Source organism: Pararge aegeria, chromosome 14 (genome assembly GCF_905163445.1).
Source record: "Pararge aegeria chromosome 14, ilParAegt1.1, whole genome shotgun sequence".
Classification (NCBI taxonomy): Eukaryota; Metazoa; Arthropoda; class Insecta; order Lepidoptera; family Nymphalidae; genus Pararge; species Pararge aegeria.
The window spans coordinates 18,111,519-18,399,876 of NC_053193.1; the positions used below are offsets into that span (position 1 = coordinate 18,111,519).

A 288,358-nucleotide genomic window follows, 5' to 3' on the forward strand; every position below is an offset into this window, starting at 1 on the left:
GCTCACTGTAGTTTTGTATTATAAAACCGTGGTCGAATAAAAAAACAAAACAATATGTCAAATAGGTAGTTATATTTTTTCTAGGGTTAACTAGTCAAAAAAATCAAATTTAAGGAATTCAAGTTTACAAGTGTTGATACTCCGACTTCTAAATACCTATAGATACAACTCTATATCTATACACCTCTACAAAGTAACATTCTTTCGGCATTTATATTTTTTTTCCAAAATAGCAACCACAAAAGATACACCTTGAAATAATCCTGGCCTGGCATAAATAACGAATAAGTATCTAGTTAATATACCTACTTAAAAATAAATTTAAACGTACAAATTGGCTCTGTACTTTGTCTCAATTTTTGTCTTTGCATAATGTCATTCTTGTTTGTATTGATTCCAGCTATTAATTTATACATGTTGTTGCCGCTATTCAAGAAATGAAAGACAAATGGCAAGTACCTACTAATGTCTACCTACTGTATCTGAAATTGCTTTTTCTTTCTGAGAAAAGAGAACCCTAACAAAGCCTAAGAAAGAAGATAAAAACTAAGAAAAAAATTATAGATCTTTTATATTTTGACTTGGTGAGCCAAAGTAGCAACGATCATTTGTTTTTTTTTTATTGATTTTTTTTGACAGTGCAGCTTCAGCAAATTAAACTGTCATCTTGGTTAAGATGAGCATAGAAATATTGATAAAGGTAATATTGATAAGTCTCGCCGCGGAGCGGTGAAAGCGTCCGAGTGGCAAGCACGGACCTCTCCGGTGTTTACTATTGTAGCTACTTCCTACAGCTACTTCCTGCGCGTGCGCTTGCTTCTTCCATACTACCCTACCGCATCGCTCCATAAGGAACTGGGTTCAAAATAAAGTTGTTGAATGATATTGGAAAAGAGCAATTGCTGAATTACTTCTCGGCTTCTTCTAGGTAGAATCTGCCTTTCGATCCGGTCGTAGAGTCACTACAAACAGATAGACTTGACGTTTAAAACGTGCTAAAGTAGGCCTACTTGAAATAATTGAATTTTGATTTTGACTTACTACATTCACATTGATCTCAATTTAATGAGGAATTCAGAAATAAGTGTATCTAGACCTTCTATTATTATTTTTAAGGGTTCGGTGGCGACTTAGCTTAAATTGAGGTTTTTGTTTCAGCGACATCAACTTACAAAATAAAGTTACAACTAAATAAAAATCTATTTTATTTTTTTGTTTGTGCACACTCTAATTACACTTGTTCGGACTTTTTGTGAGACAGTTAAACTAGCAGTTTGGATACTAAACTACTTTATACCGCGAGAACCGCGAAAAATGGAACTTTAAACAAATATTTTAAAAATAGAGAATTTAAACTATATTAAGTAAAGCTATAAAATAGATATAACGTTTACTAAACGTCATACAAGAGCGTAATACTACACACATCATTATTTACCTACTGTCCAGTCCAAAACCCACCCCACTTCGTCCCACTCTCCTTAATTAAAATAATTTTAAGTATTCAAATTCTTTATTTTTAATCCTTTGTCAATATTGAATGAGCATTTTTAAATTAGAATCACCATTTTGCCGCATCTGTATACCATTTCCGGTACTAACGGCCTCCGGAAGTGGTAACTTTAGAACCCCTGTTATAACCACCACCTGCCCAAATTTGGAGAGATAAAAAAAACGAACATAGATGTGGTTTCATTCAGAACACATAACAATTATGGAGTGATACATACTGCTAGAATGTAGAACGCCCTCCCGGCAACTGTTTCCTGCCACGTATAACTTGACTACCTTCAAGGCTAGAGTGAATAGACTTATTCGCGTGCTCCAACCTAAATCTCATCATTGCTTTCTAACCGGCATGATTCTCGTGAAGCGCTGGCCTATCGTTAATTTAAAAAAAGTTGCCACAGTGATGGACAGTGGACTTCCTACTCCAAGCAGCCAAGTTCATTTTAGAAGCCTAGGCTCATAACGCCCCGATTATTCTAGGCACAGAAAAGATAGTCAGGTTCTTCTTAGAACCAGGGGCTCGTTTGGTACTCTCTGACATAACCCTAGTTTTATGTTTACGATTGCAGTCAACACCATCATCTCACTGCAAATTTAAAACTTAAATTTAAGCATCATCACTTACCATCAGGGGTGATTGCAGTCAAGCGCTCGTCTATAAACATAAAAAAACAAATGTGCCTATTATTTTGAATACTAGCGTCAGCACGTATTTCGGAGCTCTGCTCTGGTTTTGATTTATATGAGTATAGGCCTTCCCGGGAATCGCATAAAAGGAAGGACAAAGGTTTTATAAAATTACATCGTAAAGATTTTCTGGTTATCAATTAAGCTTTATGTTCAATGTCATCGTCCCACCGCTGGCTTGTGCCTCCTCTCTTTATAGAAGATACAGTTTTAGATTATGGCAATAGCAAAGCCACTTGGCGGGCTTTTGCTATTAATATTATGACATGCTAGTGATTTTATCCTCTATCATTATGTCAATAAACCAAAAAAACTTCATCTGTATTGATAGTATATTTAGATAAATATAGTATCAATACAGATGAAGTTTTTTTTGGTTTGTTGACTTGAAAGTACTAATTTCTAGAACTACTTAAAGTAAGATTTGAAAAATATTTCATATATATATATATCTATATACAATTCTAGGCTATTTGCAATAATACCTTACGACCCTAAGGAGCCATAAAAATCTCCATAGAAGGCAAGTATTTGAAAAGCATAGACAAGCACTTTTAATTATTTGTTAATAGATATGTCATAATATGCAATTTTACAACCTGTGGGTACGGAAATGTCACAGCCATTAGGTAAGAAGAGGCTCCGCTTTCACCGGCGCACGTGTGGCCGGGGCACGGGCTACGCGCGTGATGTCACTGGTGTCAGTTTCACCCCCGGAAAGGAGACGCATCGCTTTTGTAACCACATGTAACGCACACGTAACTTTTGTAACGCACTATCATTAGCACTGTCAACACTGCATTTTTTATTCTCTGAGCTGTGGAATGCATTCAGGTATGCCTTTTTTGGTAAGGTATGTGGGACTCAATTCAATTTCAAAATTATTTTATTTCATATGGGGCTAATTTATAAGGACTTTTCAAACTTCAAGTCAGTCTGTTTGTAGTGACTCTACCACGAGATCGGTCGGAAAGTCAGAATATTGGTCTTTTTCAACATCATTTTACAGTTTAACCATCTTTAGAATTTTTCTATTTTCCGAGAGATGAAAGCGTAGCGACCTGCGTTCAAGCAGCCTTGTCCAGATTCTTAAATTTAAGAGACCGGGGCGGCAAGCTAGAAGGAACCTGCATCATTCACACATTGATAAACTGGAAGGCTTTTTCAGCTCCGCAGTCCTCGGCTTCTTATCAAGTTTTTTATTAATATTTAAAGTAAAAAAAATCTTCAGTTATTTTTTTATTTAATAAATATTACATCTGTCTGCTTATTCAGCAAATAGCTTTGGCAATTAAAATACTAAGACAAAAATGTACGTTATTTTTTGCGATCTTTACAACTTCTTTCAATGAGTAAAATAACAAGTAAATTTTCTAATAGACTGGTAACTTTGCAAAACGATAAATTCAATTCAAGCTATTTTTAATAAAATCCGCTGCTTTTTCGGCAATCATGACGACAGGAGAATTCGTATTGCCTCGAACTACTTTGGGCATTACACTGGCATCGACCACCCTCAACCCGTCAACTCCCTTCACCCTCAACTTGGAATCCACCACAGTCCCCATAGCAGCCGTGCCAACCGCGTGCCAAGCCGACATAGCTGTCGCTCGAGCTACACACATCTTTTTATTCCTATTCCACAACCCTTTACACTCTTCCAATTCAAAATCTAACACGAAGGCGCCTTTAGAACGAAAATAAGAAGTACTAGCTAAAGAATGAGCCACTCTCATAGCTGCCGGGTAACTCACCAAGTCGCTATTATCGCTAAATGTTCCAGAATATATCAAAGGCGCATCTAAAGGGTCCGCTGATTTTAAGATCACCTTTCCTCTAGATTTTGGTTTCAAATTCACAACAGCCAACGATAGAATTTCATAGTTCTTATTCACTAAATCTATTTTCTCACAAATTTCACGTTTGAAACCCAATATCTCTGTGCATGGTACATAAAAGTTTGAATTTATCGGCATACAAGTAGGGTAAATTGCGAAATCTGGTACGTTCCTCGTTAAGCTATTGAACGAAATATATGCCCCTAAATCTGAAGATTTAGTTAAAGATCCACTTCTATCGTAAAGGTATTTGATGGTATTTAAATGTCGTGTTTTTTCGTCCACGTGGCAAGTTCCATTCTCCGCAGCTAAATATGTCAGCACCATAATATGGTCATGTAGATTCTTACCCACAGGTAAATCCTTCACTAACCTAATCCCTACATCTTTTAAATGATCTTTTGGTCCTATGCCAGATAGAAGTAATAATTTGGGTGTATTAAAGGTCCCAGCGCTTACAATTACTTCTTTCCCTGCGTAGAAATGAAACTCATCATCACCCAGCAACACTTTGACGCCATGCGCTACATTATCGTCAATCAATATTTTCGTAACAAGTGCCTCTTTTAAAACAAATAGATTGTCCCTTTGGGACGCTTTATTCAAAAGAGCTGTCAAAGAACTATCTCTTTTACCTTCTCTCAGCGTATGTGAGAATCTCCCAGCGCCTATTACGTTAGGATTCGTCATATCCGCGACTATTTCAAAATCTAGTTCTTTAAAACCCTCGAGAAACCGGTCAGTTGTAAATGTTGATTCTATTTTGCCTGTCACCTCTATTTCTCCACCGAAGCCATGGTATTCTACTAATTCCGGGAATTCGGTTATACGTTCGTCAGTTAAGTGTTCAGATTTCTTGAAATATTTAAGTACATTTGCCCAGTTCCAGTCTTGTCCCATTTTCGATGCCCATTCGTCGTAGTCTGCGGGAAAGCCCCTAGAATAAATCATGTCGTTGATGGATCCACTTCCACCTAGCATTTTGCCGCGGGGCTGTTTCTGGCTGCCACCTTGGAAGGCTTGGCTGGAATAGTGATCATTGATGGTTGTGAAATTCCAGTCGTAGTAACTTCCTTTCATTGCATCTTTGAATCCCGGTATCTGATAATGAGAATGGATTTATAAAAAACACAGAATACAGAACACACATTCTGACTTAAAACTAGTTTTATAACGAACCCATTCTAAACTACATAAATCTAAGGACTATTATTAGGTAATAGTTAAGCCACACTACAATCGCAACCTCTGCTCGAACCATAATCCAAATACCAAATAACCCATATCTTAAAAGACTAAAGAGAAGTGCGTCGATACAAACGTATTGAACTAAAGTTATTGATCGTATTTTCATTACTTATTTTTAAGTAATGACAAGTTAGCGCTTGACTGCGATCCCACCTTATGGAATGAATGCACTCTTATCGAGGAAAATAACAGTTTAACACAAAATCAGGTGATATCGTGCTCAAATCAAGCGCTAACTTACTTGGGCGGCACTGCCTTGTTTGTTGCAAGCCCACAAAGACTGCTGGCGCTCACAATGCTCTCTGGTGGCGGGTCACCGCCGGCTTCCAGCAGCAGCACGGTGCGTTCCGGCGATTCGGACAGCCGCGCCGCAAGCGCCGCGCCCGCCGTGCCCGCTCCCACCACGATGAAGTCGAATTTGGATCCATCTGAAATTGACATTGGACAACCTTTAAGACTGTACTCTACGCTTATGTAATTTGGTCTTACCAGTGACTCAAATTAATTTCCTTTCATTCTAAGCCTATCGTTCTTACCAGAGATCTGATCTAACCAATGGCAGAGCTCTTTTTTCGAATGTACTGGTTTGTACACGACTCCCCATTGGCCCCAGCCGATAGTGAGTTGGCAACGAACTACCGACGCAAGCGCAGTTAATCCGTGTTAATTGAAAGCACCAGAGTGTGTCTTCTACTATAACCAACAACAAACATCCAAGTTAATCCGTCACGGTGCAGTTTTGTGTACACGAGTGTGACCTATAATCCTACCTATCCAGGCGGAATTGCCAAGTGCTGGTCTTTCTCTCAAATCAGCTAAAAAGAATCCAATAGAACCCGGTCGAGATCGCTCCGGTACAACTGCTAGAAGCCGCCCGTTGCATCGGTGGATCTGCAACTTGTAGATCGTGTTTCACATCGAGAGTGACCTTAACACCGATGGGTCTGAGCTCTTTATTTCTATCTCCTATGATGGAAGAGTGCATTAAGCATATAATGAATGTACCTACTTTTTGGGAACCGCTAAATCATTACAACTATACTATGTATATAATGAAGGAGATCAGAGAGATTTTTTGTAATTTCATCTCTATGCGCAGAATCGGGGCATGTAAGATGTCCTGCATAAGCCAAATATGAAATTTCATGATTTCATATTTGCATTAAGTGTAGATCATATTTTTGAGGAGTCAGATCATGATATAGCATATTATAAGTATAACAAACGTATAAACAAGTTTACCATAAAAAAAAATCAAGAGCAAACCTGGAAGTCGAATCGAGTAAGTTATGTTTGTACTTATTAAAGTGTATAAAGTTTTTAAAAAACTAACTTTTGAGGTCGGCCTGTGGCGGCCAGGGCTCAAGTAGGAGGCACTGCGATGCCGCGAAAAACTGCAAAGCAGCAGCGACCGTCGAGCCCGCCACCCCAGCTCCCCCGCATGTCGGCTCCAGCATGGCTGGCAAACAAATTCAAAGATATACAATTAAAATAACGCTTATGAATTAATGCGCTGTTTTTGGTATTTTGATTTGACCGGTAAATGACGGTTTTCCCTAACGCCTTATCAGTAGATCTTTCGTTGATCATCATCATATCAACCCTTTACCGCCCCACTACAGGACACGAGAATATTATCGAGAACTCCCAGGCATGCAGGTTTCCTTACGTTGTTCTCATTCACTGTGATATTTTAATAAATTATTAAACGCTCATGGAAAAGTTGAGATTTGAACTCGGCCCCCCGAAAGTAATGTCGACCTCCTACCCACTGGGCTATCACCACTTTTAACACTGATACATCGACGAAGAACGCGTCAACGCAACGTCTTGCGATTCAGGTTTATAATCAAGTTAATCAATCGCTCATTCTCAAGATGTCTCAAAATGTAGGCTGCGGAGTCATATAATCCATGATAAAATATGAAACACCATTTGGGAATAGGTTGCACGCTTGAATCTACATAAGTCTAGAAAGTGAGACTCATTATACTATTTTTATTTTGCATTGGTGTAACAAGTGGTTTCCGCTATTATTTTGCGGGCCTCTTACAAGAGGTAGATCTATCATAGTCATAGTCATTACTGAAAATGTTTATTTAAGCAATTTAAACAACGCAATTCAATACTCACGTTATTCTTTATGCGTACGTGTAGGCATGTACCAATTTATGTGCTGTTTAACGATGAGTGTAGAGTTTAATTAGGATCAGTTCACAGTGCAAGATCGCTTTTTGTACGATGACGTGGATGTTTATTTAGAAAACTACTTGAATTAATATAATAGCTTTTACTAAGTTGATTTTATTTTGTCAAGTAATTTTGAGTGTACATAACACACAATATTCGACAGATCTATTTTATAACCTAACAGACAACAGTACAATATATATTATTATAAAAAAAAAATTTATTATGTAACAATGAAACTTTTAACTGTTAATATAAGATTTTATGATTTTCTTTTCAATATTTATATATCAATGTGAACGACAAAATTATAACATCTATTTATATTTTTTTTTTCAAAAAGAAAACACACACACACACACACGAACATACACACACACCTCGGCTGTATGAGATCCGTGGTGCTCAGGCCGCGATTGTGAGAGAGTCGCAGGTTCAAATCTTTATTTAAAATGTTATACGCATTTTAAAATTTATAAAACTGTTATGTTCTATATTACACTCGTTACTCGGTCATGTGGATGAGCTTTGACTAGCAGAGTTTATAATAGTTAAAAGCCTTTACTGGCGTGATACTGAAGATGACGAGTTCAAAGTACAAGGTAACTATATATTATGAAGGTACTTAATAACCAGTCTTATGTTTTCCGCTGTGAAACTTTCAATAATGATTATAATAACACAACTGTTCTTAAGAAATGAACTTAGGAAAAATATCCTTCTCGAAATAAAGATTGAGAATATAGGTGGATAAGTATATTTAGGGGTTTGCCCATTCGATCTTTTCCAAGTTTATACACCATTTTAACACTGCACAGCGAGATTTTTTTTTAAATGTAATTCAATTAGTCGTAGTATATAAGCATTGTTAAAAACGTTCAGTCTGTCTGTTTGTTGCGACTTTATCATCGGTTCAAGCAGATCATCCACCCATCCTTTTACAACCTGGGTTAACAGTGCTTATGTACCCAACACAATGTTTGATGCTACTAAAGGTCATATTATTGTGCTTATAAACTAGGCGTACTTCAAATAATAAGTTCCCAATGATGGATAAAGTAATCGGATCGGACGAATAATCTGGACCCGGCTTAACGCTAAAGTCTAAAACATTTTCGTTCTGTCAAAATAAATAATACGAATCATTAACAAAACGACTTCGGTAATTAATATGCGTATTTAAACATACACTTATTACTTATACATTAACTTAATGAACTAGTTGTGCTGTTGTTGACAATATATGCTCTAAGTACATTTTTATTAATGCATTTTATTGTGTTGAAGAGCTTACAATAGTATCATATTATATGGATGGTTCCGGAGGTTTGAAATCGCTCTTTGAAAACAAGTGTCACCGTTTTTTATTGTTTAGTAGGTGCTCATTCTTTTTTATTATGGATAGGTATAAGTTGTGCAAAACCAGCGATGAATTAAGTGTCGGGTGGAACGTGCACCGATGGAATAGTACGAGGTTATTCGGACTTGTGCTAATTTATTTAAACTGTATTTAAGTCATTTTTTGCTAACTCACCTCACTTACTATATAAGTAAACAAACTTTCCATTACTTTCTAGTGTAAATTATGTATAAAAAAAGAATGTTATCTAATGAAAACATTCGTTAATACAATCTCTTTATAATTCAGTTACTGTTTTTCGGGATTCAAACTTAGGATTATTATATTTTAGGACAAGAACGCACGCTGCTGTGTTAGAGAGGTCTTCAAACATTCTTTAAAAATAAAAACATTGAAGTATATTCAATTTACCTGATAAGTTTCTAATGTACCAAAAACTGCAACAGAACTTCTGAAGAAACCAACACCAACTAAATAGTTAGAAATGCATTAATATTGGGTACTTCATAATAAAAAAATCTATGAAACTAACCGAAATACACACCTGCTCGCTCCAACTTCTTGTAAAGATCGGAGATGAAATCTCCGAATACAATGCACTTTAAATACCTTATCACTGAAATACGATTTTATCTCAGATTTTTTGATATTCGCGCTGGCTAATCTGTAGTCACCAGTGTTTAAAGTTAAAATACTTCATACAAGGAAAACCTACGGTCTGTTTGTCCCTCCATCATAGGTAATTACTATTTTCCACATCCAGCAGGTCTTTGAACCCGTGATAGTAGCTAATGATACTTATCTTATGCAGAGTGTGACGCCGGTACTTATAAATAAGTACATACATGGAATTACACAATTATCCATTGCGTTATTATTTTGATTTACTAATCTCTACTCTATATATATGAATAAAGTTTATCTACATATGAATAAAGTTTAAGAGGTGGTATGTGATTTAGAATTTCTTAATGACAAGGTTGCTTGGAAGCATCCGGCTCCGCTTTCATCTCTCACAAGATAGAAAAATGAATTTTGAAATGTAAAATGTAAATTGTTAATGTTGGAAAAGAGCAACTGCTGAGTTTCTTGCCGGCTTCTTCTAAGTAGAATCTGCCTTCTGAACCGGTGGTAGAGTCACTACACACAGACAGACTTGACGTTTCAAAAGTGCTTATATTAGGCCTACTTGAAATAAATGAATTTTGAATTTTGAATTTTGAAATGCCTTAAAATTGAAGACTATTTGAGTTCTTATGTTACCAAGTCTAACAATTACAACTACTCTGAACGATATAACCTTAAAATCTTCGTCTGCCTTGATGTTTAATCGGCAAATACACTGATAAACAGGGATAGAATCAGTGCAATCTAAATAAACAAATACACCCTACACGGAGTTAATTAACTACACTTTTTAGACGGAATCGCGGTTTCATCCTACTACTAGGTAAGATAATAATAATCATAAATATAACTCGGTTTTGAATCTTGATAAAGCTGATAAAGTTATAAAGATTCTATAAATTTTTAAAAATCGACTTCATTAGATTTTAATTGAATATTTTTTCAATTAAAAAACGATCTAACGAAATGCGCGCTCACACGATTTGAACATGATGAAGGTAGTTACGAAACCGAGTTACCCTTTCGGTAAGACATCGTCCGCCAGCTCACTTTTTTTTAAGTTTTGCGCGTTAGGGAAAATTATGAGAGTAAATATTTACGATGCGCGCGCACACAGTCACCAAAAACCGACACCATGAATTAGTTAGCTACAGTCGAAATTTTAGTTTTTCAAGAAAAGGTTTGACAGTGTACCCTTTCTATTTTTAAAGTCTGCGGGCTCATTCCGGTGATTGAATTGATTCAATTCAGTTATTGAATGGTACAAAAACTTTTCTTTTCTTACGTCGACTCCAATAAAACGCAAGTATATTTATGTGCCTGGTTATTTTTACTTTATTTACGAGTATGTGCAAAAGTATTCAAAACATAAAACGATATATTTTTATTTCTTACGTCTTGTGAGTGTTCACATTTAGTTTCACATTGTTGGCATTGCTCTGTTCTTCGTAGCAGGTGTTGTAAGGAAAACCAAGTGTCGGAAGAAAACATATTTTTCTCTTTGAAAACATATTTCATTATGTAATCAAATCAGTGTGCCTGTCTCACAGTAAATGTCTGTGACAGACCGACTGACAAGCAGACAAAATTGATAGGATTCCGGTATTTTTATTTATTTTTAGGAATGATAGTTTTAAGCGGTGATAGCCCAATGGGTAGGGCTTCGAATTCACTTTCGAGGGGCGGAGTTCGAATCCCAGTACGCACCTTCAACTTTTCTAGGTTATGTGCGTTTTAAGCAATTAAAATATCACTTGCTTCAACGGTGAATGAAGCTATCGTGAGGAAACCTGCATGCCCGAGAGTTCGTAATAATGTTCTTTACGGTATGTGGAGTCCACCAAGCGCACTGCGCCAGTGTGGTGGACCTACGGCCTTAACCCCCTCATTGTGGGTGGAGTTTCGTGCCGTGTAGTAGGAATCAGTCGATATAATGATTATAGTTATTTGTATTAGTTTCAATTTTTAAAATTGAAGCTTTTTTAAAAAAAAGAAAAGAATTATTATTTTAAAGATTGCAGGAGCTTTATGTACTGAAATGAATAAATAGTCACACATTTCTTAAAAAATCGACTACAAAAGCCTACGAAATTCAAAACATTCTGGATTCTTACACGTGTAGGCAATTTACGTAAATTAAATTTAATAAGGTCCTGCGAGCATGAGAATCTTCAGTTTCAACAATCGTTCGAGTTTAATTTGGTAGTCAATAAAGCGAAACTTACCCGATAACTGCCGTCTGCAGAAACGCGCAGGCGTCAACTTAAATAATTCAAGAGATTATCATTGAAAGCAGTATTTATACTTTTTAAGAGCATTTAACCCTGCGGAAAATTGATAGATAATCCTCTTAGGGTCATCTTTCTATTTTCCAAGCCTACAGTTGTAACTCGACGGCCTAGGTTCGAATCCTGGTTTGGCCATAAATTGTTAGGTTCGTTATAGCCCACCAACACGCATTAGAGCAGCGTGGTGGGTTTTCTCTTAAACCGTCGCTCCTTTTAGAGACGACGCCTGTGCCCAGCAGTGATAGGTTAATACTATAATGGCCGGCAGATGCTGATGATGACATTTTCAACCAAATCGGCGTTACAGTAGGTACTTATATCTATATGAATAGAAATAAAGAACACAGGCGCTTAGTTGTAGCTTGAGGGCAAAGGCATAGAACCAAATCCTCAGTTCGTGGGTAGGACAGAAAGCAAGTCGCTTTCTATCTAAACCGTTGTATTCAAATAGAAAATTCTCCATTCACGGGTCTCCTTCCACAATGAGAACGGGTTAAGGCCCTAGTCCACCACACTGGCCCAGTGCGGATTGGTCGACTTAACATACCTTTGAGAACATTATCTAGAACTCTCAGGCATGCAGGTTTTATCTGGATGTTTCCCTTCACCATCGAAGCCAGTGATATTTTTAATTACTTGAAACGCACGTAACTTAGAAAAGTTAGAGGTGCGTGCCGGGATTCGAACTCGGCCCCCCGAAAGTGAAGTCGAGTTCCTACCCTCTGCGCTATCACCGCTTCAGGCCCTACGGATAGCTCGTGGCATTTTTTGGCAAAAACTGTAATTATATAGAAGTGACTTAATACGTATAATAACCATCTTATTTTAGACTAACCATTGCCAAAAAAGGGCATTAATTTACAATAAGAGAAATATTTAAAGCATTTAGTCAGTCTAAGTGATATTTTGTTTTTTTTTTATAATAGCTATTCGATTCCGAACTAGAATTATTAAAAGTGAAATAGGGACACATCAACGGCATATTTCAAAGAGAAGAAGGATTTAACGAGAAACAGAAAAAAAAGCTATATAGGTAGGTACATTATCGTAATCGTGCGACAGAAGCCCAGTTTTCAGACGTCAGGTGGAAAGCTTAAATATGACGCCACAACGTCCTACAGTATATATCATATATCTTTAGCATAATAAGCAATAGATAAAGTGTGAAGTGTGATGCAGCAATGATTTCAATTAATGTGACAGTCACAAGTAACGCCTCTAATACCTGTCGTTTGATAGACCTGAAATTCCTCAAAGAGTAGATATAATCAGTTTAATTGATATAATGTTCATAACCCATAGTCTAATGAACAATGCAATGGACCAAAAATGAACAGTTTTAGAGTTATTCGAAGTCAAACAAACATACAAACTGACCTTAAAACAATTAGAAGATAGATTATGTGAACGATGAAATAATAAAAAAGGGTAAACCTATTTAATGATTTATTAGCGATATATATTTTATTTTATATACCTATTTACTTTAATGTTTAACTAAATTAATAGATGATCAAAAGGTAAAAAACAATGTCTACGTCACATAAATGACCTAAGAAATCATTGTGTGTTGATCTAGGCTGTAATCTTAATTAATTAAAACCATGTTACGGTTATATGAGACCCTCCTAAACCGCGTATTTAGGGCCTTAATGCCGGTTTTTACCAAACATCGCCTCAATTGAATGCCTACTGATTAAGGCGTTGTTTGTAGAAAAAAACATTTCACCAACTCTTCGGCGATAACTATTTGTGAACGGTCGATGTATGCCTATTATGCCCGTTTTCACTAACGACGGACAAAGCGATGCCTACTTAAATAATGCCTAATCGAAGCTAATCCTAGGTAAACCTAAAGCTAACCTTTCACGAATGGACTTTCACTAGGCAACTCATAAAACCTAACTTGTATATGGTTCTTATTTTAATCATATTTTTCATATTTCATATGGATTTAATATTGTTTAAAAAAAACCGAAAAAAAAAATTTCCCATCTGTCAATTGTCTGTTAACGAGTCCCCTAAACTTTACGAACCGCCGAATCGGTAATAACTTTAGATGGCGCTTAACTTCGTTAGATATAACATAACAGTTCGTGAATGTTTTTTTTGTAGGAATCCCCGAAATCACTGGGCATCCGATTAAGACGATATCAGAAGGCATTCTGTAAAAAGTTGTTATTTTGGCAGTACTGGTTTCAACCTCAAAGTCAAAGTCAAATATTTCTTTATTACTAACGTAAAACTAAAGCTACAATACTACTAAGAAGATTTTACGCTAAAAAACATGCAAAGCAATGGTGCAAAGTACACTGTTATGTTATGTACATAAGGTGGCTGACCGATTAAGATAACATATCAAAAGTCGAAGGTTTAGGTTTCGTTATCTATTGCCTATCTGATAAACAGGCACTTAACTTCAGTCATATTATATGCAATGCGTGAGTCAACTCTGCCGAAAGAGAAGGTAACAAACAGATGCTGAGCAATGCGGAAGAGTGTGGAGTCCCCTCTTAAGTCCGCAACGCCTGCCTGCCAGGCTTTGCTTGCACGCCCGTACTCTCAATGAGTATACACAGTTGATTCACTATATACTCAATACACATATACAGCAGCGTAGAAATATAGATCCTTCACATTAACATTCAATTTGCCTACCAATAAAACCTAACAATTAAATTTGCTTTTACTGAGCAGGCAAACTGGAAACCAAAAAGTTTATTGTTTATCCCAATCTAATGTTTTATCTTATCTTTTTAATAACCTTGTCATTCATATATCACTTAACCTCGTTCCTATTTGACAGGCAGATAAAGAAGAGAAGAAGACTACGTAATACAACCATCAATTACGTATGTACTATGGTTTAATTATACTATCTTCTTACAGAGCTGAAATTAGCAAAATCTAAAGCATGAATATATATCATTTATTCTTCTGGTCGATATAAAACACATCCTATGCAAAGCATCCTCCTAGAGTTCCATTAAAACTTGTGTTCAAAAATTTTGATACTCTTTTTGAAATAAAACTTGGCACCCCCATTTAAAAAATTTTTGTCTGCCAAACTAATTTGGATTATCCTTGGATCGGGATATTCCTATCTGTCCCCCTGCACAGGGGGAATAATCAGATTTCCAACGCTACGATCTTGTCGTTGCACTTTCCTTAGATTTTCCTCTGGTCTACTCTGGTGGAAGGCTGAAGCCGTGGCTTGTTACTTTGTGGACTATGAAACGCCATCGTATTCGTTGCAGTACGATACCACACAGAAATCATAGGGCTATGGGCTTAATAAAACTGCTATACCCCTAACTGGTAAGCCCGCTACCGTCATAGACTACGCCATCCACCAGCGAGACAGCAGTCTAGGACTAAGTTGTAGAAGAATAAAAATCGTCGAGAATAGACATGCTTTACCAGAGAAGTGCGTGTGTGTCCCAGGAATATATTGGTGGGTATATCAAGTATTGTTATATTATTAACTCTTTTGGGTTTGAGTTACAACAACATAAACTAGCTTATGCCAGCGATATCCTCCGCGTGGATACATTTCCCCGGCAAACCAGAAAAAAAATACCACGTTCAACTCCATGATTTCATAACATGTAAAACGATCTATGTAAAACAAAGTAGTGTGTGTGCGGGAAGTTAACCAGAACTTCGGTTGTCCCAAAACAAGAATCCAGCCAACAAATCCACTTTCGTATTTCAGTTTGATTACAAATTCATTGTATTTATTTAAACTAATCAAGAATCTATAATCATATTCGATGCCATTTAAATATTGAGTTTGCATATACCTCCGTCTCCTAGGTAATCCTTTTGGATAAACCTATTTTCTTTTTGTTAAAGAATTGGCAAGGTAAATCCGTAAAGGACAGAAAGACTTAAATCCATTAATGTTATAATTTATTAGTATCTAAATAAATGTATTTTTTTACATAATATACAATAATATTCAGTTGCAGCTAATTGACAAATTATTTCATCTGAAGATTAGCAGACTCACTCGAACCTAGAAAATAAGACAAAATATATGAGTAGAGAGATTAAATTACCCCGAAATTTAATCGGTTTGTAAAGTGGAAGAATTTTATTTTGTCACAAAATTTCATTTGCCTGCTCGATTGACTTAGATTGACCATCTAAGTTTTAACATGTTGTTCTCGACATATCATAATATTTCAAACAACCATCTATTTCTTCTTTGGTATTCTTCCACTCATTTGTCCTCCCCCATAACTTTCTTGTATCTCGATATTGTTTCTTATATAACAGTATCGCATGCACGTATCTAAAGCGGTGATAGCTTAGTCGGCAAGGCTTCTGCTAGCCCAGTTACATCCCCAGCAAGCACCTATAACTTCTCGGAGGATGTGAGTTTTTAATTTAAGCAACAAAACAGCATTTGCTTTTACGGTAAAGGAAAACACTGTGAGGAAACGTGAAGGCATTAGAGTTCTCAATAATATTCTCAAGGTTAAGGCTAGGCTTATGATGCATATATAATGCCACCTTAAATCTCCTCATCAGTTCTGCCAACAACGTTACTCTAAAAAGTTCCGTTTTTAAGATTAATAACAGCCTGAAATAAATTATTTCATCTACCTTATAAAATATGATTTGAATCAGAGCGTCTCCGTGCACATATACCGAAATATCCCAAAAGGATTGACCCCTGAGGCAACCCAGTCCGGACACTGACTGACGTCACTCGAGCCCCAGGCATATCCATTTGATAATATCTGAAATACAATACAATTAATATTCAACTTAATTATTTTCAGGGACTTGAGGATCTCACACGTATTCAGAAGCTGCAGCATTCCAGAAGATCCCTATCACAGACAATTCAATTTAAAGGTATATCCGTAAGTTGTATGGCTTTTTCGATTTCTTAACTCTCTTGCTGTAGTCTCGTAGTTATATTGCAGATGTACTGGCGATGTGATTGGTGAAACATACACTGTGTCTGACAACCTGTATGGCTAGCATAGTAAGAAGACAACCATTATACCCCCTGATTATATATATTCCCTGACAAGGGATACAATTAACATATCCGCCTGCCAAAGAACGGAAACAGGGAATAGAAGAAGTTTATTACTACACGTATATTATTTGGATATTAGTTCCAACCGTGCACCAATGATCGAAGAGTTGATAAAGCTTTGCGAAAAGATAAAATTGTATCCTCTCTCCAGAGAGACACATGTCTCCTGTCTAATTTGTCACCAGAATCATACCTCAAATACAAAAATGCTAACTAAGTACTAAGTACTAACCTGACTTTCCACCCGTATGCGTTAGCGACTGACACATAGAAGTCGGGTTCGTTCAGCACCATGTACCTCTGCAATTCTCTGAAGTCCGGGTCGCGCGGGTCGCTGGTGGGGTACAAATTCATGATTTCCGCCGCCGTGGCCTCCTGCCTTTCCCGCGGTATGTCTCGACCTATGAGCACTACTTTTCGGTAGCCTTCTCCACTGTCTTGTATCTGAAGTTTGACGTTTAAGAACTGATTCTCATGTCCCACCATTCTCTTGGTGACCACACAAGCTATTAAACTTTCCTCGCAGTGAAAATCACAGTGGAAAAGCCTTGATAGCCGATGTTCGGTGCACACTTCATCGGAAGGGTTGATTTTCAGACACGAGCCACCGAGGAAACTGTCCTCAAAGAAAGGTTCCAAACATTCCATTTCCCTAGACACATAGGCCAATGCGTAACGCGTTCTTCCCGTTTTCTCCCCCAAACGAAGGTGAACCGACATTTGTACCATGGAATGCTTGGATTTTTCCTGAGATTCCATCACATTGGTTCCCTCGTCTTTATTGTTTGTTTCATGTTTCTCTTCTTCGTCTAAAGATATCTTCCTTTTCCGACTTTCAATCTGTTTTGTTTTTGTAGCCTTTATTCTGAATAGGTTGCGAAGGGCATCCATAAATTTCGTCTTTTTTGTGGACGTTTTACTTTCGCTGCTCGTGATTTCAACCGTTTCTTCATGTGTGGCGATTGTTAGGCTGCCTGTGTTAACTGTGATTGATACTTCACTGGTGTTCCCCTCGATGAAGTCTACATTGCTCTCTCTAACAGAGCGTCGACATCGTAGGATTCCAGCTTTATTTTTGAACAAGCCGAGTCGTGATAGACCCATGATGTTTTCCTGCGTGGACAGGAGGTATCCGTGCGGTCCGAGCGCGGAGTTTGGCTGGTATTGCATGTGCCGCAAATTGTACCACGGCACTGGTCCTATGACCTGCAACATTATTTAAACTTACGAATGAAGTAAACATTTTACTAATAGATTTTATTTAAGCGGCTATCTTTGTTGTGGGCTTCCTCTTAGACCAGGGTGCGTAGGGAACCCTCGTAGCTTTAGTTCTTTGTTTACAACTCTAGTTATCACCATCATCTCACTACCATTAACCACGTAGGTACAAATTATTGTATGTACTGTACACAACAAAATAAAGATCTAAAGGCCTATTTGAGTAAAGCAATATTTGACTTTGCCTCGATGTTTTACCTCGCCAAACAAGCGTCTTTTCTTGCCCTGTCCCCTGCAGAAGGCGGTTTGGAAAGGCAGCCTTGCGGGCAGCTTGGTGAACAGATAGGGCCACACGCTGCACCAGAATGCCCTGTCTCTGAGTAGGAACTTCTCGTTGCTGTCCAGGTCCTGCGAGTTGACGACGGAGTTGATATCGTCAACGTCCTCCGACAAGGCTTCGTGGGTCCAGGCCGGCGCGAACACGGCCAATGAGCAGCCGTATTTGTAGGCCACCCTTATTGCCTGTGAATAAGTACTAGTTTAAAGTGACTAATGCCCGTTTTAAACCTAGAAAACGCTTCATTCGGAAGCCTAATGATTTGAGTGATACAACGGAGAAGAGAGAAAAAACGTTTTCACCAACACTTGGATAATGACTAACAACCCTAGGCGCCCTCTAAAGTTACGACAACGATTCGACAATCGTAAAGCTTACTTTGGTAGGCCACTGTTAGATATTTTTATTGGGGGAATTTGAAATATAAAATATATTTCAAAGATTGTAAGCTGTTTTTGTATTTTTACTATGCGATTATGAGCTGTGAACTTAACATATCCTGGTTGAATAATTAATGTTGAAACATATCTGTAACAAAGACTTTAATTCCCCACCGAAAACTAGATGGCAGTACTGGTGAATTAGCACGCGAAAACGAGATTCGTTTGCGATTCTTGAAAAGCGGCATACTGATTATTACTAATAAGGTTTTCTGTTCCTTTCTATTTGAGCAAATTCGAGTAGCACATTGCTTTCTGGCTGAGACAGCACCGACAGCGTTCGCAACCATAATAAATCATTACGCGGCAATAAATCGCCTTCCGCGGCGTTGGAGCCGGGACTCTAAAAGCGACTGAATCTCATTCATACCGTTTACTATTGTAATTGCTAAAAACTTGCTAATGAAAATAATAAGCACGAATGCCATATATTCTTTCGCACTTTACTACAACCCTCCTTGAGGACTCTACTTAAAATAATAGAGCTGAGAATGCGCGCGAGAATATTTGTTTCTGAACGTTACGTTATTGTGGACACCGACGATCAATTTCAAAACGCCTCGTCCAATTTAAAAATATAATGCCATTTGACTCTTCTGTCCCTGTGCTGCCGATGTGTCGTGGCCGTCCACGGTAGTTATAATTACTATTATAACTCTTTAATTGTCATCAAGAATATACATAAGAATAAGAAAGAAACATGAAAAAGGAAGAAGAATACAAAAGGCGACCTTATCGCTTAATCATAAAAATAGCGATCTCTGCCAGGCAACCTTAGAATTAGGAAAGAAAGAGGAAATCGGTCGGTCATGCCAAATACTTGTTGCGTGTTGAACTGTCCGCCGCCATGGAAGTTCCGCCCCCACACGTCGATGCCGACGTACAGGTCCGAGAGCCGCTCGCCCGCAAGCGCCGCGCTGCCCGCCACGTCGGCCTCCGACCACGAGTAGTTGCTGAACAAGCCGTCCACCTCGTCGAAGAAGGCTCTGAACAGGAAACGCCATTTCAAACACTTTATTACAGCGCAATTGCCACGAATGAGGCCCATGACTTTTCATTATTTACAAACTTTTATATACATAAATGAATAAACGATTGTACATCACAGTAAAAAATTATAAAAAAGTAAATTACACAACTTAGATGGAGTGTTCAGTTTGTGGCCTCGTCCACGTAGCATTGTTATTCAGTGATTGACCTCGTGACAACACTGCTAACACTCTAAAACAACTCCTATATTTTTTTTAAGAACTTTATTGGCAAATCACTCAGGCCGCAATTGACGGAAGGATGAGTGTTTAAATCCTGCCGAATCTGAATTTTTTATATGCATTTTAATTATATCGATGGCCAATTGGCGCAGTGGGCAGTACCTTGCTTTCTGAGTCAAAGGCCGTGGGTTCGATTACCACAACCGAAAAATGTTTATATGATGAATATGACTGTTTTTCAGCACCTATTTGTGTATTTATCTGTATAATATATGTATTTATTTATAAATTATTATAATATAATATAATATTATAATATACAAGCTACGCTTACTTTCGGGCTAGATGGCGATGTGTGTATTGTCGTAATATAAAAAGAAATCTACGAGTTCCTGAAACAGACCAAACCAGTCAACCAGTAGAATCCGAATGCTTTAATTATTGTGAAACTCACCTATTTCAAAGAGGTACTAATAGTACTTAAATTGGCCCGTAAAGCTAACATTAAGAGCTAGTATATAAAACGACCGAGAATATACTGATGACTTACCTAAACAATTATTTATCATGTGTCGCCTGACCCTGGGCCTTAAAGTACTAGAGTAGATTGCCTCATGTGGTAACAGAAGCTCTGACAATAAAACGATTCCGTCATGTTTTGTTCGCGTGAAGAGGCTTAAGACGCGAATCCGCTCCGGCGTAGACGGCTGGGAAGGAGACGGCGGCAATTTTCCGCTCGCCAGCTTCACTTGGTAGGCGGCTGTCACTACACAAGCCTCTGTGCGTTCTGAGGGGGGGTTCAAGCTGTCCTGATCCCCTCCTCGTTAGCGCGGGAGCCCCAGCAATCGGTTGGGGTGGTTGGTAGACGCCCGGGAGGTATACAACGGGTTCCCGGGCGTCTAACAATGCCAACAACAGGGACACGGCGTGGTGGCCAAAGGCCTGCCCAAGGGTTTGAGGTAGCAAATGGTAGCAACCAACTTGTTCTTCTCGTTGAGCCCGTTCTGCCAGTTGAGGTGGCCGTCGACGGTGACGCTGTCGTACCAGATGAGCTCGGGCTCGTCCAGCTCCCGGTGCAGCGCCGCGTGCAGCTGCCGCACGAGCTGCAAGAGCTGCTGGGGCTCGGCTACCTGGCGGGGCGGCGGGAAAGCGGCGTTACGTGTGGGGCTCACTTATACTAATCTTCTTCTTCTTTTGCTTTATGGCTTTTCGTAGTGCCAAATCAGCACAATGTACTTTGCCAGTGACATTTAGCTATTTATACGTATGTAATGCCTAGTTGTAGCTAAGGCTTGTATAAGAGTAGTCCTCTTGTCAAATAATTCGGGGAAATTAAAACTAAGGAGTAACATTGGCGGATAATTGGAAGTAATATCCACATAAAATAGTGTAGTAATAAACGGGGGTAAACATCTCCTATTCCTTTTTGTCGTGCTTTGTTAGGTGGACAGGTTAATTTTATCCCTTGACAGGGGATATCGAGGGATATAAGGTTTATCTCCTGCTATGCCAGCCGTGCTGCTGAGTATAGGCATTGTTTACTATCACATGTTAATGATAATAACCGGAGCCGATGTTCTCTGAGGCGAAGGACTGGACATCACAATACATAATAATAGAATCTCAGATACAAATCCCTTAACTGTAAAAAGAACAGGTTTAAAAAGCTACATAACTATTAGTTTCGTGATTTCCCGCCAATTGCTTACTTTCTCCTGAACACAGACATTGTACGTTCATAATAAATAGAACACGCGTCAAGTGAGGATGAACGCACTGTACCTACGTTATATTTTCTTGTCGTTGCTGTCATATGTGGATATTTAAAACAACAACTAAATGAATATTTACAAGACATGTAAAAATCAATTTTTAAACTACTTAGAAAAAAAAGAAAATTATAATACTTATGTAACAAACTACGTAGCGTTTATTTACTCTTTGCATCAAAAACAAATTATCCTCACCTAAAAGGTAGGCCTTATGATCAACAACGCTATAATCCAGAGCCAGAAAGTCAATTATAACTGTATAATTTTACGTACGTTGTATGTAGGTTCTTAGTTAAACTTTAAAATAAGTTTATACATAGATAGCATTGTACCTGTACCCTGTAATTCGTAAACTACATTTCGCTCAGCAATAACCTATAAAAATGGGCGATATTCCACTGCGGAGACTCAACAAGTAAATAAATACTTAGAATGCCTTTTATTGGTTTGGGATCCTTCTTTGACCGCTCTAGTACCCTTCTGCCGTGGAGTTGAAGATTACAATTATTTTATCACTAACACCTCACAGTAATCACTATTTTAAATCCTGCTGCAGCTATTAACAAGTCTCAAAAATATAAAGTTCACAAAAACCTATAAATATCAGAAGTGGGATAAATTGAAACAAAAAAGCTGACGGCTTATCCCCCTACTGATAGCAGTCCGAAAGGCCGTGCAACTCAGTCTCTTTCGTAATAACTTTACTGAAACACTAGATGTTGCTTCGTCCGCAGTCTTTGCAAATCCCATGAAAACCGTTTGTTTTCCTGGGATTTCAATCCTATGTTACTCTCCGTTCTTGCAACTAGCTCTATGCCAAAAATCAAGTTGATTGATGACTTAGTCGGTCAGAAAAACAAACGAAGACACTTTTGCATTTATAATATTATTTAAAAGTACCTTATTTTCGATGTTCAGTAGCCAGCCGTCGAACTTCAGCGTCTTGGCAATGGCCACGAGTGCGCTGACGAAGTTCTGGCTTTCCAGCTCCGAAGCCAAGATGCGGTCCCACAGCGCCGCGCCCGTGGCCCACTCCGTTATCACAGTGCCTGGCGACCACTTCGACTATAGTGGAAAAATAGCTATGCCCGCATGCATCATACAAATTTAACGCGACCTTAATATCAAATAATTGTAAAAAGAAAAAATAGCCTATATCAATCCACTGGTGGATTAAACGCGCTGATGTCCGCATTATATTTCCTTCCACATCCGCGGGAATCCTTCAGGATCCGCCGTCACACAAACGGCCTTGCCGACACCTCCCGGAAGTTCTATAACCCATGATGCAACCAAAAATAAACCAACCTTGTGTCGTTGCTCGATAATAAGTACTGCCCGGTACGAAACAAAGATAATACACTCCTAGTATCGTAATGTACAATCGTCACCTGTCATTAAAACCTATATTTATGACATACGAAAGCGCATTATACGTTGCTTATACCGCCATTTATTTATTATTATTAATTGGAACGGCCAGAAGCTAATTTCACTAATTAAATTGGATAAAAATAAACAACAGAACAAGACGAGGATAAAAAATCTCAGGAATTAACCAATATTAAAAAGAAAAACAGCACAAGCATTACTGTGTGCCGGTCTGAAGGGCGTTGTGGCCAGTGTAGTTATAGGCACATGAGGTTTAACAGCTACACTTCAGGTTAACGAACACAGAGCGGGACGTTGCAGTAAGTGATACCCTGCAGGGTGTTGCTCCGTTTACAGGCGATTATTATTTAATTACCATTAGATATGAAAAAGCTGCAAATCCATAAAATATTTTAAATTAATGCGAGAAAAGGGGACTGTAATTTAACAACAGTCATTTTAGGTATTAGGAAGATATAAAATACAAAAACATCGATACCAAGAACTTTTACGCCATGCGCATGCCCAACATTAATCCAGCCCAGCGGTGGGATGGTGATGAAGTGGTGGCTGAAGTAGCAGAAGATGTCGATGCCCGCCCAGTTGTAGAACGTGTATGCTGAGTAGTTGCCTGTGCCGTCAACATAACTGGAAAAAAAGTCTTACATAAAACTTCTATACAGCGTGTAACCGAATTACGAAATAATGTTGAAGAATGCATAAGTATACTCGTATTTCATAAGGAGTCTTCCTGTAAAAATATTAAATTAAAAGAGCATACTTATAATTCCTTACAAACTAATTCAAAACATTCGAAGTGTTTTGCTGTTAACAACCCTGTTGAAGATAAAAGACCGTCACGCGCATAGTACCTACGCTACGCGCGCTTATCAAATAAAGTTACAGGAGTCACATGATTTATGACGTAAGGGCTGTATCTGATTTCTTTCAGTATAAACTATGCAAGTGATTTACTCAAAAACTATTAGGTTTTCGGTTTCACAAATAAGACTCAGAGACAGTACATAATGTACCTCTAAATCCTGTAAATTGTTATTTCTGTTTTCGTTTCCACGGTGTACCTGTTTTGATGTATTTTGATGCCTTTCTATCATATAGTAGGTATTTACACTATGCCTCTCCAGTTACTTACTCACTCACCATACACTCTACCTACATTCATTTCATTCATCCATATCATTGTCATCATCATCATCATGTCAACCAAGGGACGTCCACTCCTGGACGTAGGTCTTTTTTAGGTATTTTCAAATACCACGGGTTGTGCCGCTTGGTTCCAGCGGATCCCTTGACGGCATCCGTCCACCTCGTCAGGGTCTATCAAAGCTGCGTTTACAGGTGCGAGGTCGCCATTCCAGTACCTTCCAATCGGTTCTCCGAATTTTGTGCCCATTGACACTTTAGCTTCGCGACTAGTTGAGCTATAACGGTAACTTCGGTACTGCTACGGATCTCCTCATTTGATCACGAAGAGTTACTCAAAGCATAGTTCTCTCTATCAACTTAGAGCAGCTGATTATGAGACTCATAGTAAGAGACAACGTTTCACTGGCTGGATGGTTGGATGTTTGTTACTCTTTTACGCAAAAACTACAAAAATTTGGAATGGAGATAGATTATACCCTGGATTAACACATAGGCTGCTTTTTATCCCGGGAAAATGTACAATGTTAATGTAGTCCACCAATCCGCACTCGGCCAGAGTGGTGGACTACGGACTTTACCCCTTCTCATTGTGGGAGGAGACCCGTGCACTGTAGTGGGCCAATAATGGGTTGATGTGATGATGATGATGTTGAACACTCTGTCCACAATTCACTCCACACAATTTTGGACACCAAGGCCCAAGGTGGAACCCAAATGCTGCTGCTAAATTACCAAGCTGCTACAAATCGGGCTGGCGGCTTAAAATTACATTCTGCAACCATTAAGCGTATAATAATGGCAATAATTTAACGTTCACCAATTATTATTCTTCAGCGATTTCATTGCGAAGAATAGCCCGAAGCTACAAACAGACATAAAGAAGATTCACGTTTTGGAGTAACAATTCGAAGTCTCTGACAAATTACGATTACATACAAACATACAAAACTCATATAATTCGTAGCATTATAGAAACCAAAATGCTGGAACCCAGAGTAGATAAAAAGAAACCAGCGCAGAAAAATAAAATTGAAAATCAAAAACAATAACTCACCTATCGTCATGATATCCGTTCGCCATGTCATGACAAACCAGTGTTTTTGGCAACTTTTTCCGATCATGGCGCTCGATGTCTTCCGCTTCCGGCTCATAGTGACAAAATGTTTGCGGGGTTTCGAGTAAATTTTCACCAAAAAACTTGTTGACATCACAATTCCTGATTGCATTTTGGCTGTGAGGTGTTATTTTTTTACATAATGACCTCCAAACGGGTGGATCTTGTAAAAAAGATGCCACCTCCTCCAAAGTATCTAGCGGCTTGCAGGTTAATTCTGCTTGTATCCAAATTTTCTTTTCGGACATATTTCCAACTTATTAAAAAAATATTAATTAATTATTAATAAAAACGCGCGTTTCTTACATGCTATTCAAAAAAGTACCTAAATTCAGCTTAATGTTTATTTTTCTATTCACGACAATAAATGGCACGTGACATTGTCAAGTGTCAGCATTCGCGGGCTATTCAAATTTCAAATCATAGAGAACTAGGTATTGAAATACACGATAACTTGATTCTATTAATTTTATTGTTGGCAAATAAATTGTGCCTGTACAATCTTAAACAAAAATTATTAATACTGCTATGATAAAACATAATATCGAAGCTTTTATAGTCCATTGTTTACAAAGTTTATCTTTATTTCAATATAAAACTAGCTCTCCCGCTCTGGTTTAACAATAATTATAATTAACTGATAAGACCTCGTTCTAATAAAGTTTTGCAATCAATATGCTTACCTACGGTATCTTTGTGCTGATATTGAACCATGAACATTAAAAAATTCATAAATGTGTATATTTTTATAGGATTTTTAAACATTATTTTACTTATTTAAAATAACTTATTAAACAGACTCATGGTTCAGTTTTGGTGTCATAAAGTAAATATTGTTTTTGTATCGGATGATCATGGTCCTAAGGCTGCGCACGTACAGTCAATAATATTATTGGCGGTGTGTAAGCATTAAATAGGTACTGACAATATTTTTTACCAATACCTACTTCAACACTTCAATACATCCCGCATACAGGCAATATTATTAATAATACGCAGAATATTTTCAATAATATCGACGTGTGTGTGGGAGCCTAAGGTCTTAATCGCAAGCTCAGCAATTAGGTAACATATATAATCCTTGCATGATCACTAATCTTACTTGTAGTAGATTGCGGCTTCAGCTACAGCGACGCAACCTCGAAATCTCGAACGAAGAACTTAAAAATCATTCATTCACAGATTCACGTGAATGTGGAGTGGAGTGATCACGATTGTGGGCTTAATTTAAAAATCACTAGATCAATAAAATTACAAAATTATAAAAAAGTACTTTCACTGAACTTTTTTTCTTAACTTGTATTAAAAGTCTCACAAATCACTTTTTTATAATTATATCATGAGGCAATGTAACAAATTTTATCCAATATTACAATCAATTATCACCATTGTAAATGGAATTATACACTTTAGAACAACTTTGTTTGTTCTAGTTTTGATAATAGTGTCAGGATGTGGCCTACATAACATTCTTTTAAATGTCTGATAAGGATTTCTATTATATACATTTTATTCCCACAATCTATTTCTGTCGGAGTACCTATGCCATCTTACAAAACCTTGAAAAATTACCATCATCATCAGCATAATAACATTCCACTGCTGGGCACAGTCCGCCACTCCACCTCCTCATTATGGAAGAGAGGATTATATGTAGAGCTTAGACCATAGCTTAGACGCATCACCCATCACGCTGCTCCTTTGCGGGTTAGTAGCATTATTTTATCTAATCTTTAGTCATATATACTGGATTTTGATCCTGTGTTTTTATTTCAGTTATCTAGGGTCTATATTACCGACTGTGTAATTGTTTTGTTATTTATTTACTAGGCTTAAAAAAGTTAGACACCGGAGCTGAAAGCAAAGTTACTTAAAAGTTAAAATTACTGTTCTGTCAAGAGTCTTCACTCATCTGTGATCTGTGGTTTTGACAAGGTTTTGATTGGATCTAGATTTGATCCATTTTTGACGTCTCTGATTAATTCAAATATTTTTGATTTCACAAGTATATTTCTCAGACTTTGAATTCATCGAAAGACGAATGTTATTTGAATTGAATTCTTTTAATTTAAATCTCATCTAATTATGCTGTACTATCAGTATCTCATGGCTTCATATCATTAATTTAAATTTTTTGTTTGTGTCGCATGTATTATTTAAGCTACCTCCAATTATTAGCAACCGATTAGTATAGATATTGTCGGTCGCTGCATGTAGGTAAGCACAAAAAAGATAAGCTATGCAATTATGTTTTACAAGTTTATAGCAAACGACACATACCATACATATTTATTATTTCCGGTTATTTACCTATCGTTCTTTATCAATATCTTAGGCACATAAAATAATTATTAATGCTAAAGAGTTTGTTTATAAATTTTATTTACTTACTCACGAACCGTTCTTTCTTAAATTTACCATGTGTATCTTGCACCCTGTGTAATATACACTTAAATAGCTCACTTCTTTTAAGAAAATGAGCAAGTCGTTGTGCAGCTAGAACCCCTGCAATATTAAGATTAGAAGGTTTAAATACAATATAAGTTCCACTTCTGTTAAAAACATCTGATTATCAAACGTGAAATATATTAAAATATCATGTTAAAGTAGCCTAGATTTCTCCTAGTTAAGTCATCTAAATTCCGGTACCAAAATTCTTTCAAAATTATTTGGAAAATTAACTGAGACAAACAGTCTATAATATTAAACATGTGTGTTTGTGCTGTGCTAACTTTCAAATAATTATATGAATTTAAAAAGAATCTGTCTAATCTGTTTCTAAAAAAATATTTAAGCACAAGTGTCTACACTTGTGCTTAAATAATTGACATACTTATACCTAATTTAAATACTTTCTATATTTTTCAGTTAATTCAAACTTTACAAAAATATAATGTGAAATTGATAACATTTATGCAATTAACACATCCAAATGCCTAAATGGTTCCCAGTACAAAGGTTTTTGCAACTGAAGCTTACTGTCTGGATACCACTATGCCTTATTACAATCATACAATTCTTTGCTGCATATGGACATTACAAATATGAGCATTTACCTGAAGAGAGTTTGAACAAATATTTGTACAAACATGTGAACCCTAAATTGGTAATGAAAAAATCTAAACCAGATTGTAAATATGAGGACACACTGCATAGTACAAAATCAGTACATACATGGGATGTGACCAATCAAAAGTTAAACTTTATACCTAAAGGGATAGCCAATGGTAGCTATACTCCTGAAGATTGTAACCCTGCGTTCAGTGTTGCTATACTAGTGACATACAGAAACAGACAGAGCCAGTTGGATGTATTTATTCCATACATGCACAATTTTTTAAGGAAACAAAATATACATTATAAGTAAGTTCTAATTTCATTTCAATTTCATTGTTAAAAAAACCTCTACATTATGACTGAAAGGCCAGTAAGAAACTTAATACCTAAATACTTTTTTAAAATATAATCATTTGGAAGAAAGAAATAAATCTGTGCAGGTGATATGATGAAAAAGTCTGTTGTGTTAAATCAAAACATTAAAAAAGTCTGTATTTCTTCCTAATAATAATGTTGCCAACACCTTGTATGTTACCCTCCGTTGGCCGTGGCTCCGTTGTTACCCTACAAATAAGTAATTTTTTGATCCACTTTTGTATAATTTTTCAAATACCTTTCATTACATTACTACAACTTAATATGTGTGTGCCTTTTTAGAATATATGTAATTGAACAGCAAGATGATAAGCCGTGGAACAAAGGGTTGCTGTACAATATTGGTGCGAAGCAAGCGATTGCAGAAAACTTCCCTTGTCTTATTTTACATGACGTAGACTTGCTACCCTTGGATGAAAACAACCTTTACGCATGTCTGCACCAGCCTAGACATATGAGTGCAAGTATAGACAAGTTTAGATTTGTCTTGATATACGAAACATTAGTGGGAGGTGTCTTGGCTATTACATCAGATCAGTATAAACAGTTGAATGGTTTTTCCAATCGCTTTAAAGGCTGGGGAGGTGAAGATGATGATTTTGCTGGGAGGATGAGTGCAAATCAATTTGTCATTTTGAGGTAAGTTTAATTACATTGTATTTGCTTGTTGTAATAAATAATGAGTAGTGCACCCAATCCTTATGAGTAACTAGGGACTACATAGACACATGAAGTGAAGTGTAATGAAGCCCTGGGCTCCAGTTACATGTATGCCCAAACGGGTGGGTAGAAACACCATTGCATATCATCTGTTACTATGCTAATGTGCGTAAAGCTCATCAAAGGAAACTCTGTCAAGAATTATATTAGCTTATTAAATGGCCTCTATTATTTTAAAACTCAAGACACTCATTAATGTATCACTTTTTAACAAATTGTTCCATTGTAATAAATGATGTATTGTTATATTCATCTTACTGTAGAAGTGTTTGAAGTGTAGAGATGGGAAATATATGCAATTTTTTTGACCGCAATCTCACCTGTGGTAAGTGATGATGCAGGCAAGAATGGTAACGGGCTAACCTTTTAGGGTTGTAAACTACAGCCAAAGCCTTCCAACTGACCAGAGAAAATTCAAAAACCATGAATTCCCAAATTGCCCCTTCTGTGAATCGTACCTAGCTCTTCACTCACCACTACACTAGTGAGATCGTCGATTGAGTATTCCTACAAAGTAAATCAGTTAATAGCTGATCTTGACGGCCGAGTGGCGCAGTGGGCAGCGACCCTGCTTTCTGAGTCCAAGGCCGTGGGTTCGATTCCCACAACTGGAGAGTGTTTGTGTGATGAACATGAATGTTTTTCAGTGTCTGGGTGTTTATCTGTATATTATAAGTATTTATGTGTATTATATTCATAAAAAAAATATTCATCAGCTATCTCAGTACCCATAACACAAGCTACGCTTACTTTGGGGCTAGATGGTGATGTGTGTATTGTCGTAACTCGTAGTATATTTATTATTTATTATTATTATTATTATTGTTGTCATTAAATTTGAATGAAAAGAATATTTATTAAGTAGAACTGGGTATATTTTTTAAGGTTCCCACAACACATGTCGCGGTACACCATGCTGCTCCACAAGCAAGAAGCCAAGAACACTGCCCGCTACGATATTATGACCCAAAACGAGAAGCACGGCGCAAAGGATGGCCTCAACTCCGTGCATTTCGATTCCATCAGCGTTAAGCCGCAGAGGCTATACACTTTGATAGCGGTGAGGGTGTGATACTGGCAGGTAGCTTAGAGTGGCAAGTCGATTTTACACAATTTGCTCAATTTGTTATAATCTGCATAAACTGAGGTATTACTCTTATATATTTACCAATGATTTGGTCTTCAAGGCTTCAGCATCTTCAAAAACAAAAACCAAAGTTATCAGTATGAGATGACATGAGGCCTACATTATTTCACGGCTACATCTCTCTGTGACATGCAAGATGTTTAAACTTAACTGTAACTCGACATGCTATACTACATAGTGACGTGCACAGGGTACATGGAAAAATTTGGGCAGGCAGTGCTTTTATGAAGTGCGATTAGTTATCATTCACAGAAGTTGATAAGGTAGCAGGTTTATCAGTTTTATATAAAATTAACTCAGCTCATTTCAAATCCATGTGATTTGAATTGAGCTAAGTTAATTTTATTGTACTGAATGTCAATGCTTAGTCAGCTAACACCTAATAGCACAACAAACTAATAATGTAATATACTGATCTTGGGAGGTAAATAATAACCAACAAAGTCAAAGTCAAAAATATCTTTATCATCTTTGTTATCACCATCTCACATTATCATTTAAAATTATTAGAAGAGCAACCTGGTTAAAGCACCCAAGCTTTTTTATCGATTACGTAGCCCTTTACACCATACTTTTCTGTAAGCTTACGTTTAATACAAACTGATCTTTTTAAGAGATATCTCTATTAGCTAAACGTGAGTTGGACATGCACACGAAAGGGTTTTATATTAAAGCCTAATGTGAAACAATGCAATGCTAAAAACACCACGAAAACAAGTTTCTGATTTATTTTCTAATTTATATTTATTTCTCTGTTTAATTGTTCATGAGACAAATGGACAGCGAAGCTAAAAATCCATGCATTATTGAAGTTTGTACGAAACAATAAAGTAAGGGATTCAAGTACTTGATTCTCAATTATGGGGGGACTAGTTTCTTTTTTTGACTAAAAGAAAGAAGTAGGTTTTACTTAACTTTCAATGTTTTCCCAATCTGGGCCCCATTTGTCATCATTCATCATCATTCTCATCATTTATTTCTATTTTCTATACTTACAGAATAGAAAGTCGAAATTTTAATTTTATTTATTTATGAGATAATGATCTAAAGTATCTGGCTGCATATCGGTTTAACCTTAGCTAAATATAAGTGTGCCCAGTCAGTAAACTAAATATTGTATAATACCTAGGCAATAAGCGATGAGAGGCAGTAATAAGTACCGTAATTTAGTTCTTAATAAAAAATCCGCAGTTGAGTCCCGGTAAAGGTTACTTTGGGTTTGGTTATAATGAATTCATTGGCATTTGGTGAGACTTTAGTAGCTAGTTACCACATAACTTAGCGATTGAGTGGGACGACGGGCCTCGTAGCGACTGATTAGGGATTTGGGATTATTTTAAACTGCATTGTCATTACAAAAAAAGCGACTTTCAAAAAAAGTCGTGAATGTAGATTGTGTACGTCCGAATAAGTGATACTTCCTATATGCACGTTTTAGTAGAATGCGCGACACGAAAGTTGGAAAGCGTAATTGTTCAGATATCTTACAATCAAGTATAGCGCTTTGCCAACTTTAGTGACGCGGTTGTAGGCATGTTATTTCTACTGTCAACAATTGCGTTTTGTTATTTAGTATTTTTATTTTACTTTGTTCCTAAATATATTTAATCAAGTGAGAATTTCATAGTTTTTAAAAATGAAATCAATACCAATTTGGCCTTATTTATTGTAACTGGGATACCTACTTATAGGGAAATCAAAAAGATCAATGATAAAGAAAATATTTAAAGTTTTACAGACATTTTTGATTCATGTGTAATACTTTTGTTTTACTTTTAGGTGTATCTAAATTGAAATGAAATAAAAATCTGTGTTTATGTGATTTATTTTTATTTCCTTAAAGCAATCATGCGATACATAACGACCTTTCAGTTACTAAAAACATATTAATGAGTAATCTCTATTTTTAGAGAAAATTTACAATCTCTGTAGGAGAGATGTCAAAGTTTACGTGTCTAAGATGTCAGTGCCATGGAGAAACGCTCAGGTTAGGATAAAGTAAGTTCTAACGAACACAACACGACACTGACTTCTATTATACTAATAGAGGACAGTGTCTCTAAAACTAAATTGACAGCTCTAAAAATAGTTTTATCTTACCACCCACTAAAAATGAAATGAAACTACTAGTGGTAGTGTAGTGTACAATAAGAGTGTATTTTTATATTTGTATTATTTATTTTTTGTACAAATGAATGGTAAATGTTACAATTTAATAAAATAGTGCAGTAATACTTAGTATATAGATGTGACTATATTATTGTGGGAGGGTGGGCAGAAATGGCTCCATTTCTCCCCAGTTAGGGCCACTGTACATCTCCACAGGGAAAGCTTGAGACATGCCGAGTAATTTCCCGCAGTTTTCCATGGCTTCTTTGATGATAACTGAAAAGTTTTACTGATTACAAGAAAGAATCGCCTTCGAAAGAATGCGTAATTACCTTATTTTAATTTTTTTTTTAAATTGTTTGACATTAAATTTACTGTTACAATTTATTTCTCAAATCGTATGCAGGTAACATTATCATCAACCTAAATAATGGCACAAGTCTAATTTAGACCTATCGTGGACTGGCGGATTAATTTAAAAATAAAGTAAACTAAATTGACAAGTTTTACAGTCCATGCTTCATGCTTCTTGGCTTATACGCCAGCTAGTGACAAATATCATTAGGATTATTTATTTCCAATATTTTGAAACGGATCAATTGTGAATATAGCAAAGTGAATAAAAATTTAAATTGCAAAGTTTTTTGAAAATCTCTAAGTATACTTGTTCATTTATTACTTTTGTAATAAATAAATTATCAATAAATTTTCTGACGATTTCTACATTCTATAATATTCAATGAGAAGGTTATATTGACACGTGCTGCTTGAATTTTCTCCTCTCAATTGTTCTACTTAACAAATGAAAATATTTATAAAATGTGAAAGTGATATTAATGAATTTTAAATAGAATATGAAATGAAATAGTGAATAGTCCTAGGAACATCTTTCGCCAAAAAATTTCGTTGTACTTCAATCGCGCGTTAAGGTTGCACGCACACACTTTTTTGAATGTACTTTTTGTGGTGTGCAACATTCATTCATGCATTCATTCATCCATTCTGCAACGGAGTGTGTGTTCACCCGCGGCGGCGTGGAGTTGCTGGCGCGGCAGCTCCCACAGCAGCTCGTCGTGTATCTGCAGCAGCAGCGGTGCCCGCAGGCGCTCGGCCGCGCGCGCCATGGCCAGCTTGCACAGGTCCGCCGCCGTGCCTGGCGCCGCGCCCGGTGCGACAAGCTCTAGCATTAAGGCGCTCGCAACTACTGCGTTAAGGCTTGATATACTTCTGGTATGGGTGTCAACTCTAGCTAAACTTAACTGAACTTTTCTTTTTTTGTTCCAATAGGTACGAGGTAGCTTTGACTGCAATCACGTCTAAGATGGCAACGGGCTAACCTGTAGCTTTATGTATAGTTTGGAAGAACTTGAGCATTAAAACAATAAAATAAATTTGAATTCTCGAACTTCGGAGGAAAATGAATCTTATTGACTTTATGTTAAAGCTAAAGTTTGCCTTAGCACGGGCTTTAACAGAAATTATAGTAGTAAGTAGAGCTTTTGTCACAGAGCTCGTCCGGGGAAATAGGTAGGTACTTTCGCGATGCTTATTTCGGCGTGGTTTCATTTCAGGCACTCTAGGCTTAACACCTACGCTTCACATTGATGTACACAGAGCGGTAAGTTGCAGGACGTGCTTCTTTGCATGCCCGAAGTGTTGCTCTGTTTATAGGCAATGGATTTCCACTTACTTAGTGGCTGGTGGGCCACCTGCTTCGTCAGTCAATTATTACTATAAAAATAAAACGTTTGTAAAACAAATCACACGTAGGTACGGCATTTGCGACTACAAAACGAGTGACATAAAGTCTATTTTACTTTGACTAAACAGAGTTTAATAGTCGAAAATGGCTCCTCGATTGCAAGCAAGCAAATCTAGTAGGTACTTTCCAGCCAACAGAACCTAGAAGCTATCTAAGGGAAATAACAAAGGTCGCTTCGGTAACCTTGTATAATGAAGTTCACCGCCTGGCGCTCGGCGCGGGCCCTGGCGCGGAAGTCCCCGCTGCGGATCTGGGGGAAGTCCCTGGCGCGGCCGCTGGCGCAGGCCAGGCGCCCGCCCCCCCGCGCGCCCCGCGCCGCCACCGCCCGCCCGAAGCGCCGCAGCGCCGGGAACGCGCCTGCCGACCCACTCGCCTGAGTGTTGCCGCTGGACAGGGAGCTGTCCCTTTGCGTTTATCTCCAAGGGATTGGCGCTGTACGTGGGACAACCCCTCCTCTCCTTTACGAGGCGACTTAGAGAATAAACTGAGAGCGAGTGGCAGCGTCCTCTGTGCTAGTATTATCATTTACTGCGATCACCAACTCGTGGGCCAGATAGGTGATTATAGGCAAACCATCCTTTGAAGGCCTTTAATTCAGCTGAGTTGTTATAGGATGACGAGGGACACTAACATACGAGTGTCCAAAGATGTAAAGTTTGAAGTTTGGCGTTAGTCTAGTTGTTAAGACTGAGCACGCACCACACACACACAGAAAAACATTTTGAGGAACGAGCATGCCTAAGAGATCACTATAATGTTCTCAGAGGCGTGTGGATTCCACCAATCCGCACTGGACCAGCGTGGTGGACGACGGCCTAAAACCATCTCACGTGTGGAAGATCCGTGTCCTGCAATAGGCCTGTAATGGGTTGGTACGAAGATGATATTATTTCCCTTTGTGCGCCAATGCTCTGAGATGATCTATTATTTGGTAGTGTTTTAGTAGTATTCGATACCTATGCATATATTTACTAAGTAGTTCATCGTAATAAAAATGAGACTAAAAATAAAGTGCACCGCCAAGCAAACGTCGGGTTGGCTGGTGACATCTAAACGGCGTAATACTTTTGGAATATATACATCCGATTTTAGTGGTTGATTTAATACCTGAAATAAATAACATTCAATAGTATCCGCCCGTTTCATCAAAGACGGAAAAATGTTTAATTCGTGCCATCGGAAACGCCTACGGATATTATCATATATATCAGCAATGTTACTAATAAGTAGAGATCGGATACTCCGTATCAGGTCACTCGCGGTTCTGATATACACGGACGAATGTCTCCTGCCACAAGCCGTATGGCGCGAGTGCGGTGGGTTTGTGCGGCGCCACTCAACTGTTGAAGCTGGCCAGCGCGGCGAGCACCTCGTCGTAGCCGAGGCCGAGCTGCAGTGCGAGCGAGCGCGCGCCCGCGCCGTACAGCCCGCCGTACACGAGGCGCTTGGTGCGCTCGCGCTGCGCCGCCGACACCGCGCCCGCCGGCCGGCGCAGCCTGCGGGGGCCGGCGACTGGTTGCAAGAGGAACTGCGCAGGGTGAGCCACTAATACGTCCTACGAATTGCCGGCCCGCGAGCCTGTAGTCACACCGGCAACCACGCCCTTCAGATGGAACACAGCGGTAGTCATTCCCCGAGAGTTCTGTCACAAAAACCTCTAATACCTACTACAAAAACTTTAATCTGTGCGCTCTAACGCTCCTCTGCACTTTGGCTAACCTATAGATATGCAGTGCCGGATTTATATTTTTTATGAGTGTAGGCCACTTTATTTGCGCCGCCGCATGTAGTCACGGAATGAATAGGTTCGACACCTTAGTGTCGGTTTTTAACAACAATAAAATGACAACTATAAAATATCAAGCAAAAGTTAAGGAAAACTACGAATGAGTATAATGACATTTATTTTTAATACCACATACCATGAGCTTCAATCACACATTGTATTATATGTGCGCCCACACGCGGCACTGCACGTGGTGGAGCCCGCCCCCCCTCCCCACTCACCAGTCGGCCGCCAGCTCGCGGAACAGGTCGGGGCTGGCCAGCGCGGCCAGCAGGCGCCGGTCGTCCGCCAGGTGCGCCCACACGCGGCACTGCACGTGGTGGAGCCCGCCCCCCCTCCCCACTCACCAGTCGGCCGCCAGCTCGCGGAACAGGTCGGGGCTGGCCAGCGCGGCCAGCAGGCGCCGGTCGTCCGCCAGGTGCGCCCACACGCGGCACTCCACGTGGTGGAGCCCGCCCCCCCTCCCCACTCACCAGTCGGCCGCCAGCTCGCGGAACAGGTCGGGGCTGGCCAGCGCGGCCAGCAGGCGCCGGTCGTCCGCCAGGTGCGCCCACACGCGGCACTGCACGTGGTGGAGCCCGCCCCCCCTCCCCACTCACCAGTCGGCCGCCAGCTCGCGGAACAGGTCGGGGCTGGCCAGCGCGGCCAGCAGGCGCCGGTCGTCCGCCAGGTGCGCCCACACGCGGCACTGCACGTGGTGGAGCCCGCCCCCCCTCCCCACTCACCAGTCGGCCGCCAGCTCGCGGAACAGGTCGGGGCTGGCCAGCGCGGCCAGCAGGCGCCGGTCGTCCGCCAGGTGCGCCCACACGCGGCACTGCACGTGGTGGAGCCCGCCCCCCCTCCCCACTCACCAGTCGGCCGCCAGCTCGCGGAACAGGTCGGGGCTGGCCAGCGCGGCCAGCAGGCGCCGGTCGTCCGCCAGGTGCGCCCACACGCGGCACTGCACGTGGTGGAGCCCGCCCCCCCTCCCCACTCACCAGTCGGCCGCCAGCTCGCGGAACAGGTCGGGGCTGGCCAGCGCGGCCAGCAGGCGCCGGTCGTCCGCCAGGTGCGCCCACACGCGGCACTGCACGTGGTGGAGCCCGCCCCCCCTCCCCACTCACCAGTCGGCCGCCAGCTCGCGGAACAGGTCGGGGCTGGCCAGCGCGGCCAGCAGGCGCCGGTCGTCCGCCAGGTGCGCCCACACGCGGCACTGCACGTGGTGGAGCCCGCCCCCCCTCCCCACTCACCAGTCGGCCGCCAGCTCGCGGAACAGGTCGGGGCTGGCCAGCGCGGCCAGCAGGCGCCGGTCGTCCGCCAGGTGCGCCCACACGCGGCACTGCACGTGGTGGAGCCCGCCCCCCCTCCCCACTCACCAGTCGGCCGCCAGCTCGCGGAACAGGTCGGGGCTGGCCAGCGCGGCCAGCAGGCGCCGGTCGTCCGCCAGGTGCGCCCACACGCGGCACTCCACGTGCTTGAAGTCGGCGGCCAGCAGCGAGTGGCCGGCGCGCGCCACGTACACGCTGCGAAAGCTGAGCGTGGGGCTCGGGGAACCTGCGGACAGTCGCCTACAATGCATATTTATGACATAGCAGCAATCATGGTTGATTTGCTGCCATTTTTAAGAGTTCAGTTCTTGGTCTCTGAAAATCTTCATCAGATCTATATGCGAACCATGTTACGATCAGTGGTTATTGTAAACAGTAATGCACACCGGGGTTTCCTACGTAACGTCAAACTGCAAGCGCAAGTAAAATTTATTTCCATAACAAGTACATTTATTTAATATTTTACTTTGTAAGCTAACTGCATGAGTACCTTTAGGCTTTAAACATTATTGCTTACCTTTATTGTCATCGTTGGGGAATAAGATCAGATTGAAGGGCATTTTGGGAATAGCTTGCAGGTTCGGGTTGTTGGAGGCGATGCGACCCGTGGCCGCCGCCGTCTGGTCCCTAACCATAAGCAATATGAAGATTTTAACATTACCAAGGTTTTACCAGAAGGCTCTGGTAACTTGCTATAACAACATGATAGAAAGAAAGACCGCCTTAGGTTGATAGACAAATTTCGGGACATTGACGTGTTCTTTGCATGCCCTGCGAAGTATTGCTCTGTTTAAAGGCTATGGTTCCGTTGCCATAAGGTGGGCCATCTGCTGGGTCAATTATTAGGTACTAAATAAAAAACTACTTCCTCTTTTTCATTCGCTCTGAAAAGATCAGAAACCCTGTCGGCTTCCATCTTCCCTGATATCTTGTATAAGCGTTAGTACGTATGTCAATTTTGGCGTGCCACAAGGGAGCATTTTTGTTATGTACATAAATGACATACATGCTAATGTCGGTGTCAGCGAAATAATTTGCCACGCGGATAAAACAGCAATTATCGACGAAGGTTAAAATTGGCTACAGGTATTTGAAAAAGCTGAAACGGGAATGAGACTTTTATCTGTCTTACAATCTGCTTACGCTGAACAAATCAAAAACCACTAGAAACACTACTCTCTGTTTACTTTGCCTTTAGAACGAGCGCAAAGGTCAGGATTCAAAACAATTTTAAAGAAGCCTAATGGCGCATCCACACATGCCGCCGGCTTATGCCGCCGGGTTTGCCGCCGACTTTCAGACCGCCTTGCCGCTGACTTTGCCGCCGGCTTTACCGGCGGCCTGCAGTCGCGGTTGCAATTTACGCAGTAGTGTTGTGACTTTCGTTGAAATTAGTCGTGTACGTAGAATCGAAAGATGTTGGACTATGATATAGTTGCGTGTATCGCAAGTGTAGTGTTGTATGTCATTATTCATAAAAAGAACCGCAAAATCAAACGAAGATATTGGGTCAGACCAAGTCTTCGAAATAGGCCTAATGTGTCCCCGATACTTGAAGATTTTAGAAGGGACGACATAAACCGAAGAAATATTCGTTCGAAATTTAACACTTTTCTAAGGATCTCTAGTGAAGAATTTGAAATATTACTGAATTTAACTGGACCCATGATATCAAAAACTGACACCCGCTGGAGAAATGCTGTGTCAGCTTCCGATCGACTAGCAATTACTTTGAGATACCTGGCTACAGGAGACTCTTATTTTTCACTCGGTACACTGTTTAAAGTGTCTCCACAAGTTATTTCTTTAATAATTCTAGATGTTTGTCAAACTTTGGTGTCTACATTATCCAATTATTTAAGGGTAAGTACAAAATATCCGTAACACATTAGGTAGTTAGAAACTGAACACCTACATTAGAAAACAAAACAGACCACATACATTCACACAGTTACGGCATGTACAAGACACAATTATAATATTTGATTTTATACTGTAGGGGAGAGTGCAATGGGTAACAGTGAATCAACTTTTTTGTAGAGCTAAATATTGCCACAATTTAACACTTTTAGAATGTGTTTTTATAATAAAGCCTGAGCAAAATCAATAAGGTACACACTGCCATAGCAATCTTAGGGCTACCTTTCTCAGGTTTATAGATATGACTATTTTTTTAAAGAAAGGATTTCCCTTTCTTTAAAAAAAATAGTCATATCTGATGACGCCATGTGACTTTTGATTCATATTAAATACTTTTTACAAACTGCAGCATTACATTTTTAAAACTTCAAAATATTTTGCTTTCATACTTACTTTTCCGTCGCACCCCGGTAGCGAGTCAAGGGCAATACAAAATAGAACGTAAAATGCTATATCGTGTAAATGTGCGCATTATATAGGCCGCGTTCGATCCACTGTACCCCTTGATCCACCGTTACCCACTCTCCCCTACCTGGAACTTCACACACATTTTACATACATATAACTAGAACTAAACACACAAATATCACAAACAATTTTTTTTACAGATGCCGAATACACATGGAGAATGGCTATCAGTGGCTCGAAGTTTCATGCAGAAATGGAATGTACCTAATTGCGTAGGTGCCCTCGATGGGAAACATATACGTATACTATGTCCAACTAATAGCGGTTCTGAGTTTTTTAATTATAAGTCATATTTCAGTATTGTTTTGCTAGCTTTAATCGATGCCAATTATAACTTTTTATACGTAGACATTGGATGTCAGGGCAGAATATCTGATGGTGGAGTTCTACGAAATTCAACTTTATTTGATATGATACGAGATGGAACTTTAAGTCTGCCACAAGCGATTCCATTACAAGGGAGAAATACACCTGTACCTTTTTATTTCATCGGTGACGATGCTTTCCCCATCTCACAGAATATAATAAAACCGTTTTCTGGATATCATGCAAAAGGATCACCTGAGAGGGTTTTTAATTATAGACTTAGTCGCGGGCGCATGGTTGTAGAAGACGCGTTTGGCATTTTATCTAATAAATTCAGAATTTTGCATTCACGCATTGGTTTACAAAATGAGAAAGCAAAAATTGTCGTGATGGCTTGTGTGCATCTGCATAATTTTATGAAGAGAAATGAAAGAACTACTGATGGAGTTTTGAACGAAATGCAACAAAATATACCGCAGATCGCTCTAAATGTAGAACCAAGTGTAATTAGAAATGAGCTAAAATGTTATTTTCTATCGGAACAAGGTCAGCTTCCTTGGCAATATCAAATATAATGTTTGAAAGAAATAAAATATGATTATTCAAATAATTGTTTTATTTAGGAATCAGAAACATGTATCAATAATTTTAAGCTTTTATTAAAATAAAATAATTTAACCGAAAATATAAACATTTATTTTAGTTTTAAGTAAAGGCATTGCGTTTTTCGTCATTTTAATATGTAACCTTATTTTAATCTATTACACTATTTTCGGTTAAATTATTTGGTTAAATTATTTTCCAAGACTTGTAACAGACTGTCACTTGTATTGACATCTGGGCTATTTTGCATTTCATAGTCTGATTGAACAGAGTAAGAGCGCGAAGTTGAGGGCGACGGTGACATTGCTAACGTTGTAGGTTGGCCGGTGAAGTATCCTGGACGAACATTTTGATAACGAAGAGGCTGAGTAGTATTACTAGTATCAAAATTCATCGAACCCATTCTCATTTCTGCTTCATAGATAATATTCTGGATTTGATGTTGTACTGTACACATCGTGTAATGATCCATCTTCCTCAACTTGCTACTTATATAGTCTGCAAATATAGCAGCATCATCGCGTTGCCTTGCATTAGACGTGATCTCCCTCAGTAATTGCAAAGCTTCATCAACTTCAGGTTCTCTCTCTATATTTCGCTTTCGTGAAGTCCTTGTCGAAGGTAGCGTAGTCTGGGGAGTGATATTATCTTGAGAAGACTGAAAATAAAAAGGAAATCTTATAAATAATTGCAAACAAGCTTCAATACTATATTTTGAATATATCCTATCAGTATGTAAATATTAAATAAAAACCATACTAATATATACTAATATTATAAATGCGAAAGTGTGTTTGTTGGTTTGTCCTTGAATCACGCCGCAACAGAGCTACGGATCGACATGATTTTTTGCATGGGGATAGTTAAGGTCCTGGAGAGTGACATAGGCTACTTTTTATCCCGGAAAATCAAAGAGTTCCCAAGGGATTTTAAAAACTTAATCCACGCGAACGAAGTCGCGGGCATCAGCTAGTTGGCCATATATCACGTCCTCAAGTATTGCAAATGTCTCACCAGTAACCCTGTACACTCTTCACGAGCGCTTATTCCCGAATACTTCGCTTTCGGTAAGTGTTATGCCGACTACATAAGGTCAAAAACGAGAGTATGCTCGCCCGCGCTCCGTGGTATTATGTATTGTTACCGGGTTGTAGGTAGTAGGTATCTAAAATATTAATACGCGAAGCAAAAACTTTGTACCTACCCCTATTAACGAAAATATTGCATAATGAAATATGTATTTTAAATTTATTATGGTCGACCAACTAGTCTACTTAGGTAATTATAAGAATTTGATGGGTACTTACACTAGGTGTGTGGCTGTTCAGAGTCGGTACCGGTGCATTCTTGTCATTAAGAAATGATAACGCCTTATAAGCAAACCATTTCGGCAATTGAACATCATCCCGTCCAGATCCACTCCTTTTAGATTCTTCAAATTTGCGTTTTTCTCGAAAATAATGGCTAGATAAATTCTTCAGTTTTCTCTCAATTTCTGTTGATGCTATGTTGAACACAGAAGCAATATCCCTAACAGCATCGTTTCTTTTGTTGCGATTCTTGAAATCCATATGCCTTGGGTTCCACAATAGTTCATTTTCTTGATACTTTTCTATTAATAAAAGTACAGCACTATCATCCCAGTTAAATTCTGTCATTTTGTTATTTAAATGAATACGACAACACTACCACTCCGTATCGAAGCCGCAAGCAAACTGCCGCCGGCACCAAAAGCCGCGCGTGCCGCAGGTAAAAGATGCATGAGCCGGCGGCATGGCCGGCGGCCCGGCCGCCGGCCATGCCGCCGGCCGTGCCGCCGGGCATGTGTGGATGCGCCATTATAGATAGCCAACCGTCAAGCTATATCAGGAAAGCAGAGTCCTTAGTGTGCGTCAGCTCCAACACTGCTCCGTAAAAGTGGCATAAGCAAAAAATTGTTTCCTGGTTTGCTACCTTTAAGCTATGATTCAACAGAAAAACTTTTCTTGTGTCTAGCATAATATCTACATCAGTAAAAAGTTACTAGAAAATGTTACTTTATCAATAATTAGCTTGTATTGTACGCATTTTTTAATCGACTGTTATTCGAGTGACGACATAAACTTAAGCTGTTAAATTGTAAATAGGCACCGGTGCACCACGGTGGCAAAGCGCGGATAGGGAATCTTCACACCCCCTTGAGAACATTATGGAGAACTCTCAGCCATACAGGTTTCCTCACGATGTGAGCGTTTAAACAAGCCTTTAATTGCTAGAAATACACATTATATTACAAAGCAGTAATAGCCCAGTGGGTAAAATTATGACTTAACTTTCGGGGGGCCGAGTTGGAATCCCAGCACACATCTAACTATTAAAAGTTATGCGCGTTTAAGCAATTAAAATATCACTTGCTTCAACGGTGAAGGAAATTATCGTGAGGAAACCTGCATGCCTGAGAGTTCTCCTTACTGTTCTCAAAGGTATGTGGAAGACTACGGCCTTTGAGGAGACCCGAGCCGTGGGCCGGTAATGTGTTGATATGATGATGACACTTTATATTGAAGTCATATTAAGGTTGTCATGGTAAGGTTAGGAGTTTCTGAAATAGCATACCAAGTAGGTCTAACGACCCCGTCTCGCACGTGCTGGGCAATCCCCGCCAGGAAGGTGGCGTGCGCCTTGTGCAGGTGTCGGTATTCCACAACCAGCCGCGGCAGCGCGTGCGCCGCGCCCAGCGAGCGCAGCTGTGCAGATCGCGTGAACGTTAACTACGGTTTGTGTGCTATCGAAAGAGCGAAGCTAGCACCCACGGCCAGGGTGTATCACTTATTGGAAATTGGTTTTCCAACAAATGCATGTAGGTAGAACATAGGTCCAGAAGGTACCGACTGATATGCACATGTTTCAGCTGTCACTTGATGGAATTTCATGTGGATTCCACTCGCAAACTGAGAACACTTCGCAAGACGCGTGAACCCTTTGCGAAGTGTTCAGTGTTCGAAGTGCTCAGGTTTTAAGTTATTATCATTATGATGTGTTAGTTGTAATAACCGGAACTTTCCGCTCTTAGATCTCGAAAGGTATTGATTTCATATGTTACTATCGTAAGCTCACTGATAAAAGGCCTAAATTATAAAATAAGTCAGTAATATTTTTTTGCACTGTCAAAAATATACATATACAAAGTTTAGGTATAAAAATATTTGATCGTCAATAGAACATGCTCTTTCTCTTACAGCTTACTGTTTAATTTGATTGTATAATAGTATTCTGGACGGCCGACAGGCGCAGTGGGCATCGACCCTGGTTTCTGAGTCCAAGGCCGTGGGTTCGATTCCCACAACTGGAAAATCTTCGTGTGATGAACATAAGTGTTTTTCAGTGTCTGGGTGTTTATCTATAGTATGTATAGACAAACACCCAGGCACTGTATATATAAATAGGTACATTATAAGTATATTATATAGTATATTATAAGTATTTATGTATTTAATTCATAAAAATATTCATCATCTTAGTACCCATAACAAAAGCTACGCTTACTTTAGGGCTAGATGGCGATGTGTGTAGTATATTTATTTTTATTTATTCTAGTATATTGTTAGGCATATTGTATATAATTTACTTGTTTCTTGCTAGATTTATATAAACTATAGAAAGTCACAATCAGCATTGATTAAGTTTATATATTAATAGTACGAAGAATTAAAATTGCTATTTCCGAACGTAAATTCTGTAATGGATCTTACCATTGCCTCTGAAGTTGATTTAGCTCCTTTACAAATGGTCTCTCGTATCTTAATATTCGAGGTGGTGTCGAGCTTCAACTCGTCGTAGATCAAGGCTCGCACCTGGACCGCTGAGTTGATTTGGAATACCCTTCCGGCTGCTTTGTGACACTGGCCCTCAATTTCTTTCATACGGGCCAGTAAAAGATCTTCCATTGACTTTAATTTGGTCATGTCCACGGATATACCTCGATATTCCATACCTACCGTAGTCATAAAGAGCATATACAAATAGCATCAAGTAAGCTGAAAACCGTGCAAAGGTACCGTGTAGGTCAGACAGGCTGCAATTCCTTGATATCAAACTGGTGGAATCTCAGCAATAGATGCAGATGCAAATCCTTTTAGCTTTTACACGATTTATGTTACAAAAAAGGACGCGTATAGTCATTTACCGTATGAAGTGCTTCACACTTAAGGAATCAATAATAAGACATATTTATTTATTTATTTCTTTCTTTCTTTGCTAATTTGGGTTATTAGACAGGTCTTTAACCAAATTCCGCCTAACTGCAAGCAAGTCATGTTGGTATAATAGTTAAAATCATGTCAAATTAATGTCACACCTTATCTATGAGATTAATTAAGAAATATCTTAAATTCTCGCTTAAATTGACAAAATTCGCGCATCTCAATTATGTGTTTAGGTAATTATATATAAGTGGAGTGGGGCAGAAAAACCTCTTTGAAAAAACAGCTGTTTTGCTTTACGGGATGCGTCGTTTATGCATACCTACCTCTTTTACTGCTACAGTTTTCAAATAAATCCAAGTTTACTTTAACAAACATTATAGTCTCATAAATGTTCATACATGGCAATGTCATAATGTTATATTTCTTAAAATACGGCTTACAACTATCAGTATTATTAAGTTTAAATATTGCTCTTATGCATTTCTTTTAGGAATATATCATAGGGATTCCGCGTCGACGCTGTTACGAATCAAACTTTGTTTATTTAACCTAATGCAGATAAAGGCGGAGTGTGCTTGCCCTAATATGCCTATTTACTCTGGAGTTTAAGGTTGACAAACATATTATAGGCAGGAGTACACTTTTTCTAGAGCTAGTTTAATACAGGAAAAATTCAAACACGCGATACGAAAGATTACCTGCGATTACAGGTACAATCCTCATCTCAATGTCAGCAAAAACCTTCCAAAGCCCTTGTTCTAGGAGTAAACATTTCAGCTTGCTTGAGCATTCCTTCAGAAGCGTCATGTACCAGGCTACCTTCTGAAGAGCGCAATCAGTGGCGATGGTAAATTGGGCACTGAAGCCCAGTAACTCTTGCATTTGAGAAAAATTCTCTGGTGGCTCATCAGGTCGTATAAGGCTGGAGCCGATCTGCATCATTTTAATTGTTGAAATGATGGAAGACAAAAAAATTACCAGTAATAGTAAACGTTCATTCTTAATATTTCTCAATAATGATGAACTGATTTGATTCAAACAATAAATAGATGATTTCTCGTCGCAAGTTACTTTATAGTTATTATTTCATAAGTTAGGTCTAAGGCTTGTTAGCTAGTTCAAGATCAAAAATATAACTTAGTTTTTACCTTCGTATCGATAATATTAAGACTTTCTGGAAACAAGCCATATTGACTCATGAAGTGCACCAAAACACTCTTAGCATCAAAACTAATTAAAGTATTGGCTGATAAAATTCGACCCAAAGCATCCCTGAAACAAATCCATCACACTGATTCTTACTAACAAAAACATAAGGACTTAAATAAAATAACAAAACTTACTTACATGATTCCATCTACATGACCTTCTATATAATAGTATGTATCTTGAAAACCAAACATGATACCTTCTGGTGGACAAGTTTCGTCAGTTTGTTGTCTGTTGAGCTGGCAAAAACCATTGCTGCGTATAAAATAAAAACTTATCAAAACACTAGATATTAGAGAATAATTGTCTCAGAAGAAATCTTATTCACTTCACTTCTTCAGCGAAAGAGACGAAGAAGAAGTAGAGTTTTTACTTTAAAGGTCTAAACTATGTAACAGTTAAGTACAAACTACAATCATATGTAAAAACTATCTCATTCCCTTCATTCCAAGCCTGAACCACTTCAAGATGAACTTTTTCCATTTTAGTTTGCGTTGAAATTGTTCAAGGAGATCGCAAACGAAAGGATTTGGTGATATGATGTTCCAAAAAACTTTCAAATGAAGAATAGGCCATAAAAGTTAGAAAACAATGGATTATACATTAATTCCAAGGTCCAATTACATCGCACCGCTGTTCGCTGCGATGAAATCGGACCTTAGAATTTATCAGCCCTAGCCTTTCATTCATATAACAACATAAATAATTTTATTTAAAAATCAGAAAAACAGTTATAATTTCGCTTTACGTATTTATTCGTATGGCTGCGTGTATCTTCAAATACGAGTGTATAAAATGTAGCTCACCTATAAACCAAAATCATTGCACCTTCATCTGCATCAATCTTCTCTAATTCACTTTGAATTGCGCTAATATCAATCAGACTATTTATAATGACTACGTTGTAATTTATATCTTTCACGGGTATGTTTGATTTTACCGGGGCCACGAATTTTTTAGCTTTAGGTTTTTTCTCTTTTACTAACTTAACATCTGATTCGTTTATTGTTTCAGAAGGAATATTAGGTTCTTTTAGTGAACCAAATAATTTCTTAGGGTTTGCTTTTTTCTCATTAAAAACTCCACTTTTAAGTTCTAGCTTACACTTGTTGACTGTATTGTCATTTATAGGTTCGGATCTATTATTGTTTCTATCCGGAGAAATTTTATGATCATTTTCGTTATTTACTACCAAGTCGTTAAACTTAGGTTTCTTATATTTCATAACTCCATCTTTATTAGCAAGTTGTGCTTGTATACACCTTTTTTTCTTCCTTTCTTTATTAAACATAATTCTACTTTGAGATTTACAACCATTTTCTTGGTTTTGGTGACTATCAATGGATTCTTTGTCCACACTAGTAATAGTATTTATATCATTTAACCAGTTGTTAACAGTTGTTGTGTATTTTGCTTTACGAAAGTTTAGTTTCTCGTTGTTTTTATTAGGTAAGATTGTTTTTTTTATTTGTGGCTTAGCAAGGTTTTTTTTGAGGTTTTCATTGCTATTGAATATTTCTATGCGAGATTCCTTATAAGGTGAAATGTCTTTTTGGGTATTATTTTTAGCACAATATTGTATTGTATCGGGGTCGAACATATTATTCCAGGATATATTTTCAGATGGTTCATTTATTACAGTAGGAGGTATATTTTCTTTATCATTTGAATATTGTTGCATTAACTGTGAATTATCATAGTTGGGAACATTTCCATTGCAAACATTTTCAGTTGTTACGACTGCGTTATTAAAAGGTATTTTTAATAAATCTTTGGATGAAGAAATTAGTGATAGTTCATTCGTATAAGTATTTCGGTTTGTAGGAATCAACTCAGAGGTTGTGATGTCGACACTGGTCTCGAAAATGTCATTGAATACTGGCAAAGTTCCCGAATTTCCACAACTATTGAAACTAAAAAAAAATTAAATTACTAGAAATTAAGAAAAAAAATTATTATCACTGTACAAACATACCTCAAAACTAGTTTGTTCCGACATCGAGAATGCGTAGGTTGATTTAAAATTGGCTTTAAACTATTGACAGTTTTTCTTTCTAAAATAAATTATATTGGTTACAATATCATTCTTATTAAAGGTCAGTATAGACTTTTAGGGATAAAAAACTTCAAAACTTGGACAACGGTACTAATATTATAATGTGTGTTTGTTTGTTTATTATGATCCGCTGCACCGATTTAAACGATTTTATAGCACACATAGAGATAGCTATCGTGGAGAAGGACATAGAATACGTTTTCATAGTCATAATTTTTAACAACTGGCCCGCTACACGGCAAGGGTCTCCTGTCAGAATGAGAAGGGCTAAGGCCGTAGTCCACTTTTATGGCCAAGTGTAGATTGGTGAACTTCACACGCATTAGAGAACTCCATGGATAACTCTCACGCATGCAGGATTCCACACGCTTAAAGAAAGTGATCTTTTAATTGTTTAAATTAAAAACCTGGGACCAGGGTTCGAACTCATTTCCCACGAAAGGGTACCCCAGTAGGCTATCACCGCTTCCAGGATACGCCTTATTATCACCAAAAAATTTGAAGTTGTAGGCTAGTTTATAATACTAATAACTAAGTAAGTGGTTACCTACGCACCTTTATTAACATTCATTAAAGCAGACATCACTTTTCTACCATAAGGAGATAGATAGCGTTCATACTGAAGTTTAATTTGTTGATCACCAGTACACTTAGTTCCTTTGTCCATTTTCGTTTCATTTAATCATATAAGACAATTGAATAACGGCGGTTCTATTTCGCTTGAAACTTTCGAATGAAGTGTTTGAAATTCCCACGTTCAGCTTTACGGAGGCGGATATATCTATGGTTTACACCTATGAGGATAAAAAGCTGTTTATGTGGCTTGTACAGAACGGAGTGTTTATATCCTCTTTGAATATGAGCTGACTTTTTAATGCAGTTGATTCAGAGAATTTTAACAATTAGCAATAGGAATTTAATTTTAGTGACTGCCTTACCGAGCAGCCTTAGGCGACTGCACCCCATTTTTCAAAAAAAATGTATCATGAATTCTGTGCTCACTGACCTTAAGCCCTGACCCTCCCTGACCACTGTGAAATTGTCAATTTTGCTGTCATGTGAACTGTCAATGTCATAGTTCTTGTCAAAAAAAATACCAAACATTTTGTATGTGCGATTCTGATAAAAAATTCCTTTTGTATTAAATACAAACAGTGCAATAACAAAACCAGGAAAATTTACAGTTTAACTATCAAGAGTGCTCATTAAATTAGTGATTCACATGGTTAAAAATAAAAATGGCGATGGCCGTGAACGAAACGAACAGCGACAGTCTATCGCCGAACGAAGAACCTAAATTGAAATACGATCGAATGGGTAACGACGTCCAAAATATACTTTTAAAAGATGCTGTGAGCTGTATCTGCGTGCATACTAAGTTTATCTGCCTCGGAACCCAATGGGGAGTGATTCATTTACTTGATCACGAAGGAAACACGGTCCCTATATCGCAAGACAACAATCAGAAGGATTTGCAGGCACATGCGATCGCAGTGAACAAAATCTCAGTAGATCTTAATGGGGACTACATTGCTAGCTGCTCTGATGATGGGAAGGTGTTGGTGTATGGCCTGTACACAGATGACAACGCCCATAACTTGACCCTGGGACGGGTTGTGAAATCTGTGGCATTAGATCCTTTTTACTTCAAGTCTGGCTCGGGCAGAAGATTCCTTACAGGTCAAAATTTCTTCATTTTTGGTCATCCTAACTGTTAAACTTTTTTTTTAATTGCTGGTTACACTAACCTCTCTCTCTCACTGGTTGAAAATAATAACTTATAAAAACACAGGGGAAATACTTATGGCAAATATGTTATAAATAAGTATTTATAATAATATACTAACCCTTTATAACCTTTCGTCATTGCAATATTTTTTCTCCTTGTCCTTTGTTAATTAAGTAAGAAGTCATACATAGTTACCACAATACAGCCTCCTTAGTGTAGATACCGCTAGCTGGATTGTAGTAACCTTTTTGAAAATAAAGTATTTTTTTTAAATTTTAATTATCCAAAATCAAAATAGAAAATATATATTTCTTGTTCAGAAAGATAATACCATGAATAAATTTTTAAATGAAGACAGTTGTAATAATTAATTAATGGTCTTGATTTCAGGTGACAACAAATTGATGCTTTATGAGAAGACATTTCTGAACCGCCTGCGGAGTACAGTTCTTTGTGAATGTGAAGGTTATGTTCAGGCAATATCATGGCATGAGCGATTTGTAGCCTGGGCAAGTGAGGTAGGTGTGCGTGTATATGACCTTGTGGCAAGATGTTCTCTAGGACTTATCCAATGGGAAAAAAGTCCCAACCGCTCTATAGAAGACTTTCGCTGCAACCTCCTCTGGTCAGCTCATAAGACTCTCATGATTGGCTGGGTTGACACAATCCGCATATGTGTTATACGCAAGAGGAGCCATATTGAATTGCAAACACGAGATGTAACAGAATTTCTTGTAGACCCAATCTACACATTCCAGACTGATTACTTCATCAGTGGCCTAGGCCCGCTGGATGATCAATTAGTGCTACTTGGAGTGCCGAAAGAATGCAATGCTGAAACTGGTAAAGCTCAAAGACCTGTCCTTTTAGTAGCTGATTACAAAGACTGTGAATTTTGTGAGGTTTCAACTGACACTCTTAATATTAGAGGATATGAGGAGTATTCATGCAATGACTATTATTTAGACATGCTTATTGAAGAAAATAGATTTTTCATAGTTTCCCCAAAGGACATAGTTGTAGCAAGCCCTTATGACATTGATGATAGGGTAAACTGGCTGGCTGAAGAAGGAAAATTTGAAAAAGCCATGTCAGTGCTAGAAGAGGTTGGAGGAAAAACATCTAAACATTCAATGGTAACTGTAGGAGTTCAATATTTAGATCATTTAATTTCAGAACATCTTTATGAAGAAGCAGCCATTCTGTGTGCAAGGATTTGCAAAAATGATAAAGTGTTATGGGAAAATCAAATTTTAAAGTTCGTTGATGTTCAACAACTTCGCTCTATCAGTGCCTATGTACCTAAAAATCTTGAACAACGCCTGAGTCCACAGATTTACGAACTAATTTTTTGTGAATACCTAAAAGTGGACCCAGTTGGATTTCTAAAACTTGTCCAAGAGTGGAATCCAGCTTTATACAGAACAGCTGTCATTGTGGATAAAGTCTTAGGACATTTAATGACTACTAAAGTAGAGAATATTTATTTGGAAGCCCTAGCTTTACTCTATTGCTATCAAAAAAGGTTTGATAAAGCACTGACAACTTATTTGAAACTACAGCACAATGATGTGTTCAAGTTGATAACTGATCATGACATGTACTATGTGATATATGACAGAATTCTTGATTTGATTACTCTAGACTGTGATAAAGCTATTTCTATACTTGTCCAAGGCAGGGCCAAGGTACCTGTAGAAGTAGTAGAAAAGCAACTCGAAAATAATGATGAATATTTATTTAAATATTTAGATGCATACAGTAAAGTTGAGCCCAATGGACGATATCATGGGAAACTTGTCCGCCTCTATGCAAAATATGCCAGAAAGAAACTACTGCTATTTCTCAAATGTAGTGACAACTATCCTATACAAGAAGCATTGGATGTCTGCCAAAGCAATGAGTTTTATCCTGAAATGGTGTTTCTTCTTGGCCGTATTGGTAATACAAGAGAGGCATTACAAATCATAATAGAGAAGTTGCAGGATATTAACCAAGCTATATATTTCTGTCAAGAACATAACGACAGGGAACTGTGGACGGATCTCATTAAACATACCATAGACAAACCAGAATGTGTTACGTTACTCCTTAAAAGGATAGGAAATTACGTGGATCCAAGGATGCTAATACAGAACATACAATCGGGTTGTGAAATAAAAGACTTGAAAGAGTCTCTTGCCAAAATGATGTGTGATTATCATTTACAGATGTCTGTACAAGAGGCATGCAAGGTGATAACATTAAGAAACTACTTTGATTTGCATGAAAAGCTAATTGTTAATCAGCAAAGAGGAATATCAGTTACAGATGAGTTTCTATGTAGTGTGTGTCAAGGTCGCATTATAATAAGAGATTTGTCAGATGCCTCCGATTTAGTTGTGTATAATTGTCGTCATTCCTTCCATATAGAATGTTTGCCTGACGGAGTGAAGCATAATAATTGTAGTGTTTGCAGTGCTGTTAAAATGTGACCGCCGAAACGCTCAAAATTATTTGTAGATAGGACTGTGTATATTAAATTCAATGATAATTATAATTTTAGTTTTATATAAAGTGTACCTGATAAGGTTGAATTTAATGAACTAATTTAGTTTATATGTTATGTTATCACATGTTGTTATGGTGCTTATGTATTGGTGTAAATAATTATTTTTCATGATTAGTATCCAGAACACATACTTCAATTTTGCTCCAAAATTTTATTTTCTGGATAAATAACTTTTGATTTTAGCTATTATACATAAATATCCACTGATATTACGTTGTTTTCTTTTTACTTGGTAACAAAACTTTGGTGAAATACCATGATCAATGCCCATACTTACTTACTACCACTTAGTGCTTGCAAATCCCATTATGTACTGAGTATAATTTCTTATTCGATTTTCCAACTGTATAAAGTAGAAACAAAAGAACACTCTTCATGCTTAACTTAAATAGCGGCTATCACAGATATCTAAGATATTAAAATAGTAATTTATTAAACAACTAGCATATACATAACATAGCTATTTTTCATAAGTCTATAAAATTCTACAAAAGCTTCGTACTAATCTATATCTAACTTCTGTCTATTATACAAGTAATAAAGCTAAAGACTTTTATTTAAATTATATTGTTCGAACGCGATTATTGCGGATTAAAAAAAACTGATGTTGATGACATTAATTTAAAATGATTGCCCAAATTCTAATGCGAAGGCGTGTGACGTGACGCGGTGGGTCGTTAGTGGTTGTACATTGGGAGCAATTTCTTCTTCATTCCCGTATAACTAGATAAGTCAAGAAAAATAAAACGATTCGATATAACGAGACAAACCATCGTTTCATTCTTATCAAAAAATTGTGATAATGATTACTGAAATGTTATCGTTATTTGCAAATTTGTCTTTAGTTTACATCCTCTTTGTATGCCCTCATAAAATATATACTAAACAATTATTCGGTGGTGAAAACTTTATTAAACCCTAAAATTTTTACTTTAAACATTATCAATCATTAAGTAGTCTGTATGTAGAAAAGAGAATACAAAAACTGCGTTACAATCATATTATGAATATTAACATTTTGTAGTGCCAAAATGCCAAATGTCATTCACATATCGTGAAACGAAACGTAAAAAATTGTTTATTTCCCATGTGGTGAAAAATGGACGCGCATTTAAACTTGCGAGGTTTATAAAATGTTTTCCTTTAGTTATCAAATGTGTTAGACGTTCAAAACAAATAGGATTGTGTTGTGTACTGTGTGAAAATGACAGATATGGCTCCTTATCTCGCGGTTAACGATGAGGAGGACAGCGGCGAGCCCGACAGTGATTCCTCCGACTTCGAAGACGATTTGCCTCTAATTTTCAATAAACCCAGACACTTAGAGCCTATCAAAGGAGCAGAGCGTGAGGAACACTCATGGAGGGTCAAAGAGAAGGTAAGTGGAGTGTATTTATTTAATAAACATTGCAACTACAACTGCGTATCACAGCGACAGACCATTGGCATGCACTTTAAAAACAAACGCACATGTGAATACTGCCGTGCTCTTGCGTATTTGTATTTCATTAAATATTGCATTCTTAATATTTCATGTAAGATCGCTGCATGTTTAAAAGCTTTGGATCCATTTAGCCTTTTATTTACTTCCATTTGAAAGTAATATAATTATTGTTTGCTGCTGTTGTTTAGGATTTTCCTTTAATTAAACGTTTTGAAAAACATGTATTACATTTGAAAAGGGATGTATGGATGAACTTTTATTTTTCTTATTATGTAAACTATCCTTTCTTTAGTATTTCAAATATATATAAAATACAAGTGTGTTGTTATATATAAAAAACAAATTAAAGTCAGGGTATCATTATTGATACATATTTAATTATTTTGTAGCATTTTTATAATATATTTTGCACTAGGCAATGGAAAGAATGTTTACATAAGAAGACGGGAAGGAATTCAGTGAATTCTCTTTATCAATGAAATATATTTTTATTATTATATAAGTTTAGTACTTATCAGTTGTTTTTTTTTTGAAGGAACTTTGTCACTATCTCACTCAAAGTGTTTTTTATGAACAGTAATAGCATTTTAGATTAATTATTTGAATCTTCATGTTTATGTATGTCCATAAAAATATAACAAAATTTAAAAAGAAAATGGACTGTAAGAATATTAATATTAGAAGCAAAAATAAACTTGTTGTGTAGTTTCCTTTTCTACACAAAATTGCAATAAGTTCAAAGTTTATATAAAACGTAAGCTTACAGAAAAATCTTATTATAATATGAAGGATTAAGGATATTATTGTAATATTAAGGATTACTTAAACCATAAAAAAGCTTGGTTGTGAATTGCTCTAGCTTCATAGCTTAATATGAGTTTACTGGTGATAACAAAAAAAAAATACCCGGCTACATTTGTAGTATTGAATTGTACAAACGTAGCCAGGGCAACAGGGCATGTTTGGAACCCTCGTAGCTTCAGGTTTAAGTACGAACAAAGTAAACACCATCCCCCTTACAATTATGTAAACATATATGTATGAATGCTTCATAAGTGCCTGTGATAGGCCTACATGAATAAAAAAATTTTTGAATTTTGTAATCATTTTTATCTTTCTGTATTATTATAAACTATTAAAAAAAAACCTTTCCATACCACTAAACTGAATTGGAATATCTGGATTATCCCTTTAAATACCTCCCCACCCCTGCAATATTAAAATTATCTTTAGTTTATGATTTTCATTGTTGAGTCATTGTTGTATTTTCAAAAATGCTTGACAGCAGTATATTTTACTGTTAAACTTTTATAGAACTTCACAAAATTTTTGATTAATTTTTTGCCATAAACATTGGTTTTTTATTTTATTAATACAATTCTTTGGAAAAAAATATTTTCTACTTTTTAAAATACCTTTCTTATTTTTACTAATTGCATGAATGCAAAAGTGTGTTTGTTGGCTTTTCCTTCACACCCTGCTAAGCAATTTGAATTATGGCATAGAGTTAATTAAATAGCAGAAGCTTCCAAAGGCTATTTTTATCTCAGGGAAAAAGAAATTGTTCCCACTGCATTTGTCAAATACCAAAATTAATGTAAAAGAAGTATGGGGGCAACAGCTTATGAATTGTTATACTTTTTTATGATTTTTAAAAAATAAAATAGCTTAGTTTCCATATTATATTGATAAGTTTTAGAGATATAATAATTTTTGCTGATTAGTTTTGTTTGAAATTCTGCAACAATAAAGTTTTGGAAACAGCTTAACCTGTCATGAGATTTGGACAATTTGCATAATCTGTCACTAAGTGACAATTACAGAAGTAAGATTTTCATGTGGGATGTGTTTCTAAAAATGTACTAAATACAAACTTATTTGCTTTAAGTACAAGACACACTGCGTGGCATTGGTGCTGTGCCTCAATGTAGGTGTCGACCCGCCTGATGTTATCAAAACACAACCCTGTGCCCGTCTGGAGTGCTGGATTGGTAAGTATCATAAAGTATGTATGTATGCAGTCTAAAATATAATAAAGCCATTTCCTTATTTGTGCATTCTGATAAGTTTAAACAAAAAAAGAGCACCCAGTGCCAGGAATAGTGCTGTGAGGTGAGGGCAGATCAGAGAGTTCCTAATTTGATTCTGCTCATTGAACCTAAATTGGACCCGAACTCAAAAGCCAATTGTAAAATGTATATAATAATTATGTTGTGGTCTAATAAATGTGATGCTAATAACTGTCTGATGCCAATAGATCCCAACTCACTGTCGCCCAGCAAAGCACTGGAAAGCATCGGCAATGCACTACAGACGCAGTACGAGCGCTGGCAGCCGCGTGCTCGCTACAAGCAGTCCTTGGACCCCACTATGGACGATGTGAGTACACCCCAAAGTTTGTGCCGTCTTGTGCATTTAACCAAATTCAAATCAATATTAAATATCAAAATTGATTGCCTAACAGAGTCACTTATGAACTGTTTATACATATATGTTACCATTATTGTGAGCTATTGCACAGAATCTGTAGGAAGTGTTCTTGCACTCATTCATATGACGTGACAGTGCCCAGGCAAGGAGTTGCCATTTCATTATTCAATGCAAAATATAAAGTAATCGAACAATTGGTAGTTACATGTTCTGTAACTATACTACTTTGCTGGGAATTATACTGTAGTTTTGGAAGGAAAACTTGTGTATTGAGCAATGAGGCATTACTGGCTCTGTTACATCTATTTTATGAGGAGGACCGTTCCCTGCGGGAAATGCAACTCCAGCCATCGAAGTTCCAGAAACCTAACTGGCTAAATAATCAGGCTCTATTCATGTCACTCTTTTATCTGTCTGTTTTAAAATGAATTTATCTTGTTTATCTCAAACATTGAATGTCTTGCTTTCTTTTACACAACTATTTAATCATTTAATTGTTTTGTATTTCAGATTAAAAAGCTTTGCTGCTCGCTTCGCAGAAATGCGAAAGAAGAACGCGTCTTATTCCACTACAATGGACACGGTGTTCCCAAGCCTACCTCTCAGGGAGAGATATGGGTTTTCAATAGGGTAATTATGTTTAAAACAGCTTGGATAAAGTACCAATGGCGGTTGGGGTACCAAAATGCTACAAATGGCTGTCCCACATCGAAAAATGCGAAGTTATTAAGCAGAACAACATAACCAAGAGTCACAGGGGTCTAGTACAAAGCATCCAGATGGTAGGGATCAAATGTGTGTGGATTGTGTGACATACAGTTGAATATCTGGAATGCTAGTATAAAAGCATGTAATAAGCATACTCTTTCGACACTGCCCCTTATATGGTTGATAGATAAAAGATGTGAAATTCTTTTGGATGCCCTCAGGACTGTTATATGCAAATTAGAAAGATCACGGAGAGAAGAGACTGCAAAATAGACACATATGTACATGGTCTTTAATAACATAACCAGCAATTGTCCGGCTTCGTACGCGGTTTTTTGGTTTTTCGGGATTGCGGGAAACGTACATTTTCCCGTGATAAAAAGAAGCCTATGCGTTTATCCAGGGCATAATCTATCTTCTTCAGTCAAATTGGTTCGGTAGTTTTTGCGTAAAAGAGTAAGAAACACTTATCCATCCATCAATAGTTACAAATTTATAATATTAGTTGGATATATTAGTCAGGACTAACATAATATAAACAGTGCGGTGACGGCAGATCCGAACACAGTTGCCACCACCTCCCTCTTCCCGCGGGTGTCGCCGCTACTAAGGGAATGTAACAGAGAGCGGGCAACATGGTCCTCTGTACTACTACCACCACCTGCATTGATTACCAAGTTCTTTTTTTATTGTAATAATTGACGGATAAACGATTGATTAGCGGAGGTATTATTTGAAGCCCAGTGGGCAGGAGCTGGACTTCACTTTCGGGGCCGAATTCTAATCCCAACACGCACCTATAACTTTTCCAAGTTGTGTACGTTTTAAGTAAAGGAAAACATCGTGAGGAAACCTGCATGCCTGAGAGTTCTACAGAATGTTCTCAAAGTTGTGTGGAGTCCACCAATCCGCACTGGGCCAGCGTGGTGGACTACGGCCTCAACCCCTTCTCATTCTGGGACGGGAGACCCGTGCCTTTTAGTGGGCCGGTAATTGGTTGATATGATGATAATGAATTGACGGACCAACCAGATGGCCCACTTGATGTTAAGTGGTAAACACCTCACGCAAGGACGCCTGTAACATGCCGCCCTGTGTCCATTAATTTGAGGCGTAGGTGTTAAACCTCATGTGGCTGTAAATTCACCGACAACAAAGAAATAAGCATAGTACTTCCCCAGATGAGCTGTCACAAAATGCTATGCTATGGCATTGTAAAGAAGTCGTTGCAACGGTGTGTTCCAGTCGTACACGCAGTACATCCCGCTGTCGATGTACGACCTGCAGACGTGGATGGGCGCGCCGTCGCTGTACGTGTACGACTGCTCCAACGCGGGCGCCATCGTGGACAACTTCAAACAGTTCGCCGTGCAGCACGAGAGAGATTTCGAGGTGAGAGGGGCCGAGCTTCCACCGACGAGAACATTTCCTGTATATTATGACATTATTGCAGTCTCATCTAGACATTTTACATAAGACATGTTTGAATTCTCTAAATCCTCAGTAAATTCTCAAATTCTATTTAAAAATGTAATCTTGATAAGGGCGATATACTAGACTCCATAAAACTAATAAAGTAATTTGTGTTTTTAAAGGAAGATGTATACAAAATTAAAATAGACTGCCAATATATCTTGGAGATGTCTACTAGAATTTTTTCAAATTTTTCATGAAAGGCAAGGTTATTGAAAAGTCCTATTATAGTACAGAGGATTATGTTAACGATATAAAAGCTTGGGTGTGCATTATTGGTGCCAGGCTGCTTTTAAATAGTTATAAATAATAATGTGAGATGGTGATAACAAAAATAACACCTGGCTAAGTTTGTGGGGCTTCTTCTTAGACCAGGGTGCGTTTGGAACGTCTCGCAGCTTTAGATTTAAGGCTACCAATGTATTCACCGTTATCATCGCACTACAATGTACATCTTTTTTATTTTTGTATATAATGTACTTCAAAAGTGCCATCTTTTTGGATCTTTAAAGTATATGTGACTGTGGCGAAGTACAACGTGCTGATTTAGCACACCTAAAAGCCAAAAAAAGCACAATTAGTAAAAAAAAGGAAATTGCCATCTATGTGCCTTTTTGGTTTTTGTCTAGTCTCTATTAAAAGTTACCATATTTCCAGTGTTCTTAATATGAGCGGCTGTATAAAGTAATAGCAATAGAAACAAGAGTGAATGTTCTCCGTCGACAGATGCAGGCGAGCTCCAAGGCCTGCGACGCCGGCGCGCCCGCCGTGTCGTACAAGAACTGCATCCAGCTGGCGGCGTGCGCGGCCGGCCAGAGCTTGCCGATGTCCCCGGAGCTGCCGGCGGACCTGTTCACGGCGTGCCTCACCACGCCCGTCAAGATGGCCATCAAGTGGTTCGTGCTGCGGACGCGGCTGCGCGTGGCCCGCGCCGACCTGGTGGACCTCATTGACAAGTACGTAGGCCTGTCACGGGCACTTGTGAAGTCTTCATACGTATATGTTATACAATAGCTAAAGCTACGAAGGGTTCAAACGCGACCTGGTCTACAAAGAGCACGCAACAAACTTAGCTGGGTACATTTTTTTGTTATCACAATCTTACGGTTAATTAATTACAAGCTATGAAATTAGAGAATTTAAGTTTAGTAATTTATCGTTTAAGTAATCCTGAACATATAATTGGATCTGTAAAGTAACGTTTTACATAAACTTTGTTGTGTGTTTAGGCATACATTGGGGCAAATAAAAGACTAACTTATGACATTAGTTGCTTTAATAGTGTTGACTGATGCAATGACATTTGTAAACTGTCTGCTCCAAGTGAACCTTACAAACGGTAAGTCGACGTCTGACGGAAATATACTGCAATGTTCACTAAAATAAGAATTGGTATTTCCAATGTCTTGAGCCGCAGCATCTTAATGCCCTAGGCCGGAGCATCCCGATGCCTTGGGCCGAAACATTTGTACTTATTGAGAGACATCTCAAATATTTCATTTGGTAATTTGTTATAAAATAATATACAATTGCCCTTGAATGAATTAGAAATTCTATATAGTTAACTGCACAACGAATTTAATTTTGCTTCTAATATATTGTTTCAGTCCATACAGGACATAAATTAATTTTTGAAATACCTACCGACTATGATAGCATACCTGCCCTTTCAACTAGATGCTGTTCTTCTGTAGACCTAGACCTAACTGTCACTAGGTTGATGCTCCCAAGCACTATGAGTACGCGCACGCTCTGCGAGTCATACCTTTCTGTTTTCACAACGGCACACTAGTCGTTTTAGGTTTTATATTTCTTTAATATTTTATTTATTTGAAAAACAAACAGCTAATCATTTTTAATGGTAACAGCTTTACAATAAGCTATAAACGTTTTCACTAATTTGTAGGTACATATTTAGTAATTTCCAGATTTTGAATGCAGAGCTTTCGTAATTGTAAAAAAAAATATCAATATATTGGTATTTATTGTTATATCTATCGTTGGTACTTATTAAGAAATCTAGATGTAAGAGTCACAAACTGTTTCAAATGTTTCGTTAAAATTCTAGTGATCTGAGTCTCGTTCGCGGCGACAAGGGTACGCCTACACGATACTTCTAGTGTCTTATTACATTTTTTATGTCTATATTCTATGAGACTTGCCAATTGTGCAATGTACGATTTGAATTTTGCAGTGCAATATAGCAATGTTGAATCAGCACTGAAAACTTAATCTTTAATTTTGACCATGTGCGCCACGAGATTATCTCTACTCGTCACTCGTACTTTTTCTATAAAGATAAATATAAAATAAATAAATATATATAGTACGATATAATACACACATCGCCATCTAGCCCCAAAGTAAATGTAGCTTGTGTTTTGGGTACTAAGATGGAGGAATATTTTTATGAATATAATACACATAAATTCTTATAAAATGCAGATAACGTCACTCGTGGCGTGCATGCTAGCCTATTTAAATTGGTTACCTTTTCCTGTAGAATTCCAGGGCAAGTGACTGACCGCCGCACGATGCTGGGCGAGCTGAACTGGATCTTCACGGCCATCACGGACACCATCGCCTGGAGCTCGTTGCCGCCCGAGCTGTTCCAGCAGCTGTTCCGCGCGGACCTGCTGACGGCCAGCCTGTGCCGCAACTTCCTGCTGGCCGACCGCATCATGAGGTGAGCACTGACTGGATCTACATGGCTATTAACGAGGTGAAACATAAAACTTTCATCATAAATTTATATTTTGGATCTTATTACGTGGTATGTAACTTCAGTTTTCTGAAAGAATTTATCTTACTACCTACTTTGACTTTATTTAATTTATTTATGTACCCTAATTTTAAATAAATTCATATTTTTTGTGTAGTTCATAAGTATAATGAGAATAATAATGTCATTGTTAAGTTAAGTTAAGTGGATTTGTTCGTACTAATTAATTGAAAAAAAAAAGAAAGAGTAAATGTTTTCAATGTTGTAGAATATCAGGGTTCCGGCATTTTCTCTTCTACAAAAGCTATCATCATCATATCAAAACATTACCGGGCCACTATAGTGCACAGGTTTCCCCCACCATGAGCAAGTTTCAGGCTACCCCCACGCTAGCCCAGTGCGAATTAGTGGACTCCACACGCCTTTGAGAACATTATGGAGAACTCTCGGGCATCACGATGTTTTCCTTAGCGCTGGGATTCGAACTCTGCCTCCCCAAAAATAAAGCCAATTTCCTAACCATCTGATGATCCCTTGCAGATCCTACAACTGCACGCCGGTGTCCTCGCCCGCGCTGCCGTCCCTGGCGCGGCACCCTCTGTGGGCGGCCTGGGAACACACGCTGGACCTGGCCCTGGCTCAGCTGCCCGCGCTGCTGGACCGGCCGCACCACCACAACTACCACCATTCACCCTTTTTCCGCGACCAGTTGACCGCCTTCCAACTTTGGCTTGATCTTGGCAACTGTAAGTTAACCTTTTGAAATTCAGCAATGAAGATTGAAAATTCATTTTTTTATCCACATTTTTGAAAATTTTTTAATACGTTTGATACCGCTAAGATGTAGAACGCCCTCCTGACTCCTGTTTTCCTGCCACGTATAATTTAGTACCTTTACGGCAAGAGTGGATAAAGTGACTCTAGGCAAGCGTGCTACAGCCTAGACCTCATCATTGCTTTCATGGCATGATTGTCGTCAAGCGCTGGCTCATCATTAATAAATAAAATAAAAAAATATTGGCCCGTGCCTTGTAGTAGTAGTAGTTGCCGCGAAAAGTTTCGACCAACATCTTAAGAATCTTGGATGGCAGTAGTCCTTAGAAACGGCGTGTATTGTGAGGTTCCTCATCCGGTTCTCAAAACTCCGTAAACAGAGGAGTGGATAATTTTTCATAAATTTTAATTGAGTTTTTTTGTATAAAATTTAACATTGTTAAGAGTTTAAAAAAAAAAATGTTATTTAAAAAATTTTAATAACATTTTTTTTTGATAATAATAATAATCTATAACAATAAAAAATAATAAATAATTTTGATAGAAAAAATAATAAATAACAATAAACAATTAATGTAATTGGGGTCATTGTGTCAACGGGTCACCTCCGCAGGTCTGTGTTACAGCTCCATGGAAGTAGGTACCTGCAAAGGATACTGAAACACTTATTTCAGTAGGGACCCATGGTGACTATGGACTCTACGGACTTCTATTTGTGTCCCCCAGGGTCGGTGCAGCGGCCTCCGCCGGAGCAGCTGCCCATGGTGTTGCAAGTGCTGCTGTCCACCCTGCACCGCGTGCGAGCGCTGCAGATCCTGTGCCGCTTCCTGTCGCTGGGCGCGTGGGCCGTGCGCGCGGTGCTGGCCGTGGGCATCTTCCCCTACATGCTCAAGCTGCTGCAGGCCTCGGCGCACGACCTGCGCGCGTCGATGGTCTATATTTGGGCCAAGATCGTAGCAGTTGACCCGGTGAGCTACCATTGACCGAGACCATTCTCCTAGACTCTGGCTCTAGTTGGAGATAAAGAACCCACAACACAAGCACTAGAAGTAGTTATTGACTTTAGTTAAGCAATCATTCAGGAGGTAAGTCCATTGTTGAACCACGTCCCTTGCTGGGCAGTTCAAAGCGCAATTCGGTAACAGTTCGTACCAGAAACATTTCTTGCTTGTAAAACTAAAGTACCACAGAGACCTCTTGATCGATTTCCTTTAAGCATGATTCTAGTCAATATTGCTTCACCCAAATTTTTCTAATCCCACTTCTGATGTCGAATAAACTACATACCGATATGTGAACAATTCAGTGTGCTTCTTTTACTACCATTTTGAAATATTTGCTAAGATGTCAGGGATGCTGAGAGAAAAGCTTAAAGCAAGTACTAACTAACTATTTATTTACAGAGTTGTCAAGTTGATCTTGTAAATGCAAAAGGCCACAAATATTTCCTGTCCATACTTCAAGACTCAACAGTTGATGTACGTATATCTTAAAATAAGCTATTATTTTCTTTTGTTTGTCTTACCAAGTAGAAAATGTATTTAGTTATATTTTTCCATCAGACCGAGCATCGCACACTGGCAGCATTCGTTCTGGCTGGAATTGTGGACAACTACCCCGCGGGACAGGAGGCAGCTCTACAGGTATTTTAAGATTTTGTTTTACAATGTTTCTTATAAACCGTGTGGGCTGGTTCCGTGGGATAAAAAGTTCTTTCAACCAACTCTATGCCAAAGATCAAGTTGGCTGGTTGCTTATTCAGGTCGTAAAGGAAGGACAAATAATCCACACCCACCTTCGCATTTATAGTAAGAATATAAAAGGTGCTGGATCTTAACCTCTCAGCATTGGTAGACCGTGGTGGATAGGTGACAAGTCGCAGAGAAGCGCCGGACCCAATCGGCACGAGACCGTGGTGTTTGGAACTCCTTTATTATCCTCCTTTGGAGTCTTATCTACTATATTATAAATTAAAATTGGCCAAACTTATAAATAATAAAAAAAACTTGTGAGCCGTCGCGGGACGCCTGGCAGATGTGAAACATCAAAATTGTTACTGCAGATATTGCATAATGCATTACAAATTTGTTCGACAAATAATAATAAAATACTACCAAATGGATAATCAATCACTCCTTTTTGTAAGTCGGTTAATAATGACTGTTTTATTACAAAACACATACGAAATACAGAAATTCGGCGTTGCTACGCCAAAAATTAGGTTTACCTTCCGCCTATAGATGTTTCACATCAATAATTAGAAGCTAGCACTTGGTGTGTGAGTGTGTACCAACCCAGTGCTCCATAAAGGGATTTTCCCATTTGTTGGTGATATTTTCAATCATAATATTTTCAAATTATGAATACGATGAATACGATGAAGGCTATCAAAGCCTTAAACTCATGCGCGTGCGTCGTGTGCAGGGCTCCATGATATCGGCGTGCCTGGAGAAGCTGCGCGAGTGGGCGGAGGCGGGGGGCGTGTGCGAGGACGGCGGCGAGGCGGCGCTGCTGAAGTGGGCGTGCATCGCGCTGGGCCGCCTGTGGCGCGGCTGGGACGCGGCGCGCTGGGTGGGCGTGCGGGACCGCGCGCACGACAAGCTGGCCGCGCTGCTACTCCACCGCCGCCCCGAGGTACGCGGCGTATGCTTCACCGAGGCACTGCATGCTGTTCGCTTATGAACTCAACATTTTCAAAGCGAATTTTAATAAAAAATAAAAACAACAATAGCCGATATCTATATATATATAATGAAAATGGTCTTCGTTTGAGGCTCAATCACGCCTAAACCACTGATCGTATCGACATGAAACTACCACCATTCGATGCGAAATTTTTTCTAGATGGTTTATGGTTATCTATTTTTTGAATTCCAACATTCCTTCATTTTTTTATTGCTGTTTTACTTTTATGAACATTTATCCCGCTAATAAAAACAAAAGATAAGCATTTTCTCTTGATTCTTTTGTTTTCATGGATTTCAACAGAGTGTATTAAACGGATTATGGTTTTTTACATTCAGCTAAGAATCTACTCACGGTAGTGGAGAACGGCTGGACCAATTGGGCTTTTTTTATCTTCAGAATTGTCAGGAGAAAGTTTTGTATGTAAGAAAATTTAAAAAAAGCCAGATAAAAAGTTAAAAATTTCGATGATAATCGAAGAATTCCCATCTATATAGTCACTCACCACGAAATCTCGGGAACCATAAGACTTAGAAACGTGAAACTTGGTAGGAATATTACTTTTGCTATGTAGAGGTCAGCTATGAATAGATTTTAAGAAATTCATTCCCCAAAGGGGATTGCGGGGGCGTTAACAATAAACAATTCCCATTTTTAAACTATAGCTTCTATAGACTTCAAATTTGGTAGGAATCTTCTGTAAGAGGTGTAGAAATAGGCTATGAACGAATTTTACGATAGCTCACCCCACAGGGGGTTGCGGGGGTGGGTATTAACAATTAATATTTTTAATTTTCCAGCTAAAGCTCCTACAAGCTCCAAATTTTGTAGGAATTTTCTATAAGTGATGTAAAAATGATTTATGAACAAATTTTACGATATCCCACCCCAAAGAAGATTGCGGGGGCGTTAACAATGAAAATTTTCAATTTCCAAGCGATAGCTCCTATAGACTCCAAATTTAGTGAGAGTGTTCTATATGTAATATAAAAATGATCTTCGAGCGGATTTTACAATGAATCACCTCCAATAAGGTTCGCGGGGGTGGGTGTTAACAATAAAATATTTCAATTTCGAAATATAGCTTCTAAAAATTATCATCATCATTAAATATGGTAGGAATCTTTTATTATTCACATAAAGAACATCTCAAAATGGATTTCAATAAAGTCTACTTCCGACAGGAATTGAGGGGGTGGGTGTTAAAATCTAAAATTTTTATTTCTAACCTGTAACTTCTACAGACTCCAAATTTGGTGGGGATCTTCGTGTATGTAGGGATATTCGTGTATTTCCTTACAACAATCGTCTTTTTGGCAGCGGAGAAAAAGTCATTGAGAGGTTTCAAAAACTTAACTTTACATGTAGCTATCCAATCAACGGACTAAGAATTTTACATTTTACTTTTGCAGACTACATAACCGACAAATTCTTTTATTGCGTGATCGCGGAAATGTAACAGATTAAAATGAATGCATTTTCCAAGCACATGAGATGTGGAAAAGAAATTTTAGTTACTTATTCCAATAGAATTCATAAAAAACATGCACAATTAATTTTCTATAAAAAATTTATGTCACGGAGAAAATTTTAGTTAACAGAAAATTCGGCGCACTTGAACCTAGACAGATTTCAACTTCACATATGAGACTTGCAATGACCATAACTTAAACTTTCAATGCTCATTTCAAATTTTTTTCTTCATGTCAATTATTATTAATTTTTGGAAGAAAGGCACGGAAATGTTATAATGATTGCACATTGAAAGTTACAATGAATATTAGTGAGAAAAATCACCTGGATGAAAGATACAGGCTAAATCGATGGAATTTGGAATTTGAGTAAGTCTAAACAATATCGATGCTTACAGTTCTATCCGCGGGGCCTATTTATGTTCATACAAAAATAAAAAGAAGGAGAATAATAAAAATATGAAAAAATAAAATAAAAATGAAACATAAAATGTAATTTATTTCCTTTTTCAATTCGCCCAGCGAAGCGGGCGGGAAACGGCTAGTTATTATTATAAAAGTAAATTATGATTAAAATTAAAATTACTACTAATTAGTGTATCTATCTATATATATAAAAGAGAAAGTGTGTGGGTATGTTCCGTATAGGCTCCGAAACGGCTGGACCAATTTCAATGACACTTTCAGGGAATCTCTGGATTGACCTGGCAAGTAATCCTGTAAAGTTTGGTGACGATCAGAGCTTTCCTATTTTTTGAACTGTCAAACTGTCGAATACAGCTTTTATTTACTATGATGATATTCTATTGTTGGGTGTACATGGGTGTAGATAATGATCTTCACCCGCTCAAGAAGGGAATAGAAAATAATTAATACGGAGAGAAATAAATGATTTAATGTATTATGAGACTTAAATTAAAAATTTAATGATGTAAGTTTATTGTTTAAATAAAATAAAGCAAAATCTAGCCCGGCGAAGCGGGCTGGGTACGCTAGTAAATTATATTCAATTTATTATTTTTGAAAAAAGGATAATAGTACAAACTTTATGTGAATGGATGTTTAACAAACAAGTTATAGAGGCGGGAGCTGTAATGTAGTAGCGTCCGCAGGTGCGCGCGGCGTGCACGTTCGCGCTGGGCACGTTCGTGGCGGCGGGCGCGCACGCGGCGGCGCGCACCGACCACGCCAACGCGCTGGACCAGCTCGTGGCCAAGCGCCTGGCCGAGCGCCTGGCCGTGGACGCGTCGCCGCTGGTGCGCGCAGAGGTGCTGGCGGGTGAGTGCGCCTCCGCACGGCCTCGCGTCTCCTAGGAGAGACGGTTTAAGAGCGTAGACTAACCACGCTAGAAGAAATCGCTTTGATGCGATTAGGCCGCCAAATTGTATACGTTGTTTTGTTCACGCTGCTCCAATGCCACCTTTAACGACAATTGTCACAAGCTAGTGATAATAACCTGGACCGAGCTTAAGACGCTCTTCGTCGCACGGGGTTTACGCCAATTTCCTAACTCCGATACCGAAAATTGTTTAAACAGAAAAATACAATACAAAACTATTGGATAGAAACAGTTACTTTGCGGAATTCCATACTACGCAGGAGAATTCCGAAAAGCGGGAGAATCTGTATGGTTTCATTTATAATTCCGGAAACAGATCTTCAATTTACTATCAGATGGGCCATACGCTTGGCTTAACACCTACGTCTAAAATTGATGGACACAGGGCGGCATGTTGTAGGACGTGCTCCTTGTAAGCGCTGTGAAGTGTTGCTTTGTTTTTGGGCGATGGTTTTCCACTAACATCCGGTGGACCATGCTTTGTCCGTTAATTAGTACTGTACAAAAAGGAAAAAACTGCTATTTTTAATTTTATTTTTAGACATGTTTCGTTATATTAGGATACCTTAGGATTGCAAAGTATTTTAGGTTTTTATTGTCCCCTGTTTTAATAATGTGTGTTAATTTGATAGAACCCTGCAAATACAGAAGCTGAAATTAAGTGATTTTATGCCTTTTCCAGCGCTCCAGTGGATGGTGCTGATATTCGAACAACACTTTATCGCTGTTTACATACAAGAGAGAATGAAAAGGAGCGATAGGTGAGGAAACATTATATTATGTTTGTTACAGTCTAGCCTATTTACTTGACTAACGAGTAACTTATTTTTAACTTAATCCTCTAATTATAAATAGTTACAACTAAGATGTATTTTTTCTTTTATTTATTTATTCGGGACAGAAAACAATTACGTATTATAGCTTTTAAAACGAAACAAAACAAAATAAGATTAAGCTCATTTTGTATGTAATGTATGTAATCCACAACACTGTCGACATAGTTATATAACTTAACTCAGTCTCTAGCTAAATAACTTAGTAGAAACCCTAGTTTTATTTACTGCACTGATGAGTTAACTCTGGTTTGGGGCCTTATTAGTAAAGGTGGCATAGCGTCGGAGTAGATATGCAGTGCTATCGAACAGTGCCCCTGGAGCTGCCAGGGGCACTGTTCGTACTGAGCACGCTGGCCGCGCGCAGGGACAGCGGGCACCCGGAGCGCGGCGGCCGCATCGACCCCGCGCTGGACGCGCTGGCGGGCGCGCGCCACCCGCACCCGCACCCGCACCCGCACCCGCGCGCCGCCGCGCACGCGCACTCGCCCGCCATCTCGCGCCCCGCCATCGGTGAGAGATTCTGAGATTTACAGCACAGCTATTTCTTTTTGTTAAAATTATTGTCAAATTGCCTGGCTTGTTTGAGAAAAAAAAATATTTCCATAACTTTACGCACGTCGCAAGTTCTGATTTGTGCGATAAAAGTACAGTAATAAATTTCGCTTCGCACAATAATTGACGTAAAATATGTAGCAATTAATAAAATAGTAGTAGTAGTAAAATAGAGACTAAAAAAGAGCTGATTTTGGAAGATTTGTCTAGTGTGGCGTATTAAGATTAAGGAAATAATAACTTGGTATAAGATTAGCTTACTCGCAATAGAAGAGTCGTTTTCGAGTATCGAAATATTAGTACATCATAGTAACAGGATCTTCTTAATTAAGGGTTAAAGCTCTATTTTGCTTAAAATTCTTTAACTGGACGTTTCCAAAATAAAAAGCAAAAGTACACGATTTGCGACTTTAAGACGAGACGAGTGGCACTAGGCCCATTTTACTTTAACGGTATAGTATATAGAGCAAATTTTGTACTAAGGCCTGTCCGATAGTCGCAAGTTAGGCTCGAAGTCCATTGCGTGCCAGCATGCTAGCCGAATGCTCGGCCGTCCCCGTAACCCGTCGTGTTGCTCTTCTAGGCTTCGGCTCGGTGTTCCTGGAGCTGTGGAACCCGCTGTGCGCCATGGCGCGCGAGCCGCACCCGCAGCTGGCGCAGATGGCGGCCGACATCGTGGCCTACGTGTCCAACCAGGTCTCAGCTCGCCTCTACCGGCTGGCCTGTTACTTACTCACGACTGTCGGCCACGGAATCACTGCATTTTAAGGGTTCCGTACCCATAGGATAAAACGGGACCCTTGTACTAAGGACCCGTTCGCCGTCCATCCGTCTGTCTGTTTGGCCGATTGTCGCCAGGCTGTATCTCATTAACCGTGACAGTTAAACAGTGGAGTATTTCTGTTGCCGATATGACAACAAATAAAAAATATTTTTTTTGGTATAATTTTGGTATAATTTTTGGTATGGATGACAAGATGAAGAGTCCGGCTCGCACTTCGCCGGTTTTTCTTTCTAACATTTTTAATAATGTTAACTATCTTATAATTATTTTTTCATTTAAAAATTTAAAAAAACAATTGCGATAAAACAAATCAAACAAACACAATGGAATGTGATTTTCTCCATGTACACCATCCATGTGTATCTCACACTAAAAGCACCAAAAGAGATAGTTGACGTGAGAGCGAGTGGTAACACCGCAGGTGGACAGCGTGGGGCGCGAGGTGGAGCGGCCCGGCGCCGCGCACAGCAACTCGCTGCCGCCGTCGCCCAACTCGCGGCCCGCCCTGCTCGCGCACGACTCGCGCACGCTGCCGCACATGGGTGAGTACTTTTAATATTCTTCAAATATCAGAAGTGGGATGGAATACGAAACCACCGACTTTCGATCAGAAGATTTGCCACATCTCTCTCCCAAGAAATTTTAAAGATTTTCCCGTAATTATAAAAAGTTGGCTGATTTTTTTTCTTCTTATGAGTTAATAGTAGTATCATTATTTAAACTTGCAAGAAAGTATATTAATAGCAAGTCGTTCGTCAGGCCATCGTCGAGGCAAGTCCGGCTTGCCGCACACCATATCGGAGGATTCCGTGGCGCACAGAGACCGGGAACGCGACTCCACTTCTTCCAATTCTAGTGAGTTCTCCTCTTTTTGTTATACTAGTGGCAATTATATGCTAAGATATGTAAGTTAGACACTCAATCTACTAGGATTTTTTTGTGTTTTTGTGTTTGGATTGACATTTTTGAATTTTTTTTTCTCTACAAGACAGCTTTATCTACCTACGTACTGTGCCACAAGCCTTTGTGCTCGAGATGTTTGCGGTTGCTAAAAAGTGTAGGATTAAGCCAAGTGCTAAGAAATAAGAATTCTCAGTCTGTAGTTGTAATAAAAAATATTAAGAATAAACCCAATTGAGATTTAGCGGACGGATGTCGGTTTAGATTATCGGTGCATTCGGTCGGTCCGCAGGTCAGTCCGCTAAGAAGGTGATCGTGAGCACGCAGTTCGTGGAGTGGGCCGCGGCGCAGTTCGCGCGCGGCGACGCGGCGGGCGCGGCCGGCCCCTTCAGCGCGGCGGGCGCGGCGCCGCGCGCCGACCGCGACAGTCGCGCGCACCACGAGCGCGAGTGGCGGCGCGAGCGCAACCGCAGCATCCGCCGAGAGGCCCGCGGTGAGCCCACTGCCCTCGAGTGCCGCTACCTTTCATTACTAATTCTGCCGGATTTTTCACCTTTCGCTGGAAACGATTGCTTCATTTTCTAATTACATAATTAGGGCAAACACTGCGGTGGAATGAACGGGAGAGTACGAAAAAACTGAAGCAATCGTTTCCAGCAAAAGGTCCAATATTTTTCGACTCACTGAGGATTTCGACTTAACGAGGTTCGAGTTATAGAGATTCCACTGTAGTAGTATAGCGATGCGACGGCGTGTCCGCAGCGCTGCGCGGCTGCAAGGCGCCGCGGCTGGAGACGGTGGCGTTCCACTCGCGCTGCCCGCTGCCGCCCGCCGTGGTGCTGTTCCACCCGTACGAGCAGCACGCCGCGCTGGCGTCGCGCGAGAACTTCGGGTGACTATGCCGGCCGGCCGCTAGGGAGACGGTCTATCACATGATTACGTATTTTTGCTCCCTGTCACTACGCAATTAATGGCGTGACTAGTAGTCCAAGGCTACAGCGACACCGGACTCTTGACCGATGCCCATTTTTATTTATTAAATTTGCAAAACTAACTTTCCCGCTCGCAATCAAGGAGTCGTTTTCGAGTATTCAAACTCGTAACTCGACTCCTTGGACTCCTCTGTATCGTCAAAGTAAAATGGACCTAATGTTACTCGTTTTAGAGTCAGAAATCATGTTCTACGTTCTGTTTCGTTTTTTATAAGGTCGAGCTAAAGAATTGTAGGCAAATTTGATCTTTAATGAAGTTACAATAACATTAATTTTACTGCAATGTATTTTCATACTCGAAAACGTCTCCTCGAGCAAATCTTAAATCTTATACTTTAATCTTAAATCTGAATTGGTTTTGCATACAGTTGTACATTTAAGTTGCAAACGTACAGGCCGTAAGCTAGGTCAGTGCGCCAGTGTTGAGTGGTCCGTGTCGGCAGCATCTGGGACTGGGGCACGGCGGCCAAGCTGTGCGTGGGCGCGTGGCGGCGCGCGTGGGGCCGCATCACGGCGCTGGCCTACCTCAACGCGCACCAGAGCGCGCTGCTGGCCGTGGCGTCGCACCAGGGCCACCTCGCCATCTACCGGTGAGCAGTGGCGTTCCTAGGGGTTTGAATTTGAGCAAGCCCAGTTACCTATAGGACAAATTTAACTTGTCATGATCTCTAAGTCACCATTCTTGTTGTGCTAAATGACAAATAATACCAACAAATCTTTGAAAAACACTACGATTAATTTCAGCACGCGAATTATGATTGGAGATTGCGATTGATAATTGGTTCGATAAAGAAGTTTCTATGCGCTGTTTGCCAAAATTAAAAAAGTAATTCATAGAACTCCAAGTGTTTCTGTGTGTTCACCTCTCCAGCCGCGTTCGAACCATTCTTTTCATTAGAAAAAAAATGCAATACCAACAAACAATTTATTAGAATGGGAGCATCAAACATAGTTCTACAGATCCATTAGGATGTCTTTTATGGGCTTAGTATGAGAAAGTCTTGTGTAGGTTTCGGTGAAGTAAAAAGCTGTATTATTTTATAAGAAATTAAAAAAATGTACCTGTTGATCGCCAATTATATTTTGATCTCGCCACAGAAATAATTTGCACACAATTCGAACTCATATTTAACAATACTTACTTTAATTTATAAGAAAACAAACCAGTAAAATGCACTATTCAATTAAAAAAAAAACAATAATAAACTCCTAACTAGTTACTAATCAATAATTATAATCTGTCAAGTGTCAACTAGTTGTAACACAAACAATAATACGCGTGAAGTTGTTTCAATTAGCTCGCTGGTCATCTTCACTAACTTCAACTCGCAATCTGGCATTTGATCTCCATACTAAATTATTAAATAATCTAGATTGTCTCTGCTAAATACATTGAAATTTCTATTAGAGAGAGCAGTAAAATAAAGGCCCCATATAAGCAAATGAGTGTGAGCGAGACAAAGCGTGACCTCCGATCGCGTACGAAGACACGCGAAGAGCGCGATAGTGACGGTTCGGCTGGTTGCTACCACAGAGTCTACCTGCCAGAGTAGCGTAGTGCTTGCAGTAACGTAGACAAAGAGTATTTACATTATTGAGCAAAAGTTAAAACTTTGTATTTATATCCTCATTGCTATCAAGTTTAAACTATTTCCTTATTTTCATTTCGGAATAGTGGAGAAAAATTTAAAAGAGATATTTATTGTAACGCAAGCCCGGCTTTTCGGCTTGTATGGTAGTATCGCCACTGCGGCGGTGAGCACTGACACCTTAGCCTAGCGGGGGTCCGGCGCCGTAAGCTGACACTTGACGCATGGAAAAATATACAATGTCTTGTATAGCACACAATACTGTATACATTGTAGGGTAGATAGGCATATGAACATGAAGTCCTGTCAGGGCATTGCCATACGGTTGAATTTATTGTATGTATTAATGTGGAATTGAAGTTCCACAGATCTTAGAAGTTATTATGAAGAAATGAAAACATTCATGTAAAACAGTCATGTTATTTTAGAAAAAGGTGTCGAAGTGGTGTGTGAACAGAGAAATATAACACAAATTTTTATTTAAAAAATAATTCATAACGTAAATATACTTTCGTTACTTACCAACTGCTGGTTACAGAGTAGGCATAGGGCGTCGCGGCCCGCTAGCGGCCCGTGCGGCTGCTAGCGGGCTGATATGCGTGTCCGCTAGCGGCCCGTGCGGCTGCTAGCGGGCTGATATGCGTGTCCGCTAGCGGCCCGTGCGGCTGCTAGCGGGCTGATATGCGTGTCCGCTAGCGGCCCGTGCGGCTGCTAGCGGGCTGATATGCGTGTCCGCTAGCGGCCCGTGCGGCTGCTAGCGGGCTGATATGCGTGTCCGCTAGCGGCCCGTGCGGCTGCTAGCGGGCTGATATGCGTGTCCGCTAGCGGCCCGTGCGGCTGCTAGCGGGCTGATATGCGTGTCCGCAGGCCGTCGGGCGGCAGCGCCGAGCCCGCGCTGGTGGCGGCGTGGCGCGCGCTGGACGTGCGCCCCGCGCCCGACTACCGCCCGCCCTCCGCGCAGCCCATCTACAGTGAGTAGCCCGCAATAACACACGCGGATTCTGACTGACGTTGGGAACATTATCGGTAAAATAATATTGTCTGTATGAACGCTTCATAAGGGCCCGTGATAGGCCTACACGAATAAGGAATATTTGAATTCGAGTGCTCGAAAGCGGTCAAACGCCAATCGCTTATTTGAAATCAAACTAGTCTTCTCCAACGTAGAAACCGATGAGCTACGGGTTGAATCTACAGATGTCTCATCATTACAAACCGTATTATCATTTAGTAGCATGCGAAATCGGCGTATGAATCGTCGGGCTATCTCGTAGCGGCAGTAACCGTGGCTTCCCGGCAGGCCTGGCGCAGCTGGTGTCGGAGCAGTTCGCGGCGCCCGACGAGCGCGGCCCGCGCGCGCCGCACGACGCGCCCAGCCGTGAGTGCCGCCCCGTTGCCGCACTGGACACTCGAATGGCGATTCGCGCCACTGCATCTCAATGTTTCACATTGTTTCAATAAATACACAGTTTCCCTAACCGTTTTTGCCGCGGAGATATTATAGTATAAAACCGTGTGTGTGAATACGGGTGCATGCTCCATTCTCATATATCTGATGGATTACGTGCCGGAACGACAGCTTAACGTAACAAAATAGCACTTCAATTCTGCGCAGCAATTTTAACAAAACACTAGCCAGTGACGACACTTATGTAGCCAGGAAATGTGAATTGTTTTCTGGCAAATGGGCACGCTCAAGTTTTAAAACTATTGTATCTCCATTGGCTTCGTATGACGAGGGCGAGATGTCAAAAATGTTACAAAATACAGGACCGGTATGCTTAGTTGACGATTCACAATCGTAAATTTAACGTCAAACAAAAACGGACCGTACCGCTTCTCGCTTTAAAGTCGCGTATTCAATAACCCATTTTTTTAATTACGCTTAAGCACTCCCTATAGAGTTAAAGCAAAGTTTTAGCACATAGGTTGGCCATAGCCTCGGGGTGTGTAATGTGGTTGTGTGGTGCAGCGGGCGCCAGCGGCGCTCCGCCCACGGGCACGCTGGTGCGCTGGAGCGCGCGGCGCCGCTCGCTGGCGCTGGCCGGCCAGGCCGCGGCCGTGCGCCTGTGGGACGCGCACGCGGAGCTGCTGCAGGCAGAGATCCCCACCGGTGAGCATGTCCTTAGGCTTAGTATGAGGCGATGAGTGTGAACGGTAACTGACATCTGATTTTAATTCCACTTCTTATGTTCTTAAAATCGTACTTTAGCCTCAGCTTACTTACAAGTAATATAACGTGTTTAATTACGAAAAAATTTTAAGAGTGTATGAGAACGTTTCATTAGGAATCGATCACCTTGTAAAAAAGACATTAAATCAAAAAAGTCTATTTATTGAATTGAAAACATTCTAAGTGTTTTCTTATGACAACCCTATTGAAGTACGTAGTAAAGTGACAGAAACACGATTTGTACTCGAGTTGTTCTTCAAATGTAACGAGGTGACCGATGTAAGTGAAGCACGGTGCTCGCAGGCTGCGAGGCGGCGGCCACGGCGCTGTGGCGCGGCGGGCGCTCGGCGCGGCTGGTGTGCGGCTTCGGCGACGGCTCGGTGCGCGCGTGGGACGAGCGCGCGGCGCGGCCCGTGGCGGCGCTGCACCACCACGCCGCGCCCGTGCTGTGCTGCGCGCCGCGCGACGACCTGTACACGCTGGTCACGGGCTGGTGAGTGCCGCGCGCCGCGCGCCGCCCGGCCCGCGCTCACGCTCTGTCTGTGCGCAGCTCGGAGGGCGAGATCCGCATCTACGACACGCGCACGCTGAGCCCCGTGGAGGTGCTGCGCGCGCCCGGCCCGCTGGCGGCGCTCGACGTGCACCCGCGCGCCGCGCTGCTCGCCTGGTACGTTTCATGCTTTTCCAATCTTTATATTCTTCATCGACTACCTTAGTACCATACCACGAGCTACGCTTACTTTGTTTACTTATATTTACTTATATTATCCGGCATCGACGATAACTATTACAAAAACCAAGCCAGGCACTAAATTGAAAAATAACATTATTATTCGCAAGAATGCTACTGTCCCGTGTTTGGTAAACTACCGCAAGGAATATTTGGACACGATTGCAATACATACATTTCTTAAGTATTGGCCATCGCGTACACCGACGTCAAAATAATTCATATATAAACGATTTTTTCTTAGCGGGTCGGTGAACCAATGCATTAGCATCTACGACCTGAAGGGCGCGCATCTCAACACTATCAAGTTCCACGAAGGGTTCATGGGCGCGCGCATCGGACCCGTCTCGTGCCTCGCCTTCCACCCACTGAGGTATGTTATTGTCTCTTGGCGCCGAGGTATGCTTGCGATACGAAACTTTACGGTATCATCATCATATCAACCCATTACCGGCCATGTGTTACCTACATACACCCCTTTGAGCTAGTTTTTAGCGGCTGATTAGCGCAGTGGGCAGCGACCCTATTCTGAGTCCAAAACTGTGGTTTTGATTCCCACAACTGGATAATGTCTGTATGATGAACATTAATGTTTTTCAGTGCCTGGATGTTTATCTGTTCATTCAATGAAATCAGTCATCTTAGTACGCATAACACAAGATTGCCGTAGTATATTAAAAAAATCACCCAAAATTTACACAGTTGACTTATCATTAAACCCATTAAAATAACTAAAACACAAGATTTCATAAATACAACACAAACGATATTATACAATATACACGATGTGAACATAGAACATCTGAAAATCAACAATTTTATCCCTTACCGACATATAGGTCAAAAACCTAAACCACTTCCAGGTGATCCAGAAAGTTGAAATTTGGCGTCCAATTTGATATTAATTATTGTGAGTAAACTACGAAAAAAATGAAATGAAATATTGTCCAGGCTATCGATTTTTGTTAACACCTAGCCGAGCTCGCCACAATTCTTCGCCATGTTGAATTGTGGCGCAAGTGTCGAACGCCCGCTTGTCGCAGGTGCGCGCTGGGCGTTGGCTCCAAGGACTCCACCGTGTCGGTGTACGTGTCGGAGGCGCGCCGGTGACACTCGCTCTACGGGCTCGCCCTCTCGCTGCCCTTCAACCAGTGACACTCAGGTATGACCCGTCGAGGTCTACCCCCTGCATACCACTTAAGAATGTAACAAACAGATTAGTAGAGCATTTTGTGTCAGCCCGCCTTATTTCTGCCGCTGAGCAGCATTGTTGCACCGCTGTGTTCCGCTCTGATTGACATGGGTGCCGATATATTAACAGGCACGGGAGGCTTAACACCCGTGTCTTAGGTTGATGTACAGAGAGTGTCCCAATGCTTAATGTGTTCCTTGCATGCGAAGTGCTGAAGTTTATTGGTCCCTTAGGCTAGTGCGAGCGAAGAGCTGCGGCGTTACCTATAATTGTATTTGCAGGTTGTACAAGTAGCCAAACGGAACAACGGCAACTCCCGTAGCGCGCGTCTCCCCACGTACCGATAAGTTGCCCGCAACTCACACATGCCCACTGAACGCACACACGTCCATCATTTACCGCGTTTTAAACGTAGCGAAAGTTTTTAATGCGACGATCTCACCGGGTAAGTGACGATGCAAAAGCCCGGGGTATAGCAGTGAACGCCATGCATCTGTGATATATTATGGTGATACGACTGCTTCGGTGTGATGGTGACCAAGGCAAGCGTCCCATCTGTGACCAGCCAGACGAGAATCTGCTTTCCGATCCGGTGGTAAAGTCGCTACGTACACTTGGAAAATAGTCGTACGTGAAATATGTTTTGCGTTTGTTAATACAAACATAGTATATTTAAAGGTTTATATAAAACATCAACAGTTCATAAACATATATAAAACCTCGGAATATTTTTTTGAACATGTGATTATAACAGTTTTTTTGGACGTAGGTGCGTTACCAAGGGATTTCCAAATTTCTAGATATAAGTTTAAGCTTGTTTAAGACCGCGATATGCTTATCAATGCAAAAAAAAAACTCGTGAAAGTGACGCTTTTAAGTTTTTTCAAACATAAGAAAATTTGTTCAAACTTAAGTTTAGTTTAAATTAGTATACTGATGACGATAACAAATCTTAAGTTTATAAAAAGTAAGATTCAAATCGTAGATATGCCCTTGTCTCAAACACGCTCGAAATGTGTCCATCGTGAAATGAGTGAGCGCACCCCCTCGATGTAGTGCTTGCTTGTCAACAGTGACCGATGTTTAGCGCGGCTGCACTAAGAACGCGGCCTCGTGGCTTACTACCATCGCTAAAAGCAGTGTTATTTCAATACTATTGCCCACGTTCTTCTTCGTACATGTTTTTTTCCGGTTTTTCCCCGTGGGAACCATTTGTTTTCCCGGGATAAAGAGTAACCTATGTTACTCTCCGTCCTTGCGTCCAACTCTATGCCAATCAAGTGGAGCAGTTAACTTACTTAGGGCGTGAAGGAAAGACAAACAAACAAAACAACACACGTATTTATAAAAATAAACATAGTAAGCATGACATTTTATATGATTATAACTCCAAAAAATATTACAAAAAATAACCGATTTTGCAAAACAAATGTAATGCTTTTTATATTACTATATAAAAGGCAAAGCAGGGAAAGTATCTAGTAATTCTTTACATTTTACTTGGCACGGACTTAAAAATGTTGTACATAATATATATTTCTTGCTTTTGAGTTGTTAAACAAAGTCGGTTATTTTTTGTAAAAAAATATATCACGCTTTTTACTGGCTAGGTTTGTAGTTATATCTAAGTTATAAAAGCCAATTGTCCTTCATTATAAACATCTACAAAATATTGTCCCATTTCTTAATGTAAAAGAAAAAAAAAGAATCGTCAAAATCGGTGTATAATAAAAATAAAAACAAGCAGTCGAATTGAGAACCTCCCCCTTTTCTTTAAGTCTGTTGACAATAATACTGCTTTAAACGATGGCAGTAGGTCCTCTCAGGTTGGGCTTTAATACCGATTCACATTAAATATGGAAACAGTGTTAACCCTTCAGTGTCACATAATTATGTACGAATGAAATCTTTGGAAAAGTAGAATTTTTATTACAGCACTTCAAGCGCTTTATATACGGACTTTCTCACATATTAATACGATATTCATAGCTATATAATATACTAACATTTAATCAAGCGATACATAAGACAGCATTGTTTCAATTTAAGATGGAGAGATACTTACAACATACGACGCCTGGTTTTGTAAAATCAAATTCACAGGGCTAGCTTTAAATTTGTAAAAACTGCATGGGCGTGGTGCGTTACATCGACAAACAATCTTTTATTGAGTTACCAAAAACTTTCGTAAGAATAAAAACGGTTTTTAAGGGACTAAATATTGATCTTTTTGACGCAAAGGTCAGCGCTATGAAATTAAGAAATTCCCGGGTGCAAGGGCAATTTGGGAATTTATAATTTCTGAATTTTCTCTGGTCTGGTCTGGTGGGAGGCTTTGGCCTTGGCTATTTACCAACCTACCGACGAAGACGTGCCGCTAAGGGATTTAGTGTTCCGGTGCGATGACACGTATACGTAGGTTAGCCCGCTACCATCTTAGACTAAATCAGACATCGTAGAATAAAAAAAATATATATATTTTCTTTTTTGCTTGATGAAAAATAAGTTAAGGACCGTTTAATTATACAATGGCCATCTCAAAATCTCGTATATGTAAACTGTACACCTAATTTATAATATTAACTAACTCCCAGTATAATATTAACACAAGAATGCGCTCCATCTGCAAGTTTCTTTAAAGAAACTTATCAATACCGCGTCGCGTGTTATAAGTATGTTTTCATCCTTATAGCGCTTAGTTGTGGGTCTTTAGTTACGTCTGCCCACCGAAATGCATACTGCATAGTGCCATATTGTGCGATTCCTAAATATTTCCAGCGATCATACCATCTCAAATCATACCATTTTACTTTCAATCTTGATTATATTTTAAAAACGCATTTATTTTTTTTAAAAGACACTAATGCAATACATTAAAAATGTTATAAATTATATTACGCTGAACAAATTCATAATGAGTTGCTAAATACGACCGTGTACCGTGTACATGTACCGACCATATACCTTGTTACTTTGGGAGATGTATTCAGTGGTACCGCAGTTTTACAAATATACCGTTGGCTACGGCACATAGCTCGTTGGACCGATGGACGTTTGCCCGGAGACGTCTTCCTTTATCCAACTATATGATACCTGAGCTGTGGTATCATTTACGGCAATATCAAACGATACGGGATAACAATGAGGTAATTTAGCCAAATATATCGCTGTATATTAACCACCACCCTGTAGCCACCGCGCAAGGCGTTCCACTTATTTGGGACAGTGGGATTCAGGAAAACTGTCTTTGGTGATCTTTGCGAATAATGTTTGATTAATATTATACGTAGTTTTGAAGGGTGTATCCCTTTGGTTATAGACAATTTTCTCGAAAGACGACTACGCACCAGATATTTATAAGCGGCGGTATTAACTTATCCTTGGCTGAACGGTGTGACCGTTTTGACAAAAAAAAATAACTTTAACTTCAAACGATGAATTTTTCAAACACATCCTAGTCTTGGAAAAATGTTTATAAGAGCAAAATTGCCGAGATGCTACGAAATTCGGTTTTCCTGCAGTCCTTTGCTTCAAGATTTCCCCATAGTCTAGATATATAAAAGCCCCTAAATGTATGTTGTATATAATACACAAGTAACATTAGTACATAGTGTCGCTATGTTATAACTTAAATCACGATGCAATATTAAAAGTTATTTAGTGTTAATTATATTAGTTGGTAAGAGCTCGTGTGAGAGGCTGGCGTGGCGCCTCGCCGCACAGCCCTCGCGCTTCGGTCTCGGAAATAACGATGTTACACAGGTCCCGGCTGTGTGTACGCAAATCTCATTGACGATACCACTTTATTTCTTTACTTGTAGGTTTACTTTACCACGGACACTATTACAGCCTTGTGCTTACCTTCATAGTCTTTCTTTTTCGACTGAAACCAATATTTATGGACAAAGGAAATCAAATTAAGCCAAAGAGAGAAGATAAAATTGTTGTCAATTACTGTGGATATTAAATTAACTTACACTTCCCTAAATTAGCAGATCTAAAAGTAATGCTATCCTTTTCACAATTTTATAAGCAGTTAACACTAATAGTAATTACATAACACTCTTTATTAGATCTGTCAGTTTAGTAATTTATGTTCAGTGATTATAGATTTGCGTACCACCAAATTGGCACAGATTTCGCATTATCTGTAATTACAATGAACTATATCCTTTTGGATCCCGGAATGTTTGCCTTTTTCAATGGTATACCGGGATATAGGTGTGGGCCTTCGAGCGCATCCTAAGCCATTTGGTCCTGGTACCTGGTTACCTAGGGATCTAAGTTTGTTACTTAATCCAGTGTGCTTTGGAGCAGCGTGTGTCTCTTCGCTCTAAATATCAGTCCTCTATCAGAGAAAAGCCCTGTGTCCAGCAGAGAAGGCAGGTATTTATTAGTCTGATAAGGATATTGAGGAAGAATAAGTAATTAGAAGCGCCACCTTCATGTGAGACTGCAGTCGAAGCCTTTCTAACCAATCCAACATCATAATCGACCTATTCATTTCCCGCTGCTGGGCACAGTACTTCAACAAATTAGATGTGTGGCTGACCGCCTTAAAAACTGTTCAAATTAAAGCTATTGTAAAATGGTCATCTGTGCGACTGTTAAAATCATCATGGCAACGATAACGTAGCAAACGAAAGTAGAGTTCTAACATCCTTACAAGTGCCCATGTACAGGTAAATGGTATTTTGATTTATGTATCGAATCTAGCGTTATTTCAATAGTGGTCATGTTTTCGTATAACTATATTATTTAGTCTATAATCAAACGGGTTGATGGATTGTAAGACGCCATCAGGTAGTTTTCGTATTGGGCGCAAAACCTAGTAAAATTAACTTTGCCTTTCCTGGATTGTACCACATTCCCTTAGTCCAATGTTTCGCGCTTCGTCGAGAAAAAATAAAAATCTTATCCAGCGACTGATACATAGATTAAAGAATCATCTCATGTATTTTACTGCTTAACCGACAGGCCGAAATATAATGCGTTTTCTTTCTGTTCTGTTGGACAGGAGGGACCATTTTTTCGACCTGCCAGTTTAGCTAGTAGGTCGTGCAATCTTCGTGTTTCAAAGTTGTATTAATTCTGTAAAAAAAATAGTCTTGATATTGTGCCCGATTGATGGTTTTAACACGGCAGGCTGGATCTTCGGGGAGTGGTTAGTATTGTAAGCTGTACTTAGCGAAATGTTAGCATATTACGGTAAGCAGTGATAAGAGGTGCTCCGCGGCGATATATTAACATACTGTAGGTTATACTCGGACGGCAGCTTTGTGTTCTTCCCTCTACCCTACCCTTTACTCACTCATTCGTGGAAGACAGAGTTTAGCGATCGAACAGTCCCGAAACTATAACTTAAACTATACCTCGTTGCAATAAGAAACTGACCAACGGCGCCCACTCGAATCTGAACAAAAAATTAAACTTTTCCCGGTCTCCAGGTCTTTAACATGCTGCGCGCTTTAAGTAATAAAAGAAATAGGTACTAACTGACTCTCTCTCGCACATAAATTGCCAATACTGAGACAAATTAGTAAATTAAGCTTTTCCTCACAACTTTTAACGAGAACGACCCAATGTATGAAGGCGCGACTGGTATCAGGTGGTGCGACGTACAAGTCAGTGATATGCTAGTTTCTAAACTAAACCGCCCGCATCTTTCGCAACTCGGTACATCTGTTTCTGACCTGTATAATTGCTAAACTGTGTTTACTATATAAATTGATTGAGTTGATTTATTAAAAAAATAATTTTACGTTCCCAAAATGAAATGTTCGTGATTAGCAATCAGAAAGTTCCTAAAACTCAATAGTTACTAGATGCCATTATTTTTATTATTTAAGGTTTAAAATACGTAACATAACAGCTGAATATAATTTTGTGTTCTTATTTTATATAGATTTAAAATATACGAGTGTAGTAAGCTTTCTTTCGAAGTCACAGTCACTGACCCAAGCCGCACTGAACATAGCGAGATATCTTCGAGAAACAAGCTTGTACTGTTCAACAACAGCATAACAACAATCACAATAATTATTGTAGTTATCCGTTGAATTCATTGTTTTCTTGCAAAATAATAGTATTTTAGCCAATAATAAATAATTAAAGAATGCCAGCAATGTAGGATTTGCTTCTATTACGTTCACTTTCGCACCGTCGCACGTGCGTCGCAGTTCACAGATCCACGTTCACGTGCCTTTTGTCTGCGTGGGGAATGCTCTGCCAATTCTGTACGTGGCGATGGCCTGAAATCTAGTTGTGGCCTGAGTCAGCGGCGGACTTTATTTGAGTTTACACCGAACGAGTGAAATCAATTGAGAATGCGTAAGTCTATAGAGTTAGGTTAAACGATATGGAGCATTTACCACAATGAACAAATTTATCGGCCATACGGCGGCGATGGGGCCGACCAACCATTGTAGTGACACTTTTCTGACAGTTGCTATCCTCTACATACCAACTTGGCCATAAATCGTGTATTTTGCAAGCAAGGTCAGCACTGGTCAGAAACTGTCGGAAAAGCTACACAATTCTGGGGAATTGTTATTTATAGTGTGCAACTGGCTCTCTCATTTGTTTCTATACCGTTCTTATGTTGAATAGTGTTGACACACTTCTGACAGCCTCCTGAAAACTATACCCATATTATGCTATGTTATGTTTATTAGGCCAATAGCCAAATGAAAACAAATGGATTATAGAATAAAGCCATGTTTTGGTCCTTGCTATCCTAACTTCTTGAGCTGTCAACTTTGTTTTCAACAGAGTTTAGCACCATTGTACAGATACTTAGTTACACATTTTGCGATTTTTTACTTGTTTAACTTTTTCAGACCATTGTTCTACCAAGTTTTTAAGATTTCAATGTGGTGCTGTATGTTCATAACTGTTCATAAGTGCAGTCTAAATGGTCACAACTCAACTCGGAATAGGTTGCAAGGGTGACTTTTGAACAACTTGTGATCAAAATGAGAGGGCTGGTAGCATCAATGAGGGAATTAATGTGGTTAGAGGATAGTTATTGTAAAAATTGTGTTTTGTCTATATGATTTACATCATCGCTTTTACATATTATGTATCTTATGTACATTTTACATACTAATATTGTTGTTGTTAAAATAAAACATGATTCAGAGTTGTTTCTTTTATTTAATATTTAACTCTGTAAAGTCCTCAGTAGTGTACAGAACAACTGGGTGCCAGTCATATATAACAGCATTTCTAAAAAAACAACTTACAATAGAATTTTAATCACATGTTCCTCACCGGCAAGTCTACCATGGGCCGGAGACATCAATTATATACCCTGACAAGTGACAAGGGATAAAATGAATGTGTCCACCTGCTACAGTATATTGACCTGGAATAGGAGAACTTTACCCCTGTTTATTATCACATATTATTTCCACTGGTGTGTCAGTGTTCCGAAATAAAGGTGTGGGACAAGATACACTTTTATCCTTTTCTTGGGGATAAAAATGTCTTCTGCTCATGTTAGCCATGCAGGGTCTTTGAAAATTTTTTATTTAAAATCATTTTTGAAACCATTGACAATGGAAACTTGTTACTGGCCAAGTGCATAGTTAATATGAACATGGTAAATCTCGATGCATACCATAAATCAACGATAATTTACTTTGCCAATTTTGATAAATTTATCACACTATTCACTTATTCCACTGTGAAACAAGAATAGAGTTTGAAACCTAGTGGTTTATAAAATTTTTAGTAACCATTTTACTAACAATAATATCCAATAAATCCACTTCACTATTCAAATTATTCAGTTTATACACAGTTTTTACATCCGTCATGTTGGTGAAGCTGCTCAAGTCGGTCTGTGGGCACTGCACACCATCTATTTCCTTAACAATATCTTGACTTGCATCATAACTATTGTTTATCAGAAAGCAAATTAATATGCTATTGTCTTTTTCTATTCCAAATTTGCTAAGACTCTGCGATATATTTTTCGATAGCGACAAGTTGTACAAAAGTTCCGCATACACAGTCTTGGTCACCATAGTCCGTGATTTCTCGGATATGACCGCGCGATTGGCCGCCACGGCCACTTGAAACATATCCACGATTAAACTGGGTTTAATTACACAGCACTTCCATCTACCTTTTATAATGTTCTGCCGTATAGCTTCCACATTTTTCACGTCTTTGAAAAGGTAAACCTGCAGGCTCGTATTCGTTTCAGGTTCCAGGGCGCATTGGTATGGCTCCAGCGACATTTTTGCGCTGTATCAAGACAAGAAATCTTTAACTCCTTAGTTTTTGATCAATTGTTAACAGTTAATTATGTTGATATTTCCTAATTTATTTTATAATTATTTGCCTCGTGTTTTAGATAAAGACACTGTCAAAACATGTCAAGTGTTACAAAGATTATAAACTATCAACAGTGAACAGTCATATTTTAGTTTCACTATAATCTGTCGCTTGCGACTTCCTCCGCGTTTAGTTATAAAGTTACACGTTTTGTATAACGTTTTGTTAAGAATGATAGAATCCCACAGTATGGAGGGTAGAGGTAAGGAGAGTCATCTGTATATATGAAAAAGTGTCGTCAAAATGTATTAAATTAGGATGGCGCCACATTTGCATCAGGGTAACTCTTAAAAGAAGCGCCAAATATAAATATTGTTAGAGTAGGCTTGAAAAATAAACAAGGAAGTAAGGTTATATTTACCACAATATTTTGTACAACGTAAGTTGTTGAAATTCTCAATAATTAACTACTTTAGTCGATAATGACATTAAATTTTTTAACTCGGCATACTTCAATTCATCTACGATTGCTACATTCATACCATACCCTGTGCATCCACCAGCGCCATTGTGGAGGATTTTTGAACTGTTATTTAGCGCATACACTGGACACTTTTTCAACTTTTCTCCCATATAAGATGACTCTCCTTACCTCTACCCTCCATATCCCACAGGAACAATTTTAGGACTTAGGACAGGAATTTTCACCTATAGATTAGTAGTACTCGCCGTAGACAAAGAAAATCTATTACGTAAAGGATGAGAAAGAAAGAGATATTAATTATAGTTTTTATCCTTATCTCCGTAGCCTGTTTCTTGTGCCCCAGTACTATTTATTTTAAAGTATAAAACTCTTTATTCTTCACTAGCGGATGCCCTCGACTTCGATGGTTTCTGATTTCTTGTGAAAAAGAAGTTATTTTTTATCATCGTCGTAGGGCATAGATTGCCTGCCACCCTTCGAGCCGCCGTACCTGACACGTTTTAGCGAAAAATTATCGTCGAATACTTTCAAACTATATGCCGTAAAAGGTAATCGATCAGTAATATCCAAAAATCTAAAATGTATTTATATCACTGACCTCTATTATACTATAGTACGCTGTACAGGCTTTATCATAAAAAATTACAAATAAATATTGTGACGATATGAAACTCTGATCAGTTCTACGATAAGGTTGTGCCGAGTACTTTGTCGATATACTCATCGACGCTATTTCTGTTAAGATTTATCAAATAACCCGTTTCCATCTGATTCTACGTTTTACTTTTTTCTATAGCTTAAATGTTTTATTTCAGTAGTTCTTACAGTAGCTTCGCAATACATTTATAATAATATAGTCTTTGTGAGGCAAAATATTACTCTTTATAAATTAAAAGCTGAAATTAACAATCGACTTACCCGAAACGGTCATAAATTAGTGATATCTGCATATCGTCTGCGAAAGGTGCAGAACTCCTTTGTGGGGTTGAGTATACGCTTTTACAACATGATTCCTAAGGAAATTCTTGACCTACCAATGCATACATTTAAAAAATGTGTCAAAACGCATCTAGTACAGCGAGGTTACTATACATTTGATGAATTCCTCAATGACAAGGTAGAATGGAAGCAGCCAGCCTCGCTCTCATCTCCCGCAAGATAGCAAAATGATTGTAAATGTTGATGTTGGAAAAGAGCAACTACTGAGTTTCTTGCCGGCTCTTCTCGGTAGAATCTGCTTTCCGAACCGGTGGTAGAGTCACACAAACATGCATACTTGACGTTTCAAAAGTGCTTATAAAGTAGGCCTACTTGAAATAAATGAATTTGAATTTGAATTTGAATTTATTAATCCTTCACGTTTCGTCTTGTCGAATTCACAAACGTTGACTTTATAAATTTTATTTACACACAGATGACGTCACGCAGCACGGCCGTTTCGCGGCATTTTTAAAAATATTACTTTGAAGCCTGTCTGAACGCTGAAAAATAATTAAAATATTTTATGCTACTGGTCTTCTCCACAATGAGAAGGGGTTAAGGCCGTAGTCTACTACTCTGGACCATTGCGGATTGGTTGTGCGGGTTGGTTTCTATTCAGAGCTTTTATTTTTTGTAGTAAGCAGTTTAAGAATAGGACTTTACTGTTTAGGAAAATGTTATTTGAGTATGTAAAACTGGAGAAATTTTGACGTGACAACGTCTTATAAATTGGTTTGCCGGGTGACACTTCAAGAAACTGCGTTACGCTCCGCTCACGTTATGCGCTCACAATGAGAGCGAGTGAGAGGCACGCGTCCCTTCCACTCGGGCATGGTTAGCCCGCCTAAGAGCGAGAGAGACAGACATAAAAAGTGAAAGGCACGCGTCCCTTTGTAGTAAACGCTGTTTCATTGTACGCAAATGTATTGCAAGTTATTGTATGTATATTTGTATATAAATACGTATGTATGTGTAAAGGTAAAAATAAAATTTTGTTAATATGAAATTCAGTGCGAGATTCTTTGTATAAATTAATGTTTTAAATATAATTCTTTGTATAAATAAATGTTTTAAATTGTTACTTTTATTTCATCCTTCTTCCTACTATACGAATGAATATTCACATTAAAATTATTTTACCACTCAAAGTCGTTGTCACGTAAAACTTTCGCCCGTATACCGACTTTACAGACAACCAATTTTTATTTGGTCAAAATTAACAAAAAATAAAATAAATAAGTTGGAACATGAAGATAGAAGATTGACGAAAAAGAGGCGCTTAATAGGTTTCGCACCTAACGAACACAGGCGCTGTCCTGCACATAAGTATGCTATATAATCAAGAATTTAGAATACCTAACGTACCTAACTCAATTCATCGACAGTAACATATTAAATCAATGCACTTCATTTGTTACCTTTATCAATAATGTAGAGATGTACCTATCTTCTTTGTACGTCATATGACAGGAAACGGTACGCCAAACATCAAAATACCAATAACCAAGTTTCAAAATTCAAATCAAACATCTAGGTATGAATTTTAATTAATTTTCTAGAATGTTAATTTAATGTGCCTACCTTAACGAAAACATAGGATTCGTTAAATTTGTAACAATACCGTGTTTAATAATTATTACTATTATCACTGAGGACTATTTTCGCCGCTAACTAAAACGAGCGCACTCGTTTAAATTAATCTCAAAGCGTAGTGTAGCATTATTGTTATCAGAGGTACATACTAAATAATATTTAACAGTGTCAGTGTCTTCATATTTAAATTTTAGGTTAGTGCTTTAGTTGTCTAATTAAAAATGATTATAACAAGAATAAGCTCATTTAAACAAATTAGAGAATTAAGTTTACGATGTGTGTCAACAATAAACCAAAAAGCGGAGAATGTGGGGCCGGTAGTGTTCCAAAAGCTGAGTGGCGACGACCGCGGCATTGCGGTGTATGGCTTGAACAGCCCTAACAACAAAAATGCATTGGGGTTTGATCTCCTACAAAGCATGAAGGAAGTGAATAAATTAATAAGAGAGGATACAAAAATTTCAGTGGTCATACTCCACAGTTTAGTCAAAGGCATATTCTGTGCTGGTGAGTTTGTATTTACTTTTTTGATTTTATGCAAAAAGAGAAATGGAAGAATAAAAATATGTAAAAAACAATTTCAAAGAAGTTAGAGCTATGGAAAGACAGAGCCTTTTTAATCATCGTGGCATAGTACTGATGCCAAATAGCACAAAAAATTGCAAAAAATAATAAATTACTTAATTTAGAAGAAACACTTTATTGCACGTATAACATACAGGAAAAGAAACAGTAAGGAGTATACAGTACACAATGTAGACATGCAAAGTAAGCCGCCAAGCAATCGCTTACATGCAACCTTTGTAGATAGGACTTACAGCAAGAGAACAGGATAGTGCCAAGAGTGTTGATACATAAATACAAAAATGTAAAGATACAAATACATATATAATTTAAATGAATATACACAATATATAAATATAAAATATACATAATATATATAAATATAACAAACATAATATTTATAAGTAGATTTTAACACACAGTCTTTTAGATGACTTAAATATCCGAAGAAAACTACTTCCACGTATTTCAGCAGGCCTTAATGTAATTTTTCAAAGAATTATTCTGAATTCTGAAGATGGTATGTGTAAAGCACCGAGCAGAACTTGTGTAAGATGTAACCTCTGAAATTGTGGGAGGGGGCTTATTGATAGTATTATAGATTTTGGACAACCTGTTCAAATTCAAATTCAAAATTCATTTATTTCAAGTAGGCCTAATATAAGCACTTTTGAAACGTCAAGTCTGTTCAGTTTCCTATATAATTTTTTTTTATTTAACATAATTTGCAAGTGTGTATGGGAATATCCTTTTTTTATTTAAACAATATTTCCCCAGGAGCCAACCTCAAAGAGAGATTTAAAATGAATGACGATGAGGTTGCAACATTTGTGCGAACACTGAGGAACACATTCATTGAAATAGAAGACCTGCCCATGCCCACTATAGCTGCTGTTGAAGGAGTGGCTGTAGGGGGAGGCCTAGAACTAGCTTTAGCCTGCGATATAAGGATAGCTGCAGAAACAGCCAAACTTGGCTTGGTGGAGACAGGACGTGGCCTCATACCTGGCGCAGGGGGCACTCAGAGGCTCCCCAGGGTCATACACCCTAACATTGCCAAGGAACTGATCTTTACCTCAAGAATTGTTACTGGGAAGGAAGCTAAGGATCTTGGTAAGAATTGACATATTGACATCATATTATGTAACATATGTAAATACTACACATAGCAACATTACTTATCATACAATAAAGTCTCCAGTCTTATCAAATAACATACATATATAATGTTTTAATTATAACATGTTTCATTTAGTTAAGTTCATATTTTATTTATATTATTTACTTAACAATATAATCTTTGTTTATTGGTATTTAGTAATCACCTTAACTGATAAAGTATTGCAAATAAGTATGTATTTAATTAATGATTAGATGTTACCTGCGGCTTCGCCGGCGTAAATCACGGGCCAAAGCATACTGCGACATACTCTACGCCTACCTCAATAAATCAGACACTAAAAGACAAAATATGTAAAGTTTTTTCAATTGTATAGTAAATGGATGGGTGTCTGTCCGTCTTTGAAAATTTGAAAAATAATTTTGGTACCTATTAATCTCAGCTCCTATGACTAACAAAGAATAGTAATTGTAAAAGGAAGAATTGGGATAGCATTGCTAGTTAATTCATATGCTAAAGAGAAGAAGAGAAAGAGAAATACATTTCATTTTTCATATCTAACAATCTTTATTTAGTCCTAGCACTCAAGTCCTCATAAATGAGCTATTTATCTATCCAGTATCATTAAGCGTTAAGTGAGGGGTTTGCTGCTGTCTGCCGAAGAGTTATGTCTATGTCCAATCATATTTATCCGATTTAACCACAATTTGGCAGGCCAATATTAAAGTGATAGTAATCCTATCCAGTACAAATATAATTCTTAGTGTGACGGCCGATTGGCGCCGTGGGCAGCAACCCTGCTTTCTGAGTAAAGGCTGTGGGTTTGGTTCCCTCAACTGGAAAATGTTTGTGTGATAAACATGTTTGATTTTCAGTGTCTGGGTGCTTATTCTTATAAGCATTTATGTATATTATTCAGAAAAATATTTATCAGTTATCTAAGTACCCAATAACATAAGCTACGCTTAATTTGGAGCTAGATAGCGATGTGTGTATTTCCATAGTATATTTATTAATTTATTTTAATTATTAAAATCAGTTAATATTTGGCTGAGTTATGGTTAAAAGCGTGACCAAAAATAGGATTCAAATTGTGCAAAATTTCATTTGAACTCATTCACTAGTTTCAGTATGTGGCCATTGATATAGACAAAATAACAAAAATGCAAAAAGTAACCCCTATATATTTTTTAAATTATTTTACATGTACAGAATTCGACCTTTTACAATTTGTTACGCAATTTTTCACAATGCTACTCATCTAATAAAAATGTGCAGATGAGTCTTCAAGAGGTTACAGACTAGAAAGAGGTTACAGACAGATCATACAAAATTTTTTAGAAAAGATTTATAATGTAAACGTAAAACAACACATTCCAAGTTCATACTGTGCTGTGTTTTTTTTTCAAATCTCAATTTAACTCTGATTACTATTTGCATTGTAGGTGTGGTGAATCATGTAGTACCACAAAACAGTACGAACAATGCAGCATACGAAAGAGCAATTAGTATAGCACGGGAGATAATCTCCAATGCTCCCATAGCTCTGCGCTGTGCCAAACAAGCTATCAATGAAGGAGTCCAACTTAGCATCAAGGTATTTGCTTGTGTTAATTTCAGACAGGTCATATTTTATATTACATGTTATTTTCCAGTTGTTTGAAATGCTCCACTTGAAATTTAAGGCGTAGTTGGAATGAAAAAACTTTTACACACTTTTGCCCTATCCACCTCCAGAGCTGTTTATTTAAAAATTTAAGAGTTGTAACTAACTTTTAACAAAGAAAAATATGACCTGGGTTATCACAGCAATGTTTTTAGCAAACAAAATTTTGTTTTATTCCAGGATGGATATGAAGTGGAGCAGAAGTGTTATGAGCTAAACATCCCAACACAGGACAGACGTGAAGGCATGCTGTCCTTCATTGAGAAAAGAAAACCCCAGTATAAAGGACATTGATGCATTTATTGTTAAATTAGTATAATAAATATTGTTATAGAATTCACACCAACATACAGTGTCAGGGATTTGACAGGACAAAATTTTAGAAAAAGTCATATATTTATCAAATTTAAAGCATTTTTTTGCAACCCTGGCAGAAGCTATTTCTCTGGCACTGCACAATTGTATTGATGGGCTGAAATATAGAAAAGCTGTGATTTTTTGCTGTTGTTGTCTTGTTAAGTTACAGTACATATTTAGATATTTTTATATTCATATTTCTATATACATATGTATTATTAAATTTCATAATATGTTGTATTTTAAAAATTATAAATATAAAATATGTTATATTTTTGATGAAACATAATTTCCAATTTTTTTTTTTTAATCCTGACTTATAAATAAATATGATCTTAAATAAAATTAACAATACATTTTCTGCTTCATACTCAAGTTAAAATAAAACGTCGTGCATTTAACTATTAATAAGCATGACAATATTGAAAGTTTTACATTAAGTAAAATGTTAGTGAATACTAAGGCACTGTTTCAACTGCCCTTGTGTGTCCTCTGGTGATGCAACTTTGTGGCCAATAGTCCTGGGATCATTGTAAATTTCATGATCATTACCACCAGGTGTAGTCTTGTCTCCAAAGAAGTGTATCTCATCAAAGTTCTCATCAGCTACATGTTGGAGACAGTAAGTTTTATCCCATCCAGTTGGAAATACATCTACACTGATCTGGCCACCGAGTGCAAATGTTAATTTTGAATTTGGAAATTCTCTTTGTAATGCTTCAACAAATTTTGCTCTGACCTTATGTTCTATATCATAGCGTGAGAACTCTTCTCGCTCTGCTTGAGTGCAGGAGCGTCCAACAGGACAAAGGTTGATCATACTAGATCGGAATTCAACAAAGTTACCTCTCTTAGCTGGAAGCTGCAACTTAGACATGTACCCTAGTGAATAGTTTATGACTTTTTGTAAAGTTTCCTCGCCAATGTACTGTAAAATACTTTGAGTACTTTTGAGCACGCCTTGCTGGTAATGCATAACACCATTTTCACAGAAAACATAGTCAAACTGATTAGTTACATGCTCTCCACTCATTTGTTCAACGATTTTAGAATAATCCGAACCACTGACAAGGCCAATAGATACATTCGGCTTTACTTTTTCGAGCAGAAATATTTTAAACTCCTCTGTAATTACTTGCCGGGGTTTCGTTAGCGTGCCGTCTACGTCGAACAGGTATAATATAGTCTTCCGGAAGGCCATTTTACTTAGTTCTACGCTAATAAAACTTGTTTTAGTTTAAATTTTGGAGGCAAAAAATAAGGTCAAAAACTAGGACAACCTTTCATCGCAAACTGTACTGCACTGCCACTTGTACAAAAACACTTCGTGGTTCGACACGTCACTGAATGTGATTCAGTTCAAAACAAAAGTGTCAGAAACAGAATCGCATGGCATTATTGCCTTGTTAACGTAAATAATATAGATTATGGCTGGATCGCCGGGCACTGTTATCGCGATTCTGCTGTTTGTCATCAGAGACACGGTGCTAGCTAATAATACACGAAACGTGCTAATACTTCTTGGTAAGCTTACAAGTTACAATTATTAACGTATTTTCAATGTATCCGTTTGTTTGCCAGAATAAAAACATAAAACTAACCCCTTTTAATTTAAAGGTCAACAGGGTTAGCGACCGTTTGACATATCGATTATTGACAACTAAAAGTAGGTACAGTTAGAACCAAAAAAAATAATGTAGCCAATTTATTACCTATAAGCCAGCTTAAAAGTTTTACCTACTTCAATAAAAAGGATGAACCTAGCGGATAAATACTCATCGATGTAAACGAGGGGTGGTTACGTGCGTATTTAAATTTTAATTTTTCATCATCTCCCTAGAATACCTATTCATGCAATTAAAATGCAGAAAAGGGAAAGGTTTATCTACTCAAGATTGTCTCCAAAATGAAATAACTTATCTATCTATCATTTATTAATAATAATTTTTTTTCTACAATTAGGTACATAAAATAAAAATCTTCAAAATTCAAATTTATTAAAAAAATGCACTCCTCCGCTTGCGGGGGTTTGCGCAAGCAAACGGCGCTGGGCTCCAGAGTGAGGAACCTCCTCACAATATGCGCCGTTTCAAAAACTACTGCCTTCTGTGTACGACCCTTTACGGAACAATTACTGTTGACTCAACACTCCACTTGGCGGTAATCTCGAGAGCAAGGTCAAAGTATATTGATACTTTTTCCTTTTCAGCTTTTACTAGATTATCGTCTGGAATAGTAACGACTAGCTAGCCCTATATCAAAGTAGTAGTAATATACCTGTCAGTGATAATCGTTCGATCCCATTAGAGCAATGTAATGCTATTATCAAGAACTGATGCTGGGTCGTACTTACATGTAGTAAGGCATTTCAAAATCGATAAGGCCATACTGATGAGCAAGTTGTTGATGGATTATCCTCGCTACTTGATTTCGCATGTGCAAGCATTCTCCATTAGCAAGATGAGAAAACCCGGAAACTATGTGCCTGGGGGACTAACCAAGGCGATGACACACTAAACATAATATTATGTCTAGAGTCCAATCTTTCATAATATGTTTCCAGTAGTTTAAATTGATGACGTTCGTAATTACACAGAAAAAACCTTCAGTATCGTCAAATAGGTCACTGAATTGTAACCAGGATACAGATGCAATTTAATCTACATCCGGTCCCGACAATACCTTGTAAAATATAGTATGGTTATTTGGTACCTAAAAATTACCTTTTATATTATTTCTGTCATAAAATTTGTTATTTGTGGATGATGACCTATATCCGTTTTCAGGATGCAAGCCATCACTGTACCAATTATTAGTGTAGTGCTATCATAATAGCAGAATGTGGGTAAAAAACAACCGAACAGACACACTTTCGCTTTTATGATATTCAAAGTTGGAAAAATTGTATGGATTACCCATTAATACAAATATTGCTAGAATATAGCAAGGTTGTAAATCTATTAATCAATGTTTTTTTTAGCCGATGATGGCGGCTTTGAACTCGGCGCTTATCTAAACAAAATTTGCCAAACACCAAACATCGATGCTCTCGTTAAACGTGGCGTCATCTTCAACAACGCCTTCACATCAGTCAGCAGCTGCTCTCCGAGGTAAACATTTACTCCGTAAAGAGTTGTAGTGATAGGCACTAAGATATTATATTAAAAATCTGAGCATAGCCATATTATTTATTTTTAACCCCGCTAACGACATCTGGCATAATATGTCTGATAAATAATAACGTATGTTAAAATAAACGCTACCCTACCAGGATTTTTTTTATATGTATAACCTAATTATTGTTTAAGTCGTTGTGTTTAAAGTATTTTTTCACACAGTCGAGCATCACTGCTGACGGGAACTCCAAGTCATCAAAATGGGATGTATGGGCTGCATCATGGTGTTCACCACTTCAACTCTTTTGACAATATAACCAGTTTGCCAAATAAGCTGAGCGAAATCGGTGTCTACACTGGTGAGAATTGCGAGTTGTTTATATAATATAATAAAATAAATAATTATGAAATTAATAGAAAAAGTCTGCTAGCTAGCTTCGCCTCAGTAAACTTTCATGACAAGTGTACGAGTATGTTCTCGTATATTGTCCCTGTACAGACAGTACAGTACCTACGTCACGGAAGTTAAATATGAGGGTGAATTCTGCTTAATGCATGGTTTCAGAAAACACTATGTACATCCGAGTAGTTTTTCGTAAATGCATATCAAATCAAAAGATTGTTTGTTTAAACAAGATCTAATTATTAATTTTAGGTATAATTGGAAAAAAGCATGTCGGTCCCCGCGATGTATACCGCTTCGACTTTGAACAAACCGAAGAGAATAACAACGTTAATCAGGTTGGACGTAACATAACGTACATGAAGCTTCTCGCTCGCGACTTTCTGGCTGAAGCTAATAAACAAAACAAGTACGATATATAAGATTATTTTGTTTTAAAATCGATTATTTCAAGCAGACATACATTGCAAGCACCGTGAGTATGTCTATTAATTAATACGATATGTACCGGCACCAATCCACACTGGGCCAGCTTGGCGGGCTATGACCTTAACCGCTTCTCATTGTGGGAGAAGATCTATGCCCTGTAGCGGGCCAGTAACGGGTTTATGAACCATTAATGATGAACTGGCGAGGCCAGCAATCCTAATAAAAATAAACATATTGCAATTTAACAACACCTATCTAGTGTACCTATTTATTGTCTATTTTAACTTAGTATTTATTTATTCTTCCTTGATTTATTTTACAAATCCTTATGAAAAGTCGTGCCATTCGAGCTATGAGGACGCAGCAAGTAATTAGGTAGATAAAAAAAACAAATAATGTGTTATGTGTAGACCATTCTTCCTCCTCGTTGGCTTCCACGATCCCCACCGATGCGGGCACAGTCACCCCGAGTGGGGCCCGTTCTGTGAGCGGTTCGGTTCTGGCGAGCCTGGCACCGGACGTATCCCGGACTGGACGCCGTGGTACTACCAGTGGGATGAGGTACAGCTGCCGTACCACGTGCAGGTAAAAAACCTCTAATATGCATCCATTTCTGCTTAAAACGCCATTGAAACTGTCGTTGCTATTCTGCTCCAACAGCATTTACTCTTCGAAAAAAACAATGCTCCTATTTATCCTAGGTATTAAACTGTGCACGAAATGCATTTTATTATGTTAATTTTGATACCTCTTTATTTAAGAAAAAATTTTGGTTAAAATGATTACGATTACAATGTTAAAGAGAAGCCTTGAGTACACTTCTGTTAAAGATCGTCCAATTAAATTTAGGATCTGTCGACTTTGTTTTATCTCGGATATTTTGATTGGCAAAGAGAAAACTTCTTGCAAAATATCATGCTCAAATTGTCATTCTTATTTCCTTAATATTTTTTAAAGGACACCGAAGCAGCGCGAAGGGATGTCGCGGCACAATATACTACCATGTCACGGTTAGATCAAGGTAGGTACATGCATTGTTTTAAAACAAACGAAATACTGGAATCTGATCGCAACCGGATCCACTTGTAAAATTAAACGACTATGTAAATATAAAAAAAAAATAACAATCACAATGAATAGGTATAGTGTAAAGTAGTAATATAGTGTTTTTTATACAGGTGTCGCTTTGATTCTTAAAGAAATAGAAGCTGCTGGTCATAATGATAATACATTAGTGATTTACACATCGGACAACGGCATACCATTCCCGTCAGGTCGGACTAACCTGTACGACCCCGGTCTCCGGGAGCCTCTGATAATGTCCTCACCTGAACCGAACGCGAGGAAGAACGAAGCGTCCGGAGCTATGGTCAGTTTGCTGGACATCGCGCCTACCGTGCTAGACTGGTTCGGTGTTAAGGAGGAACAAGAAATGAGTAATGATATATGGGGGGAAGGCGAACCTAGAAGTTTGTTACCAATTCTAGAAAAAGGTGAATTTGTTTCAAATTATTATTGTGTTATATTTTATCAGGCGGAAGGCAAACAAGCCTGACTGGGTAAATTCCGACCCTCGCTCAGTATATCATGTGCCTATCCTATGTATAAAAATGCTTAGCAACTGTTAAATAATGGCTTTAAATCTATCAATGCATTCTTCATTACTCTGTGCTGCTACTAAGATATATCAAAAATGTTGGAGTTAGATCCTAGAGACGTTGATATATGTTCAGTTTATATCTCCAGAGCCAAAGCCCAGTGAAAGTGACGTGGTGTTCGCGTCGCAGACCCACCACGAAGTCACCATGTACTATCCGATGCGTGCAGTACGCTCGCGCCGCTACAAGCTCATACACAACCTCAACTACGGCATGCCCTTCCCCATCGACCAGGACCTGTATGTGTCCCCTACTTTCCAGGTGAATCAATTAATAATTAAAATAAAATTACACCCCACCGCCATGTAGATATCTGAATGTATTTAGGTACTTACCAAGAAATAGTTGCTATATTGAACCTTGCAATCTGGCGACAGTTCTATTTCAATGGGCTAAATATTGTTTCTGTGATGTTGTAATTTAAAAGATATTAAGATTTCTCTGTTCAGTTCTGGATTAGCACAATGAAAATCAAGGTCATATCTTCCTTAAAGATATTCTTGTTAATATTTTAAATTGTCCCATAAGTAATCAGGCATGGACCCAGGCCTCACTTCCGATAGGGTATGGCGGTCTTGGAATTCGCAAAATTTCAAGTTTTTCGCTGCCAGCTTTTCTTTCCTCTGTGTACAGTACACACACTCTTTTTCAAAAAATTATATCCAATTCTTTGGGTTCCATAGAAGTGTCATACTTGGCAGAGGCAAGAAATAGTTGGTCTGCTCTTAGTCCCAGTATTTTGCTGGTTTCTTTTTCTTCACAGATACAGTGGGACGACATTATTTGCAAAAAATCTTTTGACACACTTTTAGACCAAATGCCATCTAAAAGAGACCGTGCTCGTTTTCTCGCTCTCTCTGCTAAGGAGTCCGGCTACTGGCTACATGCTCTCCCTTCAGCTAACCTGGGCACTATGTTAGACCACACCACTCTATCGGTTGTGATTGGTCTTAGGCTTGGCGCCTCTATAATTCAGCCTCATCGATGCCACTGCGGTGACAGCGTTGACACCTACGGTCAACATGGACTCTCCTGTTCAAGAAGCGCTGGTCGCTTCTCTCGCCATAGCACCATCAACGACATCATCCGACGTTCTCTAGCTACCGCTCACGTACCAGCTGTATTAGAACCTATTGGTTTGGCGCGGAGCGATGGCAAGAGACCTGATGGTATGACGCTCATACCTTGGAGGCTTGGAAGGTCACTTCTGTGGGATGCAACTTGTGTTGATACCCTAGCTGCATCACACATCCAGGCCACTTCGTCAATGGTAGGTGCGGCTGCTTCCAGTGCCGAGCAGGCCAAGAGGCGTAAATATGAAAACCTGGATAGCAGCTTCATTTTTGTGCCTTTTGGAGTAGAGACTTTGGGACCGTGGGGTCCGGAGGCAAGAGACCTTTTCAAAGAATTATCGAAAAGGGTTATCGAGTCTACCGGTGATCCTAGAGCGGGCAGTTACCTTGGCCATCCAAAGGGGAAATGCTGCCAGCATCTTAGGAACTGTGCCTCGCTGCGGTGGTTTCGAGGACGTTTTAGATTTTATTTAGTTTTTAAATAGTTTATTTTAGGTTATAGTTATGTATTAATAAAAATTATATTTTATCTCCAATTACATTTTTTTTCTTTGGTTTTGACCTATGGCAAGTATTTTTTTGTATGAGGATAATATGTCATTATTACGAAAAGCCATAAATCAAAAGAAGAGAGTGATATGTCAGTATAATTTTTTTTTCTATTTGTTTATGTAATGACATATTTCATGGCATAACGATAAAATTGAATTGTGCATTACGAAAAGCCATAAATCAAAAAAAGAAGAAGAAAATTGACTTGTATTTTGTAATCTTATTATTGTACAAACATACAAACATATTAACATTGTGTTAACATAATTCAAATTTATTTCATGAAGGCAAAACTATAAAATGTATTGACAGGATATCTTGAATCGCACTCGCAGTAAGCAGCCTTTGCCATGGTATAAGACCCTCAAGCAGTACTACTACCGCCCGCAGTGGGAGTTGTACGACCTACGCGCTGATCCTCTAGAACTCAAGAACTTACACGGTAACTAACACTGTTTCAAGAAATATTTTTGCCATAATTTGTACCTATTTGCTTTAATCAAATAAGAGTTAGTATTGTAGATGCTGTAACATGTATTTTTATTAAATGACTGTTACATAGTTTGCTGTCGCCTCACACCTGTCATTGGGCTAAGGTTGAAACAACGTTCTTCGGATTTTCCAGAGATTTTATTTTAAAAACATAATGGTTTCTCTAATTTTTCTCTTAAAATAATTGTTGGTCATAGCATGAAGATGTCTTCTCACTCTTATCCGCTGACTTCTATTATACTACAATATAACAATAATAATGTTTATTTCGGATAAAATTCCATACCTGCTTGTGATTGCAGTAAGATTATAAAATCATTTATTTGATAGACTTTGGTTTTCCTTTCGTGAAGACCGAGTTCGAGCCCCGGCACGTTCCACTTGCTTTTCAAGCAATGTAAACATCACTTGCTTTAAACGGCGAAGGAAATCATCGTGAGGAAACCTGCATGCCTGAGAATACTCCATAATGTCCTCAACAGCGGCGTGTGAAGTTTACCAATCCGCCCTAGGCTAGCGTGGTAGACTAAGGCCTCGACCCTTCTCATTCTGAGAGGAGACCCGTGTCCTGTAGTTAGGTAATGGGTTGAATATGATTTCGTGCTAAATATGTTCCCCGGAAATGAAAACGCACAGAGTGGTTGGAGTGAAGGCAATGTTCCAGGCAAGCCGTCTGTAGAGGCGGCGGAGAGTTCCCTCCGCGACCGCCTGCGCGCGTGGCAGCGCCGCTCGCGCGACCCCTGGCTCTGCGCGCCCGGCGCCGTGCTGGAGCGCGCCGAGTGCCGAGCGCTCGACAACGGCCTCTCGCACTTCCTCCACTGAATTCAAAATGCCTCAGCAATTCACTAGCTCCATTTAAAATAGGACCGTATTACCGTACAATAAAGTAAAAAACTGCGCCAGGGAGGTCCTCATTATGTCAAATTTAACCTGTTGTGTATTGAGACGAGAGATGGTTTGCACACAGTGTAACCATATGGTAGCTCCAATTTTTTATCTGAATTAAAAAATTATCATTTTAATTTAATAACAACATGTTTCATATTTTATTAAATTTGTAATATATGTATTATGAAAAATAAAAAAGTGATTTTTAATGTCTTTATTTCTTTGGTATAGAGCATAACAGTAACATATTAAATCAAAGTATAGAACTACAAGTAGAAGAAATGTTACCGCAGAGATGACACCCTTAATATATAAGTAAGGGGCCCTAGTAGATGTGCACATAGCACACATTATAATATCACAGGTTTTAAAACAACTATAAAACTATAAAAATTAAGTTAACTCTGCTTAAATCTTACAAGCTTACTTTTGTAATTATATTACACACAGTTTGTCATTTTTAAAATAACATGTCATTTAAATAAAACCCTAAAATAGAACCAAGACAGACATAAACTCTGGAAATTAAAAAATATTTATGTTAAGTAGCAATATTTTCTTCAAGACTAGCATAGTTAGGTACCTATTTTTGACTAGTTCTTCTTGAACATTCTTTTTCCACTCATTTTGCAGGCAAAAGATGGAATGTCACCAAAGTAATAGTTTTTAATATTGCAAAGACACAATAATGGAGGTTGATTTCCTAAGGGTGACCATTGGTCACAAAAATCCCCCCCCTCATGCAAAATAAAAAAAACAATCAAAATGAAATATTTTTGGATTACATGAGAAATTGTTTTACCTCTCTACCCTTTCAATGTTATACACTAATAGTCTAGATAGAAGTCATTCAGTTCTTCAAGGTCACCAGCTAGGTTCTGATCTAGATCATACAGATTTTGTAGCATCTTCTCAGTTGCCACAACCTGAAAAAAAAGTTGCCATAAAGATTGCTACTAACAAACGTAATAGAATGAATGATCCATCTTCTTTCTTCTAGATCCTAAATTAAAACTTTAATCATTCAAGGTTAAACCAAGAATTTAAACAAAAAATTAAATATGTTACAAATCTTAGGCCATCCTGAGATTGGAACCTCTGAATTTTAAATGGAAAAAGTAAGTAACAAATCATATTTATTTGATAGTTACAATCCGTATAACATTTGGGCAACTAATGATTGGTAAATGTTCACTGATATGCTTACCATAACACCAATCTTCTCCAGCCTTTTGCTCTTGATCAAGAATGTTTTAATGGAAATGTGCAGATAGCTGTACACCACGCAGCAGAGAGCAATCAGAGCACACAGTTTTATAGTGCCCTTCCAGCTGTTGAGCATCTTCTCCTGAAAGTAAAATCATCGCCATTATTATAAGTCTTGCATTGCAGTGGTTCACAGAAAATCATGCAGTGTGAATAAAGCACATTTATTATAAGTTATTTTCAGATTTGTGTAAAGAGTGTTTGTTTTTGTTCTCTTGGGGATGTATTTCTAGGCGGCAGTCTCCCCCATAAAACAAGTCCTAGTAGTTTCCTTAATCACAGTTTATGTCACAATTGTTGTAAACGATAAATAAAATCATGCTATGAACCTTACAATCCAAGCAAACAGGAAAAAGGTTAAATTTGCAACAAATCAATGAAGTGGGTAGGGATATGATTAGGTTGGAGATGATGGATGGAGTTTGTATAGGGAAAATTTCATTAGCACAATTTCTGATCTCTTTCATTAGCTTATTTTATATACTTTATTTTAACTACTTAATTTAAATCATTTTAACTATTTATTGATTTTTGAAAACATCTGTTCTGTTGTATACATCGATGACTAGTGGTATTTCTAAATAATGAATATTCGTACATCTAACGCTACAAATTTACCGGTTCTATGGCGATCAGGGGCATTTCCTCCGTCGGTTCGGCCATTTGGACTGATATGGGATCTGTATTTGGAGACAGTAAACTTGGTTGGTTTTCACCAATTATTTGCGCCGTTTGAACCATGTAGACTGAATGCGTAGTAAAATAACAATCCTGAAACGGTGGTTTCTTGGGCTCGACAATTAACTTTTTCTAGACTGTCATATGTTAACTGATGAACTTTTATGGATTTACTATTTTTTGCACACCCTGCTGTGTGCGGATCAATCAATATGCGTGCGCCGTGCAATCATGCAATGAAAACCAATGCATCAACAGTGCACTTGCTAGTCGCTGGTCGCTACCACTAGTAGCGCCTCCGAGACAAATAGTAAATGTATATTGGGAACTCCGAGAGTCCGATCTATGGAGGGTAGAGGTAAGGAGAGTCATCTGTGTATATGAAAAAGTGTCGTCAAAATGTATTAAATTAGGATGGCGCCACATTTGCATCAGGGTAACTCTTAAAAGAAGCGCCAAATATAAATATTGTTAGAGTAGGCTTGAAAAATAAACAAGGAAGTATGGAGATACAAGGAAGTAAGGTTATATTTACCACAATATTTTGTACAACGTAAGTTGTTGAAATTCTCAATAATTAACTACTTTAGTCGATAATGACATTAAATTTTTTAACTCGGCATACTTCAATTCATCTACGATTGCTACATTCATACCATACCCTGTGCATCCACCAGCGCCATTGTGGAGGATTTTTGAACTGTTATTTAGCGCAACAACTGGACACTTTTTCAACTTTTCTCCCATATAAGATGACTCTCCTTACCTCTACCCTCCATAGTCCGATCACAGAATTAAGAGCATGACACTGACAGACAACAGTACAAGACTAAATTAATAATGACATGTACTCTAGTACAGACCCATAGGTTATCTGTGCGCACTACAAACATAAAGAGCAGTACCTGAAAAGCGCGGGAAACTTCGAATTTGGCAGACGTGGTTTTTAGATTTTAATTTTTAATTATTGAAAAAAGTGGATCAGATAAGGAATTTAGTGTTTAAGAGTATTTAGTAAATTGTTTCTAGATATTTATTTTATTATTTTGTGTTATTATTAGTGTATGTATTAATTATTGAGAGTTGGTAAGTTTTTTTTCTTTATATGGGAGTCGATCCCCCGGACGACCCCGGAGGTCCGGGGCCTGGCCCTGGACCTCCTGTAGGATATAACATAGTCATTGATGATTCGTCAATGGACACTGAGGATGGCTTTGTTCCTGCTTCACAACGTAAACGCACGAAACCGCGAAAAAGGTGTCGTCATTGCAACTGTAAAAAACGAAAGAGTAAGGATGGAAAATTGTATGCCCAAGCATGTCAGTGCGAAGATTCTGACGGAAAAATTATTCCAATTGTTTTAGATGATATTAAAGATGAGAGCAAAAATATGTTACCTCCTAAAAGCCATGCCCCACCGGTCAATACTGGTGCCAACATGACTCAACCCACTGCCTCGGGTCTCTCACAACCACTACCTAGAAAGTATGTTAGCACAGATTCCGGCCCTTTCACTGTCCACATACAAAGAATCACCTCATCCCCAAATGATCCAATAACTTTGCATCCAATACAGTTTGGCAAAGATTTGAAAAAATATAAAATAAATAATATTGTTAATGGCAGTTTAAAACGCATAGGCAGAAATAGAATGTCCATGGCTTTTTCCAATTATGAGGATGCCAACTTGTTTACTGAGAGCTCATTGATAGTGGGCCTCTCTTACAAAGTTTTCATTCCTAGCTTTACTGTTAAAACCAAACAAACCAGCCTCTGATGTTTCTTCTTTTCGCCCAATAGCCCTATCCTCTGTTCTTGCTAAAATAGCTGAGCATCTTGTTAAAAACAGGTTAGAATTTTTCATTGAAAATAATAATATTTTGACAGCTAATCAGCTGGGATTCAGAAAAGGCCGTAGTACCACAGACAATATTAGTATTTTGGTTTCGGATATTCGGCTAGCTTTCTCGAGTAATGAGTCGGTTCTTGCGGCCTTTCTTGATATCAGCTCAGCGTATGATAATGTGCTGATCTCAGTTATGCATAGAAAACTTCATGACCTCCATGTACCACAATTATTAATTACATTTATTATCAATATGCTTTCTGAGAGGTGTATTAAATTAGACCTACATAACGGTACTCAACTTTCAAGGCTGGCATGGAGAGGTTTACCCCAGGGGTCCGTCCTCAGTCCATTACTGTATAATATTTATACATATGATTTAGAAAAATCATTAAACTCTGATGTAAATATTTTGCAATATGCTGATGATCTACTCTTATACAAATCGGATAAGTGTATTGAAAATTCTAGTAACTGTTTAACTACAACTCTTAAAAAGCTAAATTACTGGTTAGATGTCCACGGACTGGAATTGTCTGTTAATAAAAGCACTGTTGTTCTATTTTCTAGACGGAGAATCTATCCCGATTTCAACGTCCTTTATAGGGATAATCCTATCCCTGTAAAGTCTGAAGCGAAATTCTTGGGCGTTATTTTAGACTCCAGACTTACTGGAGTTCCTCACTGTAACTATATTGTAGCTAAGTGTGAAAAAAACTTAAATATGATCAGGTGTCTAACCGGTGTCTGGTGGGGTGCTCATTCTTTTTCCTTGCGTCTTATTTATAATGCCCTTATTCGTAGCTTATTAGATTATGCCACTTTTATTCTAGAGCCCTGTAGTGCCGTTGCTCTTAGGAAATTAGATAGCGTGCAGGCAAAAGCGCTAAGGATCATCCTTGGTGCTATGAAATCTACTCCTATCAATGCTATGCAAATAGAGTGCGTTGAATCCCCTCTATGTTTAAGACGACAATTTCTAGCTGATAGGTATCTATTTAAAGCTATGCAATTTTCACAGCATCCTTTACGTGATAAACTTCAACTCCTCTTAGAATTTATAGATACTTGTTCGTACTGGTCCCATAAATCTGCCCCGTGTCTTATCAAAAGCTATCGAATGTTTTGCTCCATACAAGCGCCGATCTATAGTACATATTGCTATCCTACTTTTTATTCTAAATATAATGCATTAATAATCTCTCCGGATGTTAGAATTAATCCAGGTATTCCAAGAAACCAGTTGGAAGCTCCTCAATATGTAAACATATTAAAAGAAAATAAATTTTCTGATTTTCATTATATGTATAGTGATGCTTCTAAGCATTCACCGGATGGCCCGGTTGGAGTTGGAGTTTTTCATGTTCAATATAATATTGTCCAGAAAATAAAACTTCCACCGGAATCATCAGTATTTACTGGAGAATGCTTTGGTTTGTTAAAATCTGTTGAATATATTCTTCTTGCCAAACTTAAGGAATCTATCATATTTACCGACTCTATGAGTGCTCTGCAAGCTTTATCTAGATTTCCATTTAAGTCTGACCAGATAAGCCATGTTATTTTAAAAATTAGAAACCTCCTGCTTACTTGTAATGAAAAAGGCTATTCAGTGGTGTTTTCCTGGGTACCAGGTCACACTGGAATTTCTGGAAATGAACGTGCTGACCAGCTTGCCAATGAGGCTATATCATGCGGAGATATTGCCGACTATTGTAACTATGCCTATGATTTATGTGCACTGCCAAAACATTCCCTTCAGGAATCTTGGAAAATGGCTTGGTCGATTTCTAGCCAGTCAAAGGGTAAATCTTTCGCTAGGATTCAAAACTCTATTCCGTCAAAGCCATGGTTCTCGGGTTTAAAGTTGAGCAGGAGAGTGACATGTATCTTGACGCGTATGCGTTTGGGCCACGTTTGTTCTCCTGTGCAACTGGCGAAATTTGGAATTGTGGATAGTGATTTGTGCGAATGTGGTGAGGTGGGTGACCTGAACCACATATTCTTATCATGCTCAAAATATAACCGGGATTCATTTTACCAGGGTCTTATTAAGTTAAACATCCCACTTCCTACTTCCGTTGACATCCTCTTGTCCATTAATGAACCTTGTATTTATAAACTTTTTTCCTCATTTATCCTATTGTATGATATTAAGTTGTAAATAAGTAGCTAGTTTAAGTATTCCATATTATTAAATTATATTATTATTAAATCCATATTATTATACTATTTAATCCTTTCCTGATACTATTAATTCTTTTCGAAATTCCGTTTCCTTTTTATAAAAAACTTAGTTTTTTTTTTAATGTAAAAAGTTTCCTCGTTTAAAAAAAAATGTATAAATAAGAACAATACTTGACACAGAATAAGCAATTGACTATGGTTCAATCGCTCAGCGCGCAGAACCAATAAACCAACAAGAAGAAGAAGAGCAGTACCTACATTATATATCGGTAGTTCTATCTTCGCTTGGTCGTCGTAGTGCTCGCATATTAATTAAAACTGACGCCCGAAATGTAGTGAATAAAGGTAAAAATATGGCAAGGATGCCTGATAGCCTTGATACTTCGACGTCGATCTTGCGATTTCTACATGTATGTCGGTGCGTCAGTTAAGAATAAGCAATTGACTATGGTTCAATCGCACCGAGATTCTCAGTTCAGTTGCTCAGTCGTGTGCTTACGGTAAAGTGGCAGCGACAGTGTAATCATCAGTTTCGCGTAGAAAAAGACAGGAATATAAAAAATATTTTTTATTAGCACCTTCTTTTCCATTATTTAATTAATTTAAAAAAATAATAATACACGATTAGCCAAGAATGATACCGTGCAATGTATTCGGGGCCTGAAGTTAGCGACGGGAGTATCAGCGCTTCTTTCAGAAGCCGAACCGATTTGACCAATCACAAGCCAGATCACATCGATGCTTGTAGTCGACTGTAAAAATTAAATATTTTTAATATTTATTATTCCTGCCCTGTGCCATATACGGAACCAAAACTACCGTAGAAGATATATTTTACAGCCAAGAAGTGGAAGAAAGTTGTTTAAGCTTTTGCATCAACAGATAAGCTACTTATTAATGTATTGCATAACCAACATCCCGCTCCGAGTTAAATAAGTGTCAGAGCGATGTATCCTTTATATAATAAAAACGTGTTTGTTCGTTCGTTTGTCCTTTAATCACGTCGTAGCTAATCATAGCTACAAGTTGACGAATTGGACATAGTTGAGGGCCTGGGAGAGTGATAGAGTGGAGTGGAGAGATAGTGAGGAGAGAGGCTGCTGACTGAGCAAATGAACTGGTCCGACCGAATAGGTTTGTTCGCACCGACATCCATGCAAAAATCGCGAGATCGACTTAAACGTATCGAGCAAGCGTGCCAGAAATATCGTATAGTGTAACGGCGGTTTAATGATATACCTAACCCTCAAATGTCAATGTCTAATGTTTATTCTCTTACAATACAATGTTATTTTATTTTTACTAAATGTAAGATTAGAAAGATATTTCTGTTTAAAATTTAGTTTCATTATTCAGAAATAAAAAAAATTTTAGATACTACCCGAAAATGGCAACGAATTTCGTCAAATACTCTCAAATTATAAATAACACGACAAAATATGCGCAGCGAATGAAAAGGTTATCTAATAGGATATTTAGTGAAGTGGCGATTCCGACTAATCCTAAATCAATGAAAGTTGTGAAGATTTTCTCAGCGCGGCCTCTGCATACTAATGAAGAGGTATGAAAGACCAATAATCCATGTTTCTGTCCGGCACTTTAATGTTAGTAGATCCCAAATGTCTTTTGAAATGAAAGGAACTTGTCGACATTTGCTGGCCCCTGGGACCACCATTCTTGACGGATTCAAGGAGACTGCTGTGCAATAGGCATATAAGTAAAATAAGTAGAGGTCATACTCTCCTCAAGAGGTGACCAGTCTCTCAGTGGGACAGTATTTAAGATGATAATGATGGTCTTATTTATGATTTAGATAGTGCACTACTACCCGCGACATGTTGAGACCGCCACTCTGATGCTAAAGCTGCGAGAGTATGGGCTCTTCCGTGATGAGCACCAGGACTTCAAAGAAGAGATGAAACGCCTTCGGGAGCTGAGAGGCAAAGTAAAAGTGTGGAAGAGGAAGCTAAACTTGGAAGAAAAGGAAAAGAATTAGTTACTGCTACTAATTAGTTTTTACCCGCTACTTGTTTCTGATCAATAAGACCGATCGTTCAAACTATAACAGCACAACAGTAGTGAAGAAAAACTTAACTCTAGTGCATTTTAGTGTCTTCTATCAACATATGGTGTTATAACGAATGGAGAATTACACCAGTCAAAAATGTTTATGTAGTTTTAAATAAAATATCTTTAAGTTTAAAATGTTTTACTAATGTTGTAATATTTTTTTGGCTGTGTACATTTTTGTGTAACACACATAGTTTGTTAAGTCCATAATAAAGTACAACATGACTTGTATGCGTGCAGTGATAAGGGATAGCTGATACTTTGCATCAGCATCAGCATGCTTAGCAAATTAATGCCATAATGCTGGTCACAGGCTTCCCCGGAGAGAGATATAGAGTTTATAACCGCCACGCTGCGGGATGGCGGGCTTTATCAATTACTAGCTGTTGCCCGCATTTTGCTTTTCACGTATATTACGGTTTTTAAGAAATCCAGTGGGGATCGTTTCTTTTCCTGGAATAAAGAGTAGGCAATGAATACTACTCCTCCTTACAACAAACCATGCCATAAATGGTAAGTTCCCACCGAGACATCCAATGATGTCACATTGGGACAACCAAAATCTCATTTTGGGCTAACAAAAAATTTTTTTACAATAAAAATGAAACATGGTGAAAATAGCCATCATTTATTCGATTACAAAATCTTTCGTCAGGAAATAAATTGCTACATATAATATTTTAACACGAAATGCCTCAACCGGAGGGATGTGGCGCGGCCTGAGCGGGCGCGGGGCAGCCGCGCCCGCTCGTGACACGCTCCTGACTGCGCGATACGCGGTGTGTGCGCACGCCCCGGCCGGATGGGCCGCTAACAAACATCCGAACTTATACACAATTATTATAACAAGGCTAGGCGAATGCCGGCACGCGCGTTGTGACGTCACATTTAAGTGTGAATTGTGACGTCACAAGTGTTATGATTGGAGATGGCTTAAAGGTGCGCGTTTTGCCCTAAGACGAACATCGCCAGTGATCTCGCACCGAGCTGTGGTACTTGTAAACTCGACTCTGCACAAATAAGGGATGACGCGTTATTTCTGCGAGACTCCCGGCATTGCCGGTTCTGTACTAAAGCGGCAGAATGGACGCATTACGCTGTGCCGCCGGGCATTCGCCCAGCCTTACCAACAAGCCACAGACAACTCCGACATAATAGAAAACATGAATTAACCGTAAACTATAACTCCATATAACATTCACTTCATTAACGTAATTAGTTGCCAGTGCAATACAAGCTCCAGATCACTTGGTCGAGTCTATCTACATACTGCGTCGGCGAGGGCGCTGCTTTAATGCATCACTCGGTGTATGAGCTATAAATTGAGAAACGTTTCCAAATATCCAGGTTTTTAGCCCAATATCGGATCGCCCAATATCAATTTAACGAACGGTTTGCGCTCAAGAAGTACCTACCAATGCTTCCTGCGGAAAAGGATGGCATCAGTTTTAGCAAAAGTTATCTACTTGGTTTAAGAGTTCAATACATCCTAAACCCCAGAGTCATATTAGCCGCGGGCGGAGCTGTGAGAGTTCTATATATTTTTCAAGCCCAAGTGGGTCGCCCGGCGGTAGTAGAACCACTCTTACTCACTAGAGCCGCTCCTCGCAACGACTGAACATCAAAAACATACACGTGACAACCTTATCTTGTAAGCGAAGCATAGTAGAAAATTTTCCCGCTGTGTATATTATATTACCATGTTAAGTTTAGATACCATTATTTGTTTAATTGCTACACTATTATCACATCTCACAAAAGGTAGAAAATATTACAAGTGGATCATGTAAAACATAGTTTTGTGTCGCTTAACTATATTATCTTATTATATATTATTGTGATCACTGAAGCGGCACCGCTCAGCCACCGTATCGCGTAACTTTTTGCAGTTGCCAACCGGTGGACTGTCCTCTCGATAAAAACTTACGACGTTGTACAACTGCCGCTGAAGAGTGGAGACGATCGGTTCGCAACCTGTCATACAATACAACAGTTAACAGGATGAAGTTTTTGAGTGAACGCGATTCTTGTTTTCAAGCTTACAGTTAATTAAACGACAAGTGACACGCTTTCGTTGGCAATCTAATTTATAATTTTAACACTACAAATATCTATACTATTGTGGGTTTAGAATTTAGCTAACATGTCATTGCAGTGACCATATGCTAAAGTTCGGTCGTCCATACCATACCCTAGATTTACGCCAATTTTAAAGTTGCGTTAGTTCACTTGAAAACTTACTAGGGGCAAGACTATAATACAGAATAGAGAAGATACGTAGGCTCAAACGACGGCGGAGCGGTTGGATTCAGTAAGGCCATTAATTATCAGATGGAAAATACAAAAATTTTTAAGTTTTCGTGTCTTTTCTCAATAGAATAGCGAGTGGAGTGTATCGCTAGAACAACTTTCAACTAGCCTATTCTAACACGGGTGTCGTCTGACGAGGTACTCTAAAGCGGAGCGAAGACGAGCACGAACTGACTTATTCAAGCTTATATACACAAGCACTGTGTTTACGCAGAAAACAATATTACGACTACGATATACGGCAAAAATATGTTTCTAACACAAACTTATTCTGATCCAGACTGTGAGGTCTTCTTGAATTAAAGACTGCGGGCTGCTTTAATACTAGGGATCATTTGATACCAAAAAATTAAATGTACGCTTTAAAAGTAGTTACGAGTTTAAGATATCATGTACGACCCGCCTTCGCTCCGCTCGGTTGAAATACATCATTGGGTCAAGTAGTCATTTTTGAAGTTATTTCAATAATAGCAGTGCGTTTCGTTTCGTGTTTAAAAGGACGTCCACGAATAGACCTATGAGATTATTGGAATAGTTCGCATGACTGCGCTCCGCTCCGCTTAGGGCGACGCATTCCATGTTATATGCAGATTCAGTGCCTGTGATAATTTAAGTTTTTAAGTTAAGGTTGGTAACTTGAAAACTTAATCACAGAAGCAATTTAACTCTCACTGTGCGTGATAAATATAACGTATTCTTATTTCTGTATCATGTTATACGTGATATATTTGTGTCCTGGCACAGGCATCCATCGTTCAGATTCCTTTTGTGTGATCGTTGATATACAAACTTCTTATTGCGAAATTTAATAAGTTATATGATTTGAACCATTATTAACATTGCAAAATAAAAATATTGCATTACCACACGCAGAGTTCCTTCCATTACACATTTGCTAATAGATACACTTACAATAGCTTGCTGGAACAACGTGACAGCAGTTGAAATGAAAGTCGTATCGCTTTAACTAGCTCTATTTGAGAGCCCAATTGGGAGGCGATCTATTGCATTTGCAGTGCGTGTTGTTAGGGTCTTCAGCAGGGTTACCATAGTGTCAAGTGTTGAGTTTCTGCCTACGTTTACTTATTCGATCGAAGTTAGCTAAGATTTATAACATGGTATCGAAAGATCGCTAGCTAGTGACAGTACAGTTTCCCAGTATTGAGACTAGATGGCGCTCCTTCGATACCATTTAAATCGTTTTAACCTCCACGTAAAAAAATAACTAAACGTAGGTAGAAAATCACACACTTGGAACTCTGATAACTCTGGTAACCTCGCTGAAAGAAGATTGCATTAGTCCCGAACTCGAGTAGAAGCGATCAGATGATTGAGTGACCTAAGATTTGATTTAACTCAACACGAATGGTGTCTGGTATTTACGAATGGCGAGTTTTCACTGAGTTCGCGTATGAAGGCGATTTGAGAATCGCAGTTCAGTTACTAAGCCCATTGAGGGTAGACAACATTTTTTTCTAAATATATTCAACAAATACAACATATCTCTTGACTAGATTTATACTGTGTGTGTGTTATTAACTTTTTATACTGAAATTATTAAATTGCTCATAAAACAAAGCTCATCATCATAAATCATGAAAGCTTTTCAGTAGTAAAATAACAAGTTTTGAACTTTATGATGTTGACCGCTGCCAATAAAATTCAAATCCAGAACTTTTGGCGGTTTCTTGAGGTGAAAAATTACTGAGTTTATAAAGGCTTATTTTTCAAAAATATGGAGAGTAATGACTTTCTATTTAGTTTGATCGCACCTAAAATAGAACCTCATGTTATATATACCATAGCTGCAGAGCTTTGGATATTTTGGATTTGAAGAACTTCAATTTGACACGGTGACCCGCAGGCAAACACTGGGTTGGAATTAGCAATGCCTACGAAAGCGTACTCAGTTTAAAGTACCTATGCAATGAGCATTAGACTTAATTTGCTACACTCAGCGAAACAGAGGAGAATGTGTACGGTGTTATTTATAAATCTATGGACTCCACACCAGACAGATCTACCGCAATACGCACGTTTCGATTGGATACCGGAGCATCCCGAGGACTTTAGAATGAACAACCGTACAGACTGTCCTGCTTTTTGCGGAGTATAGCAGATTAGGCATAACGGTCATCATCACTTCCGGAGTGAATTGCAGGAGAGATCGATGGGCTTCTGGTAGATCAACTCGAGAGGGTCTGTTCTCTAGAGGGGAATAGAACATCGTAACGAACGTCCTTCAACCTAGGCTACGTGAAGCCACGAGAAAACAAACATGGGGAAGATGACATATAAATGTGCAAATAAAAAAGTTCGTTTCGTATGTGCATCAAGTTCGTATCCAAGAATCCGCTACGCGTCGTCGCGGCGTCGCGGCCAGTCGTCCCCGGGCCCGAGCCGGCGGGCGCCTAGGTGTAGTCGTTGAAGTCGTCGATGGCGACGCGGCGGCGGCGCTCGGGCGCGGCGGCGTAGGGCGCGGGCGCGCGCGCGGCGGCGGCCTGGCGCTCCGCCTCGGCGCGCGCGCGCAGGCGCTTGATGAGGCGCAGGCGCTCCAGCGAGTTGGACGCGTACGCCTCGCTGCCCGGCTTCAGCGAGAGCGAGATCTGCGACGCCAGCTGCGGGCGAGCAATCGATCCAGCGTTAACGACGCTCGGAGCCGGAATGGTTTCCCCAGTGATAAAATCCGAACGGTAAGCATTAAAGACAAAGTTTCAGCGATCATCTATTTTAATGCGTGTTCCGCGAGGGTCCCTTTCCGCTTTTAGTATATTTAAATGATCTAAGACGACGAGTCAGCGGCACTCGGCCAGATATATCTGTAACTTTTAAGACCGGTAGAAATAAAGATTCCTTTAACGAAGTATTCTGTGGCACAGTGTCGTACTGTTGATAACTTAGTTTTAAACGGAAGCAAAACCAAGTACTCGGAATGTATTTTACCTAATGTTTTTTTTAATTCTTTATTTATTTGGGACTTTTCTTAACAATAAGAATGTCAACCCCATCGTTCCCTTTACAAAAATTGATACTTTCTTTCTCTTATCTTAACTTAAAATCTAATAGCATTCTGGCTACCTCTGAATGAGGTGCCGCCAGGATATTTTGCTAAATCCCCACATCATGAAGGTTTATTTTAAATCTACATATTAATTGGTCCCTCATTGGCCTATTCCGACCACACTCCCCCGACGAATGCGAGACATCTTCGTCTATATTACAAATATCACACTTAGGTGAACTGAACCTTTTCATAAGATATCCAAATTTGTTTACAACATGTCCCGCACGCAGTTTTGCCTAATGTAAACATAAGTGAACAGTCACCGCGGCGTGCAGCGCGTGTTGGCGCGCCAGCAGCGGCGCGCTGGGGTCGGACACGCAGTGCGGCTCCACGTGCGCCAGGAACTTGCTGCGCAGGCGCTCGTCCTTGCTCTTGAGCGTGATGCGGTTCATGCCGTGCTCCAGCGGCTCCACCACCACGATGCACAGGTTGAAGTGGCCCTGCGGAGCGCACGCCATACCATAACCCCGGCTGTGCTTCGTATCGAACATCGAATGGGGGTTAGATGGGCCAGGAAAAGTTACTAGACGAGGTGAGGTTTGCTATTCTTTAGGTAATAAGGTGAAAATTTAAACATAACTTTACATGAGCAAAATAAAAGTTTGGGCCTGCTATATAACGAAACCTGTCCGTTTTAATTATAAAGGGCGCACGGATCGCAGCCGTCAGAAGCGGTGGCGCTGACCTTGATGGTGAGGATGTTGAAGTCGTGGCCGGAGTCGTTGTACACGATGGACACGAAGTCGTTGCCGATGTACTTGCGCTTCTCGTTGCAGTGCGGGTCGCGCGCCGAGCTGGGCATGGCCGTGGCCACGTGGAACAGCACCTGCGACGGGAACCCAACCACCCTCCCTTAGTACGCGTGACCTTCCACATCGCAACTCGTCGAGCTACGTCGACTATTCTGGTTTTTCTGTACTCAGAGACTAAGAAGGCGGAAGAGCTTGAAAGGTTTCTTTTCTTTAAAATATTGCTTTTTACTAAACCGTGCATATTAAATTATTGAAATATAAAAACTAACAAGGCCAATTTTGGCCAACGTTTGGGACACCTATGCGAGACATAAGAATTGCTAAGCCTCAGACTAGTTTAAGTGCTATTACAAGTAAATCTCTCCTCACTATTTGATCATCATCAACCATAATAACGTCCTGTTGGCTTCCTCGCTCTCTTTTAAGAAAATAACGTAGTCACCGCATTGCAAAATAACGAGTTGAGTTTTAGCATTCGACTCAAAACTTTTAAATTAAACTCACTGTCAGATAGACGGAAAATACATGACATGGTCTTTCTGTACAAGCTTGTAAACTATACATTAAATAACTAACGAGTTGTTGGGCCTAATCTCTTTTCGAGTTTCCATCCGAACACCGCGCTTTCACTTTTCACTCACCCATTTTGTAGAACTAATCTTGGTCGCCACTGTGTGATCCCCTAATTAATCACTTATACAAATATTTTATAGTAAAGGATAATTCAATCGATATATTTAAAGACAAACTGACCAACTTCAACACCATCTTTTGCTGGTGCTTTGAATAAATAAATAAATAATAAATTGCTTTAATGCGAATGAAGTTTAGTTAACCAACTGTTTACTAGAGGCAACGCGCTGCAATGACGCCACAAAACCCGAAAAATCCATTGGCCGTTAGATTGAAATAGAAAGTTCTATTTTACCTGCATGATGTCGTCGTTCCACACGTACGTGTACCGGCCATCTTTGCCACCCTTTTCTAGGTTAAGGAAAAGGTTGGGCTCCTCCGCACCTTCTAAGGGCACCAGCGTTCCTAATAACCTCAAGAAATCCATGTACCTGGAGACCACACAATTGAAATACTTAAAATATTTTTAATTTTTTTTGGTGGGTTCTTGTGCACGAAGTTATTTTTATTATGTAAAATAACGGTCGAAGTTATAAACATTAAAATATGGCCAAAATTGTAGCAGTAAACAGGATATTGAATTTTTCCTTGCCCTTAATTGCGGTTCATCAAATATGAGAAAGATGTGTTCTGCAGAAGGAATCGAACTTTGCAGCATTGTTTTTTTGGTTTTTACTCCGTCACAAACAGGGTTGCGTAATGGGTGTTTTATCTGTTTATTTACCTAACGCTGCCGTACTCGTTTTTTAAAATAGCGACTTCGTCGTCTTGCTGCCCCGGGCCCACGTACAGGACTCCCACCTGCAAGAGCGGTACCAGAGTGATTGTTCGTGAATCAGTTTAATTATTAACGTTTAAGAACATTTCAATAATAAACTGAAATAAAAAAAAACATAAGTAAGATTTAATCCGAATAATTGATAAACATTCTCTTCACCAATAAATACTGATCTAACCGGATCGGGTTCAGGCTCTAATACGGGGCTAAATCGAAATACTGATATTTGAAGGGTTATCATCATTATATCAACCCATTACCGGCCCACTGCAGGGCGCGGGTCTCGTCCCATAATGTGAAGGGGTTAAGGACGTAGTCCACCACGCTGGCCCAGTGCGTGGCTGGATTGAAGGTTAATCAAAATTGATCGCGGGAATAAAGTAAATTGATCGAAGCTATTTTTAAAAGGTTTCCGGTTTCCCGCGGCGGGTACGGCGTACAATTTATGTGCCGGTATCTTAACCATTGTCTCGTACCTAAATCCGCGAGAGACGTTCAGGGAAGAAATATGACTTCGGTTGTGACTGGGGTTATTCGTAGTTTCTAGGTAATCTCCAAAGTAGCGGGTAGTACCTTGTAGGTCTCGACGGGCGGCACCAGGTCGAGGTTCTTGATGGTGCGCTCGTGGTGCTCGCCCGACACCTTGAGCGGCCGCTCGCTCAGCGCGCTGGGCGGCGCCGGCGCCTCGCCTGCGGACAGCGCACGTCGCAGAACAATTACCATCGGGGGCCGTACGGTACCTCTTCCGATGGTGAAATACAACTGTGCACGCACCTGGCACGGACGGCGAGATGGGGAACGTGCTCATGTTGTGGTACAGCTGCAGGAACACGAAGGACGGCGACACGCCGCCCGCCGGCGCCGCGCCCGCGCCGCGCAGCTCCCTTGGGGGAAGCCTTGCACTTTATTGTAGTGTGCCTCTCAGCCTATTGCCAACGCCCGCTCGCTCAGCGCCGTAATAACCATTATATCATCCAAACTGATGTACTGAATTTCATAACGACCCTCCTTTGTTTTTTCGATCCCTTCTGCGCAAAGTGTTCACTGAACAGACAGCGACATCTCACTAGATGCGTGGTATCTGTATGAATTTCAAAAAAAATGAACGCCGCGCGTCTTTAAAAAAAGTAATAATTTTAATCCCTGCAATTTTTCTTTGATGAATATATGGTTTAGTTAAAAAAATCCTTTCAAATTTTGACAGCACCCCGCAAGATATTTGAAATAGATTTTATATATATAATTATATTTTTCAAATTCCATCATCGGGATCGGGACCTTCCAAAATTATAATGTTCACTACTATTACAATAAATAGTTATTTCATGAATACTTAGGTTACTTGTATATTCTCAGTACTGGATGATATGAGGTTACGAGACTGGCTTTTTTAATGTTAGCAGTAAGCTAACTATTGAAAATTTTATAAAGAGGATTCATATTACTGGAGTAGATAAAGTATTATATGCAATTGATTATAATGAGGTAAACACTCACGTGATCTATTATCACAGTGCGCTTCGCCTCGTGGGACGATCCGACATTCGTGTTTTAATACTCCTTATAATGTCAATGATGCTTGGGAACATTTGAAGAATGGCATTGGTCTTCAGATCTATTGAAAGCATTTTATCGTGTTGAACATGAAACTTTGAACAAAGCAGAAGGCACTGTGGCACAAAAATTTGCTTGCCTTTTATCTCAGTAATAGAACCCAAGAGGTATGCATAAGCAAGAGGCACAATTTTGGGGCCTTGGATGTGATTGATGGATTTTGAATGCTATTGGAAATGCAAAAAGGGCCTTCTCGCAGTACCTGCGGCGCGTGGGGCTCATGACGGAGATGGTGTTGGAGCGCTTGGAGCGCGCCAGCGGCGGCAGCTCGTCGCGCGCCGCGCCCGGCGCCAGCACCACGCGGCTGTCGCTGCTCGTCTGCGGGGACGGACTCTGTGATGTGTGACGCGCTGTCGGACGCGTCCACCACATCCAAAACATATCTTGCTTTTGCAGAAATTAAAGGTTACAAAAAGTATTTCCCGCGAAAACGCTAACCGCACTATGTCGAATCCTTGTTCCACAGCTAAAGATGATTGATTTTTGTATTGATAACTAAAAACTTAGCAAGTGATATTTTGAAATCTCAAAAGACTTGATAAACACAGATTTTCGGTTCAAAATTATGTATATATAGACTTGAAGTCATAATTATTGATTCGCACCACTGCACTGAACCCCTGTTCATGACAAAATCATTGTCTTCACTTGAACGCATTTTGTAAATAACTTTTCAATATCAATGACGGTAAACAATATATTTTCCCAGGTTAAAGTGTTCTTTTGTTTTTTTTCTCTATAAACAGCTTTCTATTTTCTAGCCACTACGAAATTTAAATAAAACCTTTGATAAGCTACCTCCTTGGTTGCCGTGTTCTGGAGTAAAATAAAGGTCCATAACACGACAGATATTAGTTACCTATGGAATTTACTTGGCCCCTACAGATATGATAAACATAGAACTTTTGCCGGCCGCTGCTCGCGTGTATTTGGCCAGTACAAAATTCTGAGCATGTTTGACAAAAAGTGTAATATTGCAAATACCTTCTGCAACTGATGGTGAGCGCTGATGGCTGAGGGGTTGTTGCTTTCCGCGTTCGTCTCACTCTCGCTCTCAGCTCCCGACGTGCCTGTTTACAGTCAGTTCAACATAAGCAAGCCTCATTTCAGCGTTACCTCATGGAGCAGCGTGGCATGAGACACGTAGCAGTGGGGCGTTAGTGGGCTAATAATGCTTCACATTTGGTTCAGAGTGACTGCGCGTCGCATAAGAAGAGTCTGCGGTCTTGTTCCGCAAGATGCTAATTATACAATAGTTATTTATGCAACTGTTGTTTAATAAGGGGTATTAAATACGAGTGTTGTTTATTAATAGTATCACATTAGTGTTTTAATATCTGATATAAACAGTTGCATATAAGACTTTATCTTTTCTCAAAATATGAAACCTTTAAAGAAATCCGAAACTGTTAACATTAAAATATGTCCTCGTTACCAATAAGTATTAATAATGAAAAATAAAATAATGTAGTAGTAATTACACATTTTGTATAGTGCAGTTGTTAAATTTCCATGAAATATGTTCCTTTTTTAAATGCATACACATACCCCGCATCGATCAGTAAGAAATTGGCTGTCTGTGTAAAAGCCTTTGCGCGAAGAGATCTTTTATAGATAAATGACATAAAAATAACGTAACGAGTAGCTTCGTGCGACTCTGACGGCAAGAGGAGGGGTGGTGTAAACTGTGTTGTGATCTGGCGTCAGCACGCGGCACGGTGGGTACACATAAACGCACCGGGGTCGGACTTGTAGGTCATGAGGTGCGGGTGCGGCGGCGCGGGCTGCGGGCTGGTGCCGCACATCTCCTCGGGGATGGCCTCGCACGACACGCGCATGTCGCTCTTCTTGTTGGCCTTCTTGGACGCGTGCAGCGCCATGGGCGCGCTCCTGCGACATCACAACGTGTTAGCCGGCGCGGGAGGCGATGGAAGCCTCTCGGGAGCCTCGTGAGGGAAAACTAATTAGTTTCAAGTTGTCTTGTCTGGCTCATACTTATGTTGCTAATATGTAACGTTTGAAAACCATAGATCGAAAGCCTTCCCAAAAGGTTTCCTTTCCACATCGGCCGGAGCGGCGCACGTACGTGGGCTCGCAGCTGGGCAGCAGGATCAGGTCGTCCGCGTCCGCCGACAGCTCGCCGTCGGGCGCCGCCTCGCGCGCCGCGCCCTTCCACGACGACGACATCTCGGGCGACGAGTTGGAGCGGCGCACGGGGTGCCGCGACTTGCCCTGCGCAACGCGAGCGGTGAGATAGGGCGGCCGGCGGGGGCGGCGGCGGGGGCGGTGGGGGGCGGGGGTACCTCGGGCACGATGAGCAGCATGTCGTCGTCGTCCGTGGTGCTGGACGAGCTCTGGCGCTGCGGCGAGCCGGGGATGTTGATGGGCTGCGTGCCCAGGCGCGCCGCCTGCGACGCCTTCTTGTCGCTGCCCACCACCGAGTCGGAGCTGGCGGACAACACACGGCGTTAGCACTGGGTGCGTAACTATACACGTACTGAGCTCAAACTGTACGGTATACCTTTGGCGTTTCAACAATCTTAGAAAACGCATTTTACCCTCGTACACACTATTCAATGATCCCACAGGTCATCAGAAGAGCTACGACAGAGCTATAAATGTTTAGTTTGTTAATAATTAGCACAACATCGCAATATTAAGTTCACTAAAAAAACATAAGCTCACCTGGATTTGTGCAAGTCCGGCGCGTGCGAGCGCTGCGAGGCCGAGCGAGACATGCGCGGCGAGCCCTCCGAGGTCTGGAGAGATTATACTCTTGTGATATTATAATAAAAAGTATGCTGCGCATCGCGTCGCCCTCATGTTACAGCGACAGTGACAGCGATAGGACGATCGGGTGGAACCAGAAATAATGAATACGAAAAAATCTTCCTTAAATTGAAATATCTAGCCACGTTTTCGATTTACTATTTGAAAAACGTTTTAATCTTACTACATACTCATTTATTCTAGTTCTAAAAGTGCGTCATTTTGCATACGCGTTCAACTGTAATAGTCTATTTTAGGGTTGGCTTCCGACACGCTCGCATGTATACACTTTCAATTGTGGTAGTCCATTCTTCGTGCTATTTGTCTATATTGTTTAAACTCTTTAAAGTCTATGAGCGCAGACACGAAATTTTGTATACGCATTCTACTAAGACAGTCTAGTCTAAGTGGAGATGATTCCTGTATCCTGTAACGTTAAAATGAAAACCTATTTCTGAATTTATCTGTGAAACCGATAACCTAATACTTTTTGAGCAAACCACTGCCATAGTTCTAGACAGACCGGGTCGGCGCGCGAGTCGCCGGCGCCGCCGGACAGGTCCGCGCCGAGCGGCGGCGACAGCAGCGCCAGCACGTCCTGCAGCGGCCACTCCTGCAGCTGCGACTCGCTCATCTGCGGAAGGGGCTAGCGTGAGCCGGGCTCCCGCCGCCGCCGGGGCGGGAGCGGCGCTCACGTGGTTCTGCATGCGCAGCAGCCAGGACACGTCGCCGGTGGGCGAGCGCACGTGCAGCTCGGCCCAGCGCGCGCACCAGCACGGACACGCGCCGCCCGCCGCCGGCTCGCCCACGCGCGCCCACGCCGCGCCGTCGTGTTCCTGCACCGGACCGCCATTACTATTTCGTTCAATAATCATTATCTTTTCTTCAGGTAACTCGGACGAATAGAGGTCTACCTATCCCTCGTGGTTTAGTAGAAAGACTGAGAGCTTTTTTCTGAGTAGTCTTCATTTCTTCCGATAGAGCCGAGCCAAACCGAGCCCCGAGTTCTTTGTGTTTTTTGCCATCGGAGCCACTTGAAATACGGCGCTACACTCCCCATAAGCGTATCGAACTTTCTATTGAAATGCATTATGTCTAACAAATTAACCGCTATGAAATACAAGAAAAACAGTTTTATTTCCGCAACAATTACGTTGATCCATCATTTAATAAAACTCTGTATTTTTTCTCGTATCTCAATCTCTCTCAATCTTTAACAGGTAATTTCGTACTTTTAAGAAAGGAGAGAAATGGCACTTACCACTTCTTTGGACATCTTCTCAAAGCGTTGCGTAAATTGATTAAGAGCATCTATAATAGGGTCCGTTGACTTGTTGTTTTCCGCAGAGTTTTGCCTGAAATCGACGCACTATTGTATTGAGAATAAAGAAAAACTTTCACTAGATACATAAATAACAACAACTATTGCGAACACAAAATAAACATCGACGAAGCGCCAAATAACTTGGAGGTGAGTAAATATGCGTTTTTAATATATTATGATAATGAACCTTGAAAGTAAGTTTCAAGTAAACAAACATGTCTCTGGAGTTGATGCTTATCTGTCAGCTTTACTCATTCTCCACCTTTTAGAGCTGCACCTATGTACAGGTACAGAAGCTTAAAACCGCCATAATGCTTTAATGCGGGCTAGTGAGCGTGCTGTACCCATAGTGATATTTAAAAACAAATTACCAATTATGATTTCATCTAGAATTTAAAAAGCAAGGATTTGTTTTTGTTTAAATAATACTAATTAAATTTTTAAATTGAATTTTTACATATTTTGATGTTTTCTTTCCAATTACATGTCAGAAATATGAGCTGACATTTAAAAAAAACCTAGTCGAGCAAAATCCCGCAGTCACGCTCAGCTTTGTAAATTATTCCACTTTTACCTTTTAAATAACGACATGTAGTGGCGATTCTTTCGACAGACTAAGGGCAATTCCAGAGACAAAGTTGTATACTCGAAACCTCTAGGCTTTTGTTTAAAAATAAAGTGACGAGTAATGTGTGTAGTACAATTATTATTAGTAACAAAATCCAAAGTAGGGAGAATAAGAATCTAAAACGATACACGTGTTTAATAATTATATATATATACAATCGTGCAAGTGGGCGTATTTTTGTAAGCTGTAAATTTTTTTAAAGCAAGAACAAAATATTGGCATACGAAGCCGTAAGATATTTGAAGATAAAAATGGGGTATGGAGGGGAGAAGTGGAGGTTAGGAATGATGGACTTTTTGGAATCAAACAAGATGCAACTTATCAGTTTCTTACTTTAATTTCGTTCGTGTAGGTTGCAAAAGTAAAAGATCTACGACGTGTAAGTTTCTCCGGGTAAAATTTGTCTATGGCTCGTCGTAATAAACTATATAAGACCAGGTCCTCGGGTATAGGTATACCTATACTTAAAATAGCACTAGGAACCTGTTTGTACCTCAATGATACCCTTTGGCTTCACAATTAATTTATCTAAACTGGAAATGAGACCTTGGAACGCGATACTATTAAGTTATCCTTTAAATGTTCCGTTTTACCATTATGAGGTTCGGAACACTTATAATAGCGGAGATTCCTTGCTGCACGTAAGAAGGACCAACCAACAAACATACTTTTGTAATTACAATGTATACTACATTTGTTCTAATTTATGCGGTCAATTGGTTGTAATTCAATCCGTCAGTATCGCTGCCAGTAAACAGTTTAGAGATGACAAGTTTTACGTGTATGCACAATGTACATCCCAATATTTTCTATTGTTTTCGGGATTTCAGACACAAGAACGACAGATAATAAAAAAAGACCAGAACTGAACCACTAAACTTTATCATCATTAAGACTAGGCGTCGCGTCGTCTGTATAGATCTCGATATTGAATCTTGCGCGCCAGAGTGCCTTGTTTTAAAATTCGAATTCCTCCACTCTCCTACGTTCATGGCTTTAGGTTGGATATTTATAAAATAAAAAGCAGTGGTACAGAGTTTGCGATTCTAAATTGAGTAGCAATAGGTCCATTTCACGTTGACGCCTAAGCGATTGGGAGTGCGGGGCAGTGTGGGGGCGTGGACGCAGGGGCGGGGCCGACCTGGTGGTGTGTCCGCTGGAGGGCGGCTGCAGCTCGGAGATGGAGAGGGAGGAGCAGGAGGTCTCCGTGGAGCGGCTGTGCTGCAGCGAGTACTTGCTGTAGCTACACACACACGCCCGTGACGTCACTCGCGCGCCGGCCAGCGGCACGAGCGCCCACGCACCCGGGCCGGCACATTCGACAAGCCAACGATAACGATTGCAGTCGAGCGTCGAACACACCGCGTAAACAGCTCGACGTACGTGGAACAACTTTTTGTTTAAAGTTTCAATCCACAATCCTTACACTTTAAACTTGTTTTCTATGCTGGCCAATCAATATCATTATGAATAGTGCGATATTTTTCAGGAAACTATTGTCGTCATATCTATTTTAAAAATATTAAATTCGATTTTAATACGATTTTAAAATTATAGAGTTTATCTAATTAAGGAATATAGTCACCAATTTTTCAATTAGCCACTGGGCTATCTCAAAATACTCCATGTATAGCTTGTGAGAAACATAGTTTTCAACTTTGCAAAAGGACATACACAATTGGTACAACTTGTTTTATATTACATGTATAAAATCTTAATAAAGTATAATTTTACCATGAATTAGAGTTTTTCACAATTAACTCTCAGCCAACGAATGTACAGCCTGTACGGTATTTGAGTTTACTCGGGCGGTATGTCTGTCCCCACATGCATTCACGCTCGGCTCATGGAATAATGCCAGCCCGAATGTGTGGAAGCACCGTCGTAAACAGGCTAGTCTCTTGTCTGTGTATAAAACTATGAATTAAGATTTTTTTTTGAAAATTGGGTCATCGGCGTTGGCATTCATATTTCATTATGTGATCTGAAGCGACCGCCTGTTTACGAGCGGCTCTGAAAAACGAGTACGGGCTAAGCGCGCTCATTCTCACTTTGAAACATGTTGTTAGCATTTCACATTATTGTTGTAGTTACACAAGGCCAGTCAGCTCAGGATCCTTACTCCCTACTAAATTCTAGTAGCAACGCAGTCTTATAGATTGGTACCTTGAGACATTCTTCGGCTTACAGTGATCCTAATTCTATTGAATATAAATCGCCAAATTCAGACTTAGTTAACAAATTTTAGACAAACATTGGTGAAAGAATAGTACTACTATAAGACCTGTCGGTTTTGTTTATGGAATTGTCTACAACAGAATTAGCGCTAGTGTCCAGAATTAAAGCAATTTACATATTTTACAATAATTTGTGGTGAGCGTTGTCACAATTGGCTAAACTTGGGTGAAATTGTAATTTGTTCATCGGTCTGTCAGAGTCCTGCTTCTTAATTAAGGAACATAGTAACCAGTGACATGAATATGTTAAATTTCATTGTTTCAAGCCGATCTTGTTTCGAGTTATACTCAAGTAATAAATATAAGATATAAACCAAAAATGAAAACTGAGGGAACATATATTAATATGAGTTTATTCAATGAAGTCTTTTTGATTATAATACAGTTCATAAATCTAAACATGGAATTTTTTATAAAAATAAAATAAACATATTTTGTCCCAAGGTCATATCTCACAAGATAATCTTTAGCATCATTCACCTTATTGTACACATTAATCCTTACCAAAAAAAGACCTGACAGTTATTAAATAGAAAATAGGTAAAAGCTTTTCCTTTAAGGCGAGATAGTAGTTCCAGGCGAACTAGTTAGAACAAGTACAACAAATAGGAGAAGTAACACAGATGCCAAAGCGGAAAGCAAAGCTGATCCCGAACCTTTATTTGTGTGGTACCCCTATATAACTTATGAATGCATTAGTTTAGGTTTTGTATCAAATAGTATTTGATACAAAACTGACTATTGATTGTTACATAGCTGCTTATTCGGTCACTGTCCTTATTGCAATATTCAAATAAATTGCTTTTAATTTATACGCAAGATGAGGATGAAAGCGGACACCTGAACCAACCGAATAAGTACGTCCGTATAATGACGCGGATGTGTGCGTGCGTGTGAATGCGTGCGTGTGTGTGCGTGCGCTCACCGTTTGACTTCGGGCGCGTGGTTGGAGTTGCCGTGCACCTGCAGGTGGTTGCCGGGCGCCTCCGCGGCGTCGTTCACCTGCAGCTGCAAATACGACCGCTGTCACCATGTGTATTCCACTACTCTATTCATTCAGTCAAAACACAATAGTTCGGTCATATGTGTGATGAGTATATAGTGAGTCAATTAAGACTCTCGGCACCCCGTGCACACAATGCTAATTCGTGGTAGGCCGGCTCGGCTCTGCCTGCACTCCCATACTCTCAATGAGTATACAAAGAAGGTGAGTGTCTATATACTCATTGCACATATGATCAGCGCGTAGGAACGTACCGTGGGCGCGGGCGCATCGGACGCGTCGCTGGGCGGCGGCGCGGGCGCGGGCCCCGGGCTGGCGGCGCTCTCCGCGTGCTGGCGGCACAGCGTGGCGCACCTGCGGCACAACATCTGCACTCACCACTACAACTAGCACACTGTACTGGCCGACGACCCTATACCTTAAATATCTTATAAGTACAAAGCTTTTATTAAACATAAGCTTATAGAAAAGTCCTGTTATAAAAGAAAGGGTTACGTTAACGAAAAAAAGGTTTGGGGGTGAACTATTGTGCAAATCAGGTTGCTTTTTTAATATTTTTAAAAAACATTGAAAGTTGGTGATAAAAAAATGAAACAGCAAATAAAGTTTGTTGTAGAATTATTCTTAGGTCAGGGCACGTTTGCAATATTAGTTTTAAGTTCAAGAATGAAGAAATATAACCACCTCACCACTAAATGCATATATTATATGTACATTACCAGACGCAAACTGTAACAACGCTTAATTGCGCCCATTTGAAGCGCCTCATGTGTCATACGAGTACCTAAGGAACAAGAATGTTTATTGTTTTAAGTAATTCTAATTTTCGCTCCTTGGATACTAGTATTATTGCGTTGAAATTGGTAATACTTGCGGTCAGTGTTAAAAACATGATTCGAATCAATAGTTTCATAAAACGAGTCGGCCGAGTCGTTACGCAGTTTGACGAGCGCTCACCTTTCGCACAAGCCCTGCTTGATGGAGGTCTGCAGGCAGCCCGACGTGGTGATGGTGAGCAGCTTGTGGCCCACCAGCCACGTGGTGGACTGGCCGCCGTTGAACAGGAACTCCGCCGTGTCGCTCCTGGTACAGGGTTCTCAACTTACGATCACTCATATAACACGACTCACATAACCAATCATTTAATATTCATATTTGACGTTTGTCATAATAAACATTTCTTTAATTCAAATAAAGTTCTGTATCTCTATCGCTCGTTCGGTGCTCTCCCAGGCACGCTAGGTCCCGGCGGAATGGGACAAAGAGAGCAGCCTGCGTTCATCGATTAATAAGATGATACCTTGGTCTTACGCTCCATACGTTTGGGAACCTTTCCTACCAACCAACCTCTGTGGCTTGACGCTGCAGGGGGTGAAGGCGTAGCGCGCCAGCAGGTCCACGCACGTCTCCGTCAGCTCCACGTGGAAGGCGGCGGGCGCCCCGCGCGAGCCCGACAGCGGCGCGCGCGACACCGCGCGCGAGCCCTGCGGGGAACGCGCACTCATTTCAAATCAGGCTTTACCGAGAACTTCCTGGAAGATGGCCGTTCCTTGCCATTATGAACATATTACCGTAGTCTACAAAGCTCGCCGAGTGCTGAATGGAAGACTTCCCACGCCTTTGAAAACGTTATGGAGAACTCTCAGGCATGCGGGTTTCCTCACGATGTTTTCCTTCACCGTTAAAGCAAGTGATATTGTAATTGCTTAAATTCAAATTACGGGAGCCGAACATAGACTTATATTAAGGTGGGGGAGTAGGAGAACTTACGAGACTCGAGCTGCGCTGTCGGTTGGAGGAGTCCTCGTTGACGGCGCCCTGGCCCGCGGGGTAGTTGTTGCTCTTGTACGCCTGCTGCTCCTCGAACGGCATGATTATGTAGTTGTGCAGGCCCTGCGCAGCGATTCATGTGTTCACGAGTTATATCCCATTTGCGTTATTTATTTTTATTTAATTACTTTATAGGTAATGACAAAAGGTAGAAGAACAAATAATGTAGCAGCGTACAGACAGTTTGACAAATATATTTTAAATAGAAAAATAGGAATTATAATACTTAAGAGTTCACGAAAACTAAACGTTTAAAATAGGAAAGACAAACATTAAGTGCTTACAGTTAAAAGTAGAAGGAATAAAAGAATTAACGAACACATCAATTGGACAACGAATTACGCAACACAACGTGGCAACAAAAGAGGTCAAAGATCTAAGAATGAGAAGATATAAATAAGAATCGAGGCGCAAGTTTAAGCTACAAGGCGGCTCGAATTGACTAACTCACGTGTATGATGAAGCGCACGAAGTTCCTGCGGTACGAGAGCCGGCACTTGAGGAACCAGGCCGCGATGACGTGGTGCGCCAGCGACACCACGTAGTGGTTGTAGCGCGACGGGTTGGTGTAGGGCAGCAGGATCGCAAACACGGACATGTACTGGTCCTCGACGAAAGACGCGAACACTCGCGGGAGGCGCGTTAACGCTGCGCAGGTAGATAATATTCATCTTGAGTTAACGATCGAATCGAAGTAGGGATGGCCTCGGTACGGCAGTTACTGACAATGGTCCACAATTCACGTTCTAGATTTTTGATATGAAATGAATAGTAATGGGGGCTCACTCGAGAGGAATTCCAGCATCGGGCTGGCGATGGCCTTGGTGTCGGAGATCTTGGATAGATCGAGCAGCACCTCGGGAAGCATCTTCACCATGGTATCGCGCGTCTCGAGCGTGAATATCGTCAGCGCGTTGATGTAGGGCTGCGGGGACCGGAGCACTGGCGGACAAGAACGTTCGTGAGTGCCGAGCCGGGGACGGGCGGGGGCGGGCGGGGACGGGCGGGACGGGTGCGTACCCATGCCGTACTTGAGCAGGCAGCGCACGATGCGCTGCTGCGTCTGCGGCTCCAGGAAGGCGTGGTACGAGGCCAGCGCCGCCAGCGCGGGCAGCGCGGCCGCGTGCAGCTCGGACACGGGCACGCCGCGGCCGCGCTCCGCCACGCCGCACAGCGCGCCGGCCAGCAGGTCCAGGTCCGGCGCGCGGCGCGCCACGCCCAGCGCGCGCGCGTGCAGCAGCGGCGCCAGCGCGCGCAGCACGTGCGCCAGCACGGGCCAGTCCGCCTCGGCCGCCAGCGCCGCCGCCAGCGCGCGCGCCGCGCGGCCCGCGGGCAGCAGGCAGGCGCCGGGCGGCAGCGCGGGCGCGGCGGGCGCGGCGCCGCGCGGCGCGGGCGGCTCGGCCAGCAGCCAGGGCGAGCGCGCGGCGCCCAGCCCCACGCCGAGCAGCGCGTCGGCGCGCAGGCCGAGCAGCACGTCGAGCAGCGGGCGGCGCACGGCGGGGTGCGCGCGCAGCAGCGCGGGGCGGCGGTAGTGGCGCTCCAGGTGCGCGAGCAGCGCCAGCAGCGCGCGCGCGGCGGGCGCGGCGGGCGCGCGCGGCAGGCGCTCGCGCAGCACGTCCAGCAGGCCGGCGGCCGCGTGGCGCACGTCGCCCGTGTCCGCGTCGCCCGGCACGGCCGCGTCCGCCGCGTCCGCCGCGTACACCTCGAACGGCCGGTTCAAGATCTGCGGCGGGCGGCGTTATTCTTTAAAATTTTTTGTACCGGGTCGTGGACACCCTGACGGTTTGTGTGGATTTAATCACACTTAAATCGGCTGAACCCGAACTGAACTCTGGGGACGTCGATACAATGTTCAATAACATCGGTAAATGCTCACGTTCGGCTCTAAACAGTAATCGTTGAGAATTCTGCACTCGAAATTTTTGACGACTATAATTTAGGGAGAGAGCACCTCTGTCCCCCTAAATTATAGTCGTCAAAAATTGCCAAATCTAGCTCGGATGGGCAGTGTGGCGGTCTCCACGTTATCAAAATAGATGGCGCCACAGAGAACCTGCATCGTACTAACGAAGTGTTCACAGAAATTGAAGATATATACAACTTTCAAAGATTGATGGTTGTAGCTTAGACCCCGAACAAGTGATCACATCCGCTCGGTGAAAGATCGTCCAATGGTTACGTAAAGGCAGCGTCGGGAAACTAGATAATTTTTTTTGTCCAAAATCCTTTAAATGGCTGAAAATCGATAGGTGTTTGACTGGTGCGTATTGCCAGGATATTCGATCCGAAACATGGTCGCTAACTACGGACCTCACTGAAAAGCTCACTCAGCTCAACGTGATGAAGATCCGTAGAAAAACTAAAGTTATCGACAGAGCTCAACGAGTCACGATTCGCCAAGTTAAGTAGTAATGAACGGAAAACATATTCCAGAGAATAGATGGACGTTGCGGTCTCAACTCTAAAGATACCGGAACGGCGATCCCATACCGAGTCGTATTCGAATTTCAAACCTTGTCTCATCAAAGTAAAGCGGACCTAATGTCGGTCGTTTTTGAGGCGCAAATCTTATACTTCGTTCTATCGAATATACTTCGAGGTCGAATGCATTGCAAATGAGATCGGGAACTTCATAATCTCGTTCCTCCGGCAACATTTTGTCGGTTAGCGCGCCCCAACTGATGGCACGATAGTTGTCAAGCGCAAGTCTATATCTAAAACCAAAGTCATATACGAAGGCACCTTCTCCAGCTGGTCGATGAGGTCGACGCAGACGTCGGAGGAGCAGTGCTTGGCCAGCTCGGCGAGCGCGCGCGCGGCGCCGGCGCGCACGGCCGCGTCCGCGTCGGCGGCGGCGGCGGCCAGCGCGGCGCCCGCGCGCTCGGCCAGCTCGTCGTGCGCGCGGTGGCGGCGCGCGTGCGCCAGCAGCGCCGCCAGCGCGTGCAGGCGCACGGCGCGGCGCGGCTCTAGGCGCACGTAGCGCTCCGCCACGCGCAGCGCCGCGCCCGCCGCGCCCGGCGCCGCCAGCCGCGCCGACACCAGCCGCATGGCCGACGCCTCCTGCGCTCACAATGTTCTATGACTCTCTAACATAACATAGTTTCGTATAATTTTCCATTAGAAGTAACATTATTCCTAGCAAATGAAAGCAATAAAAACAAAACGTTCGTAATTATTGTATATAGTCATTTTTCATTCTGTGCTCACATGTTGAGCGGTCGGTTCATGTTTCTTTGAAATTATTACATCAAAAAAAATTATATAGCATATAGTCAAGATAACAATGTAACCTTGTTGAACATATTTCATCAAAGTGAGTTGAAGAGGTGTGTGAAAATAATATATCTTTTCAAGTTTTAATATTCGCAAAAATGATCAATGACACATGACGGTTCCAGGGACCTAATTTTGATTTACTTTACCTATTATTTTTTGAATTGACTATCATAAATGACTAAAAAATAATGTGTGGCGTAGACGACAAATACTTCGTATTAGCATTAAGTAGCATCAGCGTGATGCGCGGCCAAAATACAGGCATACACACAAACAGACAAAAAATAACAGTGTTATTATAAATATAGATTGAATTATTTTTTTAAGAGATAGATAAATACTGAGCTTGTAGATTGATTTTATTAGTACTATGTTTTCTTTATAAAACCTCTGACGCAAGTATTAATTATTTAAATGATGTTCTCTCTCGAGGAGCCCGGGGAGGCGGCGGGCGAGTACTCACGGGGCGGTCGTGGCCGCACGAGTCCACGAGGTCGAGCAGCGCTTCGGGGTCGCCGCGGTACTGGCCCGCGTCGTGCAGCTGCTCGATGGCCGTGATGAGCGCGTGCACGCGGCTGTGGATCAGCTCGTTGGGCGGCTCCAGCGACTCTGCGGACGGGAGCGGTCAGCGCTACGCGGGCCCGGGCCTCGGTATTTGGAGCTCCCTACGGAACGCCCGAGCCAGCGGTGGACGGTCATACTTGTATCGTTTTAAAGCTCAAATGTACACGCAGCTAGATCTCTCGGCACAACATTTATAAAATAGAAAGCGAACGAGAGTTCGATATCCGAAATTGAATCGAGTTCGGGGAACGAGGGTGTGAGCTCACTGTCCAGCTGCAGCACGGCGCGCACGATGTCCAGCAGCAGGTCCCACGTGACCTCGTGCAGCTCGTGCGCCACGCGCGCCACCAGGCTCTCCAGCGCCAGCACCACCTCGTACGCCACCACCTGGTGCCGCCCCGCCAGCGCCTGCGGCCCGGCAATAACACGAAAATCAATGCAATTACGGCAGGCCGTCTGCTACCGAGCATCTTACGCGTGTCAGTTCGCGAGCGGGTCGCACCTTGAGGAAGGCGGGCAGCACGGCGAGGTAGGACACGTGCAGCGTGTGCACGCGGCGCGGGCCCCACAGCGCCATGTTGATGTAGAACACGGCGCCGCGCGCCAGCCCCGCGCCCTCGTCGTCGCCGCCCGCCGCGCGCAGCAACTCCACCATCTGCTGCAGCGCCGCGTGCCCCAGGTCGGCGCCCACCACGCAGCGCATCAGCTGCCAGGCGGACACGCTTTTATACTCGGACAAGAGATCTAAGGCACGATTCATATAGAAGTAGCGATTGTAGCGTTTTCTGTGATCTGTCCGAAGCGTTCGATTCTGTACAGCATGTAATTTTAGTCATTACACTACAGCATAATGGAATCGTAATGTAGCAGTAGATTTACTGAGTTACCATTAACACGATTGAATTCAAAATCTCGCTGAGGGCATAGTTTTATTAATCGACGTGAAATGGGTTTTGACGATGTAAACAATGCTTTCGCTATAGTTGTCAAATGGTTATATGCTAATGTTTGTGTTCTTAATGCATAAAACAAGTGTATAAAATTCACATAACCAAATGTTAAATATGTGAAAACCACTGCATTCACAACCTAATAATGATGAAGAATTTATACTGGTGGAGTAAATTTCGGGAAAAACAGTGAGACCCTAGTAAAAATCCATTAATCGAAGACTTTTTCTTATATATAAAAAAATTAAATAATGGCAGTTTTAAACGTATTTAAAAAATTATATATATAAGTTCATAAAATATATCAAACAAGTTATACAGTAAAAAAAGTTCTTATCATTAGAAACAATATTTGCGACATTACTGGCGAAGTTACTCATAAAAGTTCCAACCACAACGCCTGTCGAGAAAGATCTTCAAAATGTAGATATATTCTTGCATATGACAACTGCGGAGCAAACGACCCCTTACCTTCCAGCTGTTCTGGCAGTAGGCCTCCACGATGACGGTCCTGCACAGCGCCGCCACGAACGTGGGCAGCGCGGCCCGCGGCAGCAGCGAGTACGACACCACGGCCTCCAGCAGCGCCAGGCAGCCCTGCACCGCGCCCGCGTCCGCCGAGTACACGCACAGGTGGCACGCGTTGCTGCGGGCACGCCGGCTCACGTCACTCGCAACTCACAATTATTTGGCGATTTGCGATTTCTTTTTGGTTTCAACTTTATATTTCATTTTTTGTTTCATTTAATTGCAAGTTGTGTACACATACTATGGGGTTAGATCTACTTTTAGTTGTTACCTGTTGTGTGTGGATTTATTGCAATATTTGAGTTTGAACCAATGAGCACTTTCAAAGGCTCGAAACAAACGTTGTTGTTTTACATCAGCTTTTTTTTTTGTAAATAAATGTATTAATCTTGTTAAAACTAAAAATCTAGCGATCGCTAATATTCCTGTAATATTGCAAATGCGACTAGGTGGTCCGTGCAATTTCTTTGGACATTTTCAGAGATCTCAGGGCAATCGCGCCTCTATACGCTTCAATGGTTTGAAGATATGGATTAAAAATATCTTTCACTGAAAAATATTAGTGTTGCCCAAATTCAGTCTTGGTCTTGCAGTCTTGGTCTTGTTCTTGCGTTTTTGCAAGACCAAGACCAAGAACAAGACCGCGTATTTTTAGCAAGACCAAGACCAAGACTGACCGTGCAAGACTTGAGCAAGAACAAGACATAGCCTGCAAGACTCTTGCGTCTTGCAGCTAGGACTTAGCGCTATTTCACGGAGTAGTTAGGTGTAACAGTTCGGTGTATAGGTAGGTAGGTACGCTTAGGAATTCTATGAGACGCAAAAAACTATATCAAAGAATATGAAAAACTGGACCTATGCGCATTACGACTAATACCATAAACATAGCGAATAAAAAAATATTTATTAAAATCAAACTGAGTGCATGCATAGTTATGTTTTAACCATCGGCACTTTGATAATGCGGCATCAAAGGTTTTGTACTTACTTCTCAAAGAAATTTGCCGCTTTTCGGAAGTACATGGTTATGATACACGCGCCGGCGGCTTCTTTTGAAATCTAAAACAATCGTTGCCGCCGCGCCGAAATCATAACATTTGACACTATTCATGCAAAATAATTTCGAATTTTAAGAGTACCTACAGGTGTTGTACCTACAAGAATGAAAATGAATACATTATACTGATCACGCAAGTAGTATTATGATTAGGATAAAATGGTGAGGATAGGTAGTAGATGTCATAATAATTCATTCTAGTAAGTAATTATAATATTGATTACTTATATGGTTTTAAACTAATTACTTAGGTACTATTATTGTACATTTAGTCATTATATTTCTTAAGTTTTTACAAGTTGTTTTAGCAAATGTAAGCTTATAAATCATAAATGTTTATTAAGAAACAGTTACTTCCATGGAAAACGACATATAGGTCAGTTGATTTTTCGAATTTCTTATCAAATCTTCAGTTATTTATTAATCTGCTTGATCTTTACTATGGCTATGTTAATTCAAGCTCACAATGTTCCAATTCTAATACGTTTTTCTAAGATTTAAAGTAAACTTTAATAAATAGTAATAGACTAATAGGTAATTGCAAGACTTGCAAGACTCTTGCTGCAAGACCAAGACCAAGACCAAGACTGGGAGCGCAAGACCAAGACCAGGTGTATTGGCGCAAGACCAAGACCAAGACTGGCTAAGTCTCGTCTTGTTCTTGCATTTGGGCAACACTAAAAAATATCGTCTAAGAGTTTTTATTTTTGGCAAATGAAGTTCATTAGATTTATGAAAGACTCTGGCATCTCTATCAATACCAGAAACAAAGGCCAAAAAATAGTTCGCAACATCCTCGGACGTGCTAAACTGTCGTGTCGAGGCGTGGTCTTACTTCACGATCCCGTGCACGATGTCTTCGTCCAAGTAGGCGGCGTTGAACTTCACGATGTTGATGATGAGGTTGACGAACTCCACGATGTGCGGCGCCGCCTGCAGCTGTGGCAACCACTCCAGCAGAAACGGACCTATCTGCAATTGTAGCAACAACATTCGTTGACATTATACAGTTTATGTACTATACTAGGAGCCTGTTTCACCGCCATCTGACAGAGTTGGGTAGCTTAACATGACATATAAGGGCCCACAGATAGAATTAGTGGATAAGCTAGCTGACACTTATTAGAAGTAGGTGAAACAGGTCCTTGGAATATATAACACGTGTCTACGTATTTTACAAATGGAGTTTGATTTTCATAATAGCTGGTTCACATTTTATATGGTTGGAATTTCTAAATAACTTTGAATATTGTTTATTACAGCTACTGCAAATAACAATTGTATAAGGAACATTTCTTTGAATGTTAGGTTTCCCAAATATAAACCATCAAAATATACTGGTGGTGCATTCAATGAAATATTACAACTAAAATTAAAGGTGCAAAAGTAAACTAAGAGTTTTTTTTTCATTAATTCTAGTCTTGTGGTTTTGCTTGACATCTAAATCTAATTGTTAACCTTAACTTGGGACATTTGTTCAGCAATTCTAATCTTTTTTGTTTATTAGTTATAAGCACATAATGAACCCACACCACTGCTCCTATGCAGGTCGACAGATATTAACCATTATTTTCACATGATATTGCTGAAGTTGGCTTTCACATGATATTGCTGATTACTGAAATTGGCAACATAACATGTTCTTTGAGGTTATGACACTACCAATTTCCTAATGTGGGGCTGGATATTTTTACAATCATGGAAATGAAACCAGGACCTTGTGATCGATAGTTGCCCTTGCTAACTACTAGGCAAAGAAGGGTTTTTCATACCATATTGTTATAAATCATGTTCCCATTTTAACTTTTGTGCGGGGCGGTAGGTAGACCAAGCTGTCCCCATGCGGATTGGTGGACTCCACACACCTTTTTGAACACTAAGGAAAACTCTCAGGCAGGTTTCCTCACAATGTTTTCTTTCACACTTGAACCAAGTTATATTTTAATTGCTTAAAACGCACAGTAAGTGGTGCATGGGATTTAGTCCCCCGAAAGGGTGACTGAAAGTTGAAGTCCTACCCACTGGGCTATCAACCCTTTTACCTTTGCATAAACAAATTCAACTCACCAGTTCTTCAAAACACTTTATGTCCTTTCCAGTATTGGTCAATGCATAAAGTAGTTTGAAGCGCAGTTGGTAATCTTCAGGAGGGTGTGTGCTATGAGTTCTTTGTAGGTATTGGAAGAGTATGGTGCGCATGATAAGCAGGTCTGTCTGGCCCTCTGCAATGCAGCGCAGAAGCCCTAGGGCTGCATGGCGTCCCTCGCTGTTTGGGTCTTCTAGCAGGTCTCTTATGCACGACCATATTTTTTCTACTCCACCCTAAACATATGCAAATAGAAAATGAATACAGTTAGTGTCTATTTGTAATTTTGGATTCATATTATTGGCATGTATGGTATCCAGACTTTCTCAAAAGATGCACATATCAACACACTCTCTCATGCAATTACAATATTGACAGTTTTTTAGGGATTAAAAAGTATCTTGTGCATAAATATTTTATGACCTAAAGATAAAGCGACACCAAATTTCATCAAATCCATGCAAGGTAGTAACAAAATTGCACTTTAAATTTATCTCATACAATCTTTTCCCGGGCAAGAAAGAAAGGCATCTATGCCATTCTCTAGCCCATAAATTGCCATTGCCCATAAATTATCTGCACATAAAATTACAGATCTATTTGTTGCTCTGTTGCTGCATAAAACATAAAAAACCATTTATACATAAACTACCTAGTTAACTTTGAATCTCTATATGCACAGTTCTATAGGGGTACTAGGGCACCCTTACATCAACTTATTTAATATATTTTGTACATCTAGTAACTATGTGCTTGGTGCACTTAATGACTTACATCTTGAACTCGAATATGCAGCACCTTCTCGCCGACCTCCTTGATAGCGCGCAGACGGCGGTGCAGCGGCGATTCCGGACCCAAATCGCGCGCCAGCTCCGCGCCCACTACCAGCTCGTTGGCCGCTGCCAAGGGCGCTGCGCCACACAAAGCCCACAATCAACCACACATTACTCCTTACCGGCGACCTGCTGACATGTTGGCACGAGATACCCACCCGTTGCACCCTTCTTGAAGAACACTTTCAATTTGTCGTGAAGGGACTTTGTGTCCCTGTCTCTGGAGCCCATTGTGCGCTCCGACACACTCCGGTTACCGATCGATGTTGTCTTAAAGCTAGAGCTAGGCGCGGCGATTACCTATGCGTGTGAAATAGGAAATAAAAACACATATTTGTTAAAATTATTCTTGCTACCGCTGTGCTTTGCTATACACCATCTGACAGTTTGGTAGCCCTCCCTCCGCACAGCTGACAGATATCAATTCATGAACCGATTACACCGCGGCGACCCAAACACTAGAACATTAAGTAAAATTAATAGCCCTATTTGTAAAGGTCGTAAACACTACTCTTTGTGATAATATTTATGGAATATTTTATGACAAAGTAGATTGCAATTTAGTAAACAAAGTTGTTAAGTGGCTGATGTGTTTTTCAATTTCTGAACGTTATTGTAAATTCTAATGTCACATTTATTTTTAATACTTTACTTAAACGCCCTAGAAGCTAGTCTTTTAATTGAAAGTGCTCTTCAAGCGGAATATTATGATCACTACGTTTAGGATGTAAGCATTATTGTTCGATAGTGCTGATATAATGAGTATACTAAGTTTTATTGCAAATTGTTGGTAGCATCAAATGTTACATTATCACAGATGGTTGCCAAACGTTCCGTGTTATGTAGTATCCATACATAGTAATCTTTTTTTTACCAAGTTTAATTACCATTGTTCTATAGAATATTGATTACAAAACATTACAGTTCCAAAGGAAGATCAGATAATCTCTAAATAATCCACAGACGATTGCAAAACCATTTGCTGTATCGTTCGTTCACTGAAATAGATACCTACTGCTAACACACTATTTGGAAACTACATGAAAATGAATAATAAGGTAAATTCTTAAAAATAAGGTAACTAACTTTTTGCTTTTCGTGCCTTTCTTAAAATATGGTCTAAAGAGTTTTAAGAATAGATATTCCCTGCTAGGCCCCGGCTTTCCGCCACGGACGTAGTATTGAAGTAGTTTTGATGCAATGTAGATGTGATACCACTGAAATATGAATCTATGAAAATAGGAATTATCGACTATATCTTCTATAGATATAAGATCGAGTTCATGATAAATGGGCCTCAAAGTTTTGTGGTGAGTAAACTTTTTACAGCCCGTAAAAATTTACACACTACCTATAACTGCGGATTTGCTCAATATAATGTAAAAGGCGCTCACGAGTGATATGTCTGGCGTGGTGTCTGCGGACTACGCGAGGTGCGAAGCGAGCTAAATTCATAATTTGGCATACAATAAATCCAAGTCAGGGTGGTATTTAGGCGTCCATTGGTAGGGCTGTCCAATCACTGCTATTTTACGATAACTCTACTATACTCTATTATAGGGGCTTGGAAACAGTGGCGTGCACGGGATTTTTGACCCGGGTAGGCATGTATCAGATGAATAGCGAAATCCTCCTGCTCTAAGAGTTATTTAAGAAATTAGGGTAGTCAAGTTTGTAAACTCTATACCTAATTGAAGTTACGAGAGTTCCAAAAGTTTTAGTACTTAGAGGCGCCAGTGACGGAGCTCGTCCGGGGACCAACTACCGCCATGCTTATTTCTGCAGGCAAATAGCATTGCTGTTTTCCGGTCTGAAGGGCGTGGTTGACAGTGTTGTTGTTACAGCCACATAACGTGCACCTGCGCCTTACATTAATGGACACAGTGCGGCACTTTGCAGAATGTTGGACGTGTCGTACCTTGTAGTAAAGGCCGAAGTGTGATGGGCTCAATGGAGCCCAATGTTGAATAGCATTTGGCTCTATTAACCGCATTATCTTTGAACGATGACCAGCTCGTAAGTATAATATTGTTACGGTTTTACTGCAGGTGAAAAAAACCCTGTAGCATTAGTGGCTCCTCGTGCTTATTATCCCGCTATTTATAAAAAAAGTAGAATATCTACTAGTTTTACGCCTTCTGATTTAACATTCTTTTAACATTCTTGACGACAGCTATATGTGCGTGGGCTGGCGGATTGGCAGCCCTAGGGCGCCATCTGCTGGTGTCACAGGTGAGCTCAAATTGTCGACCCTCGTCACCGGGGGCGAAATTAAACGCCCTATATTACCCGCTGCCGTGTTACCCTTCTCATACGACTAGTTGCGTGACGCGAGTGATGAATGCCCAAGATCGTGCTATACATTGACGTGCCTCGCAGCTGTTTATAATTTATTGAAATTAAGTGCGACGCTGCTCTACCCTCAGTTTCTTAATGTTACGCTCTCATTCCTCCAAGCAGATTTCAAACGAAATCGGGACGTTACGTCACCATTATGTAGCATCACCTAGTGTCGAAATATGGTCGTAGGTATTATATGTATAATAAAAAATAATGCAATGCCGTGTAAAACACTACACGGTAAACATAAATCAGAAGAAGGATGTATTCGGTTTGTTATTAACTGTATCATCTCTTTCTGACATTTATACAATAGGTACAACAAGCAATATTACAATACAATATTTCAAAACAGAAAGTATTCACATAACTATTTCATCGAATCTGTCATTCTCAAAGTCACATCTTAAATATAAATTGTTGTGTATTTAACAATGCATAATTCAAATGATCTTAATATCGATTTAAAGTTGACTAAACTAAATGTTACTCGCGCAATTAAAATGCAAACTACTAATAATTATAGTACACAAACTGAGTTTAATATCGCTATTCACAAACAATATTTAGCGTGAGGACGGAGAGTTAAAAACCGACCGTTTCTAACTCTCCGTCGCGTTCTTTGGAAATTTGACTTCAAGCTGCTGTGGTAGGTACAATATTCACTATTTATATAGATTATATTGGACGCAATGCTGGCGAAACTGCTGCCATACCCAGTGGTGGTTCCATCGGTGATTCCATTTTAGTATAATCACATGCCATCAGGTTTGATTGCAGTCAAAGTCTAACTTGTAAAGGGCTAAACACTTAGTGTATCTTTCTCTAGCTTAACGTCGTATCGTTATTTCGTTGTTTTGCTTAGAAAATACAAAAACTTAAGTGTGTTAATTTGAACCAACGGCGAAAAAGGTGTTATACTTAATTACGACACGTACGTCCGTCAAATATCATCAGATTTTTATGTCTATTCATGTACGAATTTGGGTTTAAATAATTACTATTGGTCAATGGTCGGCCGATTGGCGCAGTGGGCAGCGGCCAGCTGCTTTCTGGGACCAAGGTCGCGGGTTCGATTCCCACAACTGGAAAATGTTTCTGTGTTTAATGTTTTTCAGTGTCTGGGTGTTTTTCTGTATTTTATAAGTATTTAATGTTTATGTCTATTATTCCTTAAATTATTCATCAGTCATCTAACATCTTAGTACCTACCCATAACACAAGCTACGCCTACTTCGGGGCTAAATGGCGATGTGTGTATTGTCGTAGTATATTTATTTATTAATTTATTTATCTAGGTATCTTGATAAATTCGAAAATAGCTATAAATATGTATTTATTGATAAAGATTATATTAAAACGAGTTGAGTTGTTGAGTTGAAGATTATGTTATTGCTGATGTCAATGTTCTTTACCGTTCTTAATATTATTTATACCTAAGAAATATAGAAGACATCGTTCTGATATTTCGCTTCAAAGCTTCTTAGACATCGTCAGAGCTATAGTGCGCTAGTGAATTCAGCGTCATCATAGCGTTTTTCCTCATTGGTGTTATTAAACATCGGATCCAGGCAGAGGAGCTGGTCAGAAATTTCTGTAACGCAACATTTGGCCTTACGAACTCCTTGGTCGACAGCACCCTTGGAGTCACACAAGCCACCATACTAGCGTAGCCTCTCGGGAATTGCTTGATTAGATTGCTCAGGGAGTAACTCCAGCTGCGGTCGTTGAACATGCAGTACTGTGCGGAGAACGATTCTATCTTTTCCCACGCAGTCCTATTGAACGCGAGCCCGACGTCAAAGGGCGGCCGCCACGGCTCCAAAACCAATAAATCCATGTCGAGTTTTAGTGAATTGTTTGCCGAACGACATCACACTCACCTGGAATTAAATTGGCTTTTATTTGCTAAGCGAAATAAATACTAATATTATAAACTAGATATTGCCGCGGACTTTTAAAGGGGTATCTTTGGAACAGTTAAATGTTCCCTGGCTTAAAATTATACGAGTACAATCTCTAGAATACAAGAAGTACCTATTTTATGCGAAATATATAAATTAAAAACTGTTCAAAAATCATTAATTCTATAATAAATGCGAAAGTGTGTTCGTTTGTACTTACTTTTCGCCCTAACTAAGCTTTGGCATAGAGTTAGTTAAAAGGACTTGCTACTGTGCAATGTGTAGTGTGCAATATTATAAAACAACTAGCTGACCCGCGCAACTTCGTCTGCATCAAATCGGTTATTATCAGATTTAATATCTTTTAGCATTTCTATACCCGTCGTAACGTCTAAACGATAGGTCCTATTTGAATAATTTAAAGAGGACATACTCAATAACATAATCAATTTTAACTATGAAATCATTTATTTGGATAAGGATCTGATAGGAAAGTCACCATCTTAAGATTGTACCCGTGTTTTGATTGACAAATTATAACAAAAAGCGGTTATTGTGTCTCAACAGTTAGACATTTAGCCTCCCGGACTTTTTTGTAGGTAATAATGATTACTCTATCATGTCCATCCATCCATCCATACATACACCCATCCACTCATACATCCATACTCACAAACTTTCGCATTTATAATAGAAGTAGGATGGTTCGCATGCATTCGATGGTTGTCCCAGATGCCTTGCGACTCGCTGTTATCTATGAATTATCTCCTTTATGTCCGACAATATTTACCAGATCTTCATTAAAATTTCACAAGACATGCATGATAGTATACACTTTCAAATAAAAAAATAATTATTTAAATCGGTTCAAATTTAACGGAGCTATAAAGTAAAATTGATAAAAATTTTCATCTCATTTCCCGGGAGAAACTTATTGTTTATCGGGATAAAAAGTAGCCTATATGTTGACTCGGAATATAAGCTACCACTATATCAAATTTTAATGAAATCCGTTCAGTAGTTTTCACGTGATGCCCGGACAGACAGACAGACAGATAAACAGACAAAAATTAAATGAAAATCTCTTTTGGACTCAGTATCGATTATCAATTATCATCCCCCGGTCTAAATTTTCAAAAAATATTAAATGTACAGAAATCTTCCAGTTACAGTTTTATTATAAGTATAGATTATTATATGAACCATGTAATAAAGATAGTTGTATTCACGTTGGCTTCCTAATAAATAAATAAATAAAATAATACCTGTGGAAAGTATAGCAACGCGCGCTGCGCATGTGGATCAAATCCGGCGCTACATAATTGTTTTCTTCGAGAAAAATCACCAGAGCCCGGTGCGTTTTAGCCCACTGCACTTTCTTGAAGACAAAGTTGGCCTTCCACCACCAGAGCTGCTTGTTTTCAGTGACTCTAGCATCCCGCATCATGCAGTCGGTTATGGCCGCGCCGGGCAAACAGTCTTCGTCATCTACGCCGGGAAATTTGTGAGGGTGAAGTTGCAAGGAGTGAGGATAAAAAATTTGCATCACCTTGCAGAAATCTATACCACCTATCAACCGGCTAATCTTCTCATCGTAATAGCTGTGGGAGAATATCAAAAGTGTAATGTGTATGTGCCGAACTTGCGCCAAGGAGAAAATGAGGAACTGCAGCCGTTGAACGTCTCTATGCACTTGAACCAGCAGTATCGGAGTGTCGTCGGTCATGGGCCCGTATTTATCTAAATTCGATATATTTTGATCCGAATTAATGTCGCACAATATCCGTTTAAGCTTGGCTATGTCCACAGTGTCGTTACGAGTAATTTCGTCTTCATTAAACATGTACCTTTGGAAGTGTGATGGTAAAAGCTTTGAAGGATCTTGATTTAGGAAATGATATATAAGAAAAATGAATAGAAAGATAGTGACGACGCGTAACGTTTCAGCTCTAACGTGGTCTAAAAATGATGAAAATTACTTTTAGTGTATAATATATTTGAAAATAAAATGTCAAAACTTTAATGGAAGCTTAGTTTGATGTTAATGGAAAATATGCAACCACAGATCATTAAAAGTAAAAAATTATATTACTCAAAGGTAACATTTTTTTCCGCAATTAGTTTGGGAGTTCCAGACAATTTCAATGTCCCGAGATACGAGAGAGCCTTCAATCAAAGTCCCGGGAGTATTTTAGGATATTTTTTATCGCTAGTTCTACATATTTTATACAAAAGACTCGTCAGGTTCATTGTGAACTTCAGAGCACTGGTACTAGGTTCAACCATTATTTCCACATCTGGTGTCCTGATACTAGGGATATTTTCGAAAATCCAACAACAGCCGACAGCTCTTCAGCAAAGCCAATAAGCCAATTAGTTTTATTAATATTCGAGGTAAAATTTTATCCAGAGACTTATAGACATGTTAAATAAAACTGTTTCATCTGCATTTTTTTAAATAACTTGATGAAACTTATGCTGCGCTCGCAGATAAAGGACGCCTATTTTTCGAACATTGTTCATTTTTTTGGTTTATATTCTATCCCTATTTCAATTTCAAATTATTTTCCACATATAATGCGCTATTGTTATTAATTTTTATGAGATTGGAACATACGTAAACTTTTTTTTGTACCTTCAATATACTTAGGGTACTTAACGCATTTAGGTACTACTAAAGTTGTTCGGTTGCGTTTTTCTGTTACCTAGCAAGCTAGCTTCATAAATACCATTTAGCCTATTCTACGGCTGACAATTATGCTTTATGTGGATTTAAATTTTAAATAGTATAAGTTGTTTTTGAGTTCCATTTTATACAAAAAGTCGAATGCTTTTCTTTATAATATTTGTTATTGAATGTGTGCCCGGCCACTTCTTGAGCAGTTTCGGAAGTACCTTGACGTCCGGTAACCGAACTGCTGTCGATGCGCGTGTGATGTACACGCTCGACTTTAAGCAGACACAGGCGGAGTAAGTCTGCAGAGTTTTATTGCTGCAGTAGTGCATATTTATGGGACGTGGACGGCGCAGCTAATGGCTCTTCCCAAAGAAAACAAACTAACCTTTTGCAGCTGCAATCTGCACACTGCAACCGTGTTTCGAACTGACGTCGGCGTTGAATGGAATTCAATTACTGGTTCGATAGATTGCACAAAAAGAGTTCTTCAAAACAGATTTATAAAGGGTTGGTTATTTTAGGTTAACCTTTATTCAACTACAGTTATTGTGGGAACACTTATCGATATAATTTATTTAAATAATCAAACTCAAAGTCAAAGTCAAAAATATCTTTATTCAAGCAGGCCCACAGGTGGCACTTTTGATGCGTACATAAGAACCACACGGTAGTGAGATGATGGCGATAACCACATTCGTAAACTTAAAACTAAAGCTACGAGGGTTCCAAACGCGTCCTGGTCTAAGAAGAAGCCCACAACAAACTTAGCCGGGTGTTTTTTTTTTTTTTTTTGTTATCACCATCTCACAATGTCATTTTAAATTATTAGAAGAGCAACCTGGTTAGAGCAATAATTTACACCCAAGCTTTTTTATCGTTTACGTAGTCCTTTATACTATAATAGGACTTTTCTATAAGCTTACGTTTAATACAAACTTTGAACTTTTTAAGAGACATCTCCAAGATGACAATTGGTAGTTTATTGTAGAATTGTATGCAATTTCCTTTAAACGAATTATGAATTTTATGTAACCTAGTATATTGCACTGTAAGTTTATTCTTACTTCTAATGTTTAAATTATTGCAGTCACATTTTTTCTTAAATTTAGAAATGTTTTTATGAACGTACATTAAATTTTCAAATATGTACTGACTATACACTGTCATTATTTTAAAATCTTTAAATTTATCTCTCAATGACTCTCTCGGACCCATTTTGTAGATAGAACGAACAGCCCTCTTCTGCAGCACGAAAATAGTGCTAATATCAGCAGCATTACCCCAAAGTAAAATTCCATATGACATAATGCTGTGAAAGTAACTAAAATATACCAGTCTCGCAGTTTCTACGTCGGTCATATGGCGTATCTTCTTTACCGCATAGGCAGCAGAACTAAGCCTGTTCGATAAATTATTTACATGAGGGCCCCATTGAAGTTTAGAATCTAACGTTATTCAGTTCCTCATTATTAAGTAGTACAGTGGGTTTCACGTGTTTAACATTAGGTAAAGTGAATTTTATACACTTGGTTTTTTTTCCGTTAAGAACCAATGGAATGTTACTTAAAATTATGTATATTCTTAGCTTATTAACATCTGGGCGCCTCCTTTCTCATAGAAGACTGGGTTGTAAAGCGTAGACCACCACGCTTAGGCTCACCATGCCATTACATTACTAGTTAGTGATAATAATCGGGTTCGACGGCTATTTTCTCTCGGAGGCAAAATTTAAATAATGAAATTATGTAAAGATTAGCTCTATTCCCTTTTCCAATGTTTCCACTTTGTGTTAGAATAATATGTAGTAATGTGGCGGTCTCAACATTGGCAAACTAGATGGCGCCACATGAACCTACATACCACATACATAATACATATGCAATTCAATTCAATTCAATTTTATTTATTAGCTGATACAGGTAAATAGTACGGGGAGAAACTTTTCCTATTCCCTGTTGCCGGTCTTTGCAGGTGTACTCTTAAATTCGATCCTTTGACAGGGGATATAATAGGTGGAAGTATTTTGTGTAGCCCATAGCTCCATAGCTGTCGTACACCTACATGGTTTATTAGCAACGCTTCTGGCTTCACTCGCATGTAGGCATATACGTACGGGATAATCGCGCTGCGTGAATGAAGAATGATTAATATATTATGGTTTTTCAGTATGATGTGTAGGTTTTATTCGTAGACTAAACCAACCAAATTAACCTAATTATCAACATCTGTTCTGAAATGCATGCAGAATTACGCTTAAGAGCGACCCCGTAGTTATCATGTGATACCTATTTCGTAATAGGAATAGTAGTCTATCTCATTCTCCTGTCTATAAAATATCCTTGCGCACAATATCATGAGGTTGTCTTGCACAAACGATCGAGTAAACATACTTTTTTTGATTATAAAATGAATAGTGCCTTTAAAGAAGCATTTCTTTTTCTTTACTATTTAGTTTTTTGTCTTTTAGTTGATTGAATTATCGATGTTTTGTTAAGTAGCTTAGTTTAAAGTCTAGTATAACAAAGTGATCGCCCGTATACGTTGGCATGGAGAAATAATCTAAAAAATAGATTGTTTGAGAAAAATAGAAGTGGGATTGGTACTTGCAATTTTAGTTCCTCTTTTTCGTATCAAGCGTAAGTAGTGGAGCCCGTATCTTGTATCCTTTGAGCAATCTATTGGAACTTACAAGGTGTGAAGCAAAACATGTCTGTTTTGTTCATTTCAAACTGGTGATGCACGCTACTTCATCTGCGTAAAATTTCTGATTACCTGTAAATTTTTCCGCGTTACATTAATTATGTCCACCATTCCGCAATGGGCCAGCGTGGTGGACTACGGTCTAAACCCTTCTCATTGTGAGACACCCGTGCCCTGTAGTGGGCCGGTAAAGGGATTTGTGATGAAAATTCTGCAGATAATTATATACCCGAGTTTTTCAACCTTTCGCTGCTCAAAGTGTACCGTCTAATCAGGTCGATTGTTCAATATATTTATGCCTTATATATATTATACTTGTAAAAGGTTTAAATATGGAATACAACCGTGATGTCATGCATTTGTAAAACATATTAAACCATCGGCGACTCTAACTTGATGTTGTATGTATCCATCTGGGTGCTAACCACGACGCTTTACGGCGCTGGGCGCCACTCCAGCACCTTGGGACCCTACGTACATTCCATACGACCCATCCATTGCCAGTTTAGCTTCGCAAAGCTTTCTTCACCGTTCGCTGGGTGACTGAATGACCACTGAATGACGCGTGTATTAAAAACAAATAAAATCTGGAAACGTTCAGGATTAACAAAAATATTCTTTAAACTTTTATTGAATTTCCATTTCCATTTCCGGGATTCAAACGAATGCCCGTTATCATTCGCCCAGCCTCCGCCCGCGCCCGCTACGGGTCCCCGTGCGCCCAAACGGAATACGTGATTAGGTGTAATGAAGCCCTCATCAAACATGACCGCGGAGTTATTATTTACCGCTGCAACCGCTAACGAGCGCTATTTGTGCTTACGGGTTGGACTCGCTTGTCTGACCACATCGGTATATCGTTCGGCGAGAGGGATTTAAATTCTGAAAACTTTATTTGCCGCGTTTGAGTGCATCTTAAAAGATAAGACTTAGCCATATACGATCTCGTGGTTTTTTTGCTTGGTACTTTAAAAAACCTTCAGATATTACTAAAATAATATTTCATTTCATATTTTATTATTAAAGTTTAACTCAAAAACAATATCTATGATAATTTCATCGAAAAAAGGTTTGTTTGAGTGAAACATTTCGGTACTCTTGTTGAGTTGCAAAGCTTTAGGAAACAGCAATCATCTCAATTAGCGAGTGCCCATCGTCAAGCGGGCGCGGCCCGCACTGCAGCGAGCAGCAGTTTTCTTCGGCGCTGCTTTATTGCTGCAGTGGGGCTGATTTATCGGCACGGGCGTTTAATGGCCCTGTTAGGTGAGACACAAATCTGAACGGCGAGCGGAATATCGCGGCGGAATTTTGTACGCGGAATTCCGTTGCATTGAATCGAAAAACAAAAAATCGATCACACTCGCTTACCGAGGGTTCCATACATTAGGATTCCATATAACTGCATGCCAGAGTGTTTTCATGACGTAAAGGCGTGTGAAGTCATTACATTTGGCCAGCGTGGATACGGCCTAAGCCCTTCTCATTCTGAGAGGGGATCCGTTTCCTGTAGCGGGCCGGTTGATGATGAAGGAAACGCATAAATGAGTTCATGAGCGCAATAGTCATAGTTAACTTTGTTAAATAGGTACCATGCTAAAAACTAAAATTGAACTATACAGTGACATCTATAAATCGTAGAAAATTTTATACAACTTTGTTACAATAATACAATACATAAGCCTAAAAGCCGCTAAATTTGTCTCTCTCCTCAGCACCTGCTGTATCCGCACAAGCGCCGCTGCAGAATCCGATTTAATTACCTGCTCCTCTATGTGTCTATCGGTACAGATTTTTAAAGTGGAGCGATGCGAACTTTTTCAGAATCTTTTGTTATCACGGATTTCTTCGCCTGAATGTGGAGGTTTTGATAACGTTTCTGAAGAACACTCTCGTTTAGGAATTACTGTCCAGAATGACGTCTACCTGCTTGAGGAGTTCCGCGTTATATATGCTGAAGTTAGCAATGAACCTAACATTAAGAAAGTCAAGGCTACAATAATTACTTACCTCGTAATAAGTGAGATTTGTGCAATATTGCCACTGATTGAGTAGTTCCGTTCTAGTTTTGGTTAAATCCATTTTTTATATTATTAATGCCAAAATATGTCAGTTTCTTAATTATTATGTGATGTTTATGTAATTTTATTTTGGAATAATTACCGCTTCTGTGTCAGACAAAATACGTTACACTTACAGTATATCTTACCTCAGCTTGTAACCGCGGTAATGTTAGTTACAGTGGATAGCGTTAACAACTCCCCCAAACTGCCATGAAGCTTGATGGGCTGCAGCAGTTCCCACTAATGGGACAAGTTCTCACTTATCGGCCCCTCGAGGGCCACGCGGGTTTTCGCGCAACACTCATACATATATATGTGCCATGTAGCCAGTGAAATTGTATACGACACCACAGATAAGGTAATTCTAAGGTACAGAAGTTGTTTCATATTATCATCATAATATCAAAGGATAGACGCCCAGCGCTGGCCATAGCTCTTTTGTAGGGAAAAGATTCCACGGTTTTGTGCCGATTGCGCCCAGCGGGTCTGGCCACCTCGTTGGGGGACGACTACTATTAGCACTCCCAGCACGCACTACCAGTCCCAAGGTGCGCTGGTACCTTGGGACTTTGGGACTCCAACGTCCATACGTTCGCATCTCGTTGAGCTATGTCGGTAACTCTGATTCTTCGACGGATCTCCTCATCTCTGATAACGTAGAGATATTCCGAGCATAGCTCTCTCCATCGCCCGCTTAGTATGTTTGAGGCTTCTTATGAGGCCCATAGTTAGCGACCCTGTTGTTGAATTTTGAGGGAATGCCACCTTCGGAAGGATCAGATAGAGACAGACGGACAGACAAACAGACCTATTTATTAACCATGTAACTAAGAAAAACATAACAGGTAGATATAATAACTGTAACAGCTGCTGCCCGCGTTCTACTCTCCGTCTTTTTTACTAACTCTGTGCCAAAAACCAAGTTGATTTGTTGCATAGTTAGGGACAAGCAAATAAATAAATAAATAAACAAAAACACTTTCACATTTATAGTAGGTATAAGTATATTCTAATAACGTAGGTCCCTAGCCTGTCTTAGGTAGGTATTATGTATCGAATAGATAAAGCGAAACGAATTAACTATTAGTATCAGTAGTTAAGTAGTAAGTATAAAAAATTGGAACAAGTTTTTTGTTTTTTTTTTCGCAAATCGTGGTCGGTGTATAAGTTTATATTTTTATACTCCGGTTCTTTCGTTATTTCCAGTTCGCGTCCGCCACTCGCCTTCACTTCGCGTGTTTTAACGTTCGTGGATTCATATAAATTCGCAACGAGCAGGTACGCATGTATGATAGGCGATGTAAGTGGTCTGATGATCCAAAGTGAAGTGAAGTGAGTTTGTTTGTTTGTCAAGACAAACAAACAAACTCACTTTAACATTTATGATATATAAGTTAGGATTAAAAAGATGAAGGTCGGGTCGGAGCGTAGGCGATGTCATTCAATCCGTTCCGTTTAATTTCAGCAGATTTGATAGAACCCGTTAATCAAAAGAGATGTACCAGTTAGTTGGCTCCGCGTAAACACGTTCTAAAGTGGAGCAAGGATCCTCCTCGGCCGCAGCTACCGCTGCCACAGTGACGCAAGCAGGATACTTCAACGCCATTAGTCACAGTTCACAGCACAAAGAAGTCCGTGTAGAGGTTGTGTTCATTTTTTTTACTCTAACAATAAAAAAAACCGAATGAATGAATGAATACACTTTTATTGTACACCACAGAGAAAATTTACAGAGATACAAATACAACAGCACAATAAGGTAGAACGTACAACCGAACCGTACCGAACCGAACTCAACGAACTGAATTTTTATTTCGTAAAATCAATTTAAAATGCCGCGCTTTAGTCTCGAAAAATTCGTAAATGTTACTAATATAATATTATAAATGCGAAAGTGTCTCTGTTTGTATGTTTGCTACCGACCGTTGAGCCCATCTTGATTAAATTTGCACACTTGTTTTTGCGAGAATTGGGCTATCAAATACGAAAAAAAACGTTTAAATCCAATCCAATTCAAGAAATAAAGTTTCATCCCCTATGGGGACCTGTTGGGGGCAAATTTTTAAAATACATTATTTTTTAATGATCTAACTTGAAATATGACGGAATTCATATAAACTTTCACTTACTTATTTAAAATCTCCAAAGCCTCCTTTTGAATATTGAATTTTTACTTTGTTGGGTCTGGGGTGATTTGATTAATTCGCACATTCAAACAAACAAAAAAAACTCACTTTGGTTTTATTAAAGTATCAGAGAGTGAGCAAAGAAAATCATCAAAATCTTATTCAGAGATCTGCAAAGGATTTAAGAATCAGGACTACCACCGAATTGCTGATGGGGGACGCCCTCAGCTTATCTTGCCAGACCGACCGAGGGACCAAGAGATGGCGGCTCGAAAGCAACCGGTACTACAATTCTGATATGCAGCATTTGTTTGGCTTTAGGATAGTTGCCCGACGGTGAGACGATGAGCGTGCAAGCCATACTGCGCACGCAGCAGGCGCTCAGCGTCTTGGCCGCCCTCATGCTGACGGCGCACTGGTTCCCGAAGCAAGCGGTCGTCGTCAGTAAGTGTTGTACGAGCGCTACCGCGCAGCAACTGGCGACTCTAGTCGCTGTAACAAAAATCTGGCTGTAATGCCAAACGAGACTAGTTGGTATCCGCAACCTTCATCATATTAACGGGTCTCCTCCCACACTGAGGTTAAGGCCGTAGTCCACCACGCTGGCCCAGTGGAGATTGGTGAATTCCACACATCTTTGAGAAAATTATGGAGAACTCTCGATTATGCAGGTTTTCTCAAGATGTTTTCCTTAACCGTTGAAGCAATTGATATTTTAATTCCTTAAAACGCACATAACTTAGAAAAGTTCAAGGTGGGATTCGAACTTGGCCCCCAAAAGTGAATTTGATGTCCTACTCACTGGGCTTTCACCGCTTCATCGGCAACCGTATTCGCGTAACACTTCTGAGTGCCCGGGGTCTAATTTATGAAAGCCTTTTTCTCAATAGCAGTAACATTGGTATAACTTCAGTCCTGACTTATCAAAGTTAAAATTCGAATATGAGAGATAAAAATGAGTACCAAAGTGTTCTCTGTCAACAGATTATGAAGAGTTTGACTTCATCATCGTGGGCGCAGGGTCGGCCGGCAGCGTCGTCGCCGACCGGCTGTCCGAGTGCGCCGCCCGCCGCGTGCTGGTGATCGACGCGGGAGGCGACCCGCCGCTCGAGTCCATGGTGAGCAATGCTGGCAGCTACTAGAGAAGTATGTAATGTGCAGTTCAATCTAAACAGAGATGTTTCTTCCAGACGCCGGCACTTTTCTCCTACTTACCAGATACAAAGTATGATTGGAACTTCACTTCCGAAAATGATAACTACACATCGCAGTCTCACTCGATCAAGGCGCTGAATCTGACGAGTGGCCGAGTGCTGGGCGGCGGCAGCAGCCTCAACTACTTGATGTACGTGCGCGGTTGCGCCGGGGACTACGACTCCTGGGCGCGAGCCGTGCGAGACGACTCATGGAGCTACCGAAATATTCTCGCTTACTTTATAAAAAGCGAGAGGCTCGAAGATCCAGACATCCTGAGCTCTCCTGACTGTGTTTTTCACGGCACTGATGGTTTTTTAGGGGTGACCAGAGAAAATAGAAAGGAGACGTACACATATTTAGATGCCTTTAAGGAGGCAGGGCATGACATTGTATTCGACGTGAACGGTAGAAAGAGCATAGGTTACACCTTACCACTTCTCACAGTTGCCAACGGAATAAGACAAACGACAGCGTACACTAATCTAGGAGTGAACAAAGATAGAGAAAATCTGCACATCCTTAAAAATACCCTTGTCAGTAAAATTTTGTTTGATGAAAATAATAACGCAATCGGAGTGACGGCAATAACGGCTGATAACAGAAAACTAACTCTCTTAGCCAACAAGGAAGTTATAATATCTGCCGGAGCACTCAACACTCCCAAGCTTCTCATGCTCTCTGGTATTGGACCAAAGGAACATTTAGAGTCTATGAAAATAAAAGTAAGAAGTGATCTCCCAGTCGGTATGAACTTGCAAGATCATGTTAATATCATAGTGTCCATAAAAATGGAGGCATCCAGCGCACCACCGGTACCACAGAATCCTAATCAATTCCCAATTCCTTTTGTGGTGGGCTATGTGGCCATCAATAAGTCTCGCTCTTGCGCTGAGTACCAAGTTTTCAACTTTATAACTCCCAATGACTCCGAATCACCATCCGACCTATGCGAATTTAATTACGGATATGAGCAATCTATCTGCCGGCATATTCTTGAAGCAGGTAAAGGTAGAAATACTTTGTTCGTAAATTTAAATCATCTTCATCCGAAATCCAGAGGACGAGTGACATTACGGAGTAACAATCCGCAGGACTCTCCGATTGTGAATTTGGGAACTCTGTCTGACGACAGAGACTTAGACGATTTGGCGGACTACTTGTACGATTACGTTCAGGTTGTTAACACAACATATTTCAGAAATGTCAATGCAGAAATAGTGGATTTAAATATTCCCAGATGCAAGGGTTTGCAGTTCGCCAGCAGGCCATACTGGCGATGCTACGCGCTGTACATGACGACCACCATGTTCCACTACGCCGGCACGAGCGCAATGGGCTCCGTGGTGGACGGCCGCCTGCGAGTGCTCCGCGTGCAGCGCCTGCGCGTGGCGGACAACAGCGTCATGCCCACGCTCATCAGCGGGAACACTAACGCTGCTGCGCTCATGATCGGCGAAAAGGCCTCGGACATGATAAAGCGGGACCACCCACAGACGGGGCCTCAGCACGCGTACTACGCCCAATATTACAGGCGCTTTGATTAGTTTAAGTGATGTTCGGAATTGTAAAGTCAAACGTGGTTTACTAATGGCTCTAAAACCCTACTAACCACGACGTCTGCTATCACATCTAATAAAAAATCAGTTTGCTGCACTATATTTCAATTTATTCCTCAAGAAATACATAATGGCGTAAAATTCGTTTGCATAGACGTGTATTATTAACATAGTCATACATATATACTTGTATGTGTTAAAAACCAACGTATCAGACTTATATATTAAAACTGGGGCAACACCTACTGTGTGGAGCAATTAGCGCTGTCAGCACATTTGCTGGTTCCTGCTTGGTTTTCAAGCTGACTAACGACGTGACGTGGGAGTTAGCTCTGTCCGTTAACGACATCCAATCTCGTAAACCGCTGCGACGACGGCGTTATATCCACGGCTTACGAATGATCACACTACATTCCGTTCAGGAATCCTATTAAGGAAGAGGAATACAATCAAACTACTGCACAGATTGATCGCAAAGGAGCTTTTAATTTTACAGAGATGGCGGAATGTAATACTTTCTCGACTTTGTATCGTCGGGACATAAGTTGTAAAACTTATTTCTAGTATAGGCGCGACATACATGAGGAAAAGTCATATCTATGATTACTACCGAAGTTTATTCATCGGTTGAGATCCAGAATCAAAATCATACATTAAGAAAGTTTAGGGATGTTAAATGAGAGTTATGGCCTCCCGGACTACGGAGCTCTTAAGCAGTTTATGCCGTGATACAGCATAAAATGCGTCACAGCACTCAATGTTACGTGGTTATTTTAATAAACTATTCTTAATTTTGGACAGTTTCGTTTATATTTCACATGGTGCTTAGTAGTCTTTTTTAACTGATGTAACAATGTCTCTATTTAATTATTATACCAATTGTTTCTATCAGTGGTCATGACTCTTGCACGTAAACTGATCTAGCTACTACATTAGCCGTAATTTCAATGGTTGCAGTCAAAAGAAGAAAGCCTTAAAGCGTTATTTTTTAAGCGCATTTAAATGTAGGTATAAGTCTTCCATAGCAGTGAAGTGATGGTTATTTTCTAATCGGTCAATAAACTGATACCCAAAAAAACTTACAGTAATGCCACCAGTTGCCAGTTGCCAGTTCGTATTATCAAAGTATACAAGATACACGTGGCAGCAACCGGCAGCATAATGGGGCTAAAAGCCATTTCGCACATGCCGTAAACAAATCCACCGCGGGATTTGTGCGCCGCCATTTGTTATGAACACATAGCGCTGCGCGGCGTGTTGCCTACGAGCTGTGCGACACCGAGTAGGCCGGGAGGAAACGATAGAAATCCAGTACAAAATAGCAGGAAGACACTTGCCATCCGACGCCAAAACCCTCTGCTACCAATAGTTGCGGCTTCGTTTTACTTACACGACCTTAGCGCCACTTTCTACAAGAGGAGGCCGAAACACATCCTTCACGCCCCTGACAGTCATATTATTGCTAACAACTCCCCTTACTAGGACATACAATCAAACGTGAACAGCGTTTCGCCAGCAAATACGAGGTTCACGATTTCTGACGCTATCCGAAAGTGGCCAGCTACCATGCAGACTAATAACCCTCCCGCCGCAAGCCGAAGCCTACATAACTTTATCGTATCAATCGAATACCTGCACACTATAGGGCACGGGTCTTCTACAACTGGTCCAAGCTGGCCCAGTCACTTAACACGCCTTTGAGAACATTATGGAGAATCTCAGGCATGCTTGTTTCCTCACGATGGTTTTCTTCACCGTTGAAGCAAGTTATATTTTAGCTACTTAAAACGCACTTCACTTATAAAAGTTGCCTGGGAAGTTGAGGTGCGCGCTGGGATTTGAACTTGGCCCCCCGATGGAGCCGAAGTCCTAACTACTAACTGGTCCAGTAGATATCACTGCTTTTAGACATTACTTAGACACCATTAATCCCAGAATAGTTATCCCGTAGAATGCAAACGTTTCTTCATAATCAAATTGTCATCGACATAACAGAATGTTTTTGCTGGAAATTTTCTCTTAGAAATATATTCACATTCCACAGTTGCTGATTTGGGCAATGGGCTCTTAGACTTCTCCATTTGTAGGTCTTGCGGGAAGGGTTTATACGCTGCGGGTGCCAGTGGGAAAATTTCGACATTTCTGAATGACCCCTGGATATAACTCTTTGAGTTGAGTCAGTGACTTCCATAGTCTAGAAGGACCTTGCTGACTTAGAAATTTCTCATTGAAATTTGAATATATTATAAGAACAGTTGGTATAAGTTGAGAGATGTGTTGGCCATCAGCGTGATAGAAAGTGACTTTAAAATCAACACTTATCTCTTCACTAATTTTATCTTTCGCCTTATTCTACGTTTATAGAAAAAACGACACAAATAATAGAAAAAAGGTATTTAATACATTGAAAGTTTTCGTATTATGAAGTTATCTCATTATCGGACAACCATCACACACTCAACACTAAAATTTGAGATTTTGTACAATTGAATCAATTAAATAACCGGAACGAGCCCGCAGACTTCGACAATGTAACGTGTGATCTCTTCCAGGCAATCTTAGGATTAGGAAAACCGAGCGAACCAAACAGTGGGGTGTATTATACACACACACATACTTACAAATAATAACTCACTAATATTTATCCAGATTACACACACAGCTTTGCCAATTCTAGAATTAGAATTCAATGTTGACAGTCGGAGATTTCAATGCTAATCCGTAAATTAGATTGTGATTTTAATTATTTGTACCTAATTCAGACTCAATGGGTATCTGATCGGGTATTCCGTTTGTGCCGGTGGCAGGCATGGGTTATACACACTGTTTGGAATAGATATTTGAGTTGGTTTGCATATTTTAATACTGTATCGCAATCTCTATGCATCTTTATAAACAAAGGTTAAACCTACCTTACGCTTTAAACGCACTAACAAACTCAAGTCGAATGCTGTGAAATGAGAATCTATACTTATAATAAAACAGTAACTGGAAAATTTCTGTTTCGTATTTGCGGTACTTGCATTTGAGACTCTGGGCATGGGGGCATCGGTGACGAAATCATTCATTAATGTCGTTTCCCAAAAATTGGTCCACACGTTTGATGGACTAAGAGTTGCCGCTTATCTAGCCCAATGGCTAAGTCAGGCGATTCAATTGTATGAATAAATGAAATCAAATAGCTGATAAAAGTTCTGAATAAATTAAAAAAATTTATCAGAAGTTGTTCAATTACAATGGCTGTCAATAGAAATTTTCTAGAAGCGTCGCAGGAAGCGCGCCATTAGGCTGGGAGCGCGCAGCTGCCGGCCGCACGCCAGCCGCACATTACCGGCTGTTTACACAAACAATACCTAATCTCTTTAATAAACTGCAGTGGCAACTAAGTATGAATAAATGGCCTACTTGACGTGTCAAAAAATATTATCCCTACAAATGGGTAAAATGAGGAGTAAAGTGAGTGACAGTATGAAAGTCAAAGTGTTTGTTGTGAGTTGTCCTTGGCGGGTATCGAACCAATTGTGCACACACAAATAATAACCCACAGTGCCAGAAAGAAGTCTTTCGCAAAGTAGCGCCTGCTTTCATTTAATATTTAACCATTTTCAGTCATTATGTAAATATGCTAGCAGTGTCCGCTCCGCCTGCTGTGCTGCCTAATTTCCAGTCTTAGGAAAATGAAAACATGTTTTATAATGTGGCATCATCAACAACACCCAATTACCGGCCCACTACAGAGCATGGTTCTCAACTAAGAAATTCTCAACTAAGACTTAAAAATCTTAAACTATGAAATGATGTTGGAAAAGAGCAATCTGCTGAGTTTCTTGCCGGCTCTTCTCAATGGAATCTGCCTTCCGAACCGGTGGTAGAGTCACTACAAACAGACTGACTTGACGTTTCAAAAGTGCTTATAAATTAGGGCTACTTGAAATAAATGAATTTTGAATTTGAATTTGAGTTTAAGAATTTTAGGCTAGGCTTTAGCAGAAGTTTAGGCCGTAGTGATTGTAATTTCCCACCATCAGTTGCTCAGTTTTTGTTTTCAATACAAAATCAATCTTTTTGAAATGTGATGTGCAATTTATATAAACAAAACCTGCCAATGCCTGCGAAATATTTTTTTTTGAAGTTATACTTCTTTAGGCGCGTTATGAAAAAATGATGAGAGTGAAATTTTAAGATGCGCGCGCATCTGTGACACAAAATTAACAGTATGAAGCTGTCTGCTTAACCGCTCATTAAGTCTCGAAAAAAAGCTACCAACAAAATAGAAATTGAACCTCGATATTAGTCGCGCATGTTGGTACGCTCGTCACCTCTGAATATTTATCAACATGTTTCTAGTTTATACATTCACAACACGTGTTTTAGTTTCATACAAGTGCGAATTATATATGTGCTAATAAATTATATTCAGTAGTGATTTAAATTGAATATTTTGATTGATATTACTTACTATTTGTGAATATTAGTGAAAAAAAATTGTGCTTATATACTTTTTCAAGTGCTCCAATATAATTGAGGTTAACTATCCGTATGTATTATTTATTGTTATAAATTAAAATACTTTTTTTTTACCGTTACAGCAGGGCTAGCACGGGCAGGAGATAAAAATTATATCCCCCGATTATATCCCCTGACAGGGGATATAATTAACGTGTCCACCTGCTATATCACTGGTACATGGAATAGGAGAAGTTTATCCCCGTTTATTAATACACATATATTATTTGGATATTATTTTCACTTGGGCGCCAGTGCTCTGGGAGTTGATAAAGCTGTGGGAGAAGATACGTTTTTATCCTTTTCCCGGGGAGATAATTGTCTCCTGCCCATGTTAGCAGTGCAGCTTAAGGTAAGTGATGATACAGTCTAAGGTTGTAACAGGCTAACCTCCCGAAATTAAAGCAGTTATCTTAAATCCAAATCCTTCTTCGGCTTCAACATCGTACCAGTACGCTTAATAGCTTAGGGCGCTTAGCGTATTTGATTGTAGGATAATAAACCACATTCATCCACTATATCAGACCAGAGAAAATTCAGAAATTAGAAATTCCCAAATTACCGCTCCCGGGTATCGAACACGGGACCTCCGACTTCAAACAGTGCCCACCACTACGCCAAGGGAGTCGTCAAATATAGCACTTATAACAAAAGTGTCTATCAGTGGAACAATACACAAACAAAATGGCAGATACGTACATTCAGACACTGAAATAATCGTTAGAGACTAAGATAGGGCACGTTCGAGGTGTCGTCATGTCCAAATTATCTTTTTTTTTTGGTTATATGTACTTCTTTTCACGCGTTAGGGAAAAATTATGAGTGTAATGTTTACGATGCGCGCGCACACCGTCACAAAGAACCGATACCATGAAGTTAGCTATAGTCAACATTTTAGTTTTACCAAAAAATACTTTTGACAACTTTCAACTGCCAGAGTCTGCGGGCTCATTCCGGTGATTTAATTGATTCAACTGAACAGAAATCTCGAATTTTAATGTAATAATAAGAAAACTAGATAATGCGTTATAATAAAACTTTCAATGTATTAAATATCTTTTTCTTTTGGCGAAAGATGACATTTTTGAAAAGATTTTTATTTTGTAGTAGTTTTTAGTATAACTTCTAACGCGTGTACATAAGTACACACACGTCTTTTTTTTTGGATATAGTAGGGAAGTACCCAACATCATAGGCCAGTTTTTTTAAAATTAGTCATCATGCCTATTTTGGTTAATGACATGATTCATGTTTTATCCGAAAGATAGCGTTAAGGTTAGAATGTGGCACCGAGGCCAATGTAGCTTTCAAAAGCCATGGCGGCAGCCGCCTGTCGCGCGGCGCCGTGAAAAATGGTCCCGCTGTCGGCGCGCCGCAACTACTTTTATTTTTCGCGCTCAATTTCAACGACGTTGCTCAAATTGAAGTTTGAAAGAAAAGCAAGAAGTGATAATTTAATTGAAAAATGTACAAAAGTCTAAGAAATTGGTTCTACTATAACTATTGCCCGCGCGTCAGCGTTTTTTTGAGGTTATTTATAAATCCTGTAAGTACTCGGTGTTTGGCGAATTTTTCACTTAACAATTATTCATTGTAAAGTCAGCGTCTCCTGAGGATGCTCAGGTTTCGGAGCTAAACGTGCGTAGAGGGTACGAAAGTCTGTTTGGTGTGGAGTATAAGGATTGAAGAAATTATAAACTACACCTTGCAGTAAATGAAGCTTAATTTTCATAATATCCCGTAGGAACAGTTTATTTTCTTGAGATGAATAATAGCCTACGCTACTCTCCATCCTTTCAACTAACTCCATATAAAAGATAAGGTCAATTGGTTTGCTTTATAAGGGAGTAATGTAAGGACAAACAAAACATTTCGCATTTTTAATATTACTATGGATTGTACATTTTTGTTAGTTACTTAATATCTTAAATTATTTTCTGGACTCATTTCGATCACCTACATGTCTTTCACTAATGTCTATTTGTCTAACATCTGTGTTATCAAATGTTTAACACTACGGGATGTTTGCTGTGTAAAATATTTGGCGATTCAAAGCAAACTTTATCACGAAATTTCTCTGTCGATTTTCAGTCGGTACTTCAACTATAACTGCTGTGCGGTTTGTGCCGAAAAATTGGTCCTGTTTTTGTTTGAAAAGTATTGTAGTTAACTAGCTACTAGAACTAAAATAACCCGGACAGGTTAGGCCGCTACCATCTTAGACCAGCCCACCACCAGGTGAGATTGCAGTCAAGGGTAGCATTCAAAAGACAAATAATAAATAAAATCAAGCTGTCGGGCCAAATGGTCCAATGCAATCATGCAAGCCGCTCTTTAAATCTCTTAAATTACTAACGCTGCCATGTATCTACATCTTAGAATCAGCATGCTTCGTAAAAAGGTACAGAAGTCATTTTTTTGAAATATGCGGAAATATTGTAGGCGACTTCAATCGGGGTACGATTTTTTGGATGCTGTGCCCTGTCCAGAGACGACAGTCGCCGCGGGTGGTTGGCGGCCTTGATGTGGCGGTCTCCCTGCCCCACTTGGTCCGTGTAAGCCTCTGGTACGGTGGTAGACTTCCGCGTGCATTCTCCTTCCGGGTTCCATCGTCTGCTTGCCAATCTGCGTGGTTTGGGTTTGGGGTGTGTCAGTCCGTCTGTCTGATTTCTTTTTCTGGGCTTCTTTCGCTTTTATTTGCGGACCACCTCGGTTCAAATGCTCTCAGGAGCAGGGGGATGAGGTGTCGCAGCAGCGAAAGAGGCCATATTGAAGCTCTTGGAAGCGGCCTGGGTGATTCGGGTGGGCGCGGGTATTGTGGTCCGGTTGACGTGGCTGGGGGTTTGTCTTGTGTCGTGTGGGGTCATTGTCCGTGATGGAATAGCATTCGGTCGTTGGCTGTGCGTAGCACGAGGAGGGTCTGTGCCCCCCCCCCAAAGAATACGAGGGCCGGCCTGCAGCCCGACCTCCGTCCGTGACAGGAGCTCGAGCTGCAGTGAGGGATTCTCCGGTCCCATCTCTGGGTCCGGTAAAGTTTTAAGATCCGCTTGCATGGTTTGTCTGTATGTTTGTGAGGTGTGACTATGTTGAGTAAGTGTTTGCTTGTGATGGGGATGAATGGTGCTATGATTGGGATTTTTGGTGTTGCGGTTTACTCTTCCTGGAGGGGAGAGCGTGGATATTTCGACGGGAGTGTGTGATAGGGGTAAGGCTGTGATCTGGGAGGGATTGTGCAGGATTGGGCTATCGAGGAAATAATAGATGGGAGGTTAAGGTTTGGATTGGGAAAGCACATAGTGTGTGTGAGTTTACACTATGTACTGCCAGTGATCACTCCGCTATTGCAGTCCGAGGTAGATCGTAAAAAGTTGTGCGAGCTCGTTTACCAATTGCAACATTGCCCAGGGTGGACAACGTGGACGTATTGATCTGACTCGCGACAGGGCCCAGTAGCTCAGCTCGCACACCTGAGCGTAGCTCCTGTCCCAAAGTCTCATTTTTTTGTAAATTAAGCTTGAATACTACTTACTACAATTAGCTTTCAGTGGCAAAATAAAATTACCATTACTTCTAGCCCAAGTGCGGCGCCTCAGTGTGCTGCACGGGGTTAGTTGCCGCTGTTTGTTAACGCACGTTCGTAGCCCCCCCTCCAAATGGATAGTAGTGGGAGACCATTATTGTAAGTTCTGAAGTAAATTACCGCCGCGTATTATTAATCTGTTCACAAAGTGGGCAACACTATTTTCAATGTTAAATTAAGAATTTTGACTCAACTCATGAATCGAACTATAGCCAAATTATATCTGTAGTTATACATGCTCAACAGTAGACCATCGTGGCAGTTAAAGGTGAAGATATATCACGTTATACATTTCTAAGGCAGCAGTGCATGCGCCGCACGGTCCACTCGACGTCGACTATCTTCCTACATCAAAGGTTTGAGTGACGCCTTTGTCTTGCCGAGACAAAACACGAGCCCGATCCGTCGCCTGACGCCTCCGCATTCAACCGACTTACAATACGACTCGCTCCAACCAGTTGAATAAGAATAAAGAAATGCTTTTTATTATACCACCAGTTAACCTTCAAAATCTCACCGGCTGTAATTTAAGATGATGCAGTTTAAGATGGCATCCGCTAAACCTGTTACGGAAATATTATTAAAGATACGCGTCATCGTACCAACCAGTACAGAGAAAAATCAATAATAATAAATCATCACCAGAAGAAATAATAAATCATCTCTGCTGGTGATGAAATCCAGAACAACCACTCCCACGCCACTGTGCCGGGGAGGTTATTCAGAAAGGGTTCAACAAGAGGTCTTTAATAACTAGGGAACTTCCACTGCGTGGCGTTTGCATAGAGAATGCGAAACTAACTATATCTACTGGTATTGTGTGATCTATTCCGTCAATCATCATCATCATATCAACTCATTACCGGCCCAATACCGGGCACGGGTCTCCTCCCACAATGAGAAGGGATTGAGGCCTTAGTCCACCACGCTGGTCCAGTGCGTATTGGTGGACTGGACACCTTTGAGAACATTATAGAGAACTCTCGAGCATGCAGGTTTCCTCACGATGTTTCCCTTCACCGTCGAAGCAACCGTTGATATATTAATTACTTAAAACGCACATAACTTTAAAAACATAGAGGTGCTGGGATTCGAACTCGCCCCCCCAGAAAGTGAACTCGAGCTCCTACCCACTGCGCTATGACCGCTCAGTGGTAATGCAAAACCAGATAGGTCGCTGGCTGAGGAGTAGTGATCAGACTGGTCAACCAGCTAGATGATGTAAAAAGAACAAGCCCATGAGCATTGCTGGCTTGAGCCCTCGCAGGGGCCCGTGTGTGGTCGTGTGTAGTGCCGTCAAGATAGAATACAAGTGACCCTTCGCCAAACAGCGAATTTTGACATTTTCTTTTAGCGGCCTTTGCCTGGGGGTTGCCGGGGTAGCTTGGGACAGGGTCGAGAGATATGTATTACGTACGGTCAAAGTGGCGCTCCCTTGTCAGCCGCTGATGCGCTTTGTACTCTGATTAAATTTCGAGAAAGCATCTCGCGAACGAGACAAAGTCGTATTGTTACATCTAAACAGATTTTCTTTCAACAAATATTTTTTGCAAAGCTGATCAACCTCTGTAGATTGTGGCCTCTATAGAGATTTGTTTCTTACTAATAACGATACGTATCACCTTGTTGAAAACCCTCCCTTATGCAGTTGTGAGCGCTGCGGTCTTATGTTATGTTTGTGTTTTCGGGATGCTTTCATACAAACTAAAGAGTAAATAATCTTTTAGGTAAAACATTAAATATTTAAATTAGAATATAATGGGAAAAGTAAATTACACAAAACAAATAATTACTATTTTAGTATTTGCTGTCAAACAAACTTGTAGTGACGTCACAACTTATAACGAGGCAGCATTAAACTAAATTGTGATAATATATAAACTTAATCGGTATGATTAATTCTGGAAGCATTACTCCCTGCAAATCACTGTTAATTATAATTAATAACTTAAAAAAACATTGCAAAGATGGCGTAGCCGGTTGGTTTCACTATTCAGGTTTGGACTTCTATATTACTGAATATTTGTTTAGTGTTAATTTATTATAAAAAAGTAAATACTGTATATCTAAACTCAACAAATAATTAAATTATATCAAAATATACATAAAATAAGCTTCTTCTTAATGTGACGTATTATTTGGTCATATCTTACATTGTAATTGTTGTGTTTTTAACAATAATTCAAGTCATTTAATGTACTAAACCAAATGATACTCGCGCAATTAAATCAAAACGGCCGAGTGGCGCTACCTCAGTACCCATAACACAAGCTACGCTTACTTTGGGGCTAGATGGCGATGTGTGTATTGTCGTAGTATATTTATTTATTTTATTAAAACTTGCTTACTTAATAACAGGTCAAATCGCTATTTAATAATTATAATAATATTATAATATGAACTTTGGCGGGAATCCGCCACAACAACGAGCCTTAATTATTAACCCTTTCTATCAAAAGATAATCTAAGGGTGGCATTTATTTGATGTACAACCTGAATACCAGAATTTATTCATCGACTGGTTACAAAGTCAGAGCTCTCAGTCTTCTTCACTGAGAATTTTGTGTTATATTGCACCGATATTTGTACAAAAATAAACCGGTATTTAACAATGTTGGTACTTACCAAATAATAATTTTCAGTTGAACTTTTCATGAACAGGCATTCGGTAAGTACATTATTAAAATGGAGTGTAATTTTGCAACAATATTTAACGTCGACTTAATCCCGGAATTTTGCAGCTGTAATGAGATTACGTGCAATGGAAATGATAAAACAAGATGGCGTAAGTGCGATGCTCAACATCAACATTTTCACAGTATATACCTACTTGCGTAATACTTTTAATTTTGTAGTAAGTAGTCGTAGTGCTTATTATGACAGAGATTGTGGTGGTATTACCGCCATGCTTATTTCTGCCGCTAAGCATCATTGCTGCGATGAGATTGCAATGCTGTGTTTCTGTCTGAAGGGAGTGGATGCTGGTGTAATTGCAGGCACAAAGAGGCTTAACCGCTACGCCTCAGGTCCTGCAACGTGCTAGACTTGTTACTTGCACGCCCTGATAATTGTTGCTCCGTTTTTAAGCGATGGTGGGTGGGTCATCTGCTTGGTCATCCATTTGGGAAATATGATGCCACAGACAGAAACATACACGCACGGACCCGTCAAATTTATGACGTTCATTTTTACGTCGGGGTTAAAATAAAAAACAGTGTCTGCGACAGGCAGATATAATGGTAATCTTACACCTCGGCTGATTTTGAAGATTAATCTTAACTAAGTATTTGTGTCATTTAGACTTGTTTCGTTAAGAAATTTGTGTCCAACAAACTCGGCGACCATGTCACATCTTGTACTTCGAGTCGTCGATGAGAAATGGCTGAATATTTACATCAGATATGTCTTCACCTCACCTTCATTTCACATTGTCGAAATGCCTGACCTCTATTCAGTGTGGTAATCATTATATCATTCGGTAGATAACATCAATAACATCGTGAATTAAGAACTGATAATCATTTGTAGCAATACCGTGTAAAATACCGCGTAGAGGACAGCAAGGTGGTTTTAAACCTTTTGTTAGAAATTGGATTAATTATTTTATTTCTTTATTTGTTTTTTGACTATTGAAATCATTATCAACAATGTGTTTACACGGTTTATCGCTATAACCGACTATAACATGTACGATGGACCTTTACAAAATTGTCTTTGTTTAGTACTAGGGGGTACCGCTTAAGATGGAGGTGCGCCGAGCAGCGCAATTGGACGGAACTCCGCATTGTTGGTGCACGAATCAAGTAATAAGCGTGGAAATAGAAATTTCATTACACTTCCGCGCTGCTGTAATCTGCATACAGAAGAGTGCATCACTTGCGGATAACGGAGTCGCCTCCGTCTTAGCCCGAGAGCTGGCGGGCGATTCAGGGAGATACTTGATAGAAGATGAAGAGAGAGAAGAAAGTATCTACTTTAAGCTTACGACCTACCTGGCGCTGAGGTGCGCGTTGTGCTCTTACAAGCGGAGGTACCGTTTATAATTTAAAATTTTCTCAGATCTGGTCTGGAGGCCTTGGCCAAGCAATTTAGCGTATCTTTTGGGTTGCTATACCCCAAACAGAATAGTCTGCTATAATTTTAAACTGCATCACCACTTATCACTAGGTGACATTGCAATAAATGGCTAAAAATAAAACCTATATTTAAATATATAAACATCTTAAATCTATCGTTGGGATGTATTGATAAATGTACTTCAAAATGTTGACTCACGATCCAACCCAACGTCCGTGTTTACTATCGACGTGGTGGCATTACGCCGAGTTTATAGGTTTTAAAAAAGCCATAACTACATATGTAAAGAGTTTATCATATGACGATACTGAAAACCTACTTACTATTTTAAAATAAAAAGGGCACCCTTTTTCTGTCAAAATTTAATTTATTTACTAACAACTTTATTCAAATCAAATCAAATCGTTTATTTTATTTACAAAGTAAGTACCCTTTACACACATTCATTCTCATGAATGAATACAGTAATACACACCCTCTCTTCACTACAGCACACACACACACACACACACAACAGACATACACCTTTATATTTATTAATTTTTTATAGAGAGGAACAAGTAGTATATAACATATTTATAATCAACCTTTTACAAAAATTATAAATCCATTAGCCCGTTAGTATATTCCTATTATTATTAAGTAATTATAACTGCATGTTTAATATTTGAGCTAAAATAATCAAAAACCCTAGGGGGTGAAGGCACTGAAGCTGAATACAAGGTTTCTTAGTTTAGCTTCAGAAGCTTGTAGTAATATAATTTTTTAAGATTTCATGGATGCCCCATCCTATAAAATAAGAAATGTTTTTACTATATTGTTTAGACTTAAGATTTTTGGAAATAAACATTATTATATTATATTATAACATTATTTTTTCATAATTATTATCTTTTGGTTCTATGAAGTATTTTATTTTATTTGGGACTTATTGCCGGAGGTGTTAGACATTCTTCTAAAGAAGTTTGCCGAGCAGAGCAATTGAACTACTCTCCATTGTTGGTTCACAGAGGGTGAAAATAAAAATTTCATTTGAGGAATTAATATTGAGACATAAATTTTGTTATTGTTTTAGAAAGATTACATCTTTTAAATTACAAAGGAAATAACAGTCTGCCAAAACAGTCCTACTTAAACCTAGGTATCCCTGTTTTGCGTTGGAGGCTAACAAGTCTCTACTTACACAATAATATTCTTAAAACATGTTGTAAATCAGAATTAGGTATTTAAATTTATAAATCCCTGTCATTAGTAATAACTATGATTAAATAAATATCATGTACCTGCCGTAGTACGTTTATATCAATTTTGGTTTGAATGTAACTTGGTTCTAAAAGTGTGTAATTACCAAGAGTTCCGAGGTAATGGCACTAGATGCAGAAGAAGAAAAAGGCTTGGGACAAGTAAAAATAACGTGTATTAAACGACGTTTAATAATAATTTTGCAAAAAAAATAACATCATAATGCATTATGAATGACCGCTAAGAGTATTAAGAGAGTCTCTTTTAACTTGCGGTCTCGCATAATACTATAAATGAGAAAATCATTCAAACGGCCATTCGTAAAAACCGGCCAAGTGCTAGTTGAATTCGGGCACATTTAGGTTTAAGGGAGTCCCCTTAACTAGGCGAGAGAAATTCATCATCTGTGAAAGTTTTAACTATCGAACTATCGGCTCATGAGATAAAGGGAAATGTTAACACTATTTGTCTGAAAATACTAACTTACGCACGCTTTAGAGCTATGAAGAGTACCACTTTTCGTTTCGCAACTGTTAAAAAATACTTGATCAAACACCTGATCGCAGTTGACCGCCAGCTCCTGTTGCTGCGAGCGCGCCGTTAGCGAAATTGAAACAGAATTGTATGTAAATGGTAGCCCCCGCTCCGGCAGCCGCTCCGCTCCGCCGCGCTCTGCTGCTGGCGGGGCGCCAGCGCTGGCAGTTCCACGTGAAGCACAAACTTCTAACAAATGACAATGTTATGAAGGTGCCGCCCGCGACTTAGTCCTCACGGAATTTCTGTTTTCCCGTGAGATCAAAAAATTTAATCCCGGCTTAGTTTGTTGTGGGCTTCTCCTTAGACAAGGACGCTTTTGGAACCCTCGTAGCTTTAGTGTAATTTAAAACTTATGAAACCAGAAAAATGTACGTTTCCCGCGGTATTTATAATGAAAAACATGCGAACGAAGCCGCGGGTAACAGCTAGTAAGTTATAATAGTAGGAAAAAATATGTATGAACAGCTCGACGGTACGACCATTGTCAAATTTTAATTGAAAATCATTTATTTTTTACAGCGGATTGTTTTAATGCAATACAAAATCACATAATATTATATTATACTGATTTTACATTCTTCTGACAATCAACATTTATTCAAACTTGCCAAGCTTAGAAACTTAATTTATAAGAAATCTCCAAACAAAAAGACGATGGGCTCGTCCGGGATTTGAACCCGGGACCTCTCGCACCCTAAGCGAAAATCATACCCCTAGACCAACGAGCCAGATGTGTGCAAAGATAAAATTAAGGTATAATACATCACAGCCTTTCACTTCTTTGCCCGAGAGGCTATAACGAGAACGTCACGCAATCGCTTCGTCCATCTTGCGTGAATTAAGGCGAAGTAAGAGATGTTTTTATTGAATTTTGAATAAGAAACGGAATAAATATCGCTAGAGGACATCGACGTGGATAAAGAAAGTAAGGAACAGCTTATTATTACCTAGTTTATAACCTGAGGAACATTCTTTAAATGAACAAACAAAAGGTCATATCGATTTAAGAAGTAATAATTAAGATTTAAATTCATTTCCTTTACACTTTATTATCGTCATGGGGAACGGCGATGTCTGTTTGGAAATCGGTCGCCTAGCATTTTTGTTAGAGCTTTTGGCAACTATGTGCTTGTCTTGCAGCAGTGCTATTCTTAAGAACCAACACAGGGTCATGTAGTATGGCAGACCAGAGTCTACAAGGCCTCAGTGATGGGCAAGTTGATGACGTCAGCGCCTGTATTCACCGTTACTTAGCCGAGAACAACTGGTAACAAAATGTCTCAGAGACTCTAAAAGGCACTGGTACGCTCGGCACGATTTAACTGCGTCATCTTTCACTAGGTATATGTTTCCATTTCCGCTTGTCATTTGTTCATAACAGCACAGACAAGACTCCCAGTTTCCCTATGGATGTCTCCGAACCCTAAGCAGCTAATAAAAGAACCTTTAGAGTTATTAAGCATAGAGTCGAGCATAGTACTAAACATAGTATTTAAATTTTAAATAGGTTTCGGAAGACGCTTTAAGGAGCTTAAATAAATAAAAAAGTCAACGATCTGCTTCGGGATAGTTTTGCTCTGAAGTTATACTGTTTCAATTCCCTTTTCTCAGCCGCTAACGCTCGCAACATTAACTCCTGGCAGCCGCGTGTCTCCGCCGCCTGCTGACGAGGCAGTATAATCTTCTATTCGCTCTATTTCACACCGCCATTAAAACTCAACGGATAAGAAGTAATTTAAAACATTTTATAGCCTTCTGCTTCCTTGTAATGAAAATAACTACTGGAATGGAATCCATTACCTCGTAGGTCAAAAGGTTTGAGAATTTGACTTGGAGTAAGCTGGCGGGAGGATTTTATTTTATATTTCCAGACGAGCGCTCGACTGCAATCAAACCTGAGATGCCTGTTCTACTCCTGATGGAAAGGTACTCAATTGTTTTCTGTTTCGAAAATAATATATAAATCTGGAAACGAGTCAGTTTGTTACCTATAATCGGCGCAACCAATGGACTGATCTAGATGAAATTGGTACATAAACATATTATATTTTGCATCCAGGAAATGGACAACGTATACTATTGAACTCGGACAGGGTAAAGTTTCCGGAGAGATTGCTTAATATTGCTTTTGTATCTTATTCACAGCTTAAACGATCTTTTTATGCTTTGAAAAAAGTAGACGAAGTCCCGGGTGAAAACAGGTATTTCCTAAACATACGTATACAAATGCGGTCTTATAGCAGGGTCAGAATTTCTTGCAGACAATCTTGAAGAAAGTAAACAAAGATTGTAAAGATAACGTCGCCATTTACAACACCTTTTAACTTTTATGATTCATAATTTGATCATATTACGAATACGAGCTCACAACATGATGTCTGAGACTCTACATGTAGTACTTCCGGCTGAACTCTGTCACAGAAAGCTCTACCACTACTAACAGGTATTTTGGTTAACACTTTGGTACATATGAATTAAATTAACAAAGTTCAGGTTTTCAGAGCATATTATATCCACCACGTGGCTCCAATGCGAGTTGGCGTATTTTAACGATATTTATTTTAGTGATAATTACCGGGAATTTTAAAAATGCGCGTGGTTAAGTCCCGACGAACTCGATTGTATCAAAACACTGAATCTTTCGTTTTTTGAACACTGATATTATTTTTTGTGAAGATTGAAACTAATAATAATAATTGCTTGCTAAGAAAAAAATTTCTATTTGTTTTTCACGCTCCTATTGAAGTTTGCCTGTTTGTGTTTGCATTTAAAACGTTTACTAAAAAAGTTTAGTAAACGTTCTAAAAGCATTTAGGTTCTAATTAGGTAGTTTTTTTTAACTTTACAGATTTCTTAAAAGCATTTTTTGGTAAAAATACATACTATAGTTTAATGCCTTGATATTTTAACGATAGGTAACGTCACAAAAAAATATTGCAACAAGGCTGCTTTTAAAAGGTTTCCAAAACGTTTTGCGTTGGGAACACGTGGTCGTCGAGGTCGAGGTCGGACGGGATGGGCTCTTCACGAGGATTGACCCTCGGGCCGAGGCCGGAAAGGGTCACGTGGTTACCCTTGGGCAGGTGGTTACGAGGTTGCTTTATTAAGTTTTGTGCTCAATCAATTTATCACGCGGTATGACTTTTTTACTCTGGAAAAACTTTTTTTGTTTATGTTTTAGATATTTATATATTTACATTATACAAACTCGCTGCTGTGCTGGGAATAGGCCTCCACTCTCACAGAAGAGTGACTTGTAGAGCTCAGCTGTTGTGTACCTAGCTTTCTACACTTCCCCATTATTACATGCATACGGTAGAAAACTCATTTTTTTGATTCCGGGCTGGTTGGTGGTATTTCTTAACCCACCAACTAACCCAATAACGAGGAGTTGTCGCGTTGCGAACAACAGTCGTAGCTTATAAATAAGATATCTTAAGTATCTATAAAATTAATTATTTATAAGACTATGTATCTTATTTATAATCCAGAGCTTCAAATCATATTTTGAACTAGTCATAACGAGTTATAATAAAAATAATAATAATAATAATAAATATACTGCGACAATACGCACATCGCCATCTAGCCCCGAAGTAAGCGTAGCTTGAGTTATGGGTACTAAGATGACAGATGAATATTTTTTTTGTGAATAATATAGATAAATACTTACTTATAAAATACATATAAACACCCACACCCTGAAAAACATCACACAAACATTATGCAGTTGTGGGAATCGAACCCACGGCCTTTGACCCAGAAAGCAGGGTCGCTGCCCACTGTGCCAATCGGTCGTCAATAAAATCTTAAATAAACCAATCTTAATAATATTAGGTATGTTGTAGGGCACCATTGACGCCATAAGGAAACGTCTCTTTCGCCTTGCGTCTCTTGCGGCACTAAAGGCAGTCTGCGATCAGCATAGTCTACGCTTAGTTAAACAGGGTAGTTTACTGCGTTTCGGTTACTAACCTTAAGAGTTTAAGCTAAAGTCCATTTCAGCTTGCTAGCAGCGCGTTGCGGGACGAGTGACATCGCTGGGCGGTCGGGCCTGTGGCCGTTTATCGCACGGGCGAACTTTCCAGCGAATACTCGAGATCATGCTAGCGATTATTTGTTTCGTAACTTTTCGGCGGGTCCCGCCAGCATCCTTAGCACTAAACTTTGATTGCTTTCGCTATCATCCTTTCCACCTAAGTTTTTACAATATTATCTTGCAATAAATTACCTCTTATGTGATAGTTATCTTTAAGACACCATTGTCATGTACAGCCTATTGGGTGCCTAAAAAAATTGGCTTTATTCTTGGAAGAAAAAAGTTCTACTAAATTTTTTTAATTAAAAGTAGGATAGTGGTTTAAGATACCTTTAGGTAAGTTATTGTGTCTTTTTATATTTATGTCAATAAATCACAAAAAATAAGTTCAAGAACTCATTTAGATCTTCATAGGCCCGCTTTATAAAGGCAGAGAACCTTAAAAAATAATAGCCATTATAGTGAGGTGATGGTGTTTACTACATTCGTTAACTTAAAACTAAAGATAGGAGGTTTCGAAATTCAGCCGGGGTTTTTCATACTCACAGTCAACAAATATTTAGCTATGAAGTTAGAACAACTCACACCCAAGCTTTTTTATTGTTCATGTAAAACCTTAACATTTAGCCAGACAGTTTATTATTAGGTATTTAGTCGAGACGGTCGACCAACGAGGCCGGTGCGGGACTGAGGAGGCAATATGTGATGCATCGTTTTATCCACTACAAGACGAATACCTATCGCTGTAAAATAAAATGAAATAAAATCCGCCTAACATTGTTTGAGTCGGTGCCAGCAAAGTTTCAGCTGACTCAGCGACCGCGACGCTGGTCCCAATCGATGGCGGTCGGAGCGTGTAGAGACAATGAAATTCTCACATAAAAATAAATTATCAGATTTCCGGGCAATCTAACACAAATTCAATCTCAAAAAGATATTTCAGGGATTGAAATCTAATAAAAACAAGACCGTCCTTAGCTGCAATCTTTCTTGAACCTTAAAGTACGAGGCGATGCAGACTGAGATGTTGGTTTCGCTGTTTATAGACCGGCTTATTCATATTTCCTCATTCTCCACGCTCGTCTTTTAACTCTTACGGGAGCAGTCGTAGCTATCAAGCTGTAAAGGGTTTCGATTTTCTCTCCCTTATAATTTGCTTGAAATAGAAGTACTTTGTCCACTACAAGTTAGCCCCCTGAGTGCAATCTCACCTGTTGATAAGTGATGATGCAGTCTAAAGTGGTAACGGGCTAACTTTAGGAGTAGGGTAGTTATATTACACGCATACCCCCAATCGGTTTCTAAGCGACATTGACCGGAACGCTAAATCGTTTAGCGGCACGTCTTTGTCAGTAAGGTGGTAACTTGCCAAGGCAGAAGCCTCCCATCAGGCCAGACCAGAAAAATCAGAATACGGGACCTCCCACTTAAATCCTCAAAGCTCACCGACAATACCGCGACCTAACCATAGATAATACTAACAATGTAACACTTGACACGCATTACACAGCTTTTCCTAATATAAGCGGTGATAGCCTAGTGGGTAAGGCTTCGGCTTTCCTTTCGAGACCGAGTTCAAGCCCCGACACGCATCACTAACTTTTCGGAGTTATATGCGTTTTTAATTTGAGCATTTCAAATATCACTTGTTTAATTGTGAAGGAATACAGTGTAAGCAAACCTGAGAGTTCTACATAACTTTCTCAAGGGTATGTGAATTCTACCAAACAGTACTTGGCCAGCGTGGTAGACTACGGCCTGAACCCTTCTCATTCTGAGAGGACCCCCGTGGCCTGTATGGGCCGGTTATGGGTTGACGATGTTGATTATGATAAGTATGAGTTAGCAATATTAAACTCCGTTATTTTAATTACGAGGTACAAAAACGCAAGCCCTCGCCGTCTTTAGTTAGGTTAGATAGCAATAATGTGGAAGTATATCTATAAGTATAATGTGGAAGGCCGGTCGTCTAATCGACGTTAGGTTAAAATGTAAGTAAGGTCCTTTATAATAGAAGGTTTGGTACTGGGCTGGTTATTTTCCATTTAAAGACGCCTCTATTTACAGTTTGTCGAAGAGTTCCAATTAAAATAGGCTAAAAAAGTGCAATTATCAGCAGCGCTGCGGTGTGGACAGCTGCGAGCAACACAACAAAGCCTCCGTCCCGTGCCGGGGAGCCTCGTCACGTGGCGCCAACTTCAGCTTACACCACTAGGCGATAAGGAAAGAGAAAAAGCTTTGAACATGGAGTTTGGCAGCGGCCCAACGAACGAATCTGTGCAGAGACATATCCGACTTACGAGATTAAACTCTCCACTGCCTTTCATTGTACGGTGCTCATTTTTAACACGAAGTTTTTTTTTTCATTGAGTACCAGTGATGTTTGCGCACGTCGCTACTGCTTTTATTGTTGGAAAAATAATTCACCGGAGTATGATCGTAATCGCTTGAATAGTAGTGACGCACTTTCGTTTCATAGAGTTTCAAATCGCAACGATTCTAAGGAAATTTAAATTAATAAAGAAAAATGAATTGATATAAATACCAAATCAAGAGATATTTGGTTTATTTAATACTGGCATGAAAATAACATTGACATTCTTTTTTTGCATTCAACGAAAATACAGTCCTTTATGAATTTAAATTTCTAAGAAGTCACAAATAATAACCTTAAATTCATCCTAGTACTCTATATTCATCTCAATCTCTCGTAGGCTACTTCTTAGAAGTTTTACTTCAGCCTTGTGTGAAACCTGCAAGTTTTTTTTAGACAGAAATTTAAGAATAGTAAAGAATTCTTAGTCAGTAAGCATTGCAGGCACACAAGCAACTGCTCGTTTTTATAAACAACGGTTTTGATATGTAGCGCGTAAATATAACGGGCGTCATACTCATAACTCACGACACAACACAGCACAGTAAGAACGCGGCTAATGTGCTGCAGGGCCGGGCTGCCGTGCTTTACGCTGATGGCGTCGTTAGCAGCGCGGGGAATATTTCATTTTAAATCTTAGCAGCAGGAATACTGAAGGCAAAAGCGTGCATTTAATGTGCACGATGGTGCGCAGCCTAGACATTGTGTGCTTTACAACTCATTCTAACCCTCTTACAATATGCAACGTGTAAATGAAAAACGAAATAATGCTTCAGAGGCTTTAGAAGTACATTATTTACTATCTCTGAGACTTATCTGTGAAACCGAAACAATAATTGTTTTTGAGTAAACTATTAAGAAGAAGAAGAAGAATCCATACCATACCATCCATACCATCTATTACCCTAGTTTTCACTGGAAGAAATCATATACAGCCCTTAAATCACATGCAAAAGTAAAATCAACTGACTCCTGTCACTTTATTAGGAACTAAGGAGAACTAGGGAGGGAGGGAGGAACTAGGGTGCACACCGTCATTCACTAAAAACTACTAAAAAATTGTTAATATCAGGAAAATTACGAGCCACTTGACAAACGAATCGGTGATAAAAATCTGACCTCTTTCTTCTGCTATGAAAAGGTTTGCAATTTATGTGACGGCCCCGACAATTAGAGTCTCACAAACTTGCAAGTTGTGAGGCAGCCAGGCTGTAGTCTGCTGGAAATTAAATGTATTTACTATGCGCAACAATACCAAACTTTCTGGACGTACAAAAATGAAAATTGAATGACTTAAGTATATCATCATTACAAACTTAATTAATTTGGAGCGAAGATAGTAAAATGTTATTAAATATACCATCATCATGTCAACTAATCGAGGAGCGCTGCTGGACACAGATCTTTTGTAAGAAGTTCCAAATACAAAGGACCTTGGGACCCCAACGTCCATCGGTTCTCCGAGCTATGTGCTTCGCTCATTGCCACTTAAGCTTCGTGACTAGTTGAGCTCTTGGAACTCTGGTACTTTTACGGACCTCCTTATTCCTGATTTGATCACGTAAAGATACTTCGAGCAAAGTTTTCTTCATCGCCGACTGAGTGTCTCTGAGCTTTATTATGAGACCCACGAATGAATTTATATTGCAGTGATTTACACAAGATGCCAACTTCAGGACGGTAAGCATTTTCATGACCGCGAAGTTGTCAAGAGGATTGGCTGAGGCTGGGAGCGCCGCAAAAATAAACATTACTGTTATTATTTCGGAGCGCCTTGTATCCCAGGCACAATATGTTAATCCGGATGTGTGTTCCCGCCGGAATACTGAGTATGTTGATAAATACATGATGCGCCGGGCGGGCGTCTGGACATGAATTCACAATAAAGTTGTCGCATTTGAACACCCAATGTATGTCACGACTGACGACCTCCCTGGTTAGTTAGTTAGCGCTGTGGCCGTGGGAGGTTAGTTACCACCCTACCAAAAAAGATGTGCCGTGCGTTATATAACTGTCTGATCATCTTAAACTGCGATATCGCCTACCACCATTAAAAATAAGGGCTAACATGTAGTCGAACCAAAGAAAGAAAAAAAAGAGTTAATAAGTAAATGCCAAAATAAGCAATTGTCCGGTGGGAAGCTTCAGCCGTGGCGAGTTATCAATGTATCTATAAAGACAGTGACTTCGCGTACCGGTACGCTGAGAATAGAAACCGATTGGGGGTATGGGTTTAATAAATCTGTGCATCCTAGTGCGAGCGCTTACGGGGCACTGTGGGTTTAACAGGCACATGCTCAACTTGAAGCTGCGGGACACAGATCTACGCTGCATTTAATCAGTTCCTGTACCGCACTGACACATAGACGCAGCAGCAAGCAGAAGAACGAAAGGGTTTAATATAACTGCAAATCCATCTGGGCTGCAACAGAATGGTTGCTGCCCTTGGAAAATCGAGAAGCCAACAAAGACACTTTTGCTTAAAAAAATACAAGAAGATTCAAAGAAAATAAAAAATATTAAATTCTTTTACAAAAAACGTATTAAGTTAGACAGTTTATGCCCTCGTTCCCGCACAAACAAATATTTTACTTGCGAATTTGATTCGCTGGAATAAAGTTTGTAACACAATATTATGATGGGCTTAGCGCCGAGGCTCAGCCGGCGGCGCCACTTTAGCCAATTAACTTTAATTAAACAACTGCTTTCATTTACAGATATTCTCCATATACTAGGTACTATTGCGTACGATTTTGTGGCCGAGCGTCAGGTTAAATCTTTTGCGTGCCCGGCTTCAAAATACGTGTAAGTAGGTACATACAAATTATAACATTAATAAATAAATAAATAATAAATAAATATACTACGACACATCGCCATCTAGCCCCAAAGTAAGCATAGCTTGTGTTATGGGTACTAAGATGACTGATGAATATTTTTATGAATAATATACATAAATACTTAAAATATACATATAAACACCCAGACACTGAAAAACATTCATGCTCATCACACAAACATTTTCCAGTTGTGGGACCACGGCCTTGGACTCAGAAAGCAGGGTCGCTGCAAACTGCGCCAATCGGCCGTCAATTACTAGCTTTTTCCAGCTTTCTTTGGACGCGTTTCATTGCAAATCCCGTACTGTTGTTTCCCTTGGATATTAAATGTATATAGTAAAAGTAGCCTATATTACTCTCTCCGGTCTTTCAACTGACTGTATGCCAAAAATCTAGTCGAGTTGTTGCTTAGTTTGGTCGTGAAAGTAGGGCAAACAAACACACTTCTACCGCAGGACAGCGAAACGCCGTGAGCAGTGGTTGATATTCAATCAACACGCACCAAACGTTTTATATCCACGTTTCTGACACGTACCGCTCCGCTCTCGGATGTAGAACGACCTCCCGGCAACTGTGTTTATTGCACGTATAAGACAAGACTGAAAAGGAATTTTTTAGACAAGTGTGCTCCAACCTAAACCTCATAAATTTAATTGAAATAAATCACAGCTGATGTTATGGTTGGCATCGTATATATATTTTTTTTAACTTTTTAAATTACCTTTAAGATTATTGAATCCAGGAAAACGTGGTAAAACCAATGTTATTATTTTGGAATCTTATCCTCCTGTTGTTCCAACCTGTTGTTCCAATTAACTTAATACTTCATTGGCGATGAGGTTGTTTGTGACAGGAATAATTTTGTAGTTTGTCAGGAATAGTTTTAGTAAATAAATATATCCTATTTAAATGTTCACTTATAAATCTAAAAACGTCTTGTGAATGGACCGCGCCGGACGTCCAGGCATCGCTTATAAGTTGAGTTCCGGTTGGCCGACCGAGATGGCGCGAGCGGGGCAGGCGCGGGGCGCAAGCTTTAAAAAAGTTTGAAGAGTGATCAGTCGTGCCTGTTTGGGACCGCACGCTGAATACATTTGGAAAAACGAATGATAAACAAATGTTTCAGCCTTATCACATTTATCGAACAATAATGAGACCATTATTATAAACTACAATAAAAATATTATAAAAACACATTAAAATACACAACAACAACAACTTAAAATTAAAATTTCTTGCATCATAAATTTTTATATAAAAAAAAAATTTTTCGTTTTATTTGTTAAAACTTTTGATGCAACGCTGACTCCAGATAAGCTCACCCTAAACACTAACGACGCGTGACACAGCTCAGCCGTAGAAATTTGATGTTCCAACTGAGGAAGGATTTGTAAAATTCCACACCTAAGGGGCTACATTTTACATTTAAAGTGACTGTATTATGAACTGATATATTTTTAATTCGGCACATTGTATTTCTCGAAGGGACCAACGGTAAAAAAACACCCTCACTTTACTTCACTTACGACTATACCAGCAAATAAAAGGCTTATTAATTTATACGCGCGACCCCAATGCTCCCCATATTCTTTGAACTGATTAGTTATCATGCAAGGATGGTTTATTTAGGCAATAAATATCGCGACTTTGGATATACAGTAAAGCAGTCTTTTTCGCAAAAAAATAATCTTTCTTTAAAAGTCCTCTAAAACGATTTTACGTTCACTATTCATCGCAGACCGCTGGTCAAAGGCTTACTCCCTACACGATTCGCAGTTGAATAATAAAAAGTATACCTGAAAAATGTTCAAGATGCAGTTTATGATGCTAAAGTTAAAAGAACAGTAAGCCAAAGGCGGGAAATGAAAATAATAATTATGGAAGGGGCGACGGGAGCGGCGAGGGGCGAGGCGCGGGGCGAGGGATCTCATCCATATGTATGGAGCTCCCCTGTTCCTACACCATTTATACAGCACAGAGGAATGTCCTTTACATCTTACATTTTAATCGTTTTGTAGATATTTAGCTGAGTGGGTGGTTGGGGTGAAAGGGGAGGCTCCGACCAGTCAGGCACAAGCTGACAACTTACCTGCCAAACCCTCGGTTAACCGGCAGAATAACCAATTACAAAATTATGCATTCCAAAATTGAGCCGATTGGGAATTAAACCGAAATTTTTCCCACTGGTACACACCGCTACGGGGTGGTCACCCGAAGTATCAACTCCCTGACATGGCAACAAAACAATCTGGGACAGCCTAGTGGGTAAGGATGAGGCTTCTCCTTCGGGGGCACCGAGTCCGATTACGTGCGTATTTAATAAATATAACTTCGTTAACCATGAAGGGAAACATCGTGAGGAATACAGGAGAGTTCACCATAATGTTCTCAATATCTCAATATCGTATACCATTCCACACTAGGCTAGTGTGGTGGACTACGGCATAAGCCCGTCTCATTTCTAAGAGGAAGAAGACCCGTACCCCTTAATGAGACCTGTAGTTGATTTCTTATGATAAACTATACTATTTTTTTTTCTTATTAACAATAGGCCAGCGTTTGACGACAATCATGCCCGTTAGAAAGCAATGATGAGGTCCAGGTTGGAGCACGCTTGCCTAAAAAAAGCCTATTCACTCTAGCCTTGAAGGTACTCAAATTATACGTGGCAGGAAACACAGTTAAACATATGTTAAACATATGTATAGTATAGTTAAACATACTATACATATGTTAAACATATGTATAGTATAGTTAAACATACGGCAGCATTTTTATATGGCAACTGTATAAAAAAATGTATAACTCAGGGCCTATTTTTCGCAACATTATATGCTCCGGCTATTGCAATGTTAGCTTTAAAACTGTAAACTAGCAGAACCCTTGTTTTTTTTGCATAGAAAACTTTTATAATCATTAATTATCACATCACCTGATGGACGTTCACCGCAGCTGTATATAGTGTGTTCAAAGACATTTATAATTTCCATGATCTTGACTCATGATCGTGACCAGCGGCTTGTTTTATGTCGCCGATCTACCCAGTGGAGGGTGGAAGCAATGGCGACACTAGACCCCCAGGGGCACTGTCGCCATTTCTTGAGAACTTAGGATACATATACATTGCACATCGACCAATGTATGAGCCCAATGCCACATTTTGTAGCTCGCTAATCTGTGTCGGTCACCGTGGTCCTTTAACGGATCATCCTTACATATTTCTTAATTTCTTACAGCCGTGCTTTGCATTTATAGCGGGATGTGTAAATGCGAAAGGGTGCTTGGTGATGCTCCCGCCACGCCCTAACTAAGCAATCAACTGTTTTTTACCATAAAGTTAGTTGAAAAGACGGAGAGTAAGATAGCTAGTTTATGTCCCAGGAAAACAAACGGAACTTGTAATAAACCGTAATAAACTTGAGCGGAGAACGCGGGCAACATCTAGTGCAATATTTAGCATACAGCATAGTGCACACGCAAAGTCAACGATTTTTGAGTATTGTATAGAAATAACGGTGTTATCGTTTATTAGTGTCACCGGCTGCACCCCCACGCAATGAACGTATCAAGACTCGAAAGGTTGCCGAGCCGCCGCGCCGCCGCCATGCTAATGTGTTCCTGATGGCAGACAGGTAGCTATTGCCCGCGCGGCATCACGACCACGATTCAATTGAGATATGGTGGCAATTAAAATCTTTATCTATAGATATTCCAAATAAGTTTCGAGTTTGATAGAGCAAAAGTAATATATGATGCATCTAAAATAAACTAAATTAAAATATAATGCAACGAATCAAACAAATGTTAAATTCTAATTCGAAATTGATTAATTAGGATATCATATTCTAGTTTATAAGCAATTTTAAAATGACAAGTCAGTCTATTTGGAGTGACTCTACAACAGTTCGAAAGACAGCAGATTTTACAGGAAGAAGCCGGCAAGAAACTCAGATTGCTCTTTTCAAGATTATTTTGCATTTTAACAATAAGTATTTTGATAAAGTACTAAACTCTTATCAACAATTAGAACACAAACTATAACGAGATTCACACGGGCAGCGAATAAATATATCTTATATCTATTACTGCCGCATTGTCTCCACACTGGACAAAGGACTGCCTTCGATTTTAACAAAACTCCCTATTGGTATGTCAGATGAAAATATTATTTGTAGTTCATCGAGCCCACGTCGTTTCGGCTTTTCGGCGGAGCTGCTGGTTCTTAGCAATTCAAATTACGTTCACTCAATTCTTGCCTGTAATTAAAATGTCAATTCACACTTAAACAAAGGAAAACGAAAGAAATATTTATGAAATTCTCAAAACTTACAACGCGGACCAGATTTTATCATAGATACGCATAAAACCTCAACGCTGCCACAAAATACTTACTATAATAGATGATGATGAAGCCTGCGGGCTCTCCGTCAATAAAGTATTGGATGCAGTTTATTATATCAATAACGCAATGCGGCATCGCTGGGCTAAACGCACCCGTGAGTCTCACAACCGATATTCAGCTCAGTTTTTAAACTGAAATATCTCAAGTAGCAAACTTCAAGGCCCCTTGACGTGACCTTGGTAATTTCATCTTGATCAAACATATATACATTTTATACATAATCATCATCATCATCAACCCGTTACCGACCCCCTACAGGACACGGAAAAGGGTTTAGGCGGTAGTCTACCACGCTGGCCTAATGCTTATTGGTAGACTTCACACACCGTTGAGAACGTTATGGAAAACTCTCAGGCCTGCAGGTTTCTTTACGATGTTTTACTTCACCGTTTAAAGTAAGAGATATTTAAATTGCTTAAATTATAAAAGCGAAATTCTTAGTGTCCACTAATATAACAATCTGCGAAACTATATAAGCCTCAAGTTTAATACTATAGGTTCCTATGTGCTAGAACGTTTGCATTAGTTAAGAAAGGATTTTACGTTTAAGCGTACAAAGTTTTGAAACCGCGAAGCTAAGATGGCATGTTAAGTTTGTAGGGCTTGGATCAACCAATGTAATCAACAGATACACTCATGACTGTGCAAAAACTTTCCCCTCATGTGAAGCGCGAGTACTGTCGCACCAACAACAGTACAACAATAAAGGTTTGCCGGAGAACGAATGCGCCGCTGCAGGCACGAGTGCTCGCAAAATACAAATGGCGCTCCCAAATAATAAAATGTGAATTGGTTAAAATCGGGCCCGATTTATTTTACTGCCAACAAAATGTACAAAGGTTTATGTCCGTGGAAGGGTCAGCAGAATTACGAGCTTTTGTTACCTACTAGCAAAGCTAAAGCAAGATGGTCAAGTAGGTTTATCAATTTAGCAAAATTTACTTGCTCTTTTTAATTCTACTACAAGTCAGGACTGCTATCTCAGTATGGCAGTTATATTTAACCCATACCTACAATCGGTTTGCACGTGGCATCGTATCGGATCGCAAAATCCTTTGGTGGCACTTCTTTGTTGAAAGGGTAGTAACTAGCCAGTCCTTCCACTTCTAAGGCCACACCACTCAACCAAGTCTTCATTTTAACCAATGGACGTCCACAGCTGGACATATATCTTTTATAGGAGTAGCTATAAACGTGTCGCCAAGCGATTTAGCATTTCGGTATGATGTCGCCATAACCGATTGGAGATATGGGTTTATTATTACTCTCATACCCCCAATGGGTTAGCCCGCTACCGTCTCTATGACATGCAGCCAAGGGCTACATTGTAGTAACTTTTATTTTATAGTAGTAATAAATGGACCAAGCAGATGGCGCACCTGATGTGCCTGTAATTACGCCGGCAACCACGCCCTCAGAACGAAGCACAGCAATGCTGTTTGGCTGCAAAATAAGCATGGTGGTAGTAGGTACTTCCCCGGACGAGCTCGCTAAATGCTCTTCTACTACTAAAAATATAACCATCAACATCAACTCATTACTTACGAACTGCAAGGCACTACAAGATATTTACTGTGGCTCGGCCTCCAAACAATGAGATTGGTTTAGGCCGTGTTCCACCACGCTGGCCTCTTCACACGTCTTTAGGAACGCTATGGAGTTCTCTCAGGCATGCAGGTTTCCTTACGAAGTCATGCTTCGCGGTTGAAGCAAGTTGTATTGTAATTGCTTCAAAAGAAAAACGCACATAGCTCTGAAAAGTTAGAGGTGCGTGCTGGGGTTGCACTAGGTCCCCTCCGAAACGCGCAGGCCGCAGCCCTAATCTAACCTACTAAAAATGTATAAAGTATAAATATATCAAGGTGCACTTACAAAGAACGAGCTCGTGATTGAAAACGACTTAGTATAAAATAAGAAAATTGGAGGAAGCTGACGACGTTAGGCGATCGATGGACGATCAAGCGGAAACTAAATAGGTACTTCAATCTGAAACGGTCCACCTGCGACCCTCCAACGCGGAGAACACATTTATTTTATTGCTCGATGGAAACTTTCTAGTTTGTTGTATTTCTCTTTACAACTAACTTCGGCGGATACCATATACATGACAGTTCAGATTGTTTAATTTTTATCTTTCCCGGGTGGGAATTCATTGGGCTTCATTTCTGAGATTTTCTATTTCTGAGAGCAATATTTGACAGCCGGTTGACGCAGTGGGCAGCGACCCTACTTTCTGCGTCCAAGGCGGTGGGTTCGATTCCCACAACTAGAAAAATGTTTGTGTGATGAACATGAATGTTTTTCAGTGTCTGGGTGTTTATCTGTATATTATAAATATTTATGTGTATTATATTCATAAGTCAATAATATATACATCTTAGTACCCATAACACATATTATATTTATTTTATTTATTTATTTATGATTGTGCTAAGCAGTGGGATATTTAAAAAGCTTTTGATGATGAGCTTTATTTGAATGCTACATGAAAACTACATCAATGAATAACCATATCAACCCATTACCGGCCAAATACGGGGCACGGGTCTTCTTCTACAATGAGAAGGATTTTAGGTTGTAGTCCAACACGCTGGTCCAGTGCGGATTAGTGGACTTCACGCACCTTTGAGAACTTTATGGACAACTCTCAGGCATGCAGGTTTCATCACGATGTATTTCCTTCGTCGTTATAGCATCAGGCATTTTAGAGGTGTGTTTTAGAGCATGCGTCGAGGTATGTGCGGGGATTCGAACTCGGCCCCCCCTTGCTGAAATCTAACCACCACGCTATCACCGCTTGATAACATAACAATAATATATTATCATTGTTTCTATACTTAACGAACAAGCGGTAAAGGTACAAACATGGAATTTAGATAACTCTTTATCGTAGGATCCTTCTTTGGCCAGGACGCCTTTAGTTATTTCCAAAAATATGAATGACGGCTTGATACTTACTCCGTGACAGGTCTACTTGAATCGTATATTTTTTATTTAAAAACTTAGTTACTACATTAGACTTAAAAAAAATCTTAAATATTCGGTTTCAGCTTTTTTTTTGTAAACCCGAAGTTTTGTATTCCATTCCATCATACTTATCTATATATAATTCAGCACTGCAGTAGGTATTCCGAAGACAGTATATGGAAGCGAGTGCGTGAACGTTACTGGATAACGTTAGAGCTGCAACTAGTTAAATACAAGGTATATAGCTTTAACTTCCTTAGTCCATGTATCTAGATTATCGCAAAGCTGAATCTCGAAGGGTGTTTAAACGATGATCACGCAGCTCTCACGGCCATCGCGCCATTTCCCTCAATACACGAGTCGGGAATGAACAGGGTTTTATAATCATTCCTAGTATGAGGTAGAAAAATAAAACAAATATTGGATAGAAGCAGGCGTTATATTGCGGAATTCCATGATGTTATGTACGTACAATCCTTATACGTACCGAACAGATCTGCGGCAATGTACCCTCTACGCACGTTTCGCTTCGAAACCGGAGCATCCTCAGGAGATTTTGACTTTACAATGAATAATTGTTAAGTCAAACTTATCGCTATAATCAAATGCGCCGTAAGTACTCTGTTATTTGTAGTGACTCTGGGCCCATGGTCTTCGGTCACGAAAAAGTTTATTGACATCGTGTCCCAAAAATTGGGTTTGACATCTGGTGACCCAAGAGCTGGCGTATTGGGTACCATGTCCATAAGTGACCGCGGCTAGACTTAGACGGCTTATATTTTTCGTAAATATTAATGTTAGTTTGTAATTATTATTATCTGTTTTTTAATTAGAATTATATTTAGGCCTTCTTGAAATAAATAAATATCTTTAAGAGATCGGTATGCATAAGAATTGGAGAAATTATAAATAACACCATAAAGATTCTCCTGCTTTTTGCGGAGTATAGCAAATCAGGCTTAATTTTCATAATGAAACAAATATTGTTGGCGCTCAGTGCAAACAATAATCTTTGAACTATCATTTGGCGTCCGTGACACTACAACCGATACATACCGATTTGTACATAATAGTAACTATTATTTCGTTCATCAAAAGATGTATGCAAGTGTGCGCGATGCCTTAAAGAAGAAAACTTTTTGCAGGGTTTATGCTTCTACTCGTAAGTAAAATATTTTATGACTTTCCACCTGTATTAAACGAGAAGATTAACTTGTTCCTTATGTTTAATGCCTCATCTCGTCTCTGCCCGCTCCCGCAGTCGGTGGCGGCAGGGGGGTGCAGGGGGTATCCTGGATGTTCCGAGCCAAGTATTTCTCCCGGAAAACAGATAAAACGCTGTGAAAAACAAGGATAGGCTAGACTAGCTCCGTTGTTGATTGAATATTTATGAATTGACTAGCTGTTGCCCGCGACTTCGTCTGCGTTCGTTTTTGTTTTTTGAAAGACAAGTGGCATTCGATTTAGGTGTAATTCGCACTTTATGTTGTTTATTGTTTATTGTTATTAGGTACACAAAACAGGTTATAACTAAAAGTAGATCTAAATAAAAGTAATAACAAGTTTTGTTCTAAGCTACAACCCAAAGTATGTGTACACAACTTGGAATTAAATTAAACAGAAAGTAAAGATAAAATTAAAGTTGAAACAAAAAAGAAACACTTAAATAATAATATATATATTATTTCCCTAAAGATTATGTGGAATAGTGCTTAATAATTTGATTTTTAAAAATATTTATCCTTTTGTTAAAAATGTCAATATTATGATTACTTGATACTAAATCATTATAAAGGCGGCACATGCGAACGATGGGATTGTAAAAGGAAGTATTGTTCTTGTAGACACTTAGGGAAAATGGTTTAAAATATTTTAATCTGGGATTAACGCGAGTATTTATAGTAATGAGCGAGAGCAAGACGGAAGAATCAATTTGGGAGTTAATGAGCTTAAATAAGAAGATCAAATGAAAGTATTTTCGACGAAATTGCAAGCTTTGCATCCCAAAGTGTACAAGCCTGTCATGGTAAGTTGTACGTTTATGGCCGATACGACAATATTCGTAAAATTTTTTTTTGAACAGCTTCTAAACGATCGCAATGAATGGTATAATACGGTGACCATATTAGTGAGTTATACTCCATTATACTACGGACCATAGTTTGATAAAGTTGTATTGAGCTTGATAGTTTTGTAAAATCTCTCGTTGACCTTAAAATAAATCCCACAAGTTTGTTGCATTTAGCAATGATATACTGGTAATGGTCTCTAAAAGATAATTTATCATCAAAAATTACCCCAAGATCATTTGCTAATGTTTTTCGAGTTAGTGCTTGATCATTCAAAGAGTAATTAAATTCTATTTTCTTTGAGATTCTTTTAGTAAAAGTAACGACAAAACACTTTTGTATATTGAGGCTCATGAGGTTCTCGGTGCACCAGTCGGCTGTAGCAATTAAGTCTTTTTGTAGACAAAGAGAATCATTTTCACTATCAACAGACTTGAAAATTTTAAGATCGTCAGCATAAAATAAACTCTCGCAGCATAATCTGTCTACAAGGTCATTAATAAACAAAATAAAAAATAGTGGTCCTAAGAGAGACCCTTGAGGAACCCCCGAGGTAATGATGGTAGGTAAAGATAGATGCCCTTTAATGGCTACTAATTGTGTAAGTAAGTATGATTTTACCCATCGGAAAAGGTTACCACAAATACCGTATAAAGCTAATTTATGACAAAGTATTCTATGATTGACCTTATCAAACGCCTTGGAGAAATCCGTGTAGACGGTGTCGGTTTGACCTTGTGTAGCAAATGACCTGCAAACATAATTCTTGTATTCTAATAAGTTTGTCGTAGTTGAGCGATTCTTAACGAAACCATGTTGTTTAGGTGTTATGATTGGGAACACGTGATGGTAAATACTATCATAAACCACAGACTCTAAAACCTTAGAAAAACACGATAATATACTATGTATTTAGGATAGCTGAGCCTTAAATAACGGGTTGGCTGCCGTCCGCTTAGGAGTTGTGTCCTCTATCTCCAATCACATTCATCAGATCTACACGAAATTCGGGCAAAATTAAACTCACATTATAACCTCTAAAGTACAAAAGTAAGTATTTAAATCGGTTTTCATTTGACGGCGTTATGGTGTAAAATCGTCAAACATCTTGTATCCCTCTCCCAAAAGAACTAAGCTTAATTTCGGGATAAAAAGCTTCCTATATTAATTCTAATACCTTCAGAAATATTACAAAGTTTCATGATGATCGGTTTAGAAGTTTTTGCGTGAAAGCGTAACAAACAAACTTATATTCACATTTATAATTAGTAGGGTTATAATATTAGTAGGGATAGGGATTAATAGGGATTGTTATTATAAAAGGCCATGGTACGAAACGTGTAACCTATTTTATGGAAAAGACGTGTAATCGCGGCGTGTAAAGTTCAGCTTGCACTATCCCTTTGAACAAAATGTTATTCTTTAATTATAGGTCTTGCTTATTCACACAGTAAGAGAGCAACGGATCAACACGATCTACCACGCAGTGATTATAAAGAGACGAAGAGAGTGCCATATATATATCTCTTTTAATCCAGCTATTAAACACTAGAATTTGAGCTTAAAGAAGCTTTAAGTCTAGTTTTAAGTCTTAATTTAAAGGAGCAGTATTCGAATGGCGCGTTTCCCATTTCCTCTCTCGCAGTTTCATTACCGTTCTGCGCGACTCCCCCCCAGAGGTAGTTCTGCCGCCGGCCACGGTGGGCAGGTTACACCTACGACGTGTTAAACTCGAGCGCCCCGTAAACCCGCCGAGTGGTCGGGTGCTCTCGTTTCACGACGCTCTTGGCACAAGTGGGCCTTTTAAACGACTTCCCTGCAGCTCAGATTCACCTGCGAGAACAATATATTCTGTGTCTGTACCTATATTAAATGGAAGTAATCATAGTAGAATAGTACCTCGGCACGTATTTGGTGTTAATAAACTCAGTAGCCGCACCTAAGAAGGTATATATACAGGTACATAAGGTGAACATCCTGTTAAGAAGCGACCTTGAAATTAATGGAATTTATCACTTTCTTTAAACAAATGATAACGATGCAAGTTTGTATGGATGTAAATTAAACAAAGACGAGGTTGCGTCAATGCACAACGCTCCGCTTCCATCTCTTGCTAAGCAGAATAATTATTGTAAAAGTGATATTGTTGAAGAGCAACTGCTGAGTTCTGCTGCTGCTTCCGAATCGGTGCTAAGCTCGCAAACAGACTTGTCTTATCAAAAGTAGTTAGCTGAAAATTAATAATTTTTGAATTTACCTTTATATGGTCTTATTTAACATTTTTTTATGAACATTATCAACCTCAGCCTTTTTAATGTTCTGCATTGCATGCAGCATAACTAAGCACTCACTTTTTATAGGAGGATGAGTTTAGAGATTAGAGGCCGCAAGATGCGCAATGTGGTTTGGCGAGTTTTAACGATTAAGTAATTTAATTATACCGTGTGTAATATAATTGATATAACCGGAAACGACGGCTAAGCGTGCTTTGCGAATCCTAGTTCGGGCAGAAGACCATTCCCTCCTCGGGGAAAGGAGAACATTTTATCTTCTGCCGAAGATTTAATAACTCTCCAAGCATGGGCGCACGAGTGAAAATAGTATCCAAATAATATACGGGGAGCGAAGCGGTTATCGTTAGTTACGGAAGCCTTGCTACCCATTATGATCCCCTTCTTAATTCCTTTTTGTTTGTCAAAACTGAAATTTCTCCAGTTTAGTTTTATTCTGAGCAAACAAACCAACATATTTTTGGAAAGTATCAACACAATGTCCACAATGTGACAGCATTCCGTTATGCTCACTTCATTATTTGTTTTAATTGCGACAATACACACATCGCCATTTAGCCCCATAGTAAGCGAAGCTTGTCTTATGGGTACTAGGATAAATGTAATATTTTTTATGAATTATATTCTCTATTACATACAGGTAAACACCTAGACACTGGAAAACATTAATGTTCATCACAGAATCACATTCTTGTTGTGAGAATAGAACCCACAGCCTTGGGCTCAGAAGGCAGGGTCACTGCCCACTGCGCTTATCGGCAAGCTTTAATTAGCTAATGTTGATTCAATGTTGGTTACATGCAGTGAAAAGCTATAACTATATTCCGCGGCAGGCACTTGACTTGGTATTTTTATTCCCATACACGGAGTTTTATTGGACGAGAGCAATCAGCAAAATTAATATTTTCATACTGCAGCGATATCGCTGTTAAATAGTTTGTCGGTGCGTCGATTGTACAGAAAAAATTATATATTTTTAAGTCATATGGGTGAAGGGGTATTTATTATACACATATGCTTTGAAACTCAACTGTGACAAAATCTCATGACGTTAAACTTAGACCTGTTGTTGTTTAAAAGGACTGCTGAATTTAACTAAATAAGCATATTGCGAATTAGCTTAGTATTAACGGTTTCGAAAGCATTTCCGGAAAAGTCAAAATTAAAGTGTGTTTGTTGGCTCGCAGAAATTAATAACTTTACGAAGCAACGGAGCAATGTATTACTGTCTTTTTTCAGAGAAGCATGAATGAATAAATACAATTTTATTGTAGGCAATATAAGTACTTATAGATAAATGAACACATAAAGCAGATCGCAGGCAGTCAGAGAAGCAGTGAGAAAATGTGCATTTAAGCCCAGTGAACTCCAAACTACGTCACGGTCAAAGGCTAGCGTGGGATAGAAGGGAATTCTAAAATAAGCATTTAAATCACAGGCAGAGTCGAGTAGGCAGCGAGTCTGCTCTGTTAGTGTACGCGGCATCAAGCGTGTGTGGTCGCCGCAGTTATTAACCACTCGATGCAATGCGCTATCAATTTGCATGAAAACGCGAGCATTTGTACACCATCGCGAGTGGTTTGAAATAATGCGCACCGCGTCACGCGACCGAGCTCAGAGATCACGGTACCGGATGGGTTCGAAACTAGTCGGACGAACACCGACCTGGTATGAAGAGGGCTATTTTTCGTTAATTCGAAATTCAAGTAGGCCTAGTTATAGTTAATTGTAGGTAGGTATAGTTTATAAGCAATTTAGGAGCGTCAACTCAGTCTGATTGTAGTGACTCTATTCACCGGTTTGAAACGCAGATTAAGTTAAAGTAGCGCTTGGTTGGCAATTGTACCGTTGCGATGCTGCAGGCCAAGATGGTAGCGGGCTAACCTGTTATGGAGTATGGCAGTTATATTGAACCCATATTCCTAATCGGCTTCTTCGCAACATCATTCTGCAACGCTTATTCGCTTAGCCTTTGTAGGGTGGTAACTAGCCCCGGCCGAAGCCTGCCACCAGACAAAACTATTTAAAAATATCCAAGTACTCATCATAAATGTTATTACTTGGAAAGAGAGTCCTTGGATAACAAAATATAATTTATTTAGGTACAAATATAATTTATATGTATTTTTAATTTACTTTCCATGATTATAATGATGCCATGGAGTAAATTAATGACGTTTTTATTATATTCAATCAACACATTTTGATGATTTTTAAATTAGCTAGTTATTGTATAAATGAATTTGTCTAAATTAAGATTTGCATGTCATAGTAATAATGTTGACTTAACAATGTTTTATGCAAATCGAAATACATAATTTAATTAAATTGAATTGAACTTATTGTTTTTGAATTTTGCAATAAGGACTGGGTGTTATAATTCGTTTAACGTGTGTATGTCGTTCTGTGGCATCGCAGCTCCCGAATGGATAAACCGATTTTGAATTTGTTTGAAAGGTTTTGCCCGCAATGCACTGAAGGCGGCAGTCCTGCGGAGCCGAAAAATGTACACCGATGCCCACTTCGTCTCGATGGTTCGGTTTGGTTAGATTCAGTCCAAGACTGTCACGTGTGGCATACCATATATGGCTCTACGTAGAACGAAGCAGTACCGCTCAGGCGCCGTGACTCGGTCGCAACGCGTCGGGTCAGCCGTCACACGATTACAACAAATCACAAAGTTGAGATTAGTTGAGCTGAACATAGACAACGAACCAACAAACATACTTTGGCTTTATAATATAATATTGGTGGTGCAATAAACAAAGAAGGGAAGTCAAATATTTCACATAGCTTTACGCTGAAATGAATACTGCAGTTTAGTCACACGGAGGTTCCATTCATATTTGAAACGGTAAGCGAGAATGTTGACGCGTTTATGAAGCTTTTGGAATGATTTTTAGATTCGAGTGTCGGCAACCACGCTACTATGCAACCTTGTGTGAACCCGACTGGTGACAATCTTGAGCATCCGCTTCGGGAAAAGCAATATTCGGTAAAATCAGCAGTTAACATTTGAAAAAGCGTAAAAAATTGTATTTAACAAAAAAAAAAATTGTATAATGACTAGCTGCTTTGTTAGCTATGTTTAAATGGGAACGGGTATACAAAATATATTTTTAGTTATTGTTTTTTTTACCAGGTAACTATTAATGCAGAGCAATTTCCTTAGCTCCTACCTACTTCCATAAACAATAGAGACCTCTATAGTTTCTCCCAGTGACCTCTATAGTTTCTCTATTTTAGTATTTTAAATGTGCAAGGTATAAAACGAAGCGCGATGTAGAAATGGCGAGCACGCCGTCGTCATAACTCAAGTGCAACCTTACGACTATATCCCAGACTCGCAATCCCGCCTTGTAAATTCAACGGACAAGAGTCAGCTGTACACACTCGCGACATTACGCTCGGCAAAATGTTATGTAGTGTTATTTTCATTTCGGCGCCTAAATTTACTCAAACCGACTGAAAAATGCGCAAATAAACGTCGAAACTATCTGGTGCATCCGTACGAGAAATGGAATCCATATTATCCTTACTAATATTATATGTGAAAGTGTTTGTTTGTTTGTCCTTGCTTAGCGCCCTAACTAAGCACTTGGTTCTTGGTATAGAGATGGACAGAGTAAAATAGGCTACTTTTAATCCCAGGAGAACAACCCACGGGATAACCCATAATAAACGTGGCCAATAACTAGTAACACGTACTAACAGCTAGTAACATGATAGATGCGAAACTGTTTGTTCGCTATTCCACTCTACCAGCACACCGGTTTTGGGCAAACAGATTCATATCGTAGGAACGAACATAGTGTAGATAGGTAGAGACGAATTATCCCGAAAAAGAAAACGAAGGTGGACCGACCGAAGGATTTTGGAGATAAGTTTTAGACCTAAGAAAGGTTTTCTTAAAAACTGAAACCAACGCGGATGAATTCGGGGGCGATAGCTAGATAACAATAATTCAGTTTGCTTTATGTTGCACGGAGTATACGCGCTGTAATACGCTGCATCAAGGAATATAATCAGCCCGAGATGGAATTAATCAGCTAATTAATTTGTATGTGGTGAATGTAACAGGTTACTTTCATTCAGTTTCCTTGTCTGATTTTTATTAAAGTTGATTGCAGGTAGCACTTGGAGGTATAAGCTTATAAAAAAATATAAATTCTGTTGCTTCTCAAACTCCTCCTCTCCAATGTATACAAATGTGCCTGAATCCTCGTATAGGTACATATCGAATAGCCGCTTAGGAAGAGTCTCTTCAATAAGTATTGTAGTAAAAAGTATCTCGTGTGCTGTATTAGCTAGGGCAGGATGTATGGTTAAGTGTGGCAGTGGAGCAATGGAGCGGCGGCGCTAGGACGTGTCGAGGCGGCTCCAGACGAATGGCCCGAGCGCGGCTAAGCGAGACGAATGGCGTTGTGAAGCCATCGCTTTGTGCGGCACTGTCATACACAAGAGCGAGTTATATTGAGACACAGCTGAGAACCCAAATAGGATTGCCTTGTGCACAGCGTTGACTTCTGATTTGTCATGATATTATCATAGCCAAATTCATGCAGCGCAAACCGCATGTACACTACACACGCGTGGTTTTAAATGCAAGTTGGTTGCAAATCTTTAACAGGTGACAGATAGTAGTGCTATCCTTATCTCCAGTGAAGAATAGGAAAAGATTAGCTGATTTTGGATTAGATTGATTTATTAATTTCGGGTGCTAGTCGACGTGCTCACAAACGTCAAACAAGATCTTGTAATTAACAAGTCTAAGTACGACAAACTAACTATTATGTATTAATCTTGTTCGGGTTTTTCCTGTGCGTTTAATAAGGTTTTTTTTAAATCTCGTAGGATCCGTTTATGCCATGGGATAAAAAGCAACCTATGTTACTCTACGTCTTTTCACCTTCCTCGAGGCCAAAAATGATAGCCGATTGGTGTAGTGGGCAGCGAACCTGCTTTTTTAATTCCAAGGCTGTGGGTTCGATTCCCACAACTGGAAATGTATGATAAACATGAATATCTTTCAGTGTCTGGGTGTTTATCTGTATATTATAAGTATTCATGTTTATTATTCATAAAAATATTCATCAGTCATCTTAATACCCATAACAGCTACGCTTACTTTTTTAATTCCAAGGCTGTGGGTTCGATTCCCACAACTGGAAATGTATGATAAACATGAATATCTTTCAGTGTCTGGGTGTTTATCTGTATATTATAAGTATTCATGTTTATTATTCATAAAAATATTCATCAGTCATCTTAATACCCATAACAGCTACGCTTACTTTGAGGCTAAATAGCTGTGTATTGTCGTGTTACATAACTCTTATTTAACTCGATTGGTCGCCTTATTAGGGCGTGAAGGAAGGACAAACAAACAAACACATTTTCGAATTTATAATGCTAGTAAGTATAAGTAAGGATTATTATTGTACCTATTCTCTTCTCTTTCAATGTCTCTCAATGCCTACGTTCAGTGGTGCGAGTCTCTTCGAGTTTCGTTGCATTCTATTTTGTTTATGATATGACTAATTACGTAAGTTAAAAAATAAATAAACAAACAGAACTTACTTTCACATTTATAATATTCAAGCGCAGCCCACTGCTGGGCACGTCCGACTGCTGGGCACAGGCCTCGTCTCTCATAGGAAATATTGTTTTTGAGTGGTGGGTTTTGACGAATATTACCATAACGTGCTCTCCGAGGCACGGAGGCTAACATCGAAAACTTCCTAACTCAGGGCTGGTACCGAAATTTCTTTATTATCATATCTAAAATATATAGCTGAAGAGACTGTTTTACTGGAACGATAATCTCAGGAACTACTGGTTTGATTTGAAAAATTATTTCTGTGTTGGATAGCATATATATCAAGGAAGACTATAGGTCATATATAATCACGCTAAGACGAATAGGAGCACAGCACCAATGAACAATGTTTCAAAATCGGGGTTTTTGTCCTTTTCAGAGCTTCCGCTGCGTGCGCTTCGCAAACGGTAAAGTTTCGATTAAATCATATATTACACACTTGTTCCCCTTTAAAAGTTCTAAAAAAGTCCGCGTATGTCTATCTTTTAAGGTTGACTTATGTACTCTTAATTTAAAATATTATATGATGTTATAGTATGAACTTATTTTCTACTTGCTAACATGCAAACTTACGAGTAAGTCAGCAAGATAACATCAATCGATTTATCAGTCTTCAATGTTTGCCCGGTAGGATGTGAAAGTTAATTCCTTTGATCGAGCTAATTGTTCGCAATCGGTATTTGACAGCGCCTTGGGAGTTAAGAGTTTGAAAATCATGATAACAAGCCTTCAGAGGCAAGCGAGGCGAAGTGAAGGATAAATAATCTGAAAGATGTTCTCAGTCATGTTTGGATCTGCGTTGTCAATTACTTGTGTTTAGCCTTCGATCAAACGAAAATGTAGACACAATATAAATAATGCGAACAACTACATACACAAAACCTTTTATGAATAGTTAACTGAAACAATTTAATACCATTAATATCACAAGGTCTACTTTAACAGCAAATGTGAATTAAGGTGGTACTGAATGCAAAAACTTATTTATTCATTGTACAGTTTATGGCGAAGTAAGCAACAAGGCGCCTAGATATGCCATTTTCAACAACCCACGTAACTTGATATAAGTAAGAAAACCGAAGTTTTAGATCTACTTTATACTGTTGCGTCGAGCTATCGTTCGAAGATTTCTATTATAAGAGGATATGTCCATAGCTTTAATAAAGATTCAAAAATGTCTGCGTCAAGGAAAAAGAGGATAGGCGTCCCTATTCCTTTACAGGAAATATTGTGCGGGCGGGGATTACCCGGATCCTGTCTATATTGATCTTGTTGCGATTGGCTGCCGCTAATAGAAAAGGAATCAGATTAGGGTCCACGCTACTGAATACGCCAAGTAAATATTTATGTACCAATTAGATGGTATCCAATTATTGTATCTACTGATTGCTTCCTGCGTCATCTATTTTCAACTGACCCCAGAATGTTTCAATATCGACTCTATTTGGATACTTTTATTCACACATTCTAGCAGTGGCATGGCTTCGCACAGCTTTTAATTATCACTTAAAAATGCACCAAATTGTACCCAAAATAACAAAATGATCAACATCATTACCACTGCAACCGATTGCCGCCCACTGCTTTACGTAGGGAGTTCTAAAATCCACGATGTGGGTCGCTTGCTTCCAGCGTTTTTTGGCTTTAGAAGCGGGCTCAGAGTGACTCAGCAGCTATGTCTACGTGATGAAATCCGAAATGAGGAGATCCGTAGAGGAACAAGAGTTACCGACATAGCTCATCGTGTCTCGAAGCTGAACTGGTATTTTTGTGGCAAACAGAAAACCGATGGACGCTGGGGCCTCCAGGTGCACGAAGCAGGAATAGTGACATCAATGATATACCTACTATAAATATTAGTAGAAAAAGTGTTGAAGCAAGTGATATTTTAATTGCCTAAATTTGAAGTATAGGCTGGGATTCGAACTCGGCCCGCCAAAGTCGAAGTAATACCCACCTACCACCGCTCCTAGACTATATATAATTATATTAGATGAATATGTGGGCATCATTGACTACGAATATAGTCGGCGCAAATGTTAGCGGGTGTTCCTTCGCAAGACGCGGTGTCTGATCCCTCTTTCTTGAACTAAACAAACTGCACCGCGGAGACGGAGGTGAGCTTGTTTGCGCGAGTTGATTCGCGCGTGAACTCGTGCACCGGCCGCAGTAGTTACACTCGGCAACTTCGCTCCCACAGTAGTTGCTTTATTTACCCGAGCTTGAAAACTCTTAAAAGTTAACGTGGAAGCCAGCCCGCCCGCCCCGCACTCCCGCGCCCGCATCTCTCGTCCGCAACTTGTCTCTCAGCCGAGTCAACAAAAGAAACCAACTTTAAACCTGCTTGGGAAAGTTTCTCCACGAAACCTTGCTACGTGTGATACCTAATGAAGGGTGTATTAGGTACCTTATTGGAACTCTTAGTTATACTACAGGGCGCATCACGCCAATATTATCAGATTTTACACTTACCTTGTAACTCCAATGCTGAGAGTAGGTTGGTTGGTCGATGTAATACGGTACTATCAAGTATTTATTTTAAATATATTGCTATTTGTGTATTACATATAACTTTTTCTTCGATACAGCTTAACCCAAGTGTTACTGGGCAGAGTTCGTTTCATAGCGACAAGGCCGCCCACTGTGTGTTACCGTTTTATATCTATTATATATCTATTATTGCGCTCGTTTAATTCATCAACTTTATTTAGATAATTTTAAATAATTATTTCATTTAATTAATGCAAATATAGAATAGAAATCAATAGGTGATTATGCTTTCCCAGCTAAAATAAAATATATACAGCTCTAGACTACCTTGTGGTCATGCTTAGTACTTTTTGCGTTAGGGGTTAAGAAGATAAGGGTAGATTGTAATGTCGGAATAATATCCGCTCCGCGTGCCCGCCGCGCTTCTAAGAGGATTACAAATGATGAGCCGCCGCCGCCTCTTTCTGGCTGGAATTATATTGGAATTCATACAATATGCACAGTTAATATACATTAAATAAAACGTAGTTATGTAGTCAAATGCTCAGAACATGGCTTACTTTGGTTTAGATAAAAAAACTCAAACTCTTTCAACGATCAATGGATCGAACAAATATCCAAACGAGATCAAATATGAGAAAAAGGCAAACACAACAAAAGTCAAACCATTTTTCAGACACACAATCGAATATTTGTTTATAAAAAACTACATGGCTTAGAAGGAAATAAAAACTCAGCTAACGAAACCTTTCATATAAGATTTTATCCCGACATGTTATATAGTTGACACTTGACTCGTCACTCATGTACCTTGTTGCGTGCATCTGTAAAGTTTCATTTCAAGATAAACAGAGTAAAAGGCAGAAATTCATGTTAAATTGAAACTTTTATCTCTCCCTTGTCGTTTGAAATCTATAACTGAACATTTTAAAAACGAATGATTGAACTCATATCGGAAATACCACTGCGGGCGGCATTCGGAGATGGGCGCGTCACCTCCACTTAGAAACCTCTCGACGTTATGAGATCCGGCCACGCGGAATAAATTATTGGTATGAAAAGATCCGCCACAGAAACGTGGAGCCCGGGGGTGGATGAATTAATGCTTTACGGTGGCTTTCCACCGCGTGCGTGAGAGATGAGCAAACCAGAGCGGCAAGACGACGTTTCCAGCACGTCCAGTATTTAACGTGAGGACATACGAGCGTGGAGTCCTATATCCAGTAAAGGTGCTGGATATAGGACTCTACGCTCTTGCGCCGCTGCTGTCACTTATTGGAATTGGAGTGGTTGGCGCGTTTAAAAACACAAAACTTTATTTTTAAAAATTCAAAAAAATTCAAAATTCATTTATTTCAAGTAGGCCTAATACAAGCACTTTTGAAACGTCAAGTCTGTCCGTGTGTAGTGACTCTACCACCGGTTCGGAAGGCAGATTCTACCGAGAAGAAGCCGGCAAGAAACTCAGCAGTTGCTCTTTTCCAACATCAAAAATTTACATTTTATATTTTAACATTCATTTTTCTATCTTGTGAGAGATGAAAGCGGAGCCGGATGCTTCCAAGCAACCTTGTCATTAAGAAACTCATCAATTGTATAATAACCTCGCTGTAATAAATGTGTTTTAACACATTCTTTAAACTTATGGATTGGTAGGTCCAAAATTACCTTAGGAATCATATTATAAAAGCGTATACTCAATCCCACAAATGACTTCTGCACCTTTCGCAGACGATATGCAGATGCCACTAATTTATGACCATTTCTTGTAAGTCGACTGTTTATATCCACTTTTTGTTTATAAAGACTAATATGTTGTCTTACAAATACTATATTGTTATAAATGTATTGTGAGGCTACCGTAAGTATACCAATTTCTTTAAATTTTTCACGGAGGGATTCACGTGATTTAAGTTTATATATTGACCGTACAGCTCTTTTCTGCAATATGAATATAGTTTCAATATCAGCAGCTTTGCCCCATAATAAGATCCCGTAAGACATCACACTATGAAAGTACGCGAAGTAAACAAGTCTTGCTGTTTCTACGTCAGTAATCTGTCTAATTTTCCTGACGGCGTAGGCAGCCGAGCTTAGTTTACCTGCTAGTGTATCTATATGGGTACCCCACTGAAGCTTACAATCCAAGGTCATGCCCAGAAAAACTGTGGAATCTTCCATTTTTAGTGATTCTCCATTTATTATTATATTTTTATTAACTTTCTTTACATTTGGTAAAATAAATTCCACACACTTAGTTTTTTTTGCATTTAAAAGTAAATTATTGACAGTAAACCAGTGCGACACATGCGACATAGCATCGTCAGAGTTGTCTCTACCTCTATCAGTTTTAAAAATTAGAGATGTATCATCAGCAAACAGTACAATGTCACAGGTTTCACTGACATGGTGTGGTAGATCATTTATATACACCAAAAATAGAAAGGGACCCAAGATTGAACCCTGTGGGACACCCATTGACGTAGCCGACCCCTGCGACTTAATGTCTTTTATGCAAACCCTTTGGGTTCTGTCACTGAGATAAGAGGCAACCAAATTTAGTGCAACGTTTTTGATACCATAATGGGCTAGTTTAAGAAGCAAGGTTTTATGATCGACACAATCGAATGCTTTGGATAGATCACAAAAAACACCAATGGCATTCTGCGAACGTTCCCAGGCATCGTACACATGTTTTAAAAGTTTAGCGCCTGCATCCGTGGTGCTACGACCTTTAGTAAAACCGTACTGCTCCGGATGTAGTAAGTTATTTACATTGAAGTGATTCAAAAGTTGATTTAATATAATTTTTTCAAAGACCTTACTAAGAGCTGGTAAGATTGAAATGGGTCTGTAATTGTTAATGTCGTTTTTATTGCCAGATTTAAATAGAGGTATAAGTTTACTATGTTTCATTAAATTTGGAAAAGTACCTCTATCAACACATTCATTAAAAAGTATGGCTAAGTAAGGGGCAATAACGTCTATAATGTTAGATATTACCATTACAGACATACCCCATAAATCACCGGTTTTTTTCTGTTTCAACAACTTAAAATTCTTTATTATATCATATGCAGATATATGTTTAAAATTAAATAAAACGTTGCACTCATTAACGTTGTTCCTCAATAAACTCTGAGCTGCAGTAGGTGAAGAATTAAGTGAATCAGTCAACAAAATAGGAACACTCTGAAAAAAGTTTTCAAAGGTACTTGCAACCTCACTGTCAGCGGTAACTTTATTATCATTAATAATTAATTCAAAGTTTACGTTGCGAGATTTAGCTTTCCCAGTTTCATTATTAACAATTTTCCAGGTTGTTTGTACTTTGTTATCCGATTTTATGATTTGATCCTTAAAGTATAGCGACTTAGCATGAAAGCAAACGTTCTTAAACGTTTTAGAGTACATTTTTACGTGTTGTAGGAAAGCTGGAGTATGGTTATATTGTTTTTCACCATAGAGCTCATACAAATTATCTCTACTTTTGTATATGCCAATAGTTGCCCAATCGCTAAACTTTATTTTTTTATTGAAATCTATATGTTTGAAATTGAATATTTTGTTAAATTCATTTTCTATAATATTAAAGAGCGTACCATAAATGCTGTCAGGATGACCGTTCTTAAAGACAAGGGCAGGAATTTTGGATGATATTTCACCTTTGAATCGCGTCAATTTGCTCTTAGTTATCGGCCTACACTTGACGATATGTTTATCTTTGTTTATATTATTCAAAACAGTAATTTGTTGGCCACAATGATCTGATCTTAAGTTGGTTATTATCGATTTACCTAAGATCTCACAGTTGTGAAAAATATTATCTAAACACGATGCTGAGGTTGCTGTGATTCTAGTAGGTTCACTAAAAGCATAATTTAAATTAAAACATTTAAATAAGTTTAGCAACCTAGTCGTAGTTGCATTACTAAGTAAAATATCAACATTAAAATCCCCGCATACTATTGCTTTTTTTGTGGATACAGACAATCGCTTAAGGACATCTTCCATTACATCCTCAAAAAGGCTAAAATCACCTGAGGGGGGACGATATACACACACTATTATAAATCGCTCCAGCTCCACACAAGATAGTTCTACAGTGCGTTCAACAGAAAGACTAACTATGTCTTTTCGCTCCTTACAAGTTATATTATTGTGTACAAAAATTAAGGACCCACCATGAATTGCAGTCCTTCTGAAGAACACACTTGACATTTTGAAATTCCTTAAGATAACTGCTGGATGTGCACCAGTGAGCCAATGCTCAGTAATACACAGAATGTGTATATTGAGTTTTTCCACAAACAGTTCTATTTCAATTTCTTTGCCGGTTAAGCTCTGTATATTTTGATGTACAATGTTCATATTGGAGAGCTTCTCCGTTGTCTGGCTATCTAGTTTAAATAATTATAAGAAATTTTCTTAGTACTTGAACAAGTACTTGGGTCATTATCAGAAATATTGGTACCTAAAGTACAATTTGTAAAGTTGTCAATAGACTTAGTTACAACACTTGTAACTGTATCATTTAAATTGTAAGCTAATAATGAGGCTATATGTTGCTTACATTTTTTTGACAGATAAAAAGTATCCCTAGTCAATAACAGTGGTGAAATAAATTTATTCACATCAAAATAAAAAACTGCCTCACTATGACGGCATGTCAAGTTATAAATTAATAAATTTAAATTATAAATTTGCTTATTTCGCTTAGAACTAAGTGTGCCACAGTACGGAAAGGCACACATAACAAATCTACATTTAGATTTTTCATGCAAAGCCAGCAATTTTTCTACACATCTTATAATTTGTGTCTTTTTTACATTTAAGCTGTCTCCTAACAAAAATATAACATTTTTATTCACATCTAAACTGTCTATGTTCAAACTATCAATAAGATAGTCTAAATTAGCCCCCGGTGAACATCTATTAGTCACTGAGTGATCTAGGTAACAGTTCATAATAGGACCAAAACCTTTACCTAGCTTGTCTGAAATTACTAAAGTGTGTTTTTTATGCTTACTTGATAAATTATAATCTAAGGATGTAGTGACAGGAATAATACTTTCACACTGCTCTTGGCAGGTCTCTAGCTTATTAGAGGACAAAATACTACTACTTAAGTTAAGGCATGTTCTGGCCGGTAAATATTCCTTGTTATTTGTGGTCGAAACAACGTGTCTTCTTGAAACATGAAGACGGACTTGTTGTTTTATAGTTTTGGTACATTTGTCGGCCGATCGCCTGCGGAGTCACTGCCGGCTTTCTTATAAGCCTATAAATCTTATAAGAAAATTATAACATTTATCGACTCTGTTTTCGGGCCATTTGTCATCGCAGGAATTGTCCACTGTTCGAACTTCTCGGTGTTGAAGCGTAGACCGATGTTCTTGTGGTAGAAACGCATACATCAACTCTCCCACTTCGCTCGAGTAAATAATAAAACAGTCAAAAATAAAATCAGACTACCTTTAAAATACCGACTACCACGGAATACTTAACTAATGTTTATGATATTTGTGCACCGTATTTAAAAACGAGGGCAAAAACCTCTTTTATCTTATATAGATTGCGAAGTTGTGTAAAGGTACGGTATGAGAAACGGCCTGTGCCCAGTACCTACTCCAGCAACTTGAATTAGGCTGATAATGATGCATAGCAACACCCCTTGCTACTCTAGCTCGCTCGTCTTTCGTGCGAATACACCCTATGGAAAAGATGGCTGTGAGAGATTGATCAGGGTAATGTTCGGAATCAAACAATTACTCTCGGTTGCTCGCCATCCCGCAAAACTGGATAATATTAAACCACACATGTATTGAATATATATACTTGAGTTTTTCATTTATTTATTTTCAGTTTTACTTTTTTATCATAACTTTTCTTTGTATAGTATTGCAGGTTTTCAGTTTCAAACTTTGCTTTTTAGTTGATTAGTTTTTTTTTAATGTTTTTAGACGAGCGCTTAACTGCAATCACACGAGATGGTAAACGATGATTAAGGTGGAGCGCGCTTGCCAAGAAGATGCCTATACCCTCTTGATTTCAAGGTACTCATATTGTGGGCACTGGGGAAAATGGAAGCTGGAAGTGCATTCCAGATCCTAGCGGTGCGGATCAGAAAAGAAGATGCGAAGCGCTACGTACGCGTCCGCGGTATATCGACCACGCAGGGATGCAGATCCTTACAGTGCCTCGCGGTTCGATGGTAAAAAGACGAGGGGGGGGGGGGGCAGTGGCGTGCACTGTGTTTCTTACCAGGGTATGCATACGGCAGCAAAATTGCATAAAATGGCAAAAATACTCCTCCTAGGCGAGCTATATTTAAATTGTAGGGTAAGCAGTGCTTTTCTGCATGTATGAAGTGCACGCCACTGGGGGGGGGGAACTAGATGAAATAGTTCTTGAGCTCTCCGAAATATATCCTATATAATACCGCAGGCAGCCTTGCGACGATGTTCCAAACTCTGAAGTTTTTTATTGGCTAGTACTTTAAGATTATTTTAATTAAGCGTGCTGTGGTATTTTTCTAGAAGGTTTAAATCTCCTGTTTTTTCTTTTATTTATGTCACTTTCATGATAATGTCATTAAGTGTTACCAGTTTAATGATCCAATAAAAAAATAAGTTTAAGCTAAGCTAAAGGGTGATATTAATTTTTTATCTACTTTTTATTTAATTACTTATAACTAAACAAGTTACTGTGCAAGTCTTGCCCGCGTGGAATGGGGCAAAGAATGCTGGCTGCATTTCTTCGCTGAACAGCCAGGCTTTACATTGCCAGATGAAGTTTGATTTGGCTAAATTTTTATTACTACCTCTCATCACAACACAACCTGGCTATTATTAAACCATTTAATATTACAAAATAACAGCACGTTATGAGCAAAATTACAAAACATTAAAAATATTCGTGACAAGGTTTTATTTCTACAAGCAACACTAAGCTTTTTTAGTCTTTTGTTAATTGACAAGTTCTTTACAGCACAGTGTATATTTAGTAGGTCGGGTCGTGGCAGGTCGCTCGGCCGGCGGCGCGGCGCGTCTCGCTAGCAGAAACAACTAATTAGATGTGCTGAGCGACGACCGGCGGCTTGCTGTAGTTGCAGCAGTCATTTGTTTTAATGAAGAATTTAAATTGAGCTCAGGCCATGCTTAATTCAAAAGCGTCCCTGCCCTACTCCTAGACCCGACGGGCTGGTGCGGACCGTGGCACGCTATGCCAAAACGGTCAACGGTCTGCTTTTTTTATAGAAATAATTGCTGGACCAAGCTGGTGGCCCACGCACAGAGCAATACTTCACAGGGCGTGCGAGCTGCACGTCCTGCAACATGCCGTGCGGTGCCCGTCAGTGTGAGGCGTAGGTGTTCAATTCAAATATTCTTTATACATGTAGGCCTCTCACGAGCTTTCTTAAATATATGTTTACATAATTGTAATGCAATGATAACTTCGTTCGTCAACTTTTTTGTTATCACCATCTCACACTAAATTAATAATTAGCTATGAAGTTAACGTAATTAACACCCAAGCTTTTTTATCGTTTAAGTTTACGTTTTATATAACTTGGAACTTATTGAGAGACATCTCAAATATTTCATTCGTTATAAAATAATATGTAATTTCCCTAAAATGAATCATTAATGTAGCCGAGTAAACTGCACAACGAGTTTATTTTTACTTCTAATATTCATATTGTTACAGTCCACTTTATTTTTAAATTGGGTTATATTTTTAGGTACATAAATTAAATTTTCAAACATGTAGTACTGACTTTGCACCGTCATTATTTTAACTTCTTTATATTTGTACCTTAATCTCTTAGACCCATTTTATATATTGCAATAGCAGTCCTATGATAAAATACATAATGCTGTGAAAATAAATAAAATACACAAGCCTCGCACATTCTATATCTGTGACATGACGCATCGTTTTGACCGTGTATGCTGCAGTAAGTAAGTCTGTTCGATGATTATTTATTCGTTTGTTAAGCCTCACCTTCCTGTGATCACACCGGCAACCACGCCCTTCAGCCCGGAACACAGCACAGAACCACTGTCCATACAGTGTTTCAATAATTTAAAATGACATTGTGAGATGGTGATAACAAAAAAAAAAAAAACACCCGGCTAAGTTTGTTGTGGGCTTCTTCTTAGACCAGGACGCGTTTGGAACCCTCGTAGCTTTAGTTTTAAGTTTACGAATGTGGTTATCGCCACCATCTCACTACCGTGTGGTTCTTATGTACGCATCAAAAGTGCCACCTGTGGGCCTACTTGAATAAAGATATTTTTGACTTTGACTTTGACTTTGACTTTGCGTTACCGACTACCATTGCCCAGCATCGTCCTTGCTACGCATTACCTGACATTTTTTTTTGATAAGTATCTGTATTACGCAGAGCGCGAGAGCGGCGCATGAAGTGGTCTTATTTAACACTAGCGATTATAATCATTCGCCCGAGCCCTGTAGTCGACCATTCTTCAGGCAAGAGGCGGTTTCATTTTAATAGAAAGAAAAACCGCTGGCTTTAGTTTGTGGAAAGGAATCAGCCCGTCTATTTCTTAGCGTTAATGAGAAAAAGGATATAATTAGTGTGAGTGCGATAGAACCCGTCCGCAGCTCCGGTGTCGCCGACGCTTGCTTGTCGGTGACACTGGAGCTACGTCGCATGAAGCAAGAAACACCTAATTAGCTCGACTGCAATTTAAGGCCAGCTCACCGCGCGCTACACTTGTCCGCATTTTATCCCGGACATTCTGTTAATAAAGCTACAACTCTTCTTTTTTAATCTAACGAAATTAAAACTAAGTGACATCGTGATTTATTTTTATTCATCATGATCACTTCAACTGTTTGACGTCCACTGTTGGACGCAGGGATTTTATAGGGAGTTCCAAAAGTCACGGTCCTGGGCCACTAGTCTCTAGCGGCTCCCAGCGACTCGTTTGATTTCGACTGTCCACCTCTTCGGGAGGCGGCCAACGCTGCGTTTACCGGTGCGTGGTCGCCATACCAGCATCTTCCGACCCCAACGTCCATCTACGAGCTATGTATACAGGTTTAAATAAAAATTTCATTAAAAAACTCTACAGAAGATAGATAAAATATCTTCTTCTTTAGATGCCTCTCTAACTTCTGAAGGTTGGCCGTCAGTTTTTGATACTTCGCCTATTCTCTCTCGAGGCTGAACAGCTGGACGGCACTCAACACATATAATATAAGTCCTGTTAAAGTAATTCTTTGCAAGTGTTAGAACTGTCTGTCGTGACTCGTTTTCGTCGTAATGAAAAATAAACACCGCTGAGACTCGCGCAACAATTCATTGGAGTGTGTCCGACTTGTTTCACCCACGCTGTTGCGTTTTAGCACAGCGCGCTAGTCTGACCATAAAACTTGTACTAGACTTCAGATTCTAACTATTCCTAACAAAGTTTTTGAAATTCCTGGAATCAGTATGAACCAGTGTAAAAATAAGTTCGTTTATTCTAAGTAAGAACAGATTTACAGGAACTCTTAAAACACAGTATTTAAGTCAGTCCTTGCAGAAACATGGTCTTCTAAACGAGGCAAATGTTGTTTTAGAAACTTGGTGTTAACCAATTTCATGTGCGGAACCGATTGGTTTAAAGCATACGTATCCTTACAAACTTCATAAAACGCATTTTGTATGTAAAAAAACCGTCCAGGGCCTGTGAGAGATGTGTCCCAACTAGACAGATATTGCACCAAAACGACGGGGAAGAGAAGAGGCGCAGGACATTTAATACAAGCGTCTTAATATAAATAATAATAAATATAAATAAATAAATATACTACGACAATACACACATCGCCATCTAGCCCCAAAGTAAGCGTAGCTTGTGTTATGGGTACTAAGATGACTGATGAATAATTATATGAATAATATACATAAATACTTATAATATATAGATAAACACCCAGACACTAAAAAACATTCATGTTCATCACACAAACATTGTCCAGTTGTGGGAATCGAACCCACGGCCTTGGCTCAGAAACTGCGCCAATCGGCCGTCAAATATAACTATAAGTCGTTGGCAATAAACGATGATCTTTGATTTAAAGGCTTATGTTTTTGCTCAACATCGATATATAAGTAAAGGTATCATTTCGTTATGCACGGGAGCTATGGTGATACGCTCGACCGTAACAATAGGAAGATCTTCCTCCGAGCGGGTGATCGTGCTCGGGGACCGTGGTCCGAACATTCAACTTTGGAAGTTGTATATATATAGGCATTCTTTGTGAACACTTCGCTAGCGCGATGCAGGATTTTTGTGGCGCCATCTAGTCCTGTAATGTGGAGACCGCTATACTGCAACTACCAGCTTTAACGAACAATTTCGGACCACGAGGGAGGTCATCACCCCTGCAGATTACTCCGCCCAAACACTGTCCAACTTTTGGACCGCTACCTCTTCGACCCATTGGCGGTGATAGCAACTGGTTGCTGAGGTGGGTGGACTAAGTCTCACCCGTGAGATTGGGCGCCGTTTACGGAAAAGGGGCTGTGATCCCCGCTCTAGGGATTACCTGGCGCAAAGGTTGTGCATCGCTATACAGCGCGGCAATGCTGCCAGTCTGATGGGAACTTTTGGGCCGAGGGGGGCTCTTCGACAAGGCGTAAGTCTTTTCTTCATTATTGTTATTGAAAATGACAAAATTAATTGTAGCTTTAAGATTATTAAAAATAAATTTATGAAAAGATAACCGAGGTTCTATTTAATTTATATTTACTTGTAATGGAGAAATATACTGTTTTGGAGTACGTACAGTTGTTACATTGCGCTGCACTACACCGCTAGGCTTATATGTAGCTGGAGAAATTTTAACCGACCTTAATAGGAAGGCTTCAGTAGTGAGGGCTTGCGAGGCGCTCCGGGCCGCACCGACAGCGGGAGTGAACGAAGATGAATGTCTGCCTGACAACGTGGGGCAAAGCAAGAATGATGAGGGTGCTGCAACCCCGCACTCCGTGCTCCTTAGCTGCTGTTACAGGGATTTTATGTAGTGGGCAAATAATTAATTTTATTACATTCATCTGCATTTTAACAAATGTTCTAATAATTGTCATTTAATTTATGAATTGTTTTCATGAAATTATTGGTTCATAGCAATGTTCATGACATTTTGTCCTTGGGTATTTTGATATAAATATGTCAGTGTAAAATTTGGATGCATTTTGGATACACTTCCGTCTTGTATAAGACTCAGACGATGTTAAGATACCTCATGGTGTCTTAATTGTTATCAATTCACTACACGTATAGTAAAGCTTAGTATCAACATCGTAACTTCTATACCTATTTGTGTGGTGCAGTCAGTTCCCTTAATAACTTTGTGTTTCTTGTTGTAATCTCTTCACTGGCTGCCTCCGTTCCTTCCGATGTTCTCGAGTTGAAAGATTGAAGTGAAATTGCGTATAGAAAATGTATGAATGAATATTAGTACTTATCTACCCAGGGCGTGCACAGGGTATGAACTAATCATACCCTGTGCATGCCCTGTATGCACGGCACTGCCTATCACTATTTATTTCTTTTGGATTGGTGCAACGAGACCCAATATGAGGGCAATATAGAACGTTAAAAGTTCTGTTTAATCATAAATTTCGTAAAGGCAAAGATGTATTTAAGTTTATAGCAGATTAATAAAGTTTACAATCTAGTATCATTTAGTTTATTCTTATTACAATTCTTCCCCAGCGCACCCTGGCACGGCACGCTACAGTACCGAGATATTTATCGCTGTGCCATAAATTAAATTCAAAGCTGCTGTATGAAATAGTTTCTAAAAATTAATTCAGTATAGATTTTGTAATTTAATTAAAAGCGCTTTCTTTTTTGAAGAAAAACGAATTTGGCTGAAAAATTATAAGACTGTATAAAATAAAGATAAAATCTATATCATAAACATAAAAACCTTATTAGTTTTTGTGTTTCCATCTCATTTTTTGTCCCATTTACTGCATTAGGTACTAGTTTCTTGACTAGTAACATCAGGCTACAACTCATAGTTAGCGCATAGAATATTATAGAACTGAATTCGTTGGTAGGCTTGAACGCTCAGAAACTGCCAGTTTGACTTGAATTTTTTTTGACTGAAACCGCCGGACGCTCTTAGTTTCAAATAAGTTGAGGTTTGTTGATTGAGCGATGCTGTGGTGAACTCTGGTGGCAGGCGAATGGAGAGCGCTGCCGCATTTACATAATATCTGCCGGCTGATTCACTTCGCAACCTAGGTGTGCGCGCACACTAGTCGCCTTGTGCCGCTGACGCAGCTCATAATAACAATAACAATAACAATATGTTTTTAACACTGTGAGCTTTTAAGAGAGAAGTTTTCATGGTACGCTGCGAATTTATTTGTAAATTTAGATTTACAGGATTTTCTCTTTTTTGGTCTGGTCTTGGTCTTGAGGCTTCAGTCGTGGCTAGTCACCGCCCCACCGACAAAGATGTGCCGTAAAGTGTGCCGCTTTACTATAACTGACATGTGGAATGTCATCTTAGACCACGTCACACCTTCAGAAGAGATTGTAGTCAATGGCTAACTTGTAAAGGAAAGTCGTGTGTGTAACACGTAGTGTCGAGTAGTACACACAGCATTTAGAAAATAGGACATAGCGAAGTAAAGGTTACAAAACTTAACATTTTAGAAACATCTATTTACATCAAACCATAGTGTTACTAAAATGAGAACGCATTATACACTAGTCAGATAATAAAAACATAAAAATGTGTGAAAGAATAGAACAGAAAGAACATCGGGCTGCCAGCTGAATCACGCTTGGTAATAGTTTATACGATTTTATTTTGCTACAGATTTTCAGTGACTTTAATAATCGAAGCTTTACTTATTTTACTTCTGAAGCTTGTTTTAAAAAATAATTGCTTTCGTCAACCACTCTGCTGTTGCCTGCCTGGTTTATTTTAGTTAACACTAACTTTAAAGTGGGTTCGTTATATTTCAATTCCAAACTCTGAAGTTAAATGTACAACGACGCGACGCCATCACTTTAATTAAACCTAATTGACGACACTAAAGTAGCACCCTCTTGTTGCCGTTCACGACTTACTTCACTGACACGTTTTACTTGTTTAAGTTTAAATTCGCAGTGCTGGTTCCACTTTACCAGAATAAGTAATCAGATCATATCACCTTACGTGGAAACTGGGTTATTGGATTAAATTTAACCCGGCAAAGTCTGACCCTGTTTCCATAAGGGGACTGTTAAATTAGAATATAAGAAAACCAAAATTCTACGCACAAATATGCAGGTTAGCAAGTATTCAGATATAACTGGGAATCTCTTCAAAAGCAATTTACGGTTGAGACCTAGTATCCGGTTATATTGAGGTAGGTGCTGTAAAGGAATCACGAAGCTACGAGCTGTTTATTAAATGAATACCAAGAATATTATTACGGTTCCTGTTGTTTTTCTAAGCCTTTATTGTTTCTTTGTTATTGCGTGGAAGTATAACTACGACTGCACGTTACTGTACCTGCATATTGTTACACCAACGCGCTGGTTAATTAGCGCCAATGAAAATAGAAAAGAAGTTCAAAGTTTCTTATATAAATAGGTATTTCATCGTATCAACTCATTTCCGACACACTACGGGGACCAGGTCTCGGGGACAGGGGACAGTGAGAAGGGCCACGCTGGCCCACGCTTGTCTGAGAGGTCTACATAAAGTTCTTAAAGGCGTCCACCAATCCACATTGGGCAACCGTGTTGGACTTCCGCCTCACCACTTCCCTTTGTGGGAGGAAACCTACACCCTATAGTGGGCCGGTAATGGGTTGAATTGACTGACAGACTGAGCAGGACTGTGTCTAGTGGCTCGTATATAAAAGGTATAAACGATGCACTTGCATACATGTTGTAAATTATAGTTAGGCAATGGTTATAAATGCGTCATCATCATATTCACCGATGCACATCCAGTATAGACTAAGATATTTTGTAAGAAGTCTTGTTGTGTCACCTGTTTGATATCGGCCATCCACCTAGCTGGGGGAGTCTTAACTGACGGACGTTTTTTTTATAATTAATAATTGAAAGACCAAGCAGATAGCCCACCTGATGGTAAGTGGAAAACCATCGCCTATAAACAGAGCCCCATTTCGCAGTTCATGCAAGAAACATATAATACTTCTTCAGACGAGCTCTGTCACAAAAAGCTCAACTGCTATTAGAAGTGGAAAACCATCGCCTATAGACATAGCACATTTTTCCTCGCATGCCAGGAACTCGTCCTCCAACGTGCCGCTTTGTGCCTTGTTATCTGAGGCGTAGGTGCTAAGCTGTTCGAGCAACTAGCGAGTTTAGCATACATAAAAGTCCTTCTGCGTGTCCCACTCAATGATTGTCGTAGCCCGTAGCTCTTCTACGGATATCCTCATATTTCATTAGATCACCGAGATAAACTCCGAAAGTTTTCCATCTCCCTGTGAGTAACTCTGAACTTTCATCGCGTGCAGGTCTATAAATATTGTAACTGTCATTCTTTCCATTTATCGGGAATGCACCCCGGCTTCGCCCGGAAATAAATCAAATGACTCAAGTAGGTGATTCAAAGTGCGAGAGTTCCGAGAATGATCTAGCTTGACAAGCAGAACAGCAATTATTTTACGTAACTACGGTGAAACTAGGAAAATGCAACAGCTAGCACGTTGAAAGAAGATGAAATCTTTTCTTCGATCTTCGTGATAACTTTATATATATAATAATATATAACTGATATATTTTTACAAAACAAAATTAAACGCCGATATTTGATAAGCAGCTCCACGCCTCATATCTGTAAAGTATACTTAATACAGAAATATCAAATTGTTCCAATCTAGTTTTGAAGATAAAATTAAATTGTGCTTTGTTCGAAATCTGATAATTTATTTTTATCCGAAGATTTCATTGTCTCTACACGGTTCGCCGATTGCCGAGCGCGGTGGTCGGCCCGTTGGGACCTTGCTTGGCACAAACTCAACACTTCAGGGAATTTTATTATAACCTGCCATTTTTTTCTGTCTGATCATTCTATTTAATTCCTTAAGGTAAGAAACAGCGGTTTCCCCGTGTTGGCTTATGTGGAAATGTACGTGACTGCAGGCAGTAGTTCGCTCCCTGTCATTCAAAAAATTCTAAATTCTAAATTCATTTATATAAGCACTTTTGAAACGTCAAGTCTGTCTGTGTGAAGTGACTCTACCACCGGTTCGGACGGCAGATTCTACCGAGAAGAAGCCGGCAAGAAACTCAGCAGTTGCTCTTTTCTAACATCAAAAATTTACATTTTACATTTTAACATTCATTTTTCTATCTTGTGAGAGATGAAAGCGGAGCCGGATGCTTCCAAGCAACCTTGTCATTAAGAAACTCATCAATTGTATAATAACCTCGCTGTAATAAATGTGTTTTAACACATTCTTTAAACTTATGCATTGGTAGGTCCAAAATTACCTTAGGAATCATTATATTAGGAATCATATTATAAAAGCGTATACTCAATCCCACAAATGACTTCTGCACCTTTCGCAGACGATATGCAGATGTCACTATTTTATGACCATTTCTTGTAAGTCGACATTCATTTGTAAGACAAAAACAAATCAATCCATTTTCTTGCTTGATCTCTCGTTATTTTTAATTAGTTAATATACAACGTGTAAAAGAAAACCAAAATAATACTTCAGAGACATTAGAGGTATATTATGGATTGTCTCTGAGACTTATCTGTGAAAACGAAACGCTAATTGTTTTTGGGTAAACCATTACCATAGTTTTTACTGAAAGAAACCAGATACAGCCCTAACATCACATGCAAAAGTGAAATCAAGTGTATGTACTGTACGTGCATGTACTATGCACGTTTCGGTATTTTATCTTTAATAGGGTTGTCATAAATAAACACTTAGAATGTTTTGAATTCGTTTTTATTAAAAAATAAATATGCTTCTTTTGAATTAATATTATGAAATATACTTATGCACATTATTTCGTCATTTAATTGCAAATTTATATTTTTTGACAATTTTGATGCTCTATAATCGATACTGAGTCCGGAACTACTGAACGGATTTAAATAAAATTTGGTACAGTGGTAGCTGATATTTCGGGTCAACATATAGGATACTTTATATGCCGATTAACAATAAGTTTCCTCGGGGAAATAGGATGCAAAATTTTATCAATTTTACTTCATAGCTCCGTTAAATTTGAACCGATTTCAATAATTATTTTTTTATTTTAAAGTTTATACTATAAAACATGTAATGTCATATTTTAATGAAGATCAGATAAATATTGTCGGAGATAAAGGACATTACACTTCACAAATAACAACAACAAGGCATATGGGACAACGATCTAATACATAATTAATATTATAAATGCGAAAGGATGTGAGGGTGGATGTATGGATGTATGTATGTATGTATGTATGTATGTATCAACTAAAATAATGACAACTTACTAACTCACTGTACCACGTCAAATAATAGTATGTACACAGCTAGCCACAATGATTATGATGTTAGCATCACATCAATTCTAGCTTCTCGATTGACTCATACGCGGACGAATTCGCGAGGGTCCGCTAGTCTTACCTATTTTCTGTAATGTTTTTTTACGCAATTGGTTGCCTGGAAGATATCTCTATATAGCGGTAAGGTCGCTAAATTGTATACGTTTTATATATATGTTGTATATATCTTGTATATATTCATTCATTCATAGCTTTGATAATAAAATATAATAAAGTTTAGTATCTTTGGAAGACGCCGGCCCGAGTCACTGAGAATACACTTTTATACAATTACAAAAGTGAACGTTACCTACGGAATTACAAAGACGTTACAAATAGTACATTTCGAGTGAAATTATAATGTAATATTCCATTGTACCAAATTAAGATTCCTGCGGTACTCGTATGTTGAAGTCGGGTGGCCACAAAATACGGAACAACTGTTTCATTCCATTGTTTTGTGTACTACATATTACTCGTGTTGTATAGCTAAATTATAAATAAATAGGCAAGCAAGCTTCGTTTGTCTAGTGTCTTGTTGTTCGCATGTTTGAAATATCACAAGGTTCCGAGTACGATTCCCGGAAGGTTTCAGATGAATCCATTTCTTGTTTGAGAGAGGAGACCCGCGCAGTACAGCTTGTATCACACACCGAACAATAACACAGTTTTTACCAAAATATACAAATTCCATTATTTGGCGTTTCAGTTTATGCAGCTAGCCGGCGCGCTTAGAATATTTATAGGATGTGCCTAAGCGTGGGCTTTTATTTAAGCTCGCAATAAAATAGCTTAAACAGCTGGAGCGGCGCCAAGTGCGAGCGAAGAAACGCCCGCCGTAGTGCCAACGACCGCGTGCAGTACGAGTACAGGTACCGGCAGCTTGAGTTCACGCTAAACTATTTCTAGGGGCGTTGCGAGCTCAACACATTAAACTTACAGTCCCTCTGATGGAGTGAGCTTTGCTCGGATCATCTCTACTTAAACAAATAATGAAATACGTATACAACAAGATCATTATCAATTTTTACATTTCTGGCGCACCGGGGAGCGCAAGTTTATCCGGTCTGGTGCGAGGCTTTGGTCCTGGCTACTTTCCACCCTGTTGTCAAAGACGTGCCGTTAAGCGAGTTAGCGTTCCAGTGAGATGTTGTTTAGGGACAACTCTGTGACTCTCTTGCGAGAGACCCTGTGCGCGACTGGGACCGTCATAATATAAGTGACGAAACCTGTTTTTTGGTTGATCCTTCTCTGACGAAGCAAAAGAGTCATCAATTGACTAGATGATTTGCATTGAAATAGTTTATGTGCCGGCGACCCGGGGGTAACGTTTGGGGGGAATACTGTTTAGCGCATCCATGTGCGCGATGTATCGAAAGCACTTTTCTATTATTACCACTACATGCTACAATGGCTGATGGGATTTAGAAATGCGAGCCTAGTGGAAGGCTTCGGTCTCGTGATTTATGCCACCGATAAAGACATGCCCAAGCGAGTTAGCGTTTTGGTTATAAACTGATTAGGGTTCAATATAACTGTCATACACATAACAGATCAGCCAACTACCCTCTTCACTCACTGCCAGGCAAAATTGCAGTTTAGGGCTAACTTCTAAGAGACTAAAAAACTATAGTGAGGTTGTTGGTTTGACTTTCTTTTGCGCAGAAATTTCCTTATCCACAACTTACTAGCGAAAAAGCGACCCAGTAAGCGCAGGCGAAGCCGCAGGCAGGTGTTTGCATCTAAAATTACGTGACATCTACAACATTGTAGGAAATTAAAATTTAAAACTCGCGTTTCAGTAGTGATTAGTTCGCATTACAATAGCTAATAGCGAAGCTCTGCGCGCACACCCCCCGCGCCGGACTGTACATACATACACGCCACGCCAACGCTAGTGCACCGCACGAACCTCAACGTAATGATGTCTGTGCATGTCATTGCTAATTCATGCACATTCAAAGTTAAATTTTAACTCGCTATTGCAATAAGAACGCTGAACTAATCAAATGTTGGGCATTTACGTTAATTATCGAAAATAGCCTGATAAATGGAAAGACGAAGAACGAAAATACATTATGTTTTTAAAGTATTTTTCTTTTTACGTGAATGTATGAACGCACATTTGCTCCTTTCGGGGACAACCGACCGACCAACACCTCTGCCGCACTCCGGAGGATTCATAGTTCGGGGCCCGAGGAATCAAATGACTTTCTAGAAAGGACTGTTACTAATGTTCCACATAATATATGCTCAAGTACTCTGCAATAAACAAAAAAACCCTGGGCTACGATCGCAGTTGTACTTATAAAAAACAAAAATGGTCGGCATTATTTAAAAGTTTGTTCGGAATGTTGGAATTAAGCCGGCACAATGTCAGAGTGTGTCGCTTATTGCCACAGTGGCTTCCTACGGTGTGCGACAGCACGAGTCTTGCCACCTCGCAACTTGTATACGATACGTATAATAGAAGCGGCGATAGCCCAGTGGGTAGGACTTCGACTTCACTTTCGAGGGAGCAAATTCGAATACCAGCACGCACTTCAATATCACTTGCTTCAATCAAGGAAAATATCGTGAGGAAACTTGCATGTCTGAGAATTCTCCATAATGTACTCAAAGGTGTATAGTTCACCAATCCGCACTGGGCCAGCGTGGTGGGCTACTGCCTTAACCCCTTCTCACGGTGGGAGGAGACCCGTGCCCTGAAGTGGGCCGGTAATGGGTTGATATGATGATGATACCTTGATAACGACATATTTAAGGGGTTATAATATGATAACCTTTTCAAATAAGCTTATGCTTTTCGAGAGTAGGTGCCTTTACCGCCAGGTTAACGAAATTAAATTTATTTTCGGTGCTCTCTAACTTTTTCCCGCATAAAAGGACGTGTGTTAACTTTTTCATTATTCCCAATGATTTAGGAGCGCAATAACGGAAACAAAGCGACGAAAGGAATAAATTGTGTGTTTCACGGCCGCCCTGTTTTATTGCGGCGCACAAAGCTCCCATTGTAGCCGCGCGGCCGAGCGCACGGGCTGGCTAATTACCCTGCCGCTACCACCACCCCTCGACCCTGGAGTACACCAAAGTTCAGTCGGCAACACTGTCCTTTGGTTGCGCATGCTACACGACGAGATTTGATAGGAGATGCCACACGGATGCGTCCGGAACGCCGCCGGTCGGCCGGGGGCTATCTAGCAGAGTTGACACATCGAGCACAACAAAAAGGCATGTCACCGATATTGCACACTGTTATAACTCTAGTTGGTAGCTTTGTTTCCAAATAGTGCGATAGGACGCGTGCTCACTTCGTCGTTTATATTCGAGATTCAGGCTTTAGACATTGTAACTGAAAGTTTACGTTATATAGCTAACGTTTTATTCTCAGAGTCGCTTAGTCATCATAATCATCGTCATAACGACCTATTACCGGCTAACTATTTGGCACCCCGAAAGTGCAACCGAAACCCAACCACTAGACTACCGCTTCGTGTCGCTTAATACAGACTATTTAATTTGGTTTAGGTGTAGATGGTTCCGAGCCAATCGACACCGTGACACCCGCTACATCGCCGCGGATGCAATCAGCGCCGAAGCTCGGCTGGGAAACGGGACGACGCAGCGGAAGTTGACGTTTTTGTGAAGTGGTGCGGAGATAGGCATGTTTAGGTATACAGGATGTAGCTATTGACTCACTAGCCCGTGTATAGCACTACCCGTCGATAGCGGTTACTGCTCGTAGCTATATTCGCCCTACTATGCAGACGATAATATGCAGCGATGCTTCCTAAGTATTGTAAGTGTGAGGTACTACTATATACTTCTGTAACTTAAGAGCTGCGCTTGTCGGGTAGCAGCTATCTTAGCTGCGATGATTCCAGCTTCCTTCCTCCCTTCCGCCTCATGACTGTAAGCAGATCGGCAAGTAACTACTTTTTAACGGAATTCAAACGACCGAAGAAGAGGTTCTTAATTCGGTTGTATATTTTTACGATACTTTTGAAAAGTCGCGGTGAGGACATACCGACACGGCGCAATTACGAGCCAACACCAACCTATGCATCAAACCTATTGGGACCCTTGGTTCATGTCAGGGGCTAATGTCTAATTTGTGTTATTTCTAAGAGTTCCTAACCGGTGATCTGCAATTCTCGTATACAACATTTGCGACGAGTGCACAACCGTCCACCTGTGGGACAGGTGACTGATCTAGTGCGGTTGCAGGCTCTTATAGAATCGCAATACCCTGGGACTGAGCATATTTTATCCATTTGAAACGAAAAAAATATAAATGCAGCAGCACTCGAAACCCGATCCAACATACTTAATTGTATGCACTTAGTTCCCTGCATACTGAACGTACTCGGAGCCATCTCGTAGCGCTGCATTGGTGCCAGTCACCATACACTGGCATGCATGTGGACCCTGAGTACGAAGCTGCATGTCTCACAAGCCTCAGTGGATTTTGATACAATATGGAGCTAGAAAATGTATTTATTAACTTGCCATCCTGGCCTTAACATAATCAGTTTTATTGACCCTTATTAATTATTAACCTAAAATTGTAACTATCTAAAGCTCTTTTTTGATTAAAGTTTCCATTTCACTCGCTTTTCAGTCATCATTCAAAACATTAGTATCTATTTATAAACATAAAATAAATAAAATCATCAATCGTCAATGAATCAACAAGTTTATGAACAAAGTTTGATAACGTTATTGAAGGTATTTTTATTTTCACCTATGTTCTCGCAAACGAAATTAATATTTCGGTCAATTGTCCACGTTATTTTCCAACTACCCCCCTGTTCCTTATCGTGCTCCTTTATTCGCGATGTGACGCGGCGCCACTTTAAGCTGGCATCGGACCGCTTTGCGATCGGACGTATGACGGTTGTGTCTGTGCATAACCGCACCTGGATAGTGGTAATGTCGTAGTGCTGTTGTGGTGCCCGTCGGATCCCGCAGGGAGTTGCTCGTCGCTTAAGGATAGGTCGCGGACCTGCTCAGGTTAGTGCACTATTCAGGTTTCCTTGTACCCCCTCTACCTAACGAATGGACGCCTAAAATCAAGATTATCTAGCCTTACCGTCTACTAGTTCTTGCATTTCGAAGGTAGTGACGGCAGTTTCGTCTTCAACCTACAAATGCGCAAGTTTAAACTATGTGTTAAAACTAATTTATTACATGTATATAATGTAATAAATGATTACATTATATACATGATAATTATTGACAAAGTTCTACTTCACTATTATCTCTCACAAGATAGAATGTTATTAGTTTTACATTTTGATGTTGTGGTGGCAAATATTAATTACTGGTGAGTTTCTTTCCGGTTTTTCTTTTCTTTATCAAATTTGGCATTCGAATCGGTATAAAAGTAAATAGACCGATTTGACGATTCAAAAGTGGAATATAAATAGTACCTCTATTTGAAATATTTTTTTTTTTGGAATTCGAAAACCTTTGACATTTTTGAGCTGTGTGATGTCGTACTAAGGGCTCTGCTATGTTAATGCGATGCTGGCATTACCAGCGAGTTCACATCAGTATTAATACTCATTGTTTGCACATTACACCCGCTACGTGCTCATGCCGGGCACGTGTCCGTGACGTCATCGCGCCGTGTGTTCAGTGCGCACAACGATAATTAGTGCCACAATTAAGGGTTTTAGTTATGCGTGGAAAATGTACGTGTAACTGTTTTAAGTATCTTACTGTTTATTATAAATTACAGTCTAAGACTTAAATATTGTTAAATAAGGCCAAATAAAAATATTGGTACTTTTGTGACAGAGCTCAACTGATTTTTTCTTACTACCCCCATACCAAACAGCATAGCTTTCTGTCAGCAGGGCGCGGTTCACCTACCCCTCGAGTTGACGGACACAGGGCAGCACTTAGCAGCACGTGTGCCTGCGCGAAGTGTTACTCTGTTGCTAGGCGATGGATTTCCACTTACCAATCAGGTCAGCCGTCTGCTTGATCCGTCAATCATTACACATTACTATTAAATATATCATTCGAAAAAGTATGAGTATCTAATTAACATTCTGAGATCAATAATGATTTAATTATTTAGGGGCGCATCACCTTGTAGCTGTAGTGTTATTTGTAGTACTTTGATGCTGTGATTAACTGATTTGGTTTTTGCAACATTGTGTTTGTTTTCGGTTTGGTTTCATAATCAACGGGATCCTAATCGAGGGGATAGCCCCGTCATTATTTTCCACTTTCGCTTTATCAACAATATGTATATTAGTAAGTCTTTAAAGCTCATGCCGTTTGCTATGCCTAGATCCATTGCCATATAATTTCTGTGAATTTCACTGAACAGTTGCTTTATCTAATAACTTTATTTAACACTCTGACGCTGCTACGGAAATATGAAAGGATTGAGATCTTAATAGAGATCTTATAAATTCAATTAAATCTAATTCCTTAGCGCTTAAAATATAAAGTTTGTTGCTAACTTTACAATGAAATACATTTAAGAGATTACAAACGAGTTTCGAAGTTGAATATCAATCATTGTTGATTCTTTGGAATTGGAGCAGAGTTGGAAAACTTCCGCCACTTCGCTTCTGGGAACAAATGTAACTTTCTTTTATTTATCACGCTTTGATTTCCTCTAACTTTTAGTACTCAAACTTTTATCAATCGTTTAGTAACCAGTAAATCCTCTAACCATTATAATTTTAAACAAATTGTTGCTTTTGGTTTAATTACCAACCGCGCCCGCACTTCGCTTCAATTAAAAAAAAATGGATGTTATTTTCACTTATTTTCTACTTATGAAAAAACTTAATCTGAAAGATAACTTAACGATGGTGAAATATATTCTATATATATACTTAATCCCTAAGCAATTTTGGTTAATGTTATTGTGTATGTATAACTATGTTGTGAAAACTTCATTGGTTTATGTGATATAAAAATACGGCATTACTCCTATGTGTAAAAGTACTGTTTGTTTCCCTTGAAAGCTAATAAATAAATAAATATTTTTATTTAATATTTTTATATTTGATATCCCATCGGATATCTAGATAAAACAACAGACAGTGTATAATTGTGTGTATATAGTGTAGTATTTCTATTAGGCACAGGTATTCTCTGTAATAGCTCCTCTCTACAAAGAATGTACTGATGATGTACCTCATTATTATTCTCAGAGCATCGAGTCTTAGTGATTTATTTATTGTTCTCGGATGATACGCAGCCATGTAATGCCACTTGAAAGCTCTCTCAGCGGCTTCCCAATACCTATTACCGTGTCGCGCCTCGACGGATGTAGCGTCGCGCCGGAAATCGATAACAATTCATCGCGACACATTGAGGCGATGTTTTTGCGAGTAATAAGATTTCAGCCGCTTTTAGCGTCGATGGCCAAAAACCTTTTAGCGGCAAATTGCTCCGGCTGCGGACCCCGCTTTGTATATGCGCGCTGACAGTCGCTACGACGCTTTGTGTATATCCTCCAGTGGCGTGCACTACATACATGAATAACGCACTGACACTTCTTTTAGCAAATTATTGAAGTTAGACTTCTTTTGGCGCGTTAGAGAAAAATTATGAAAGGTAATTTTTACGATGCGCGCGCACACCGTCACAAAAAACCGACACCCTGAAGTTAGCTATAAGGTTTAACAGTTGGTTCATTCCGGTGATTTGATGGATTCGATTATGCAAAAATCTAAAATCTTAATGTTGAGTAAAACTTGGCTGTCCTGTAATGAGTCTAGGTTAGTATTTCAAATTTAATTATGTTTATTACGTCCATTTGTTTAATTATGTATACCGACCTACGTTAGCGATTACGTAGAAATGTTTTCTGTGATATTTAAATAAACTTTATTTAACTAGATAATATAATAAAACTTTCAATGTATTATACACCTTTTTTCTATTGTTGGTGTCGTTTTTTGTACAACCGTAGAAAGGCGAAAGATAAAATTTTATATTCGATAAAATATTTATTTTTTTACGCGTGTTCATAAGTACACACACATTTTTTAATAGGACTTGAGCCAGCAAATCCTGCAAAGTGATAGGTTATTATAGTTAGGGTATAGTTAGGGATAGGTTGATCTCCTTCCATTCAAGGGATCGGGTAATACTAATACCCGATCGGGTGTTTAGTGTATCAATCAAGGAAAAACTTAAATATTTTGTGATTTTGGTTCAGTTTTCTAGATACATAAACTTGCATCAATAAGATAAATGCTTATGCATAAAACGCAACGTATCTTACAAGAAATATTATATTAAAAAGGATTGTTTAGTGCGATTGCCGAGACAAAATATTTTATTTAAAACAGATAAGATTTTTAATATTGACATGGTCACTATATGTACTTAGTTTAGCAACTTACGTATTAACCCAAGACAGAAGTTAAGTAGGTACTTAATAAAGTTTTCGACTTGGAGAACTGAGTTGCGAGACTTGATTTTTACAAGTTTGGTTTTTGTTGGCAATTAGCGCTTATTCTGATTATTTAAGTATTTTTTTTGATTATTCTACCTAATGATAGTTAACAAGGATATGCTGGTTAAAATTATGTTACTGTTGTAAAGAATGACATAAATTTTTATTCCCTCTTCGCATTTAAAACATCAAAATACTGCTGGTAACGCGAGTAGGCACGTGATAGGCAATTTCGTAACTCGGCCCCGATAACAGCTGCTCAGTATGGATGAAAAGGCAGTCAGTCGTGAAACGAAGGCGCGTCTTTTTGTTGCGTCGCGCGGGCAGCGCACCGGGCCCCTGTATCCTGGCGACACCGTCGTGAGATTTGAGGTATGAACAGTAATTAAAATAACTTGAGTCAAAACATTCGGTTTGAACACACTAATATCTGCACACAAGGAACACTAAATCACTGGCTTGCACGTCTTTGCCGATAGGGTTGTAACTCGCCGCGGCCGAAAACTTGCATTAAACCAGACCAGAGAAAACACGGACATATAAATTCCCAAAAAGCCCCAACCGGAGATCGAACCCGGGACCTCTACTTATAAGACCATTTCATTCACGACTCGGAGGGTTCAAAATAATTTGGTTGAATGTAGAACCTCGCTCGGCTACTAGCACGGTTTCCCTCCGCGCCGTGCTCTTACGCTGCGCCCACCTCATCTTGCGGAGTTTAATCGGCGTGCCGAGGTTTATCATAGCTTTAATATGTCATTATAATATTACTCGCAGATGCGTGCGTGCAATTTTTTAAATCTAGTTAAAATCAAAATAAAGGCTGAAATGTCAAAATGGAAGGTTGATCTCAAAATAATATATTCATTAATTTAAATGATACTGTTACAAGTATTGTAACTAAGTCTATTGACACCTCTACATATTGTACTTCAAGTACCACCAATATTTCTAATATTGACCCTAGTACTTGTTCTAGTACTATAATTAATTCAAATAGTTATTTAAACTAGACAGTGAGACAACGGGGAAGCTCTGTAATATGAACATTGTACATCAAAACATACAGAGCTTCACCGGCAAAGAATTAGAAATAGAACTGTTTGTTGAAAAATTCAATATACACATATTGTGTATAACTGAGCATTGGCTCACTGGAGCACAAATAGCAGTTAACATCAATAACTTCAAAATGTCAAGTGTGTTCTTTAGAAAGACTGCTATTCATGGTGGATCCTTAATTTTTGTACGCAATAATATAACATGTAAGGAGCGAAAAGATATAGTTAGTCTTTCTGTGGAGCGCATAATTGAACTGTCTTGTGTGGAGCTGGAGCGTTTTATAATAGTGTGTGTGTACCATCCCCCCTCAGGTGATTTCAACCAATTCGAGGATGTAATGGAAGATGTCCTTAAGCGATTGTGTATGTCTACTAAAAATGTAATAGTATGCGGGGATTTCAATGTTGATATCTTATTACATAATACTACTACGACTAGGTTGTTAAACTTATTTAAATGCTTTAATTTGAATAATGCTTTCGATGAACCTACTAGAATCACAGCAACTTTAGCATCTTGTTTAGATAATATTTTTTTTAACTGTGATATCTTAGGTAAATCGATATTAAACAATTTAAGGTCAGATCATTGTGGCCAACAAATTACTGTTGTTGGTACAAATAGAAATAAACATATTGTTAAGTACAGGCCGATAACTCAGAGTAAACTGACGCGATTTGAAGGTGAAATATCAGCCAAAATTCCTGCTCTCTTTTTTGAAAACTGTCATCCCGACAATCTTTATCGTACGCTTTTCAATGAAATAGAAAGTGCATTTAATAAAGTATTTACTTTTAAATACATAGATTCTAATAAAAAAATGAGGTTTAGTGATTGGGCGACAATAGGCATTTACAAAAGCAGGGATAAGTTGTATGAGCTATATGATGAAAAACAATACAATCAGACTCCAACTTTCCTTGAATATGTAAAAAGTTACTCCAAAACATTTAAAAATGTTTTTAGACAAGCTAAGTCGCTATACATTAAAGATCGGATAGTAAAATCTGAAAACAAAATACAAACAACCTGGAAAATTGTTAATAATGAATCTGGGAAAACTAAATCTCGAGACGGAAATTTTGAATTAATTATTAATAATAATATGGTAACTACTGATACAGAAGTTGCTAGTACTTTTGAAAACTTTTTTCTGAATGTTCCTATTTTGTTAACAGATTCACTAAATTCCTCACCTACTGCAGCTCAGAATTTATTAAGAGGCAACATTAATGAGTGCAAAGTTTTATTTCATTTCAAACATATAGATGCATCGGATATCAGTAAAAACTTCAAGTTGTTAAAATTAAAGAAAACAGGTGATATATGGGGAATGTCGGTAAAGGTAATATCTCAAATTATTGACGTCATTGCTCCTCTTTTAGCCATAATTTTCAATGAATGTGTTGATTTAGGTACTTTCCCGAACTTAATGAAACATAGTAAACTCATTCCTCTATTTAAATCTGGTAATAACAATGATATAAACAATTACAGACCTATCTCAATCTTACCAGCTCTTAGTAAGATATTTGAAAAAATTATATTAAATCAACTCTTATATCATTTTAATGTAAATAACTTACTACACCCTGAGCAGTATGGTTTCACTAAAGGTCGTAGCACAACGGACGCAGGCGCTAAACTTATAAAACATGTTTATGATGCCTGGGAATGTTCACAGAACGCCATGGGTGTTTTTTGTGATCTATCTAAAGCTTTCGATTGTGTTGATCATAAAACCTTGCTTCTTAAGCTAAGCCACTATGGTATCCAAAACGTTGCACTAAATTTGGTTGCCTCTTATCTCAGCAATAGAACCCAAAGAGTTTGCATAAATGATGCAAAGTCTCAGGGTTCAAATACCTCAATGGGTGTCCCACAAGGCTCGATTTTGGGTCCTTTTCTATTTTTAGTGTATATAAATGATCTACCGTACCATGTCAGTGGAACATGCGACATTGTATTGTTTGCAGATGATACATCTCTAATTTTTAAGACTGATAGGAGTAAAGATAACTCTGACGAAGTAAACCGTGTTATGTCGCATGTGTCGCACTGGTTTACAGTTAACAACTTACTTTTAAATGCAAAAAAAACAAAGTGTGTCGAATTTATCTTACCAAATGTAAAGAAAATTGATAAAAATATAATGATAAATGGTGAATCACTAAAAATAGAGACTTCCACAGTTTTTCTGGGCGTGACCTTCGATAATAAGCTACAGTAGGGTGCCCATATAGATTCACTAGCGGGTAAACTAAGCTCGGCTGCCTACGCAGTCGGAAAAATTAGACAGATTACTGACGTTGAAATAGCTAGGCTAGTTTATTTTGCGTTCTTTCATAGTGTTATGTCCTATGGAATCTTGTTATGGGGTAAAGCAGCTGATATCGAAACTATATTTATATTGCAGAAAAGAGCTGTACGGTCAATATATAAACTTAAATCACGCGAATCCCTCCGTGAGAAGTTTAAAGAAATAGGCATACTTACTGTAGCTTCACAATATATTTATAACAATATAGTATTTGTAAGACAACATATTAGTCTTTATAAACAAAAAGTGGACATAAACAGTCGACTTACAAGAAATGGTCATAAATTAGTGTCATCTGCATATCGTCTGCGTAAGGTACAGGGATCATTTGTGGGATTGAGTATACGCTTTTATAATATGATTCCTAAGGTGATTTTGGACCTGCTAATGCACAAGTTTAAAGAATTTGTTAAAACACATTTATTAGAGCGAGGTTACTATACAAATGATGAATTTTTTAATGATAAGGTTGCTTGGAAGCATCCGGCTCCGCTTTCAGCTCTCACAAGATAGAAAAATGAATGTTAAAATACAAAATGTAAATTGTTGATGTTGGAAAAGAGCAACTGCTGAGTTTCTTGCCGGCTTCTTCTCGGTAGAATCTGCCTTCCGAACCGGTGGTAGAATCACTACAAACAGACAGACTTGACGTTTCAAAAGTGCTTATATTAGGCCTACTTGAAATAAATGAATTTTGAATTTTGAATTTTTTGAATTTGAGGGTAGATAAATAACTTACAGACGCTCGGCATCTGACGTATATGTTTCTGTAAAACTGTTTTCTGCCAAAATTTCATACGCTCCTTTTCACTCCTATATGTTAAATTATATACCTAGCCTACCTCATTCCTCAGTCTCGTCAAAACCCGTCCCAGGTAAAGACGTTTTTGCGTTGTGAACGCATCATTCGACATAACGAAGTGTAATCAAAGTCAAAAATATATTTATTCAAGTAGACTCGTAGATGGCACTTTGGATGCGAACATTACATGAGAATTAACCATAGGCGATAACCATATTCGTAAACTTAAAATTATGAGGGTTCCAAACGCGTCTGGTCTAAGAAGAAGCACAACAAACTTAGCGGGTGTTTTTTTTGTTATCACCATCTCACATTGTCATTTAAAATTATTAGAAGAGCAACCTGGTTAGAGCAATAATTCACACCTAAGCTTATATAGATGGGATATATATTGTTGTGACCTTTGGCCCAAATTTGAACTTTATTTTTTTCCGTTCATCGATGTACACGTCAAGCCGTCAGTTCGTGATAGAATAATAAAACAAGACAAGGATGTATTATATTTATATATGTTTTATAGCGTCCGCCATTTACAAACTTATTAAGAGCTACAATATGGGTATCTTATGGCGTTAAAAAGGCTTATAAATAATCTGGTCAGCAACCACTGCACTAAGTGCAATGCAGTTATTTTTAATTCCTAGATTACGATAGTATTCCGCAACTAAACATTCCATATTGAACGTCGACTTTTAGTGATAAACAATGAGACTAATCGCATTGCCTTTGAGTCGACTTTACGATTGAACGACCGATATAAAGTCGCCATCGTGCATTGAGAGCTCTCGTATTAAGATACGTTGAGTTCCACGAACCTACGAGTATTTACTTCAAAATATGATAGCTTCCAATCTAAATCGCGCGACAGAGACGAAAGGTATATTTTTCCATTTAACGTGCATTTAACATAACTGTTTGATAACAGTATTATTATAATACATGTATCAGCGCCCGGCGCGGCGCATTAGCGTCACGCGAGCGATTACTATCATTGGAAGCGCCCTCAACACGAGATTCTATACCTCACAAGCGTCGAATTATCTAGTAACGAAACTCAATGTTTTTAAAGTCTAAATATAACTATTTCTATACTATAATACGAGTATGTTCAAGCAATGAAAAACGGAACGAGTTTGACGTCATGAAATTCAATTAATATTATTTGGATAGTTTATGTACCTACGCTTCACGTTTCCTTACCATTTATTTGAATGGATGTAGAAAAAGATGGGACAAATTAGAAAAAAGTTTAGGAAAAATAATTATTCAGTAATTATGTTGACCTCTAATTTTACCATTTTATTCAAATCTTACTCGATAACCATCAACGCTTACGAGTTGTGCGTACTCGTGCTAGGGGCTGACAGATAATAGTGCTATATTTACTAAATTATCATACATTGTAATGACGGGGATATTACCGAGCCTTCGTTAATCCTTTATTTTAGTATAATTTGTGATTTATCATGTTTGCTGAATCCCGCCTACTCGTACGTGGAAGCTATCTTTATCTATACAAATTACCTATAATTTGTTTCATAATTTCATAGGAAAATGGTAAATGACCATAACAAAAAAATCGCTTAGCTGCCTATAATGACATACATTAGCTACATGAATGACACACGGCCGAAGCCGTAAACGTAATCAGGTCAACAGCTGGCTGATGAGCGCTCGCGAGGGCCAGGCGCGGGGCTCGTAGGTTCTCGGCCCCGCGCAGCACAACTCAGGTACCTACAACAATATTCTTGGTAGCAGTAATTTCCACAGAAGGTATTTGCTATGGCGGCACTCATAAAATATAGAAAGTCAATTTTTTTTTTATTACATAGGCAAATGAATGGCACTTTGGATGCGTGTGTTAGGAAATAGGGAATTATAGCACTTTATCTATGATAAACCCGATGATTATATTAAATATATCAACAAATCATAGTTTGTATACTCATTGATAGTGTATTGAAAATAGAATAAAGGCCTTTAGTAGACTGTCAAAGAAAAATATAGGATCTATGGCGGGAGACGCGAGTTTGACAAGATCGATTGGCGGCAAAGAAAAGTGAGGACGGATTTAAATTAATGAATTGAGAATAGAAGATTAAGTAAAGTATTGTGGATATAACGTTACAAATTGAGAATAGATGATTTATAATGGAAACGACATACTTAACGAAATATTGTTGTGGCAAAACAAGAGTCGTATATACTGGTGATGGAGTTGAGATAAGTTGTTAAAAGTTGTTGGTACTATGGTTGTACCTGATGTAGCATCAGATAAGTATATCTCTTATATCCTTTGGGTTATTCAGGTATCATATATGGAGCCCTAGCATTATTTCATACAGATAGCTTATGTAGCATACGTTGCTCTATACAAACAATTTGTTTCAAAAGTCCTGATGTTATTAGTGATAATAGTAGTTATGTTTGACCTGTCTTATATGTCTTGTATCAAAGGGCCTAGCGTTATAACATATGATAATGTTGTAATTGTGTTTATAAGTCTTGTTTTAATTGATTGAATAAAAGAGCAACGGTAGAGTTTCTTGCCAGTGGTCTTCTCTGCCGAAGACAGCATTCCGAACTGGTAGTAGAGTCATTTGAAGGTAATAAGTAATATGAATTATAGAGAAGCCTAATATACAGTATTAGAGTCAGTCTAGTTGTTTTATTTCACTCCTTGGGAAGTCAGGTTTATAGAGTACAGACCCACAACACTGCTCTAAAGCAGGTTGGTGGGCTTTAATGAAGTCTTTTATAAAATTAATACTTTAATATGAGAAACTAGGTATTTAGCTTCAATAATACTGTTAATTAATGAAAGATCTAAGTGCCATCCTGAACATTGTGGGTATTATAGTGAATATCGGAATACCTGGGTCTTCCATTCTCTATATTTTTTTAGCACGTGCATTACATGAAAAATTTGTACATAGTAGTGAGATGATGGCGAATTTTTATTTAAAAATATTTTAAATGCAACCTGGTTTGAGCAATAATTCACACCCAAGCTTTTTTATCGTTTACGTTATCTTATATGTATACTATAATATACGTATATACTGTTATTGGAAATGGTCTTCATCTTCTACATCTAACTCGATAAACTGCAACAGGAGGATGGTGATAATGCACACAGATAATGAAAATATTACAAAGAAAAAACCAAACTAATTATTGGCATATTTTATTATGTTAAATTGAAAAGAAAAAAAATGGCAGGCACCCAAAGTCAGCCTTGATGCCTCAAGCGATCTCTTACTAGCAACATTAATTGTTGTGAAGAGAGCGGGGTGGTGCCAAGTGCGGACTTATACAAAACATATAGTACTGCTATAGATTCTTGCGTTCAGCTGAATGTCAATTAATGGTGATTAACCTTTAGACGCCTACGATGTGGCCATAAACTATAAACTATAAACCTTGCAAACTGCAATAAAGGTAACAATTCGCCATCTTCGTCAATGTATGTTATGTCCTACTACTGTCGATCGTTACACTTAACGGGTGACATAATTAATTCATTAAACGGCCATTGAGAGATAAATATAAAGGTGTTAATATAATGACAGTCTATAGCAAATACTTACATGTATGAAAATTTGTTGTATGTTCACAAAATATATCCAAATGTTAAGTAAAATGTGCAATAACTTTAACCTTAGAAGCAAAAATAAACTCACACTAGACTACATTTTCAAATGACAATGTGAGATGATGATAAAAAAGAAATAAGTTTATTGTGGGCTCCTTCTTCGACTGAGCGCGTTTGGAACCCTCGTAGCTTGTGAAGTTATCGCCATCACTAGTCACTGCAACGTACATATTTTGTATGTAACGAACGCATGCAACCATGTGCCTACTTGTATAAAGAACTATTTGACTGTATTAGACTTTGACTTTGGTATACAAACCATTATTCAAGTGTGGTGCTCTGTTCAAACAACAGGAACTATTCACAAGTTATAACATTGTTTAATCAAGTTCAACGTAAAAGGATGTTAAGCCTTGAAGGGGCGTTAATTATAAACAGGCTATCGCGGTGGCGAAGGGCGCGAGGCGCGGGGCGCGGGCGGGGTCGACGAGCCTTCACAAGTCAAACGTTTGTTAACGGATCATAAATTTTCAAAGTTAGGAAAAGTGTTGAGGTGGCCTCAAAGGAAAATAATAATAATTTACAGTGTAGACTATAGTGATATCCAAATTAATCCATACTAATATCATGAATGCGAAAGTGTGTTTTTGTTTGTTTGTCCCCACTTTAGGCCCTAACTAATGAACTTATCGGCACTATATTTGGCATACGGTTAGTTAAAAGTAAGGAGAGTAATATGCGTAATCCCAGAAAAACAAACGGTTCCCACGGGATTTGTATATAACGTGATAAACGCGGATGAAGAACGCGGGGGACAGCTAGTAAGTTCTCAGTTTTGCATCCCACGCTGGCCCAAAGTCCAGGCCCAGAAGCAACCTTGAACTGCCCACTGCTGGACTAAGGGCCTCTCCCAACAAAGGGTTTTCCCGTGACCAGCACGCTGGGCAGACGGATTGGTGTGTTGGTGAAGTAGATGCTAATAGTAGCACAGAGGACGCTGCTGCCCATTCTCCGTTTTACTCACTCATACTCGCTTCGAGGAGGGGTGGGGACAACTGTGTTCTGTATTCATATATATATATATATATATATATATACTTATTGTAAAACAACTTATTGAAGTAGGCCTACTTTAAAAATTTACTTTGAATTTAACCCACCGCAGTAATTATAGTTCAGGCAAACTGTTCCTATTATTTAAAGGCTGTTAAAAAAACTAATCGACGTAAATTAACATAATTTTAATAGTAGCTATTCGACAGCTTACATCGACAAAATTGTAATGTTCGCTAAAACCGAAATAGTAATTTATTTAGAGAGGTCGGATAAATTACACGCAGTAATAAGGAAAGAATGTTCAAATAATAGGGTTAACAGAAGAGTGGAGCATATGTACTAGTATAATACTTATCACTTTTTGTAAAAAAAGTGTTCAACTTTTTTTATAAGTCAAGTAGAACAAGCGTTATGCCTATGTATCCTATGTATTGAACATGGATACATATATACTAACCCAAATTCGCAAAGAAATGAATGAATATCTTTAGCCATTCCAATATGATCTCTATATATAGACTTGCCAGAGGAACATACTCGCAACATCAAATAATAGAACCATTAAAAGATCTCGGGGAGTTCAGAACCTTTCTCCTCCGCGAAAGCTAGACATAAATAACAAAATGTATTTAATTGAATACCTACATCCCCTGCTTCCGATTTTAGTTTCAGTATAGTTTGCAGTAATTGAGTTGAAAAAGGCACCGTCAGCTTGAGGCGAGCGAGGAATTACACGGATCATATCCCTTGCGCTCCCCGCAGCGGCACGGCGGCTGGGCGGCATTCGCTCAGAGAGAAACGGAATTCGATTCCCTGGACGCGACGCGGCGCGGCAGGCTAAGCCGCGGGATCTGTCGCCGAGTGGAGGCTTTGTGGCTCGTCGTACGTTACGCAGAGCCTCTGTTTACAAATATACTGAATGGAAAATAGAAAAGATACTTTCTTAATCAACATAGCATTTCGGATCTGCGGAATCAAATCTGGTTTAATAAAAACGCCTATCATTTTTATTATTTATAGCTTATCAAAATCATCTTCCGAGATAAAGCTCAGTTTCAAGATTCTCGTACAAAACAGTTCGTAGCACAGTTACATTCATAGGCCCCCAACTACGAAAACTTCCAACGATTATTTTTATTCGAAAATAGTTAGTGCTCTGCACTCTTAATATAAATTACATCTTATTGTGTGTGTGTTATATTAAAAACGTGTAATAATTATGTTTTTAGTGCAATTAATGAATAAATAAAAAATATGTATACAGCTACAAGGTTGTTTAATTAAATACAATACACACAGTACCTCAGCAATTTACGGACCTATGTTATCCGTCCGTCATGCAATGGATCCAATTTAAAATTTCAAATCTATAACACTGTAACTGTAAGATTTCTGTTCATTTGATAAATTTCGAAAATTTTGACCGGGGGATGCTTTATAATCGATATAATCGAACTGTCTGTCTGTCTGTCCGGGCATCACGTGAAACTACTGAACGGATCCAAATAAAACTTGGTATAGTGGTAGTTGATATTCCGGGTCAACATATAGGCTACTTTTTATCCCGATAAACAATAAGTTTCCTCCGGGAAATGGGATGAAAATTTTTAACAATTTTATTTAATAGCTCCGTTAAATTTGAACCGATTTCAACAATTTTTTTTATTTGAAAGTGTTACTATCAAGCATGTATAGTCTTATTTTAATAAGGATAAATATTGTGGGAGATATAGAACATAACTTTTCACAAATAACTGTAAGTCGTAAGGTATATGGGACAGCGATCGAATGCATGCGTACCATCCTACTAATATTATAAATGCGAAAGTTCGTGAGGGTGGATGTATGTAAGTATGTATGAACTAAAATACCACGTAGAATAATACCCACGATGTTTATGATGTTAGCATCAGATATATTCTAGCTTCTCGATTAACTCATACGCGGACGAAGTCGCGGGGGTCCGCTAGTATAATCTATATTTATACTGATAATAAAACTGTAACAAGTGGAATTCTTTGTACATTGAAAGTATCACAAGAATATATACATTATTCGACCAAAACTCAGTCGTTTGCATATGTTAAAATAGTATCTGTTCTTAATATCATAGGTTTTTATATTTGATACTGCCATTACGATTGAAAAAACTTGTAGTTTGGTATCTGATTTATTGAGATAGGTGTAGACTATGTAGCAGTACGCCCGCGGGCACCTGGTGATAAATAAATTATAACCTTTCTTCCAAAGAGCCATGTTTATTAACTAAACACTATTATTTTCACTGTGTGTTCACGCATTTGAATGGTTCTAGTTTTCTCTTTTAATACCTTTGAAAGCTTTCCCGTCCCATACTTTTGTGTGTGTGTATTTTCCCCGGCGGCGCGGTGAATACAGCGTAGGTTACGAAGTGTGTGCTGATGTATTTTTGATAGCAGTGTTTGCGGCGGCCGCTCATCTGCTGCTATCAAGGCCCTATAAAACAAAAGATCGTGCGTCTCGCAAACCTAAAAGACTCTTCTAAAAGAAAATCTTTTACACGGTAAGTCCGTTATACACTACGCAAAACGGCTTACGCTTGTGTGGTACGGACGGCATATGAAACAGTGAATTGCGTGTACTTTGTTAAAACGCACAGTTCCCGTGACAACTATAAAGTCAGTATTTGCATTCAAACGTATCAACACATTTCATATCACCACTAGTGTTTCCTTAAAATTGATTTAATTATTTTTATAGTAATAATTGGAATAATATCGCCTTACACAGAGCAGCAAGGAACACGTCCTGCAACATGCCGCCCGCCGAGTTCATCGACCTGAGGTGTTAAGTTTCATATGCCTGTAATGACGCCGGCAACAAAGCTGTTGCTATTTCTAAGCTATGTGCCCAAAACGCTACTCATACTCGACATCTAGTTCTGTGGTGTGCAATCTTTATATATTTAAATTGCATTTTTATTTACTTTTGAAATTATTATTAGTTTTCGATTGAAACTTGGCACTTGTTACCTTAGAAACGGGTCCCTGGTGGCGCTCGAAGAGAAGTAGAGTTATTAGATTTCAATAAAACTAGTCCGTGACGTAGCAGCGGCGCAAGGTTCGGGCAGGGGGTGCAATAAATTCACAACTTTTATAACTTTAAAAGCTCCTCTCTTCTCTTTGGCGCGTGTCATGTCTAGAGGCTTTCGATACAACACTATTTGTTAGAAGTTTATATTAGTGGCTTGACCTACATGTGCTACATTTTGATGTGTGTAGCAGATGTACCTTTGAACAGAGCTTCAACCACTGCGATACCCAAAGTAGCTAGTAGCTGTGGTCATACAAGTATTGTAATGGGCGACTAACTGCTCCTAAACAAACCGGTGAGTGCGGGTCGGGCTACTCACAGTGTAGGGTTCAGTAGATGGCCATCATAATATGAGGACTCTGTAGGGGATTTTTGTTTTTCATCACTTTACTTTTTCTAAGTAATTTTCAATGAAATTTATACTAATCCAACTACATTTTATAAGTTGGTCACTGATTGTTAACTCGTTAGCTAGTCCTTTTTACCGCGATATGTATACAACTATATGCAAAAATCAGCACACTTAAAGCATAATTTTGCAAACGAATAGCCACAATATTTACAAATACAAAACATAATGAGATAACGACAAAAAAACATCGATTTCTACAGAAGCTAGACCTTACTAACAATTGTATAAGTACTACGAGCAACTTGCAGCATTTGTAGTTTTACAGTTTGTAATCACAAACAAACAAATCTTTCCGTTATATAATATAAGTATATATTGAGTAGTTTGTTTTTTTATAGTAATAATTGCCGGACCAAGGTGATGGCCCACGCACAGAGCAACACTTCACAGGGCATGCGAGCAGCACGTCCTGCACCATCCGTCCGGTGCCCGTCAGTTGGAGGCGGAACACCGCATTGCAACAATGCTGCTCAGCGGCAGAATTAAGCATGGCGGTGGTACCGACTTCCCTAGACAAGCTCTGTCTCTAGAAGCTCTACTACTACTGTTTTAACTTTAACTTAATATATCGAGAACGTGCAATCGTGGCTTGCATGCGAGTGCTATGCAAGTGAGTAAACTGCGGAGTGCATTATATTAGCTGTGGCGCCTACGCTTGTTTGCGTGAAGCCTTGCAAGTTCAGGCGAATGCGCTTCAATGGGAGTGGAGTGAAGCTTTATCGGAGGTCATAATGCAAGCCATGGAATACTTTATTCCATTCGCTGACGTATCACTCGATGGCAGGGTTCCACGGTGGTATATCGCTGAGTGTGCCCAAGCCGAGGCGCATAAAGATACAGCGTTTGCAGCGTGGGCTGAAGCCCGTTCAAAAAAAGCTCCGGATATCACCGCCAAGAAGAGAGCTTTTAACTTAGCCGCCAAGTCCTACAAGAAGGTACTAAAAAGAGCTCGTTTTAGTCGCACCATACGTATCGGGGCAGAATTAGCTTCTTATCCACGTGGTAGTAAAGCTTTTTGGTCCCTTTCGAAGTCCATCGAAACGAATTTTTGAAACCTGACGGGTCTCTGGCTTTTACTGCAACAGATAAAGCTAACCTCTTAGGATCTCTGTTTGCAGCTAATTCACAGCTAGATTCTGGAAGTGCCTCACCACCAACCATACCTTTTTGTGACTCTGTCATGCCAGAGATACGCATTCGACAGTGTGAGGTTTTAAAAGTGCTCCGCAATCTGGATGTGAATAAAGCCAGTGGTCCAGACGGAATTCCAGCAGTGGTTCTTAAAACCTGTGCTCCCGAATTGTCTCCTATTCTAACACGTTTATACCGCCTCTCCCTTAAAACCACTCAGGTCCCGAAAGCTTGGAAGATTGCCAACGTGCAACCTGTTCCAAAAAAGGGTAGCCGTGCCGACCCATCTAACTACAGACCAATTGCTATCACCTCTTTATTATGTAAAAGTCTGGAGCGTGTACTTAATAACAGACTTCTGGCATACCTAGAAAACAACGAACTCCTGTCAGACCGTCAGTACGGTTTTCGACGAAATCGGTCAACAGGGGATCTTTTAGTGTATGCCACGCACATCTGGGGTGAAGCCATGGATAAGCACGGTGAAGCGCTCGCCGTTTCACTCGATGTATCGAAAGCTTTTGACCGTGTCTGGCATGAAAGTCTTCTGCACAAGCTTCCAGCCTACGGGTTACCCATTAGTTTTTGCAACTGGATCGCTGATTTCTTGAGTGGACGATTTTTTCGGGTTGTCGTCGATGGGTCCTCGTCTGACCTAATGGCCATCAACGCTGGTGTCCCTCAGGGATCGGTTCTTTCCGCTACGCTCTTCCTGCTGCATATAAATGATCTGTTAAAACCCGGCATCTTTGGGTATGCAGATGACAGCACTGTGACGGTTAGATACATGTCCAGTCCACGAGCTAGTGGAGACGAAACTCTTGTGCTCAGAGAGGCCTTGGTGGAACGCGTTAATCTGGCCTTAAGCGAGGTGTCCGATTGGGGTGACACTAATCTGGTACAGTTTAATGCTTCCAAAACCCAAGCGTGTTTGTTTTCCGCCAAACGGAGTCCGTTCCCCCTAACTCCGACTTTCCGAAATGTATCTGTACCAATCACGAATAGTATTGAGCTCCTAGGTATCAGCATTTCGTCCAATCTAAGCTTTGGACAATGCATCGAGTCCAAAGCTAAAACTGCTGGCAAAAAACTTGGCATCCTCAACAAAGTTAAGCGCTACTTCACGCCAGAACAGCTTCTAACCCTGTACCAAGCTCAGGTTCGGTCGTGCATGGAGTACTGCAGCCATTTATGGGATGGCTCTGCCAAGTACCAGCTCGATGCTTTGGATTCGGTGGATCGTCGTGCTAGGAGACTCATTGGCAACGACCTTGTAGTCAGTAGACTTCAAAGCCTTGAACACCGGCGCAAGGTTGCTTGTCTGGCTGTTTTCTACAAGATACATTTCGGAGAGTGTGCTCAGGAGCTATTCGATTTGGTCAAACCATCTCCTTTCTACCATCGAACTGCGAGGCACCGAAAGAATCTGCACCGTTACGTGGTTGAAATACCATCAACACGTACGAAGCGTTTTGCTTCTTCCTTTCTGATCCGCACCGCAAAGGCCTGGAATGCCCTCCCATCTTCCGTCTTCCCTGATACCTATAATCTGGGTACCTTCAAATCAAGAGTGAATAGGCATCTTCTAGGCAAGCGCGCTACATCTTAGGCTGCATCATCATTTACCATCAGGTGTGATTGCAGTCAAGCACTTGTCTATATACTTTAAAAAAAAAAAAAAAAAAAAGGAGTTTTAAGCCACCCGGAAGAGCCGTGCATTCACTAACACGCGCTATAAGCTACAATGGACATATTGTAACAAACTTTATTTATAACAAACTTCGTCGAAAATATGCTATGCTTGTTACGTCTTACGGGATCTTATTATGGGCAAAGATGCTGATATTGAAAATATATTGCAACAAAGAGCTGTACGGTCTACATATAAACTTAAATCACGCGAATCCCTCCGTGAAAATACAAAAGATATACTTACTAAGATATAGTAAAGAAAAAGATATACTTTAATTCACAATGAATTTATAACAATATAGTATTTGTGAGACAAAATTAATTTTCTTTATAAAAGAAAAAATGGATATAAACGATCGCCTTACTCAGAATGGACAAAAGGAATTGTCATCTGCAAATCATTTGCGAAAGGTGCAGAAGTAATTCGTGGATTTGAGTATATGATATGATTCCCAAGGTAATTTTGGACCTGCCGCTGACTAAGTTTAAGCAATGAGTTAAAACACATTTAATAAGTCGTGGTTACTATACGATTTCTTAATGACAAGGCTGCTTGAAAGCAGGTTCCGCTCTCATCTCTCACAAGATAGATAATTTTATAGTGGTAGCGTCACTACAAATCGACTGACTTGACGTTTCAAAAGTGCTTATAATCTGGGCCTACCTGAAATGAATGAATTTTGAATTTGAATTTTTTGTTCTTAGTTAAGGGCTAACTTGTAATGGGAAAAAAAAATTCAAATAAGTATCGAATTATATCACGTTGGTTTCAAACGTGCATCAATAAAAGCTTTTATATGTTTGGTTCGTTTTTCCTTGTACCAAAGCAGTAGGGTTCCGGTAAACAGAAAAATCACGTTACCTCGCGGATAGGGTATCCGCGAGGTAGCGTGGTAGCCACAGGGGAGCCACGTGCTCAGAGTCAGAGTAGAAACAATCAAATACCGCCCCTCGCCGGAGCGACTGGCCTCAAACATAAGTATCATGTAAAAGTTGTTTCTTAAACGTGCGGAAAATATCCGGCAGTGAAATAAATAATTGTTCTCGTCGAACCGAAAAAATCTTGCGTGGATGCCCTCTCTAGTGATCCTACTTCCCTTTATTTATTTATTACTTTTCCAGAGAACCAGGGAATATAGGTCCTTTAGCAAATAAGATTAATATAGTTTATTAACATTTAAACTAATAAAGTTTCCACAACTAGCGCTTAACGTTAAACGATTTTCGAATTTTTATTTTGCTATGGCAGCGCTGTTTCTTTCTAATTGTCTGGTTGTGTTAGAAATCAAATGAAGCTACCAAAACACACGTTTCCTCTTGCATTGCGGAGTACCACAGGCACTCAGATTATATTAAAGCAACAAGCCTCAAAGTCAGAGACTACAGAGCATCGTTTACTACAAGGTACTCGTACATTAGCTCTACATAACTACAGTTAGTAGTAACCCTATTCTGCAATTTCTTATTATTTAAAGAGTAAAAAAGGGAATACATCTTGGAGAAGAATGTCGTGTCATTTGCGTATTAAATGCCAACTTGGTTGTCAACACTGGGTACACCAGTGGTTATAAGCCGTGAGACATCAAACATGTCCGTGTTAAACCTGGCTCATCCAGCAATATGCGGATGATACCTAGAAAGAAGAGTTACGGTAGTTCGATGCCTTTGATCTCCCTCTACATGGTCTACAGCGTCAGGACTGTAATTATCTTTATTTACACTAAGGCTAGCTCCTCGCACCGCACCAGGCTTCCTTACCATTCAATAGCGCTGTTTATCTGCTTTGTCGGGCTTCTCATAAACATCTGCAGCACCAGAGAAGCCACCGTTGCCGGCTTTTAAGGAATTTGTTTATCCGCCTCTTGAATAATCCTAGATTGTATTTTTGAAACACATAAGATGGGAAATTGTTCCACAAATTGCAAGTGCGCGGTAGAAAAGACCGGGTATTCCGAATGGTATTCCTCGTATTCAGATGATGGGGATAGAATTTATTTCCATGGCGTGGGAACAGGGAAGGTATCAATGCGAACAACTCTTTAGAACACTCTCCATTTCAGAGTCGATAGAACACACAAAGGGAGTTAACTTTGGTGCCCCAGGGAAACTGCAAGTCAATTTGGTGTTGTCAACAAGTCGAACAGCCCGCTTTTGTATCCGATCAAATCGAAGGAGTTGGTGCCCCAGCCCAAAGAAGTGAGCAGTACTCCATGTGAGGTCTTACTTGCGCTCTGCATGTCTATCCGTACTCTGGGGTTCCCGCGTATTCGGTCGCAAGTAAACATTTGCTTGGCGCCAGTTCCTGAGCGGCTGCAAGTTTACGGCGGCGCGGAAGGCGTGCGCCCTTTCCGGTTTGCGCGCGGCGGCCGAGCATTAGGTGAGCAGTATTTCTTTAGTGCGGTGCCTTGGCGCGGATCCAGATCGCATTAAACCGTTTTGTTTGAGGCTTAACTTACGAGTTCAGGCCAGAAACTGCGAGAGTTTGGAAATTTATAACTAAATAAATTTAGTTAAAAACAATAACTACATGGAGTTATATCACAAGTTTTTACGGAAAAACTGCACGCCGAGAACGATCGGATTACCACGCCGGGTCATCCCACCACCGTCATCAGGATCGGGTGATGTGATGAGGTCATTTTCTGTTTCATAACTTCTAATCAACACCAAAAAGATGAGCCAAAACACAACGAATATGCTCTAAAATTTTGCGTAGATGCTTGTTGGGTAGAACACACACTGGCTCGATGGTAGCAGTGACAATATTATTGCAATTTCACAGAGATTACTTCTAGCCGGAGAACATGTTTCAGGACAACATTGGATCAGGTGGATTTATATAGCACAGTGATTGGTCAGATCATTGACAATATCCGTTATGCCGATGCCACTACAATTTTCATCTACAATGGATTTATAACAAAATTCAATCTAATCTAAGTAAGTATATGGCAGTTTGCAAAATACCAACTGCTAACCCATCTTTACTTTGTAATGGACAGCTCCTACAAAATATTTGGGATCCTGGGTGGATGACACGGGAGACCACCGTCTTAAAACGAGGGAATACACGCATACACAAGTGTTGGAATTTTTATGAGAACTTCAGTACTAGGACTGAATAAAAAATGTTACAAATCTTCTTGGATAACGTTTCGCATACGAATCAATTAACAATGCGATTTCGATACTTCCTTTAATAATTACTTTTCTTTGTTAGTGATAGGTGCTGAGACTGAACGATACCAAATTATCTTTGAAACTTCCAAAAACGGGCACCTATCCATTTGGGTCGCTTACCCAGTCGAGTGCTGCTGTTAAGCTACACATTATTTGCGGTCATTTGTTATGGGGAATTTAACGTTATTGAAATGAAGCAAAACGGAAATACATCTCCGTGATGGTCATCTGCGATTGGCAATGTTTACGGGATAGAAAATTACAAATAGTTGGTGATTAAAGCTTCAAGAGATATTAATTCGCCCTGAGCACAGTCTTTTGTTTAAATATGTTGAAAATCTATCTATATATATAATTTATCTGTACTTAAAATTATAGGTTTGTATATGTGGCACTACCAGTATGATTGACACGTTTAGTATCTGATTTATTTAGGTTGGTGTAGACTATGTAGCGCAGTCCGCTGCGTCCCGGAATTTACGTGGACGAAGCCGCAGGACACATCTAGTCTTTAAATAAATTCATCTGATCTTCATATTTGTATTCATTATGCCAAATAATATATTTGATATATTATTTGGCCTAATGAATAATATATTTGGCCATTGAAATGTTATGCGCAATCATCACCTAAGCACGTGCTAAAAAAATATAAAGGCCAAGGTATTCACTTATTCACTTCAATACCAACAATGTTCAGGATGGCACTTAGATCTTTCATTAATTAACAGTATTATTGAAGCTAAATACCTAGTTACTTAGCAGTAATCATTTATTCTCATGACTATTATTCTTCCTTCCTATTAAAGTATTCATTTTATAAAAAAAACATCTTTAAAGCCCACCAACCTGCTTTAGAGCAGTGTTGTGGGTCTCACTCTATAAACCTGACTTCCCAAGGAGTGAAATAAAACAACTGGACTGACTCTAATACTGTATATTAAGCTTCTCTATAATTCATATTACTTTTTACCTTCAAACGACTCTACTACCAGTTCGTAATGCTGTCTTCGGCAGAGAAAAATCGGCGGGTAAATAACCCAAAGGATGAGATATACTTATCTGATGTAACATCAGGTACAACCATAGTACCAACAACTTTTAACAACTTATCTCAACTCCATCACCAGTATATACGACTCTTGTTCCGCCACAACAACATTTCGTTACGTTTATCGTTTCCATTATAAATCATCTATTCCCAATTTGTAACGTTCTATCCACAATACTTTATTAATCTCCTTTTCTCAATTCATTACTTAAATCCGTCCTAACTTTTCTTTCCCGCCAATCTAACTTGTCAAACTCGCGTAACCCGCCATAGATCCTATACTTTTCTTTGACAGTCTACTAAACTCCATTATTCTATTTTCAATACATTATCAATGAGTATACAAACTATGATTTGTTGATATATTTAATATAATCATCGGGTTTATCATAGATAAAGTGCTGTAATTCCCTATTTCCTAATACACGCCTGCTCATACATACTACTTGAATTGAGAACCGGCGCTGCAATAAATCAGTAACAAAATCCAGTAGAGAAGTAGGTAATCTAAATACGGCAAAATTTTTAGCGATTTGAGAAACTTTTCAATTCGTTCAGAAATGTTTAAAATAAATAACGTATTTGCAGCGACGCGGACGCTCTTAACTTCGTCGTCCAAATTAAAATCACAAGTTTTAAAAAGCAAATATTTCGCTTAAAAAGACTTTTACTGAATTTTGTGAGAAAATTATTCTAATTTGTTTCAGATTTACATACATGAATAAATATATTAGAAACGTTTATGCTCTTTGATTTGGCCGCAGAATACTTTATGACGATCGTGACCGTTACGTACAGCTTAAAAATTGGAATCCATATGCACATAAAAACGATTAAAACTGAATTAAACCATTCCAAAATAGTCGTCATATCATGTCTCTAAACACATATTATGATGTCTACTTTGGATGTCGTTGGTATAAAACTTTTATAAGTTTGGTTGATTTGAATAACAGTTCAAACAACACCAATAAAATTACAGTGAGGAAGATCTTGTTTTTTTTTTAATTTTCTACAAAAGATGATGCAGTCTAAGATGGTTAACCAACGGGCTAACCTGTAAGGGAGTATGGTAGTCATACCCCTTATCGGTTTCCACGCCATATCGCACCGGAACACTAAATCGCTTAGCGGCAAGTTTTTGTCGGTAGGGTGGTAACTAGCCACGGCCAAAGCCTCCCACCAGAAAAAATAATCATTCATCTCTTCCTGTAATATAGTATGGCACTACTTTGACCTGTCTAGTTGAGTGTTCATTCCGTAAGCACTGTTTACATTCAATACATGCGTTAAGTGCTACAAAAAGATACATTAGCCTCGTTGCACAGATTTAAGAAACCCGTGCTGGGGCGCCCGCTTTACTCGAGGGGCACTTGTTTACTGGAGTGCTCTGTGTACGTAAATACCAAGTGAGAAACCCATCCAGTTACCAAAAAGGGGCAACGTTAGAAAACAATGTTAAACAGCTCAAACGATTGATATGCTTTACACATTAAAAGTAATATGTACTGTGATAAGAAAACCAATAATAATCCGGATACAAAATGGCAGTAAATGTATTGACAGGCAGAACGGATGTGCGGAAGGTCGAGGCCCGGGGGAAATCTCGCTACGAGGGCGACGCATAAACTAGCCGTAGCTACTGTAGCTGCTGCCAGCTCGGTAACTCACTGGTTTATACCCCTTCATATAGGAAATGGAAATCAAGACAGCTGACGTTATAGTTGAAACACAAGAATTTTCCGTCATGCATAATAAAAATTAAAAATTGTATCGAAGCAAGAAGCAAAATTGCTGGCTCAGTACACGTTATCAGTCAGCGCTTTACAAGTCAGAGAAGCTTCGAAGCTCAGTGACAGAGCTCTGCGATCGCTTCATATCCCTCTCTTCTGCGAGAGTGGAATTGAGAGTCAAGCATGCGCCGTAAAGTAGGCTAGAAAAAATACCCGTCGTCGTCCGTCGACAGACTTCATTTTACACTTTTTAGAGATTTAAAATACCAGTAGGTACCGTTTTTCATAACCGGGTTTTACTTTATCTTTTTTGCTTAAAATAAAACTCACTTACATAGAAATGAGCACGCAGTCAGGGAATTATCTGCAATGTCGCGTCGCGGAGCTGTGTCGGGACTCGGGGGGAGGGGGGGTGGAACACGGAACCGGAACTCCATACATATGGATGAGCCCGGTCGTCGCGAGCTCACTAATTATTTTTATTTTCCGCTTTCGACTCACAGACATTTGAATTTTTATAACGGAAATTGTTTGGAATTGGAACAGAAGCGGTGATAGCCTAGCGGTTAGGACTTCGGCTTCAAGTTCGGGGGGCCGAGTTCGAATCCCCGCCCGCATCTCTAACTTTTTAAGTTGTGCGTGTGTGTAATGGGTTAGCGTAATTAAAGACAAAGTGGGTGGCTACTTATGCTCCTAATGAAAGTACCCGCATACAACAATTCCACATCCGGGATGTTTGCGGAAGCGACAGTGGACTGCTTCTATACCACAATGCGCAAAAGATGTAGCGCCCTGCTGCGAAGGTTCTGGAGAAGCACCAACAGCATCCTGAAGATGATTGCTGGCAGGTTGGACTGCCGGCATGGAGTCTCTGCTGTACTGTTGCAAATGGATTGGAGTGGAAGTGATTATACAATTTTTTTAATATTTTTTATTCTTTAACTAATATGTGTAACTAAGAATTAAAGAGTTCATAAATATAATAAGGCTGTTACAAGTTTCCCTGCGAGTTTAGTCGCGCGGTTTTATTTTGTCTCAGTTATTAATTTGGCAGAATAGCTGGTACAAATATTGTCAGGCTCTTGAGCGCCAGCTGTGTGGTGTAACTGTTAGCTAATGAAAAGTATAATAATTGAAGGCTCTGCGGGTAATGCGGGGCGGGCGGCTGCTGATACACGACTTTTATCCCCGAACATGCTGTTATTGGTCTGAATCACTTTATATTTTCTAGAGTAGTTTATTTAAAAATATCTAAAGTAATCCTGAATACTAACTTATATTATAAATGCGAAAGTGTTGTTCGTTTGTCCGTGCTTAACGCCCTCAACTTGTTATAAAAATTAAGTTTAATTGGCTTTACTCTGCGAAAACAGGAAAATCTGTATGGTGTAAAATTAAAAATTTCTTCAATCTTAATATTCCACACTAAGTAGATCTTCGGCAATGTACCCTCTACGCATGTTTCGCTATTAAGCTTAATTCACATGCAATATGCAAGGGTAAACTACCCTTGCATATCCCTGGAAAACAGACGGTTGACATGGAATTTATGAAAAAGCACAACAGCAAGGCTTGTACAATGAGACTGCGTTCGATTGGGTTTTCAATGTCAGTGGGTTTTGGTGTTAAACTTCTAAGCAGTGATTAAATATTTTGTTTAGGTAAATTTGGTTACATGAGGATGTAAAACAAGTCCTAAAAGTAATCTAGTAAGATGTACGTTCCAACGCCACCGGGAAAACATTTAAAAGAAACCTCTTTTATAATAAGTTATATACCAACTAAAAAGCAAGAAATAAGTATTTACTATACCATTTTTAAGTCGGTGTCAAGTAAAATATAAAAACTTAAAGATATCCTGCTTGCTGCTACATAAAAGCAGCTTACGAAGTATATAGATCGTGGAATTAGTTTCCATCGCCAACGTCGCCGAAGCTCCCTGGTTAGTGCAAGACGAATGTGAGCGCAACCGGGCGCGGCGCTAAGCTTGACACACGAGCGCGCCGCACTCATACCTTGTTTAGCTGCTCAGCGCACAGCAAGCAGATTATGCGGAACCTACGGAAGCTTGCTATAAGTATAGATGCGTTGCTCACGACTCTAAATCCAGGTGATTGCCCTGGATTCCTGGTAGGTTCTTATTTTGTTCCTGGATCTATCTCCCGACTTAGTTGGCAGAGACCATCACCATGTACGTGCGATCCCTGGTGCTGAATGGTTAAGAGCGTAGACAGGAATCTGAAATGGAGAGAAAAAGGTAAAAATTAAAAAAAACTTTTTAATAAAACTTTTAAAACAGGGTTGAGACGATGCATGGCGTGGCGTATCTGTCAATAAAACATTTTTACGATACACCCCAGCCCAAGTCGCTCCAAGTTATTATCACTGGCTAACAATAATCTTTAAAGCCCATAAACCTTCATTTGAGTGTGTCCAACCGTGGGGCATTAAATATAAAGGTAAGGATGATATACGACTGAGCCCTCGTACATACGAAAGATTCCGTAGACAAAAAAAATCATCAACACAAGAAATGAAAATAGATTTTGAATTATATTTATTTTGAGATGACTTCACTAAGGATATTATTGGGCACTTTCGGCAAATTGTTAGGAAATGGGCAGGACCTAATTGCTTCTATCAAATCGAATTCCCGAGCGAACTCCTCAGGCGAGGTGAAGCGAAGTGCACTCCAACACACTTTTCGCTCTTCCACGCGGCGTCGCTTGAGTGGTACAACCGTTTCTAACTTGCGCCCAGCCGACGCGGCGGAGCCATTACTCAGATGTACGTTACGTATAAGTACCTCCTCTTTTACTTGTGTAATTTACATGTCAAAGTCAAAGTCAAAGTCAAAAATATCTTTATTCAAGTAGGCCCACAGGTGGCACTTTTGATGCGTACATAAGAATTACACGGTAGTGAGATGATGGCGATAACCACATTCGTAAACTTAAAACTAAAGCTACGAGGGTTCCAAACGCGTCCCGGTCTAAGAAGAAGCCCACAACAAACTTAGCCGGGTGTTTTTTTTTTTTTTTTTGTTATCGCCATCTCACAATGTAATTTTAAATTATTAGAAGAGCAACCTGGTTAGAGCAATAATTTACACCCAAGCTTTTTTATCGTTTACGTAGTCCTTTATACTATAATAGGACTTTTCTATAAGCTTACGTTTAATACAAACTTTGAACTTTTTAAGAGACATCTCCAAGATGTCAATTGGTAGTTTATTGTAGAATTGTATGCAATTTCCTTTAAACGAATTATGAATTTTATGTAACCTAGTATATTGCACTGTAAGTTTATTCTTACTTCTAATGTTTAAATTATTGCAGTCACATTTTTTCTTAAATTTAGAAATGTTTTTATGGACGTACATTAAATTTTCAAATATGTACTGACTATACACTGTCATTATTTTAAAATCTTTAAATTTATCTCTCAATGACTCTCTCGGACCCATTTTGTAGATAGAACGAACAGCCCTCTTCTGCAGCACGAAAATAGTGCTAATATCAGCAGCATTACCCCAAAGTAAAATTCCATATGACATAATGCTGTGAAAGTAACTAAAATATACCAGTCTAGCAGTTTCTACGTCGGTCATATGGCGTATCTTCTTTACTGCATAGGCAGCAGAACTAAGCCTGTTCGATAAATTATTTACATGAGGGCCCCATTGAAGTTTAGAATCTAACGTTATTCCTAGAAAAACTGTCGTATCCTCCAGTTTCAGTTCCTCATTATTAAGTAGTACAGTGGTTTTCACGTGTTTAACATTAGGTAAAGTGAATTTTATACACTTGGTTTTTTTTCCGTTAAGAACCAAATTATTAGCTTCAAACCACTGTACCACTTTAGCGAGAGAGTTGTTTACGTCGTCAAAAGCTAGTTCACGTCGATTTATTTTAAAAGTCAGTGATGTATCATCGGCAAACAGAACTATCCCGTGTTTATCCTTGGCAAGGTAAGGAAGGTCATTAATGTAAATAAGGAACAGAAATGGTCCTAATATAGACCCCTGTGGGACATCTATTTTCATAACTGATCCATTAGACCGTTTTCCATTCACGTCGACTTTCTGAATTCTATCGCGTAGATAGTTACTCATTAAGTCTAGAGCTACACCCTGAATTCCATAGTGGTGTAGTTTCCTAACTAACGTTTCGTGTTGAACACAATCAAACGCCTTAGATAAGTCACAGAACACACCAAGTGCATCACGTGACTCCTCCCAGGCTTCAAATATGTTTTGTATTAGCTCAACACCTGCGTCGATTGTTGAGCGACCCCGTGTGAAACCAAATTGCTTAATATGAAGTAAATTATACTTATGAAAATGGTAAAGTAATTGATTTAAAATGAGTTTTTCAAAGATTTTACTGAAAGTGGGTAGTACGGATACTGGTCTAAAGTTAGTGGGGTCAGAAGTACTACCCGATTTAAACAATGGAACTATTTTACTAAGTTTCATTAAGTCAGGAAACACACCACAATCTATACAATTATTAAATATTAAGGCTAAATCGGGTGCAACAATATCAATTAATGATTTGACAACGTTTACGGAAATGCCCCACAGATCATTTGTTTTTTTATTAATTAATAATTTAAAGGCTTTAATAACGTCAGAGCCACTAACATGCGTGAATTTAAAAGAATGGTTACACTCAGGCACATTTTCCTTTAATAGAGAGAGAGCCATATCTGGTGAAGAGTTTAATGATTCTGTTGTGGAGACGGGAATGTTGGTAAAGAAGGTTTCAAAAGCAGTAGCCACCTCGAAATCTGTTGTTAAGGCTTTATTATCTACATTAAGTTTAAAATTAATATTTCGTGGTGTTACTCTTCCCGTCTCCTCATTAATTATGTTCCAAGTAGTTTTGATTGCATTGCTGCTATTTTTAATTTTATTTTTGATGTATCGCGTCTTTTCTAAGTGGCAAGCGCGTTTAAAATTCTTGGAAAACAATTTAACATAATCCCCAAACTTATCACCAGTGTTAAATTGACGTTCAGCATACAATTCGTACAGCTTTTGCCTATTTTTATGAAGTTCAACTGTCGCCCACTCACTAAAATTTAATGTATCAGTAATCACAACCGACTTACTAGTAAATATAGAATGAAATAGTCTATTAAAGGTATTGAAAAAGGAGCTGTACATTGCATTTGGAGTCGCCCCTGAGGGTAGGAATGGGAGGTCATTTACTAGGCTATATCTCATTTTCTCTATGCGGTTGGATGTTACAGGAACAAATGTTATTTTACGTTTAGAAACATTTTTCTTCACATTTTCAAATTGAATAATTTGACCACAATGATCAGAGTCTAATTTACTAATAATATTTTTGCTTATAGGAATTATATTTGTAAAGATGTTATCCAAACAGGTGGCGCTAGTAGCAGTTATTCTTGTGGGCTCCATGAACATATTTGATAGATTGTAAGTTTTAAATAAATTCAATAACTTGATACTTAAAGAGTTATTTTCTAAAATGTTTACATTAAAATCTCCGCATATTATTAACTTTTTATTACACTTTGATATTTTAAATAACACTTCATCCATTACCTTTTCAAAAAGTTCAAAGTTTGACAAGGGTGGCCTATAAACAGTAACAATTATAAATTGCTCTAGTTCAACCGAGGCTAGCTCTATTGTCCGTTCAACAGAAAGGCTAACAATATCGTTTCTGTTTTTAAATTTTAAATTTTTATTTAATAAAATTAAAGAGCCTCCATGAATCGCTGTAACCCTGGTGAACGAACTACCAACCTGGTGGTTACCAAAATTAAACAAATATTCATGGGTTTTCAACCAGTGCTCAGTTATACATAAAATGCTAATGTTAAAATCATTTAAAAATAATTCAATCTCTAAGTCTTTTCCTCTAATACATTGAATATTTTGGTGAACCAAGTTGATATAATTAGAATTAGATTTTTTATTATATTTTTGGTTTAATAGTACATTGTGCGACCCCTTACTATAATTTTTTTCATATATGCCTGAGGGAGACTCAGTTGTCTGCTTTTCTAAGCAAGAGAAAGCCTCTGTTGTCTCCTTAACTAGTTTAAACTAAAATGACTTGGAATAATTTCCAAGGTTTTCATGTCAAAACTATTACACTGCTCAATAAAAGCAGCTGGTTTAGCCAAGTTCTTGGCTGTTATGGTAAAAAAATACGATAGCGAAACAGCTATCTGTTGTTTAAAATAGTGTGATAGGTAATATCTATCTCGGTACAAATTATAAGTAGGATTAGCACATTTGCTAAAGTCTATAACATGAAATTTCTTATTATATGTACATAAATTGTACAAAGTCATATTTAAATTATACCTAATAGTATTTTCTTGGTATGGCAAGTTATGAAAATAAGGAAATGTGTATAATACAATACTATTTACATTTAATGTATTTAAAGAATCAATAAGTTTAATCAGCTCAGGTTTGTTAACATTCCCTCTATTTCCCATTATGATAATTAAATTAGTTTTACAGTCAAACATATTCCTATTTCTACAAATTGCAGCTACAATAGCTTTAAATTTTATACATGGATACCAGCTCCGCCGCGCGGCGGTTATGCATGACTTTTATTCCTAATCGGAAGCGCCACAATCTGGCACTGAAAGCGGACGGCCCAATACTGCCAACTGCTCCCACGTACCGACGGCTGGTAGTCGGCAGTGTGTGTGATTCCAAATATCGTCCATCTCCTAGTCCCACACCTGGATAATATTTTTGTTTCAAACAGAAACGCGTTTTCAAACAAAAACAGGTTTTTGTAAAATAAGTTATTATTTATTAATTTGACTCCCAAGTCTCCGCGACAAATTAAACTAGTATAACCTTTATATGACATACTTCATGGCATACTTCTTACATCGCCTGCCAGTTAGCCATTCGTTAAATCTCACTCACGTATAATATTTTTGATGTTCGTACCTATTACATTATTCATTCGAGTGCTCTCATATTGAGCGGGAAGTGTAAGAAACGTGTCAAAACCATCGCGCTACTGTAATTGAAGCTCCTCATACGTGACCCTGTACTGCTACAGCTGAGATCACACACGTGGTAGGTAACAGCTTTCCTAGCTTTCCAATCAATTTTCAGTGCAGAAGCAAAAGGTCGTGCACCCCGCATTTCCTCGAATCGGAGTGCTGTACTGGGCCGCGATTCGTCTTAGTCAGCAATAAAGCGAACACCACCTTTAACTTTTAGATCCCGGAAGAGGAAGTTTTATGTTATGTCGCCTCTGGAAACAAAATAAGTTTAGCACTTTTTGTGATCAGCGCATATAAATAAACTAGCTGACCCGCGCAACTTCGTCTGCATCGAGTCGGTTATTAGAGGTTTTAATATCTTAAAAAACCTACAAACGAATTGCAGCGCTATCTACCAGATCCAGTTTTATTTCTAAACAATATAATACGCGTCCGGGCGGCCCCCTGCATTTTTCTTGCTTTCTGCGTTTCGATAGTAGCTCGTAGCTTTAGTTTTAAGTTTACGAATGGAGTTATCGCCATCACTACTCACTGCATGTACAAATTTTGTATATAATCAACGCATCAAAAGTGCCACCTATGTGCCTATTTGAATAAAGAAATATTTGTCTTTGACTTTCATACCCGTCACAAATTCTTCTTAATTCAATTTGAATTGAACCTATCGTTAGAATTAGTAACTTTTGTCACTTTTTACGTCAGCATTAGAAAGCGATTAACAGAGAGAAAATGTCCCGTTGGATTTGTTTCCATACAATGGGGGCCATCGCCGTTGGTCGTCGGAGGTGAGATCAAAGCTCGCCGCGCGGCCGCCTCGCCAAAGTAGTTCTGACACAGCCGTTTTAAACTTCAGATACAGTATTTCTACCCGTTTAATGACTTTCTTTTGACTACGTGCCATAGGCTGTATCGTGTTGCTTTGGCGACTTTGTACTCATAGAATTTTCATTTTTTAGGCTCTGGCCGTCTCGAAATAATTAAAGGACCTAAGGTATGGATCATACATTTGTACCAAATTTTATCAAGAGTGGTACTGAGCGAGGCATTATTAATAAACTGCTAAAGCATTTTAGTTGGAGAAATGGCATTAAGTTTCACTTCATTGCTGTAAAGTTGTATTAAGCTACGGCGTGGATTAACTATATAATGAAGTACATCGTGTGAAAGCACTAAATATAGGAAATACATTGTTGTGTGTTCGTGTGACACGCCGCGCAACCTGTGTACTTCTCGGATCACAGAAAGTCGCAGTGCACGGCGAAACTTGATTCGAGTAAACGGAGCTCGCGATTTGACTTGACTGTATGTGCGCGGATTGTAGGGCGGATTAAACAGCCGACATTGATGTGATTACCGTATACCGCTGAAGACTTAACTCAATCTATGATGTAATAGGATTTAGTAAAAACTAAATGAGGCAACTGCGAGCCAGACTCAAGCACCAAAGATTTCTTACCTTGGAAGGAATTAAAAATTTAGTATTTTGTTAAATAACCTTTGTGTCACTGCCGGCCGCTTCCAAATCTCTGAACTGCATTATTATAGGCTTGTTTTTAATTGATAAAATTAGTTGAGAAATCGTTTTTTTTTCCTGTACAGTACCCGTCAAAAGTTATGTCCTGAAGATGGGATCATTCATGAGCGATAGAACGACTAGTAAGAAGTGAAACTAGCTGCGGAAGTAGAGACGCGTGCACATTCTAAATTCTAACCACGAGAACGGCTATACCTATATGGCGTTTTATCTAAAAGCAATGCAGTAATTTTCTACCAATCTAAAATATCTATATATGAAACTGTTATGCTTATGCATTTAGTGACTATTATTATAATTGCAAAAAGGGCAGGATTTTAATGCGTCGATAGTTTTCAATTGTATGTAGGGAACGTCACCAACCGTCAACAATTATTCCAGTACGAAGCCTCGATGTACGGAACTTAGACGTGCGAACGCTTTAGGCACTGTCCCGCAGCACCTCAACTGTTTAGTTGGACTCGAACGTTTCAGTGTCCCTCATCAAAGAGATTGATGGCGGCTTATCGCGGTGTTTGGGCGTTTAATCCGCTGTTACTCAATGTTCATTCGGCGTTTAATTAAAACGAAAATGAAGTTAAGCCAGACCTAGTGCGCACTTAGTAATATAATTTAAACTAATTGTTGTTAACTGATTTACACAGAATACGCCTGCGTCACCCCGGGCGCCGCTCCGCTGCAGAGCAAAGCCTGTGGGCTGCTTAAGAAACTTGCTTAGAGTTATTTATATCTTCAGTTTACTTACATTTGCAAAGTGCATCTCGATTGTCAACGTTATTGCTAAGCAGCACTGTTGTTTACCTGATACGAACGTGATGCTATCATTGCCTTTTTATGCTAATGTAGCTTAATAGATTTTAGTATTTCAGAACTAGCCATCCAGCTGTTGATGTGATGTTGTGTTGTCAGTTTCTAACAAGCTTAGTTGTGTGCTTGGACGAGCAATGCAATTTGTTTAGTGCTTGAGGTGCGGGGGCGCAATGTCGCCGGCAGCGGAAGTGCGTGCAGTGGACCGCGAAACGAAGTCATGCGACCCCGAGCCGTTGGCGCGGCGCTGCTGACCCGACGCAGGACTCAGGAGCAGCGGACGATAAAGTTTGAAGTCCATCTTCCCATTTCATATTTTCTGAATGGAATACAAGAATGTGATTGTCTATTACGTAGCGCTGATAGCCCAATGGTTCAGGTTCTTTAATTTTTATTTTTTTTCGATTGATTTTTGTTACTTATATAACTTTTGCTTAGTTTATTATTGAATCAAAATATTAAAATGTAGTCAGTGGATGGCTACGCATTTCCGTGGTGTTACATGGTACAAGGTGCCAACTGAAAATCAGCGCTGTATGCTCCCACTGGCGCATGCAGCACAACGCTGAGCTGGCACTTTTTTTCTAGGTTGTGCCACACATAACATACGTGGTGTCGTTAACATTGTAATGTGTTGCGCAGTGTAAAAAATATTTTTTCTTTTTTTCTAGTAGCACAGAAGAGTCTACATATATATATATATATATATATATATTATATATATAAAACTTTAGAAGACTATATATATTTATAGATCAGAGTATAAATATGATGGTGGCGAATGTATTCTGATCAGCCGTTACCAGAGAGCACATTATTAGTATGTATACAATTATTAAATCTATCTTATTCGAATCTTCTTGCAAATCGGCTCCGGGCACATTCCAATTTTACAATGTAATATAATATTTTAAATTTGTATGATAATATATACTTAAGTGAACAATCACTTAAAGTCGGTAGAATCGGTCGTATTCCTAAATAAATAATAATTATAATTATAAGAAGGCCTAATTCACAAATAACTTGATCTGTGTAATATTCTGACTGCGCGGCGAGATGTTAATAGTTTTTAATAATGAGTACTTTATTCTGAAGATGCCAGACTAAGAATTATTAAAAACTTTTAAGATCAAGTAATCTCAATCTTCACGGGAGATTATTTACTAGCGAGTATCCGGAGATGCATACAACAGCATAAAGCATATTCTTCGTTAAAACTTTGTCCGGCGCGCGGTCTTTGCCCGACTTGCATCTATACTTACGTTAGTTAAGGTAATTCTTGAGCTGCCTGTTTTGCCTCAGGCAATATTATAATGGAAAGGGGCTGCATTATTTAACAGGGTGATTTCCAAAAACTTGATATTCCTTTAAAATCTTTTGTAGCTTTTGTGAAAAGACGAAACTGTTTTCAAAATTCAAATTCAAAATTCAAATTTCATTTATTACAAGTAGGCCTAATTAATAAGCTCTTATGAAACGTCAAGTCTGTTTGTAGTGACTCTACCACCGGTTCGGAAGGCAGATTCTACTGAGAAGAGCCGGCAAGAAACTCAGCAGATTGCTCTTTTCCAACATCATTTTAAAGTTTAACAATCTTTAGAATTTTTCTGTTTTGTGAGAGATGGGAGCGGAGTGGCCTGCTTCCAAGCAGCCTTGTCGTTTAGGAATTCATCAATCGTGTAGTAACGACGATTTATTAAATGTGTTTTAATTTATTGTTTAAACTTAGGTAAAGGTAGATAAAAGCATATACCCATCCCCACAAAGGATTTCTGTACTTTTGTCAGACGATATGCAGATATCACTAATTTATGTCCGTTTTTAGTTAGTCGACTGTTTATATCGACTTTTTGTTTATAATTACTTATGTTTTGTTTAATAAAGATAAAATTATTATAAATCTATTGCGAGGCTACTGTAAGTATACCTATTTCTTTAAATTTGGTACGAAGGGATTCGCGTGATCTAAGTTTACATATCGATCGCACAGCTTTTTTCTGTATTATAAATATAGTTTCTTCTTTCCACACTGTGCCTATCTTCACTTGTGACGTTGAAAACATTATACTGTTATGACTTATGCTTATTCCAATTATTGGCGCCAATTTTTAAAATAGCTAAATTGGCTATGGAGATGTATGTATTTTGTTATTAAAATCTTTTAGGTTGCTTAAGAACCCTGAAGGTCAGACGGACTTGCGACCAACTAAAACTTGTGTGCTAAATCTTACGAGCAGTCATTTATACTCCAGATCTACATAACCAGCTGTGTTGTGCCTATGCGTGCTTTAAAAGTGAATAACCTTCGTTCACAAAAATATACATTGTTCGTGGTCCCTTCTTGCAGCACAGTTGCGCGAAGCATGACACCTTTAACGCGTTCATTGTAATCATTCAACGCGCTCTTCGACAGCAATGCTCAATGTGATTCATTATGGCGATTCTTTTATTTCAATATTCGCAGAGTTCCACTACAGTATACTATATTAATATTGAGCGGCCTGTGTCCAACTGTGGGATAGTAATAGATACGACGAAGATAAAGGGTTTGTTGTATTTCATTCACCTGCTGGAGACACAAAAGCACATCCTGTACAATCAACCCGCCATTGAATTGACAAGCTTTTAGCGCATCGCGGTGGTGCGGGGGAGGAGTCAGGTGTGTTATCATATTCATTTACACAAATCAATGTTTATTTCCCCGTAGCGAAATACCACAGAACCAACGAAATCCTCCTCGCAGTGCAAAATTTCCTCAAACAGGTCGTTTGGAAAACCTGACCTAAGCTTTGCGACCCAATAAACTATCAATTGCAACCATTGCTGAAACTGGTGGGTGCTGCTGCCTGTTGGTGTCGCGCATCATCTCAAATTTAGGTTAGTATGCATTATGAACAAATGAATGAACAAATGAATTAATGAATGAATACACTTACACCACAAAAACATATAGTAAAATTATAAATCAAAATTTAACTAAAAGTATACAATTTGGCGGCCTTATCGCTACATAGCGATCTCTTCCAGGCAACCAAAGGCGTTAAACACAGCTCAAGAAGAGAGGTAGGTGGTGCATTTAAATAAACATGCATATATACCTATATATACATATATAAAAATTCAAAAAATATATACCATATCCATTTATTCAAGTAGGCCTAATATAAGCACTTTGGACATGTCGAGTATGTCTGTTTATAGTGACTCTACCACCGGTTCGGAAGATTCTACTATCTTGTGTGAGATGAAAGCGGAGTGCTTCCAAGCAACCTTGATATATAGACTTCCGCGAAGTGAAACTCGCTCACAATCCTTCTCTTGAGAGCCCTCCCAGAGTGAACTCAGTGAGTGTAGTCTTGAAACCTGTTCGTGCCGATAAAACCAATGAGTTCGGATTCACTGTCCTACCGTAAACCATAAGTTAGAGTATCCACTTCCCACCTTTACATGACCTTCACAATAAAATCATCTAGACAATTCTTTCTCAGTACAATTGTCACATAAAATAAATGTTAAATATCATGTCAATAGCGGCGCAAGCGGTTCAAAATTAAATACAATAAGTAGGAAGCATTGCACACTGTTACTCGCGGACGATACAAGTTAAATAAAAGCTTGTAATTGCATTCGAACTCTGTGCTTTACTTTAACAAGAACAAATGATTAATTCCCGAGAAGGGTTTATAGCAATAAAAAGTAAGTTTTCTATTATCAGCATCGAGGGCAAGAAAGAGTGCTCGGCTCAAGTGCAGGCTACTTTATTACTTCTTAACTGAAAACCTGCTATACCTAACATCCTATGAACTCAAGCAGTAATCAGAAATTGTATTCTATTTCAACGTGATATAGCTCATTTTCAGTTGGATTGAAAGTTGCTTAAGAAAGTCTAGTGCTAATAATGAAGGCGGTCAAGCGAGAACCAGACTCGAGCACTGAGGGGTTCCTTCGATGGTTACAGCCATGTTCAGGACTACTCTTTACAAAAAAGCATCAGAAAGCATTTTTGGTGGGAAATTTATTAAGAATTAAAAATAATTATGAATATGTGGTATATTGAAATGATTTATATAAAATAATCCGACTAAGAAAAATACACATTCACTCTCGCATTGAATTGTTATAAACTTGTTGGATTAAATTAATAATATCCATCGCATTCGGATCTTAATGAAGTAGTCGGCTCCTTCAGTGTCTACCAAAGTCAAAGTCAAAGCCAAAGTTAAAGTCAAAGGCAACGTCAAAGTCAAAAATATCATTATTCAAGTAGGCCCGTCCCACAGGTGGCATTTATCAGCGTACATTACCTTTGGTGCCGTTAACGTTAGCACGATCTTAAGTCCCGTTTACAGTAGTAGTAGTCTATCGTTTGTACAAAGCGCAGAGTAGGAGGGCGAGAGTAGCCATGCCACTGGGACACCTAATTGAGTTATATGTGATGGACAGACGACTGTAGAGCGTTTATTCATTTCATTGATTTAAATAATGAGACAAAATAATGCAGCCTATATACTCGGTACCTTTCCCTGTGGCCTCTACTTACTTTTTTTAGTCAGCGCACAAATGTTTTTTATATAATTACGACTCTCTAATGACCGACCCAGCTCGAAGTAGAAGCAACCGTCACGTGTGTTAGTTAACTTTTATCTCGACGAGCTCGTATTTCCCAGTAGGTGTAGAATTTTAATGCTACAGTAATTGGGAGAGGACGCAATTAGAGTCGGGCGCTCGGGTACTTCATTACCACGTGTCCGTCGCGCGCGCGTCCTGCGCGGGGACTGTGGCGGCCAAAGATACTTACTCAATTATATAGGTGTCGTCGCACAAAGCCTCTCACTGTATTTACTTCTGTTGTTTAATATCAACTTTCAGAATGTTCATTGTAATCTGTCGTTTTTATCTTTCATTTTTCTAATTATTTTTTTCAAATTAATGAAAAATTCCCGCAAAACTTACAATCTGTTATGCAAGTTACATTAAATAACATATCAAAGATACCCGGCTCACCTTGTTCTGAGCATCTTCTAGGTGTTCCTAGAAGATGCTCAGGGCGCATTCGGAACCCGTGTCGCTTTAGTTCAGATAACCATCACAACACTACAATAAGAAAATGTACGTTTGTTGTCAAGCGAAATAAACCTACATATTTTACTTTGATGATGGTCTCGCAAATGCTTTTGTGTAAACCGGCGCGAGTGAAACTGTGTAACCCATATTTTTGATTTTATGAGCGACGCGGCGCCTGCTGCTGCGATGTAGGCGCGTTTCTTTCAGTCAATGTTGACTCTAGTAAGTATTTCACGAATGTGGAGCAGCCGGAAAGCGGGCCGCCTCGCCGGCCTCGCTACGTACAGACACCGACACCGCAGGCGTGGAAACAATCGTCACTGTCTCTCCCAAAAAAAAAAAAAATTTATTCCCTTTTCTTTATTGTGTGGATTAGATATTGACCCTTGACACCCCTGTTGATGGGGGTTGACCTCTGAACATTGGAATTAGTCTCTCATTAGCACTGATTAAAAATCATAATATCATTCATATCAGCTGGCCGTGTGCTCATTGGTGGGCTTCAAATGACTTTGAAATTATAATGCAGAACTCTCAGGCATGCAGGTTTCGTCACGATATTTTCGCTTAAAGCGCACATAACTAACAAAAAGTTAGTATCATATAATAGGAAGTAGGTTCGTTTTAAGTAAACTCACTCGGCCCCCGAAAGTGAAGCCGAAGTCCTACACACTAGGCTTTCAGCGCTTATGACATCTCATACGTAGCATATATTTATTATGTAATCATCCAATATTGTAGGGAATCAGGATTACCTACATTAAGTTCTGTAAATATTAAGTACTGCAGAACTCATTTTATTTGTCTGCGTAAAAAACATTGGTGATTATTGCTAATGACATAATTTACTCAGTTACTTTCTCCGCGACCGCAAAATTGAGCGCAAAACAAGAGCGCACGATGTTTTGGTTAATTGCTATCACTATAAACGAGCATAGCTCTCCCGAACACAGAACAATCACAGGGATTTAAACAATTAGCGCCTCCCAATGGGACGGGGAATCAGTGGAGCTCGTCGGCATCAGGACCCTGTTCAACTGAATTCATACCAAAGAGCGGTTTATTGAAATTGTTTTGAAATTTACTTTGCCCACAAGATATAAACCTGCTACCATCAGAATGTGTGTCAAGGGCTCGTCTAATAGCGCAACGGCGTATCTAAAAGCATCCGCATTGCTCGGTGAACCTGCAGGTATATTCTTAATCTATCTAAATGTGCAATTACGTTAGAACAAGTAGATAATTGTCAATCAATTTGCATAACCTAACCTCAGTGGCAAACTGATATGAAGTCATTGACACTGAATTGACTCGGTTGCAAAATACCAGATATTGGATGGCGTTCCGCAAGCAACTTTGGATAGTTTCTTACGTAATTTCATATCCATCAAGATTCAGAATATATAAGCAGACAGGTGGTAATGGAAAGAGCATAAGACCAAGTTTGCCACCACTAAGTGCATGGGGCATTGTCGGTTTTTAATACCATAGAGAATAAGGTAATACCTTCTTAAAATATCACTTTCTTTATCAGTTGTCTGTCAAACTTACATTGAAAAACAAAGTTCCTCAACTTGACACAATTTTAACTTAAACGTAATGACTAAAAAAATAGGAATACCCACATATCAGCATGAATCCTTTTTCATACCAGGGCAGTGCATTCCATTCAATGTTTCGGTGACTACTTATCTCACGACAGACTTGCGACAGGCGTAGATCTTGCAGTGTTCGCTGTCAAACGTTACCTTTTAAATTTTTTGTATGCAATATCAATATATTGTATATTTTATGTATGCAATTAAATCTATATACCTACTACCCAAGGCAAGGTATGAAAAGGGATTCATGCATTTAACTCTTTAGCGGTCATCATTACAGTAACAGTATAATTTTTCTAATGTTTCTTACATATCGTATTTGGGTTTGAGATGCTACGCCGACAGTTTCCGGTGACAGTTCATAAATTCTCATAAATCTGAATAATTGTCGTCGGCACGTACCTACCGACACCACCCCCAGAGGCCGACCGTGCGTCAAATATTCTTATATTTGAACACAAAAACGGATTCTTAATGTAGGGTATACCTTTCAGACTCACCGCACCACCAGTGTCCGGTGGGGCCGTCTTTTGGCGCTTTCATATCGCAATTTCAAAAAGCAGACGGCGCACGGGACGCCTTTTGGGGAGTGTTCACGCACACCGCGTGCCCACAGGAATGGGGCTCTGACTGCCGTCGTCCGCCAGAGCTTCGGCCGGTCTAATGATCTACATCTCTCCACTTTACACTGAACTTGACGAAATTGCATACATAGATTGCTTTCGTATCCACAGCGCATACTTGAAATGGATGTATTATAGGTTCTCGGAAAACATTACCGTGGGTTTTAAAAAATAACCTGTAACTAAATATTTACAATATTTTATGTTATTACGACAAAACCGTTAACACGGATAATTCAAATATAGCAGCTATATGACAGTGTGTCACAGTGTGTCACACAATATCCAAAAGGCCAGTGTATAGGCCTGGTCGCCAGAATCAGAAAGAGAAAAATCAGTCGAAAATCCATTAAATTTGGAAAGCCGATACACGAAATAGCACTCCAGATTCGGGGAATCGAAACGAAATGTTTGTATTTTGATATTTATGACAGAATGATGAAATATTTTTGGTGACAGCATTTATTGACTGTTTGATAATATAGTTAATTGAAACAGTCTCGTTCTTTTAAAAGGAACAATAACAGTGCAGTATTTAGACTAACGGGCTAGACCAAGTAAATAATAATTTAATCAATCACATAAAACATACTTATTGCAAAGCGATATAGCTAATCTCAAAATGTAGAGTGATATATGAAGAAAACAGCTTATAATAATTGATATATTTGGGAACGTTATCAGGATAACTTCACTGAGCAGTTAGAAGGCGTTTCCGGATACTGCGAGTCTATATTAGCGCATTGAGGTAGGTCTGAGCTTTATATTCTCGCCTCTAATCGCGGAAAGGAGGGCGTTCCCAGCTGTGGGACTCTAACATGCGGTTGATGATGTAGAGTACGCAACAATTATTCGCAGAGGCTTAAATGTTTAATCTTCAAAAATAATTAATAGAATGTTAAGTATTCCTGGTCAAACCGTAAAAGCCCTGCGTATCCTTAAGGTATATGCAAGAAACTTAGTAATATTTACTTATTTATTCGGTATACTAAGGGCCAAATAAGAAGGCTCAGAGTCACTCAGTGGGCGATGGAGAGAGCTATGCTAGGAGTATCTCTACGTGATCAAATCAGAAATGAGGAGATCCGTAGAAGAACTAGAGTTACCGACATAGCTCAGCGAGTCGCGAAGCTTAAGTGGCAATGGGCAGGGCACATAGCTCAGAGAACCGATGGACGTTGGGGTTTAAAGGTGCTGGAATGTCGACCCCGCACCGGTAAACGCACCGTAAGTCGTAGGTAGGTAGGTAGTATCAGGCGAGTCGCTGGGAGCCACTAGTGGCAAGCGGCTCAGGACCGTGTATTGTGGAGCTCACTACAAAAGACCTATGTCCAGCAGTGGACGTCAATTGGTTGACATGATGATGATGATGATGAGGTTTATTCGTTAGAAGAGGTTGGGAAGTACCACGTAAACCCAGCGGGTAATGTAATTGTTAAAGCGTCACTTCAATTAAGCTTATGATCTAGTATGTTTGGAGAGTATCGTTACATAGATTTCTTATTTGTTTCCGACCGAGCTGTACGCAGCGGTAGCGGCAGGGAGCTCTAAGTGGGGGAGGGTAAGGTGCAAGTTGCGGCGGCCGCAGTGGCAGTGTCCGCAGTGTCCGCAAGTTGGAGCAAGTCTTAGCGAGTTGTTTTATCGGTAGCAGCTGGCAGCGACGCGGTGTCGCCGGGAATGGACTGGCGCTGCTCGTTTAATGTTTAATTGAATTTCTAAAAATTAATATCTAGTTTCCCGTTCACGTGTATTTGGAATTAACAACTCAGTGAGCATTACTAATATTATAAATGCGATAGTGTGTTTGTTTGTATGTTTGTCTAATAATATGACGGCCGACTGGCGCAATGGGCAGCGTCCCTGCTTTCTGAGTCCAAGGCCATGGGTTCGATTCCCACAACTGGAAAATGTTTGTGTGATGAGCATAAGTGTTTATGTATATATAATTCATAAAACTATTCATCATTCATCTTAGTACCCATAACACAAGCTACGCTTACTTCGGGGCTAGATGGCGATGTGTGCGTTGTCGTAGTATATTTATTATTATTATTATTAATATCTCGTAATAATATAAATCTGAATCTGATGGGGATGAAATTTGTCTCGCAGATAGACCATATCCTGGACTGATATATTTATTTTGTATTAATTTATACGGTATTAACGAGTTCGTATTCAGCCCATTCAAATGTAAGTCGTTGTGGGTTTTATTAACCACTTATTGAGAAATAATATAAGGCTCTATAATATCCAACTGTGACTGTGTGTGTGTATAAGATAATCGTCAAGCTATCTGGCTAGTACTAATCTATAAAAGTGAAGAATTTCCTCACTTTTACCATAAACTAGCCGTTCATAACAAAAAAATTACCTTTGTTCGTAAATAGCTATATTGTCACGGGAAAACTTAACATTTACTTTATTTTCAAGCATAATTATCTAACTTATGGCCTGAGGTCATCTACCGTCGCTTTAGGGAAGCGAGACCAAAAATGCCTTCTAAGTTTTACTTCAAATTCAAATTCAAATTCAAATTCATTTATTTCAAGTAGGCCTACTTTATAAGCACTTTTGAAACGTCAAGTATGTATGTTTGTGTGACTCTAGCACCGGTTCGGAAAGCAGATTCTACCGAGAAGAGCCGGCAAGAAACTCAGTAGTTGCTCTTTTCCAACATCAACATTTACAATCATTTATTTTTATATTTATGTTTAGTATAGATCTAAGCCCACCAATCCGCACTGGGCCAGCGTTGTGTACTGCCCTGTAGAGTGCCGGTAATGGGTCGATATGACGATGAAGATGATGATCTTAACATTGTTGTTTGTATAGTGTAATTTTAATATTTATAATTTTTGTATCGCATTTAATGTGCGTTTTATCTGGGCCTTATCTGAACTTAATAAATAAAATAATTAACATTAAGTTGTTAACATCATATTAGAAACCTTTAAGGCAAGAAACAGTCTCTCTATTCCTCAAATAATAATTATATACTTCAGATCCATCAAGAATCACGATACAAAACAGACTTATAAGGTTAATTTGTCTGAATAACGAGTGTACGACTGATCCTAAAGTATCTCTAATTAGAAGTATTAGCGATAAGTCAACACGCCTCATTACTCTCGTTAGAGACAGCTGGGCTCATTAAACTGTCTCACGTCTCATTAGTGACTAATCCGCTGTTCTGAGAGACCTAATGACACAGGTGATACCTACTCTAGTGGACCTCCCGCGTTAAGTCGTGTCGGTCGTAGCGTGATTCAGTTTATAAGCTTTCTCAATAAACCAGCGAAGATTTCTCAAACGGAAACAAAGTAATTATTTGATATCGTTGTCAGCCTCTTAACGTCCCACTGCTGGGTCTCCTCTCTCATAGGAGATGCTTCAGCCGTAGTTTTTGGGCCCTTTTTAAACATCAAGTCATTCTGTTTGTAGCCTTTACCGCCGGTTCGGCAGATTGTGTAGGCAGATCAAGCAACTCAGCAAATCGATCTTTTTCAACATCGTTATGCAGTTTAATATAACAATCTTTAGATTTTTTTTGAGAGATGCGAGCGGAGTAGCCTACTTCCAAGCAGTTTAAAACTTCATCAATCGTATAGTAACCGCGACTGATTAAATATGTTTTAATACATTTGATCAATCGCAGGTAGATCAGATATTACCTTTGGCATAATGTTACAAAAGCATATCCCACAAAGGTGTTTGCTACATATATAGGAAACTGTTCGCGATCGATTTTATTTTTTGATACAAAAAGCTCATCAAAAGAAACCCATCAATTTTCAAGGAACGCACTGGTAACGTTCCCCGTGTATTTCATAAGTAATATTCCTTACCTATTCAAAACTAAACTTGTCAAAATCAACAAAGATTTGAAATAATTGCCCAGAGATATAATGCATCTTGGAATTTAGGATAAAGGATACTTTTGCTCTCGGGAAAACAAACAGAGCAGCAGGAATTTGTAAAACCAATAAATACACGAGCAAAGTAGCGGGCCACAGCTAATAATTTAAAGAACTGTACTTCCATTACAAGGTAGGTCCTGCATAAAATCGGTAGCCAACACACAAATAAACGTATGTACTCGTATCAATATTATAAGAACCCTCTATGTGCTTAACTTTACAAACAAGTGATCCAATCGTCAGTTCATTGAATTCATCTACTTCACGACGCACTCGAAGCTGACTTCGCTGTCATTTATCCAAGTACAGACTTGCAGCGGGTGAGTGTTCCCGACACGTGGAAGCGGACTGGAAACTAACTTGTTTTCTTAAAGCCCGAATAAAGACTCGCGAGAAGTTAAATGAACTTACAGGGACGTCTGTGGGGTTCACGTGATATGTAATGTTGTATTTTACGATGTAGGTTGGGGTAGTTAGTGGATTGCTCCGGAAAGCTAACATTTTGTTAGCGATTGAACTGACTATAACCTACGCTACGACATATTACAATATGTTGTGACGTCACCGTCAAAATCATTAATATTGAATTGCTTAAATAGTAATTTGCTTTATATAATTTGTTGTAATTGAAATCAACCCTGCTCTCTGAGTCCAAGGCCGTGGGTGAGAGATTCTGATGTGTGCGGTCGTGAACGGTTAACGTTACGCCAAACGACGGAAGAATGTAGTAAGTAAGTATGTCGGAATTGTTGTTTTTTTAAAGTTCTAAAGAACAGTCCGCGACAAACATACTACTATTTTTTTAAGTCGATTCATTCGCGGACGAAGTCGCGCGGGTCCGTTAGTCGTTAAATATTACTTTGGAAATTTCTTAGATTCAAAAGGAATCTTTGTCAAGAGAAATTTGTCTCTATACTAAATAAACTAAACGCTAAGACTGGCTTACTATACGATACGTTATACTACATATAAAACGTTATTATGAAAATAAGGAGCTCTCTTTTTTCCCGGAATAAAAAGTATCCAATTTCTATTCCCGGTATGTGAGCTAACTCTGTGCCAAATTGCATTAAATTGATGCGGTTGTTGATTGGACACAGCTAACAAACAAACATTAGACACACTATCGCACTTATAATATCAGTAAGGTCTAATAAAATATTATTCTCATAATTATTTACCAAACGCCTTAAATAGGACCATTATTTCACTTTTTATGCAGGCTACATTCCTTCTTATCCGACTGCTCTGAAAGGAAGGGTAATGTTTTAATCTTCGAGCTTATTGCACTTCTTTGCCTGAACGTGACAATAATAATGTTAGCAATTTCGTAGCTCCCCGCGTAGAGTTGCGTAGCGCGTAGCGGTGAGTATGAGTTATTTGTCGTCTCAATCAATCAAGTTCTTTATATTAATAGTAATAGTATAATTTTACATTTTAATCTTATTATCAAATTATTTCTCTTACAACTCTAATATTTCACTTTCGAGTCGCCACTCAGTGAATTTCACTGTTGTGTATGAAATTATGAAATCATATAAGTCTTTCGTCGTCGATCTTCGACGATCGTTATCAACTTCAAAAGCAGTTCACTACAGCGCGGGTTGTGGGGTTCTCTTGAACACTCGGTCTTGAACTATACAAAAAGCTAAAGTTTTGCTGTATTAACAGAACATTAATAAAAGAGTTTAGTAAAAAATATTTATTTTTGGTTTTTCATCGGTGAGAAAATTGTAAATGTACAACGTAACGAATGCTTAGTCTAACCTCACGAATTATAGAGACATTATATCATAATTAAAAATTTCAAGTCACAAATATAACCAAACAAAGAACTACTTCTACTTTTATTGCAGGCGAGATCCATTCCTGAATCATAATTGAAATCATACCTAGACTTAATTCCGTAAAAGTGTTACAGACAAAATTAAATACAAAATTCAGAAATCTGGCTCCGAATCTGGCCACAATATAATTTGTTTTATTAAAATTCGTTGTAAATATAATATTACAAAAACTTTCTTGAATCGTCTGGACTTGTTTACTTACAATCTATATTATACAACCTTTTCTTATAAATGGGGTATAAAATCACAAACTTATCACCATTCTTGCACCATAATAAAGAGATTCTCTCTTCGTCGGTTTTCGCAGTCTTCACACGCATTGCACTCGCGCCGCACGCCGTAGCGGTTCACTCGCGCTAGCTGGCCACCAGCAGCAGCAGCGCAAGTGCGGGCAGCGCCGGGCAGCGCGGGCGCGGCGCGCGGCCGGACAGCGCGCGCGCGCCGCACTCCACCTCGTCGCCCAGCAGCAGCAGTGGGCGAGGCCGCGCGTCCGCCGCCGCGCAGTCGCTGCGCCGCGCCGCCTCGCGCGCCGCCCCCGACCCGCCGCCCACCTCGCTGCTCCACCGCCGCAGCCAGCGGGCCGCCCACGCGCCCGCGCAGCCGCAGCGCAGCGGGTTGCCGCGCAGCAGGAGCCCGCCTGCACACACACGCAGCTTCGTCAGGGAGCGCCGCCCTGCTGACGCAGAACGCACGGAACACAATCCACGCTCGTCTGTACTTAACCTAAAGTAGAAGTTGAAAAAGCCACTGACCCGGCAGCAGTTTGGTGGCGAGTCGGTGCCAGTCGCTGAGGTTGGCGTACAGTGCGGCGGGCTCCAGGCCGACCAGGCGGTTGTGCGCCAGTTCCAGCGCCAGCTGGGGCACGGTCGCCAGCGGCGCCAGCAGGCCGGGCGGCAGCGTCGCCACGCGCGTGCCGGCCACGCGCAGCAACAGCGCGCGCTGCCGCCCCAGCGCCGCCAGCGCCGGCGCCGCCACGTGCGCCAGCGCGCCGCCGCGCAGCTCCAGCACCCGCAGCTTGGGCGCGCGCAGGCGCAGCAGCTGCGTGTCCAGCCGCGCGCGACGCACGCGCAGCGCCAGCGCCTCCAGCTGCGGCGCCGCCGACACCAGCTCCGCCAGCGGCAGCTCTGCGCCGCGAGCCGCGGGAGACTCCAGCGCCAGCGAGCGCAGCGATGCCAGCGCACGGAACGTGCTCGGCTCCACCGCCTCGAGGTGATCCAGCTCGTCCATCCGCAGGCGGAGCAGGCGCCCGAGGCCATCAAAACAGCCGTGCTGCAGTCGCGCGATGGGGTTGCGGGACACATCGAGCGACATAAGGTGGGGCAGAGCTTCCCACATGGTGGGCCGCAGCGACGTGAGGCGGTTGCCGGCCAGGTCGAGCGCGCGCAAATCTCGCAGCCACCGTACGTCGGCAGCGCCGAAGGCGGAGATGGCGTTGCCGCGCAGGCTGAGCTCCGTGAGGTTGCCGAGCGGAAGCGGCGGCACGGCGCGCAGCCCCGCGCCCTCTAGCGAAAGGTGGCGCAATCGCGGCACGTGGCGGAATAGCTCCTTGAAGTTGGCCTTGAGCGCGTTGTGCGCCAGGTCGAGGCGGCGCAGGCGCGGCACGCCGGCCAGCGTGTGGTCGGGCAGCACGCTGAGCGCGTTGCGCGCCAAGCCCAGCTCGCTCAGGAAGGCGGGCGCGCGCAGCATGGCGGCGTCCAGGTGCTCGATGCGGTTGCGCGCCAGCTGCAGGCGGCGCAGCGTGAAGCCCACGCGCGCCAACGCGCTGGCGGGGAACAGCGCCAGGTGGTTGCCGCTGAGATCCAGGTCCTCCAGCAGCGTGTTCTGGAACACGTCCCCGGGAAGCGCGCGCAGGCCGTTGCGCGCCAGGCGCAGCTGGCGCAAGCGGCGTAGGCCGTGGAACTGCTCGGGCGCTAGCTGTTCGATGTGGTTGTCGGAGAGGTCCACCATTTGTAATGACGGCATCTCTGAGAACGCGCGCCGTTTAACCATGCTAATGTTATTTTTGTGCAAGTTCAGTACGTTTAAATTTGGCAACGTGCCAAATACCGATGTATCGATTAGCAGCAGCTTATTGTGGGACAGAAAAATTTGCCTCACGTGCTGTCCCACCGAATCGAAAAAATCTCGCGAAATGCTCTGTAACAGATTGTGCGACAGATCTAGAACATTAATAGAAACTAACTTTCCTCCGGAGAGTGTCGTCAGTCTATTGTAGCTAACGTTCACCGCGAAATTTGTACCCTCATTCGAGACGTTCGATAAACATCTAGTCGATAATTCAGCTAAATTATTTTCTTGCAAATTCAATACTTCTAACTTCGGCAAATCGACAAACGCTTCGTCGGCGATAAGTTCCACAACATTTCCGGCTAAATTTAAATAAACTAAGTTTCCTAAATTATAAAATCCTCGTTGGCTAATATTCTGCATGCGATTATAGGATAAATCTACGCTCTGTAGTTCCGGCACTTCCTCGAGAAACACTGAATTTATTTTGCTTATGTAATTATACGACAGTCTCAATTCCTTCAATCTGTAAGAAACGTTGGAGCTACTCGTTTCACTCGGGAATTCTATCAATTTATTGAAATCTAAATTTAGATACTCCAGCGCGGGGTAGCCGAGCAAGTCGTTCGAGGACACCAAATGAATGTTGTTATTGTCCAGATTTAGCCACGTGACCGCCGGCGCGCCTCTGGGCAGCATGCCGCCGGGCAGCGCTGCTGACAGTTCTAGCACCCGCAGCTCCGTTAAGTTTGAAAAGACCCCTGCCTCCACGCCGTACAGGTCGTTGAAGCTCAGCACCAGTTCCCGCAACCGCAGCGGCGGGAACGAGCCCAGCGAGAGCTGCGCGAGGCGGTTCCCGCGCAGGCTCAGAGTGGCCAGCGCGCCCGCCCACGCACTGAAGTGCTCGGCCGCCACGTGCGATATGCGGTTGTAGCCGAGGTCTAGATACTTTAGGGACATGGGGTTGAGATGCCGCAAACCGGTGGGAAACGTCGCTAAGAAATTTCCAGCGAGAGACAGGTAGCGTAAGTTGGGAGGCAACTCCGCGACGTCTTCGAGGAGGTTGTACGCCAGCGACAGGCGGCTCAGGCCCGCCAGGTCGCGCAAACGCGCCGGCAGTGCGGCCAACTCGTTGTGGTCTAGGTCCAACCGCTCCAAGCTGCGCGCGAGCGCGTGGACCGCCGCGTCGGATATGTGTTTCAGGTCGTTGTGGGCCATCGACAGCTGCTCCAGGTGGCCGCAGTCGAGCACGAAGGACGGCACACTCGTGAAGTCGTTGAGGTCCAGGATGAGCCGCTTCAAGTGCGGGCCGGCGGGCAACTGCAGGCGCAGGTCGTTGGAGAGCTCGTTGTGGCTAAGGTCGAGCGCGTCGAGGCGCGCTGGCACGCAGGCGGCGGCGCGCAGCAGGTTGTTGCGCAGGCCAAGGTGACGCAAACGCGGCAGGAGACGCAACGCGCGGCACGGCGGCGCGGGCAGCAGGTTGTCGGCCAGGCGCAACAGCGCCAGCGCGCCGGGCAGTGCGCCGGGCGCTAGCACGCGCAGGCGGTTGCCGTCAAGCTCCAGGCGTGCCAGGCGCCGCAGCGCCGCCAGCGCGCCCGCAGGCAGCGTGTCCAGCGCGTTGTTGCTGAGCGACAGCGTGCTCAGCGACTCGCCCAGACCGCCCCACTGCATCTCCGGGTCCAGCTCGCTGATGTGGTTGCTGCAACCGACCAGAGACCAACTGAAGCCGATCGCTCCGATACGAAGACTTCAAAGGATATCATAACCGACCATACTTCTGCAGATTGAGCCAGTTCAACCCCTTCAGCAGTCGCAGCGCCGCTCCGGGCACCTCCGTGAACTCATTGTAGCTCAGGTCCAACGACGCCAGGCTGGCCGTCATCGACCTGTCGACAGGAGCACAACGTGCGGTTTAGCGCGGCGCAGTGCTGCAGTGCAACCTGCGGCGCGGTGTGTACTCACGCGAGGGCGCGCGCATCTACGTGGTGCAGCGCGCAGTCCACGAGCACGAGCGTGCGCAGCGGCCGCGCGTCCAGTGCCGCCTCGGGCAGCGCACCCAGCCGCGCGGCCGACACGGCCACGTGGCGCACGCCCGCCTCTAGTACACCACAACACTCTCGGTTAGCACGCCCCCATAGATACACTGCACCACCTCTTGAGCGTACTTTTTTCTTTTCTCTTTCTAACTGACATTCTAGTTTTTTATTCGCAAGTTGTGGCAGTCTCTAAGTGGGCTTACAATATAACATTAATGTGTTTTTTAATGTTTTGTTTAGTTTTATAAGAGTTATCCAGAAGAGTTGTCCATTAAATAAATAAATAAATAAAAAAAAAAGTTTGGAAAATTTGATTCACTTATATACATTAACTTTAGAAAATATAAAACAATACCTGTTTCGGGAAAGCGGTGGAACGGCACGTTGTCGCAGGCGAAGTGGTCACCGCGACAGACGCACAGCGGGTTTGCGGTGCACGGCCGCGCGACTGTCGCGGCGGGCGCGGATGCTGAGGCGGCGCGCGGCAACAGCGCCAGCAGAGCTAGCGCGCGCAGCAAGGGCCCGCGCCGTGCCTCGTGGCGCCAGGCCCGCATCACACGCCCTGCCTGCCAGCGGTCCGCTACGTTAAATGCATCACCAGCTCGTCAGATCGACCTGAGCCGCCTGTGACACTGAAGCTGATAATATGTGATGATAATATCTTCATAGCACGCATACAACAGAATCTACAAGATATTGTAAACAAAGTGTAGCAAGAGAGTGGGGCTAAGCAGGATCCAAACCAAATACATGGTAATTTCTGGCGAAATATAACTAATATATACTATAAATATACGGCAGTTGATCGGAATCAAAAGGGCCGTTTAGACGTGTTAAGTTTCAAAAACTGACTGCTGAGCTTCAGTGATGGCAAGGAATTTAGCCAGCATTCTTAGTCCGGGGCGCGTTTGGAACCTTCGTCGCTTTGGTTCTAAGTTAACTTAGAACCAAAGCGTTTTTAGTTTTCATTGGACATCGGTTTGTCTAATCATATCTTAGTGTCAAATAAACTCAAAAAATGTAGGTTTATTTGATTTTAATCTTTCATACAAAGATTCATTGCTATAATATAAGAATTTTGTATATACTTTTTACGCCTAATTTTTCATAAACGCGAATCAATACTGAGCCATACCGAAGCGTGGCCGTACTCAGCTAGTTTAGTATAAATAATTTAGTATATATTTACACACCTTAATTTAAGCAGCCAGTGAGTTATTGTACCTGCGCTTTAAAGCATATTACTTCATAAAGTAATGTTTGTAGCAAATAACCTGATTTTGATAATGATAGTGGTCGTGGGGTAGCGGCCGCATGGGGAGTGGTCGGTGCGCTGAGGCGCCGTACTCCGACTTCGCGGATTTATGTGACGCCCGGCCGCCGCAGACAGAAGCTGTCAGGTGCGGCTTCAGGGCTTACTTCTACTACCTTCTTAGCGATCATAATCATCGTCAAGTGCCATCTTCATATTGAAGATTGGAGGTCAGCGGGTGGAAAATCATATGATGATTTGCCTTTTCGACGATCTACTTGACGTAACGGTGGATGGTATTTGTGTGATTTTAAGTTGCAGGTCTCGGGTTCGGTTCCCGACAGAAGCAATTCGGAGATTTCTTAATTTCTGAATTTTCGAGACGCTTTAGCAGTCGCAGCTTTTCTAAAAAAGAAGTGCCGCTAAGCGATGTAACGTTCCGATACGATGTCGCCTAGAAACTGATAAGGTATGTATTGAATATAACTGCCAAACTCCCCAACAGGTTAGCCCGCTAGTTTCTTAGACTCCATCATCACTTACCACCAGTAAGATTGCAGTCGAGGGTTGGAAAGTCACTAGGCTGCTAAAAATACAACGAAACTCCTGCTTAGTTTGCCATAATCCCTGAAAACCTTACAGATCAGCACAATGTAATTTATAAATGAAATTTATTTATTTCAGGCTTTAACTAGAGGAATAAAATAAATATAAATAAATAAATATACTACGACAATATACACATAGCCACCTAGCCCCAAAGTAAGCGTAGCTTGTGTTATGGGTACTAAGATGACTGATGAATATTTTTATGAATTATATATACATAAATACTTAGAAAATACATATAAACACCCAGACACTGAAAAACACTTAATGCTCATCACACAAACATTTTCCAGTTGTGGGAATCGAACCCACGGCCTTCGACTCAGAAAGCAGGGTCGCTGCCCACTGCGCCAGTTGGCCGTCGAAAATACTTTAATGTCAGAAAAATTAATATAAAATTGAAATCGAAATTAATATTGATTCAGTTCATATTTGGGTTGCGCAAATATGATCATATTTCTCAATTTCGGTCTCGTCTCAAGTGGTTACCTATCAGACTTCGCCGGAATTTGCACATTGTTTCTATTCTGTACTGTGTTTTATTTCATCCTTCTACTCCTCTTTACTCAGGTAAAGAGGAGAGAGAGGTTTCAATTTGTAGGACTCCCAGACGAGCTTCGTTCTACGAGGAAGTTAATCTTGAAAGTGCCTGGTCACAAATCCTCCTTCTTCAACGGATCATTTACGGTTCAGGCTATTAAAATATGGAACGCCCTGCCGTTAGATATCCGTGAGGCACAATCGATTGGGACCTTCAAGAAACTAGTGAAGGATCATTATTTGTCTCTATCAGCCGAACATAGCTGAAGCGGATCATTTTAAGTATGTAATTTTAATTATCTATGTGTTTCATATAAATTGAGGATGTTATCTATTTATATAGGTATTTATGTTATATATTTTGTTTGTATTTATATGTAATATAATTATATTGATATATATATTATAGTTATATATATAATATATATATTTTATTTATATATTTGTATAATTTTAAATATTATTTATTGCACCACCTACCTCTTTTCTATGTTTTTTCCTTTTAAGCCATTGGTTGCCATTGTACTCTCTTGATATGTATTTATATCTCTGTAACTACTTTTTTTCTTTGGTGTACAATAAAAGTGTATTCATTCATTCATTGATGGTGGTTGGTGAGGAAATTATTTTATGCATAGAGTATTTAAACACTACACTATATATTGCTTGATATTTCAAACACCCATTTATGAACAAATGACGAGAAAATAATAACGTAGATATAGTCCGTTCATCGTCACTTGACGCGTGGTCTATTTTTGTAGTCTGTGGCTCAGGAGAATATAAGCAATTGGCGGGATATCACGAAATATTATATACGTAGTTTATTTTCACAATTATCAGGATATTGTATTATTATGAAGTTGTTTTTTTTTATTCTATTCTACACATTATTTTGTTTTAAAAGCTATTTTGTATTCTTAATAATTTATTTGCAATATTTTATTTCTAAACAGTGCCAAATTCGGGCATGAAACCCATTTTATCGTTCGTTTAAATATCTACTGTTGATCTGAACCGGGAATCAATCAATCAAAAACCTTAGACCTCGAACAAATTTGCTCGCAATGGAAGTAAAAGCAGAGTGTTTGTTTAGTGAAGTTTGAAATTTTGTCGATTGTTTTATGTCCTAGTAGCATAATCTACTATTATTGTTTCTAATAACTTGATTATATATCTATGAAGTTGTTGTATTCATTAGGATGAATTAGATTTGAAGTTTTTATGTCAAAAGTCGAAGTCAAAGTCAAAAATAATCTATTCAAGTAGGCCCATAGGTGGCACTTTTGATGCGTACTTAAGAATTACACGGTAGTGAGATGATGGCGGTAACCACATTCGTAAACTTAAAACTAAAGCTACGAGGGTTCCAAACGCGTCCTGGTCTAAGAAGAAGCCCACAACAAACTTAGCCGGGTGTTTTTTTTTTTTCGTTATCACCATCTCACAATGTCATTTTAAATAATTAGAAGAACAACCTGGTTAGAGCAATAATTTACACCCAAGCTTTTTTATCGATTACGTAGTCCTTTATACTATAATAGGACTTTTCTATAAGCTTACGTTTAATACAAACTTTGAACTTTTTAAGAGACATCTCCAAGATGTCAATTGGTAGTTTATTGTAGAATTGTATGCAATATGGTTTAGTTTAATTACTTACCATTAAAATGGTTTGACTCTTTTGTATCTCAATGCTGCAATAAGGGCGAGTGTGGTTTCAACTAAACTTTTAATTTATAATGACCCAACACAAAAGCATCATCATCATTAGGTGCAATCTTTATGTTGAAGTTCGGAGGCCTTATTGCACAAGGACAATTCGGCCAAATGTATATAATCGGAACAGTTCTCTCCGCTCAGTGAATGCTGAATTAGCCGTTCCAAAACTATACCGAGTTGCTTCGGTACGTTCCTGTATTACAGCCTCTTATTCTTCTTTTCATCTGGATTTTCCCTTTATTTGAGATTTGCTATAAAAACCTACTTAATTATCAGAAAAAAAGCTTAAAGGGATCGCACGCCATAATTCCTAGGACATAACACTATGGAAGTACGCAAAATAAAGAAACCTAGCTATTTCAACGTCAGTAATATGTCTAATTTTTCTGACTGCCTAGGACATAACACTATGGAAGTACGCAAAATAAAGAAACCTAGCTATTTCAACGTCAGTAATATGTCTAATTTTTCTGACTGAGTAGGCAGCCGAGCTTAGTTTACCCGCTAGTGAATCTATATGGGCACCCCACTGTAGCTTATTATCCAAGGTCACGCCCAGAAAAACTGTCTCTAAGGAAGTCTCTATGTTTTAGTGATTCACCATTTATATTACATTTTTATCAATTTTCTTTACATTTGATAAAATAAATTCGACACACTTTGTTTTTTTGCATTTAAAAGTAAGTTGTTAACTGTAAACCAGTGCGACACATGCGACATAAAACTGTTTACTTCGTCATAGTTAACTTTACTCCTATCAGTCTTAAAAATTAGAGATGTATCATCTGCAAACAATACAATGTCGCATGTTCCACTGACATGGTTCCAATATTCTCTCATTTAAATTTTCTCTCTCAGGTAAATATACTAAAAGTAACGAAATAAATCTTTGTTGTTGCAGAGCAACACATTTAAGTTGTTTCAGTTGACGGATTTACACGAATTAAACTATAAACTTATTATATACAGATACTTTTCATCTGGGTAGGTCCTTTTGAAGCGGCCATATTTTTATTATATTCGAGGAAAAGCTTATCCCTACAATAGAGATTTCAACCAGCTTCCCTCGAATGTGAATTATTGCCAGCTATTTAATTTTTATAGTCGGCTGCACCTTGCTTGAAAGTGCAAAGCTCAGAAATAAGAACAGGCGGCAGAAGGTAGTAGCGCGGCTACGACCAGCGGTGGAATATTTGTACACGCATGTTACAATACGGTTCCTTTGAGGGTTTGTATCGATCAAATCGGCTTCACAAGTAGGCACGTAATTTCGGTAAAGGGCCACGCACCGCCGCCCGAAGGTCGCTTGATCAATTATTCATAGTCAGCTGCCATCCGCTCCACGCCCGCCCTGCGCTCGCCCTGCGCCCGCAAGCTCCAGGCATGAAGCTGTCAGGAAGTTATACAAGTGCCAAACAATAACACAACCACATGATAAAATCAAACGAACATCCAGAACTGAAGTTCGATCATTATAATATTTTATTGACTTCCTTCGAAGATGGTTTTTAATCATCGTGTAGATTTTAAGAGACACTTTTGCTCCTGCAATGTGATAAAAACTCAAAGCAAAACCTTTCTAAAGCTGAGCCAATAAGTGGCCGGCTAGTGTGATCGCGGCTGGCGTGACCGCTTCCCGTAATTATTTTGTAGAGAATTATGATAGAATTCATTAAGGCGTAACTAGTTGTTATTACAATAGTGTTTAACGAACCTATCAAATTTTCATTCTCTGACAGTTTTAAAACAAGTGCCCTAGATTACAATATCACCAGACATCACGTTTGGTCGTAATCCTTACTAATATTTTAAAGAAATCGTGTTTTTTAGTTTTTTTGTTTGTTTGTCGTTCTTCTAGACCCTAACTAATCCACCAATTAACTTCATTTTTGGTATAGAGTTACTTAAGAGGACGGAGAGTAACATTTAAAACTTTTTATCCCAGGAAAACAAACGGCTCCCACGATATTTGAAAACCTAGACGAAGAAAGCGGGCAAAAGCTAGTCTAAGATAATAGCTGGCTAACCTATTAGGGATATATTAGGGTTCAAATTGAAACCATATCCTTAAATATAAATAGAAATAGAAAATATTTATTAGTACAATAAATCTTTGGAATTCTGACCCCTAAACTAGGAAATCCCGTATCTTAGGGGCCAGTGCCTTCCCATACATTGATTTAATCATTGAGATTATAATAATAATAATAAATATACTACGACAATACACACATCGCCATCTAGCCCCAAAGTAAGCGTAGCTTGTGTTATGATAATATCTAGTGCACTTTAACAAAGGAGTTCTCAACACACCTGAGAATAGAATGCCGACTAGAACGCGTGTGTGTATGTGTGTGTGTGTGTGTGTGTGTATGTGTGTGTGTGTGTGTGTGTGATTATGTGTATGCGTGTGTGTGTTTATGTTTGTGTATGTTCCTACGCTATGCAGAAGTACGATACAGAGATACAGCACCAGGTTAAACTTAAAGCTTGTCTTCCGGAACCCCTTCTATGATATAAAAAAAAGAACAACGGTTGATGGGGTCATAGTAGAAATAGTATGTGGGTGTACAGTTTCATTAATGACTGTTGTCAGCGGCGCGGGCGCGGGGCGGAGGGGAAGAGGGAACTCTTATTTGCAGCGGATATTTGTTTGTGTGTCTATTAAACTAATGACTGTAACAAAGTCACTAACGACCCATCGCCTCCCGCCCCACCCGCATTGGTCGCCAGGAACGACTTCACTTGATTATTTCCTCCTATACGAGGATCTTTATCTTTTCCTTGGTGGTGGCGGCTAATATATTAAATAAAACATGCAGGGCACTCTTGTGCACTGCCGATAAGACTGAAAAAACTTAGTCAATGTTCATATTTTATACACATATTGTATACAATATATAGTTCATGTGAAGCGTGCGGTGGCAGCAAAGCGAATAACGCGCTTTTTGTTCACTCAAAGACGCGCCTAAAGAAGGATTGTCTCCAATAATATAGGTATTCGATGTGCTCACAAAGCATGTAATTTCTCTAGTGACAGTATTTTAATAAACTACCGCATATTTTACCAGAACTTGTACAAATATTCAAATATTCTTTATCCACGTAGGCCTATCAAAGGCCCTTATAAAGCGTTATAAATATAAGTTTACATAATTGTGAGGTAATAGTGATAGCTTCGTCCGCCAACTTAAACCTAAAGCTACCAGGGTTCCAAACGCACCCTGGTCTAATAGCCCACAACAAACTTAGCCGGGTAATAAACATACCCAAGCTTTTTTCATTGTTTAATACTGTATAGCCTGTAAAGCAGGCCAGGAATCACACCCCGACAGCGGACTCGTAAAAAGTCTCGACCAGGAGCGGCGTAAGTGTGTTTAGCAGTCAATTGTTGAATGAAATCACTCAAAGTATGGCAGTTATATGTAGGGCTATGAAGCCTCGGTTCAAGAATTATGTCTTTTTCGACCGTCTAAAACGTGCGAATTTCATTGTTTAGTATTGTTTAAACAATCCTTAACATTATAATATAATTTTTGATAATCTTACGTTTTTATATAAACTTTGAACTTGTTTTTCGGTAAAATAATATACCATTTCCCTTGAATGAATCATTAATTTTATGTAGCCTAGTATTTTTGCTTCTAATATTCATATTGTTACAGTCATTTTCTATTTAAAATGTGTTAAAATTAAATTTTCAAATATGTACTGACTATGCACCGTCATTATTTAAAATTCTTTATATTTGTACCTTTATGACTCTCTTAGGCCCATTAATATATTGCAAGAACGGTACAGTTTTCTTCTGCAGTACGAAAATATAATCAATATCAGCACCATTATCCCACGATAAAATACCGTAGGACATATTAATATTTGATAATAATAATATTATTAAATATTAGTATGTATTGATATGAAAGAAACTAAAAATAATATTTCTATATCATCATATGACGCATCGTTTTAACCTCGTATGCTGCAGAGCTAAGTTTGTTTGATAAATGATTTATATGCGGACCCCATTTAAGTTTAGCATCTAACGTTATTCCCAGAAAGATTTGTCGTATCCGCCAGATCCAATTCCTCCTTTTTAAGTTGTACAATGGATTTAACTTATTCTACATTGGGAAATGTGCATTATTAGCCTCAAACCATTGTACTTCTTTAGCGAGACATTAGTTTTTTATTCACAATACCTGCCTACGGAGCATTTTATCACCATGTTAATGCTACGCGGACGCTACGTCACGCTACACGAAACAGCTACGTTTGTATATTTTTACAATGGGACTTACTGTTACTATCGAATTCAAAATTCATTTATTACAAGTAGACCTAGTGTATGAGCTCTTTTGTAGACTCTACCACCGGTTCGCAACACAGATTCTTAGCAAATTGCTCTTTTTCAACATCATTTCACAGTTTAACTATTCTTAGAATTTTTCTACCCTGTGATAGATGAAAGCGGAGCGGCAATTCAAAGCAGCCTTGCCATTAAAAAAACTCATCAATCCTATAGTAACCACGATTGATTAAATGTATTTTAAAAAGCTGTTTAAACTTCGATCTAATATAACCTTCGGTATCATGTTGTAAAAGTTTAAACCCAAAAGATTTCTGTACATTTTTTAAAAGATATGCTGTATTAAACCTGTGTGGCGAAGAGAGTGCCCAACAAAGGGCGACTTCTGAATCAGAAAACGCGAGTACTTCCTTTATTTTGATGTGGGTTGACAATATATTATATACTGAATTTACAAGTCGAGCAAGCAATACTATTCCATTTAACTCTAACCTAGCTAGCGTGACCGTTGGTTTTACCGGTGCTACACGGGATTTAGAGCAAATAAGTGTAATTATAGGCCTTTGATTTCTGTTTTTAACGTATAAGTATAAAACAGAGCCAAATGCTTGCTCACTAGCGTCAGAGAATGCGAGAAGATAAATTTCAGAAGTGTCTTCTATTCCAACATGACGAGGATACTTAAGATTCTGAATAATAGGCAGTTCAATTATATAATTTTGCCATCTTTCCGTATGTGTTGAGGGGGACACTCGTCCCATCCTATTTTTAGAAGCCATAACTCCTTTATGAGTAATTTAGCGAATAAAATGACTGGACCAACAAGACCTAGAACGTCATAAAGACGCGCGGTAGCTGAAAGTATAGCTCTTTTGGTACAATCACTCTGCGGTTGCGAAACTCTAAAAATAAATTCATCAGATGCGGGAAGCCAATGAAGACCAAGAATCTTAAAGGAGTCATCAGTGTCAAGAGAGATCAGATTGGCGGTGAAATGAAGGAATGTGTCCGAGCAATTCAGTCGAATTGCTGGTCCATTTCACTAAGTCAAATCCACCAGCCTTAAACAGTTGTATCAACTCTTGAGCTATCTTTACCGCTTCATCTAGAGATGAGGCGGAAGAAGCTAGGTCGTCCATGTAGACGTCTCTCTCAACAACTGATGCAGCGAGAGGCCATTGCTGGCGCTCGTCACTAGCCAGCTGGCGCAGTGTGCGTAATGCCAAAAAGGGCGATGAGCGGAGACCAAAGGTCACTCGAGTAAATTCATACATTTCAAGTGGATCCTTTGGTGAAGATCGATAAATAATGCGTTGATATTTGCGGTGCGGAGAATTGACATATATAGACAAATACATTTGGCGGACGTCAGCAAAAAATGCGATGCGGAAAATGCGGACATTCAAAAGAATGTTAAATATGTCTGCTTGCAAATTGCAACCAGTATACAAAATATCATTTAAAGATAATTTCCTATTTGCGGAGGGTTCTTCTATTTTAAGAAGAGAATAATCAGTGGGACAAGAACCATCTAGTACGATTCGTACCTTGGTACTCTTGTCTTCGCGTATCACTGGATGATGCGCTAAGATATAACCTGGTGAAGCAGGTTCATCAGGTGGTAAGCGTGTGAGGATACCCTTATCAAGGTAATCCTTAATAACTTCATTATATCTAATATGAAGTTCGGGATCTCTAATGAATCGTTTTTCCAGATTGAGAAAACGCTTCTTTGCGGTAAAATACGAATCACCTAATAAATTAGGATCTTCTTTAAAGGGAAGATCTACCGACTGTTGGCGTACAGTGGAAGCCGTATATATGTCCTCACACCTTTGTTCATCAGGACTTAAGAATTTGCGGGAAGGAGGCTCTTCTATTGTCCAAAATCTCTCTAACATTTTATCTAAAGGTTCACTCGTGAAAAAACACAAAGCGCGGGAATTATTAAGTTTAGATAAAATAGGTGCATCGCCCATAATTATATAACCCAAAGAGGTTTCAAATGCGGAAGGCATATTTTCATAACCATTTATTTTATCAGCCATTGCTATTTTGCGATACACATTTACCCCTAGTAATATATCAATTGGACCAGGTTCTGCGAAATCATCATCAGCCAGAGGTAAATTTTTAATAAGACCATCAATGGCTGTGATGTCTACTTGAGAGTCAGGCAGTTGAGAAGTGATTCGCTCAACTACAAGAGGGCGTATTGAGTATTCATTCGCGTCATTAAAACGAGATTTAAACGTAAATTCTGAAACACGATTTTTTTCGATACTCCGCCGATGCCTTGAACTTCAGAAAAACGACTCTGAAAGCTAATAGGTAGCGAATATTTTTCACAGCAACTGATTGAAACGTAATCTCTTTGCGATGCGGGATCCACTAGGCATCTTATAAGATGTGCACAATTATTTTTATCATACACTCTTATTTTCGCAGTACCTAACAAAGTGGTTGTTGTGACGCGTTCTAAACAATCATATGATACGTTACATACCAAAGTGGTATTCGTGGTCTGAGATATAAAATTATTTTTATTTAGTGTATTTTCACTAGAGGAGCTTGTCGAAGGTGCCTCAGTAATAACTGATGACACGCGAGGCGAATTAATTGCGTTAGGAGATGAGGGCGGTTTACCTATGTTAGATTTGGACGTTTTAGGTAATAAATCTTTAGCGTTGTAATTATTGCGTTCAAAATGCAATTCAGTATGATGTGATGCCGATGAGCACTTTTTACAGTTTCGCTGAGAAGAGCAGTTTAAAGTTTTATGATGAGTCGACAAACATCGGTTACAAAAATTATTATTTTTTACATGTAAATGCCGCTCATGCGGAGACAACTTCATAAATGCAGGGCAAGAATAAAGGTGTGTGTGTTGACCAATTTTACACAAACTGCAAGCTGCACTATTTAAAGTGTTTACAGTTTCTGTACTTACAAAACTTTTGGTAGAAGGCTTCGGAATCGAATTCCCCTTATATCTATTTTGAGGTAATTCTAATCCTTTATTAAGAGAGCGCGACATTACTTTATTCTGTTCCTTCACAAATTCTATAAGACTCCTATAGGTAGGAATTTGTTTTTTGCGATTTATTATCTCAAACATTTTAACTGTATCAGCATCTAATTTAAGCGTGGCTAAGTGAAAGAATATAAAATCAGTAAGATCGATTTTTAATTGTTTGAGAGCTTCTACTGAAGAATTAAATGTATTTATAAAGCTATCTAATGAATTAGCATTAGTACTAGCAAGCGGTTTAAATTGCAATAATTGGTTTAAATAAGCGCAGGCTAACGAACGCGGATCGTCGTATTTTTGTATTAACGCCTCCCAAATAATAGGATAATTTTCTGCGGTGGCTGGCAATCCTGCACATACAGATGCGGCTTTCCCTTTTAACCTACCAACTAAATAAAATACCTTTTCATTATTGGTTAAGTTAGGATTATCATGTATTATGTTTTTAAACTGCTGGTAGAACAAAGGAAATTTAGTTAACTGACCGTCAAACTCAATTAAGTCTATAGGCGGAAGATGGGATTTTAATTTAGGAAAACTAGAGATAGGACGTGCGCTGTCATTCTCTGAACTCGTATTAACAACATTAGAGTGACGCTCCATTATTTGTTTGACATAGCAAAACATTTCTTCAAATGAAGTCCACGATTGGTAATTAATCATAACCTTTGGATTCAACATCAACTGCGCCTCATTGAATAAATCTAAATTTAACTCAAACTCTTTGCGTAAAGTGTCTATGTTTGAAGCCTGAGACAATAAAGAAAGCAGCTTACTGCTGTCCGATTCGACTTGAATAGCGGTGTCAAACATTCTTTGCATACGAGCAAATATAACGTCCCGTTTGCCTTCCAACAACCGTAACTTACATTCTTCCTTGCTATATGGACTTGGTGAAGAAACCGACTCTGGTTTATTCATTTTGAAGGAGTAAACCGAATTATAAAAATAAAAATATAATAAAAAAGGTATATATGTGTTTGCAAATGCGTCAAGAAATGCCTAAAATATATAAAGTAGTTGCAGTCTTATAATAATAAACACACAACCCCTTTATAGACGCGAGCGGTTAAATAAAAGCGTTATAATGCTATTTTAAAAACTAAACCTGCAAAGAACTAGGTATAACAATTAACAAGTTAGAGGTCATGCGTGACCTTGAATGCAGCGAGCGACAAAAACGACTGCGGCCGAGCGAATTGTTTGGTAGGTATGATGCGTTTGAAATAGATATCTTTACCTACGATTCATCCGTTTTTAATACTAAGTAGCGGGATAAAAATATATAGAAATACGAAGCAAGCGGTGCGGAAAAGAGATATATAATTATAAAATACTTAGTACTTCTTTACTTAGTAAACAAAACGTTAAATCTATTATGTAGATAATATCTTAGCGGTATTAAAATTACAAACTGAACTAGTGAATACCTACAATATGGCGTACTTTAAGTTGCATAGACTAATAATAATTCCGAACTTTAAAGTCATAGAATGTAATGATTAACGAATTTAAATCCTAAAATTATGAATTTAAATCGAATCGGCCGATCTTTGGATCGAATGACTAAAATTTATGAAATTCGATGGAAGTGATCAAATATTTTTTATGAAATCGGCTCGAAGTGACCAAATTTTATGGTGACGCCATTTTTACTTTCGGGGAATCATCACCATAAAATGGTATTTTCTTTGTAAATTTAGTGGACTGTATATTTTAGGGTTTGCTGGATTCTTTTCCCCTTTTTAATGTTAAACTATGGCTTTAAAGGATATAAAACAAGGGATAACTAGGGTTGGACAGAAAAGTATTTGCACGTGGACTTACAGTTCTTCGTAATGCAGTTTTCCCTTGATTTCTCGTCACTTCACAAGGTTTCACAAGTTATCACTAAACACTAAAGCACTGATGTAGGTTTACTATGGGGTAATGCTGCTGATTTAGATTCTATTTTCGTCCTGCAGAAGAGAGGGGTTATTGCAATATATAAAATGACCCCCAAGAGAGTAATTAGAGGATAAATTTAAAGAAGTTAAAAAAATTACGGTGCATAGTCAGTACATATCAGACAATTTAATTTCTTCCCATAAAAATATAACATAATTTAAAAAGAAAATGCACTGTAACAATATAAAAGTTAGGAGCAAAAATAAAGTCGTTGTGCAGTTTACTAGGGTACAAAAAATTGCTAATTCATTTAATTGCATATTATTTTATAACAAATTACCAAATGAAACCTTTGAGATGTCTCTCAATAAGTTAAAAGTATATATATATACTTAAGTAAACGTAAGCTTACAGAAAAATCCTATTATAATGTTAAGGATTACTTAAACGATAAAAAAGCTTGGGTGTGAATTGCTCTAACTTCATAGCTTTATATTAATTTACTGTGAGCTGGTGATGACAAAAATAAAGTTAACCAGGCTAAGTTTGTTGTGGGTTATTCTTAGAGCAGGGCGCGTTTTTGGAACTCTCGTAGCTTTAGGTTTTTTTCATAGTCTGTACGCCACAAAACACCGTGGCACTGGCTGGCGTGCCAACGTGCCAATGTGCATCTAGGTACACTGCGACACGCGATCCGTGTTTGACTGAGCCTTGCACAAAGCACCCGACAGCTCAATTGCTGCATTTCTTGTAAAATGTTAATCGACATCATTGTAGACAGTAGAAATATTTAATATAGATGGTAGTGAACTATCAAAATAAGATATTCGAACATATTTGGTTATTAATGTTTACAGAATTAATTAACAACAAAGTACGACTTATCAAGTGATAAACGACTAAGACACCGGGAGGTATCTTTGCATCGTTCGAGTCCATGTAGGACTGCGGTGCATCGATAATGCAGTCGTATTTATATCAAAATACCCACCAACTCAATGTTATGAAGATAAATATCTGGCAAATACGAATTTATAGTTATCAAAAGTTTAATTATTTACCCACTTTATAAATTTACTGTAACACAAGTCATACCTGCTATACTTTCCTTCAAAGGTGAAAAAAATTACGCGGTTATAAGCAGCTGAGTTTCAGTAAAATGTAATATCCATGAAGACTAAAAAGGTTCTTATTTTAATATATTAATATATATTTTTTTGAATATATACAAAATATTACAGTGTATAGTCAGTACATATTTGAAAATTTAATGTACGTTCATAAAAACATTTCTAAATTTAAGAAAAAATGTGACTGCAATAATTTAAACATTAGAAGTAAGAATAAACTTACAGTGCAATATACTAGGTTACATAAAATTCATAATTCGTTTAAAGGAAATTGCATACAATTCTACAATAAACTACCAATTGTCATCTTGGAGATGTCTCTTAAAAAGTTCAAAGTTTGTATTAAACGTAAGCTTATAGAAAAGTCCTATTATAGTATAAAGGACTACGTAAACGATAAAAAAGCTTGGGTGTAAATTATTGCTCTAACCAGGTTGCTCTTCTAATAATTTAAAATGACATTGTGAGATGGTGATAACAAAAAAAAAAAAACACCCGGCTAAGTTTGTTGTGGGCTTCTTGTTAGACCAGGACGCGTTTGGAACCCTCGTAGCTTTAGTTTTAAGTTTACGAATGTGGTTACCGCCATCATCTCACTACCGTGTATAAAGATATTTTTGACTTTGACTTTGACATTGTATCATGGAGATGTCCGTTGGTACAAAATGTACTAGAAGACAGAAAATATATCCTATAAATACTTGCCGCTATTTTCAATATCACCGACTACTTAAAAAAAAAAGTTAGCTCGTAGTTATTTACATAACTTTTTTTATTTTAAGAAGTTATCTATTTGATTTTAATACAAGAATTGTCAAGAAATCACATAGAAAGTACGAGAGATATTATCAAGTCAAGTTTATGTATAACTGAAAAGTAATTTAAAACTGTTTATTCACTTACAGTTTCACACAACACTTTCACAATAACCGCTGACACAGTATCAAAAACATTTTTTCGGTTCACGAACTTCTCGATCACTCGAAGTCAACTACGTAAACATTTGCTACTAAAGAACAAAGTTGAACTAGGCCGAAGACCCGGCCGCTCCGCTCGCTCGCCGCGTGCTTACTGAAGTCTGGAACTGAAAACGGAAGTAGCTTGCAGCCGCGTTACTGCTGAGCATTGAGCAATGAGCGCGCAGTTGCAGCTCTGCGCTGAGCGACTGAGCAGTGCACACTGGGGCTATGTGTTTCGCAGGGAAGCTGTGCCCGCGTATTTAATACTTGTCCCCATTAACTTTTTTAGGTTGATGAAGTAGTTTTCGCATGTATTCGTACGTAAAAACTAACTATGTACAGGTATGGATATACAATACGAGACTGATAGGGAGGATTGTGCCAACTGTGCTTGGACTATTCTGTAAATCTTCGGTATAAGATTCAAAATCGAATGCCTACGAGCCCGTGGAGAGTCGTTGTAATGAAGCTAGCAGTAACGATGGATAAGCAAAAATAACATAGTTGCAGTTAGGGTTTGTGGTGGAAGGTAGGACGTTAAATAAACAGTAAATGAAATATTTAAAAGATATTTATTTATTCACTACATTCACTGAATTAACTTAATAATCTTACAATTCTAATTGAGTGGATCGTTTTAAATCGGATTATCACACGGATGCATTCGCTAAAGGTAATATATGCGAAATACTTACCTGAAGGTCACAGTTAGTGAATGGTAGAGAGGCTTCGAGTAGATAATAATTGACGTCCCTACAACTACTATTTTCATAATGATACTCAAAGTGTACCTAGTGACTTCTAAAGAGATTTTTGTTTTAACTTCAACTGCTAACGAAAGCTTTAGAAAGTAAGCTTCCATAACTATCAAATAAATAACAGGCGCTAGGTCTGTTTATTATTTAACAGTAATGGAATCTTTTAAATCATGACTACTAACACGCGCTGAGTGACTAGGGAGCCCGCCGCCCGGTATTCACCACTAACTTTTCTAATAGTAATGAGTGACGAACCCAGGACATGGCCCATGTGATGATCAATGGAATACCATCGTCTATAGCGGGGCAACACTTCACATGGGATGCTAGGAGCACAGTGCCGCCAAGTGTCCATCAACCTGGGACAGTGGTGTTCAACCATGTGCCCGTAATCACCGGCGCCATCCAATCACAAGCCATCCAGCGATGACATGATACTGCCGCTTGGCAGCTGATCTAATGAAAACCAACGGTTAGAGATAAAGAACTACTTAAAATATGAAACCATGCAATATGTTCAGTGACGAGTTCTCAGTAGATACTTACCTACTGTAAGTTTGTGTTTAATAACTAAATTGTTATAAAAGCAGATACGTTTTCAGTGACAACAAAACAATTGAAAGTTAGGTGGAACAAACTGTACCAAAAAGCAAGCCAAAGAGTCATTTTTTCAAATAAATTATTTATTTTGAAATATTGCTTATGTAAGTGTTAGTGGCCATTTCCAGGAACTTATAGTGCGCCCTTAGTACATGTCTAGGCCTGCATTCAATTGCAGAATAATGCCAGTGGAATACCTTTATTACACACAATCTATGCAAAGATACGCTAGAAACAGGTACTTTGCGAATATTTACCATAGCAAATTACCACAGCGAAAAAAGTGACTTCCTGACGCTCGGTGAAGTACCTACATACCTGCCTGCCTCGGTCTCGCCGTTCGACGTCAAACGACCGACGCACACACACCACTGGCACATTCAATTCAAACGTCTTCTTCGATAAACGGGAGAGTTGTGATATTATAATAGTGGGTTTTAAGCTCGCAACTCAACTATCATCATCTGCCAATTAACCAGCACCCACTGCAAGACACAGTCCTCCGCAAACCTACATTAAGTATGAGACTGACCAACAGATCCGGCTTATCGTCAGTGCCAAGCTTTAGGTTTTGAAACAAACCGACATAAGTTGCGCAAGAGCTAAGACGTTATCAAAATTAAGTAAGCACTGTAATATCGAAAATACGGTTGCAGCACCGGGTAGAGAACTGGTCTCCTTACTTACTAACAGTAATTCCTAAGCTTTTGTTTGCGTGGGACAGCTAGTAGAATAGAATATTTTTATTTGCTGGGGTGTGGTTATTTTGCTCTAAATTAAATTTATTTGTAACTATAAGCTTTTAGAAATACAGTCTTTTTCTAGTCCCGCCATGTACCTACTGAATAATAAAGAATGAGACTTGAATAATAAATATGCGACTCTTATTCGATGAGCTAGAGTGTTGACTGTTGGACCTCGGCGAAGAGCGAGATTAAAGTTTACGATTTAATAAAGTGCATTGCGGAGTTTTACTACAAGAGCTTTGTGTTGTCTCGTTACAAATTAAATGATAAGTTGGAACTATACCCACCCTTATGGCAGCATTGAGATTCGATTCGAGAGAGCCCCTCACAGTTGTAGCACAAAGTAACAGTACTTTAGAGACAAAAGAAAGTAGATAAGATGATACAAATGCCACTATGGCATCAAAAACGTTGCACTCAGTTTGATTGCCTCTTATTTAAGTTAAAATTAAGGACCACGCAGGTGGCCCACCTAATGGCAAGTGGAAAGTTGTTGTTACCCCTCAATGGATTTGCAATATAAAACAATTTAATACCTGCGTCATAGAGGCACAAGTTACGATAAGGATTTGGGGACTCATGAAATAACCAGCCTAATTTACCTATCATCCTGCATAATTTTTTTTTTCATAACAGTTCCCAACGAGTCGGTGCGACAATACTGGGTGGGACTCGTTGGGAACACACCGTGTGGGGTACGTTGCTGTAGCCCTAAGTACAAGACCTGCTCGCTAGCAATAAACGTAGTTTTCGCATTTCAAAGTAAAATGCCTAATTTCTCTCGTATTAACATTCTGCCAAAAGGCCGAGCTGAAGAATTCTAGGTCAATTTGAACTTTAATGCAATTTCCATTCCACTTTACTCTTACGTTCACGTATCTCCATACTTGAAAACGACTCCACGATTGCAGGCAAGCAAATCTTGTAACAAGACTGGTGGACTTGATTGACTGATTGCAGTCTGGCACCGACCATCTAAATTGAGAACTCTTTTGCAGACACTTGTGGCAAAAGGAGTGCAGCAAGTCATATTGCTGCTGTGGTGTAAGCTCACTTAGGTTTAATTGAAAATAAGTCTTGAAGGTATTTTATGTTTTTATTAACTTAATCCTACATTATGTTGTCACTTAACTTCCTTAACCTGCAGACCTGCAACAAACAATAACCCATTACCACCAGCTTGTATTTTTGAAACAAATAAGCACACACAAATGTCCG

The 288,358-nt window shown here is 39.3% G+C and overlaps 18 protein-coding genes and 1 non-coding gene across 24 annotated transcripts in view; 8 read left to right on the forward strand and 11 right to left on the reverse strand.

Annotated features, from left to right (window-relative positions):
• Positions 1-3,602: 3,602 nt before the first annotated feature.
• Positions 3,603-6,739, reverse strand: LOC120629499 (dehydrogenase mpl7-like). Its single transcript, XM_039898444.1, has 3 exons — positions 6,616-6,739; positions 5,571-5,710; positions 3,603-5,135 (listed from the first exon to the last, which is right to left on the reverse strand). The coding sequence occupies exons 1-3, from the start codon at positions 6,737-6,739 to the stop codon at positions 3,603-3,605; spliced, it is 1,797 nt and encodes a 598-aa protein (XP_039754378.1).
• Positions 6,740-15,706: 8,967 nt separating this feature from the next.
• LOC120629640 lies at positions 15,707-25,828 on the reverse strand. The gene is made up of 9 exons (XM_039898635.1): positions 25,374-25,828; positions 23,652-23,800; positions 22,682-22,830; positions 20,991-21,139; positions 19,619-19,784; positions 18,280-18,543; positions 17,036-18,009; positions 16,359-16,495; positions 15,707-15,765 (listed from the first exon to the last, which is right to left on the reverse strand). The coding sequence occupies exons 1-8, from the start codon at positions 25,679-25,681 to the stop codon at positions 16,360-16,362; spliced, it is 2,295 nt and encodes a 764-aa protein (XP_039754569.1). The 5' UTR covers positions 25,682-25,828; the 3' UTR covers positions 15,707-15,765; position 16,359.
• Positions 25,829-27,363: 1,535 nt separating this feature from the next.
• LOC120629128 (beta-1,4-N-acetylgalactosaminyltransferase bre-4-like) lies at positions 27,364-32,554 on the forward strand. Its single transcript, XM_039897920.1, has 4 exons — positions 27,364-27,650; positions 28,302-28,796; positions 29,148-29,504; positions 30,471-32,554. Exons 2-4 carry the CDS (start codon positions 28,366-28,368, stop codon positions 30,655-30,657), a joined length of 975 nt encoding a protein of 324 aa, XP_039753854.1. The 5' UTR covers positions 27,364-27,650; positions 28,302-28,365; the 3' UTR covers positions 30,658-32,554.
• A 25-nt stretch (positions 32,555-32,579) lies between these two features.
• LOC120629500 (DNA polymerase nu-like) lies at positions 32,580-49,408 on the reverse strand. The gene is given in 13 exon segments (XM_039898445.1): positions 32,580-33,117; positions 33,866-33,994; positions 34,787-34,960; positions 35,945-36,099; positions 37,745-37,900; positions 38,195-38,323; positions 43,589-43,719; positions 44,725-44,966; positions 45,876-46,110; positions 46,326-46,449; positions 46,525-46,641; positions 47,193-48,126; positions 49,381-49,408. Coding segments are annotated over 13 exon segments (2,682 nt in total). The 3' UTR covers positions 32,580-32,989.
• Positions 38,945-41,014, forward strand: LOC120629129. The gene is made up of 2 exons (XM_039897921.1): positions 38,945-39,559; positions 40,225-41,014. Exons 1-2 carry the CDS (start codon positions 39,113-39,115, stop codon positions 40,963-40,965), a joined length of 1,188 nt encoding a protein of 395 aa, XP_039753855.1. The 5' UTR covers positions 38,945-39,112; the 3' UTR covers positions 40,966-41,014.
• Positions 41,118-42,780, reverse strand: LOC120629131. The gene is made up of 2 exons (XM_039897922.1): positions 42,301-42,780; positions 41,118-41,651 (listed from the first exon to the last, which is right to left on the reverse strand). Exons 1-2 carry the CDS (start codon positions 42,649-42,651, stop codon positions 41,172-41,174), a joined length of 831 nt encoding a protein of 276 aa, XP_039753856.1. The 5' UTR covers positions 42,652-42,780; the 3' UTR covers positions 41,118-41,171.
• Positions 49,409-49,530: 122 nt separating the features above from the next.
• LOC120629384 (vacuolar protein sorting-associated protein 41 homolog) lies at positions 49,531-52,929 on the forward strand. The gene is made up of 2 exons (XM_039898315.1): positions 49,531-50,122; positions 50,562-52,929. Exons 1-2 carry the CDS (start codon positions 49,681-49,683, stop codon positions 52,643-52,645), a joined length of 2,526 nt encoding a protein of 841 aa, XP_039754249.1. The 5' UTR covers positions 49,531-49,680; the 3' UTR covers positions 52,646-52,929.
• An 893-nt stretch (positions 52,930-53,822) lies between these two features.
• On the forward strand, positions 53,823-85,795 carry LOC120629502 (regulatory-associated protein of mTOR). Its single transcript, XM_039898446.1, has 30 exons — positions 53,823-54,100; positions 56,055-56,157; positions 56,424-56,545; positions 57,107-57,226; positions 58,550-58,696; positions 59,504-59,733; positions 61,281-61,463; positions 62,040-62,245; positions 63,000-63,241; positions 63,677-63,751; positions 63,836-63,916; positions 64,698-64,907; positions 67,543-67,708; positions 68,452-68,530; positions 68,976-69,044; positions 69,703-69,853; positions 70,363-70,483; positions 70,701-70,796; positions 71,134-71,334; positions 71,604-71,733; positions 72,277-72,423; positions 74,290-74,393; positions 74,723-74,809; positions 75,395-75,535; positions 75,899-76,088; positions 76,146-76,262; positions 76,570-76,669; positions 77,369-77,487; positions 81,171-81,292; positions 85,701-85,795. Exons 1-30 carry the CDS (start codon positions 53,927-53,929, stop codon positions 85,793-85,795), a joined length of 4,128 nt encoding a protein of 1,375 aa, XP_039754380.1. The 5' UTR covers positions 53,823-53,926.
• Positions 85,796-88,757: 2,962 nt separating this feature from the next.
• On the forward strand, positions 88,758-92,791 carry LOC120629092 (enoyl-CoA hydratase domain-containing protein 2, mitochondrial). Of its 2 annotated transcripts, XM_039897853.1 has the most exons (5): positions 88,758-88,799; positions 89,053-89,365; positions 90,200-90,535; positions 91,988-92,139; positions 92,389-92,791. In XM_039897853.1, exons 2-5 carry the CDS (start codon positions 89,080-89,082, stop codon positions 92,500-92,502), a joined length of 888 nt encoding a protein of 295 aa, XP_039753787.1. In that variant the 5' UTR covers positions 88,758-88,799; positions 89,053-89,079; the 3' UTR covers positions 92,503-92,791. The 2 variants fall into 2 exon arrangements, with proteins under 2 accessions (XP_039753787.1, XP_039753786.1); XM_039897852.1 differs by having other exon boundaries at positions 88,766-89,365.
• Positions 92,792-92,881: 90 nt separating this feature from the next.
• Positions 92,882-93,787, reverse strand: LOC120629096 (phosphomannomutase). Its single transcript, XM_039897856.1, has one exon. The coding sequence runs from the start codon at positions 93,764-93,766 to the stop codon at positions 93,014-93,016; it is 753 nt and encodes a 250-aa protein (XP_039753790.1). The 5' UTR covers positions 93,767-93,787; the 3' UTR covers positions 92,882-93,013.
• Positions 93,788-93,956: 169 nt separating this feature from the next.
• Positions 93,957-101,292, forward strand: LOC120629093 (N-sulphoglucosamine sulphohydrolase). 2 transcript variants are annotated; one of them, XM_039897854.1, is made up of 10 exons: positions 93,957-94,089; positions 95,546-95,675; positions 95,904-96,040; positions 96,337-96,493; positions 96,924-97,098; positions 97,471-97,534; positions 97,692-98,006; positions 98,260-98,432; positions 100,109-100,238; positions 100,953-101,292. In XM_039897854.1, exons 1-10 carry the CDS (start codon positions 93,993-93,995, stop codon positions 101,108-101,110), a joined length of 1,536 nt encoding a protein of 511 aa, XP_039753788.1. In that variant the 5' UTR covers positions 93,957-93,992; the 3' UTR covers positions 101,111-101,292. The 2 variants fall into 2 exon arrangements, with proteins under 2 accessions (XP_039753788.1, XP_039753789.1); XM_039897855.1 differs by lacking the exon at positions 93,957-94,089 and adding an exon at positions 94,276-94,367.
• An 83-nt stretch (positions 101,293-101,375) lies between these two features.
• Positions 101,376-103,422, reverse strand: LOC120629097. The gene is made up of 3 exons (XM_039897857.1): positions 103,061-103,422; positions 102,384-102,524; positions 101,376-102,102 (listed from the first exon to the last, which is right to left on the reverse strand). Exons 1-3 carry the CDS (start codon positions 103,181-103,183, stop codon positions 102,004-102,006), a joined length of 363 nt encoding a protein of 120 aa, XP_039753791.1. The 5' UTR covers positions 103,184-103,422; the 3' UTR covers positions 101,376-102,003.
• A 4,993-nt stretch (positions 103,423-108,415) lies between these two features.
• LOC120629304 (28S ribosomal protein S33, mitochondrial) lies at positions 108,416-109,365 on the forward strand. Its single transcript, XM_039898211.1, has 2 exons — positions 108,416-108,714; positions 108,967-109,365. The coding sequence occupies exons 1-2, from the start codon at positions 108,541-108,543 to the stop codon at positions 109,147-109,149; spliced, it is 357 nt and encodes a 118-aa protein (XP_039754145.1). The 5' UTR covers positions 108,416-108,540; the 3' UTR covers positions 109,150-109,365.
• A 472-nt stretch (positions 109,366-109,837) lies between these two features.
• On the reverse strand, positions 109,838-137,921 carry LOC120629087 (tuberin). Of its 4 annotated transcripts, none has more exons than XM_039897840.1 (34): positions 137,618-137,921; positions 137,401-137,537; positions 136,608-136,862; positions 135,376-135,512; positions 133,427-133,601; positions 132,508-132,711; positions 132,272-132,413; positions 131,905-132,050; positions 130,908-131,225; positions 129,186-129,888; positions 128,952-129,107; positions 128,617-128,813; positions 128,106-128,228; positions 127,683-127,819; positions 127,293-127,418; positions 126,590-126,689; positions 126,258-126,340; positions 124,237-124,338; positions 122,405-122,498; positions 121,839-121,979; positions 121,667-121,777; positions 121,060-121,133; positions 120,678-120,822; positions 120,461-120,606; positions 120,113-120,264; positions 119,359-119,444; positions 118,577-118,692; positions 117,535-117,656; positions 117,334-117,449; positions 116,707-116,783; positions 116,278-116,413; positions 115,283-115,423; positions 114,861-115,037; positions 109,838-114,151 (listed from the first exon to the last, which is right to left on the reverse strand). In XM_039897840.1, the coding sequence occupies exons 1-34, from the start codon at positions 137,688-137,690 to the stop codon at positions 113,945-113,947; spliced, it is 5,355 nt and encodes a 1,784-aa protein (XP_039753774.1). In that variant the 5' UTR covers positions 137,691-137,921; the 3' UTR covers positions 109,838-113,944. The 4 variants fall into 4 exon arrangements, with proteins under 4 accessions (XP_039753774.1, XP_039753773.1, XP_039753772.1 ...); XM_039897839.1 differs by having other exon boundaries at positions 117,535-117,644; positions 118,577-118,707; XM_039897838.1 differs by having other exon boundaries at positions 118,577-118,707.
• A 3,757-nt stretch (positions 137,922-141,678) lies between these two features.
• LOC120629504 (alpha-1,6-mannosyl-glycoprotein 2-beta-N-acetylglucosaminyltransferase-like) lies at positions 141,679-150,746 on the reverse strand. Its single transcript, XM_039898448.1, has 3 exons — positions 150,643-150,746; positions 142,969-143,550; positions 141,679-141,682 (listed from the first exon to the last, which is right to left on the reverse strand). The coding sequence occupies exons 1-3, from the start codon at positions 150,744-150,746 to the stop codon at positions 141,679-141,681; spliced, it is 690 nt and encodes a 229-aa protein (XP_039754382.1).
• Positions 150,747-151,610: 864 nt separating this feature from the next.
• On the forward strand, positions 151,611-154,007 carry LOC120629505 (glucose dehydrogenase [FAD, quinone]-like). Its single transcript, XM_039898450.1, has 3 exons — positions 151,611-151,710; positions 152,251-152,384; positions 152,457-154,007. Exons 1-3 carry the CDS (start codon positions 151,611-151,613, stop codon positions 154,005-154,007), a joined length of 1,785 nt encoding a protein of 594 aa, XP_039754384.1.
• Positions 154,008-168,617: 14,610 nt separating this feature from the next.
• Trnap-agg lies at positions 168,618-168,689 on the reverse strand. The gene has a single exon. It is a non-coding gene; the product is annotated as a tRNA-Pro (tRNA).
• A 97,221-nt stretch (positions 168,690-265,910) lies between these two features.
• LOC120629506 (chaoptin-like) lies at positions 265,911-270,151 on the reverse strand. Its single transcript, XM_039898451.1, has 5 exons — positions 269,953-270,151; positions 269,524-269,659; positions 269,337-269,447; positions 266,307-269,260; positions 265,911-266,191 (listed from the first exon to the last, which is right to left on the reverse strand). The coding sequence occupies exons 1-5, from the start codon at positions 270,149-270,151 to the stop codon at positions 265,911-265,913; spliced, it is 3,681 nt and encodes a 1,226-aa protein (XP_039754385.1).
• Positions 270,152-288,217: 18,066 nt separating this feature from the next.
• Positions 288,218-288,358, reverse strand: part of LOC120629244 (60S ribosomal protein L38) — a 1,962-nt gene continuing 1,821 nt past the window's right edge. Inside the window, exon 5 of the mRNA XM_039898116.1 lies at positions 288,218-288,289. Within this exon, the coding sequence (XP_039754050.1) occupies positions 288,264-288,289 (26 nt within the window). The 3' untranslated portion in view covers positions 288,218-288,263. The remainder of the gene's footprint in view (positions 288,290-288,358) is intronic.

What these genes read in the sequence shown, in the direction of transcription:
- LOC120629505 (XM_039898450.1), top strand. Translation starts at nt 151,611, where the DNA reads ATGAGCGTGCAAGCCATACTGCGCACGCAGCAGGCGCTCAGCGTCTTG. An exon ending in GAAGCAAGCGGTCGTCGTCA is followed by an intron (nt 151,711 to 152,250) that starts GTAAGTGTTGTA and finishes CTCTGTCAACAG; the next exon opens with ATTATGAAGAGTTTGACTTC. An exon ending in ACCCGCCGCTCGAGTCCATG is followed by an intron (nt 152,385 to 152,456) that starts GTGAGCAATGCT and finishes TGTTTCTTCCAG; the next exon opens with ACGCCGGCACTTTTCTCCTA.
- LOC120629506 (XM_039898451.1), bottom strand. Translation starts at nt 270,151, where the DNA reads ATGCGGGCCTGGCGCCACGAGGCACGGCGCGGGCCCTTGCTGCGCGCG. An exon ending in CCACCGCTTTCCCGAAACAG is followed by an intron (nt 269,660 to 269,952) that starts GTATTGTTTTAT and finishes GTGGTGTACTAG; the next exon opens with AGGCGGGCGTGCGCCACGTG. An exon ending in CGCCACCAAACTGCTGCCGG is followed by an intron (nt 266,192 to 266,306) that starts GTCAGTGGCTTT and finishes GTGTGTGTGCAG; the next exon opens with GCGGGCTCCTGCTGCGCGGC.
- LOC120629087 (XM_039897838.1), bottom strand. Translation starts at nt 137,690, where the DNA reads ATGGGCTCCAGAGACAGGGACACAAAGTCCCTTCACGACAAATTGAAA. An exon ending in TGCTGCCCGCCTTCCTCAAG is followed by an intron (nt 132,414 to 132,507) that starts GTGCGACCCGCT and finishes GCCGGGCCGCAG; the next exon opens with GCGCTGGCGGGGCGGCACCA. An exon ending in CACGCGCCCGAAGTCAAACG is followed by an intron (nt 124,339 to 126,257) that starts GTGAGCGCACGC and finishes GTGTGTGTGTAG; the next exon opens with CTACAGCAAGTACTCGCTGC.
- LOC120629097 (XM_039897857.1), bottom strand. Translation starts at nt 103,183, where the DNA reads ATGGTTCAAACGGCGCAAATAATTGGTGAAAACCAACCAAGTTTACTG. An exon ending in CCCTGATCGCCATAGAACCG is followed by an intron (nt 102,525 to 103,060) that starts GTAAATTTGTAG and finishes TTTTACTTTCAG; the next exon opens with GAGAAGATGCTCAACAGCTG. An exon ending in TGGAGAAGATTGGTGTTATG is followed by an intron (nt 102,103 to 102,383) that starts GTAAGCATATCA and finishes CTTTTTTTTCAG; the next exon opens with GTTGTGGCAACTGAGAAGAT.
- LOC120629504 (XM_039898448.1), bottom strand. Translation starts at nt 150,746, where the DNA reads ATGGCGTTGAAGTATCCTGCTTGCGTCACTGTGGCAGCGGTAGCTGCG. An exon ending in TACGCGGAGCCAACTAACTG is followed by an intron (nt 143,551 to 150,642) that starts GTACATCTCTTT and finishes ACACTTCCAAAG; the next exon opens with GTACATGTTTAATGAAGACG.
- LOC120629304 (XM_039898211.1), top strand. Translation starts at nt 108,541, where the DNA reads ATGGCAACGAATTTCGTCAAATACTCTCAAATTATAAATAACACGACA. An exon ending in CTCTGCATACTAATGAAGAG is followed by an intron (nt 108,715 to 108,966) that starts GTATGAAAGACC and finishes TTTATGATTTAG; the next exon opens with ATAGTGCACTACTACCCGCG.
- LOC120629128 (XM_039897920.1), top strand. Translation starts at nt 28,366, where the DNA reads ATGCCTAAATGGTTCCCAGTACAAAGGTTTTTGCAACTGAAGCTTACT. An exon ending in AAACAAAATATACATTATAA is followed by an intron (nt 28,797 to 29,147) that starts GTAAGTTCTAAT and finishes GTGCCTTTTTAG; the next exon opens with AATATATGTAATTGAACAGC. An exon ending in AATCAATTTGTCATTTTGAG is followed by an intron (nt 29,505 to 30,470) that starts GTAAGTTTAATT and finishes ATATTTTTTAAG; the next exon opens with GTTCCCACAACACATGTCGC.
- LOC120629499 (XM_039898444.1), bottom strand. Translation starts at nt 6,739, where the DNA reads ATGCTGGAGCCGACATGCGGGGGAGCTGGGGTGGCGGGCTCGACGGTC. An exon ending in GCCACAGGCCGACCTCAAAA is followed by an intron (nt 5,711 to 6,615) that starts GTTAGTTTTTTA and finishes TGTCAATTTCAG; the next exon opens with ATGGATCCAAATTCGACTTC. An exon ending in CACCAGAGAGCATTGTGAGC is followed by an intron (nt 5,136 to 5,570) that starts GCCAGCAGTCTT and finishes TCTCATTATCAG; the next exon opens with ATACCGGGATTCAAAGATGC.
- LOC120629092 (XM_039897853.1), top strand. Translation starts at nt 89,080, where the DNA reads ATGATTATAACAAGAATAAGCTCATTTAAACAAATTAGAGAATTAAGT. An exon ending in CAAAGGCATATTCTGTGCTG is followed by an intron (nt 89,366 to 90,199) that starts GTGAGTTTGTAT and finishes ATATTTCCCCAG; the next exon opens with GAGCCAACCTCAAAGAGAGA. An exon ending in GAAGGAAGCTAAGGATCTTG is followed by an intron (nt 90,536 to 91,987) that starts GTAAGAATTGAC and finishes TTTGCATTGTAG; the next exon opens with GTGTGGTGAATCATGTAGTA.
- LOC120629640 (XM_039898635.1), bottom strand. Translation starts at nt 25,681, where the DNA reads ATGTCCGAAAAGAAAATTTGGATACAAGCAGAATTAACCTGCAAGCCG. An exon ending in GACAGTTCAACACGCAACAA is followed by an intron (nt 18,544 to 19,618) that starts GTATTTGGCATG and finishes ACTTATTCACAG; the next exon opens with GCAATAAGGGTGGCCTACAA. An exon ending in GCATACGGGTGGAAAGTCAG is followed by an intron (nt 16,496 to 17,035) that starts GTTAGTACTTAG and finishes ATTGTATTTCAG; the next exon opens with ATATTATCAAATGGATATGC.
- LOC120629093 (XM_039897854.1), top strand. Translation starts at nt 93,993, where the DNA reads ATGGCTGGATCGCCGGGCACTGTTATCGCGATTCTGCTGTTTGTCATC. An exon ending in AAACGTGCTAATACTTCTTG is followed by an intron (nt 94,090 to 95,545) that starts GTAAGCTTACAA and finishes TGTTTTTTTTAG; the next exon opens with CCGATGATGGCGGCTTTGAA. An exon ending in AGAACTCAAGAACTTACACG is followed by an intron (nt 100,239 to 100,952) that starts GTAACTAACACT and finishes GCAATGTTCCAG; the next exon opens with GCAAGCCGTCTGTAGAGGCG.
- LOC120629131 (XM_039897922.1), bottom strand. Translation starts at nt 42,651, where the DNA reads ATGACAGAATTTAACTGGGATGATAGTGCTGTACTTTTATTAATAGAA. An exon ending in TGAACAGCCACACACCTAGT is followed by an intron (nt 41,652 to 42,300) that starts GTAAGTACCCAT and finishes TTTTATTTTCAG; the next exon opens with TCTTCTCAAGATAATATCAC.
- LOC120629096 (XM_039897856.1), bottom strand. Translation starts at nt 93,766, where the DNA reads ATGGCCTTCCGGAAGACTATATTATACCTGTTCGACGTAGACGGCACG.
- LOC120629502 (XM_039898446.1), top strand. Translation starts at nt 53,927, where the DNA reads ATGACAGATATGGCTCCTTATCTCGCGGTTAACGATGAGGAGGACAGC. An exon ending in TGGACCCCACTATGGACGAT is followed by an intron (nt 56,546 to 57,106) that starts GTGAGTACACCC and finishes TTTGTATTTCAG; the next exon opens with ATTAAAAAGCTTTGCTGCTC. An exon ending in CTTCAACCAGTGACACTCAG is followed by an intron (nt 77,488 to 81,170) that starts GTATGACCCGTC and finishes CAATATTAAAAG; the next exon opens with TTATTTAGTGTTAATTATAT.
- LOC120629129 (XM_039897921.1), top strand. Translation starts at nt 39,113, where the DNA reads ATGTTGGACTATGATATAGTTGCGTGTATCGCAAGTGTAGTGTTGTAT. An exon ending in CATTATCCAATTATTTAAGG is followed by an intron (nt 39,560 to 40,224) that starts GTAAGTACAAAA and finishes TTTTTTTTACAG; the next exon opens with ATGCCGAATACACATGGAGA.
- LOC120629384 (XM_039898315.1), top strand. Translation starts at nt 49,681, where the DNA reads ATGGCGATGGCCGTGAACGAAACGAACAGCGACAGTCTATCGCCGAAC. An exon ending in GGGCAGAAGATTCCTTACAG is followed by an intron (nt 50,123 to 50,561) that starts GTCAAAATTTCT and finishes TCTTGATTTCAG; the next exon opens with GTGACAACAAATTGATGCTT.